General features: G+C 41.8%; 7 protein-coding genes across 8 annotated transcripts; 5 read left to right on the top strand and 2 right to left on the bottom strand.

Moving 5' to 3' along the window:
• Positions 1-31,643: 31,643 nt before the first annotated feature.
• LOC306979716 (sorting nexin-6) lies at positions 31,644-40,113 on the bottom strand. Its single transcript, XM_079578811.1, has 14 exons — positions 39,869-40,113; positions 39,005-39,112; positions 37,795-37,902; positions 37,599-37,659; positions 37,401-37,525; positions 35,795-35,878; positions 35,646-35,720; positions 34,215-34,245; positions 34,048-34,135; positions 33,913-33,952; positions 32,913-32,999; positions 32,658-32,747; positions 32,251-32,316; positions 31,644-32,156 (listed from the first exon to the last, which is right to left on the bottom strand). Exons 1-14 carry the CDS (start codon positions 39,872-39,874, stop codon positions 32,019-32,021), a joined length of 1,107 nt encoding a protein of 368 aa, XP_079434937.1. The 5' UTR covers positions 39,875-40,113; the 3' UTR covers positions 31,644-32,018.
• Positions 40,114-44,067: 3,954 nt separating this feature from the next.
• Positions 44,068-47,026, top strand: zc3h10 (zinc finger CCCH-type containing 10). The gene is made up of 2 exons (XM_079578774.1): positions 44,068-45,231; positions 46,491-47,026. The coding sequence occupies exons 1-2, from the start codon at positions 44,137-44,139 to the stop codon at positions 46,995-46,997; spliced, it is 1,602 nt and encodes a 533-aa protein (XP_079434900.1). The 5' UTR covers positions 44,068-44,136; the 3' UTR covers positions 46,998-47,026.
• A 2,535-nt stretch (positions 47,027-49,561) lies between these two features.
• Positions 49,562-77,674, top strand: LOC306979643 (uncharacterized protein). Its single transcript, XM_079578676.1, has 52 exons — positions 49,562-50,223; positions 52,736-52,777; positions 56,481-56,615; positions 57,460-57,533; positions 57,619-57,691; positions 58,049-58,138; positions 58,310-58,365; positions 58,733-58,853; positions 59,088-59,264; positions 60,056-60,138; positions 60,268-60,316; positions 60,549-60,638; positions 60,973-61,071; positions 62,024-62,095; positions 62,171-62,257; positions 62,372-62,521; positions 62,967-63,077; positions 63,267-63,443; positions 63,526-63,611; positions 64,912-64,960; positions 65,046-65,135; positions 65,248-65,343; positions 65,414-65,485; positions 65,562-65,648; positions 65,720-65,866; positions 65,968-66,071; positions 66,143-66,320; positions 66,428-66,601; positions 68,069-68,151; positions 68,803-68,851; positions 68,933-69,022; positions 69,100-69,195; positions 69,484-69,555; positions 70,305-70,391; positions 70,491-70,637; positions 70,839-70,975; positions 71,071-71,176; positions 71,250-71,323; positions 73,135-73,252; positions 73,411-73,581; positions 73,665-73,747; positions 74,955-75,003; positions 75,090-75,179; positions 75,526-75,621; positions 75,704-75,775; positions 75,864-75,950; positions 75,998-76,171; positions 76,370-76,503; positions 76,729-76,860; positions 76,927-77,026; positions 77,104-77,153; positions 77,441-77,674. The coding sequence occupies exons 1-52, from the start codon at positions 49,858-49,860 to the stop codon at positions 77,466-77,468; spliced, it is 5,460 nt and encodes a 1,819-aa protein (XP_079434802.1). The 5' UTR covers positions 49,562-49,857; the 3' UTR covers positions 77,469-77,674.
• A 2,618-nt stretch (positions 77,675-80,292) lies between these two features.
• On the top strand, positions 80,293-85,780 carry LOC306979642 (uncharacterized protein; the record flags this gene model as incomplete). Its single annotated transcript, XM_079578675.1, has 7 exons — positions 80,293-80,325; positions 80,441-80,485; positions 82,746-82,932; positions 83,205-83,359; positions 83,451-84,749; positions 85,104-85,321; positions 85,396-85,780. 7 exons carry the CDS (start codon positions 80,293-80,295, stop codon positions 85,463-85,465), a joined length of 2,007 nt encoding a protein of 668 aa, XP_079434801.1. The 3' UTR covers positions 85,466-85,780.
• A 3,815-nt stretch (positions 85,781-89,595) lies between these two features.
• On the top strand, positions 89,596-91,519 carry LOC306979735 (E3 ubiquitin-protein ligase DTX3L-like). Its single transcript, XM_079578831.1, has 4 exons — positions 89,596-89,774; positions 90,055-90,788; positions 91,053-91,270; positions 91,345-91,519. The coding sequence occupies exons 1-4, from the start codon at positions 89,711-89,713 to the stop codon at positions 91,412-91,414; spliced, it is 1,086 nt and encodes a 361-aa protein (XP_079434957.1). The 5' UTR covers positions 89,596-89,710; the 3' UTR covers positions 91,415-91,519.
• Positions 91,520-94,694: 3,175 nt separating this feature from the next.
• Positions 94,695-261,609, bottom strand: LOC306979667 (low-density lipoprotein receptor-related protein 1-like). 2 transcript variants are annotated; one of them, XM_079578739.1, is made up of 90 exons: positions 261,485-261,609; positions 237,934-238,056; positions 213,609-213,746; positions 205,032-205,151; positions 203,826-203,954; positions 202,431-202,694; positions 188,297-188,459; positions 186,888-187,110; positions 183,934-184,123; positions 182,293-182,436; positions 180,518-180,754; positions 179,437-179,617; positions 177,961-178,183; positions 175,687-175,876; positions 175,223-175,348; positions 173,157-173,297; positions 171,824-171,949; positions 171,013-171,129; positions 170,835-170,915; positions 167,120-167,287; positions 165,711-165,890; positions 165,412-165,609; positions 164,923-165,168; positions 160,585-160,782; positions 158,256-158,460; positions 157,488-157,652; positions 156,937-157,181; positions 156,592-156,723; positions 152,895-153,122; positions 152,543-152,717; positions 151,243-151,337; positions 151,010-151,156; positions 149,597-149,737; positions 149,357-149,482; positions 147,671-147,802; positions 147,450-147,584; positions 147,147-147,276; positions 146,870-146,996; positions 144,793-144,944; positions 144,587-144,711; positions 143,415-143,789; positions 134,320-134,509; positions 133,952-134,156; positions 133,575-133,767; positions 132,058-132,183; positions 131,670-131,798; positions 131,475-131,594; positions 131,278-131,391; positions 128,893-129,042; positions 128,358-128,480; positions 126,524-126,640; positions 126,268-126,396; positions 125,997-126,119; positions 125,770-125,910; positions 124,972-125,159; positions 124,708-124,891; positions 123,090-123,175; positions 122,888-123,007; positions 121,942-122,129; positions 121,389-121,594; positions 120,916-121,104; positions 119,366-119,514; positions 119,084-119,177; positions 118,888-119,004; positions 118,561-118,680; positions 117,601-117,723; positions 117,383-117,508; positions 117,123-117,239; positions 113,859-113,965; positions 113,325-113,457; positions 111,962-112,084; positions 111,758-111,880; positions 110,216-110,353; positions 109,886-110,023; positions 108,338-108,457; positions 107,979-108,244; positions 107,719-107,900; positions 107,368-107,474; positions 106,691-106,810; positions 106,431-106,607; positions 106,216-106,356; positions 102,118-102,291; positions 101,215-101,376; positions 100,948-101,131; positions 100,728-100,835; positions 100,583-100,653; positions 100,420-100,513; positions 99,362-99,400; positions 97,289-97,433; positions 94,695-95,513 (listed from the first exon to the last, which is right to left on the bottom strand). In XM_079578739.1, exons 1-90 carry the CDS (start codon positions 261,567-261,569, stop codon positions 95,373-95,375), a joined length of 13,686 nt encoding a protein of 4,561 aa, XP_079434865.1. In that variant the 5' UTR covers positions 261,570-261,609; the 3' UTR covers positions 94,695-95,372. The 2 variants fall into 2 exon arrangements, with proteins under 2 accessions (XP_079434865.1, XP_079434866.1); XM_079578740.1 differs by lacking the exon at positions 99,362-99,400.
• LOC306979678 (QRFP-like peptide receptor) lies at positions 135,963-139,026 on the top strand. Its single transcript, XM_079578758.1, has 2 exons — positions 135,963-136,157; positions 137,941-139,026. Exon 2 carries the CDS (start codon positions 137,976-137,978, stop codon positions 138,987-138,989), a length of 1,014 nt encoding a protein of 337 aa, XP_079434884.1. The 5' UTR covers positions 135,963-136,157; positions 137,941-137,975; the 3' UTR covers positions 138,990-139,026.
• Positions 261,610-281,611: the final 20,002 nt, after the last annotated feature.

The following is a 281,611-nucleotide window of genomic DNA, read 5'->3' as shown; positions in this document are numbered from 1 at the left end:
CCATCCATCCATCCATCCATCCATCCATTTTCTTCCACTTGTCCGTTGCCGGGTCATGGGGGCAGCTGTTGGAGCTGCCCAAATCACATTGCACATTGGAAGGACGGCCTCACGATTCCCCCGGGCCTGTTGGTCTCTCATAAGGGGCTTCTGAACCGCTCTTTGTCTGACCCGTCACCTAGGACCTGTTTGCCATGGGAGACCCAACCAGGGGCACGACGTCCCCGACAACAAAGCCCCCAGGATCACTCGGGTGCTCAAACCCCTCCACCATGTTAAGGTGGCGGTTCCAGGAGGGGCAAATTGTTTATCGTTCAAACAAACGCATGCAACAGGGCTTCTTGGATATTCTGGTTCTTTCAAAAGTTTCCTCTGTTGGTGCTCCCCAGTGCAGGGATCCGTATAAAAGATACAAAACTGTGGCACTCAAAGTAAATGGCCATTGCATTTCGGCACTTGTCAGGGCAAGGATGCATCATCATTATGATTATTATTTTCGGGTCCTGTGAATAAGGAAGAGCAACAATAGTCCGAGCTGTAGTATAACCTTCACTTCCAAACATATGATCAAAAGTTGTCCGCGACGAAGTCATAATAGATCAGCGAAGGTTTGTTCCAAAGCTTGAAATCTCTACAGTTTCCAAAACAAAGAATGGTAAGTCTCCATCTCTTTTGGTTCACAGATTTGGACAACCACACTGCCTATATATTCTTCAATAGCGTTTCGTTCTCACATTTTCCGGCCAACAAAAAAAAAAAAAAAAAAAGTCAAAAACATCTCTAATCTAAGAAAATGTGTCTTTGCAACATTGTCAGTACAATAGTGATATCTCTGACCCTTCATTGTGCACATATGAGAAATAACGATGATGAGTGTAACATATACGGGCTAACATTGGACGTTCAACCACTAAGTATCATTTTGACAGAGGTGCATGAGTATCAGGTAGGTGAGTAAAACCCATCATAGCAACTGTATAAGGAGCTCAGGGGATTTACATGAAGTCAGAAGAGAGAGTGTGTAAGTGTGTGTGTGTGTGTGTGTGTGTGTGTGTGTGCGCGTACATGCATGTGTGGTGTGTGTGATGGAATGCCCCCCCCTCTTATCCCTCGCTCTCTTTCACACAAATGCCCCATCCGTCCATTGGTTCTCCCACCGCCTGTCTGCCTTATGCCCCCACAGCCTCACCTCAGCTCTGATATATGTGCATGTACCAGTCTGCAGCAGCGCCGCTCTCCTGGGGGCAGTGCAGACGGGAGGGGGTAGGGTAAAGTCTTCTGGCTGCCATCCAACTATTCTTTGTCTGCGTCTTTGTATCCCGCACCTCATAGTAAAATGCTTTTTTTTTTTTTTAGAGTTGAATGGGGGATGATATTGTAGGCATTGTCTGAAAATTACAGCTCAATATGATTAACTTCTTTTTTTTTTAAACGATGCAGTGTTGTCGTTGTTTTGCTGTGTGAGCAGGTGGAGCCTCGGAAAAGACATTTGCTTTCTACAGTTCTACAAATGTTCATCGGATTGAAGTTCCGTAATATGCTTTTAAACATCAGTTTTCACAATGACATTGATTTGTCAACATGCTGATTAAATATGGTGGCTTGTGTTTTCTCTTTTTTTTTTATCATTTTTTTATCATGCAATTCCCCCTGCTGCCAGCTGAGGGCTATCCAAGCAGAATTCATCCATGTTCAATCGCCCAATGTCACCGCAAAGGACTTTCACTTTCAACAATTTTTAATTTTTGAATTACGGATGTATTTTTCTGCCAAATAAAGGTACAGAGACACGGAGAAGGAGAAGTAGTCCCACGGTCCACATTGATAGATATGACGGGGAAAACTGATCTGATATGTGATCTGTATGAACTGTATATGTGGACGAGGGACACTGTAGCCCAAGACACATTCCTCTTTTGGGTTTCTAAAGTTGATCATATCTCCATCCATCCAGTCCCATGACCAGACTTTCCTAAACGCACACACCTCATCTGTTCTGAGGAGATCCCGAGGCGGCACCAGGACAGCTCAAAGACATGGTCCCTCCAGCGTGTCCTGAGTCTTCCTCACATTAGGACATGCTTGGAACACCTCCCAAGGGAAGCGACCAGGAGGTAGCTGAAACAGACGTTTGAGCTCCTATCGACGTGAAGGAGCAGTGACTCTACTCCGAGCTCCTCCCGGGTGGCTGAGCTCCTCACCCTGTCTCTGTGGGTGCGCCCATCTACCCTGCGAAGGAAACTAACGTTAGCTTCATGCTTCATTCAAGTGCCGTTCTTTTTTAACTTCTAATGCTGTGTCAGAACATTCATCAGGACCCAGTTTTGGCTTGACTTTATTTGTGAGCGCTAAATAGACATAGTCTGCCAGAAAACGTGTAAAAAGGGTGAACATAATTATTTCCATAACAGACTTTCTTACCCCTTGCTAGACACGCCCCCTATAGGCTATAACACGTTGGTTTGCATTCTATACAAATAGACACTAGTGCCCTCTACTGGCAATTTCAACAAGTACATTTTAAAACAAATTGATGCCTTTTTAGAAGACATAGGCTAAAAGTGATTTTATACAAGAAGCATCAAAGTTTAGCCTGATAAAAGCCTGATAGGACCTTCAATTTGCTTCAGTTTGCTGTAATGTGTCTTGTTAGCTTATTTATGCAGGTTTTGGCCCTGCAGCGCCACCTGCAGTCTGGCGTCTTCAATACAGCATCCCAGGCGTGCGAAAGCAAAAAGGCCCCCACATCCCGGTTTAAGGTCCCGAAGGCACGTATCCAAACTGTTCAAAAAATACAGAAATATATCCACTGACACGTCTACAACCAGATGCTGACAAATCTACTGACGAGTTAAACGCAGAATTAGCCTGAGATAAGGGACAGTTTCATGACTGTTTCACGCGTCCACAAACCAACACCCATTTGAAATGTTACTGTCATTCCTCACACGCGCCATTACACGCACGTGCGCCGCCTGTAGCAGATAAACCATAAATCGCCCCCCTGTTAATGTCTGACCGTGAATGGGATATTTAGAGCTATTTCCTGCCTGACTGCGACCACTGATAGAGAAGTAAAGAGCGTGAAGGCGGAGGGCGGGCGCACACATCTTATAAATCAGAGCATGAGAGGAGGTTCCGAGGACTCTGACTGAACCTGGAAGCCACAGAGGAGTGAAACATGACAGACGTCACTTTTTTACTTGGATTCTAAGCGTCCCAAAGTTATTCCAAACTATTCATATTTTTCTAAAGAATCATATTTTTGGCCGGTCCCAGGTTCGATGTGAACAAGTTGCTCTAAAGTCCTCCCTTCGTTTTGTCACCTTAAAGACATTAGTAAGTTTTTTTTTTACAGAGCCCATTAAAATGTAATGTAAAATGAACAGATGCCCAATATTCAACTCCAAAGCAGAAATCCCTTCATCCAGAAACCCGCTGAGCACAGATCGAGTAAATAGAGACAGAGCGGGACAGTGAATAAGCTTCATTAAATTATATAACTTCATGCAATGTACATTGGAATAAAAAATACTATCTATTCAGCACACAAAGGAAGTATTCCTTAGTTCGTGGATGCAAAGAAGCCGACAGATTGACAGTAATTGTTTCTGAGTGCAGTCTGTACTGTGGGGCATTCAACTGATGTATCTTTTTATGCAGTTTATGGCAGCAGAAGAAAGATGAGTTTAAGCTTCATTAACCATTCAATATGTGTCTTCAATTCTGTCTGTTCAGCAATAAATGGATTTTCAGGATTATGAATGTTAGAAGTTAAAAGGTCTGCCTCATATCATGATTTACGGACAGTGTGTTCAGGACTAATTGTAGCAGCGGTGATTCAAATTCCCTGAGGATTTGATTTTTAAAAAGAGCATCGTTAAATCAGCGCAGACAGTGCTTCAAAGAGACGAGAGAGAGAGAGAGGGTCTTTTAATGTGACGCACATCATTAGTGAGAAACATTTCTGATAAACAAACCCTTTGACTCCCGGACAGTTTCCGTGACCTCTCGCTCTTATATCCTCGTTTATCAGCTTGTCACAGTAATGGCAGCGACGTGAGGGCGGTGAGTGTCATGTAAGTGGATGGATGGATGTTGCAGGTGTGTCGTCTCCATGGAAACAGTGCGACCTTGTTTGTTCTTGCAAACAAACTCGGATCAATGGGTCACACTGGGTTTATCGGCTCACATCCTGTCAACAAAACGTCTTCACACGGAGACATTGCGCTTTCCCGTTCCCGTCCATTCTGCAGTGAAATCAATCGCGAACACAATTTCAATAAGGTCTTTTACGGCACATTTCCTCAAAGTTCTCTTTTAGTTCAGCTCAGTTCAGTTTATTTCTCCGCATTTTATTTTCCTCTCACATCACTTAGTAGATGCAAAACGTCCTCATCTCAATTCAACCTGGATAGACTCAAACAGACAAAAGCAGCGATTAGAAAGATTTATTGACAGATATATTTTTGGCGATCAGACCCCGGCAGTACACACTGATATGGATTAAAGTTAATATGGATGAGTAAGTTAGCGCTAGGGATGTCTTCCCCCAGAGCCTGGATACTGGTGGTGGTATGGGAGGCCGGTGGAGGATGTAGCAGTGTGAAGCCGTGGATAGAAGAGGTGCTGAAGAGGTGGAGGCAGGGGTGGACTGGGACTGAAAAATGGCCCTGGACTCTGACCAGCCTGGCCCAAACTAAAAGTAAATGCGACACTTCCACAAAGACGTTTTTTAACCTCTTCCCTGTCACTGTCGCTGCGTTTTCGTCACATTTTTGTTGTTTTTTCATTACTTTTTTGTGGGGTTTTTGCTGTGTTTTTGTCACTTTTTTCATTTTTTTTCCATTTTTTTCATTGCTTTTTTCTTTGCTTTTTGTCTTGTTTTCGCCACATTTTTTGTCACTTTTTAGTTGCTTTTCCAGCACATTTTTGTTCTGTTTTCATCCTCGTTTTCGTCACTATATTGATGCTTGTCTTCTAAGCTTTTAGATGTGGGTAAAGTTGGTTAAGGCGGGGGGTAAGAGGTTAAGGATAAAATTGAGAGGACCGGTGGCCCTAGAGCCAGTGGCCCTTCTGTGCTCTTCCAGAATGGACATATGGCCAGTCCGCCCCTGGGTGGAGGTGGGTCGCAGCACAGCTGGGAAGCAGACGAGCCATGAACGCTGAGGCTTGAACGTGGGACCGAGGGCGAGAGGCTGATTTACTGATAGGTGTGACCCACGCATACCTCATTGGCTGGAGATAGGAGACGCCGATATTTGTCTTCAAGGTTGAATTTACAACCCAGTCAGCATCTTTTATTTATTTTTTGAAAAATGAGCACACTTCGGCATTAAATCTCCAATTCATGTCAAGTGCACATTAGCATACAAAACCTATGAAATATTAAGGAGGCTCTCAGACAAGGATCTACACGCGCTGCGGGATGATCATGCAGATGGCAAAGCTGTCTTACAGTACATTGTAATTCAGGGTTGATTCATTATGCATACGCTCTGATACAATACGTCATTTTTAAACAAGATCTAACACAACTATAGTTCTACATGGTGACAGTAATTTAAGCCTTAGAGTTAATTCAATATTTTTTGCAAAAGTTCATGAAAAATAGATGGGTTTAATATTGCAGCATCATTACCGATTATTTTCGGCAATCTGGGGAAGAAAAGAACTGGAGGTTAATGCCAGGGCTACAATAACCCCGCACCAAGTAAACATGAACATGCATTCACCAAAACAATCTCCCTGGTTCCTCTATCTGCTGCGTCCTACACCTCCATGTTAGAGCCTGTGATGTTGTTGGAGCATGACCGAGTGGAGAGGGACTTTCCATTTGGTTTTTAAATGGGTCAAACTGCGCTGATTTATTCATGTGTGTGTGTGTGTGTGTGTGTGTGTGTGTGTGTGTGTGTGTGTCTGTGTGTGTGTTTGAGTGCCACTCCGCCTGACAGCCACGCTCCAGGCGCTGCCTCGTGTACAGTGTGCGGCTTTCAGCTTTGTAAAGGAAACCGCGATAACTGAATTGAATTGTTGTTTTGCATGCCGTATTGTAAGAATGGGATGATTTTTTAGATTAGGTTGGACCGCCTTAAGCTTTGATAACAGCGCACATTCACAAGGGCATTGTTTCAGGAATCATCTACAGTGCCCCAAGATCCAGTGTTGCATTCACTTTTCACGAAGATCTTGTATTGATGACGGGAGAGTGTGACCAAAGCAAAGCCTTGCACATCCCAAAGACTGTCCGTGGGGTTCAGCTCTGGACTCTGTGGTGGCCAATGGTGTCTCATGCTCCCTGAATGACTTTCACTATGTGAGCCTGATGAATCCTGGCATTGTCATCCGAAATGAAGCAATAATCTGGTCACTCAGGATATTCTGACGTGTTGCTGAACCTAGACCTGACCAACTGCAGCAACCCTACATCATAGCAGTTAGTTCATCCCGGTGTTGGTGACTCTTTTTTGTTTTGGGTCAAGTCGCTGATTGAAAAAAGAGGGGTATTACTGTAAAGAAGAAGAAGAAGAAGAAGAAGATCTTTATTTATATAGCGCCTTTCACAGACATGGTCACAAAGCGCTTATGAAATGTGATGGTGCCTGAAGATGGTTGAATGGTCACATTAATTTCCCTATAGAATTACAAAAACATAGCGTCACCTTGCACACGTGCACATTTTACAGCATATGGTTGACTTGCTCGAGCTGAAAATGAAAAGACGCAATCAGCTACTTTTCAATCTTCCTTTGAAATCTGCAGCCAACAGCACTAATGTTGCCACACAAAGGGCGCCGATGGATCACTGGCTACTGCTGAGAGGAGAGGTATTGTCCGCATCAGTGAAACACGAGGCAGCCGTGGACCGTCCCATCTCTTTAAAATGAATCCTATCACTCTCCATTGTCCCCGGCCGACGAGCTGCAGGTGTAAAAGATCATATTGAGGACATGAAAACCCGGCCCATTGTAATGCTCTGATGAGATTCTCATTGCGGCACAAATCAGTTGCATTTTACAATACATTTATTCATCCAATCACATGCGATTATACGCGGCTCACTGGTGCTGAACAGGACTGGACAGGAAGTAGAAAGATTCAATATCAAAACAACTGGTAATGTCCAAAAATGAACGGTGACTGTGACGTATGAACTCAATACAACATGGATCATAGTGACATGTTTTGACCTTGGACAAGAGGCAAAGACGATTTGCTGAATGTCTCTCCCCCACTCTTCACCCCTTTTCACCCTGTGTCCAATAGCTCCATCTCCGGCAGGTGGACATGGCTGTTGTGTCCTTGAGCAAAACACTTCACCCACTGTGCCTTAAGCACTGGGGTACAATTGAAAGTGTGAATAGAGTTTCTCTGATTGAAAAGTGCTGAACACTTAACATTTAATAGGAGAAGCTGAAAAGGAAGAAGAAGTAGAGGAAGAAGAAGCAGGAGAGGTAGAAGAAGAAGAAACAGAGGAAGACGAAGTAGAGGAAGAAGCAGAGGAAGAGGAAGATGAAGAAGAAGAGGAAGAGGAGGAGGAAGACGAGGTAGAGGAAGAAGATGAAGAGGAAGAAAAAGAGGAAGAAGAGGAGAAAGAAGATGAAGAAGAGGAAGAGGAAAAAGAAGAGGAGGAAGAAGAAGAAGAGGTAGAGGAAGATGAAGAGGAAGAAGAAGAGGAAGAAGCAGAGGAGGAGGAAGAAGATGAAGAAGAAGAGGAAGATGAAGAAGAAGAGGAGGAAGAGGAAGAAGAAGGAGTGGAAGAAGAGGTAGAGGAAGAAAAAGAGGAAGAAGAGGAAGCAGAAGAGGAGAAAGAAGATGAAGAAGATGAAGAAGAGGAGGAGGAGGAAGAAGAAGAGGTAGTTAGTGAATTCCAGCTGGTGACTTTTTTTTGTTAGGCAGCGTGTGACGTAACATGAGTGAGTTTGTTTGAAACTGCCTTTTTAACACGACTTGTTCCCTCATAATAAAACATGAGGAAGGGCATCAGCATCATGGGAGACACATTGTTTTCAATAATACGGTTTAACTATGTAACATTTATGCTATACATTTCTGTCTATAATGTATTATCTCAATCATCAAAATCATGACCTTATACTGTAGATATGAAGTGAAAATGTGTTTTTATGCGTTTGAAATAAAGTGCACAGCATAACCTGCCTATCCATTTGGAGCTTGTGTTCAGATCAGGCTGATTTAGGCCGCTCCACCTGCAGACACAGCGGGACGCGCCAAAGGGACCAGACTGTGGCTAAACTGGGACTTTTGGACCCGTTCCAGCTCTGAGCGTGTCAATCCTGGGAACCTTTATCTCTCATGGCATCACTTCCCTCAGCCTCGCAGCAGCAGGCCTGTTTGTTCACATTCCCATAGACCGCGGCAGATGGTCCCCCCCCCCCCCGAGCCTACATATTCATGAGCTGAGTTTTGACCTTACGAACTCCTAGGCTCTGAACTTTCACCTTTCCTCTTCAGCGCGTCAATAGGGCGGAGAGGCGGGCACCAGCGGCCCCCGCCCTCCTCCCGCCGCACCCCCGCGGTGAGGAGATCCAACATGGAGGATGTGTGAGAACTCAGGAGACGGGTCTGAGTGGGCAGGGCTCCTCTCGCGTTCCCATGCTCAGTCGGGACGTCCTGGAAGTGAACATCTGCCCCGCCTGTCCGCGGAGCGCAGCTGAGGGTTTAAAGGGACAAAAACATGTGCTGAGCGGTGGGCGGGTCCAGAGGCTTGTTTTGGTGAGAACAAGTGCAATCTGATGAGTTCGCGAAGTCAGCCAACTGTGTACGCCCCATTGGGTCTGAAAACAGCAATTACTGATACATTTCCTATTAATTAATGTTACTATATAAAGATATATATATACTTCACACTTTTACTTTTTTAGTTCAACTTGAAATGTTTGGAAGCGCCTACAGCCCAGTGGAGGCACCTGTCTAATAATATGATCATCTACGGCAAATACTTTGAAACATACCTCATTTATTTGTATTATTTTCAAACATAACCAAAAGCAGTGGGTTATCCTACCCTAACCCAGAGGAGAAATACCAAGTGAATAATATTTTCTTTGTACTATACAAACAGAGCTGGAAGATGCATTATTCCTTGTTATCTCTTTGCCTTACTATTTCCAGCTCATTACCATGCTAGTGGCGTGTTTTTGGGGAACAACACCCTTTGCACAAAGCTTATAAACCTAAGAAACTTTTTTTTTGTTAATAAGACTTTAATTGGCTTTTTTTTTTTTTTTTTTAATAACAAAACACACACACACATAGACAAATAACACTGAGCAGACTATATAAAACAAATTAAACATGAAATAAATAGAAGATGGGCACACCATGAAAAAACAAAACAAAATAAAATGATTCTTCCAACACGGGCAACAACATCAAAGTTAAACACGGTATTATTCATCTAAAATATTAGGTTACTGTAGCTGATCCTTTAATAATAACATCTCTAAGATTTCCTGGTAGGTGATCTATAAGAGGCTGCCAAATATCTAAAAACAAATCATCATTTCCTCTCAATTTAGCACTTATCCTTTCCATTGGCAACACTAAAAATCTCATTGTACCACTCTGTGACTGTAGGTGGTTTGTCCATAATCCACTTGTTCAATATACTTTTCCTAGCCAAGGAAAGGATTTTTTTCAATAATTTAGAATTAGAATATGTTGTTTTAGTAGGCAGTCCCAATAAAAACTGACCTGGATCTAAGATAATTTGGCATTTTAAAATTGCACCTATCTCTTTGGTAAACCTAAGAAACGTATGTATGATCTTGATTTCCATCAGTAAACTCTGCTGTCTCTAAGTGACAGGAGAACAGAGCATGTTGCATGTTCACTTTTGGCTCTGGTGATGAAGAGGTGACGCATGATTTGCACGTTCACTGTTGTGTCATTGTATTTCCGTGTGTGAGGAAACAACACCAATAAAATACTGAATCTTCCTGGCTGTGTGGCATCTGTTTATCATCTTGAGAGCTCAGTGTGAGGCCGTTTTAATGATGTCTTAGAGGAAAACATTTATTTGTTTTCTCTGGCATTTTCAGGACACGAGCTCCGGAGACGGCACTCACCTTTAACCATACCAGTAAAACAATAACAAATAGGTTTGTTTACAGGAGGTATATTAACATAAATATTTGAAATAGCTTTTTTATGAAGCACTTTTTTAGGCTGTACTTTTGGACGCAGTAGCCTGTAGGTGTTTTTATGATGTTTAACTTAAAGGAGCAATATATAATAGTGGTCATACCGCCTTTGCGTTGCCCAATCCCGTCAGAGCTTGGAAGCTAAGCAGGGAAGGGCCTGGTCGGTACTTGGATGGGAGACCGTTTGGGAACACCAGGAAGCCTAGCGAATGTAGTGAGTGAGTGAGTGAGTGGTGGTGGTCGGAGGGGCCGATGGCGCAGACTGGTTGCCTCGCTTCTGTCAGTCTACCCCAGGGCAGCTGTGGCTATAATACTAGCTTACCACCACCAAGTATGGAATGAATGAATAATGCAATGTAAAGCGTCTTTGAGTGTCCAGAAAAGCGCTATATAAAACCGATGCATTATTATTTATTATTAATATCATTCAAATCGACTTTTTGGAGTTTTTAACCATGTTGTAGTGTTATTTCATTATCAAAAACACCCCCCAGTGTTTTTTTTTAACTGTAATAGCCTATAAGGTCTTTTTATATGCTTATGGCCTGATTTTAATTTGTAAAACAGCTTTTTCATTATTTCTATCGTAAGAAAGAAATAATGTTTTTTCTTACCAAATGATATTGTCACGGTGAAAAACGTGTTTGGCTACGAGAAGTACAGGACTTTTATTCAACCTTCCTAAAGAAGAGGCCACTTGCCAGAAGTTAGAATTTCTCTTCGGGATTCAGTGACTATCATGACTGTCACTGATGCTTGGTGAACCTTGGCCTGAACCAAAGTGGATTAACTTTTAGAACACAATGTAAACACCTGATCAATCAATCAATCAATCAATCAATCAATCAAACTTTATTTATAAAGCGCTTTTCATATCGAAAGGTATCACAAAGTGCTTTACAGATTACAACATTTAAAACAATGCGCCTGGGACAACCTCCCATATATATATATTATATATTAGGATTAAATAAATAGATTAGTCAGTTAAAGGCTAAAAAGGTGGGTCTTGAGCTGCTCTTAAAACATGTTCGTTCTCCTCAGGTCTGAGCTCCTCCTCAGGTCTGAGCTCCTCCTCAGGTCTGAGCTCCTCCTCAGGTCTGAGCTCCTCCTCAGGCCTGAGCTCCTCCTCAGGTCTGAGCTCCTCCTCAGCCCTGAGCTCCTCCTCAGGTCTGAGCTCCTCCTCAGGTCTGAGCTCCTCCTCAGCCCTGAGCTCCTCCTCAGCCCTGAGCTCCTCCTCAGGCCTGAGCTCCTCCTCAGGTCTGAGCTCCTCCTCAGGTCTGAGCTCCTCCTCAGGTCTGAGCTCCTCCTCAGGTCTGAGCTCCTCCTCAGGTCTGAGCTCCTCCTCAGGTCTGAGCTCCTCCTCAGCCCTGAGCTCCTCCTCAGGTCTGAGCTCCTCCTCAGGTCTGAGCTCCTCCTCAGGTCTGAGCTCCTCCTCAGGTGGTTCCAGAGGCGAGGGCCGTAATATTGGAAAGATGCCTCACCATCAGTCTTTTTGTTGACTTTAGGAATAACTAGGAGACGCCTGCCGGAGGAGCGAAGGGGGCCGATAAGAAGGACCAAGACCATTAAGACATTAAAAACCATTAAAAGAACTTTAAAATCGATCCTGAAACACACGGGAGCCAATGCAGCGATTCTAAAACCGGTGTAATGTGGTCCCGCCACCTGGTCTTCGTCAGGACACGAGCTGCCGAATTTTGTAAAAGTTGTAAACCTGAGATCCTCTTTTTGGGAAGACCAGAAAGCAGGGCATTACAGTAGTCGATACGACTGGTGATAAAAATGCATGAGCATTGCCGTGTTGGCCCGAGAGAGAATGGGGCGACTCTGGCTATGTTCTTTAGATGGTAAAAACCTCTCTTTGTGATATTCTTAATGTGTGGAATAAACGCCAGCTCAGAGTCAAAGATCACGCCCAGGTTCTTCACCTGTGAGGAAGGATTCATAGAGAGTGACTGTACCACATGTAATTCCATGCACCTTAGAGGAGCAAGTATCCACAGTACACTCACCATGAACGTCCTGTCCGATGGACCAGAGCGGTGTGTAAATCAAAACGCCTGTTAGCATGTGTGTTAGCCATGTATGAAGCTGCACATGTCAACTCCTTATAACTGCATCAAGAAGTAACTTCACTTTTTGCTGTGGTATTTATATTTCTACTATGGTAAAGTTGTATGAGCGAAGTTAACTAAGTGTTTTGTCTTCCAGGTTGGAAAAATACCTCCAGAAAATACTTATATTTATTGCAAAAATTAGTGCGAATGATGTAAATCAAATGATGTGTACCTATAGAGTCTCATTAGGTCTTGTGTAAATTTATGGTTATTTTACCAATGAAGTCCCGCAAGGCTCAGTATTGGGGCCCATTGACTACTGTACATGTTGCACTTTAAGGATATCCTTGACATAATCATTTTTTTGTTATTTTGTTCTGTTTGGTATATGCCATGGTGAGCACATACTCGATTAAATCAAATAATACATAGTGCTAAGGCAAATTTTATGAAAAAGAAATGTCAGCTTTCCATTTTTGGAATTTCCTTCAAGAGCCACACTCCATCTGTGCACATGATAAAACCTTCTTTATAAGGCTTCAATAGTTCCAATATGCTTCCAGGAAAAGCCGCTGCAAAGTGTTGACTAGTTTTTTTTATGATTTGAGATAAACAAAGAGGCAAAATATCCCCGCAATAAAGATGAAAGGCGAAATGTAATGTAATTGGACTCCTATTCAGCTGTGAATCAAACCTGCTCACGCACTTTGAATGCCACTGAACAATATCATTTGATTAGCCACACAGAGCACAGGAAGTCACCTCCGCGGTCTCTTCCTCTTTTTCATCTGCGGGGGGCGCCACCCTCTCCATGGAGTCTTTATTACTGATGTTATCTCAACCTTATAGACTGCACCGAAACTCAAAACTGGAGACGCGCCAGACGCAGGGTAATGCAGCTCATCCATCTGACTAATTGGACGAACACAGAGGAGGGCGAGAGAAGAAGGTGAAAACGGCTGCAAACGATACATCTCTTTTGCCAGCTGGAAATGTGTTCATCTTGAGGATGTTGCAATCCGTAGTAATGTGTCCAAATGTTGCCTTTACAGCAAGTAACGTCAACATTTTACACAGCAATGTGACAAGGATGACTAGGGTTAGGTACAAAGTTAAGCCTGTTGGGTCCAGGGACAGCAGAAAAGGAAGTTACTTGGGACTTATGGGTGAAAATCAAAATGAACATTATTGTTATGTTTTATGATTCTAGATGAGTAATATTTTGGGATAGTTATTGAAAAAAGGTATTTAACGGTTTTAACGGGAATAAGCCAAGTATAGTTAGAGTACTGGTACAGAAACAAAAAACCTTAAAGGAACAGGCCACTGTTTTTCCATACTGAGGTATGTTCTTGCCGTAGCTTTTTCCAGATGCCCCTTTTAAGTAAAGTAAAATCCTACATTCCTCCAAACGAACTTGAAAAAGCAGCACATGCACTCATTACCACTCGTCTAGACTACTGTAATGCTTTGTACTGTGGTTTGGACAAAGCATCCATTAAGAGGCTACAAATGGTCCAAAACGCAGCGGCCCGCTTGCTGACCGGCACCAGGCGACGTGAGCACATCACACCTGTGCTCGCCCGTCTGCACTGGCTTCCTGTCTGTCACAGAATCAATTTTAAGATTCTTTTAATTGTTTTTAAATGTTTAAATGGCTTGGCACCTCTGTATCTGTCTGAGCTACTCTCTGTCCACGCCCCGTCCAGAGCACTTCGCTCAGCTGACCTGCTCCTTCTGGATGTGCCCAAAACGCACATGAAAACCAGAGGAGACAGAGCTTTTTCCGCTGCTGCCCCCCGACTGTGGAACGGTCGGCCCCTCAGCATCCGTTTGGCCCCGACTCTAAGCAGTTTTAAGTCCTCCCTTAAAACTCACCTCTTTACACAGGCCTTTTAATATGTTCCACTGTTTCTCCATTGTATTTTTTGTTTAATTGATGCAATGTTCACCATGCCTTGTTTGTATTTGTATTCCTAGTTTTTATCATCTGTTTGTGTCGTGAAGCACTTTGGGCAGCCGTGGTTGTTGTAAATGTGCTATAGAAATAAACTTGACCTTGACCTTGACCTAGACGAGTTGATGCGTACCTGTCTGGTCTTTGTGGGTGCCCGTGGAAGAGCTTGGGAGCTTCCAACTTCACCCCCGTTTGGAGCTATAGGAACACACTGGGAGAGGCCAAATGCTAACAATATCTTTGGTCATTTTGCGTGACTGAGGGCACCCACAAAGGCCCAACAGGTACATATCAACTCATCTAAGCTCAGGTAAGAACATAGCTCAGTTTGTAAAAACAGTGGCCAGTTCCTTTAATGGTACCCACTGATGACTTAAAAAATGTGCCTTCACTATACAGTCAGTCCAAACCGCCCACTGACTCATACTACTGTGCATACGACATAATCATGTAAATTCTTCCATCCTTGAAAGAACTAGCACTTACATGCCGAACATCACACAAAAGAAAGCCTGTCTCCGATCCTCACCCCAGAGACGAACCACTTTATTTTGGGTGTCCATGAATCTCCGGCTAATTACCCACACAATAGCACCTTATTAAGCATTCATTTCTAATTTACTGCCTCCGCTCTCCCGTCCTCTCCTTCTCAATGGGATTTAACGACTCGGACACAGATGTTAAAGTGTCCTCTTGTACTAAAGGGCTCAGGGGACATGTCGGACACAGGCCGGGCCCAGAGAATGGACACAGTGGGGGATTTACATGTCAGCGCAAAGAGGCTGCGGCCCACGCTTTCGGCAGAACAGAGAGAGCTGGGTAAGAACAAACAAAGGAAATCTGAAGAAAATGGTTTTATGGAGTTGTTGAAACATAGTGACATTGAGGCATGACCTATCATATATAATTGTGCATTGATATGTCACATTTGATCACTCATAAATCTGGCATACATATAGAAGAGACTTTATGAGCAAAATCGTTTTTTTAGCATCTTGTTTATTGCGTTGAGCGCCTTTTCGCTGGCTGCACAGGGAATGAACCATGGAATTGACAAAATACAAGCAGCTATTATAAGCTAATGGCATTCAAACAGATCAAATTGAATTGTGGCACACAATTTACTCAGAACGGGTCCAATTTCACATACATATATCTCATATAATACATTTATTGCCCCCAATAATAAGAAATATGTACATTCAGTTTGTCTCCTTCTCACACTGATGTCATGCGGTGGAACTGTCTTTATTGTACTTTGTGTTTAAAGTCCATACACATTCATTGGACCCACTGATTGTTTCAGGGCTCAAAGAGCTGACGTTTTGTTCCTTTAAGATTCAACTTTCTTCATTTCAGTTTGTGTGCCCTCTGCTGGCAACAATGGCGTTTTCTGTTTTGCATGCACTGAAAGACAAGGCAGAAATGCTCTTGCCCGTTTTCCATATTTCATTCATTATTTTATGTTAATATATAAACTAATGCTGTCAATCGATTCAAATATTTAATCCCAGTTGATCACATGAATGTCAGGTAACTCTCGATTAATCGCAAATCAAGTAAATGTCCTTGAATTATCATTTTAATACTCTTATCGGGTACCTCAAATATACGGCAAACCTGGAGTGCAGGTGGGTCGCTTTAGAAAGTGCATGTTATTTTTCCCTTGCATCGTTGGTTTACAACATAAAGTGCACTCTTATCCGTAAATGCCACTCAAAGCAGGCTATGTTTGTTGAACGTCCAGTTTTGAACGCATCATTAGCATGTTTTCTTTTAACCTCGAGCTCTTCTGCTCCAAATATGTGCACAACAACAGCAGTGCACGACAGACATCACAAGCACGACAGGCACATGTGAAGATAATGCAGCAGTAAGAAGCAAAGCACATTAAATAACAAGACAACAGCTTCTTACTAACCTGAGGAAAGAAGCATCTCGTCGCGTCAGGTCGGAAAGCTGCTCCACTTTAGTTCCTGATGGAGAATTATTATTCACATCTGCCTCACAAATACTGACTGACCTTAATCTACACTGTCAAATTGGAACATTTGGCGCCGACCTCTACAAGTTGGCGCAGGTTGCCTTTGTATAACTGAGGTTATTTAACTCTCCTCATGTGGAAGTATCGCCAGACTCTGAATAATCAATGCCCTGAATACTGCATTGACTGTTCAAATGTCTCCAGGCCAGCATTAACGGTAATGAACTTCCTCCACTTAAGACATCCAGACTGTACCCCGCCTCTTCATTCACCTTTCCCCGACTGCTTTAGTATTTCCCTAACAGTTTGACAAAAAGAGTCAATGACGTGGTAAAAGTAAAGCGTCTGGATGGTTTCTGCTCCTCGTTTCCTGCTCAGTCCGTAAGTAAATTCAAAGATGTTCTCAGCAGCACGATAGGAAAACAAACCAACACATTTCTCCTGTAAACTCATGGTCACGTGACGCGCTCCCAGGCAGCAGCCGAGCGGCTCACGCGGCGTCTTTATGTGTCGGCAAATTGAGATGAATTGACTAAAAAAATGACGCCGTTAAACTTGATTTGCGTTAAAGCGTTAATAACGAGATATTTTGGAGAGCACAAACATAGACTCAATTCTTCCACTTAATAATAGTATGAAAAATGTATGATGTAAGAGCACATAGCCTACATCATCAGGAGAAGGCCATGAACGCACCATGACATCTACATTGTCAATGCGGAGCTCTGATTCACTTTATTTGCCTGAAGCAGTGAAGGCAGCGCAGTCAATATCCCTGGAAGATGTAAGACAGTGACGTTACAGAGAATGAGACAGACCCGGTTCAAAATGAGGAGCAATGCCGTAGACCTGGGGACGCTGCATTAAACTGCAAATGGACCGCTGAATGAAGGGCACGGGAAGGAAAGTTTTAGTCCTGCTTTCGTCCCTTTAAACTTGATATAGTCTTTCTGCAGTGTGAGTTTGGCCAGTTTTAGCCCCTGACCAAAATTTAGTTCTGGTTTAATTATTGAGCCATATGTGAAGGATGCAATATTGGCCTGAGGAAGGACAAAAATCCCATCAATCGTGTTTATTAGGCCAGTTCTGGATTCTGGACTGTTCAGTTGTTTTACCAATGAACGACTGGAATATTTTGTCTGTCAAGTAAAATCAATGCTGGTTATGTTTATTTCAGGTCTAAATACTGTTCTGGTTAAAGGCACACTGCGTAACATTTTGGACTCTACTGTCCAGAAAATGCTGTTAACTGCAGTGTGTAATAAAAGAAAAGATTATGGATGAGAAACTAACCTGTTTAAATCTCATATTCTACTGCCTTTTGTCACATCTCCATGGAGACGAGCTGGAGACGCACCCACTCCCAGTAAAGTTTGCAGTCATATCTTAGGAGGGGTGAGCCTCATAAATGTGTGTTTGTACATTTATGAGGTATTTTTCAATGATGAAAATATCTGTCATAAAATAAATGCTTGTATTTAAATTTTATTTATTGGGTAAAATTCTACGTGGTGTGGCTTTAAATAATTGTCTACACAGAAAAATAAGCAGACTCTTACTGAAGATGATTGACACAAAATCAATGTGAATTTCTGCCCTTTGCCCTCTTATTGTTGTTCTTGCAGCGGATTGGTTCCCTCACTTAATCAGTGAATGGCACTTAATAGAAATAAGTGGCCCGGCCTGATGATTTATTGTTCATGTTGTCGTTCTAGTCGTGAAATGTCATAGTGACCTGTTCTGCTTTGCCGCAGCATGTTTTCACGGATGTAGCAGTTTTGCGCTCCAAGTGTTTTCATCGTACTTCCATTGATTCGATGTTCACATTCTCTGTTCTACCTCGAGTCTTTCCCACGGCTGCCTGAGCGTTCCCAATATCAAATTTGGACCATCCTTGTTACAATCTTTCATTTACCAAAACACAGACTGCATTTCCCTCTTCTCCTTACATGCTCAAAAATGAAAGGCAGAAATATGAACCACTCTGCCGCCTGTAATTAATTTTGTACATGCTCAAAGACGACGCACTAATTACTGTACCTAATGACTAATGGACTGTGTAAACCTGCCCTCAATGCCGCTGCAGAGGTCAAATATAACCATCTCATCAGTCAGTCATCATGTGCACTATCCCGACTGGGCTGGAGCCGCGGGGCCTGTCCCTGGTGATAGATCGGTTCCACTCGAAGGGCCTCACAACATCAGAGCCTGCAGCTTTATCAATATTCATTTGCGCCATCCCATAATATTCATCTCCTCATCCATATTAATCGGGGCCAATTAGGAGCCGTGTGCTACAGAGGAGATGGGCTCTCTCAAGTGACTCTGAAAGGCTTTAAGAAGGATGTAGGTCTGAGGATCCTGAGAGAGAGTTTATGTTACAGAGAAGTTGTGAACCTCAGAACGCTTTGAAGGCCCTCCCTCATTTTTCTCTTGTAACGCATGGAAGAACAAATATTTTGTCCTTCAGAATACTGTAAACTTGTATTTAAAGCAGTACTAAGTAACTTGTTTACTTTAATAAATCCTTTCCGTATCCAATACAAGTGTTACTGGGATGATTGGGGGTCTTTCATCTCCCCCTGGTGTCTCTGGCCAGAAAACCACAATTGCAACTTTGTTGCCTATGGGTCGGAGGCCCCAATACACACTAATGGAATCACGAAAAAGAAGGTAACAGGCTAACGGGCAAAGCAAGCTGCGGGCTAGCGCCACTTAAACAGTATTTACAGCCAAGTTTGAGTGAAAATAATGATCTCCATTGTGTAATTGGATGTACAATATCCCTCTCTCCCTTTGTCTTTTCTGTCAGCGTAGTATTTACTCTCACGGACAATTAATGAGAAAAAAAAGCAATATCTATCTAAAACAAACAAACAAACAAACAAACAAACAGCACGTCTGTTATGGTTAAACCAAATGATTAGGCATAGTAAATGTTTTAAAAATGATGGATTACGTATTCAATTACTAATGCTTTACAAAAAATCTCAATGGTGAAGAAAAAAGAATCTACTTAACAAAATAACCTGTCCAGTTTACATTGTCTATTGTCTTTAACTTTGATGGTGTAAATTAATTTAAAGACCTTTTGGGATTACCTGAGATTATGGTTGGATTGAAAGTGGTTTCTATTTTCCCACTTGTACAAAGTCAAATTTACGCCTTGGCCCAACTGGACCCCGCTTTTCTTCAATGCCTTTCACCATCTTGTCTTTCAATTGTTTTTATACGTATTTTAAACTATGATTGCTTATACTTCCGAATGACAAAGACAAAGCACTCCAATTCTCTCTAGACGGTTAATGCTTTTATAATTGCTGTTTCACAATTTGAGCTTCTGCTCAAATTGCTTCTTTCCTGTCCACATAGTCTTTATATGTAATTACTTGTAATATGAAAATTTTAAATGAGAAGCAGCAGCAGCATTCCCCAGACATCTGCCCTGTGCATGTTAGATATGAGCAATATGCTCCTCAGAGGCCGACGCGTCTTTAACTCTGTCTCTGTCTGTTCTAATGCTCGTAACCTTTATGAATAAATGAAACCTACAGGGAAATGCTCCACATAGACTCATACAACAATGCATCATTGTTATAGTGTCTGCATGTCTGTAGGTTTAGCATTTTGCAGTTTCAAATACTATAGACAAAAACATTTTTTTTAGCATAATAATTTAGTATAATAGATTAGTACGTATACAAACTACAACTAAAATAATGCATCTGTGTTTGTACGCTCTACATTGAAAGACACTTTACATATTCATTCACAGTGTCCTGGGATAGACTGATGGAATTGAAGTTGTCCTATTGCACCATCAAACCACCACCAACCTCTCACACTTTCTACCTGAGACACTGTCGTCCCAAGTGCCTATATGAAAAGCTAGTATTTTTGTCATAAAAGGAATTCTTTCATTTCAATTCAAACTAAAACTCTACCACGTGTAAATCACATGCAAAGAAACAGAACTGTATTACTGTCAAACCCTTGGTGCAAAAGGACAATAGTTAATATAAACAGAGCAGTAATAAATACATATGTGCACAAGAGGGGGCAGCAAACAGAGGGAAGGGGAGAGTTCAGCCTCCGGACAGGCTGGTGGATGAAGCTGTCCTTCAGTCAGTTGGACTGTCACTGATTGAGACTCCGCAGTCTTGTCCCAGAGGCAGGACTGAAGAGGCTGTGAGATGGGTCTGATATCTCTATCAGAGGTAACCCTGTCCGTTTTGCCACAGGGAAGCTGCTCGAAAGGGCCCTGCCCAGAACATTGTTAAGCCAAAAACACAACTGTCTACACAGTCCACAGAGAGGATTTTGTACCGGTGTTTGGGCACATAGTTGGGCATCACTGCTATAAAGAATAAAATAGAATGTGTTATACAATTCAATATGTCAAATCACTTAAAAAACTCATTATGTAGTAATGCTCTTATCTTTAAATGAATAACATTAAAACATCTTCTATGGTAAGCTCCTTTCTAAACACACTTTCTTGCATTAATAAGGCCTCTTCATCTTCCTCCATCGCTGTTAAAAACACACCGCATCTTTTCAGACAGTCCCTGGAGAATCTCAAATCCTGACTTGAAGCACATTATTCCACCACCCTGCGCTGGAGCCGACATTTTATCATCAGACAGTTTAGTCGGAGCGTACCATCTCTCTTCATTAGTTCAGATGGTACGGCCTATTCCCATGTCTGCTGCTGCGGATAAGGCCTGATCTCCTCCACGTCCACCGCCCACCAACTTAATCCACAAAATGGCTCCTGTGGGCTAGTCTTATTCATATTGCCTTCAGCGCTACAGTTTCAATGGAGAAAATGAATGATGTCTGGCTATCCCGCAGCCACTAGTGTATTTTGCATACACAGATTAGTGTTCTGTCAGCTTACAAAAACAATGCCCTTGCTATTCACAAGAAAATGATGACACAAACACAGTCTCGGGAGTTTGTTTCCTTTGTTATTTAATCTCAATCAAATTTCTCAATCAAAATGTTTATTATGAATTGCTTGAATCATTGAATGGAATCGTCATGGCCTATAATTTTGTCCTTGGGAATATATGAATGCAAAACTATTTTGTTTTGTTAGGTTTTTGTAAATCCTTGCACTATTTTACATTTTATACATTTGCTAATGCTAATTGAAGATCCAGACAAACAGGCATTCTAATCTTCTGCCAAAGGTTAAATGAATGATTACAATAGCAGCTAATGCCCCTCTAAAAGCTCATTGTTGTGGATCTTGGAGTTAGTATAAATAAAGCACGCTGAGTGGGATGTCCTCCAATAAAACCCAGCACAATAAAGATCATAAATCACGTCTGAACCAGGAAGTGCAGGGGCCTTTGGGAAAGACTGCTGACTCTGCTCTCGAGGTGCTACGGTGCTAAACAAAGCTGTGACTGTGTCTTAGTTGTTGGAAACATTAAGTTTAAATCTGCATGTGTGGGATAGTTGGGGGGGAGGGTTCTTCTGTCCTATATGCGGCTTTAAACCATGTTACGCTTGTACACAAAGAGGAAGAAATGAGATGGAAAAAACAGTAAGAGACAGAGCAGGAAAGGGTATAGGAAAGAGATTTTTGTTCGCCATTAAGTTTTGGTTAGTTTAGTCTTCAATGTCATGTCTCAGTCTTAGGTGATGGAAGTAGGCCATCATCAGATAAGGCTCTTAATTCAGGAAGTGCTATGGTTAAGGAAGTGCCTATAGGGATAGAGAAGTCAAGGGATGTTCGCTTGGATTGCTTCGCCTCAAAATCCTCTTATGTGGAAGAAGAATGAAGCACGGTGGTTAAGGCGCAATCATTTCCATGTTTTGCACACATTTGTCATATAACAAACAAATTCACGCAAATGCTGAAAATCATTCTCAGCATTATCACCATAAAACATCCATCAACTGTTTTCTGATCAAATTGTTAGAAGAAACATGCCCTTAAAATAGACAATGGCAAACAAATACATCCTAGTGCAATCTATCTTTTCTACATAAATGCAGCACAAATCAGTTTACCCTGGACTCTCATATTCTCCCATTAAACCCAGCACAAACAATATCATATATTTTTTAATTTCTTTTTGTTTTCTAGGCAAGAATAGTTGTATCAAACATCCTAAATAATCATTTGTCAAACCAGACTTTTGTCAGCAAACTTTAATGGACTGACTGTATGCATTCTTGCATGTAAAATGTAAGTAAGTAAAGTAAAGTAAGTGCTTTATTTGTCATTGTCAATCGTACAACCAAATAGTGTTCATGTGTTAGTCCTGAGCTGCTGCGACTGAGCCGCGCCACCACTGTGGGTCAACCTGACCAGAATATTTTTGGAGGTAAAGGAAACCCGGAGGAAACCTGGCTGCCTTCAGTCTCCCCCGGTCCTCTTAAACGGTGTACCGCCTCGTGAGTTTGTCCCTGTTTCAGAGCGTGGTGCCCTGCACTGGTCAGCTCCTCCACCTCCTCCTCCCTCTTGCGCAGCTCCACAACAGTCTTTCACCATCTTCTGGGAAGTAGTTCATCTGTTTTATTCTCCAGTTAACGTCCATTAGCCAGAACAATAGAAGGCATGTGTGGCTTAGCTCTGAGTCTTGACCGGATACCTCCTTGTTTATCCCTTTTTTGTTTCCTGTAGGTCCTCTTGTGACGCCTCCACTTTGGTGAAGAAATGTGTAGGTCTCAAATGGGTTTAGCTTATAAACTAGCTTTTTGCTTACTTTTAAATATCCACCTAATCTCACAGAAGGCTACCTTTCACATCGTTTATAGGCTATTCTTGCATCACTAGTTACTCTAGAGAAAATTGAGCTTAGGACATTCAGCATCTCTATAGCTTACTGTCAGACTTTTAGTCAAATGTTAATTGGTTAAACACATGAGCCGGAGACCTGTTTAAATATTTGAAACAATATAAAATGCCAGCACGAATGAGTATGGTCCACCAAAAAAAAACATGCGCTAACATTTTAATCTTGACCAAAATCATGGCTCAAAGTTGACTAGTTGTATTGAAAAAACAGTTAAAGTTGTCTAGCTACAATGAATAAAGTGTCAAAGTTAGCTAGCTACAATGAATAAAGTGTTAAAGTTAGCTAGCTACAATGAATAAAGTGTCAAAGTTAGCTAGCTACAATGAATAAAGTGTTAAAGTTAGCTAGCTACAATGAATAAAGTGTCAAAGTTAGCTAGCTACAATGAATAAAGTGTCAAAGTTATCTAGCTACAATGAATAAAGTGTCAAAGTTAGCTAGCTACAATGAATAAAGTGTCAAAGTTAGCTAGCTACAATGAATAAAGTGTCAAAGTTAGCCAGCTACAATGAATAAAGTGTCAAAGTTAGCTAGCTACAATGAATAAAGTGTCAAAGTTAGCTAGCTACAATGAATAAAGTGTCAAAGTTAGCTAGCTACAATTAATAAAGTGTCAAAGTTAGCTAGCTACAATGAATAAAGTGTCAAAGTTAGCTCTCTACAATGAATAAAGTGTCAAAGTTAGCTAGCAACAATGAATAATGTGTCAAAGTTAGCTAGCAACAATGAATAAAGTGTCAAAGTTAGCTAGCAACAATTAATAAAGTGTCAAAGTTAGCTAGCAACAATGAATAAAGTGTCAAAGTTAGCTAGCAACAATGAATAAAGTGTCAAAGTTAGCTAGCTACAATGAATAAAGTGTCAAAGTTAGCTAGCTACAATGAATGAAGTGTCAAAGTTAGCTAGCTGCAATGGCTAGGTGCATTAAAAGAAGAGTCAAAGTTAGGTAGCTGCAATGACTGAAGTGTCAGAGTTAGCCAGCTGTATTAAAAGAAAGGTGAAAGCTATAGCTGCATTGAAGGAAGGATCAAATACAGAGCACACGTTTCCTGCTTGATAACCTCAACACTATCATACTTGCTGTGTACACACTTTTTTACTGTACTTTACTTTTATTGAGAAATATTATAATTATTATCGTTTCGTTTGGTAAATTATCACCAATCTTCATCCAAGACTCCACAGTGTATTCGCCCTATTCCAGATGCTGCACCTCTGTTTGCTCGCTGCCCTGCTCTGGGACATTTTCCATTTGATTTTGATGTCCTTGAATGTGTTTGTATTGAGACGATGAGAGAACAGAGGGAGCGCAAAGTTTGCCCTTCAAAATAAAAGCCCTAATTGGGACCCTGGGGCGGACAGCGTTGCACTGCAGAGGCTGTCCTTGAACATCACTGTGGACTGTGTTAAGTGTGCGGGACAACGGAAGCTTTTGTTGTTGCGGTTTAGACTTTCTTTGTACAAATAAGGCATTAGTAGTCTGGACACTGACTGGCAACAATATTTGGAATACCAAGTCGAAAAGCCCACTCTACTCTCGTCTGACCATTAAACCCATAAAGGTGACGGTTGACATACACTATATTTGACCCTGTGTTTGATAACCCAGTGTAAACAAACAAAAAGAAAAGGAAAAATATAAGCATTGTAGCATTGGGAGTAGGTTATGCTCTGGTGAGGTAGCAACACAAGCTCAAATATTCCACAGTGTTACTTTAAGGTTTAATATCTAACACATCGGCATATACAGTAGCTTCATGTTCTGCTTTTCCATTAGAGCTCTGAACCTGCCTGTGTTGTACATCAAACCAGTTATGTACAGGTGCGGACTGGGACTGAAAAACAGCTATATTTGAACCTCTTACCACCCGCCTTAACATTAACGAGTGCATTTTCCCCAGTTCGGCTTTTTATTATTATTTTTTTGACTGGTATCATCAGCAAAAAGAACAGGAAAGGTGGTCGTAGAAACAGAAGCAAAATCATTCATATAAATAATAATGGTCCCAAAATTGAACCTTGTGGCACACCATACTCCACGGAATTCCTTTTAGATTCATGTTTTTTTATACTGGGCTTTCCCCAAATCTAAAGCCTCTCGACTGGAGATCAACAATGTAACGCCTCATTTGAAAGCTAAGACCTACAAAAGTGATGGAAACTTTTCGTCACGTCGCCTTATTTTTGTTGTTTTTTAAATTAATTTTTCTATCATTTTTTGTTGTGTTTTTTTGTCCGTGTTTTTGTCATGTTTTCATCCTCTTTTTCGCGCTATTTTGATGCTTTTCTTTTTAGCTTTTAGATTTGGGTAAAGCTCGGTTGAGGCGGGACTGGTGGCCCTAGAGCCAGTGGCCCTTCTGTGCTCTTCCAGAATGGACATATGGCCAGTCCGCCCCTGGTTATGTAATGTTATTGCTTTATTTTTGCAGCACATGCCAGTCCTCTAGCGGGGGGGCACGTTTTCAGCCATGACACCGGTGTAGTGTAAAAATAAAATAAACGAGGACACACGCTGCCTCCATGTGACTGGGTGACCTCCACACTCCAGTCGTACACAGATGGAGAGTGCAGAAGCTCGGCTCTGGTCAAAAGCAGCTGGAAAAACTAATACATTATTGATTGGGCTCTAATGGCTGCAGTTACAGTATGGAAATGTGAAGGCTCTCTGTTTGTTACGGCTAATATGCATCGTGTTTATATTGCATTGATTCTTGACCTTAGGGTCACAAAGCTACACAGTGCACGGGTCACCAGGGACCTCTGTGGTGGTCCAATAGCTGCTTGAACAATAACGAAGGAACTGGCTTATAGTTCTTGTAGAGCACAATTTGTAAGCAATTCAAAGTGCTTTATAGAACAGGGTGTATTAGACTATACATACAAAAAAAAAAGATCTCCATTGTGTAATTGAATGTACAATATCCCTCTCTCCCTTTGTCTTTTCTGTCAGTGTAGTATTTACTCTCACGGACAATTAATGAGTAAAAAAGCGTAACATGCTACGACACCTGCAGTGGCGCTTATGGCCTCTAGGGGCATGAGTTACTTAGTACTGCTTTGAATCAAATCAAAAGTAGTTCATCTTCAAGAAGACAGATTTTAGTTACATATAAATGGATGCATAATGTATTTCATGGCAATTGTTGTTCTATAATATCCATTTCTCTTTTCAGTGGGTTATATGTATACAATGTTTACAATTCCAGATAAGTGTAAAAATAAATCCTCTCAAACTTACTGGCATTAACATTAAAGTATAACAATACATGAGCAGTTGAAATATGTATCTAAAAACAAACAAATAGAGACTGGAAGCCACTTTTCGACTTAAAATGATAATGACATCAAACCTTTTAGGCAAACTCAAAAACAAACTTTCTTTTCCCTCAAGCATCCAAAACAAAGTAAATTGAAGAATCACAGGAGCCCACAAGTGCATACAATTGTCCTTTATTATAAAGCTAAAGAGTTATAACAATAATAAGATACAATAACAAGCTAAAGCACAAGGCAAGTGCAGGGGTCCACTTAGACTCTGCATCTGTTGTCTTCTACGATAACACCAGAGACATGCCTTAAACCTTTCAATTCCCACTACAAGCACAAATCAAGGCAGCAACACTTTTGCGCTGTATTACCCATCAACTTGCAGTATGTGGAGTGGTGACAACTGGAGGTGAGGAGTTTTGAACCGCAGATGGTGTCACAGCATGGACATGAAGGTGAGTCAGATCCAGCCACTAAGTTCATGACAAGATCAAATATTTGACCTTCCAAATCCCTCCAGGCCTTGATCAAGATTAAATCAGGATTTAACTCGGACTCTAAAAAAGACTTGCATTTGACTAAACTGTGCGTAAACTGAGAGTGAACTAAATCTAAAGAAAAAAAAACCTGACTTAAAGGCACACAGTATAACATTTTGGGTGTTTCTGCTGCTATACAAAACATGCTCCTATTGATCCGCTAGGCACAGAAAAGGCCCTTGTTTGTTCATTTTTTAGGTATTTTTCAACAATAAAAAACATCTGTAATAAAATAAATACTTGTGATTCTATTTATTGGGTAAAACTTTACACGATGCAGCTTTAATGCATTATGAAAGCACAACTGAAATGATCTCAAAATCAGAATGAACAAAGTCATAAATGCACATGACCCAGAACGTGTAGAAAGTAATTTAGATGTTGGAGGTAATGTTTAGTTTTAAACAGCAATGCAACTAATGCCATTCCTCATTTGAAAGCTAAGAACATCCATAATTTGCCTACATTAGCACTAATTAAGACTTGCGTGGGGACGGGTGCTGGGATTATGGAACTAGGAGAGAGTCCCTTTGTGTGTCATGTTTCCTTTTCACTTTCATCAGAAAGATTTCAGATTCTTCCTTTTCTTTCCAAAGCAAAAAGAGATTCGCGTCCCTCCACATCAGATAAGACTAGACAGTGACAGCTATTGAATAGATTCAATATTCGACCTGCTCGTTCGCCCTAGTACCGACCATTAAACGTTACAGCGGAGTCGCCACCTCTGCCTGTCTCCTGTCTGTTTATCTGCACAAACCTCATTAAACATGTTGAGTGGTCTGATGCTGAGGCGCCTGACAGCAGCTGCAGGAGGGGCGGGCAGAGGAGTGTGTGATGGGGGAGCGCATTAATATTTATAACTCCTTTAGAGGGACACAGAGAAATGGGCAGTATTAGCAAGTCTAATCCCTCAGCGCAGTGATCTGAAGAGAGAGACGGGCAGGATACGGCGTGCAAACCAGTCCAGGGGTTCTCGAACTTCGCTGCGGAAAAAGATGGAACCCGGAAGTGTGTCCTCCGCATTTTTGAAAGCCCACACGCCGTCACTGGAGTAGCTCTGCACTCAAACCACATTTGTCAGGACGCCATTGATTTGTAAGCATGCTGTTACCAGGATGACAAACATGCAAATATGGTGTTAAACATGGATCATTCCCACTCCTGCCTCCAACCCTTTAACCAACACAGTCGTTGCTGTTTAGGTGTCTGTATGAGGTCATAAAACATAGAGGTGCCCGAAATCAGGTTGTCAGGTTTGGTTTTCGTTTTGCCATATTTTGTACTTTTTTGGTTTGCCTTGTTTAAAGGCACACTGCGTAACATTTTGGACTATACTGCACCATCAACACAAAAAATGCTCTCAAGGACCAGCTCAACACAGAAAATGCTATTTTTGAGGTGGATAATGAAGGAATGGATCTGGATGATGGCCTAACCTGTTTAACTCTCAATTCTGCTGACTTTAGTCGACGTCTCCATGGAAACGAGCTGGAGACGTACCCACTCCCGGTAAAGTTATAGTCATGTTTTAGCAGGGGTGAGCTGCTCAGAGCATAAGCACATGTTTGTTTGAGGTATTTTTCAATGGTGAAAATATATATCGTAATATATGTCGTATATATATATCGTATATATATCGTATCCTGAAAAACAGCCCTGGACTCTGGTCAGCCTGGCCCAAATTAGCGTAAATGTGACACTTCCACAAATACATATGTTAACCTCTTACCCCCCGCCTTAACCGAGAGCATTTTCTCCAGTTCGGCTTTACCCAAATCTAAAAGCTTCTTGACTGGAGAGCAACACTGCAATGCCTCATTCGAAAGCTCAAATCTAGAAAAGTGATGGTAACTTTTTTGTCACGTTGTCGCTGCATTTTTGTCATGTTTTTGTTGCTTTTTCATCACTTTTTGGCCTGTTTTTGTCACTTTTTTGTCGTGTTTTCGTCTCTTGTTTTTCGGGGTTTTTTTTCATGTTATTGTTGTTTTTTCATCGCTTTTTTCATTGCTTTGTCGTCACGTTTTCGTCACATTTTGTTGTGTTTTTTTGTCACCTTTTTGTCGCTTTTTTGTTGCACGTTTTTTGTTTTTGGATGCTTTTCTTTTAACCCCTTAACTCCCACCTGAACCGAGCACATTTTCTCCAGTTTGGCTTTACCCCAATCCAAAAGCTTCTGGGAAAAAAGGTGTGAAAATAGCAACAAAACTGAGACAAAAACAATGATGGAAATGTGACAAAAAAGTGACGAAAAATTTATGAAAAAGTGGCCAAAAAAGGACCAAAATTAGACGAAAAAATGACGGAAACAAAAAAGTTCCACTCCACTGTTAATCATTCATATGTACACAGAGTAATGAGATTTAAAGATCAGGCAGGCTCTGATGCTCAACTGCGGGAGCGAGAGAGAGAATTGAGGCAGTCCTATAATTGGCAGCCGAGTCAAAGTCCTCACAGGGAAACTCAATACAGCGGAAGGTTACAAATTGCAAAGTCAAATTTTGTTCAACCAGAATCAGAGATCGGTGACAGGATGGAATGGAGGAGCAGGGGGGGAAGTTTAATGAGTCAGGCTAGAGATGCAAAAGGCAGATCTCAGCTTTTGAGAGCCCAGTGCTGTGGGGAAGGTGGAGGGGAATTACGCACTTTTCACACTTTTGAGGAAACAGAAAGAACTGACGATGGATCTGACGTGGGGTGAGGCGCACAGCACACGCCCCAAGACAAAGGATAAAACGGAGGCAACTTTGTGTCACTTCATTTCCCAAAGCTTGTGAAGAGGATCAAGCAGAAACTTTCATTTTCTATTCAATTCATCAGTGCATTTTCTTTCCATACTTGGCGAAGGCAAGGCATGTATTAGGGCTGGGATGATAGTATATTGCCAATTTGCCATACAATAAGTCAACTATTTTAATAAGGAATTTCAATGCTTCTACCTGAATGAAATGAAAATGAAAGGACACATCAGGTTTTCAAGAGTAAAAAGATCTGAGTAAAAGCGTGGTTGTAATAGAAGTGGTCTCCCAAACTGATACTACCATTATTGATCCTAAAGCCCCAGTCCTTATTAAAGTCTGATTACAGATTACAATAAGTGGATGAGAGAAGATTTTCGGAAGCAAATGATAAGCTCTTTCCGTTTTCCCACCTGATCGGACCTGATAGGCCGGTTCACTAGGAAGCTCGTCTCATTGGTCAAAGTTTTGGCACCGGGGATTATTATTAGTTGCTGAGATGAGCAAAGGGAGGGACTTTAGAAAGAATATATTGATTTAATATTACTTATGTTACATCAAATTGCAGGCCCAGGATGATAGTTTTACGCAACCTGTTAAATTTGTAAAACATTTAAAGTTTAAAGTCGTAAACATTTGATTAGTTTGGTCTCCAAGTGACTTTGGGCCAGTCACCAAACACAATGTCAGTCTGCGCTTTCGACACCGCAGATTACCAATAACCACTCACAGACAAGGGCAAAGTCATGGATACAGGCAGCTGCAATGAGTTTCCTTTGCAGGGTGGCTGGGCGCACAGAGAGGAGGAGGAGGAGCTTGGAGTAGAGTCGCTGCTCCTTCATGTCGCACAGGTTTTCACATGTTTTTATGGCTTTAAGAATACGGATCATGGACGTACAAAGTCATCTTTTCAAAACGCGGCTTCCCTATAGCTGCTGTTGTGTGTGATGCGGGTGAACAGCTCTTTGTTCAGACGGAGCTGAGTGCTTCCTCTACAACTTTAATAAGCCTCTTGTCAGACCTCTCCAAGTGCACCATGTTTTCAATGGGAACCAACCAACACCCTCACACTCGTTTGGTTCATGTGTTTTATGGGGACCTTGCATTGCAATTTATATTTTCTGATATCTCGACACCAGAGTTTCCCCTGACTGAACCGTTATTATTGTACCAAAGCCAGCTCAGGACCCTCAGGACCCTCAGGCCTCCTCCAGCACGACAACACGCAGTCACAGGTTTGAGTCCCCACTTGGTAAACATGTACACACACACATGCTTATATATTTGATACAAGCTTGATCTGTCCTCCATCTGGGTCATACTCATTATGTTGGGCTGTACTCTGTATGTGCGTCAATGTTATGGATTGGTTGATGCTGTAGTGGCCTGAGAGTGAAAGGCTCCTTATTGAAATAATATGTTATGGGCGAGTCCAAATGTTATTAACCCATAAAATTACAAAATCACAATCAGAGAATGTGTAATATTGTGTATGTTTAATTCCATAAAGAGAATCTTGGAGAAATCCTAGTCATTTGCCTTGAATTTGCTCTCGACAGTATACCTTCCTCTCTAGATAAAAAAATACATAAACCAATATAAAATGGGCTGCGTTCACATGACATAATAGTGCTAATGGAGAAATAATGATTAGTGTCTCAGGGCTGTAATAAAAACAACAAAATAGCAAATGATTGAACATGAACGCAACCTGTTTGAGGCAGAGATGACTACGAACAACAAAACGCACAGAAAAATGGTAATGCTAAATCTAATATGCGCGTTGTACATTACCCTCGCAGAAGGTAAACCCCTCCACCCTCTGATCGATGATTTGGTCGTGGTGGTGGGGGCTCACTGTTAGCAGTGCACTCGGGATTCATTCATCACAGTTTACTTAATGTGACCCCAAAACAGGACTCAGGGCAATTTCATCTCAGCTCAAGTGAAGACTGAGCACCACCACCTTCATTAGGCCTAACTGGCAGCTTCATAAAATGTGGGGGTTTTACGGATGCATTTTTACAGGTTAAGTTCACGAGACATTATGACATACATAATGGCAGAAAATTGAGGCAGAATTTCTTTTTTATTGTAGTCTTTTGCCTTTTCCAACGTGGATAGGGTTGTTTCGAGTAGTCAACAAAACCAGAGCGCAAACAGAGTGATGGATTTACCCCATTTGTTGCAAGGAAGAGGCTCGAATTGAAGATTATATTGGCCAAACTAAACAGCAATTACACAAGAGAATGTACCAACACCACAGAAAAAACAAGAATGTCTCAGTACATCTGTCTTAAAGCCACTGACCCCTCCTTTGATGATGGTGAGGTCAGGAGACAAAAGATGCATTTTTTGTAAAAAGGGAAATCCTATAACAATCAGTAAGGATGACAATTGAAACAACCCTACTCCACAAAAGTTCATAGTTGTTTTTCTTTATTTGAATGACAAAAATTGTTTGATAAAAGTGCATCAGAGACAGAATGGCCGCGTTAAGCCACCCCTCTGAAGGTCTCCAAGTGCAGGTTGAACTGGTCGGCCGTTTTCTTGGCTGTGATCAGCTGTTTCTCGCACCACAGCACTAGAGCCTGCTGCAGCAGCTGCACCCGGGCCTCCTTCAAGTGTTTGATCTGCAGAGAAATGTTGCATATTCATGTTACTGGAAGTTCGTGTCTTTCGGAGATGTGAGCAGATATGATGAGAGAGAGCCTAAGTGCACTTCACCTCCTGCTTGGCCACTGCAGTGATCTGACTGAACTCTGTCTCTGTGGCTTTCTTCACCTCCTCCATCTGGTGAAGAGAGAGAGATGTTTTCTATGTATGATGTGGTGCGAGCGATGCAACTGCTTTCCCATTTTGTGTTCCTTTGAGTACACCATCCACTTGGCCAAAATGTATGAACAAAATGCATTCACCTTGACAAATACACTTTATACTTGTACTGGACTGCTTTACCTCTGCTAAACACAAAATCAGACAGACATGGATTCAATGTTGCTTACTTGCCAATAACTACCGTTTTTTTTTTCCTTTTGTGCTTATGGTCCCATAGCTTTATTCTAAATTGTGAAAGACTGCCCTCTGCTGGATGAACAAAACTGTCCACTGATTTTGTATTTTGAAAATATTACCACTGGTTTCTTCACAGGTTTGGCCCTCTCTGCGTTCCTCTTGGCCGTCTCCAACTCCACCAGTTTACAAGTTCTTCTGAAGAGCATTTCCTGCAAGTGAGCAAGTGTGACTCGCAGCAGCAGCAGCAGCAGAGAACTGCCAATGATTTGTCACTTTCAATAACATGCACTGCGCACTCAAAAAGGTCCCAATTCTTTGGTGGATAGTTGAAAGTGTTTTGATTTTTTTTAGGATATTTATTTATATTCCCCTACCTTCTCTGCCTCTTGGTATCGTGACTCCAGATCCAGCCCCAGGCCTAAAGTCTCCATGTTGTTCTCGGCCACACTGGACATGTGTTTCTGAAACAAGCAAATCTTTTACATAAACTAATCTGAACACAGGAAAGGGAAGTGTATTGTCCAAAGAGAAATGATCTTAAGAAGGCCACAAAGCAGCTAATTTTCCCGGAACACTCTCATTAAACACCATAATATCAGACCAAATCTTTGCCGGATCCTCCTAGATATTTCCTGGATCCTTTTCCCTGAAAACTGAAAGGTGGGGGAATGTGTTCCCCCACCAAAATTTTATCTTCCACCTTAAAGTAGTACTAAGTTACTCTTGCCCATAGAGGCCATAAGCGCCACTGCAGGTGTCATAGCATGTTGCGATTGTTTGTCCGTGAGAGTAAATACTACACTGACAGAAAAGACAAAGGGAGGAGGGATCTTGTTCATCCAATTACACAATGGAGATCATTTTTTCACTCAAACTTGGCTGTAAATACTATTTAAGTGGCGCTAGCCTGCAGATAGCTTTGCCCGTTAGCTTCTTATTTAAGATTCCATTAGTGTGTATTGGGGCCCGGAGACAACAAAGTTGCAATTGTGGTTTTCTGGCCAGAGACCCCAGAGGGAGATGAAAGACCCTCCAGTCATCCCATTAACACTTGTATCACCCCCAGAGGGACTACGGAAAGGATTTATTAAGGTAATCAAAGTTACTTAGTACAGCTTTAATACTATTGGACCCCGTCATAGATTAAGTAGTAGTTATACTAATATTCTCTCTATGTACAGTATCTATGGGAGGGTAAATGCCCAAAAATATTCACACAGGCCTACATCCTTTAAGTTTATTTTTAGATGTGTTAAGTGGTATGCTGTACTTAGTACAACCAACATAAAATGTTAATCTGGTTAATAACCCTTGGGACTTGGATGTATATGATATCAATAAAACTTTGTACACTTGTGTTTTGTGGTTACTTACCCTCATTGAGTCAAACACTTCAGAGAGATTTTTACAAACTCTGTTAAACACAAAGTCCAAAGTGTCACATGTTACTTTTATAGCCTGGTTTAGATGCAATAATAAACTCCAGTCATGTGTTGTGGTGCTGCTGACCTGGAGAACGCTTGTTTGTCCGGGTCGTCTCCTGACTCCACACACAACTGCAGGGATGAAGAGAAGTGCCCCAGAGCCACCGCGATTTCTACCAAACAGACACGTGACTGGTACATTTACAAGAAAACGACTGCAAAACTGATAAGACCACAGAGAACTTCACCTACTTTGTTCTGTTTGCACCACATCGAGGAATTTCTGCAACAGAAATTGATTGTAGGATATTTTCAAGACATTATGAGAGAAAGCCCAAATGATCGTTTTTCCATTTTGCCGTCTAATATTCACTTCCATTACGTTAGCTTCAAAGTAACACTGCATTTACCTAATAAACAGAATCAATTACAAGCACTTTTTTACGGCTGTTTTTGTTTTGTTTTTAAGGTTTCTGACAGGTAAACGTGAGGTTTAAATGCACACGGTTCTCTTCCAAATGCTATATTCAACACATAGCAAAAATAGCTTTTTGTTTGTTGGTCGTGGCAACATATATTCTGTAATGTTGCACAGCGTTACACAACTTAAAGTGGACATATAATCGACTTTTTGCGCTTTAAACCATGTTATAACGTTTGCTTGTCAAAGTTATACCTGGAGTAGTATTTCACTATGTTCACTTTGTTTTGAATAATCCTTGGACAAAGCTGTTACATTTAGCTGAGTCAGCTAAATTGAGCCTGTACTTCCTCGATACAGGAAGTACAGAGCAGAGTTGAGAACAGTTTGGGTTGTAACAAAACTGTCCTCCACTTTGTTCTGTACTTCCTATACATTTTTAAAGCCCACAAAGTGTGCAGTGCGGAAGCTGTAAACCGCGCCGTAAACCAAAACTGGAAGTTTGTTTTTTACTTATTGATACAGCTGCCAGCAGAGGGAGCTCCAGTCAAAATCTTTCCCAGCTCAAGCTCCTGTATTTCATTGTTACCACCATGTTTCTTACAAAGACATAATTCCAAATTATAAAATGTGTATATAATAGTTCCTGGACACTGCCAACCTTGCAAAACCCGGAAGGTCCTGAGATCTGTTATTGGCACAATGAAGTGAAAAACTTAGATCTGCTTCTATCTTCCATCGCTCACAAACATTTAGATAAAGACGATGTAAAAAGATCTGTTTTTTTTTGCTGTGTTTACAACATACTCTGTGGTGGCAAAAAAATACCAAAGTACCCAAGCTTTAAGTCTATTTATTTAGCCCCATATGCAGGACTATGTTTTTTAAATTCATAAAAATGAATTTGATGTGTTTTTGATTGAAAGCAGTATATTTTACTTAAGTCGAATATCAAACATACAATAGTAAACCAGTTTTTAAATGTTGTGCACCTGAATGTATTATAAATACTAATTATTGGTCTGTTGATTTTGGGGGTTGCTTCCCGAACTGTTTGGGAACCCCTGCTGTAGACTAGATTGGACATTACAGAGTTGTGAAAAAGGTTGTGAACAGTGGGGAGAGATGCTCAGCAAACTGTGGGAACCAGGACTTGAAGTCACAGCACTGAGGTTGGCAAATGTGCAGAGGCCAAAAACCTTGTGTTATCTTACGTAACTTTCTAAACCATTACAGTATTCCCCCTCTCGTTTCAAACTCACCTCTGCTACAACTTTGGTGCAGGTGGTCAAATTGTGATTCAAATCTCGTTCGGTTTGAAAGAAGTCATCCACGTCCTGTTGATTACAGAGTGATGAAATGATGTCAGCCCCTAACGGGACTAAAATGACGGCTTGTGTTTGGTGCTCACTTTGTGACCTTCCTTCCTCATCTCATCCATGGCCTGACTCAGACGGTTGAAAATGTTCTTCTTGGTTCTCTGTCGGCCTGGAGGCTGCAAACATCAAAGACACAAAGATGGCTTCGCTTGTACACACAATGCAGTTACATCACAGTTTGACAGAAAGGAAGCACTGAGTCACGATCAAGAGAGCAGCCGTTGTTCCTTTGTGGTTTCCAGCGTGCGGTCAGCGGCGGAGAGAGCTACAGGCGCTAAGCCGCGGGTTTGTTGTGTACAATGGTCAATAAAAAAACAAACGATTTTAAGATGTGTTTAACTGGCAATAAATCGATATTACAATGACTGTTTATGTATACTTGTTAAACGCTCTTTTAGAGAAAGTATGGGTGACATGCCAGGGGGCGCGGCCTGTCGCTTTTAAAACTGCTACAAATCTCAAATAGACTGTCATTGCATACATACATACAAAAAGCGTTTTCTTTCTGTGTCGATGAAAATATAGGCGTTGTTCACCATTGTAAGCCAATGCGTTTGAGGCCATGTTTGCATGTCAGAAGAAAGAGCATCTCGGGTGACCTCCTGCCCCTCGTTTGGTTGCCCTGCACAGCCATTTAGACCTTTGTCCTCTGTCCCACATATTTAAAAAACGTCCCACTTTTACAATAAAGTTAGATTCAAGAATTATCCACTGGTGTTTCCCAGTTATTTCAGTCATTAAAAGGAACTGCACCAAAATGAAGGCCTTAAATGTCACTGAAAGGCATTAAGTTAAATGTTATCTCATAAATTCATAAAAAATATAAAAAAGCATAATCCAAAGCACTTTCAACAGCACGTTTTGGTGAAATATTCGGTAGTTTTTTGTCAAACATTAAAGGACCTAGTTGCAAGTTGGCCATTTATGCTCACTACTGCCACCTCAGGTCATACGTGTAACTGCAGCTTCTACATTAAGCCCCTGAATTAACACCTTTTTGAGTGACAGTGCAGGATTTTAGAGGCAGTCGTGGTGAACAGGTCTGAGCTCATTCTACACACTAGGACATGGCTGGAACATGTAGGGGGAGGAAAATACATCATTTGAAAATTTTTAAACTCTGTATAGTCCCTTTAACAGGTGACTCCAGTCCTCTATTTAATGCAATGATTCAAATTTTTTAGAGACGATAAATGATGCATAGATCTGTACATACACACTACACTTCAATGCTGATCTTTATGTAATAAGTTTTCATTTCTCTTGTCTGTCCCACCACATCACTTGTCCCTCTATCACTATTTGAGGTGGTCACCCTCACCTTAGTTTCCCCACCTTTTCTTTAGGGGAAGGTGTCCTCTACAATTGCCATATTCTTGTGGCTCGTGGTTCTCAAACTAAGTTCTCAGGGTCATCTTCAAAGCATTTATTTCATGCTTCAGTAATGCATTTGGGTAACGTATGTGTTGTTGTTTGTTCTGGTTTCTGGTTCCAGTTTAGGCATAATCCAGCACAATTACAGGGAAGAACATGGAAATGTCACGCGGAAAAGCACCGCCCAGACTTGGAATTGAACCAGGGACTTTTTGGGCGAGACTAGCCAATGAGCCGACAAGCTAACCCCCCCCCCCCCCTCACCTCTGTGCTGGTGAGGAAGTCTTCCACTGCCTTGTTCTTGCAGAGGACGCTGTGAGACGCCACCTGCAGGAGGAACTTCTCCAAAGCAGCGCTGTAGGGTTTCCATTCTCCCAAAGCGAGAATTCCTGCACATCGTCACAACCTGATCACAAGTCGCAGTATTTACATTGTGCGTATATGTACATAAGATCATCTTACCGAGTTGTTTTATGACTTTGGCTGAAGCGTTTATCTGAGCTTTGGCTGGCAGTGGAGGAAACTTGAAGACAAAAAATATCTTAACTGCAGCATAAAAATAGTACTCATTATGATGCCATGTAGAAAATAGACTGCTCCTTCTCACACTCTGCTGCTATGGCCAAACTATGTCTGCTAACTAGCTCTATAGACTCACTATGACTCCCTGTATTCCCGGCACGTCCTCCTGAGAGAACAGATGCTGCTGGAGCCACTCGAAGTCCTCGTAGGTGCGAGCCACGTGGTATTCCCCTGTTCCAGAGAGCTGGGGGGCACAGAAACGTTCTTGTTATGTCACTACTTTACTATATATACTGCAAAGTATTTTGCCTTATGTTGGTCTACTTTGAGTTATTTCTGTTTATGTAAGCATTCCCAACATTTTTGTCTCATAGTTTTGTTGCACTCCTTTTTAGTGTTTATCGTCCCTGACCAGTGACCATAGACTCGCCCCGTTGCCCATTCGCCTCGATAAGTAGGTTTGGTAACACTTGTGAGTAATCTGCTTTGTGACAATCTGTAATAACTTGTATCTATGTTGTACATACACAATGGAATAATGTGTATTTGTACTTTGCATGACGCTTGACCTTCAGGGTCAGGACTTAAAGGAACAGTCCTCCGTTTTTCCATACTGTGATATTTTCGTACCTGAGCTTAGACGAGTTGATATATACCTGTCTGGTCTTTGTGCCCGTGGAAGAGCTTGGTCGCTTCTAACTTCACCCCGATTGGAGCCATAGGGATATGCTGGGAGAGGCCAGATGCTAACAACATCTTTGGTCATTGTGCGTGACTGAGCGCACACACAAAGACCAGACAGGTACGCATCAACTCGTCTAAGCTCAGGTAAGAACATATCTCAGTATGGAAAAGTGGTGGCCTGTTCCTTTAAGGTTAGGTTTAGAGGGTTTGGGTCTTATGTCATATTACATTATTATTACCACCAAACTACAAATACATAATATTCCATTGTGTATCTAACCCATAGGTACAAGTTATTACACATTACATTGTACTAAATCTGGCAGGTACAATGTATCAAGGGTACTGTAAAATAAAGTGCTACCATAGGTTTTAACCCTGAATGCTCAGTCTAGTTATACATTTCCCGTAAACATGGTAATAAAATGCTGAATTATTTTCTCCAAACTAATCATATGCCTCAAAATATTGTCCCCTGCTTCAAAATGTTCAAAATTATCTCAAATCAAATATCGTTTTCATTTAGTAAATTAGATTTAGTTCCTCTTACCCAATTGTATGCCTCTCTCTGAAGTTGTGTCAAGTAATTTTTGCTTGTCCAAAGTCATTCATTTGCTTTTTGTTTTTTTCAAACTCAAGACAAGAAGAATCCTTGTTCTGACCTTCTGCGATATGATGATGAACGTGAGGTTGTCTCCTTCTTTGACCACCTCGGTCACTTTGATGCTATTGCCGTGGAAACTCAGGACAGAGCCTTCTTTCACCTCTTCCTGGGGAAATAAAAAGTTGTATTCGAGCACAATTAATCAGACAATGACGTAATATGAACATACTAATCTATGTACAGCGCTGACTCTATAGTTCATGATTAAAAACCATTCCCATTGACACACAACCCTTGTCCGTTGCTTCTCTACTGCCGCCTTGTGTTTAATCCTATCTTGCAATGGACACACTGAGACATTTGATTCAAACTAGTTCACTTCCCAAAGCCATGAAACCTGTCAATTTGACCCTACACTCATGAACAACAATATGAAGTCCCACCATTCCTTCTGCGAGTGGCTACAATAACCACACCAAAGCAAAACTCACAGTCCAGATTATGCGACATATTTGAATGATGCTGTGTAGTTCTATGTTCCCTTTGAGGATCCATGCAACAATGCAAATCACTCTAATGTGCCCATGACAGGTTTTCACGCACACAAAGGAGTAGCTATAAGAACAGGTTGTAAAAAGTTGTAATTTTATATTCTAAAACCCATATTCCATAGATAGAACTGGGACTTGCCCTTATGTAGTGTATGTATATCTGTTTGTAATGCCACATCCTAGGTCCAATAAGAAAGTGAAAAAAACAAGGACAACTTTTTGCAAAATCTATGCTGTCTATGTTTAACCGGTCAGATGCACTTTAAATAAATAAGCTTATCATTACAGTCCATTCTCCATAATCCAGATGTGTCACATGACTCTCAGCACAGCACCACAGCACGCTCAAAACTGTGTCAAGATTCACTCACCATCATCTTTGAATCTTCAGAGTTGAGACCCTTTAACGGTGGGTTGTTCTCCCCCACAATGAAACCCCAATCTTGTTCCTTAAAGTGACTCCTGCTGTGTGTTTTTCTTTCCGGGTCTACCGCAGTTGGCCGTTTGCTGAAGTGGCACAGGACTTCCTCTGGGCTAAAGAGCGCACAGATGAGCTGAGGGGGAAAAGTAGTAAAAGTTTGACGGAGCCGCTGAAAAACGCTGGCGCAGGGAAAACGGGAGGAGGACTGTGTTTAGTCAGTAACTCGCAGGGGACACGCCCACGAGAGGAAACGGCAATAACGGACCAATCGGCACAAAGCCAGAGAAAAACTGTTCACGAGAAGTTCACCCACTAGTGCTGGAGAGTGAGTGAAGTCATGAAAAGGGAGTACAAGTAGGTCTGCACTAAAAGGTCCATAAACAGTAATGGGAGAAGAAAAGGAGAAGTATCTGAGTAACAAATGTGCTTTTAAACATCATACTTTAAAGGCACATTACTGCAAACTCAGCCTAAAAGATTAATGTGCAGAAGTTCAGTGTTTAGGAGAACGATTAGTGAATGAATTGAATGGAACGTACCGAATTACAATGATTTGAGAAAATATCGGATAAACCTCTTAATCCCAACCTAGACCTAACACTTTTCTCCAGTTTGGCTTTACCCAAATCTAAAAAGCTTCTTGAAAAAAGCGTCAAAACAGTGACGAAAACGAGGATGAAAATACAACAATGAAAAAGAAACACACGAGCGGCAAAAACATGACTAAAAAGTGAAAAAAAAGAAGGGAAAAAAGGTAAGAGGTTAATATTGCGCAGGTTTTTTCAATGTTGTGCAGTCCTGCTTCAGGTATTAGATATTGACCAGTCATACGGGCAAATCCCATCGAAAAAAAAGGTTTAAGAAAGTAGTCATTTAGTTGCAGTTCGAGTTCAAACAGCTCATTTTTTCAAATGGTAAAAGTGCTTCTGTTTTAAAGGAACAGGCCACCATTCTTCCATACTGAGATATGTTCTTACCTGAGCTTAGATGAGTTTATATACAGGTACGTACCTGTCTGGTCTTTGTGCGTGCCCGTGGAAGAGCATGCTACCTTCTAACTTCACCCCCGTTTGGAGCCATAGGAATTTACTGGGAGAGGCCAAATGCTAGCAACATCTTTGGTCGTTTGCGTGACTGAGGGCACGTACAAAGACCAGACAGGTACGCATCAACTCGTCTAAGCTCAGGTAAGAACATATCTCATTATGGAAAAACGGTGGCCTGTTCCTTTATCATCAGAAAAAGTTTCTTTTATGGATTAAAATGCAGCACTATACTGTATACAAAATGACTACTTTCAGAATATCTCCTTCTGCTCTCCTCCTTTTAGATTAGGAAAGCTTACTGACTTAGGAACAGGTTATTTTACTTTTCAACACTGACAAAGATGACAGGGATTTTTAAGGGGTAAAAGTAAAGTAGACTTTATTATAAATTACAGATAAAATCCATCCCCTCATGACTATCTATTTATCTCATTCAAAAGAATAGTCTTCATCAAACTCGTCCTCGTGACTGTCTGAAAACACGTAAGTGAACTCGGGGCTCTGAAATGTGTCATCTGGAAAAGTCCACATGAAATCTGTGTCCATCCCAAACAGATCTTCTTCAAAAAAGTGAAAAATATCATCAAAGTTAGGCCACTGTTCCTCCTGAGAGACTCCGGACTTGTTCTTCACAAAAGCCTCGTGTCCCAGACGGTCATACAGCTTCCTGTTCTCAGAGCTGGACAGCACTTTGTAGGCTGACAGGGAGGGAAGACAAGGAGGGACACACACTTACTAAATACTGATGACAAATTCTATATCCTGTACAGTCTGTGTAAGCTCATTTTATATCCTGTATAATTTAGGATTGTTTTTATGCTGTTGTGACATGGAGATACTGTATGTCTTCACTCTATTTTATGACAATTTGAAAAAAAGACAAAAAATACATCTATGTCTAACTGATAGGCTACTTGGGTTTATCTATGATTGTAAATCCTGCTATGACTTTATATTTAGTCCTCCTAATTATATAGGCCTACAGAGAAATGCTAAATATGTATATTCTATGTCAAATTCTCTAAAGTTTGTTTTGTACTAAGGCTGTTGGAACTGACCTTCAGCTATCTCCCTGAAGCTCTCCTCCGCCTCTGCGCTCTTGTTCTTATCAGGGTGGTACTTCAGTGCCAGGGACCGAAAAGCCTTCTTTATCTGGGTCGGTGTTGCTGTGGGCTCCACGCTCAGAGCATCGTAATAGTTTCTTGCTTTTGCTTCTTGTAATCCAGTTGCAGCCATTGGGCAAATCAGGCACAGTCGCAGTACCGTGCACATCCCCATCTTCCTCTAAACAGCGGCAACTCGCCTCAAATTAAAACCCCAACAGGTGTAGTCCACGTTATCTAATTTCAAGTCCAACAACTTCATCTGCTCGTTTGTTTAGGAAATTTGCCAAGGTGGGCGTGGCCAACAGGTAACCACACCCGGAAGCTTCCAGGAAGTTTTTTTTTTTTTTTAGGCCTACATATTAAATTGTTGTAAATCATATTAGCCTTTCAGGGTCTTAGTGGTAAGTTTAAATGTGTGTGTTTTTAAATGTATTTTTTATTTTGCACCGTAGAACCATATTTTTTATTTTATTTTCAAAAAATTAAATACAAATATTTTATTTTTTATTCTAACTAGATGGCAGCACAGGCAAGCCCGTGGGGCTGGAGTCTACAAGGTATAATCGTGGGTAGAGGTGATAGCAAAAGTAGGCTATGCAGTCGGTTTCTTTAAAGGGACAGCGCTTTTTCACAAAATGTAGTTTTTTTCTTTCTCCTAAACTGTAAACTACAGTTCGTAAAACTAGAATGTACCAACCTGAAGTCACGAGCATCCCGGGACACACACGGTACAGTAGGTGGCGCTATGCGCCTACACTGTTGATGCCGCCCGCCAGTAAACGAAAGAAGAAGAAACTCTCAAAGGAAAATGTGAAAACAACAAACGGCTCGGGGAGCCTTGAAGAAAGATCCTAATAGCACATGATGCTGTGCTATTAAGGGGATTATAACTATAGTGCCACGCAGCAGACATTTAGGGTTTTTGTTCTTCGGATTTTGCTGTTTTTCTATTTCTTTGATTGTGTTTGGTAAGTCAACGTTAGCATTTAGCATAGCATGTAGTGTTGGCTTGCTATCATCACACTGTGTTTCAGAAGACGTTTGTAGAATAATAAGAGGCATTAACCTTACGTTATATATTGATCTGGTTTCATTTTGATGTCTACTAAGCTGACATTTGTGTCCTCTGTGATTGTACACGACCTGAGGCTATACGATCACGTGCTAGTGTTTATATCTGCCGATTTGTCCAGTGTTTTACATTTAGATGCTTAGATTAGATACCATAGCAAAAGCATTTTATTGGGAACAGACACAACGTTCATTTCCTTGTCAGAAACACAACTCATATATAATCAATATAAAAACACCCTTCATTTATGTTACTGTTCCTTTTGTTTGTTTCCTGTGCAGCTGTGGTTGCTTATTAGCGCTTTCTAAATAAATGTTGTTTGGTTGGTTTAGTAGTGCATCGGTTATAACAAGCAAATTATTATTTTAGGATTAATCATTGTGTGACTGTAAACAGAGCTCGGGATGGTGTCTACCATCTGGGGAAATATCTGTTTTCTATTGTTTTTACTCCATGTCAGTTTTGGACATTGGTTAATGTTTGCTAATCCCACCTAAAATGCTGTTTTTCTTTGGTAAAGTTTTGTTTTTTTAACCCCCAAATTATATCAATGAATGAATGAATCAATCAATTTGTATAGCCTAATATCACAACAGGAGTTGCCTCACAGGGCTGCACCAAACATTAAAGCAATGGATTAAAACAGTAAACAACATAATGTAAAGTTCAGGCAAATGAAGTATCCAGGCAAACATAAGGTCCAAAGTGTCCAAAATTGTATTGTTTCCACTTCAGTCGGTGATTGGGACAGGTGGAATTGTACCAAATCGTTTGTCTCGTGTATAAAAAGGCCTAAGCTGAATGTTTTAAGTAAAGCATAATGATAGAGTGTAATTGCATGCTTTTGTGAATTTCTTTTATTTGTTATGTTCTCTCTCAAAAGATTTCATTTCCCCGGAACATTGAGTACTAATTATTAATGTCTTTTTTTCCCTTAGGTGCTGCCCACTCATCCTCATGAGTGCAGTTTCCGCCCTGTCCTGGGCAGAGCGTCATGCCTGACCGGGACAGCTCTTACCTGTCAGGCGGCAGCAGCGGCAGTGGCTCTACTTTGAGTGAGGAGAGTGGTCCGGGAGCAGGAGCCTCAGGGTCTGGAGTGGGGACTGGCTCTGGGGGAATGGGGGGTGGAGGGGCGCTAGGCAACGGGACCAGCTGCGGCAATGGGGAGAGCAGGGGCCAAGGCAATGGGCAAGGACTGGATGGTGTATGTAGAGACTTTTTAAGAAACGTCTGCAAGAGGGGTAAGCGCTGTCGATTCAGGCACCCCGAAATCAATAATGTCCCAGATTTGGGCGTGCAGAAAAACGAATTCATCTTCTGCCACGATCATCAGAATAAAGAGTGTCTACGCTCAAACTGCCGCTTCGTCCACGGCTCCAAAGATGACGAAGATTACTACAAGAAAACAGGGGAACTGCCCCCGAGAATGAGGGGTAAAGTGGCAGCGAGACTCGGCCTGTCTCCTATGGACCTCCCCCATAGCCGTGCCGAAGTCCCAATCTGCAGAGACTTCCTGAAAGGAGAGTGCCAAAGGGGCAACAAGTGTAAATTTCGCCACGTCAAAAAAGACTATGAATACGACACCAACCGAGTTGGGGGAACGATCGGGTCCACTGCTAATATAATGGTGAATGGCGTCGGGGGGATGGGAGGCGTTGGGAGCGGGACTTATGGAGCTTTGCAAGGATATGTAGGAGGAAATGGCAACAACATAATAGGAATGGGGTGTGCTAGCATGGGTGGCTGTAGGGACCCGGGCATGTCCGGGGTAGGTGTAAGTGGCGGAGGCATGAGCGGGTGCCTGTCATTGGGCTCGTCTGGGCAGCGGCGATACGACAGGACTTCCGTATATGACCCTCTTTTGGAAAGCAGCCTGTTCGACGCTGGTTCATTGGAGGCTTCGATGGACCACTCAACTCTTCAGATAAAGCGGAGGAGGCTGGATGGACTGAGGTTGGCGGACGGGAGTGGCGTTGGGCACTACGATCTGGGGGTGCAGGCAGCGCTACCCCCACGACCGCTCGAGTACAGGTTTCTGGAGGAGGAGAACGCTCTGCTACGTAAAAGAGTGGAGGAGCTAAAGAAGCAGGTGTGTATATAGGCCCATGTAATACAAATGTTTTGTTTATTGTATTGTATAATTTTTCATTACATGCATTAAGGCATCTTTATTAAATACGTTCATCGTATTTGATAATACGTTGAAACATATGATCAAAATGTCAACAAATCTACAGTGCCGGATCAAAAAGAACAAAGTCACACCCTCTAATACTATGTGTATTTGGTTGGACCGCCTTTAGCTTTGATTACAGCCCTCAATCGCTGTGGCATTTTTTCATTAAGCTTCTGCAATGTCAAAAAGTCAAGTGCTGCATTCAGTTTAAACCAAGATCTTGTATTGATGATGGGAAAGTGACCTGTGCAAAGATTCTCAATGGGGTTAAGATCAGGACACTGGCGGCCAATCCATGTGTCAAAATAATGTCTCTTGTTTGCTGAACCACTCTTGCACAATGTGAGCCCAATGAATCCTGGCATTGTCATCTTGGAATAAGCCTGTACCATCAGGGAAGAAGAAATCTATAGATGGAATAACCTGGTCATTCATGTTCAGGCCGTCGGCTGATTTCATTCTTTGTGTTGCTGAACTTAGAGCTGAGCAAATGCAGGTCAGAACGTTTAGTTAAATCCAGGTGGGCGCTTTTTTTGGTCGGGCAGTGGAGCATTCCCATATCACAGATTTATATTGTGTATGATTACATTTTTGACAGTGAATATTTATTAAAATGTTCCAGATCGTCCTCGAAGCAAAATTACACGCAGACACTGTATTTTTTCACATTTTAAATGGTGTGAATGTTGTAAATCAATAAGTAATTTTCAAACTCGGTGTGGATTTCTCCTGCAGGGTGGTTTCTTTGGACACTATATCTGACACTATCACACTATCACTGTTATCTGTGTCATTTTTGATTTACAAACTTTTTTTTAAAGAAATTTCACTTCGATTAAATCAGCCAAGTTTGGGAAACCTTGAAACTGCTGTTGTGAAATTGGGCTATACACAACGATTTGATTTGGATTCGAAACTGAAGATTGAATCAGATTAGGAGCCACTTAGAACTGTTATTTTTTTGCATCTAGAAAGTAAATGGAAAAGGTCTGTACCATCAAACAACCCACCCACAAGGAATTGATGCCTTAAAACTGGCTTATCTAGGCCGTTGCATTCACAGAGGTTTCTTGGTTTATCTTTTTTGTGTTAAAGATAAACCTTTCAAATAGAATTTATGAAGTTAATGTTTCCTTTGCTCTCTTTAACTCCCTGCCTTTTCTTCTTGTCAGGTGTCAAACCTCATCGCTACAAACGAAGTCCTCCTGGACCAGAACGCCCAGTTTCGCAACCAGGCCAAAGTCATGACCCTCTCGTCCACCCCTGCCCCGTCAGAGCAGACAATGGCGCCCCCCGTTGGCGCAGTGAGTTCCTACAATCACAACATCGCTCAGACTCACACCACTCTGAGCAGCGCTGGACTCCAGCCCCGCTCGGTCATCCAGCAGGACCTAGTGGCCTCCTCGGGCGCTCCTTCCGCCCCACCCAACAGCGCTGCTCCGCCCACAGCTCCTCACCTCAACCCCGAGATCACCCCCCTCTCCGCGGCCCTGGCCCAGACGATCGCTCAGGGCTTGGCTCCTCCGGTCTCGATGGCCCCAGTGACTGTGTCAGTAGCACCTGTAGCAGTGTCCATGACACAACCTATTCCCGGGATAACGATGAGCCACGCTACCACGCCGATGGTGTCCTACCCCATCGTCAGCCAGAGCATGAGGATAAACACTCTGCAGCACTGAGTAACCCATTGGTAAAGTAGGGCTGCAACGATTCAATGTGTCTAGTCGACTAATAATAAGCTGACCTAGGTTTTTATCACAAACACAGGGCTGCAATTAAAACGGCATTATACTTTATATATTGGGATTCTTATGATAGTTACTTGGTATTTAGGAACGCAATTTATCAAGGCGTCTTCAGTTGTGTTATCTTTCACTTAAATCAGGTGTAGAGCTGATAAAGAACCTTGAAAGTGCTGTAAAAATAATAGTTTGACAAGTCGACTAATCAAAAATAATGATCACAAACTAGTCAACCACTAAAATAAGATTGTTGTAGCCCTACAGTGAAGGCACAGCTCAAAGTGGATTTTATTATGAATATTGACTTTGTGTTTATGAAAGCTTTTTTTCTCAATGGCTTGACTCAGTTTTTGAACCTACAGTTAGAAGTTTGAGCAGTTTGCTGTTCATAGTTAGTTTATATTTATGAAGAAGACATGTTTATGTAAAAGGTTCAAAGGGCTGTATTACCTTTCCCGCCCTCTAGGGGGCACTCTGTGTTTGAACAGCAGAAAAGATGACTTATTGGATCATGATACTTCATACTGTTTAATTGTTATATGTCGAACACACTAAATGCTGTTCTGGAGCAGTGGTTCTCAACCTCTTGGCGGGGAATGGACATTGGTGCAATACCACCCCCTGGTGGCCATGGGCAACGCCAAAAGACACTTTTTAAAACTGATTCCAATGGGGACTTTACACTTCCCAAAAACAGCTTAAAGACCTGGCTTCAAACCGTTTTCTTTTTTCTAAAGATAACTCGTACTTCTAAAGTAACTCGTGTGACAACGCTGGGCAGGGTATCGTATTTTTAACCATTCTGGTGAAGTGGAATGAAAAAGTTTAAGCCTGAGGCCTTGATAGGATCTGGACCACGATGGAGGCTTGACCTTCCTGCCTTTTAAGGAACATGCTCAGCAGGAGGAGCAAGGTGTGCCATCTTATGATCACAACTTTTATTTTCAGAGAATCGCTGGACCGTTAACATGAATTGGGCACAATGGCAATAATGCATCTCTTGATGCAGTGGTTCTCAACCTGGGGGGCGCAGGGGTCCCAGAGCTTTGCCTGGTCAGACGGTCAGGTCATAAATTATATTATTTGAGCAAAATAAATGGACAAAAAAAATCATCAAATATGACTGAGTAAGGACTACAGTTTCAGTGTATTTGTTTGAAATAAGTACTTACTAGCAATTATTTTACTGTTTGGTGGGGCCACAGTTTTGGACTGGCACAGCACGTGCAGGGGGGGCTTCAAGGAAAAAAGGTTGGGAACCACTGTCTTAATGTACAGTCGAGACCTAAGATTGTTTTGATAAGTTAAGTAAAATAGCCTTTTAAAGCTAAAAACATGAACAAACAACTCTTGGGTCGTGACCAAAGACTTGAGTTGTGTTTTTTTTATTTTTCACATAAGTTTTGAAAGAAATGTTCCCTGGGAAAGTCACAATTCTAGAGATGACCATAATGGGTTTAAAAATGTAAATATAAGAGCATAGGCTGTAATATAGCCTCTTTGAACTGTTTTCTATGTTGATGCATTTGTTTGTTTCTTTGAGTATGTGTTGACTGAACAAAATATGAGCCGGAGTCATTGAGAAAACTGTAACTGCACATCTGTGAACTAATGTGCCAAAACTGAAATCCACGTCCTCCGTTTCGCCTCCAGAGGGCAGCAGAAGAACTCGTTTGACATGTTGGTTAATGGATTTGACGCAGCAAGCAGACCTTTTCTATGCCATGGACTCTTGTTAGCTTTGGCCAGTGCACCAAAGGAGGCACAAAGGCAACACGCACGAACTTAGGACTGAGAATCACCCACTTTTCAATAGCAGCAAAGACTGAAGCAGATTGTTTAAATTATTTTGTGATTATCTGTTGATCTTTGGGGCTTTGTACATTAAAAGGAAGAGTATTGAACAACGACGTTTCGTGTCATGTTCTTACAATCTACTGCACTTAATGTAAAAATACTATGAGTAGTAAAATGTTCATTTTTAATAAGCTTCTCCTGCACTTTGTGTAACACCTTGTATTATTCAGCTTAAGACCAGGTTTGGAGACTTTTATCAAAGGTTTTTGTGAACTTTTACTACACCATTATACACGTCTTTGTTGCCTTTATTAATATGATCAGACACGCTACAGCAGTTTGCTTGGATTGCTTGGGTGGAGCAACATTGTGTAAACTTGTATTTAAGTCCCTCTGCATCTTCATAGCCGCAATATCCGGGTTAGAGAGAGAGAAAAAGTCACGTGCTTTCAGCTGGAAGATAATATTGTATCACCAGACTATTGTGGGCTGTCTGGTATTTGTTTGGCAAAGTGCGTAATTTGCGTATTCAATCTCACACTGGTGTTCCCTCCACGCGCCCCCAACAGCAGCAGTCAGGCTTGTGTTTTATTCATCTGTGAGCGCAGTGATGAACATACTGCATTGTCATAGCACCTCCTGAAGCGTGACTGCAGCGTGGAAAGAGTCAAGGATGCACGTTTCTGTTCTGAGGGGGCGTGTTTTCATGCACATAACGGGACTGGCTCTGGAGCACTCTGCTGGTGGGTGCGTCTTCCTCTCCGACCCGCGCTGCTGTGCCCATCACCGTGACACTCTGATCAAACTAAAGGAACATTTCCGCGCAGCAAAGACGATGCTTTCTGGAGAAGACGAGCGCAGCGCAGCGGTTACGCACTGAGCACTTGGCCGGTTCAGGGGGGGGGGGCGGCTCGGGGATGAAAACAAGTTCAGCCACATTTTCGTGGTCGTAAAATCGAGGTAATTACTGAGGTTTTAGTCGTTTTTGATCGGATTTGAGATGGAGAAAGGCGACCACCCCGAGCAGGGCGAGGGCGAGGGCGTCCAGGAGTGTCCGAGCGCGGGTGACGCGGCAAAGAAAGAAGCGCTAAGTATGGAAGGATCTCCCAGACCGAAGGGGATCAGCGCAGTGGCGGTGCTGTGGACGTTCGGGAAGTGCCTGGGCGCCCTCTTGCCCGTGTACCTGGCCGGGTACTACAGGGTGAGCACGAGCTTGCTGGTGTGCGGGATGATGGTGTACACGGGCTGGAAACACGCGAGGGAGGCGAAGGAGGCACGGCTCAAGTCGGCCATCCAGCTGCTGGACGACGAGGACGAGCTGACGTCCACCAAAGTGTCCCGGATAAAGAGGGAGCTGCCGGCCTGGGTAAGATGCCATGAGTGTCACCAAGTCAAAACACAAAGCACTTAGAGGTGAAGAATGGGAATCATATGTAGCCCTGATTCAGTGCTGTCTACAGAGAGGCACTGTATTACAATCTTCACAATCATTGTTTCCCCCAGCCTAAATGATGAACAAAATAATAATAATAATGGTGTGTGTGTAATGGCAAAACTAGTAACTTGAACTTTAAAAGATGTATTCAACTAAAACAGAACGAAAGGAAAAGATATCCATGAACTTATTTTGCACGGGCCATTCAATAGCATTCTGTCCCCCCTCATTGAACTTTGCTAAATAGATTTCAGCCAGAGCCTGCATGCACTGATGTGTTTTATAGTAATTACAATGTTGTACCATGTGGCTGATTTCATTTAAAGTGCACATGTTTAATGCTTTTGAAAATATGACTTATTTAGATAAGTAATAATTATCATTTTATTTCAGTGAGGCAGCAATTTTAATGTAGAACTGTTGTGAAGAAAAGTTATTTTTATTTGGCTTTTTAAGCTACTGACAGGAAGTGTCATAGATAGAGGTAAAGTTCCATAGCAGTCTGACTCACTCATTTCCCATTGATACAAATGGCATCAAATTGAATCGCCCATATATGGTCATGGTTGAAGTAGTTGAGGGGGGAAACAAAGAGTAAAATCTAAACTTCCAAAACACTTTAACAAACGCTGCATTATGAGTATAGTTTTCTGCTAAAGAAAGATATGGACATGGAGAGGAACAAAGTAGTTCAACAGCCCATAATTACATATATAACGGGGAGTGCTAACATGACGCTTCATTTTAGCATCATGCTACATGCTAGCCCTAGCTATGACCGTTTTTTCCCTTCTACTGAACAATCTGTTGTGAAAAATATGTGCCCGAAAAAAAGGGTTAAAGGGGTGTTTCCCCCTTGACGAGGCCACGCCCCATTGTATGACGCAATGTCGACTGTATCTATAACATGGTTGGCACGGCAACAGTTAAAAATGTTGTCACTTCCTGTCAGTGTCCAATTCACCTTATTCCGGAGGTTCACGTGGGCGCCGCCATGAATTGTGCCCGCCCCTTTTCTCCTATGTGTTAACATGGGGCTGGAGAAGTCCACATAAAATCAGTCACTACAAGAAAACAAAGCCGTTTTTCGGCCGAGCAGAGAAACGCTGCAGTGTCGACATGTCGGTGCAAATGAACATTGGACATTTTACACAAATCAATCGACTAAACATCAGATTTGAGCGGAGAATATTTCCCCTCGTTCTCCGTTTAAATGTACGGGCTTCGCGCTCGACCGGAATTGTCTGGACAACGAGGTGCCGAGACAACGCAAAAAGTGGCAAAAGTGGGCGGGGCGGAATAAGGTGAATAAGGAAGTGAAACTCTAAACGTCACAAAAATGGTCAAACTAAAGAATGCTGGGTACAAGCTTCAGCAAAATCTTAAATATAATTGTGTTAGCTATGATTTGCACAAAATGTGTCATATGTGTCATATGCACTTGAAGTCACTCCTGTTTTCCAAAACTCCTTTGATTTAGACCAAATGTGTGCGCTTTTCGAATATCCAGCTGCCCTTTAATATTGCATTAAAACCTCTTATAGCAATTTGATCACGATGCTGTTGCTGCTTGTAAGGCATCAGAGCATTTCTTTCCATTTTAAGCTTCTTCACAATCCCATTCAAAACTCTAAGGTCAAGTTGAAACACGCACATTTTTTACAGGACGAGCCAAACTGCTGATAGTCTTAACATTCTTTCATAATCGGAATTACAAACCATATTGGAGTGTCATGACCAGGCATTTCTAAGACAGCAGCGCCTCCACTAAACCCCTGAGGTTTACAGTCACTCGACCCGTGCTCCCGAAATGGATAAATCAATGTTAAGGCACACCCGAACCAGGCCTCACTCATCTTTTAACCAGGGATTGCAATAACGTCAGGGAAACGGCATTGAAGCATTGAAGACACAATTTATAGATAACAAAAAAAGAAGAAAACAACAAACAAACACGAGAATAAGCCTGGACTATGTTTTTCATATGGTTTTACTTGAATGGACATTTTCTTTTACAAGCAAAATGAATCTTCATCAAACAACGTGTGATGCAAAAAGTCTGTGTAACCTAATAGTTGTGGATTAATGCAATGGTTTTCAGCTTGTCTGGCTTCTCGCAGAGTATTAAATGTACAACCCAAAACAGAAGGCTGTGTCCTCATAATAAGCATATATAATAAAGCAGAAGGAATACAAGTGCACAACAGGTAAAGATTTAAATAGACTCGAGGCAGTAACTTAAATAAATGGATTGTGAAGATAGCGTGCTAAAGAAACAATGTGCACTCATTGTTAATTCCTTTGCAGTTTTTTATTATCTTCACAATGCGTGTTCTTGTCCTTGAATCTACAAAGTAACAGCCTTCAGTCCCTGCTGTGTTCCCACACTTCCCTATCCTGGCATTCACTTTAATTAAGCTTTTTTTTTCTCCCCTTTTTATAGGTGAACTTTCCGGACGTGGAGAAGGTCGAATGGCTCAACAAGGTACAGATGATGCACGTCTATGTTTTTCCGCAACATCACTCCTCGTTCAACACTCGGCCATCTGTGGATTTGCTCAGCTGCTGCGCTGACTGACACCTCGGTGCTAGCTGTTTGCCGTTAATGCAGGGTCGCCATATTTTAGAAAGAGAAACAAGCATCTAGAAAGAAGCCTAAACCAGGAAACCTTCATGAATAAACCATACTTAAACATACAGAGCAGGACCTCACTGTCCTACAGGTAGAATCCAGCATGTCTGTTTGTGTGTAGGAGGTATTGTTTTTTATTTGTTGCAAAGTTGTTCTTTCTTCAAAAACATACCTGGAGTTGTGTTTTGACCAACCCACGCATATTCAAGTAAACTTCCCCAGAGGCTATTCTCATCCCCCAAAAAATCTGCTCCTTATAGGTCCTACATATCCAGGAAATGCTCACCTCCCCATCTCGTATTACGCTGAAAATCATTTCATCACAAAGTAAAAACGCTCACCAGAGCTTTTACTACAGCCACACGAGCCACGCGGTCGATTTTTTCCCCTTCTCTCTTTATTGACACAGCTGCACAGCAAAAGGGGAGTAAGTGGAGGGGTCGGGGTGGGAGGGGCTTATGGTGCTTGCTTGAGAATCAGGAAGTGGAACTACTGGATTGTTTTTTTTAGCTGTTTTTCGATCAATATTGCATTTTCTAACCAACAAAGTGTAATATCGTGATGTGTTGAACAGGACAGCACATGTTGAAAGGGGGTAAAAGAGCAGAGAGAGAGACATTCAGCAATATGTCAGAGCTGGAATCTGAACCCACAATGCAGGGGCTGGAACAGTTGCACCATATTTGTAGAAGTCTTACCCCCCAGACCAGTGATTCCAAACATGTCTGAAATTACTAGACTTTCGCCTGCAGGCCAGTACAGTGGCTGTGTATAGTGCTCTCTGTTCCTCTAGTCCTAGCTTCTGTGTTATCACCATCAAAACAATGGGACAATGGAAAGTATAATGCTGTTATGACAAGCAACCAGCTCTCAGAAGCAAGGCCTCAGGAAAAAAACAAAAAAATGCAAGCCACAACTTCCAAAACCTGCAAGCGACTTTCCACAACGAAGCCTAAAGTCACCAAGTGGACTTGCCAACTATGCTCTCGCAACTGCTGTCTTTTTCCCCCAATAAACCACTCCCCCTTTTGGAACTATAGCTACAGCCGCTGTGTCTGGTCTCTGTGCTGCAGGGAATCACAGACAACCCACTCAACATTTCCAGTTCATTGCGGGCCTGCACACAGGAAGGAGGCGGTGCTTGGTGTTCGCCCCTCAAACTAAATAAAACTGCAGCCATTGTCGACGCACCTCCCCCCCTGTGCCATCTGAGCCCACAGGGAGACAAATGTTTTCATGCAAAAGTATCCAGGCGATTAGATGATCATGAGATTCGCTAAGCTTTAAACAAAGACTTGATAGAAGGAACTACTGGGGAGATCAGCCGTTTATTTATTTCCTTTTTAATACTTGAAGCTTGGTTGTTCACAGTAGCGCGCAGCCTGTGACTCACGCCACAGCTATGCCAAAGTAAAACCACTAAACACAATTTGCCTTGTCCCTAGTGAGCCAAGCATGTGCCATGCCAGCCCTTATACAGGCAACAGAGAGCACTTTGTAACATGGGAAGAAAAGGTCATTTTTACACGTGTGTGTTATGTAAATATGAGTCAGAAGCACATGAAAGGTGGTGGTTCCTCTGCTGATCAGAGGAGCATGGTTTGTCACTAACTCAGAGCTTTGTTTTGTCAAAAGTCAGCGATAAAAATGAGTTTTCACAGTAGAGATTTTCATGTATTGTTACCTGGGCTGGGTTGATGGAGTAGTGGACGTTTTGCTTCTGTCTGCAGAAGCTTCTTCTCACTCTTGTAGCCTTATGATACATCTGTGTCCACAAGAGCAAGAAAAGAAGAAACCTCTGAAGATATAGATGAAAAGATCAAAAGAAAGAGTTTCCTAAACCCTAAGTATTTTGTTTATCTTAATAAATCCTTTTCGTAGTCCCTCTGGGGGTAATACAAGTGTTAATGGGATGATGGGGGGTCTTCATCATCTCAAGAGGTTATCCTCTCAAATGAAATGAATAAACTTTATTTGTCATCTCCCCCTGGTGTCTCTGGCCAGAAAACCACACTTGCAACTTCCCTGCCACCGGACCGGAGCAACCAATACACACTAATAGAATCACAAAGAAGAAGCTAACATGCTAACGGGCAAAGCTAACTCTGGGCTAGCGCCACTTTAAACAGTATTTACAGCCAAGTTTGAGTGAGAACAAATATTTCCATTGTGTAATTGGATGAACAATATCCCTCTCTCCCTTCGCCTTTTCTTTCAGCGCAGTATTTACTCTCACGGACAATTAATAAGTAAAAAAATTGCAACTTGCTACGACACCTGCAGTGACACTTATGGCCTCTAGGGGCAAGACTTACTCAATAGTGCTTTAACTTACTCAATTATATTTAAACATTTCTACTATAATGGAAAATTCCTGGACAACTGAGAACCTAAACAAACAAAGTGCAAGATCGATTCACAGAACAGAATTAGCTGCATGTCTTTCCTTGCTCTGTACTCCATTTACTTATTGTGTATGTTTGATCAAACAATGGGCCTTAAAGGAATAGGCCACCGTTTTTACATACTGAGATATGTTCTTACCTCACTTTAGACGTGTTAATATATCCCCGTCTGGTCTTTGTCCGTGCGCTCTGTCACGCAAACGGAGCACATACACAGCCTCTCCCACATGTCACATAGCTCCGAAAAAGCTCACGATAGAAGCTACCAAGCTCTATATTGTGAGGCGTAATGATACGAGGAGCACAGTGTCCGCGCAGTAACTCCTAAAGGTTATTGACGGAAGTGAGCGGGGGAAGTCTTTAGGAGTTACTACGCGGACACTGTGCTCCTCGTATCATTACGCCTCACAATATAGTCCCCCTTTTTATTTGCTTATAAAATCGACATGTTACATTTCTGTGTAAATATACTTCGCATGAAAACACTTCACGTAACTTTATTTAAATAGGGAACACGTGGAAGAGCTTGGTAGCTTCTATCGTGAGCTTTTTTGGAGCTATATGACATGTGGGAGAGGCTGCGTATGTGCTCCGTTTGCCTGGCAGAGCGCACGGACAAAGACCAGACGGGGATATATTAACACGTCTAAAGTGAGGTAAGAACATATCTTAGTATGTAAAAACGGTGGCCTATTCCTTTAAGTCTTAATAAAAAGAGTTGCGATGAACTGCAGTGTTTTTTTTCCACCCCGCATTTAGCTATTCTTGTCTTTCCTGAGAAATACACCCAATTGCCTCTAATTACACAATCATGCTTCCACTATTAAACGACACCAAACACACAGGCAGTAAAGTCGGCAAATACAACATCAACATGAAGGAGAGACTTGAGGTTAATTCTGTTCTTCTATATGTGCTTTACTTGGAGGTAGAACCTACAGATGGACTTCTAGAACAGGGCTTCGAAAAAAATAAATAAATTATGTCATATGGTTAAAAAGGAAGGCATCCATTTTATTGCACGCATGAACTTGCTAATTCATACAATACACTCAGAGCACTTGGCTACAATTGCTTTTAGTGTCTCATGCATTTTACAGTATATAATGGCTCTTCCCACTCATAGTTGTTGTTGTTGTTTTTATGCCCAGGTGTTGCAGCAGGTGTGGCCCTTCGTTGGACAATATCTGGAGAAGCTTTTGGTGGAAACTATCGCTCCCTCGATCCGAGCATCGAGCAGCCACCTCCAAACTCTCAGCTTCACCAAAGTCGACATGGGAGACAAGGTAAAGCATGCAGGAAATTCTTGGTTATTATAGTTATATTAAAGCTAGGGTACCTGATTTATTAAACTATATTCTTGCCTTAGCTTAGACGGGTGTGCTCATTCACGCAAACAGAGCACAGGCGGCGTTAGCATTTAGCCTCTCCTCCTGTCCTCTATGGCCCCAAATGGGAGTGAAAATAGAAGCAACCAAGCTCTTCCATGTTTAATAAACATGTCGATTTTCTAAGCAGATAAAAAGGGGAACTATATTGCTAGGCGTAGTAATATTACTACACCTTGCAATATAGTAGTATAGGCGTAGTAGTATTTTATTATATAATTCTATACTGGATTGTGTAAAGGCTCATGTAACCATATTTAAATAGGGAAAAAATGGAAGAGCTTGGTTGCTTCTAACTTTATTCCCGTTTGGGGCCATAGAGGAGAGGAGGAGAGGCTAAATGCTAACGGCGTCTGTGCTCTGGTTACGTGACTTAGGGCATACGTAAAGATCAGACAGCTACGCATCAACCCGACTAAGCTAAGGTAAGAACATATCTCAGTATTTAAAAAACAGAGGCCTATTCCTTTAACATTGTAGTTATATCGCGCTGATACCAATTAAATGTAATTGAATCAAATCGGGCCCTTGTAAAGTGATCGATTTGGGAAATCCGAATCGATGCCCAGCCGTGCTTACAAGCGACCACTACGCCCCGCGGACACTATAAGTTATTTGGTCGTTGCCATTCACAAAACTATCGTATTAAATCTTGCCACTTTGCGGTCAGCTTGACCTCGTTCATCTTGTCATGGATGTTGATTACAAACGCTAAAAGCCTCCTCCCTGTTATTGATTTCAGGCCATGAAGGTGGTGGGCATCAAGGCTCACACGGAGAACGACAAGGGCCAAGTCCTGCTCGATCTGTACATCAGGTAAAGGCTTTTTCAAGCTCAATGGGGAAAGTGGAAATAATGATAGTAAAGCGTTTGTAAATGAATATTTGTTTTTCAACTGCAGCTATGTTGGAAATGTTGAGATCAACGTGGAGGTGAAGAGGTATTTTTGCAAAGCTGGAGTCAAGGGAATTCAGGTAAAAAGATTTGCCACTGTTGTCGTAAGGAAATTGCATATTCTTTGTATATTCTATAACAATCAAATTGCAGGTAAAGTTTAATAAGTGATAATCTATACCACAGAATTTGTTTATTTTTTGTTGAATTGACCTAAATCTGGATATTATTATTTTTTATTACAAAATCTTCCTAAGGAGCTAGAAGTACTTTCCCAGAAAAGTTGCACATTTGTTTACTTTCAATTCTCTCCACATTTAAAATACAATATTCATCCACCCTTTTTTGTGGTCTCTTATAGTAGATAATCCCAATTAAAAGTGCAGAATCTATACGACCTATTGATGTCAATGCTGTCAATGTTTATCCTTCATTAGCTTCATGGGATGATGAGGGTGATCTTGGAGCCTCTGATCGGCGACGTGCCCATTGTTGGAGCCGTCACCATGTTTTTCATCCAGAGACCGGTAAGTCATTTCACGTTCACCTCCATTTTCTGTTTAGCACTCTACCCCCACTGCCTAACAAGCAACTTGATAGTCCCGGTTTCTCTGTCCGAAGCCTTTGAATGGATTTTCCGTCAGCCCTGATTGATTTGCTGAGGACGAAAGCTTTTTTTGTTTTTTATATCTTCACAGAAACTGGACATCAACTGGACCGGATTGACAAATTTGTTGGATGTTCCTGGACTAAAGTGAGTCATAGACAAAGCGCTTTGATTAGAGCTGCTATTTTAAACCGATACTGTGACTGCATGGCGTCATGTTGCATACCACATACCATGGTTTTTCCCCTTGTATGGTATGAATTTTCCTCGGTAGTTTCAGAAAAACGTTTTTTTCCATTTTGCTTTGTCATTGGCCGCATTCATTTACATTTTTGACAGGTCATTTTACAGGCTGGAGCATCACAATGACCTCTTTCTAGAAAGGGTTTCCAATTGACCAAAATGTACTACTTTTAATACGCTATAATATCCCATCTTTATTCCCACTGAATTAATAAAAAAAAAATGGATATGTGATTCTAATTCCCTGCCTCTGTGTTCTTCCTGTCCGCAGTGTAATGTCGGACAGTATGATCATGGACGCCATCGCCTCCTTCCTGGTTCTGCCCAATCGTTTGGTGGTGCCTCTGATCCCCGGTCTCCACTTGGCCCAGCTTAGGTCTCCTCTGCCCAGGGTAAAAACTAGAGATCAGATTAATACCACTACCCCAATGATCTTACAACATGAGGCCGCTGGTTTTATGGTTTAGCTTTCAAAATGTTGAGGAAATAAAAAGTCTGTCTTGTGCTTAAATAAATGACCTATTCTGTGTACTATTTTCCCTTTGGACGAACTGTTTGTAAAGCTTACCTCCAGTATTAGGATTAATGGCCAGACTAACTCAATCGCCCTCTCTTTTCTTTATCAGGGAGTGGTTCGCATCCATCTCATTGAGGCGCAGAATCTGGCTGCCAAAGATAATTACGTTAAGGGCGTCATGGCCGGACTGTCCGATCCGTACGTCATACTGAGAGTGGGCCCGCAGACTTTCACCTCCAAACACGTCGACAACACGGACTCGCCAAAATGGGGAGAGATCTACGAGGTAAGGTCATGTTACAAGCCTATGCTGACTAAGGCCGCGCAATAAATCACAGTATTTGTATCAAAATAACAGCAAATACTTGGTCCATAAGGATTTTTCCACAATGGACAAACAGCTAGCCAGTCATTTCCATTTAATGCCACTGCGCCCCTTCAATGACTTTGACCCTCATTCTGGAATACTGCAGACATTAGGCATAAGGCAATATTCGAACGCTATGACACTCACACGCCAGTCTCAAAACGTGATACAAAAACAATAAAACATACAATCAAAAATTGTCCACTGAAATAAGTATCACCCAGAAGTGTTTTATTACTTTGAATAACAATTAATAAGTCTTAATTTAAATGTGCTGCTATGTTAAATGTGTTAAGAAAGAATAACTTGACTTAATGAGTTTCAAATAATAAAATCAGACATTAAGAGAAACATATTAAAACGTTATTTTAGTCCTTGTTTGATTTTTTATTTTGACACCATTTTTATTAGTAAAAACAAGAACTAGTACTGTCTATATGAATTCACTTTATAATGTAATTTATTTCACAATTAGCAAAACAAAACATTATTATTGGAGTGTTCAACAAGGTTGTCCAATATCGCCTTGTATGTTCTCTTAAAGTGCCGCCTTAGCGCCTACATTTCTGTATCATTTTCCACATTGCACATATTTCTAAAGCCTGATTTTTCTTGCATTGCCAAGTGCGTACAATTTTCAATCAGGCTTTACAGAGCATCCATGCCGTTTGTTTGTGTGTGTAATGTGCACATCATGTACTGTACGTCAGGTCATTGTTCATGAAGTGCCTGGTCAGGAGCTGGAGGTGGAGGTCTATGACAAAGACCCAGATCAGGACGACTTCTTGGGAAGGTATTTTGTTTCAGCCATTTTTGTGTTTGTCTGTACATTGACACGGAGCTCATTTCCATACTGCAGTTCAGTTTAGTGTCATTTGACGTTGCGTAATCTTGCCATAACACGGATTGTATCACTTTCCAGGACCAAGCTGGATCTGGGCATTGTGAAGAAATCCATCGCTGTAGATGATGTAAGGAAAATTATTTGTGTTATACTTTATCCTACATAAACTGCTGGACTTGTCATGATGTGCATTTTTCAAAAATCAAAGGTTCAGGAGGAGTAGAGTAAACTGATATCTCCCTTTAAATTCTGGTCGCTTTTTATGTTTATGTACCGGTACTATGTGACTATTTTTTGTAACTCATCTCTACTTTATACTAGAGATTTAAGAATATAACTTTTTATTATTCCCTCTGTAGTGGTTCACTCTTAAAGACACCCCATCAGGAAAGGTCCACTTCCGGCTGGAGTGGCTGAAGCTGCTGCCCAACACCGACCGACTCGAGCAGGTGTGACATTTTTGACTTGCTCCCCTTCTAAGCCCCACAGAAAGATTAAGACAGAGGTCACTATTTCAACAATGTTATAAATCATTGATACGATTTGAATTAAACAATATTTAGTCTTTACAGGGGATCCAGTTTTATCTGACCCCGATCATATTGTTGTGACTTACAGAAAATTAACCCATGCTTGTATATTTCATAGATTTAGTGATGGTTTAGTTTTGGCTTTTTTCTACCGTTAAAAAAATGAATAAATGGTGATCAACTTTATAATCCGTAATCTGAATATATAAGATTTGAGATCACTCGAAGTAGTACAATCAAATCTGTGTTGCAGGTTTTAAGCAGGAACAGCAGCGTGACCAGCAGCAAGACCACAGACCAGCCCTCGTCAGCCATCTTGGTGGTTTATCTGGATAAGGCTGAAGCTCTTCCTGTGAGTCACACTCTCTCTCTCTCTCTCTCTCTCTCTCTTTCCCTAGCTCTCTCCTTCCTCCTCTCTCTCCTAATTTAATCAATTACACTGTGTTTATAGCCCAGTATCACAGCAACATACCTTCCTGGCACAGATCAAACAGATGAACCAAATTTCTTTGTTTACTAAGTGAACCTGCTGTTGATGTTGTTAACCTCATGTGATCTGCAAAGTTGCTGTCAAATCTCCAAAGAAAATAGTTAACATATAATGACTTGATCAACTGATTACCTGATACTATTATCCACCGAGAACTTATAGAACATGCCAGCAGGAGGAGATTTAACACTTCCCGTTCAAAAGCCAAAAAGACAACATTTTAATACACATTCAGAGACAAGGTAAACAAACACACACACACACACACACACACACACACACACACACACACATTCCTGTTTGTGGTCGCGCTGGGACTGTATTGGGCAGCTGTTGAACATACCAGATCCATGTGCTGCTGCTGCTAACTTTAGCTTCGCTCTCCAACATAGAAAGATTTGGGGTGTTTGTCACCAGTAACCAATTCTGGATTAGAAATATGGTAGCCTAAGGATAAAAACAAATAATAGGCAAGAGATTAACATCAGAGACTTGTTATTTGTCTGGAACCAGAAGTAGTGATTAACATTGGAGTGAAAAGCAAGCAAACATTATGAATTGTCAACAGATATATTATGTTGATTCTATAATTCATTCATTGACCTTTTTCTGTCTGGTAAAGTTTCATTCAAAAAGTGAGAAGCACATGAAACTCTGTTGAAAACCGTTGGCATTGTGGTTTGGCGTGTGCTCCTTTCGACTTCCTGTTTATGCCAGTATAGACTCGGCTGATATGACAATGCTTAGTAACCGCGTGGCACAAGCTCAGAAAATGACTGTTTCCTTCATTTAAACTGCAGTATGTCATTTTTAGATGAAAAAGGGGAACAAAGATCCCAATCCCATGGTGCAGCTGTCAGTCCAAGATGTTACTAGAGAGAGCAAGGTATGCACACAAATCAGATTATACATTGCAGACATTAGGGAATATGTTCATAGTTTTCATTTTTTTTCTTTGCAGACGTGTTACACCACTGTCGACCCAGAGTGGGAGGAAGCTTTTACTTTTTTCATCCAGGATCCGCGCAATCAGGACATAGACATTCAGGTAATCATTCACATATTTCGATTTGGAAGAAAAAATTGAAGCTCTTGGTCCTATTGGGATGTCTTTTTTATTGATGTGATCTGACCGGTCTTGAATGTGTGGATCGTGTCGTAGGTGAAGGATGCCGACCGTGTGCAGACCCTGGGCAGTCTCTCCATCCCTCTGTCTCGGCTCCTCTCAAACTCAAACCTGTGCCTGGACCAGTGGTTCCAGCTGGAGAACTCCGGACCAGCCAGCCGCATCTATATCAACTCTGTGCTCAGGGTGAGAGGGATGTTCACGCCGGCTTTTGGGAGTTTATCATTAAAGCTGCACTACCTGAATCAAATGGTGGAAGTTGTAGGTAGCGGAGTGAAATCTCTCAGCTGATGCCTCAACGTGTTTCTAACTGATACAGATAACACACAGTCTGCCTCTGAGTGTTTCATATTTCCATTCTTGCCATTGCTCCTTCTTCTTTCAGCCGTGAGCTCAAAACCCCGCCTTTGAATACAGCTCACCACACCACTTCCACCTCACTCCTGATGCAAATGGTTATGCCAATTACTCCTGACAGGCCCATAAAGAGAGCAATATTGTTAAACAGCATGTCATATTTAGTGTTTGTGACTCTTATAAATCTACCATTTAAAGTATATAGTCTAGTTGTGCAGTTCCTATAGTATTATTATATAGTAGTGATGTGTGCCTATGTGTTTGCATGTATCAGGTGCTGTGGTTGGATGAAGAGCGCATCGCTGCAGAGGCCTCGTCCAAACTGGAGGCGTCTTCCAAACTGCTTGCTAAACAGACCGCTCCTCACTCCAGCTTCGCCACTGAGGTAAAATTACAAAAATGCAAAGTGTAGTTGAAGCGTAATCTACTCAATTGTATCTTTTTTAAAGAGTTCCGTCAAATATGTATAAATTATCATTCATATTTCACTATATTTTGTCAATTTTTGGGTGTTTTATTTTCTGTCTATTTCTCTCCACACTTTGGTACATTGTGTTCCTTTTATTGTATTCAGGGCCTGCTCAGAGTCCACCTGTTGGCGGGTCAGAACCTGGTGCCCAAAGACAACCTGATGGGAGGCATGGTCAAAGGCAAGAGCGATCCTTACGCCAAAATCAACATTGGAGGAGAAACATTCACCAGCCATGTCATCAGTGCCAACCTCAACCCCACGTGGAACGAGATGTATGAGGTAAATGTTACTTTGCAGCTATTGTCTTTCTTAACCCGGACAACCTGCACGTTTATTTGTTTACACATTGACTTTTTTTTAGGTGATTTTGACTAAACTTCCTGGTCAAGAACTGCAGCTGGAGGTGTTTGATAAAGACATGGACATGAAGGATGATTTCATGGGAAGGTAGGATAGGACTAGAATTACTTTTTGTATGTGTTTTTTTGGGCCTTTGCTACACTTATTCTGATTCTACTTAATTGAGCAGACTCTGCATAAAATTTGTCCCCAGTTAATTCATTCATTCTAGCTTCAATACATTTTCTTGAACAACTTTTGAATAATTTTACTTGTGTAATTTGTAATAATATACTACGTTATTTTGTGTTTTTGCCAGTTAAAGCAGTACTAAGTAACTCATGCCCCTAGAGGCCATAAGCGCCACTGCAGGTGTCGCAGCATGTTGCGGGTTTTTACCCATTAATTGTCTGTGAGAGTAAATACTACCCTGACAGAAAAGACAAAGGAAGAGAGGGATATTGTGCATCCAATTACACAATGGAGATCATTTTTTTCACTCAAACTTGGCTGTAAATACTGTTTAAGTGGCGCTAGCCCGCAGTTAGCTTTGCCCGTTAGCCTGTTAGATTCTTTTTTGTGATTCCATTAGTGTGTATTGGTGACTCCGACCCGGAGGCAGCAAAGTTGCAATTGTGGTTTTCTGGTCGGAGACACCAGGGGGAGATGAAAGACCCCTCTAATCATCCCATTAACACTTGTATTTCCCCCAGAGGGATTACGGAAAGGATATATTAAGGTAAACAAGTTACTTAGTACTGTTTTAAACGTCATCATCGCTAACACTTTACTTTACTTCTACTTGAGTAAAATCATTTTTCAGTTACTTAATTCTCGGCTTCTCTACGCACTTATAATTACTTATAATGCTTTGCTCATACAGCATCTTTTTGTTCTTATTAAACTGAAATGTCTTATTGCATTTCTATTCTTGTTGCCGGTGTTTAATCCGCATCTATGTCGCTAATTTACACTCTGTTGGTTACAAAATACAATATTGAAAAACATTGAGTTGTCAGGGAATCCCCATAAGTCCCTCACACGACCGTCCTTTGGCTCCCCTTCGCTGTGCAGCTGTTTCAATAAAAAGGAGAAGAAGAAGAAAAAAACGAGCCTGTGTGGCTGTAGTATTTTCACTTTGCAATGAGAAGCTTAGTAAGAGATCGAGAGGTGAGAAAAGTACTTCGATACGTAGGTTTTTTCGTGCTGCTAACAATAGCCACCGGGGAAGATTCAAAGATTAGTCAAAGATGTGCTAGCGACTGGAAACACAGCTCCAGGCCTGTTTTTGGTAAGAGAACAACTTTGGAACATGGTAAAATGCTCATAAAAGTTGATGTTGATGATTCATTCGGTCATTCCAGGATATTCTATATAACACCTATGGCCTTGTTTCCTTTTCATACAGGTTGAAAATTAATCTGCTGGACATTATTAACGCTCAGTACACTGATCAGGTGAGCAGAAGTGGGATTTTAGTCGATTATTCAACTTACAGCTAATGTTAAATCCACACACTTTTCTTATTTGGTTCTTGTTTAGTGGTACACTCTCAGTGATGTCAAGTCGGGTCGGGTCCACCTGGTGCTGGAGTGGGTTCCAATGTCCTCCGAGTCAAACAACGTGGACCAGGTAAAAACATCCAGATTTGAGTAAGTTCAGAATAGGGCACTGCTGAAATAAGGCAGAAGCAGAGTTATGAAGTTAAATACATGTTGAACTAATGATTTCAATGTATCACTAGGTTCTTCAGTTCCTCTCGCGAAAGTCTTACCAAAACAAGACCGTCCCCTCTGCTGGTCTGCTGTTTGTCTTTATCGAACAGGCGGATAGTTTACCAGTGAGTTTTAAAGCAAGAGGATTTTACTTTCTATATTTGTACTAGATAAATGACATTGTTATGTTTTTAGATAAAGAAGAGCGGCAAAGAGCCAAAAGTTGGAGCAGAAATTAGACTTGATAAGCAGTCGCGGAAAACAACAGTAAGGAAATAAAACACTTTCACCAAATAAGATAAATTAAGTTTTTTTTTTTATTCTTATTGTGCTGTTTGTTAAGGTGTGTGATCGAACTACATCTCCCAAATGGCACGAGGCTTTCTGCTTTACAGTTCGTGACCCCAGAGAGGAGATTCTCGTGGTGAAGGTGAGTTCATCCACACTTCTTTAACACTTTAGCAAGAGGAATTTATGTCTGTTGTCATTTTTCTGTCGTAGCTGTCCCACACTTGGACCCTCCCGATGGGGTCTCTGGTGATCCCCCTCAGGGAGCTGCTGTCTGAGCCGGAGCTGGTCCTGGATCAGTGGTTCCAGCTGGACGGAGGGTTACCAGACAGCAGGGTGCTGCTCAGAGCTGAACTCAAGGTGGGGCAGGACTATTACCTCACTGCATTCAGGATTTGCTTGCCTTTTTTTTTTTTGGTAAACATAGTCAACACTAAATCAATGTCTGCTTTTGTGTTTAGATGTTGATTCCCACCAAGTGCCCAGTCCCCAAAGAGACTATAAAGGTCACACCTGCGGTTCCCCCGGCTTTACCCAAAAAGCAAGACGCCGATCCCGCTCTAAAGTAAGATCTAGCCATCACTACACATCATTTTGCTTCATATGATGTGTGATTTTTGACGATTTTGTCCACAGCAGGTCCAGTTCAGTCGACCCTCTCCCTGTAGAGACTCTTGTTTCTGCAGCAGCAGTGAGTGAGGAGGAGGTTAAAGCTGCAGACGTCTTAGCTGAGGAGGAGAAAGAGGAGGAGGCTCCGGTTCCTGTGGTCACTCTCCCGCCGCATTCTACTCCGGATATCAGCTTCGCCAAAGAGGTCTGTATCAAAAAAATTAAGTACAGCAAAACATGTTTACACGTTTTGCACATTATGGATGTTTCCAATAGTGTTCAGAGCTGTGTTTCTGTCTTCCTCTCCTGCAGGGGATGCTGAGGGTCATCTTGCTGCAGGCTCAGAGTCTCGTGGCCAAAGACAAACTGATGGGAATGATGAAGGGGAAGAGCGACCCTTACGCTAAAGTCACTGTGGGGCCAACTGTGTTCAGGAGCAACGTCATCAAGGAAAACCTCAACCCTGTGTGGAATGAGATGTATGAGGTGAGCAGCAGGGAGGGGAGGAGTTTCAGCTGCAGTAACAGTATTAGTAGTAGTAGTAGGATGAGGAAAAGGTATAATTCAGGCAGGTGAAAACATTGATTTTTACTCCAGTGGTCAGCTAACAGTTTTCTTCCTTAACACTTGCCCTTTACATTATTTGATATGACCTTATGTCAAATCATCGGACTTTGGCAGGAAATCATTCCAATACCTGCCTTGTGTTCCTCGTGCATCTATTCACAAATAGTGACGTGTTTGTTGATGTCCTCATGATCCATCGCTAAAGTGGACTTTGGGTAGAACTCTAATCTAGTCTAGTCTAGTCTAATCACTACATACGACATATGAAAGGCTGTGTGTAGACTGCATGTAACAGAAGGTGTTTTCTATTACTTTTACTGACTTTATTTTTAAAATAAGTTTGAAATCATTTTACAGAATAACAGGTCTTCATGTCTTCTCTTGTTTGAGATCCTCTCATAAAGTTAGAGCAACAGTTCGTTCTCTCCAGGTACAATTTTGTGCAATCTGGTGTATTTTAGGCAAAAATAAGCTATTCCTTTAAAAAAAAATGTAGTTTAGCTACAAACTAGAAAAAATAAATCTAAAATAAATGTGAAATAATTAAATAATTAAATAATTAAATAATTAAATAATTAAAAAAGAAAATCTGAATTTTTACAGATTTTTCCACTTTTGAATAGTTTATTAAAAAATTAAATAAGATCCAAAATCCCCTCTGAGCTTATCAACAAAATAAAACCATACATATAAACCTGTCTATATCGTATTGAGTTGCCTTGTGTACGAAACGTGCGGTATAAATAAAGTTGCCTTGCCTTGCCTTACATTTTGTAGATTTTGTTGTCAGAAATAAAGACATCTTTTCCAATTGTTAAGCGAGCAAGAGAATGAAAGAATGAAAGACATTGTAATACATTTTTATCTCTTTTTCCTATAGTGGTTTTCCATCCCTGTACCAATCAGGCTATTTGACTATTACACTAACAAAGTAGTAATATTGTATCAAGTGTGGAAATGACTGCAGTGGTAACATTGAGTGGTAGTAGCAGTAGCTCTAATAAAGGTACCAGGAGTTAAATTGTTGAAAACATTTCTTCACCAACAAAAAAAGGAGGTTTAGTTGCTGCCAAAGCCTGTTGAAGTGCGAGAAACATTCTTTTTTTTAAATCTTATTTGAATTTAAGCCAGTACAGAAGACGATGAGAAACTCCTCTATGAATGAGAGCTCACATGAACAACTTGGATACTTGTAGCTGTAGTTTTTTGGAGCAGTACAGAAGAAGTGCATAGTAATATGAGTTGTGAGGCTGAAATGTGCTTGCAGTAGACAGAAATATAGCAGGAGATGGATAAAGTAGCACTAGTATTTGCAGTATTTATGTAGTTAGTAGTTTATTGTATATCTGCACTTCTAAACACTGTGATTATACCGTTACGTGTCAGGTGGTGCTGAGGGCCCAGTCGGGACAGGAGGTGCAGGTGGAGCTGTTCGACAAAGACATGGATAAAGACGACTTCTTGGGCAGGTGAGGATTTAAGTTAATCTCACTCTGCTTCCAAAACACGGAGGCTATATTTAAGAGCTCCGAAATGTCCTTTGACTGAAACCTGTGTGCCCTTGGTCCACAAAGTCACAGAAACTCCAAAACATACCACTGCATTTGATTATTGTGCTGGCTTAGAAACGTAGCATTAACATTAGCAATCAGGAACAATTGCTGTATAACAATTTTAAAACAAAGTTAAAGTGCATATGAGACGTTTTTTTTCACTTACTGTCATTTTACAATGGTAGGCCTGAGTATTAATCATAGTTTACACCAGTGAAGTGATATTGTGAAAAAGTTGTATTTTTCCTTCCTCTTCCTGTGTCTTATCCTCTGCCCATGTCTAATAATACATGACAAAAACATGTTCCTCTATATGTATTGGTTTTACTGTATTTTTTTTTTTTTTTAATCTATCCTGTATGCACTTTATTATTACAATACAAGTTCAAACATTTATAAATATCTCAATTAAATTTGCTTCATATTTGCTACTGCTGCAAATGTGTTGAGTAACTTCTTTTTCCTCCCTTGACATACAAACGCTCTTTTTTTGACAGAGCAAATCTTTTGTAAAATCTTTTGTGAAATCATCTTTAGCGTAAACACTGTTGTCTTTGCCGTGAACAGGTTCAAAGTCAGCATCGCCGACATCATCAGCTCACAGTTTTTGGACCAGGTAAGGGCTTATTTTGCCTTTTTTAATTCATATTTTTGTCTCATTTTAAATCCTCTGCGTGTTCCTATCATTCTATTACAGTGGTTCCCCTTGAGTGACGTGAAATCCGGTCGAGTCCGTCTGATTTTGGAGTGGATCCCAACCGTCTCCCATCATGCGCCACTGGAGCGAGTTAGTTCAGCTCATCTCCTTCTTCTGTTCATTATATCCTTCATGCTAATGTGTTTTTCTTTCATCCTGTGTCTCAGGTGATGCAGCTGCAGTCTCTCCAGTCGTACGATAACAAGGCTGTTCCCACGCCTGCTCTCCTGTTTGTTTATGTGGACCAAGCTCATTCGCTGCCAGTGAGTGACTTCTAAACCTGCTTTCTTTTATGCTTGGTTTATTATGCTGTATAAACATGTTATACAAATATATGGTACGTTTTAATTGTTTTGGGATCTGTTTTCTTGTTTTTGATGATTGATAAGATTTCTTTATGTACAGAAAACATAAATAGGCCACTTAATGGACGCACTACTTGTCAAGTAATGAACAAAAGTTGAAGACGAACCAGCACTGATCATCCGTGTGGGTTTTCTAATGTAAATGGCGTTTGATTTGACTAATGTTTTGTGGACGTCTCTCTCTAGTTCAAGAAAAGTGGGAAGGAGCCCAAGCCCGCAGTGGAGCTGGCGCTTGGAGACACAAGCCACAAAACCAAGGTATGTAATTACAACAGGCTAATGCTGCGTCACTCTCATGCCCCCTACTGGCTCACTTTGTAACAATCTTGTCATTTTTGTATATAACGGACATATGAACTGAATATGACAATTTATGTATGTGTTTATAGTATTTATGTATGATGGCACGGTAGTGCAGCGGTTAGCGCTCTCGCTTCACAGCTAGAAGGTCTGGGTTCGATTCCCACCAGGGACGGGGCCTTTCTGTGTGGAGTTTGCATGTTCTCCCCGTGTCTGCGTAGGTTTCCTCCGGGTACTCCGGTTTCCCCTACCACTAAAAACATGCACAATAGGCCAGGATGAATGATGTGTGTGAGTGAATGTGTGGTGGTGTCAGAGGGTCCGTTGGCGCAGACGTGTGAAGTCGCGAAAGCGCTTCTGACAGTCTCCCCCAGGGGAAACTGAAGCTACACAACATAGCTTTCCACCACCGAGTATGGAGTGAATGCTCAATTGTCTCATGTAAAGCGCTTTGTGTCCATGTCTGTGAAAGGCTCTTCTTCTTCTTCTTCTTCTTCTTCTTCTTCTTCTTCTTCTTCTTCTTCTTCTTCTTCTTCTTCTTCTTCTTCTTATTATTATTATTATTATTATTATTATTATTATTATTATTATTATTATTATTATTTATTTGCCAGCAACACTACTTCAAGCAGTTCTGTCTTTTACAATAGATACAGGCCCAGACACACAGTACAATAACTGATGAAGTCCCGTCTTTGCTTTTATAGGTGTGCGACCGCTCCAGAGCCCCAGAGTGGAACGAGTCCTTCTACTTCCTGGTTCAAAATCCAACTGAAGACATGCTTATTTTAAAGGTTAGTCAATTCACCTCCATCCATCCACCCACCCACCCATCATGCCCTCTTTCACTACATCCATAAATCTCTTGTTTCTGTTTGTTTTTGCCTCTGTAGCTGTCCAGCGCCTTTGACCAGCCCATTGGCTCTCTCGTCGTCCCGGTGAGAGACCTGCTTTCAGAACCAGAGCTAGTTTTGGACAAATGGATGACCTTGGATGGAGCCTTGCCAGAAAGTCAGATCCTGTTACGCGCCGAGCTTAAGGTTGGTGTTTTATAAAGATATTTGTTTTCATGACAGTATCATTATGTAAAGAATAACTGCTCCACCCGAAAGTTTAGACCTCGACTAAAAATGTCCTGAAAAGCTGCGATTCTTGCATCAGTGCATTTTCCTGTCTCAAGTGCTTTCAAGCCTAATGCTTTACTGTCTCTCATTGTGCGTCACTAATTCAATATTTGGCAGATCCTGGATTCAAAGCTGACTGAGATGCCGCAGCCGTCTGTGTCTGAGATAAGAGCCGAGGAGCCCGCACTTCCCACTGAACCGACTTTTAAAGCAGTGATTGAAGATGAGAAGCCTCCGGAGCTGCCGCAATCCGAGTGAGTGTGTTGACTTACACTGGTGTGCAACTACCACTTACATTCATCCCCAAATACACACAGTTTATGTTTGCAAATCATCCCTGTTTCGCCAGGCCTGTTGCAGAGTGGGCCCAGCCTCAGGTCCCAAAGGCAGACGTTGAACCGGAGGAGATCTACAGAGCTCCTGATGTTTATCCTTCTGCCCCTCCTGCTGCTCAAGTCAGTCAAAAACATTCATCAAAATGGACTCTGTAGTTTGGATTTTATAGTAACTGTGAGGTTTACGTTACAGGTTATGGAGGAGCATAGACATTTAGAGCAGCTCATTGACTCCGAGAACTTTAAACCTTCAGGAGATACAGAAAGGTGGGTATCCTGATTTGATCTACTCGGCAGCTTTTCAAAGGAAGTTACAGTCTCTCTTAACAACACACACGTCACATACCTTATCAATCAATTGTGATGGACAAACAAAGTGTATATTTACAGTAGTGACACACAAGGACAACACACAAGGAAATAGGACAAGAATATTGCATTAATATCTATTATAGTGTATCTAGTATTGACAGAGGATTCACTTAAAGGAATAGGCCACCGTTTTACATACTGAGATATGTTCTTACCTTAGCTTTGACGAGTTCTTTAGGACCTGTCTGATCTTCACCCGTACCTTCAGTCACATAAACACAGCGCAGACGGCGTTAGCATTTAGCCTCTCCCTCTCTCCACTATAGCTCCAAAACAGGTCAAGATAGAAGCTACCAAGCTCTTCCACGTTTTCCCTATTTAAATATGGTTACGTGAAGTGTTCCACTACAAAGTATAATTACACAAAATTAAACAATGTGGATTTTCTAAGCAGATAAAAGGGGGGACTATATTGTAAGGCGTAATAATACCAGGAGTAGTTTGGCATCCGCACAGTAAAGTGAAGATTACTGCTCGTATTTCGAACTACTCCTGGTATTATTACGCCTTACAATATAGTTCCCCCTTTTATCCGCTTAGAAAATCCACATTGTTTAATTTTGTGTAATTATACTTTGTAGTGGAACACTTCACGTAACCATATTTAAATAGGGAAAACGTGGAAGAGCTTGGTAGCTTCTATCTTGACCTGTTTTGGAGCTATAGAGGAGAGAGGGAGAGGCTAAATGCTAACGCCGTCTGCGCTGTGTTTACGTGACTGAAGGCACGGGTGAAGATCAGACAGGTCCTAAAGAACTCGTCAAAGCTCAGGTAAGAACATATCTCAGTATGGAAAACGGTGGCCTATTCCTTTAACAGTTGGCTGTAAACTGGCTAAAACAAACAAAAACAAAAATACACACTCAAAAAACAAGATAGTGGTAACCCCGCCTCCTGAATATGCACACTGTTGTTGTGCCTCCAGTGTCTGCGTACACTGGTGTATGAATGAGAGCGTGAATGGGCGAGTGGTTCCTCGCTGTAAAGCACTTTGAGTGGCTAATGTAGGTGGAAAAGCGCTATATAAATTGAGACCATTTACTATTTACCATAATAAACAATAAACATGATGAAAGTTCTGTTCAGAGGTGGTCAGTGACAAAGTAATTTCACTTAAGTATTGTATTTTAGAGTTTTTAGGATCTGTTCTTTAGCTCAAAACACACTACTTTTAATCCACTACATTTGGCTCCAAAGTGAAAAGTACATTTGTTTGTGTGTTTTAAAAGTCTAAGAAAGCACACTCTATAAACAGTAGGTGGTGCTGTACCAAGGTAGAAGGTTTGTCCCTGTCCTGTTGCCATACAAGATGATGAATTGAAGTTGCAACGTTATTAAAAACACTAAACAGATTTACTTTCTACTTTGAATACTAGTATTTTCTACAGCAAATACGTCAGTACTTTTCCTGAAGTAAACATTTGACAGAGCAACTTTTATTGGAGTCATAAAATAGTTGTACCAGTAGTATCTGTACCTTTACCAAGTAATGAAATCAAGTACCATGGCCTCTAGGGGATATGCTTAATAATAGTCAACTGTGTTAAAGACAAGGAAAGACGCTAAATACGAGATATAGAAGAAAATTGCAAGAAAAATGTAGCTCAACAAAAGGAGACATTCATAAATGAATAAGCAAAATGATTTGTTAGTGCATTGTTTGTGCATGTGTGTAGACTCAGTCATTTTCCTCTTTGTGGTTGTAGCAGTGGTCTGGGGGACCTCGCTCAGGCCACGGTCACCAGTTTCCCCAATGAGCCTGAACAACCTGCTGCTGAAGTTCTGCCTCCAAACTCCACTCCCAGCCACCACTTTGCTTCCGAGGTCGGTATAGGGCTCTATGCTAACTATAGTCATTTTGGTGAATGCGTCTCAGGGACATTCTTTAAAGTAGCCATGCAGTTTATGTTTTATTATCTTATACTGATGCGATGTTTATTGCCGCTTGTGTAAATGTTACTAGTGATTTGTACATTGGTTAGGGCTTGCTGAGGATCCACCTGCTGGAAGCCCGTAGCCTTGTGGCCAAAGACAACATGATGATGGTCAAAGGCAAGAGCGACCCCTACGTGAACATCACTGTAGGCCGTGCTGCATTCAAGAGCCACGTGATCAAAGAAAACCTCAACCCCACCTGGAACGAAATGTATGAGGTATGAACCTGCTACATTACTGCCTTTTATTTACTGCACTGCATTATTTATATGTTATAGTGATGTTTTGCTGTTTTGAGCAGGTGGTGTTAAAAGCTGAGAGCGCACGGGAGATCAACGTGGAAGCATTTGATAAGGACTTGGACTCTGATGATTTCCTCGGCAGGTGAGTGTTACACAGTCCAGTTGTGTTGTTAAATCAGTAACTCGTGTAAAGATAAGAGCGGCAGAAGCAGATGCAGGGCAGGTTTAAAGTGGCAAAACCACTGCTGGGACCATTTTCAGGTTACATTTATGTGCTGAATATGCAGGAAGTGAATGTTCTTCTTCTTTTCCTATCCCATGTTTTTTACTGTAGAAATTTACATCCAGACTTGAAAGCTTGTTTTAAAGGGATATTTCAGGATTTTTGACATAGGGCCTCATTTCCTAGTTATCCAGAGTTATGTTGATTTCTGGAGATATTTCTATTTCTAAATGCATGCAGTCGATTCAAGAGTTTAGTGGCGCTAGGCTAGAGCATGTCTATGGTAACTAGTAGCCTGCATTAAAAACAGTCTGACCCGAGCACAGTGCACCTGAGGCAAATCACTTATAACACCAGACTACCCATATAAATGTCTGTGTTGACTGAATCATTTTTTAAATCTAACTATTTTGCATTTAAAATAACTTATATTTGAGCGGCATCAGCTTCCTGGTTGTAGCTACGCAGCGGCGGAGTGATCTGCTAGGTTACCGGATCTACAGTAGTTTGTTTACCTGCGGCCGACATTACTACACAAGGAATTCACCAAGGAGCTTTCTACAAATCAACGTTTGGGGGACGACCCCATGATTTTGAAGAGGTTTTTAATGCAGGCTACTAGTTACCATAGACATGCGCTAGCCTAGCACCACTAAACTCTTCAAATATAAGGACTGCATGAATTAAAAAATATGTATATCTCCAGAAATCAACAACACTCTGGATAACTATGAAATGAGGCCCTATGTCAAAAATCCTGAAATATCCCTTTAATGTCTTTTAGGAAATAGCAAAAAGAGAAGTTGTCTTAAAGTTATGAGTCCGCTTTGCTAGAGTGGAGGGAAGTAGCAAACATATAAAATGGTTCAGTATAAGACTGAGACAAAGAAGCTCTTTACAGAATGAAACACAGAACCAAACTAAAATATGAAAAGCAAGAACAGTCAGGAATACATATGTTTCATTTACAAAATCCAAGTCACAAATAGACAAAGTGAAAAGACACAAAGAGACACAGAGCAAAGCAAAGATGTTCTTTAACTTGTACTTTCCCTGTGATTTGTTGGTGTGATACACTCTCAGTATCTTACATCTAGAACCGTTAACTTATGTTTTTCTTTTACAGGTTCAGTGTTAGCTTGAGGGATGTGATCAGGTCTCAATACACCGACCAGGTTTGTAAATCTTTTGCTGACATGATGTGATATCTCTACATATACAAGTGCTTTTGCTTACATGATGCATTAACCGTCCTTCCCAGTGGTTCACTCTGAATGATGTCAAGTCCGGGCGCATTCACCTCGTTTTAGAGTGGGTCCCGACTGTCACCGACCCAACTCGACTGGACCAGGTTAGACCTTTGCCACTGAAGAGAGCTAATCTAAACAAGTCAGAAATCGGTTTGGACTAGTTAAAAGTACTTGTGAATATTCTGTCCATTATTGACTCATGTATTTCTCCGTAACTCTGCCTTCCCGGTGTCACCAAGGCCTTGTTTAAGCACTGTTGATAAAATGCAGTCTGGTCACATTCCTGCACGCCACGCTAATAACGAAACTATTTTGGAAAGGTGTACTGGTCTGTCGGCTTTATCTATTATTGAAGGGTGAAAGGGGGTGAAGAGCGGGAAGAGTAAAAAATTCAGCAATAATAATAAGAAATAACATTTTATTGATGGAAACTATTGTGTTGTCCAGATTCTGCAGCTCCAGTCTGTGCAAACGTACCAAAACAAGACGGTACTCTCGGCCGCTCTGCTGTTTGTCCATTTGGAGAGAGCTCATTCACTGCCCGTAAGTCACATGGTATTTGTTTGCATACACATATACTTTACAACAAATACAAAAAAAAATAGTATTACTCTATTGTGTCCAGCTGAAGAAAAGTGGAAAGGAACCCAAAGCCGGAGCAGAGCTTGCTGTTGGGCAAACTTCATTCAAATCCAAGGTAAAGCGCGATGCAAAAACAGATCTGTTACAATGGGGATGCAATATTGGATTACAGGGAACGTTTATATAATATTATTTCTCTTTAGTTGTGTGAGCGCACATCCAACCCTGAGTGGAATGACTCTTTCTACTTCAGTATCAAGGATCCCAAAAGTGACATGCTGATAGTGAAGGCAAGTCTTTATCTAGCTCAGTCCATTAACTTGCTCAGGGTTAATTAACACATACCTTTTTCCTCCTCCTGCAGTTGTCGAGTGGTTGGGAGCAGCCCATGGGCTCTCTGGTGATCCCGGTCCGGTCTCTGCTCTCTGAACCCGAGCTGGTCCTGGATCAGTGGTTTCCTCTGGACGGAGCCTTGGCTCAGAGTCAGCTCCTGCTCAGGGCTCAACTCAAGGTACACAGCCGTGGATATGCAAAGTTGTAGATGTTGCTGACTGACTAACCATCTGACTAAACTGTTAATTGTACTTAAGTATGATGTGATAAAACTATGTTAGTGCAATTTATGGAAAATGTTGCTCAAGAAAAGTCATTGTTACCCACCTGAATGAATCATCCTTCTATGCCATTAAAAAGTCAAATGTTGTGCTAGATCCTGGACTCCAGTCTGGTGGACCTGATGTTGTCTGGGACTCTGCCTTCTGCCTCTGGAAACGGTCAGGTGAAGATATCTCTGTCGTACGCTGCTCCGGAGAGGAAGCTCGTCGTCACGGTGCATGAATGCAGGTTAGACTCAAATAAACTGGACTTCAAATATCTTGTAGAAGCCAAAAAAGTAACACACATGGGTATTTTATTACATGTTATCAATACTCAAGAAAAATGTGTTGAAAAATATTGACAGTTTCCAAGCAAGTGTCATTGGCATTATCTTAAATACTTTTATTGTCTATGCTTACTTCAGAAACTTCCCAGTGCGGTTTAAGGTAGTGTCAAGTCATGTTTTCGCAGGGACTTGCTGTCTCAGAGTAAGGACGGAGTGGACAGCTACGTCTCTCTCATGCTGCTCCCGGACAAAAGCAAATCCGCGAAAAGAAAAACAGCAGTGAAGAAGAAAGTCCTGGACCCGGAGTTCAATGAGAGGTAAATGAAACGACTTCCTGCATTTCATTTCTTGACATGTAGTCTCATCTTGTCACGATAACACAGCTTCGAGTATGACGTTTCGTTGGAAGAGGCCAGGCAGCGGCGCCTCGGTGTTTCCGTGAAGAACAGCGGCTCCTTCAGAGGGCCTGATGTGATCGGACAGGTACAAGTGCTCTGCAAATGGACGCTGATGCGAGTGGGACGTGCACAGTTATTAACATGACGCCTATGTTCACGCAGGTTCAGATTGAGTTAGCTGAAGTGAACCTGACGCCTGGAGTTACTCAGTGGTGAGAGCAAACTTTCCTGCAACAACACTGATCACAAACTCTTGTTGTGGGGCTGTCCATTTTGTGACTTGTGAATTTTGACACAATCTCAAGTTATGCAGCAACTTTTTCTTCATAAAATTGCCACTTAACTTGTGTAAAACTACAATAAATACCCACAGGCCTACATTTCCCCATCATACTAAGTAATACTTTGGAATAAATATATAAACATGTCATAAAAATGCTCATTAGCCCCAACACAAATTGCATTTCTGTGCCTCATTTCTCTCCTCTCTGTCTTCCAGGTTCACTTTGAAGGATGAAGCTGAATAATCTGTCTGACTTTGCTGTTTGTTGATTCCCTATTGCAACATTGCACTGTGCCACGCCTACAGCAACTCACCCCGATGCCTTTCTCCCCCGGCCTCTGTATCTGCACCTTTACCCAGCAGCTCTGTGTCATGGCCCAGCCACATTTTAAAGTGCACCTGTTCATTGAGTAACGTAGACGTCCCGTAGGGTCTATTAGACGGACCGAGACGAAGGTGTGTTTAGTTTGAACCTAATCTACAACTATAACACAAATCCATTCAGTGCAAGTGGCTTTATTTTGTGGTGATTTGCCGATGGCCAGGTGTACCTAATGATGTGGCCAGCCAATATATCCACCAAAGAAAACCACGCTATCCAAGCTGTACAATGGTCAAACTGCTCTTGAAGACAGCGACTGAAGTTTTACCGTGAAGAAGTAATGATTAAAAGTATTTAATTTGCTGCAAAAAGCATAAAAATGACATATTGTTGCCATTTCAGTATTTGAAGAATAAAGCAGTAGATGAAGGATTTTTTTTTTTATATATACAGTATATATTTTATTTGGAACTGTTTCCCATGTTTTGAGACTGTTACTACATGAGTTTTGTGTATATTGGTCATAAAGAGATTGAGCTATTATTTGGAAAGATCAGATTGTGAATGTATTGTTCGAAGGGATGTACCAAAAAAAATAAAAGTACATTTGCACACTCACTGGAGTAAGTAAGTTTATAGTAATGTAAGTTACTAGTATGTAGTAAGGCAAGTACAAGGAAGTAGAGGCAATGTGAGTACTGAAGTAATCTGATCTGGGCAGGGCGACACCACCTCATGACATCAGCAGGTGTAACGGAATGTTTTGGGCTCCTGAGAATTAGACTGAAGCCTGAGCAAAACTTTACTACTAACTTACTACTTTAACTCCAGGTATGTCTCTGATGAAGGAACATGAATCAGCTGCTGTCTGTGGTTTAACTAAGACACTCGGGCGACTACTGAATGGGTTGCCTTAACCTCTTCACCGAGAGCATTTTCTCCATTTCAGCTTTACCCAAATCCATAAGGTCCCTAAGCCTATAGGCCAGCGTAATGCCTCATTTGAAAGCTAAGACCTACAAAGCTCATCTAAATGGATCTTTTTCTTCATTTTTTTTTTTTTGCTGGGTTTTCATAAGATTCTTGCCACACTTTCATCCATCCATCCATTTTCTTCCACAACAGTTTTGTCACTTTTCGGTCACTCTTGTTGCATTTTCGTCACATATTTTGGTCACTTTTACATCGCTTTTTTTGTCACGTTTTTATTGCTCTTTTGTTGTTATGACACTTTGTTCAAGGAGCTTTTAGATTTGGGTAAAGTGGAGAAAATGTGCTCGGTTCAGGTGGGGGTTAAGCCGCAACCACAAGAACAAGAGTAGGCTGTGTGAACGTGCCATTTGAAAGATAAGAACTTCACGTACTCAGTGAGCTTTACTGGCTAGTCCTAAGTACTAAGGACTTAATTGGGGACAGGTGCGGGTTTCATTCTGCTTTCTGGTCCGATAATATTATTAGAGAACCATAAATACAAGTAAACATAGACACTTCAACCTATATGAAAAGCATTTTTGTTTCACGAATAAATAAACACGCCGATAATCAGTAAAATAAATGCTTATTAAGTCATGGGCCTAATGATGGCTTCAAAAAAAAAAAAACTGGTTGAAACCTATTTTTAATTATGGGTTATCTTAGACAAGTCAGAAATAAACCTATGCTAAGATACTTCAATTTGATAAAGGTTAGTGCTAGATCGTCTGCTCCGGAGGGACGGTCTGCTGTGACTTTGTATAGATCTATGAGTTAGTTTGTCTAAAAATACAAATAATCCTAATCCTAACCCTAATCCTTAACCCCTTAACTCCCGCCTGAACCGAGCACATTTTCTCCAGTTTGGCTTTACCCCAGTCCAAAAGCTTCTGGGGAAAAAGCTGTGAAAATAGCAACAAAACAATGATGGAAATGTGACAAAAAAGTGAGAAAACATTGACAAAAAAGTGACAAAAAATGTATGAAAAAGTGGCAAAAATGTCACAAAATGTCACAAGAAATTGACAAAAAAATGACGAAAAAATAACAAAAATGTGACAAAATATGACAAAAAAATTACCAAAAATTGATTAAAAATTTGACAAAAATTTGACAAAAATGTGATTAAAAATTGACGAAAAAATTGACGAAAAATTGACGAAAAATTGACGAAAAATTGACGAAAATGTGATAAAAAATGAAAAAAACAAAAACAAAAATGTGACAAAAAAGTGACAAAAATTGATTAGAAATTGACGAAAAAATTGACGAAAAAATTACAAAAATATGATAAAAAAAATTACAAAAAAGTTACAAAAATGAGTTGAACACCCATCAAAAAAATGTTGGAAAAAAAATCTTATGACGTGAGGAAAAAGATCCTCTCGGTAAAAACGTCAAATCTACATATTTATTGCGTACTCAAGTGGGCGTGGCCTCGAGGGTGACGTCAGCTCTGTGCACAGTTTCACTTTCGTTGATGCGGAAGAACTGCGTGACTCCTGAGTCCTGCGCACGGTGAGAACATTTCTTTGTTTTTAACGCTTTGCCAGTTCTTTTTTAGCCTTAAAACCCCTACGTAAGTTTCGTAAAGACTCATTTCAATATAAAAGTGAGCTCAAGTAGCTGTTTTGGCAACGCTTTCTGTCGATGTCCGTAAACGAAAGCACAGTCCGTGGTCGAGATACGTCGAGTTAAAAGCATAAAAGCTGCGTCTTAAGTTAATGACGTTTCAAAAATAACGAATGTGCGTTTTTATTTAAGGTTGGACACAATGGCAAGCAACGATGAAGAACCTATGGATGTCGTGAGTATATTTAATGACACATAATCTATAAACTAAAGTGAAAGTATAAAGTGAAAGAAATATTGAAGAACGTAAGATTTCCATTTTTTTTATTGTTCATTTCTGCTTCCCTTAGGATCACACTAAAATACCTCTGCCAAAACAATCTGACGATGCAGCTGTAAGTATGAAAAGAAGTGTGTCATACTTCTACAATAGCCTACTTGGTGTTTTGCAGGTTTGGCAAGTGTGACAAGCTGCCGTGGAAACTTGTACCAAATACTTAATGTGAAAGTCGTCCCAAATGCCTTCAAACGAGTAAAGCAAACTCTAGACAGGGGGTTAGTTATGGTTTCTAGGTTTCAAACTAATGCCAGACAGGGGCGGACTGGCCATATGTCCATTCTGGAGGAGCACAGAAGGGCCACTGGCTCTAGGGCGGCCGGTCCCGCCTCAACCGAGCTTTACCCAAATCTGAAAGCTAAAAAGAAAAGCATCAAAATAGCGAGAAAAAGAGGATGAAAACAAAGCAAAAATGTGCCGGAAAAAGCATTAGAAAATGTGATGAAAAATGTGATGAAAAGTCAACAAAAACATGACAACGAAGCAACGGAAAAAGGAACGGAAACGTGACAGAACCATAACAAAAAAATGAGAAAAAATGTGACAAAAATTCAAGACAAAATGACTAAAATTCAACAAAAATGTGACAAAAATTCAACAAAAAGTGACAAAAATTCAACAAAAAGTGACAAAAATTCAACAAAAAGTGACAAAAAATCAACAAAAATTCAACAAAAATGGACAAAAATTCAACAAAAAGTGACAAAAAATCAACAAAATGTGACAAAAATTCAACAAAATGTGACAAAAATTCAACAAAAATGGACAAAAAGTGACAAAAATTCAACAAAAATTCAACAAAAATTCAACAAAAATTCAACAAAAATGGACAAAAATTCAACAAAAAGTGACAAAAATTCAACAAAAATGGACAAAAATTCAACAAAAAGTGACAAAAAATCAACAAAAAGTGACAAAAATTCAACAAAAAGTGACAAAAATTCAACAAAATGTGACAAAAATTCAACAAAATGTGACAAAAATTCAACAAAAAGTGACAAAAATTCAACAAAATGTGACAAAAATTCAACAAAATGTGACAAAAATTCAACAAAAAGTGACAAAAATTTAACAAAAAGTGACAAAAATTCAACAAAATGTGACAAAAATTCAACAAAATGGACAAAAATTCAACAAAAGTGACAAAAATTTAACAAAAAGCCACAAAAAGTAATGAAGAAACAACAAAACTATGACAAAAAATGCGGTGACTTGACAAAAAGTTGCAATCACTTTGTAGGTCTCCGCTTTCAAATGAGGCGTTACACTGTTGCTCTCCAGCCGAGAAGCTTTTAGATTTGGGTAAAGCCGAACTGGAGAAAATGCGCTCCGTTAAAGGAATAGGCCACCGTTTTTATATACTAAGATATGTTCTTACCTCACTTTAGTCGAGTTAATATATCCCCGTCTGGTCTTTGTCCGTGCGCTCTGTCAGGCAAACGGAGCACATACGCAGCCTCTCCCATATGTGACATAGCTCCGAAAAAGCTCACGATAGAAGCTACCAAGCTCTTCCACGTGTTCCCTATTTAAATAAAGTTACGTGAAGTGTTTTCATGCGAAGTATATTTACACAGAAATGTAACGTGTCGATTTTATAAGCAAATAAAAAGGGGGACTATATTGTGAGGCGTAATGATACGAGGAGCACAGCGTCCGCGTAGTAACTCCTAAAGACTTCCCCCGCTCACTTCCGTCAATAACCTTTAGGAGTTACTGCGCGGACGTTTTACTCCTCGTATCATTACGCCTCACAATATAGTCTCCCTTTTTATTTGCTTATAAAATCGACACGTTACATTTCTGTGTAAATATACTTCGCATGAAAACACTTCACGTAACTTTATTTAAATAGGGAACACGTGGAAGAGCTTGGTAGCTTCTATCGTGAGCTTTTTCGGAGCTATGTCACATATGGGAGAGGCTGCGTATGTGCTCCGTTTGCGTGACAGAGCGCACGGACAAAGACCAGACGGGGATATATTAACTCGACTAAAGTGAGCTAAGAACATATCTTAGTATATAAAAACGGTGGCCTATTCCTTTAAGGCGGGTGGTAAGTGCACATTTACGCTAATTTGGGCCAGGCTGGTCAGAGTCCAGGGCTGTTTTTCAGTCCCAGTCCGCTCCTGATTCCAGATCATCCTCCAAGCGGACAGAGCTGAAGTTCACCAGCCAAGCCCACCACAGTAGATTTGATGAACGTGATTGTCACATAAAAGTGTCCTGACTGTCCAGTTGCATTGTTTTTATAGCTAGAATAAAACAGCACTATAACTAATGATTTTGAGTAAACATGCTTGCACATTTTCTTTTAGAATGATTATGCTGAACTCAAAGTGAGGCTGTGGTCGCCCGAAGAGATTGAGCCAAAGAAATTCAAATTTGTCATAACCAGGACTCTGCAGAGCTTGGCCAACAACAATGAAATCAAAGGAGAGTTTACAGCCACTGAGATCTCAGACGATGGGAAGACGGCGGTCATACAAGTAAAACCTGCTGCTGGTAAAGTGTACAGTATTTGATCTAATATAAAAATAATGTTTGACAGTTTTTAGCTAATTAAATTAATCAGATGTGGCTATTTTAAAGATAATTATTCAATGTTTTAATTGATTTAGGTGCTTTATATATTTATTGTCCATTGTAAAAATAAAGTTTTTTTCCCTTTTTTTTCAATGTTTGAAATGATAATTTAAAAGTGTATTTCTAATGTACTTTCCAGCCGATATTTGTAGCTTTGAATTGTAATTTGTATTACTTTTCTCTTCTGAAAGCTCTCCAAGAGCTGCTGAGCCTGAGTGGTAAAGTATTGGACTCCAAAGAAAAAAAGAAATTTTCAATAACAGCAATTAAGCAGGAGGAGCAAACTCAAGAGCACAAGAAACCGTCTGGGGATCGTTCCTTTCCCACACCGCGAAAGGCACACAATGTGAGCCCCAGATTTGTTTCACGTGTACATAAAATGCACTTGGGTTGTAAAACTCTTGTAATTGACAGTTTTTTTAATTCCCTTCGTCAAGGGTTCAGAGGAATCGAGCGATAAGAGTTCTCCCACAGATGATGCCAGCCAATATCCTTTTCTCGTTGCTTTGGGTCCTTATTGGTACATGAAGAACATCTACCCAGACAAGATACGAGACATAGAGAAAAAAAATGGCGTCAAAATCACTGAAGTTGTGACTGTGACAATCAGTGCAGACAAGAAAAACGCAAACTCAAAAAGGGCCTCAGAGGAGTTCACAGAGCTTGTCCAAAACTGCTGTAAAGAATCTGGTAGCCTCTCTATTCCTCTCAAGAAAGTAGGTCTTGATGAGCTGAAAGAAACGCTGAAATACCTCAAAACGACAGACGGCAAATGCCAAATTACAATCTCTTCCGAGGAAATCACTATCTTTGGGCCACCACAGTATAAAGTCGCAATTGGCAAGTCGCTCCAAAAAAGCACTAAGATTAGCACAAGTTTGACCGACTATGAAAACTATGACTCAAAGATCAACACAAATGTCACTGATGTGGAGCGAATGGAGCTTGGCAGAAGTAGCATCATGAGACAAGAAAATGCTTCTGACAAATATCGCAAATCTCCTGATCGAATTAAAATTACTTCAAGCTTTAAAGACCTGTTTGTCAGTGATGGGTTGCCAATTGAAGATCACTACTGGGAAGTCATTACAAATCTACACATGACGGAATTTGACAATATCCAGAAGAAGTTCAACGTGAGCTTCCGAGATTCAGACACCACTCGCGGCAAAAAAATGATCAAAGTCCGTTACAATAAACAAGAAAAGAACATGTCGATGGAGAGCCACGCCATCAGAGCGCTGCTTCGACTCTACCAGAAGGTGACGCGGTCCAAATTGATGCAAACCAATGGGTCTTTCGATGATGACGATAAAGAGGAGGATTTGTACACGGCACATGGAGATATAAATGGAGCCACTGGAAAAACATCCAAAGATGGAGGAAGAGACAAGAATAGCAAAGGGCTGACAGAAGAGGGCGCTAAGAAAAAGTCAAGAGAGGCGGAAGCTAAGAGGGATGAGAAGGAAGAAGAAACTTGTCCAGTGTGCATGGATGTGTTCACCAATAAGACCAAGTTAGAGAAATGCAAACATGAATTTTGTAAGGATTGCTTGGAGCGTTCGGTTAAAAGTATGGGCCCCACGTGTCCAGTCTGCAAAGATGTGTTCGGTTTAGTGGAAGGAGACCAGCCTGACGGAAAAATGATATGGCATAAGAATCGTTTTAACCTCCCGGGGTTTGGTTCCTGCGGCACCATAGAAATCCAGTATAACATTCCACCTGGAACTCAGACGGTAATTTACTATTTAACCATGTTCATGTTGGCAAAGCTTTTATTTTTAACATATTTGTTTAAAACAAACAAATTCTCCCTGTACATTGTGCCACTGTATTTAAATACTTACATTGATGTTAGAAAGTATAGTATATCTTTGTACTTTTATTGGTCTACAAAAAAATCTTTCATCCTAAGCTGAGTGTCTAATAATCCATATGAGCCCTTAATGAGACTTAGTGGTCTTTACAACAATAATTAGACCTGTCTTAGGGTATTAAAATCCATGAATACCAAGTTACAGGAGCAAAGATAACAAAGTATTTAGATTTGTTGATCACATTTAACTTTTGAACAAATCGTTGTTTTGCAGGCTAAACACCCCAATCCTGGGAAGTGGCATCATGGAGCACAAAGAACAGCGTATCTACCAGACAACAGAGAGGGCAATGAGGTGTTGATGCTGTTGAAGAAAGCCTTTGACCAAAAGCTGATCTTCACTGTCGGGACGTCCAGAACGTCTGGAGCAGAGAATATGGTCACATGGAATGACATTCACCACAAGACAAACACACAGGGCGGACCAGAGGGGTATGTGTTGAATGTTTTCACAGATAGAAATTGTCCACTGAATAAAAATGTACACACCTTTCTCCTTATTCCAGATATGGTTATCCTGATCCTGATTATCTGAGCAGAGTCAAGGATGAGCTGAAGGCCAAAGGCATCAAGTGATCAACCCATCTTCTGCTTCAATACAAATAACTGCATAATATTTGAGACGTTATTCTTGAATTTACCACGTACTTTGGAATCAAGTTTTTTCCTACACTGTCAAAAAGAGCTTTGTCCTTTTAGGTGAAAACGGCTATTGCTGTTATGTGCCTTCTGTACCTTTAAATAATCTTAATAATTGTTAGGTTCTGATAGTTTAGTGAAGTGATTCTTCCCAGAGCTGTTGTGCAGGGCACAGGTGAATCTCCACACACCAAACTCCAGCCATGATCACTTGGACTGATCCCAGCCTGGATAAATGAAGAAGGTTGCTTGGGAAAGCACATCGGCAATGTAATGTTAAGCCATGATGCTACAAGAGACAGAAATTGAAACGGCATGATAACTCTTCACGATTCATTGCTTTAATTGTATTTGGCTCAGAAGTGACTTTGATTTATGTTGAAACCGATTTGTAGCTATTTATGTGCTTTGATCTATTATTGTTGTAATGTCAGGATAAAGTACACACTAACGGCACCTTAACTTCTGTACTATTTGTGAAGGACTGTTCTCCAAATGATGACGCACATACTGCAGTTGCTGTTATAGCTTTAGATTATGGTTTGAGTTGTGAATAGTGTAGCTATTGTGCACAGGTCTGTGAATCTCCACATACTGAACTCCAGCCATGATCGCCTTGATTTGCTCCCCAGACTAAATAAATACAGAAGGTTGTGTTACAAAGCACATTGTGTTATTAAATGTGTTCAACTATCCACTAGGCCTGTTTGCAATGAAACAAACACACACACACCACTGCAACTTGATTTCTGTACAATTTTTAAATTTTATTTATAACAATATCTGTTTTAGTTTGTAAAGTACTCCAGCGAAAATGAAAGAATACTCTGTTTCCAGGAGAAAGTCTGAGCCTCCATGCATCGTGTACTATAAAAGCTATGTGTCAACTTTCATTAAAAAACACAGCGAGGATCGATCAAAAACAAGTCTGAAAATGCACGACTCACTTTAGGTCAAATGATTGTACTCCTTGTTCGACTAAAAGACATTAAAAACAGGACTTGCGGACAATCAAATTAAAAAACGAAGGTACATTACGGGGTGACGTCACTTCGCACATGCGCTAAAACATGGTGGATGGTTTCATTCTGGACAATAAGCAGCATTTTGGGACAAAGAGGCTAAAAGGACATAGGAGCGACCACAATGGCAGCAGTTTTAGCAGCAACAGGCCACACAGAAAGAAAATAATAGGGAGATCAACCCACAGAGAAAAACCTTGAGGGCTGGACAATAAAGCTATTTTATTTCCAATTTTGTCCATGGTAGTATTGATTAACACAAGTTTGTCACATAAATACATGACTGGATTTCTGCTCAAATACAATTTATATTCTGTCAAAACAGCGTATATGGCGACGTGAAAACAGGAAGTGACCTCCCTCTCTCCTGGTGCAGCTGAATTGTTTGCCTTTTCCAGTGAATTGTTTGCCTTTTTCAGCAAACCACGTTGTTTTTCTGGATACTTTTGAACGTCTTTACCGTGTTTTTGTGGAGGTTTGGTGGATTTGTTTACTTTGAGAGACCAAAATGGTCCTGAAGAAAGCAGCTTTTTGAAGGTAAACAAACTGCTGGCTTATCAGCTAAACCCATTTGAGATCTACAAACATCTTCTTCTGGGACACTGAACAGTGAAGAGGCACCAAGAGCCCCCACACCTGCAGCACGGAGGAGGCGTCACAAGAGGAGCTACAGGAAACAACAAAAGGGACCAACGAGGAGATGGTGATAGACTGTGGAGGGAGCTGTGCAGGAGGAAGAGGAAGGACGAGGTGGAGCTGACCAGTGCAGGACACCACGCTCTGAGACAGGGACAAGCCCAGGAGGCGGTGCACCGTTTCAGATGATCAGAGGAGACAGAGGGCAGCTACAGTTTCTCCATCCTCCAAGGTCATGCGGGTGGAGTGGCTGAAGGACAACGAGATCATCGACCCGGCCGAGGACAGGAACTTCTACATCACCGTGGACCATCCTGATCATCAAGCAGGCGCGTCTGTCCCACACGGCCAACTACACCTGTGTGGCCAAGAACATCGTGGCCAAGCGCAAGAGCTCCACCGCCGTGGTCATCATCTACGGATTTCCCATCAACCAGTGCTCCTCCTGTGACCAAAACAGTGAAGATGGCGGCCGCGACACAACCATCTTTCACCAAAGAAAAAAAAAAGAGTGGTGCGCACTGAATGGGTGCTGCAGCCGGATGCTCTCTCATCGAATGCAATTTCTCCATCTGTGAGATCAATAAAGTACCATCTTATCTTATCTTATATTGCTAATATTACTGCTATATTAAACAAAGTTATAGCCTATTTTTTCCTCATACTGTGCAGCCCGAAAACACACAAGACGCAGTAATGCACTTAACACTGAACTGTGGACGAAATTACAAAGTCGCACCACAAAATTTGGCAGAAAATAAAAAAAGTAATAGCGCAGTGACCTCTTCCTCCCTTTCGATACAACAGTGTCCATTAACAACGCCCCATCTACTGAACCTTCAAACCGCCCCCACACACGGAACAAATATATCAAATAATAGGAGCTGAAATTACTTGAATGCAGTTTTGAAATTTGAAAGAAAATGGATCCATTTCTTTATCTGGTCGCACGCGCACAGTTCCAGCTCGCGCACTTGCTTAATCCTCCCTCCCTCCCACTTACAGCGTGCGCACCCTATAGATAAAACTGCGCGTGACACCAGCGCACGGGGAGCTATTGCCCGCACTCGTCCCCCTCTTTATTATTACATGTCTGTTTGATTTATTTTTATTATTCTTTTTTTATGCTCCTGAACTCAAGACATTTTGTTTTGTCGAAAGTGCTGGAACGACGCCTTCGGGAAAAGCCGTAGGTGTTAATAAGAAAGTAGACATCGAGTTTAGGTAATTACTTTCAGACATCAAAGTTAACATGCTGTTGTTTGATCGGTTTTAAAGGTGAACAAAATGGCCTGTAACGTAGAGTCCGCGCATGTAAGTATTTTTTCGATCTATTTGTTCCTATTCTGTCAACATCATGCAAGTAAAAGTGAAAGTAAAAGAACCACTAAAATATGCAAATGTTCCAGGACCATTTTACGATCATGGTTCACTGTGTTTTGAGAGTCCATTTGTGCAGTATGTCTAATTATTCTGAAGATCACAACTCAAAAGTGTCAACACCAAAACAATCTTGCAGTTTAGCCTAGCCTAGCCTGAGGTGCTATGGCTACAAAAAGAGGCTTCATAGTCTTGATTTACAGTCTATGGCAGGGGTGTCCAAAGTGCGGCCCGCGGGCCAAATGTGGCCCTCAGACCAATTTTTGGTGGCCCTCGGGCTGCTTGCTGAATCGGTTCACATCATCAGAGATGGTCCTTTTTATTTAATATGTAATAATTCTACACAATTCTAACCTAACAACTAGCATTTTATTGTGAGACAGAGCTGGCATGAAGGTTTTAAGCTTAAATAAAGGCATGAGGCACAATTTAAACCTCTGCTACTCAAAGGTTTCGTGGAACTAACCACCGACCCATGGCCCTTTACCCCGTGTACGCTCCAATATGTGGCCCCCCCATGAAAAAAGTTTGGACACCCCTGGTTTATGGTCAGACCGGAACTTGTGCAGCATGTCAAGAAAAACGCATGATTCCCTTAAACCAGGGGTGTCCAAACTTTTTTCATGGGGGGCCACCTATTGGAGCATACACGGGGTAAAGGGCCATGGGTCGGTGGTTAGTTCTGCAAAACCTTCGAGTAGCAGAGGTTTAAATTGTGCCTCATGCCTTTATTTATGCTTAAAACCTTCATGCCAGCTCTGTCTCACAATAAAATGCTATTTGTTAGGTTAGAATTGTGTAGAATTATTACATATTAAATAAAAAGGACCATCTCTGATGATGTGAACCGATTCAGCAAGCAGCCCGAGGGCCACCAAAAATTGGTCTGAGGGCCGCATTTGGCCCGCGGGCCACACTTTGGACACCCCTGTCTTAAACAGACTATAAACGAAGACGCTGAACTGAAAACTCATAACTTTGCCCTTTTACATGCTCTTTTATATATATTTTCAAGACTTGTGGAGACACAGCTGAGCTCAAAGTGTCACTGTGGTCACCTGAGGAGATTGAACCAAAGAAATTTAAACATCTCATAACCAGGACCCTGCTGTCCTGGGCCAACAAAAACGGTGTCCCAGTAGACATGATGGACACTGAAATCTCTGAGGACGGGAGAACTGCAGTCATAAGAGTTACACCTCCTGAAGGTAAAGTTGACTGTGTACTTGGTTTAATGTGATAGTTATTAATATCTTTCCTTGTGAAGGGTGAGGATTTAGAATAAGCTTTTGTATATACCACCACCAAATTACAAAATATATCATAACTAGTTTGAAATGCACATGTTAAATGATTTCACTGTCGAACATTATGTAGAGACTGTTCTTATGAAAATGTCAGTCTTCCACATTGTAAACAAAACACATGAATGGTTGTTCACATTCAGTATTTTAATTTTTGTATTATTTTTTTTTCCTTTTTTGAAAGCCGTCCAAGAGCTGCTGTACCTGAGCGGCAAAGAACTGACCACTAAAGAAAGAAAGAAATTTTCAATAACACCATTTACACAAGCAGAATACAAAGCAAATCCAAACAAGGCTTCAGAAGAAGTTACTAAACTAACAAAGTCATGCTCCTGTGAATCTGGTGGCGTCTCTATTCCTCTCGAAAAAGTAGGTCTTGAAGAGCTGACAGAAACGGTGAAATTCCTCAAAACCACCGACCGCAAATGTCATATTACAATTACGTCAGACGAAATCACAGTATTTGGGCCTCGGCAGTATCAAGTCGCAATCAGTAAGTTGCTCCGGTGCACCAAGATCAACACAAATTTCACAGATAAAGAGCGAGAGGAGAGGCCTGGAAAAGATTGCACCAGGATTCACACCAGAAGGTTGACTGAAGAGGTTGTCACAAAGCCAAGAGGTGCTGAAGCTAAGAGGGATGAGAAGGAAGAAGAAACTTGTCCAGTGTGCATGGATGTGTTCACCAATAAGACCACGTTAAAAAAATGCAAACATGAATTTTGTAAGGATTGCTTGGAGCGTTCGGTTAAAAGTATGGGCCCCACGTGTCCAGTCTGCCAAGATGTGTTTGGTTTAGTGGAAGGAAACCAGCCTGATGGAAAAATGATATGGCATAAGAATCGTTCTAACCTCCCGGGGTTTGGTTCCTGCGGCACCATAGAAATCCAGTATAACATTCCACCTGGAACTCAGACGGTAATTTACTTAACTATTTAACCATGGTCATGTTGGCAAAGCTTTTATTTTTATTTAGTAAAAACAAACAAATTCTCCTTGTACGTGGTGCTGTTTAAAATACTTGCATTGATTTACATAAGCTATAGTATAGTATATCTTTGTTTAATGCATTTATGCATTAATTTCACTTGGCTCAGTATAAACCTACAGTATAAGTGGTCTTTACAACAATGATTAGACCTGTCAAAAGGTATTAACCTTGAACAAATCATTGTTTTGCAGGCTAAACATCCCAATCCTGGGAAGTGGCATCATGGAGCACAAAGAACAGCGTATCTACCAGACAACAGAGAGGGCAATGAGGTGTTGTTGTTGTTGAAGAAAGCCTTTGACCAAAAGCTGATCTTCACTGTCGGGACGTCCAGAACGTATGGAGCAGAGAATATGGTCACATGGAATGACATTTCCCATAAGACAAACATCTACGGCGGACCAGAGGGGTATGTGTTGAATGTTTTCACAGATAGAAATTGTCAACTGAATATAAATTGACACACTTTTCTCCTTATTCCAGATATGGTTATCCTGATCCTCATTATCTGAGCAGAGTCAAGGATGAGCTGAAGGCTAAAGGCATCAAGTGATCGACCCATCTTCTGCTTCAATACAAAGAACTGCATAATATTTGTCTCTTAAAGAGAGACGTTATTCTTGAATTTACCACATACTTTGGAATCAGGTTTTTACCTAAACTCAGGCGCAGGTGAATCTCCACACACCAAACTCCAGCCATGATCACTTGGACTGATCCCAGCCTGGATAAATGAAGAAGGTTGCTTGGGAAAGCACATTAGCATTGTAATGTTAAGCCATGATGCTACAAGAGACAGAAATTGGAACAGCATGATTACTCTTCACGATTATTTGCTTTAATTGTATTTGGCTCAGAAGTGACATTGATTTACATTGAAACCGACATGTAGCTATTTATGTACTTTGATCTAGTATTGTTGTAATGTCAGGATAAAGTACACACTAACGGCACCTTAACTTCTGTACTATTTGTGAAGGACTGTTCTCCAAATGATGATGCACATACTGCAGTTGCTGTTATAGCTTTAGATTATGGTTGGAGTTGTGAATAGTGTAGCTTTTGTGCACGGGTCTGTGAATCTCCACATACTGAACTCCAGCCATGATCGCCTTGATTTGCTCCCCGGCCTAAATAAATAGAGAAGGTTGTGTGACAAAGCACATTGTGTTATTAAATGTGTTCAACTATCCACTAGGCCTGTTTGCAATGAAACAAACACACACACACACCACTGCAACTTGATTTCTGTACAATTTTTCAATTTTATTTATAACAATATCTGTTTTAGTTTGTAAAGTACTCCAGCGAAAATGAAAGAATACTCTGTTTCCAGGAGAAAGTCTGAGCCTCCATGCATCGTGTACTATAAAAGCTATGTGTCAACTTTCATTAAAAAACACAGCGAGGATCGATCAAAAACAAGTCTGAAAATGCACGACTCACTTTAGGTCAAATGATTGTACTCCTTGTTCGACTAAAAGACATTAAAAACAGGACTTGCGGACAATCAAATTAAAAAACGAAGGTACATTACGGGGTGACGTCACTTCGCACATGCGCTAAAACATGGTGGATGGTTTCATTATGGACAATAAGCAGCATTTTGGGACAAAGAGGCTAAAAGGACATAGGAGCGACCACAATGGCAGCAGTTTTAGCAGCAACAGGCCACACAGAAAGAAAATAATAGGGAGATCAACCCACAGAGAAAAACCTTGAGGGCTGGACAATAAAGCTATTTTATTTCCAATTTTGTCCTTTATTGATTAAGTTCTGCAATCTTAATGTTTTGACACAAATTTGTCACATAAATACATGACTGGATTTCTGCTCAAATACAATATATATATTCTGTCAAAACTGCTTATATTGCTAATATTACTGCTATATTCAACAAAGTTATAGCCTATTTTTTTCTCATACTGTGCAGCCCGAAAACACACAAGACGCAGTAATGCACTTAACACTGAACTGTGGACGAAATTACAAAGTCGCACCACAAAATTTGGCAAAAAAAAAAAAAAAAAGCAATAGCGTAGTGACCTCTTCCTCCCTTTTCTAAACAATTGCAGCTCGCCTTGGAGGAAGACACTTGTAATAGGCAACTAAACGGTGCAACATTGTCCACTGACAACGCTCCATCTACTGTACCTTCAATTGGCCCACACACATGGCAAAAATAGATCAAATAAGAGGAGTTAAAATGACTTGAATGCGTTTTTTTCTTGTTTAATTTGAAGGAAAATTGATCCATTTCTTTATTTGGTCGCATTAACTCGCACATAGCTCCAGCACTAGCTTATACATTTGGATTGGTCATTCACAAAGACTGTAAAGTAAGACTGGACTAACTAGAGCATCTCTCCTGAAGCCATAAGGAAATGGGAACAGGCTCCGAAGGTTGTAAGGTCTGTAAGTCACTATCACAGGTTTGTCATTCTGAGCGTCACATGTTTGTTCGCAACATTGTCCTATTTTTTTTCCTTTTGCTATTTTCGTTTTCATATGTGACCCATCACGAGAATGCGGACACAAGTCACCAGCAAAACTTCCGCGAAAAATGGCAAAGAAGTGCTTTTTTGCAGAATCTGTTAGTTGAGATGACGCAGAAGCCTCTCCAAGTTTAAGGTAGCAGTATTGGCATATTTAAAAGTGTAAATTTATTCTAAATAATATAGGTGGCTCCAAAAGCCCAACCAAATAGCTAGCATGAACGAGCTTCAGTTAGCCCACGCTGAATGCTAGGAGGAAGCCATCTTCCTTTAGTCCTTCCTTAAAGGGGCTGAAAGCAAGTTCGCCATTTTATACTCACTACTGCCACCTCAGGCCACATGTGTAACAGCACCTTCTATATTAAGCTCGTGCATGACGGCAATTCGGGCCGAAGTGACACATTTTTGAGTGACCGTACAGGATTTTAGAGGCAGTTGTGGTGAATGGGTCTGGGCTCATTCTACACATTAGGACATGGCTGGAACATGTAGGGGGAAGAAAATACTTAATTTTAACATTTTTAAACTCCTTATAGTCCCTTTAATTTACAGTCTATGGTCAGTCCAGACAATTTGGAGCGTGTGCGCACTCTGGACTTTATGGAAGCTGTCATACTTGTGCGCAAGTGATACAAGAGGGATTATGGTCTGGAACAGCTGCCGTTTCTAACTGTACTGCCACTTGTTTCAAACCTGTGTAGGGAGACGTGAGTCTAGACTCTCTGCCATCCACACGAATCTCCCAAATTATTTTTGTATTTGGAAGTATAAAGAAATATCGTGATCCAAGGACACACTTGAATTTTCACTTAACTCCATTTTAAGGAGTAAAAAAATAAATGATTGTTCAGAAACAAGCAAACAAATCAATGTCAAATTTCTAAACTAATCCAAACAAGTCAAAACTATACTGAGAAAAAGCCATTTTCTCTCATTTAAATATTATTTTGTGCAGCGTGCGTCTTTAAGTTAGGCCCGAAACATTAACACACCTCCTTGTGGAATGCTTAATCCAACTTTTCTTCCATAAAAAAAAAAAAAAAAATCAAAGTGCCTCATGTCATTTAACAACACGTACTAACACTGCCGTACAAAGTGATACACAAACAAATACCTGCTTTACATTTCACAGTATAGAGCCCAGAGCACTATAAACTGTGGCGATTCTGTGCAAGGAAGACACAACACAATCATTTATGGATTTTCATGGTCTCTGAAGAAAAACGCATACATGGGAAAGTAATACTGTCGTGTAGTTAGGGCTGGGCGATGCACCGCAAATTTAGTTGTGGCGACTCGGCTCCTTTTTCCGTCATCGATTTGATCTCATTGATCTCAAAAAGAAAACCGACTTTGTTTTGTTTCAGCTTTGAGCGTAAAATTGTTCACCTTGTGCCGCAGACTAGATTGTCGCAAGGTTTTGTACATTGTGCATTTTGGAGCATTTGATGTTACAAAATAACTCACATTGCCCAGCCCTAACTGTGCTTCTTGTGTTGACATTGACAATTTACACTTGCTGTACACAACTCAGTCTCACAACAAACTTACCGAGAACCGACTCCTTTCAGTTTGGCTTTCGGGCGCTCAGAATTCAACGAACGACATACACGACTTGGCACTGGTGAAATGTCTCTCTGCTTTTTTTTGTTCCTTCTACACAATTGATACAAAAAAAAAAAAAAAAAATGGAACTTCACTCCGGTGATCGCACATCCTTTCTGGTTTCTCTTCTCGTTGTGTGCACAGAGGTAGTGGCTTTTTTAGGTAAAGGGTAAAAGGGACAAGTGAAAATTCAAAATCTCTCTCATAGAAAATGTTATTTGTTTTTCTCTCTTTTTTTTTTTTTTTTGACCGAAAGGAAAATCTCAAAAGAACAAAATATAATACTGCAATCACATACAAAAGTAGTCCTTCATTTTGTACATTACTTTACAGTGTTCACACTCGATTTGATCATTGTATTGGTCTAAAAGGCATTGGAAAAGGGTTGAGTTTGGGGTTGTTGTTTTTTTTTTAGGACAGGGGGTCCACCAGGGGCTCCTCGTCTCCGCGGGACAAAAGCTCTTTCTTCTCGTCGGTGCTGGCCAGCGAGTTCCGGCTGTTGTGGGCGCCCATGTACAAGGTGGCGTAGACTGGGTTGGTGAAGTTTGTGGGCTGCAACAGACAGAAAGTGAGTATGAAAGTGTGAGATCAGTTATTTGGAATAGTAGCAAAGATTTCGTAGTTTCAATCTCGAAGATCAAACTGCAAGTCATCATCCAATCCTCTCATCATCCAATACTCACACCAACCTCCATGAAGCCTTGTCCACGTCAAAACATTGAAATGGAGGCATTATGGATGGGACTTATTAGAGCTCTTTAAAGCATATGGCCTCATATCCTAGTTATCCAGAGTCTTGCTGATTTCTGGAGATATTTTTTTTGTAATTCATGCAGTTCTTATGTTTGAAGAGTTTCGTGGTGCTAGGCTAATGCAAGGCTAGCGCATTTCTACGATATCAGCTAGCCTGCTTTAAAAACAGTCTGACCCGCTCCACAGAGCACCTGAGGCAAATCAGTTATAACGCCAGACTAACCCTATAAATGTCTGTGTCGATAGAATAATTTTAACCATTTTGCATTTAAAATTCCTTATATTTGAGCAGCATTTGCTTCGTGTTTGTATAAGCTACGCAGCGGCGGAGTGATCTGCTAGAAAATAGTCCCTCAAAATGCGATCATTCATGTGATACAGTTATACAGTTATATTCTAAACATTATTCTATGGACACAGACATTTATATGGTTAGTCTGGCGTTATAAGTGCTAGCCTTGCATTAGCCTAGCGCCACGAAACTCTTCAAACATAAGAACTGCATGAATTACAAAAAAAATATCTCCAGGTATCAGCAACACTCTGGATAACTAGGAAATAAGGCCCTATGTGAAAAATCCTGGAATATTCTATGACTTTAACATGACGCAATGTTGTTCTCTCATCAAAAACATACTTGGAGCTATGTTTTGTGCCGCTAGCACATCTTTGAATCTTCACCAGTGACTTTAGTTAGGCCGGCCATTTTGTTTCTTAAATTCAAATCTGATATGCCCACGATTTTCTGTGTGGGGATATAATGTTGAACAGGGCAAATTAGAAAGAATAAAAGAATCTTGCTTAATATTGAAGATGTTTAATTTTCTATGTCAGACAGTGCGTATTTGAAAAATTGTCCATTTTAGCTAAACATTCTCTTTTTTTTTCATTTCTTACCTTAAAAGAACGGCCATCGTTTTTCCATACTGAGATATGTTCTTAACGTAGCTTAGATGAGAAGATGCGTACCTGTCTGGTCTTTACGCGTGCGCTCAGTCACGCAAAAACACCAAAGATGTTGTTAGCATTAGCCTCTCCTCCTCTCCTCTATGAGGCAAAACGGGCAAGCTCTTCCCTGTTGTACCATGTTTTATCTTACATGGGTAGTTACACGATCACACACATAATTAAACATGTCGATTTTCTAAGCGGATTAAAAGGGTACTATAAGGCGTAATAACACAATAGGAGCACTTCGACGTCCTTTTTATCCGCTAAGAAAATCGACATGTTTCATTTTGTGTAACTATACTTGGATTGTGTAACTACTCACGTTACCGTATATATATATATAGGGGAAACGTGGAAGAGCTTGGTCGCTTCTAACTTCACCCGAGTTTGACCCCATAGAGGAGAGGAGGAGAGGCTAAATGCTAACAACATCTTTGGTCTTTTTGTGTGACTGAGAGCACCCATAAAGACCAGACAGGTACACATCAACTCTTCTAAGCTCAGGTAAGAACATAACTCAGTATGGACAAGCCTGTTCCTCCTTTAAAGTACTGTATGTATAGATATTACACATAATTATGATCTCCTTTCTGCAGGACTTGTAAGTGAAATCCTGCCGTTACCTTGTCTGGGTCTAGCGTAAAGTCCGCATCCAACAGCTCTCCCGCGTCGTCGTCCGGCTCGCCCTCGTAGATCTTGTAGGCGGGGTTTCCGATCTCCACGTTCATGGCTCCGTTGGTCATCCTCTGGTGCTGGAAGCCTTTCGCTCTGGAGGGACATGGGAGCACGGGTTAGCATGAATCCCACAACACGAGTAGCCTTATCACAGTGAAGCGCTACATGACTCTGACGACCACGGCAGCTGAAGGGACAAGAGCACGCAGCACTATAGACAAACAAACCCAGCATTTATCAAGCGGCTCCATCGGGAAGGCATTCAAAGTTAAGGCTCCCATTTCACGCTTCATTTGGATTTTAAAAAGCAGGTTTGGGAGCAGAGGTCATTCACTTTCTATCTTAGAATAATGTGTATTTAAACCAAATTTCGCCTCAATAAATCAGGCAAGAATTATATAGATCCACTAAGTTCGGTTAAGTCCAATCCGTTTGGAGTCTGTAAGTGCCACTAAAGTGGAGATGTTGTTCTTCTGCTGTCTCCATCCAAGGAAATGACCATATTTGGATTACAGTGTAATCTTGGTCACCTTTTGTGCTACATGTGCCAAACAAGTCAATATTTGTGAACGTGTATTCGTGGGAAAGACAACCCGAGTGTCTGCAGTTGTAGTAGGTCGACAAAACTATATATATCAAATAAGCAACACAAAAAGTGAAAACTAAGATGCTATGGGAGAAAACTATCTCAAAATCTCATATCTTGCCTTAACACAATATTTTTGAAGGCCCTGATTCTTTGAAAACAAACAATAAAAGAGGAAGTCACTAAATTAAAATGTTAGTTGTTGTCCAAACTCGGTCCTAACTTTCCAAAACATATATATACACATACAATATTTGTAGCATCCCATTTCAACAAGGCAAGTTTGAAGGTACATTTTACAACTTGCAGTGTCACTTTCACAGAAATATTAGAAAACAAGCCTGCAAGGTCATGAAATTGATCAAATTAAAATTAGATGCAAAGTGTTTTGTCCACAAATGTCAGAGTTTACAAAGCAACTTTTTTATCACGTATAGAGCCTTTAATGCAGGGATGTCCAAACTTTTTTTCATGGGGGGCCGCATACTGAAGCAAACTCGGGGTGAAGGGCCATAGTTCGGTGGTTAGTGCCACGAAATCTTGGACTAGCGGAGGTTTAAATTGTACCCCGCACCTTTATTTATGCTTAAAACCTTCATGCCAGCTCTGTCTCACAATAAAATATTAGTTGTTAGGTTAGAATTGTGTAGAATTATAACTTTTCAAATAAAAAGGACAATCTCTGAAGATATGTACCGATTCAGTGACAAGGCTGAGGGCCACTTAATATTGGTCTGAGGGCCGCATTTGGCTCCTGGGCCGCACTTTGGACACCCCTGCTTTAATGCCACAATTTGCAAAACAAAAAAGATGCATGTAGAATTTCTACAGATTTGTTTCAGCTCCAGTAAACAGGGGAATGATTGAAAATGTGGATTTTGGAAATTGGATGCTATGTGAAACTTTCAGCACATTTTAAGCAATTTTCAATGTGTTTTTGGATGATATTTTTAGTATTTTTAACAAACTGCTGATTTTTGCCTCTGAAATGATCCTAATCTTTCACCGCCAAGTATTTGCTCACAATATATACACAACCTTTTAACATATTCTATCTAATCAAAAGACACAAGTGTATATACTGTATCAGCTAATAAATGCTGGGTTTGAAAAAGCATTCTTAAACGAGGAGAATGCCCACTCTTATCAATCAAAACCTTTACCACAAGACAAATCACAGCACAGTACATCACAATAATGGCACGATACAGAAATAAATATCAAGTTCACAGCAGCTCTGGCTTCTAAAACACCCACAGATCTATTTAACACTGATTTGAATAGATCTGAGCACAGCCACGATCTCGGGACATGAGCTGAAGTTCACCACACTGACACTGCACAGCGAACACCACTGATGGGAAAGAGCAACAGTTTATGCATATCTATGTTTAATGACAGGATGGAGAGACTGTTTGACTCTGGCGGGAGTTACCCCGAGCGCTTTGAGCCGGTTTTCCCGAGCCGGCTAGACCTGAGGAGCAGAGGATATGACGTTACAGAGAGAGAAGAAGAGAGGCGGAGGCTCTGGAACCAGGGACATTTATTTAGAAATTTAAATAGGAGTCTGTGTTTTGATTTCACAAGGGCAACAACAACAAAAATATAATTACTAACCTGACCTTTGACCTGGGCAGCCAATTTATAATTATCAATATCTTTTGTCATTGCAGGCTTATATTGTTAACAGCACACACGCTTTTTGCACATTTTTATCGAGAAACTGGTTGTTGCAGGCAGCCCCTAACAGTTCACATACAGCTAGCTAGACTTTCACAGCTTAAGGCAAGACACTGCAGGGGAATAAGGGGGAGAAATAAAAATACTTTTAGTGACACTTTTGCTGTAGATTACATTAATTAAAAAAGTGTCATATAAAAATACAAGGCATTCTGAGAATTGTTTTTTTCTCAGCGACAAAATCTAAATAATAGATAGTTATGAGGAGAAATTCAAATTTCTGCTTGTTTTTTGTGGTACAAAGCTCAATAAAGCGGCCTAAAGACTAGATATTTAAAAATGCCTCCAAATGAACTGTAAAAATATTGTTGAGGACAAGACTGGAAAGTTTGAAGTCTGTGGGAGCGACTTAAGTGGAGTGAAAAGTGTAACTAATTTTGAGAAACAGGCGCTAGCTAACATTTTGTAATGCCTGCGTACGCACATTGCACATGTATATTACTCTTGTCTCCTCGATGATAAATGACCATATTTGGATTAAAGCCTTTTGTGCTACACTTGGATACCAAACTTGTCTATATTTGTGGTCAGTGTGCCGCAATGCTGTAGCATTTTCCTGGAAATCTCAGGTTTGCTAGAGGATATGGAAATTGTGAGTTTTGTCTCAAACTTATGTTTTCACCTGCCGTGTTTCAAAAATGCCGCTTTAAAACCCTTTTGCTTGTCAAGAACCTTGTGTAGGAGGCAGTTCGTTCAATGTGGGGATCCAAATTGAAAACTATAAAAACCATTGTAGCTGCTGAGTGTTCTTACCCTCTCATTCTCTTGCGATACCAGAGCAGCGCCCCCACAGCCAACAGGATGAGCAGCAGCAGCAACAGCACAGGAATCACGATGGAGGCTGTCCCTAAAACAAATCAGTTCATTAAAACATGAAAAAGCAAAATCATATCCAATATTTAGGGCTCACACTTACTTCCTCCAGTTCCTGGTTCACCGCTCGGCGCCAAGACTGCACATCTGTGACCTGTCCAGCCCGACGAGCATCTGGGAACAGAAGGGGAAAATGACGTTGAAAGCGCTCAAACGAGATTCTATCACGAGCTTCTGGGTCGTCTCACCTGCACTCCGGGAGGTGTGTGAGTGAGTTTATGGAACACTGTCCGTTAGCGCAGTACTCGTTGGTGTCACATGTGTAACAACTGGGCTGAACTCTGCCATTTGAGCAACTGCAAAGGAGTTAAGAGATGATATGCATTTATACGGTAGGGTGGTGAAGGACTTGCTCATTTGAATCCAGGTTTCTTTGGGCTGTTAGGTTAAAAATCTGATTAGACTTACATGCAGGTGAACTCGGGGACAGATCCAAAGCTGTTGTTGGGGATACAGTGGCCGTCTCTGCAGTAGTGGCACTTGTCGACCTCGCACTGGCCGCCGGTGAACTGTGGCAGACAGCGGCACTGCTTGGAGCCATCTGCGCTCTGCAGACAGGTGCCTCTGTTCTCACAGTGGCCCTCACAACTGCCTGTGACGCCAAGACAAACAAACAGAATGGGCTGTTGTTCATGACATTATTTTGGACGTGGGTGTGTGAGCGCACAGACTTACTGTACTGGCACTGGTCTCCGAGGTAGTCCGGCGGGCAGTGGCAGCTCGGCTGGTTGCCCGCACTCACCGAACACGTGCCGCCGTTCTTACAGTAACTGCTGCAGGTCCTGAGGTTACAGTTGGGGCCCGTGAAGCCTGTAAGGCAGCGGCAGGTGGGGGAGCCTGGAGCGGGATAGACAAATACACATGTGAACATTGATCGAGTTATGGTCATGATATCAGCTTAGCCTTCACTCCAAACAAAGCTTTACGATGCACTTTCAAAGTGGACATGAGCTGGTAAACATAGATACTTTACATTCAAATTTGAAATAATGTAAATGTAAGGAAAACACATTAAAGAGTGAGAGAGTCAGGATTTGTCCTTTTGGGGAAATGACACAAAGAATACAAGCTTTCTCTTCTGTCCAACGGCATGCTAGCATATCAATGGCAGCGTGATGAACACACTTTAAGCTCACAATGGCTGCAGAGATGGATTACTATGTTTAACCATGTGCAGGAAGGTTCATCTTCATCTATTGATACAGATGGCATCTTAGGGAATGCCCACAAATGGCTTCATCGAGGGGGAAAAACAAAGAGGGAAAATAACAACTCTTTCACCTCTTACTCCACCACTACTTTAGCAAATACTGAATTACGATTGTATTTTAGACCAAATAAAGATGCAGAGACATGTAGCAAAGTGGTTCAGCAGCCCATAAACACATGAATAACGGAGAATGCTGACCATAATTCTAATGTTAGCGTCATGCGACAAGCTAACAGCTAACTGTGAGTGTTGTTTTTTCATCTGTTCTGTAAAAACATTCATAATGACCCTTAATTTAGACTCTTGTATAGCGCTTTTCACTTATGATATAGAACCATGTGAGCATTAGTGTAGTTCTCGTGTCTGACCTTTAGGGGACGGTGTGCAGGTGCCTCCGTTCCTACAGTAGTCCCGGCACTGGTCGACCTCGCAGCGCTCGCCTCCGTAGTTCGGCTGGCAGCGACACTTGGGCTGTTTGTGAGCGTTCAGGAAGCAGCTGCCTCCGTTCAAACACTGCACCAGGCACGGGCCACTGGGGGGCGCTACAGGAGACAGAAGAGTAAGAAAATCCCAAACATGCATATACCATAGTTCTATAGATGTCTAAATGGAGGTCTGATTTATGTTTGAGGTGTTTTTATATGAGCATCAGCACAGAATAATGCAGCTAAATCATATGGAATAGTCATGGCAAAGACTTGCATTCATGTAGCACCTACACTGGGCACAGACAGCGTTTTACATCAAGGAACCACTCCCAGTGTGCACGTAATGAAGCGGACTTGTGCATGTGTGATTTCTCTGTTGATGTTTTGCTCTTGGCCACTTATTCTGTCGTAAGAAGTTAGCCATTTTGGCAATCTAGGTGTAAAAACTGAGCAGAAGCAGCTTGCACCTCCTACTCTGAAGTCTTACAGCACATTGAACTTTAATAATTATCCCAGAGTGAGTTTTCTAATGACGATAAGACATTGGGACGGGCGATTTTATTTTTTGGCATACTTGGTCCTGCACATCTGGGAAAATGTTCTACAAGAAAAGTCCTCTGACTATGGGACCATCACTTGTGTTCATTCCGATGTATGGGCTGGCTCCACCAACATCACCTGTTTTTTTTAAATGTTTTTTTCAATTAAATATACGAATCAAAAAATGTGCCAAGTGTCCAAAATGCACATTATTCACAAAAATCAGGCATTATGCTTTTAGCATGTACTTGGTAACACGGCGGCGCAGTGATTAGCGCTCGTGCTTCACAGCAAGAAGGTCCCGGGTTCGATTCCCACCTGAACAGGACTTTTTTGAGAGGAGTTTGTATGTTCTCTGTGTGTCTGCCTCTGTTTACTCAGGTTACTCCCGTTTCCCCTACCACAGGGTCATACTCACAGATGGGGGGAGGGTGGGTCATACTCAGATGGGGGAGAGGGTGGGTCATACTCACAGATGGGGGAGAGAGTGGGTCATACTCAGATGGGGGAGAGGGTGGGTCATACTCAGATGGGGGAGAGGGTGGGTCATACTCACAGATGGGGGAGAGGGTGGGTCATACTCAGATGGGGAGAGAGTGGGTCATACTCACAGATGGGGGGAGGGTGGGTCATACTCAGATGGGGGAGAGGGTGGGTCATACTCACAGATGGGGGAGAGGGTGGGTCATACTCAGATGGGGAGAGAGTGGGTCATACTCACAGATGGGGAAGAGAGTGGGTCATACTCACAGATGGGGGAGAGGGTGGGTCATACTCACAGATGGGGGAGAGGGTGGGTCATACTCAGAGATGGGGGATAGAGTGGGTCACACTCAGATGGGGGAGAGGGTGGGTCATACTCACAGATGGGGGGAGGGAGGGTCATACTCACAGATGGGGGAGAGAGTGGGTCATACTCACAGATGGGGGAGAGAGTGGGTCACACTCAGATGGGGGAGAGGGTGGGTCATACTCACAGATGGGGGAGAGGGTGGGTCATACTCACAGATGGGGGAGGGTGGGCCATACTCAGATGGGGGAGAGAGTGGGTCATACTCAGATGGGGGAGAGGGTGGGTCACACTCAGATGGGGGAGAGAGTGGGTCATACTCACAGATGGGGGAGAGAGTGGGTCATACTCACAGATGGGGGAGAGGGTGGGTCATACTCAGATGGGGGAGAGGGTGGGTCATACTCACAGATGGGGGAGAGAGTGGGTCATACTCAGATGGGGGAGAGAGTGGGTCATACTCACAGATGGGGGAGAGAGTGGGTCATACTCACAGATGGGGGAGAGAGTGGGTCATACTCACAGATGGGGGAGAGGGTGGGTCATACTCACAGATGGGGGAGAGCGTGGGTCATACTCACAGATGGGGGAGAGGGTGGGTCATACTCACAGATGGGGGAGAGGGTGGGTCATACTCACAGATGGGGGAGAGAGTGGGTCATACTCAGATGGGGGAGAGAGTGGGTCATACTCACAGATGGGGGAGAGAGTGGGTCATACTCAGATGGGTGAAAGAGTGGGTCATACTCAGATGGGTGAAAGAGTGGGTCATACTCACAGGTGGGGGAGAGAGTGGGTCATACTCACAGATGGGGGAGAGAGTGGGTCATACTCAGATGGGGGAGAGAGTGGGTCATACTCACAGGTGGGGGAGAGAGTGGGTCATACTCACAGATGGGGGAGAGGGTGGGTCATACTCAGATGGGGGAGAGAGTGGGTCATACTCAGATGGGGGAGAGGGTGGGTCATACTCACAGATGGGGAGAGGGTGGGTCATACTCAGATGGGGGAGAGAGTGGGTCATACTCACAGATGGGGGAGAGCGTGGGTCATACTCACAGATGGGGGAGAGAGTGGGTCATACTCAGATGGGGGAGAGGGTGGGTCATACTCAGATGGGGGAGAGGGTGGGTCATACTCACAGATGGGGGAGAGGGTGGGTCATACTCACAGATGGGGGAGAGGGTGGGTCATACTCACAGATGGGGGAGAGAGTGGGTCATACTCACAGATGGGGGAGAGGGTGGGTCATACTCACAGATGGGGGAAAGAGTGGGTCATACTCACAGATGGGGGAGAGAGTGGGTCATACTCACAGATGGGTGAAAGAGTGGGTCATACTCAGATGGGGGGAGGGTGGGTCATACTCAGATGGGGGAGAGAGTGGGTCATACTCACAGATGGGGGAGAGGGTGGGTCATACTCACAGATGGGGGAGAGGGTGGGTCATACTCAGATGGGGGAGAGAGTGGGTCATACTCACAGATGGGTGAAAGAGTGGGTCATACTCAGATGGGGGGAGGGTGGGTCATACTCAGATGGGGGAGAGAGTGGGTCATACTCACAGATGGGGGAGAGAGTGGGTCATACTCACAGATGGGGGAGAGGGTGGGTCATACTCAGATGGGGGAGAGGGTGGGTCATACTCAGATGGGGGAGAGGGTGGGTCATACTCACAGATGGGGGAGAGGGTGGGTCATACTCACAGATGGGGGAGAGAGTGGGTCATACTCACAGATGGGTGAAAGAGTGGGTCATACTCAGATGGGGGGAGGGTGGGTCATACTCAGATGGGGGAGAGAGTGGGTCATACTCACAGATGGGGGAGAGAGTGGGTCATACTCAGATGGGGGAGAGGGTGGGTCATACTCACAGATGGGGGAGAGGGTGGGTCATACTCACAGATGGGGGAGAGGGTGGGTCATACTCACAGATGGGGGAGAGAGTGGGTCATACTCACAGATGGGGGAGAGAGTGGGTCATACTCACAGATGGGGGAGAGAGTGGGTCATACTCACAGATGGGGGAGAGAGTGGGTCATACTCACAGATGGGGGAGAGGGTGGGTCATACTCACAGATGGGGGAGAGGGTGGGTCATACTCACAGATGGGGGAGAGGGTGGGTCATACTCACAGATGGGGGAGAGGGTGGGTCATACTCACAGATGGGGGAGAGAGTGGGTCATACTCACAGATGGGGGAGAGGGTGGGTCATACTCACAGATGGGGGAGAGAGTGGGTCATACTCACAGATGGGGGAGAGGGTGGGTCATACTCACAGATGGGGGAGGGTGGGTCATACTCACAGATGGGGGAGAGAGTGGGTCATACTCACAGATGGGGGAGAGAGTGGGTCATACTCACAGATGGGGGAGAGGGTGGGTCATACTCACAGATGGGGGAGAGAGTGGGTCATACTCAGATGGGGGAGAGGGTGGGTCATACTCACAGATGGGGGAGAGGGTGGGTCATACTCAGATGGGGGAGAGAGTGGGTCATACTCACAGATGGGGGAGAGCGTGGGTCATACTCACAGATGGGGGATAGAGTGGGTCATACTCACAGATGGGGGAGAGAGTGGGTCATACTCACAGATGGGGGATAGAGTGGGTCATACTCACAGATGGGGGAGAGAGTGGGTCATACTCACAGATGGGGGAGAGCGTGGGTCATACTCACAGATGGGGGAGAGAGTGGGTCATACTCACAGATGGGGGAGAGAGTGGGTGCAGGCAGCTCCACACACGTGCCGTTGTCCAGAGTTCGGCCGTTGGGACATGTGCACACGGGGCCGCTGGGGCTCAGCAGACACAGCCACTCGCACTTCTTCCTGTCGCACGGATTGGTCACTGAAATCAAAAACAAAAGGTCAAATGTGTCCCATCGTAAAATAACCAAGTATCATACCAATATTTCCACTTACTCTCTGGCTGTTTGTAGCGATGATACAAGACCAAATCCGAGGCGTGGTTCATCCCGGTGGTCAAATTCTCTACGGGACCTTTGCCAAACTTATTGACCCTGAACACGTAGTTGTTGATGTAGGTGACGCCATAGATGTAGTCCTCAAACACGTCTATGCTGAAAGGCTGGTGGATTTCTGAGGCACAGAGAGGGAGATTCATATTTGTGTGCCTTTGTAGATTATTTAAAGATATAGAATGAATTATGTTCAAACTAAACTGTTCTTGATGCTGCTGACGGCCACCACCGCGTCGCTGCCGTTGAGCCGGATGCTGCCGATCTGAGACAGTTTGGCGTCTGCCCAGTACAGGCGCTGGTTAAAGTAATCCACAGCCAGACCTGGGAACACATGGGAAACAAATTAGCCAGAAATCAGAAACAGCAATGTGTTTTTTTTTTTTGTGTTTGACTCAGCTCAGTTTGAAATATCATGGCAGGAAAAAAAGAGCAAGTGGTCTGTGACTAACTGTATTACTCAGTCCATTAATCCAAGTCCCTTCATTAGCTCCCTGTCGCTTTCAGAGTAAAATCTGGTCCTGACTTTCCCAGACCTTCACGGACAGGCTCCTGAGTTAATGCTGGCCTGATCCAGCTCTGTACTTTTTTTTCCTATAGTCAGATAAGGTCAGAACCTTTCTCTCTGGAGTGATCTCTCTATCCTCACGTACCCTGGAGACTTTTAGAAAGCACCTACAGTAGCGCAGCACGATTTTGTTTTTCGGACAAATGTTGAGATTTTTATATTTCGATCTGTAAAATGATGAGTGAAGGAAGTCATGTTACTTTTAGTCTGTCAAACAACATATTCTTGTTCAAATTTCCCCTCCTTTGAACAATACACAACAATCGACTTTCAAAAGAGAAACAAAACAAAGGCATCATTTCATACAACTTACCTGTTGGCCACTGGATATTTTTCTCCACCAGAGTCTCTCTCATGGTGCCGTCCATTGCAGCTGTTTCAATCTTAGGATGGTTTCCCCAGTCGGCCCAATACATTTTCCTGTTCATCAAAATGCATCAACATTGTATTAAGTCGTTTTAGTCTGAGTTGCTTTACAGTTTGCATTAAGCTATTTTTTTTTTAAATAATTCATTCAGTGCCCCCAACTAATGCAAACAAAAAAAATAATATTCTGTGAACTTCCTGTCACCTACTGTACTTGGCGCACACTGAGTTACTGTCTTTCCCTTTTCCAATATAGATATTTTCTTAAGATACGCTCCAGCCCGTCCTCTCGCCGTACCCTCTTTGTGGATCGACCACGATGGCGTAGGGCTCGTCGATCATGCCGGAGATGAGCGTCTTCCGGTGCCTGCCTCCAGTCAGCTGGGCCACTTCTATCACATCCCGCCCTGAATCCGTCCAGTACAGGTTACTCGCCACCCAGTCCACGGCGATACCACGGGGCATCTTCAGGTCAGGAATCTAAGACAACAACAAAAAATGACCCTAATAAAAATGTACCCAAAAACTAAAGTTCAACAGCAATCAAAAGCAGCGTACCTCCAGGTGTTGGACCCTGGGCTCGGCTTGGCGCCTGTTGCGGTTGCTGTTCGGCGACGAGGGGTTGGCGGGCAGGTCGTAGGAGGAGATGCGCCCCGTGTGCCAGTTGGTCCAGTAGACTTTGTTGGTTTTGATGTGGACGTCCATGGCGTCGATGCGAACGTTGGCGTCTCCCTGGAAGATCTGCTCGTACCTCCAGCTCGGCATCCCCGGGTCCAGGCTGCGGATCTCGTTATCGTCAGCGATGTACAGGACCTGCCGCTGAGCTGAGAGAACGCAACGCACCATACCTATGCTTCAAACTTTCCGTACATTTGTTTTGTATCTGTAGGAGAAGAATAGCCTGTGTTTGCACTCACAGTCGGCCTTGCACGTGTCGTTGATGCGGCTGAAGTATTTGTGGCAGCTGCACTTGTGCGAGCCCTTGGTGTTGTTACAGATGTGGGAGCAGGCTCCGAACTCGCTGCACTCGTTCTTATCTGTCATGAAAAAGATGCACTTATCAACTGTGCCTTTGTAGACATGGCATGACTTCCTTGTAAACACTGCTGTGACGTTAGACTGGGGCTACTTGTCACATGGGGTTGAATATCAAATAGCTTTTATAGCAGCCACACTAGAGGGCGCTGTAGGCTAGCACTGGTAAGTATGTGTATTGGTGTTCTTCTTCTCTTCCGATAATCATTTTCTCATTTTGACTGAAGGCATGAGGAGATTGTTTTTATGCCTTTTCTCAAACTTTAATGTGTGGATTACTTTTGTAGTGAGAGCCTTTGTTGTGCCATAAACAAAACACACCAAGATGCTAGCTTTCGTTTGAGTCGTTTTAGAGCTAACAAGCTAGAGCCGTTTGTTAGCTAGCTTACATTGTTGGTAAAGTGGACACTTGGGGTTAGTTGTCACACGAACTGAGAGATTGGTTGTCACAAGGGGTATAAATGGTGGAAAATGTTTTCTTTTGTGTCTAATATGTGTTTATGATCATTTTAGTCTAACATTAGCTTTTATAGAGGCTGTATGTTTGGGTAATTTGGTGAATTTGTACATTTTACACCTCATAGAGCATTTAGTAAAAAATCAACAATTAGTGCTATGAACACATCTGGCATTGTGACTATTTTAAAACTTATTTTCTCCTTTTATCTCAAAAAGTTTCAAAAGGTTTATCAAATTCATGTTAACATCAAAAATTCCATTAACAACAATAGTTGAAAACAACCCCCAAGCATAGTGCCAACCTGCCATCCATGGGGCACATTGTCACAGTCGATTCTCTTGTGTTTGACGGTTAATAACTATTTATCACAATATGACAGAATAAAGGAAACCAGGTCTCTTTCAAGTCAAGGGTTCAAGCTTTCATTTAATGCTGCACTGACTCTTTTGATGAGCAGTGAACTCAGTTAAAAAAAGTATGACAAATAGCCCTGGTTGTCATAATTAACAAGAATGTACAACCTGGACGTGTTCAGGTTGTTCTTGTATTGTATTATGAAGTTTAATAAAATCGAAGTGACAAATAAAGAATGATGATGATTGAATAAAATTGCCAATGATTTCTGTTGTCAAATTGTAAAAACTGCATATTTAGGCCAGTTGTTTCCAAACGTTTTTTTTTTTGTCTCTTTTTTGTTCTTTTTAAACCAAACAAACTCAGAAATTCCTATTTCTTTCTCTTTCAATACTCTCAAAATCAAAAGTAGATACCCCTTTGTGTCCACAGGGACTTAATTATGTGCCAGTCTTGTAGAGTAGACCTCTTAAAAATTGTATTGTTCGAGGGTTATTACATTTTGACAGAATGGAAAGAACAGCACCTGTGTCTACTACAAAGTGACTTGTGATTTACAGCATAAGTCTCTAATCGATTTTTTCACAAACTTTAAAATGTCTCACGCGTCCTGTACCTTGGCATCTGTTCTGGCCTCTGGAGAAGAATCCCTGTTTACAGGAGCAGAAGGAGTCAGTGCCGTTGACCACACAGTGAGCCTCGTCTCCATCTCCGCACACGGAGCTGTTACTGCGGCAGTCGTTCAGCGCGCCGTCTGAGGAGAACGTATATTCAAATGCAAATATTCAACTTTATATGCACTGAAACTACATCTTTAAAAAGTAGAATTAGGCGCTCTTCCTGACCAGCATGAACAGGCTTAGGAGCTCCTGACTATGAGTCTATAGCTAAAGTTCAGTTCAGTTGCTACGACATCTAGCTACGGCCCCAGTGACCCACAATGCACCTTTCTTGTGGCAGTCGATCTCGTCGGAGCCGTAGTCCTCGCAGTCGTTGAAGTAGTTGCAGTGCAGGTTCACACTGATGCAGCGGCCGCTCGCGCACTGGAACTCGTCCTTGTGACAGACGGGAGGAGAGGGAGGCACTGCAGGAACAAAAAAAGTAACAAGAAGATACGTTTTAGGAATATATTTTACACCCTTAGGTTCCATAAGACAGGGGGAGGTAACATCTTTTTTTTTTTTTTTTTTTTTTATGTCTTGAGCTAATAACGTAATTAACAGGCCAATGATAATACTTATTTCCAAGAATGAAATTGTTTATATCAGAATGGAAGTGAGATGTTACAAGACTATTGTTATAGCACTTGAAATGTTGATAGTGATGCATGTCTGTACATGTGCTTTTATTTATTGGGTCCATACTGGTGCTTCCTCTGCTAATGAAGTTCCTAACGGGTGAATAGAGTTTTTCTGAATAGGAGAATTATTGCACCAAATTCAAATGTCATCGTCTTTATCACACGTCAATGTCATGGCGGCCCTTACAGATTGAAAAAGTAATGCTACTGTGATATTAACCAAAGGGCATTAAAGGCCCTATACCTGATTTTTTCATTTCAAACAATGAAAGAGGAAATGACTAAAACTACTAAATTAAAATGTCAGCTGAGGTCCAAACTCGTCCCTAATTTGTCGAACATGTTTGTCGCATCCCAATTTGTTTCAAAACTTACAGCATCATTTTTCAGGGTGACTTTCACAAAACTGCCAGAAAACTCGCCTGGAAATTCATGAAATTGATACAAATACTTCGTAATTAGAAGCACAGTGTTTTCCACACAAATGTCTGAGTTTACAAGAAACTAAAGGAGGACTACACAATTTTCAGTAAAAAAAAGAAAGAAAAGAAAAGAAAATCAGATATAGTTCCTTGAATGTTGTGCATTGGACCACTCTTAAGTCGACTGGGCCAGTTTTCTATCTCATTCTTTGTTAACATGGTGCTGAAACCACTCTTTAGTTACATCAACAACATTTTTAATTGCCGTTTTAATCAATAATGAACTCTATGTTGCCACATTTTTGTCTAATTACATTTACGCACACTGCCAACCTTGCAAAAATAGTTTATTTGGATAAGGTCAACGTTTCGGTCCTGAGACCTTCATCAGGCAAATTGCAAATTCCCTCATCTCCATTGACCTGCCTCAAGTAATTGATGTGCAAATTTTTACTTCTATTTTGTCTTATTACATTTAAAATCAGCAAACACTGCATTATTGGATCCTACAGACAGGAAGGAAGCCGCGTCAAAACAGTTTAGAGAGTGGGGGAAAGGCCTTTGGCAACTGGTCGGAGCCAAGAATCGATCTTACAACACTGAAGACGGCATTTTGAACGTATGCACATTTAAGAGTTTTCAACATGGATGTGACCAAGTTATGACTGGCTTTAACGCAGTGTCAATCAAATGAGATTCCCCTGCCAGCACAGACATAGAGATGATGATGTCTGATCAGTGTGTCCATAGATCGAAAGTCTCTTACAGCAGTTGAGCTCGTCGCTGTTGTCTCCGCAGTTGTTGACCCCATCACAGCGCTTGGACACCGGCAGGCACACGCGGTCATTGTGACAGCGGAACTGACGAGTGGGTGGGCACTGGAACCGCACTGAGGAGACAAGCGTACATGTAAGTAACATGTAAGACACCTGAACTTAGGGCGATCACGTGACGTCACAGCTCCTCGTACCACACTCCTCTGGGTTCTCGTCGGAGTTGTCCCCACAGTCGTCCTCTCCGTCGCACTTCCAGCCCAGAGGTTTGCACAGGGTGTTGTTGCACTGGATCTCATCCAGGGGGCAGTGTCGATCCACTATCAAGGGAATAAAGATAATGTTTTGAACTGATCAACGTTTAGCTCTGATTTCTCAGTGTGGCCTTCACAGCAGCAGTACTTTTCACTGTTCAGTCACAGCGCTTTGTTTTGACACAAGTGCAACAACGTGTGGAACAAAAAAACATTTTGAACAGAGTGGAGTAAATTACACCATTTGTAGAAATTAGGGATGCACCGATACCACTTTTTCTAAAACCAATACGAGTACTTTGATTTAAGTACTTGCCGATACCGAATACCGATACGAGTACAAGGCATTTTCTTCAACATTCTTACTTTTTTCAACATTCTTAATTTTTGGTAATAAGTTAATTTGCTTAAGTACATTTCCTTAAGTAAAGTAGGCGACACATTTAAGAGCAGTTATATTAGAATTGTGCTGATGCCATTTATTTATTTATTTTATGTTCATTCGATATAATTTTTAATTTTTATTGCACTGTCCATCATAGACAGAAAAGCCCATGTCCTAAAGTTCCCAATGCCTGTGCTTTATTCATATATGTGTTTTTATTTAATAATAGTTTTGAGATGTTACTTAAATGGTCTCTATCCGTCTTTTCTTCAGCTGCATCCAGCACAGTAAAGTGAAGATTACTGCGCAGTAAAGTGAAGATTACTGCGCAGTAAAGTGAAGATTACTGCGTGGATTTCGAACTACTCCTGGTATTACTACGCCTTACAATATAGTCCCCCCTTTTATCCGCTTAGAAAATCCACATTGTTTAATTGTGTGTAATTATACTTTGTAGTGGAACACTTCACGTAACCATATTTAAATAGGGAAACGTGGAAGAGCTTGGTAGCTTCTATCTTGACCTGTTTTGGAGCTATAGAGGAGAGAGGGAGAGGCTAAATGCTAACGCCGTCTGCGCTGTGTTTACGTGACTGAAGGCACGGGTGAAGATCAGACAGGTCCTAAAGAACTCGTCAAAGCTAAGGTAAGAACATATCTCAGTGTGTAAAAACGGTGGCCTATTCCTTTAAGCTTTTAGATATTATAAAGAAACAAAACTCCATAACACTTTTCATAACTTCAATCTAGATAAAATGTATTGGAGAAGGAAGCACATGTTCCAGCTCTGTAATGCAGTGAAGTAAGTTCCACCCCTGATAAAACATCTTATACTTTTGCTTTGTGACTTTCTACCACTTGGCAAAAAACAACAAAAACAATCAAGTAAAGCGTAAATGCTCTCCTCAGATCCTTTCTCACCTCCGCCGTCGCAGCGCTCCTCGTCACTGCCGTCCATGCAGTCCGTATCCGCGTCGCATCTCCAGCGAATGGGGATGCAGTGTCCGCTCTTACACTGAAACTGGTCACTGTCACACTTCAGATCACAGCCGTTCTGTGGGAAAATAATTCAATAAAACTCGACTCGCTCAGAACTCGTCGGCCCCGGAGCGCCAAAGCCAGTCGGGCGGGAAATAGGAAAGAGATACAGCACCTGTTGTAGTAGAGAGGCTCTCTGAGCTCACACACAAAAAGTCTCAAAGGGACATCTCACATTACGTGGATCTGGACTAAAACTGGGCTAAAATTTGGGTAAACTTGATCTAAATCAATATAAATGAAGAAAATACATGACAAATTAAACTGAAAGGAGGGGAATTCCAGTATTTAACTCATTAATCCAAAATTTGCAGTTGATTTTGTCATATTTCTTCTATTTTTGACTAACCTAAACTCAATATGTGCACAATTCTTTCACTAACCCTGATAAAGTCATATAAAAAAGAGCTCCCGCACCTCGTCTGATCCGTCTGAACAGTCGTGGTCTCCGTCACACTTCCAGCGGCCGGCGATACAGCGGCCGTTGGTGCAGGCGAACTCGCTCTCCGAACACTGACGCGGCACTGAGTGGTAAACAGGGGACATTTTAGAACAAATAAGGAAGACGATGAAGGGCAAAGGATGGAGGAGAGTAGAGAGGAAAGGGCAAGAGAGGAGAAAATATAGGAATAAACTGCAACCAAAGGGCATCATAGAACGGTACGAGTCACAAGATGGAAGTATAGGCCACAGAAGCACAGGTAAAGGACTGGAAGAGCTACAAACTAAAGTAGCCTGGCCAACCAGACCAATACACTAGGATAGAGAGATATCAACTGAAGCCAGATTGATGCTACGGTGTTTATAAGGAGTACAGGCTTTCCATGGAGTGTTTGCTGCTGATTGGTTCAAGTGCTCATTTTAGCCAATCACAAACAAGGGCCAAAACGTAGCTAAACAGCAAAGTGCTACGCTAGTAAGACAATTCAATATTTTTTTGGTAAATGTATCTGTATTTTTTTGTAGTTGCATCGTTGACCAGCGTAGGATCTATGCACACGACGGGACACGTGATTTCCAAGTGATTTCCTGGGAGGACACTCTCTTCCTGTTCTTTTCCAATTCCTCACTTCCAAAATACAACTAGGTCAACGTCAAGTGGAGATGAGTGAGAAGATGCTGTATTATAACTCTCACTGTGACAGGCACATGCTATTTTAGTCCTATTGTCGTTTAAAGGTCTTCCCAGTTCTATTGTATTACTTTGGAGGTATGACTCACACCCGGAGCACATGGCTACTTAATATACGTGAACAAAAAGGAGTTTTAATCTCAGAGCTAATGGCTGGCATTGAAAACACAAACACAACAACTAAAAATATTTACACTAACGACAGGCTGATCTGTTTCCATGCAGGCTCGTTCAAATGCTGGTGCTATTTTAATTCTTATTTAGTGTGTTAATGAAGGAGACATGCAGTTCCTGATGGCTTGCTCAAGTTGAACATCCCTATTAGCCATTAGCTTCAAGAAAAGAAAAAACACCTATCGTAAGAAACATGGAAATATCCTCCAGTAAGGACAGCTCGACAGCAGAAATAACAGGAGAGGAAGAGCAGCGGAAAGTTCACTTGGAAGTCACGCCTCCATAAAGCTGAGACAAAGTGCTCGTTGCTGCTGGCAAATGTAAAACCCACCCACGATTGGTCCGATATACCAGTGGATTCCAGACTAGGAGCTAATTTAGCAACATGCCAAACCAAATGATTTGTCAGTCCCATTGATTAATTGAAAATGAGCTTTGTTGACTCTTTTGTGACGTTAACATGTTTTCCAAAGTAATGTTAAAGGAAGACGGGCCAGGCTACAGAACAGGAGCAACTGGGGCCAACAAGGCGAGAAAGAAAGGGCACAGAGAGAGAGAGAGAGTCAGGTTTAGACTGGGGGACAGGCTGAGGAGGAGCTGAGGATGGAGCTGAAGAGACCTACCTCTGCTCAGAGACCCAGAGTGATGCAAAACAGACACGAGATGACACACATGAAGTGAGGTGAGCACATGACCTCTCAATGACACAAGTGTTTAACGCCCACATGGACACAAGTAGGGCCAGACCGATATGATTTCATAGATTTTTTACTTGTCACTTAGGGAAGATCATTTTGGAACTGATGTTTTTAAACATTGCTGGCCCTCTTCTCTGAGCCGCAGAATTTAAAAAAGGGCCAAGGTATTATTGGCAAAGAAATTGCAAAGAAATTGTTTGCTTGTTTTGCTGTATTCATATGCATAACGTGTGGCCATTCACGCCTTGTTTCCACACCTCTTTTACATAACAGAGTGTGGCCATTAAACATGAATACTGTCAGTGGAGAGAATAGACAGGTTGCTAATATAATCAATTATAACCACTGCTTCCATAAACATAAACAGTTATATACAGTACCTGACCTGCTTCTGTGTGCCACCTACATTTATTCTCTCTATTATGGCACTACTTTTGCTCCACACTGTTGCTAAACTTTTGACACTAATGACTGGGGATGCACCGATCCGATAATGGTATCGCATATCAGAGCCGATACTTGAAAAAATACAAAATCGGGCATCGGCGACAAATATCCAATACTGAACCAATACCAGTTCAGAAACTATGATAGAAATACCCAAAGTAGCCTAATAAAATAAAATAACCACTGCTGAAGCCAAGTGTTTGTATTTTAGGTTAAGAAATATGATCTAACATATTTATAATGATTGAATTACTTCATGTGAGTTGTTTATATTAAAGCAGTACTAAGTAAATGCTTTTCGTAGTCCCTGTGGGGGTAATACAAGTGTTTATGGGATGATTGGAGGGTCTTTCATCCCTCCCGGTGTCTCTGGCCAGAAAACCATATTTGCAAGCAATACACACTAATGGAATCCCGAAGAAGAAGCTAACATGCTAAAGGGCAAAGCTAACTGCGGGCTAACGTCACTTTAAACAGTATTTACAGCCAAGTTTGAGTGAAAACAAATATTTCCATTGTGTAATTGGATGAACAATATCCCTCTCTCCCTTCGCCTTTCCTGTCAGCGTAGTGTTTACTCTCCAAGACAATGAATAAGTTAAAAAATCGTAACTTGCTACGACACCTGCAGTTGCGCTCATGGCCTCTAGGGGCAAGAGTTGCTTAGTACTGCTTTAATGTAACCTAAAGCCTGTCATATACCCAAGGATATTTAGTATAGAAAAGTCATCCTTGTAAAATATTTATCCAAGATTTTATCAATAGATATAATTGATCCGTAATATCATGACAATAAAATATGACTTTATTGATCTTAAAATGCAGAAAAGGTATCGGTATCGGAAGCAAAAAAGCTGGATTGGTGCATCTCTACTAATGACACTCCATACATTATTTGCCCACCGTGCTCTATGTAAACAAGATGGCAGCTGACCAGTGGGCACATTTTGAAGATGAAAAAGTCTAGTTTTATGCATGTGCAGAGCCGTTCTGTAAGAGGGAGCACTTTTGAACACAAAACAGCTTCCCGGAGACCCATAGGAGGCTAATTTTAAACCTCTGATCCAAAACAGCACGTTTCTGTTACTTATTGTTTCAGAGACATTCACAAAAGCCAATATTGATAGCCAAGATTCTCTGAGTGCTTGTATATCAGTCGGGCCCGACTCAGACAGCACCTCTACCCCTCGACAGTAAAGTAAATCATGGTTAAAACAAAGCGCTACACACCGCACTTGTCCTCGTCTGAGTTGTCTCCGCAGTCGTTGTCGTAGTCGCACTGCCAGCGCCCGGGGACACAGCGGTTGTTCTTACACCGGAACTGGTACGGCTCACAGGTTCGCTCATCTAAACGACAGTGAGGAGAAAACAACAAACACGTAACAACAATCAGCCCAGCTCTGATATCGACCGTCTTGGTAAAAAGGTCTCAGATTTATATTGCATTCTCATCCAACAGCGTCATATTATTTCTGCTCTGCGTTTATTACCACACTCCTCTTTGGGTTCGTCGGAGGCGTCCCCGCAGTCGTCCTCTCCGTCGCACTTCCACCGAGCCGGGATGCAGCGGCCCGAGTCCTTGCAGCGGAACTCGTCCACGCCGCACGTCATCTGGGCTGAAAGCACATTAAATACATGGGATGACATGAGATGACTACGCTAAGTCACAGCGAGCATTGAATGGTTTAGATTCCAGTGTCCCTCTTACTGCAGTTGGCGGGCTCGTCCGACCCGTCCACGCAGTCGTTATCTCGATCGCAGACCCACACTCTGGGGATGCAGCGTTTGGTGATGGCGCACTGGAACTGGTTTGGAGCGCAGGTCACCTCAGCTGCAAAACATTAGATTTCCAAACTGTGAATACCATAAGTGATTTTTAATTGAATATCTTCCAACTCCGTGAGCTTTCTCTCTTTGCTTTAAATCTTTGTATAGCTGAGGGATTTCAATTTTGACCCCACTCAGGCGTGGCAGTGCGGCGCGCGGGATGTCCCCGTATGGAAGATAAATGGCTTTGGAAAATGCCACGGTAATAATTTCCCCGCCGATTTTGTGATTTTTGGCCGGAGGGAAAGGTCAGGAGACTTTTGAAAGGCAGAGAAATCATTCCAATAATGGGCCCATTTAACACGCCATTAGAATACATGTCATTGAGTTTGGACAAAGGCCACCAGTGGAAAGCTTTCACTGCGCAGCGAACGTAACGGGGGCTTGATTGTGCGGCTGTCATGCATTCAGTGTTTCTTTCACATCTGTCATATTGCATCACAGCAGGGTCACAGACCTCAGCTTCCACTCTAAAGCCAGTAGCCTCGCCGTATAAACAGGCAATTAAGACATTGGGTAAGAAACCTATGAGATGGCATCATTGTGAGAACAACTTTGAAAACCATAGCTTTAGATAAAGGACAACAACACTGTGACAAGGTAAACACTATAGCCTTTTAAAGCAACATCTGGGTTTGTGTTTTAAAGCTCCAAGTAACTGGAGAGAGAGAGTCCAGTGCTCTTTTCATACTAAAACTATACGTATGTAGAACGGTACCAATGATTTCTTCAAAATAAAACAAAACAACAAACAAAAAATACTACTGAAATAAAAAAAAGAAGATATAGTTTTCATTTAGCAAATTGGACGGATTGCAGAAATACAAAAAACTCGACTCACGGCAGTCCTTCTCGTCCTCTCCGTCCCCACAGTTGTCCTGACCATTGCAGCGGAAAATCCCAGGGATACAGCGACTCGGGTGGCTGCATTTGAACTGACTGGGCAGGCACACATGGATGTCTACAAAATGAACAAGGATACTTAGCCATTCCCAAAGACAGTGTGGGAACCTCACTGCTTTCTCCTCACATTCAACCAAAAGAAGACAATAAATGTGGGCTAATAACTGCTGTGAACACAGCTATTACAGGCACCTATGCAGCCCTGGATCTGACTCTGAAAAGCCCTGTCCCAGTAGAAATGCAGTAATAGTAAAGGTGAATCTACCACAGTTGGCCTCGTCAGAGTTGTCCTGGCAGTCATTGTCCCCATCGCAGATATAGGCGGGGTTTGTGCATATGCCTGTCCCGCACTGGAACTGCCCCGGGCGGCACTTAAACTCAGCTAAAGTCACAAACAAAATGGAGCTTCGGTAAAAATGTTCCCCATGAAGGTATTTAGTTAAGTTTAGTCATTGACTCACGGCAGTCTGCAGGTTCGTCTGATCGGTCTCCACAGTCGTCTTCCGTGTCGCATTTCCACCAGAATGGGATGCACTTGTCATTTTTGCAAACAAACTGCGGAAAATAACAAGGATATATTGAATGAAAAGAAAAAAACACAGACTTTTGTCAGGGTAATGTTCTGTATAATCTATAACAAAATAAAAATAAAATATGACATGATTTTCTTGTACATCCTTGTGGGAGTTTGAAGCACGAGGCAGCATTTATTTTTCACTTATTTAAGCACTTTGCTCGCTCACCTGGCTGGCTGTGCAGTTGGACAGGCACTGTCTGTTATCGGCAGCCAGGTAGAAGTTGGTGGGACAGGCGCATTTGTAGCCCCCTCCAGGAGACAGCAGGCACAGGTTACTGCAGCCGCCATTGTTGATCTGACATGGGTGCCCCTCCACTGTAAAAACAGGAAAATAAGGCAAGAAATATCACTGCACTTTCAGCAGGGGATGAGGCTTTGAGGATTTAGCGCAAATGTGAGAGATTAAGGTGTTTCACAATGTAGACAACTTTGAGGATAGATGGGCGTTGGAACTATTTGCAATTGTCGCATCTCTCCCTGATTTGGTTCTTGACACGTCAAAGCTTAGATCTGCTATATTTAGTCCAGGTTGGGTTTGTATCTGATTAAGTCATGCCGAGGCGTAAATACAACCTGGAAGACTCATTTCGGCACCTTCGCCTCAGCCAATTACCACCCAATAGTCCACATTTAACCCTTCTTCTTTACGGCCTCGTCCTCTTGCCTGCTGTGCTGCAACCCACCTCCACCCCTTCACCGCCTCTGCCCATCTTGGTTTCTTCCAGTGCACATTCATCGTTCTCCACTGTTCCATTCCAACACCAGTGTCCAGGCCCCAGGGGAAGACATCCCTAACGCTCATCTAACCTGCTCATGCAACATCAATTCATATTATATTCATGGATGCAAACAAAGCGTTCTAATTTCTGCTTTTGTTTCTGTCTGAGTAGCTCCAGGTTGAAAGTTAGTATGTCTTTAGCTTCATACCAAAGACCTTCAAAAGGATGTAAATTTCTATTGGGTTGTTTCGGGTTGTAATTAAGTAGTTTTATGTGTCATCCAGAAGGCTTCCTCAGTTCTGTTTGTTCTGAGGGGTTTCAAGCCCTCCTGTCGGGATGGAAGAGTTATTTCCTCCAGCATCCACATTGTCAAAACCTATCCTATGGTTCTGCCTCTTCTCTAACTTCCTGTTATGTATCTGTTGTGTGTCCACTACAAATTAGCTGTGCTATTGTGAAGCAGTTTGTGACAATTATCTGCGAAAAGCACTATATAAACTTTTCCTGTTGTTTTCCACAAGGCTGGGATCGGCTCATGCTTGATTTTAGCGAACGCTCCCCAACGTTTCTCCCCCTGTGAGCTACTTTAACCAAAATAACATGGGAAAGACCTGCTTATGTACTTATTAGTCACAAAGACAGATGATTTTAGCTTTTGGTTTCACGTCATTCACCAATATTTACACAGACTGTGCTCAGTTTGTTGTGCAATGAGAAAATCTATAAATGTGACTTGATGCATAAAAGTTCTCGCCCATATGTCAAAACGTAAACAGTCTTTGTGGAGCCATTTGGAAAAGGTTTTTATTCATGGATTCGTTTTTTCATTGTTCCTTTTTTTTCCCCTTGATTGAGCAAATCATTTAGTCTTGTCTTCATGTCAAGTTTTCAAACATTACTAAGCCCAGATTTGCTGAGTTTGCCATCTGAAACTGGCAGTGGAGAAACCAAACATGTACTTAGCTGCTGAAAGTTTGCAACAATAGATTTCACGAACCTTCCGGCTGCCGCGTGGAGTGGTAGATGTGGATGTCCATGGGCCTGTGTAAGGTGCTGATCAGCATGGTTTTGTTGGTGCCCTGGGTTTTGTGACATCTGGTGATGGACTTGGTCTCCCAGTCCGTCCAGTAGATGTACTCCTCGAACAGAGACATGGCGAATATGTGGGGGATGTCCTGGGTCAGAACTAGAAATGACAAAAGCATTAAAGCCTTGGTATTATCTTATTATTGCTTAAAATAATTTATGTGTCTAGAAATTACCCCTCGGACCTAAGTCCTTTTTCAATTTACTTATTCAAAATGTCAGTAGGGGAGATAATCCTTCCCCCGAGGCTGCGCTAAAATGAAACGGTGATATTCCAGATGCTAATCAGTAAGGGCAAGAGAGTTTGGTCCTCGTACAAGGTCCAAAAAGTATGGTGAAACTGACTTTGAAACACAGAGGACTATTTTGCCACTGCCTGTTTACCCGTGTGTCTGCTGGTCCCGTCCAGGCTGGCGAAGGCGATGTAATCCTCCCTGGCGTCGGCCCAGTAGATGCGGTCGTTGATGAAGTCCAGGGTCAGGCCGTTGGGCCACGTGATTTTATCTTCAATAATCACGCTGCGGTTTGAGCCGTCCATCCCGATCCGCCCGATATGAGGGCTGTCCCCCCAGTCCGACCAGTACAAGTATCTGACAGGACGAAAAGGACACAAGTGGGAGATATTTTCATGTTATATGATTTTCAAGGCAGGAACAATAACAATGAAGATGAGCAAAAATGCGGTCTGATCTTTATTAAAATCTCAAGAATGAGTGAACAGTGTCTGCTTCAACTAATACCACCCAAATATTAACATTTTATCATATTTTTTTTATTGGCCATAACCACAGGACAGGGAGGAATAAGTGAGTACACCCTTAGATTCAATAGCTGGCTGCGATCCCACTGTAAGTATGGCCTTGACCGTTGGTATATTACACAGAATTGTATACTTTATGCAAGTATGGAGACAATATGCTTTCTTTCTCCTCCTCACCCGTAGCGTACGTCCACAGCGATGGCCCGCGGCTCTCTCAGCCCAGAGTTGACCAGGACAGTCCTGTAGGCTCCATTCAGTTTGGACACTTCGATGGTGTCGCGACCTTTGTCGCACCAGTACAGGTTTCCCCCCACCCAGTCCACGGCCAGACCGTCCGGGTTACTCAGGGACGTCCGGTGCAACACCTGACACAATCGGGGGAGATTACTATGGAAGCAGTGATGTTTAGACAAATTGTGCTGGTGTTTCAATTCAAAATGTTCAAAGTGAGACACGGCAGGTGAAGCCAAACACTTTTCACACAGAGGTCAGTGTCGAGATTTTTGTCTAATTTTCTACCATTACATCTTAGTTTAAATGACAGGCTAAGAATAGACCAAACTGAGCTAAGAAAAGACAAACATAAAGTGGCGCATCAGCCGGTTTCCTGCACTCACTCGTTTGGTATCTACATGTAGCATGAAAGGTGACTAAGATAACACTTTTTTTGCATTTTTACTGAATTTTTCCACTTAAAAAACTACTGATACAAAAAATTAAGAAGATATCCAAAATCCCTTTGAAAAATATGAAATCAAGGGAATTTTGGCCACTTGTCATTCATACAATGCCTTACTTTCATTAGAAAACATAAATGGACAGAAAACTTGCAATACATTTTTTTTTCCTATTAAAGTTTCTAAATGATATACCTACATATATGTTTTTTCACTGTTCACCTGCCGTGTCTTGCCTTAAATATATACATTTAAGAAATAGCAGTCAATACTAAGTTTAATTTCTGTACAAAGGTAAAAATCAAGGAAAAATCTGTCACCAACGAAACCATCTGTAGATTTTGTTTTTAATGAGCAGATGGTTTATTTCTTCAAACAGATGTGAAGCTGCCAAACCAACCACCAGCAGCTCCGTTTACCCATCACAGACAGAGGAAGGAAGGCACCTGCACGTCGCTGCCGTTCATGTGCATGCGCCGGATCATGCTGCCCTGAGTGGTCACGTCCGTCCAGTAAACCCTCTGCTCCCTGTAGTCGAAGTCCAGGGCCACAGCGTTGTTCAGTCCCTGCGCAAACACCAGCGGAGTCGTGTTGACAAACGGAGAAGCCTTCGGGGAGGATTGGAAGGATTTCAGACGGAGCGCTCACCTGTTTGAGGAGCGTGTAGTTGGAGCCGTCCAAGTTAAGCTTCCTTAAGTAGTAGCGGTTGGCGAAGATTAGGTAAGCCTCTTCGTCTGAGGAAAGAGGAATCATCACTTTGAAAATGGGTCTGCAATTTAGGCGATATGCATTTGCGACGTGTTTTATCAATGCCACAAACACACACACAGAATTGGTGTATATTTCATTTCTTAAGATTTGCAAACATTCCATGAAACAGAGAAATGAGGGAGTGGGCAACTTGTGTGTACGACCTTAGCCAAAACAGCAAATCAAATAAAACCAAAAAGGATTCAACACACACGTCACGTTGTGAAAGAAGAAGAAACATTTTCACACATGGATTGGCCACCACAGAGCCCAGGTCTTAACCCCATTGACAGTCTTTGAGATGTGCTGGAGAAGGCTTTGCGCAGTGGCCACACTCTCCCATCACCAATACAAGATCTTGGTGAATAATCAAATAATCAAAGCAACTCTGGATCTTTTGACATTGCAGAAGCTTATTGAAACAATGTTATAACAAATGTGTGCTGTAATCAAAGCTAAAGGTGGTCCAACCAAATATTTGAGGCGACTTTTTTTGTTGGTCAAACAGTGTAGCATAGTTTTATCTGGAATGAGCTGAGGATAATTATCGCAGGTTTAAAGGTGCATTATGGAACTAAAAAAAAAAAAAAAAAAGTTGATATTTATGTGTATTTGACCTTGCAGTGACCCTGTAGCTGTATGATTGGTCAGCATGGCGCCTTTACTTTCTCCAGGTCTCCAGGACACTCCAGGATAAATTCTTTTGTAGGTTTTCTGGTGACAGGGTCCGTCAGCTGTGAAAACCTTCCTCCATCCTGGAGCGCCTTAGAGACCACTGTGATGGAAAGCGAAGGCGCCATGCTGACCAATCATACAGCCGCTGGGTCACTACAAGGTCAAACATGCACAAAAATCAACCTTTAAATGCAAAACTAGTGTGGTGTTAACAATAGTTTAAGGATGGCTGTTCAGAGGGAGCATGAAAAATGAATCCATTGCTAAACAACTTTCTGCATGATAGACAGTTAGAGAGGACGGCACGAAGCATCGCAAAAGACTCAGAGCATCCTTTGCACTCAGAGTTTCGATTGCTTCCGTCTGGGCGTCGGTTTTTGATGCCATGATTTATTCTATTTTGATTAATGAGCCACACAAACCGTTTTAAGAAAAGCTTTGTTCCCGCTGCCCTTTCCTTTATGAACAAGTCGGGATCAAATTGCCCCTGACACGGGTTTTTTATCTTTGTTACTGTCAAGTGGCTTAAATTTCAGTTGTTTTTGTACCAAAGGCACTTCCTGTTAGTATGTGGAGCACTTACAAGTTTTGTATTTTATATGTGTGATGTTTTATCTTTGTAAAATGTGTTTTAATGTGTCGACTAGTTCTCAGAATTGCAAAACGAATTTACCCACGGGTACAAATAAATTAACCTAACCTGACCTAACCTAACCTAAGCCCAGACTACGTTTTTAATACCTTTGCTACATTACAATCGAGATGTATTTTACACCAGAAGCTAATCAACATGATAATAATCTACAAAATCAAAAAAATCTCCACTGTCTAAGGCCAGTACCTGAAGTGGACTTGCAGATGGTGGGATTGTTGGGGCTGAGCTCAAAGCCGTCCACACACAGACAGTGGAAGCTGCCGTGTGTGTTGATGCAGCGCTGAGTGCAGGGGTACGAGGTGCTGCACTCGTCGATGTCAACGCACGTCTTCCCATCGTCCTTCAGCCTGAACCCGGGGTGGCACCGGCACTGTGGGTCGCGAGCACAACACAGATGAGATTTCACATCCTGAACCTGGAGAATGAAGGGAGTGTTTCCAGAGTGTTTACTTTGAAGCCGATGCGGAGGTCCTGGCAGAGCTGGGAGCAGCCGCTCAGTTTGCTGTTCAGACACTCGTTGATGAAACAGTTGAGCTCGTCCGACCCGTCCCCGCAGTCGTCTTTATGGTCACACAGAAGGGTCTCGTTCAGGCAGTTCCCGTTGCCGCAGGTGAAGGCTGAGTCGTTGCATTTCTTCTCTGTGGAATGAAACCAATAAACAATTTGAAACCTTACTTACTATTCTATATCTAAAACATAAGTGACAAGGGAAAAGGAGAGTTCCATATTCCAGCAATAGAGCTGAGATTCGCTTATGACCCTCATGTACAGTCCTCTACCCGTCTTGGGTTCATTTCAGAAATACAATTTAAAAAAAAAAGTCAACCCAAAAAAAATTCTGGCAAAATATTCAACAAAAATGGAGGAATAAACTATTAGGACTAAACGTAAAATAAGATTAAAAAAAGAAGAAGAAGACTTTAAAAAGAGAAGTATTTACATTCTGAGTAAAGATTATAAATTAATTCATTATCCAACAGCTGGATGCTTTATTTCAACAAGACAAGGCTAACTCTCCATAGGAATAAACAAAGACAGGAAACAGTAGCATCAGGTTGCTCTGAAACATTCAGTGCAGAGAGCCCAAGTCATTTGATCCAAAGGATTTTGTACAATTTAAGGGTTTAGTTTAAACTTTACATACAAAGTAGATACTAATATGATAATAAATCAGGGTTTACTTCATATGCTGCTTTCTGCAAATCCTTTGAATGCATCAGTGATTGATTATCGGTGGTATTCCTGTACCTGGCCCAGTGCAGCGCGGGTTCTTGGGTGCCTCGTCCGAGTGGTCGTGGCAGTCGAAGTCTCCGTCGCACTCCCACGAGCTCTGGATCAGGCAGCGGCCGTTCGCACACTGGAACTCACTGGGCCTGCATGTCGGGTACTCTGCAGCAAAAACGTTAATCCGTTTAAAGTGAGGGTTCAAGTTTGAATGAAATGTGAGTAGAAAAATGTGTAAAAAGGCCATGTACCACACTCCGGGGACTCGTCAGAGCCGTCGCCGCAGTCTCGGTCGTGGTCACAGACGAAGTGTTTGGGGATGCACTGACGATTCTGACACATGAACTCATTACTGTCACACGTGTTGTTGAAAACTGTAAAAACAGCACAGGTATTAAGAAAACAAACCTCTCATAAACAAACCATAAGCTGTAGAGGTTAATATGTGTTAAAACCGACAAATAATGCAAGGAGGACAAAAGAAAACAAGGAGGAGCCGCCTAATTGTAAACGTGCACTCACCACAGCCGGCCTGGACGCTCTCGTCAGCCCCGTCCGGACAGTCTTTGTCCCCGTCACACTTCCACTTCTGAAGGATGCACACGTGAGAGGAGGGGCAGTGGAACATGTCCGGACCACAAGTCTTCGATGCTGCAAATATAATAGAGTTGCTGACACTTGCCATCTACACAAGGAGCTTCCTAAAGTTTTCAGGATAACACCATAAAAACTTGAATGCAAACAAAGAAACTAAAGCGTTTAACACGAAGGCACTCACTGCACTGGCCGCCCTCGTCACTGGCGTCTCCACAGTCGTCTGCTCCGTCACAGACCCAGCGGTTCGGGATGCAGCGGTGGTTCGCACACTCGAACTGAGAGCCCGAGCAAAACTTATCTGCAAGATCGGAATATTATAGGGATTTTAGCAGTCGAAGAGAAAAGTAAGACTTGACAGAGAAAGAACTGGAAAGCAGAGCAGAATGTTGTGTAAAAAATAGTATTCATTGAAAACATCCTTGATTAACTTTTATAACAACTAACACTCAAAGTCCAATGACAAACACTCCTTACAGTGCAGTAATTCCGCTTTTTTGCTCATTGTTTTACTCCAGTGAAGTGGCAATTGTTTTCAAGTATTTAAGTTCCATATTTAATGCTGCTGGGACCTGATCCTTACGTGCAGCATGATTGCATGGCGAGAGTTTGTTTCCCTCGTGGAGATTTGCTGACATAATTGATTTTAGGTGCAAGAAGTTGGTGATTTCAAAATGATGGACTGAACTGCCCTTGCATCTTAGGCGGGTCGGCTTATTGCTCATCCTTAAAGGAATAGGCCACCGTTTTTACATCCTGAGATATGTTCTTACCTGAGCTTTGACGAGTTCTTTAGGACCTGTCTGATCTTCACCCGTGCCTTCAGTCACGTAATCACAGCGCAGACGGCGTTAGCATTTAGCCTCTCCCTCTCTCCACTATAGCTCCTAAACAGGTCAAGATAGAAGCTACCAAGCTCTTCCACGTTTTCCCTATTTAAATATGGTTACGTTAAGTGTTCCACTACAAAGTATAATTACACAAAATTAAACAATGTGGATTTTCTAAGCGGATAAAAGGGGGAACTATATTGTAAGGCGTAATAATACCAGGAGTAATTTGGCATCCGCACAGTAATCTTCACTTTACTGTGCGGATGCCAATTACTTCTGGTATCATTATACAGTATTATACAGTTATTATACTGTTTTGGAGCTATAGAGGAGAGAGGGAGAGGCTAAATGCTAACGCCGTCTGCGCTGTGTTTACGTGACTGAAGGCACGGGGGAAGATCAGACAGGTCCTAAAGAACTCGTCAAAGCTAAGGTAAGAACATATCTCAGTATGTTAAAACGGTGGCCTATTCCTTCAAGTCGGCTCTTCAGACACACCTTTTTTCCAGGGCTGTTGATAGTGACGGACATTTGTTTTTGTATTGTTTTTCTCAATGTCTTGGTATTTGTTTTTGTGTATTGTGAGTTTTTATTTTTTACCTTTTAACTGTTTTCCCTGTTCTGTGTGTACTGCACTTTGGTCAACAGTGTTGTTTTTAAAGTGCAATATAAATAAAGTTGAATTGGATTAAGGGTTAATATTGCCTAAAAAACTGTATAAAAACTAAAAAATATCACAGTGGTGAAATCATATTCAATTTGCTAAATGCTGCTGGTATAAGTCAGTGATAACTAATTTACAAAGTGTCATCTATTTGGGAGGACCTTTGCAATCTCAGGGTTTATACAGGCCAAATTTAGTGAACAAACACAAAAATCTCTATATTCTAATAAACAGAGGAATAATGCAAAAATATATAATTAAGATTCAAAAAATGTGTGTAAACTTGCCACTGAAGAAATGTAGATTTAAAGTGTGTTGGAATCCAAATTTTATAAGATAAGATAAGATAAGATGGTACTTTATTGATCTCACATTATACGTTTTATATGAAAATGAGGGACTTAATTTTAGCACAGTTCATTCAGTGACTTGTAATGTCAGAACATAGACACTAAATGCTCTTTAAAACTGCTCTCTGATACTCAAGTAGAAGTATCTAAGCCGTGTTGAGTGGAACTGACCGCAGTGCGCCTCGTCCGCCCCGTCCTCACAGTCGCGCTCCTTATCGCAGGTCCAGCTCATGGGGATGCATCGGCCGCTGGGGCACGCGAAGAACGGAGCCTGGCATTTTATCTTGCCGCTCCCTGGAGGTTCACGAGACGGAGGAAATTAAAAATTAAGCAAGCAGAAAGGCACCCAAAGAGAAATTAAATCTTCTGCCGGACGGTCACGAAACACAATTTAATGGATGGATATGCGAAATGGCTTTGTCTCTCGTCCATAAGAATTAATTGGGATTTTCGTGGTCCATAGGATTCACTTTGTGCATTTGTCACAGTTTGAGAAAAGACTTAATGATGACTTTGCTGCTGTTTCTATTGCTAAATCTACACTACTGCAGTTTCACAAATAAAACTACAACTTCTACATCAAACTGCATCTGTTGTTGATAGTTTTGTTTCTCATCCACAGGAATTAATCCCGTTTTCGTCTCTAAACGCTGTCCGGAGTAGCATTTCCTTTACATTGAGCTGTTAACAGGAGTTCCTGAGATACCTGGACAGTTGCGTTCGTCAGAAAAGTCTCCGCAGTCGTTGGCTCCGTCGCACTGCCAGGACGGAGCGAAGCAAAGCGTGGTGAACTCGCACTTCTGAAACGTCACCCCCTTCACGCCCAGGTGGAAGTAACTGGAGCAGTCTGTGGCGGCTGAAACAAGGGCAAGGGGGAATTTACCACGAGCACAGTCTTTTGCTTTACACTGCAGGCTATATTTAGAGATGCTATATGGTAAAAGGGCAAAGAGCTGTAACTAGCAGGTTTGTTTATTTTGCTCGCTGTATTGTTCATTTTCTTCACATTTTCAAACTGTGTAAAACCAAAGTGTCTCAGGTGTAATGAGAGGAAGTGTGGCCAAAGCAGGTCCAAGCTCTGAATCAGGTGCAGAAACACTTTGCGGTTTCTTTCTCTCGCACAAAATGGTAAAGAAAAGTCATCGGCGAGACATAGAAAAGTCAAAGACTGTTGGAAAGCTTGTCAGAGGGATGCAGCCCGATTGAAATGTCAAAAATATTGGGATAGGACCACGGAGCCATCAAACGTTTTGGTCGCAAGAAGCAATTTACAGGGAAAAACACTGAGGAACTGTCAAAGACTGAAGAAAAATGAAGAGTGGAGCCGCCAGGAATCCATTATCTACCAGTGCGGTCATTTTCAGCAGCAGTGACTGAACTGAAGTGTCCAGAAGTACAAGGTGCTCAGTGCTGAGAGACGTCACCGATGTGAGAAAAGCGGGAAACACGAGCACTGCACACATAAGCTGACACATGTATCCATCATCACCTGGGACGCTTCAAACCAACAGCTGTTCAGTTTTACGCAATTCAGAGTTTGAAAAGGAGGATAAAAATATGGAAAAAAAAAACTCTCAGCTTTTAGCATAAACTATCTACAGTTAACTTGCTACCTTTAACTTCTTAAAGGAACAGGCCACTGAGATATGTTCTTACCTGAGCTTAGACGAGTTGATGAGTACCTGTCTGGTCTTTGTGTGTGCCCTCAGTCACGCAAAAAGACCAAAGATGTTGTTAGCATTTGGCCTCTCCCAGCATATTCCTATAGCTCCAAACGGGGTGAAGTTAGAAGCTACCACGCTCTTCCACGGGCACGCACAAAGAGCAGACAGGTACGCATCAACTCGTCTAAGCTCAGGCAAGAACACATCTCAGTATCAACAAACCATGGCCTGTTCCTTTAACCCCCACCTGGACCGAGCACATTTTCTCCAGGTTGGCTTTACCCGAATTTAAAAGCGTTTGGAAAAAAGGATGAAAACGCAACAAAAAAAACCGATGAATCGAAAAAGCAACAATAGCAAAATAAAAAAGCAACAAAAAAAGCCTAAAAAAATAGACAAAAACACAACAAAAAAGTGACAAAAGAAGCAACAAAAGAGTAAGAAAAGAGTAACAAGAGCAACGACGATGAAAACACATTAAAAAAAAAATCTGAAAAAACAACTAAACGCTTAGCTTTCAAATGAGGCATGACTCTGGCCTATAGTCTGTAAGCTCCAGTCAAGAAGCTTTTCGATTTGACACCGTTGAAAGATAGAGGATTTTAAATGGTAGGTATGTTGTACATTCATAGTCTAGAGCAGTGGTTCCCAAAATGAGGTCTGGGGCCCCCTGGGGGGCCTCAGAGCCACTGCAGGGGGCCCCCCAAAGTTTGTTTACAAAACAAGTGAAAGAGAAAATATACATTTATTTGCTCAAATGTTCCTCATTAAATCAGTATTTAGCTATTGTAGATGATTTTCCTGTAATTTGTAATCTGTAAAATAATAACTAATTCTTTCGAAGAGAGTAACTTCTTATTTTTGGGGGGCCCTGGGAGATTTTTGGAACAATAAGGGGGCCTCGATGTCCCGGACTTTGGGAATGACTGGTCTAGAGCATAAGGCTGTCAAAAACGATACGGGTAAAACCTCAATATGGGCTTTCTACATTTTCATTTGTGTAGAAAACTAGTCAAATTGATGCACAAACAGAAGAGCGCCTCATGACATCAGCAGGTTATATTCAACCATGCACGAATTAAAGCTACATTATGCAACTTTTTATGCGAAGAAAAGGACACTCCATGATCAATTGTTTGCAAGGTTTTCTCTGCTGAAGGACCCTCTCACCAGAAAACCTACAAAACAATTGATCCTGGAGCGCTGTAGAGACCACCATGATCAAAAGCAAAGGCGCCATGCTGACCACTCATACGGCCGCTTAGTCACTACAAGGTCAAATATGCACAAATATTAACTTTTATTCCCGCATAAAAAGTTGCATAATGCAGCTTTAAACACAATTCAGCTCTGAGTGTGGTTTTCATAAAGAAACACCAAAAAACCCTTTTTCTTAAGCTCAGAAAAGTCTGTGTAGACGAACTTACTGCAGTTCATCTCGTCGCTGGCGTCGTCACAGTCCACTTTCTGGTTGCATTTGCTGGAGTTGGAGATGCAGCCGCCGTCCCTGCACTGGAACTGATCGACCGTGCACAGAGTGGCTGAAACAAGAGTCGTGAAATGAAATGAAAGCAGACAGAAAGGGAGGGGGAGCAAAGAGATCGAATGTAAACGCCGCACGCACTGTTGCAGAAAAGCTCGTCCGAACTGTCTCCGCAGTCGTCCTGACCATTGCACCAGGAGCCGTGGCCCACGCAGCGGCCGTTCACGCAGCGCCGGTAGCCCTTCTTACACACCCGGTTACCTGGAGATGACAAATAGATACGATTACAACATGTCAAACTGCGAAACGGGAAGGTGGGGTTTGAGTGGCGCTCACCACAGTAGGACTGCTTCTCGTCAGACTTGTCTTTGCAGTGGGGAGTGCCGTCACATGTCCGGATGTACTCGATGCAGTCGCCGTTTCCGCACTCAAACTCGTCCAGGCTGTTGCAGGTGGTGTTCAGAGCTAAAGGGCACAGACACAACCAGGCAAATGATTAAAGTGGTGACAAATGTATGAAAACACAAGGCGCTGAGACAAAAAGCGGAAGTTGTATAAGAGCGGGATTCAGGAGAAATGTCCTAATAAACTTCTGAATTGTAGATTTGGGGTAACTTATGCATATACATCAACAAGAAAGTAGTACATCTTGGCATCTGTCTGCTAACGAAATACAGTTTTCTCCATTTGGCGCACATTTGAACTGAATTGTCCCGTAAATTACCAATGCAGGTGTTGTCCTCCAGGAGCTTCCTGTCTCCGCGGCAGCTGCAGTTGACCCTTCCATCAGAGTTCAACAGACACAGGTCCTGACAGCCGCCATTGTTCACCCGACACTGGGAAAACTCACCTGAGCAGAGAGAGGTAAGACAACATAGATAAGGTCCATACTGAAACAGTAAAACAATGTTTGGAATTTCTAGCTTTAAACCATTTGCTGTTTGAATTTCTAAATAAATTCCCTAAACAATTTGTTCATCTGTGAGATTATCAAAGCAGCTAGTGTAAAAATGTCCAGATGTGGCTTCATTAGCTGCTCTGCTAGGCCTGAACACCAACAGTTCTCTAGCAATTAGGGAGGCATAGAAATAAAATCCAAATTGTAGTTACACATTTTAGACAATTCACTTTCTTCCCCCCTCGCTTAAGCGTTTAAAAGAACCCTTTGGAGGCGGAAAAGCAAAAAACTATATCAACTATTTCGACTGATTCAAACACTTTTTTGTGCTCTCGTCTGCTCAAAACAACAAGAGTTGAGCAACAGCAGGAAATCTTCTTATCCTCTCATTAAAATACAAAGCAGTTAAATCATTTCAGTTTTACTTTGTGGACAAAATTTCTTTAATTAAATCTAATCAAACACATTTTTAAAAATGTGTTTGAATGAAAAGGGAACAGGACGTGCTCAAGCCGCTCTTGGGTTTCTGTGTTCTTGCTAATTCAAAAAATTAGATTTTAATTTAATTTAAAAAAAAATTTTTTTTTCCTCTTCCCATAGAGGCTGTAAAAATACAATTGCCAAGACGGAAATCGAGCACATAATGTTCGAATCATGAACTACAAAATGAGTGATTGCCCTAACAAACATCTTGATTATTTTGAACTTTATATTCTCTGAATGATTTCGGGAACAGGCAAATATCAAAGCTGCCGTTTCATTTATCACCCAGAACTTTCTCTCAACTAAACAGCACAGCCCAATTTCTTTCATTTTTGCAGCAGGACCCAGAGTATTGTATCCATTCAAAGTACTATTTTCATGAGAAATAATCAAAAGTTAAGTCCCGCAGGTTATTTACGGTATATTTGTGATTCTCTATGCCTCTGGTTCAGGGGTCGGCAAACCATATTGCATAGAGTGTCACTTAGGAAAGACAACTCCCAGTGTGCCACGGCTGAACACCACAACAGACATTAAGTTCCTTTTTATTTAATTGCAGCACACTGCAGTTTCTGTAATGTACTTTACTGTAGCATAAGCTGTGTGTCACTCAGTAAATGTTTCATATTTTTGTCACTGGAAGGGGGTCTGGGAGTCCTTCTCTGGTGCTTTTCAAGGCATCATGCTTTCTGCAGGCTTATGAGACCACAATTTGCCAAGTAGTTTCTGTTTCTTGAAACATACATGAAATTACTAATATATCATGTTTCCGTCTCTTTATTTTGTCACATTCCAAGTGAGGAGAGGAGCTTGTTGCCGTGCCATGTGAACACCAGTGACCTGGTTAAGGGTAGACTCACAGCTGTTAGTGTCATTGGCGACAGCGATGATCCCCATTGGCTGCTGTGGGATGTCTGCTCTCAGGACCTTCATCTCTCCTCCTGTGTATTTATCTGCCCTCAGCACGGCCCTGCGAACCCAGTCGGTCCAGAAGATGTAGTCCCCGTACACCGCCAGGCCAAATGGGTGCACCGGCTCATTCTTTAACACCACCTGCGGGGGGCGCCACAGGGTTACAGTATTGTACAAGTAGCATTTATTGGTGAAATAATATAAAGATGCGCAACAGTCTTCTCAAGTGATTAAACCATTTGAATCACACCCAAAACTGAAGTAAAAACAAGAAGCTCGGACAACACGAGTGCCCTTACAGGTGAAGACAATAAAACAGACTCACATATCGTCGGGTGCCGTCGTACTCGCAGCGTTCGATTTTGTCCAGCGTTGCGTCTGAAAAGTACAGTTTCTCGGCGCGATGGTCGATGGCTAAACCATTGGGAGTTCGGACGTCCGAGCCGATGATGATGATGACATTGGAGCCTGAGAGAGTGGCCCTCATGATACTGGGAGACTGCTCGTTCCAGTTGGTCCAAAACATCAGACTGAAGGGAGAGAGTGGGGAACTTTCAATATCTAGTTCCAACATATTTGTTTCTTTTCTTTCTTAACCATAAACATTTCGGGCACTCACTGCAAAAGGCGTCTGCCACAACAAACAGGCATATAAAATACAGTCCAATGTATTTACCCAAGGATTTCTCTCACCTCTGACACTCATCCAAGACGAAGGCCCTAGGGTGGTCGTCTCCGGACATGGTGACCACAGTGTGCCTGTCCACTGCCCCCCAGCGGCTCTGGTCCACCGTGTGCCGGCTGATGGTGGAGGTGGTGTAGCTGGTCCAGTAAAGCATGTCCCAGCCGCGGTGGTATGCCAGACCCTCCACTGAGCCCACATCTGGAGAGAAATAAAATAGAAATAGGAAGGATCTTCAAAATAGCCAAAGCAGTTGATCCCTGGGACATAATTTGAAGGCTGGATAGCATATATATTTACAGTTGTAATATTGCACAACAAAACGAAAGGGAAGTTGACATAACCTCATTATTTAGGTTTAGGTTGATTGAGGCCTACACTACAAGGTTAGCCATAGTTTCTGCGATGGGGCATGTGGGCTTTCTGAATTGACAGTTGGCAGGGGTGGGGCTATGATGAATCAAACAATAAAAGCAAACTTAAAAGTTTTAGGTAATGTTAAAAGTGCTTATAATGCATAATCTGCATCACAATTTTTAGCAACTAAATCAACATTTCATTTGAGCAAGTTTACTCCATATCGTCGATGTGACATATGATATTTATAGGTGTAAGAATGTCATTGATACACTGTATTTGATGCTGCTCCATGACTAACACTTAAGATCATTATTGTTGCAAATTATCAAGGGCTAAACAAAAAGATAAGGAAGATGAAGGGGCCTAAAATGGACCCCTGTGGAACTCCAAAGTTCTATCTTTAATAAGCCTTCATAGTCAAATTAAATGATACACACAGTCCACGGTTGATTGGCTTGAACAATTTATCTAGTCAAGTACATGTACAAGCTCACAACGTAATGGTCAGCTTTTATTCAACACTAGAACCAACAAAGGAAGAAATAATTGAAATAATTTATATCAATTATTCCATTCCAATGAGCCAGTTTAATGACAAATAACCCCTAAAAACAAGAAAATACTGTCTGTATTGTGAACCATTATCTTTACATGTTATTGCCACTAGGACGACACACATAAGGTGAATATTGCAATACATAGGTCGTAAAACCTATACTGGTAAACACCGAGGTTTTGGACCTGTACTGGTTATGCCATCAAAGCTACTTAATGATCTGCCTGCATCTTTCCTCAAGTAAGTTATTGTTACTGGCCTAATATTTATTGTTTTCATTGTTGACCCATTCCTAAGTGGGGTCTTCAACATCCTCTTCTGTTTACATTATCAGTGATGAAGGGAGTTTATGGCCATTGAACCCAGCTAGTTATACACAGGCCCTGATAGATTTTTATTACATTTATCTCAAGTATGTGACAACAGCGTGTGATCCCAGCGTGTCCTATCTATACTCTGCTTGAAGCTGTATTTGTCTATACACTTCATATCTTGTGATAGAATGCAGAAGTACTCATCTTTAAAGACATGGGTGAACTCAATGAGCAAAACTATGGACATATTAATTACAGCAAGGATTAACTACTACCACCACATTAATTTTAACAGATTTATAAGGCCATTACAAATGATAACACTACAACTGCAGTAGTTACTTCTGACTCCTTTAGAGACCAAGCGACACATGGGAAAAAGTCTTGGCCTCTTTTAGCTCCACCCTCTGCGTATAGGTCAGCCAATCCCTAAGCAGCTTCAGCCATCAGTCCAGAGTTCACTGCTGTGCCTCATTCCGCCTATATCTTCAAAGCTCTTTCTACACACTATCATCGCTGCATTTTCTCTGGAGATTTCTCTTGTTTGAAGGAAAGCCCGGTGCGGCAGCCTGAATGGACTTGATTGGGGGAACAGCGCGGAGTCGCCGGCTGCTTTGAGGTGACTGGAAAAACCCACCATTCTTTCTGCTTAGCTGTAGTCCTAATGTGGAGAACAATTTATTGATGAGAGAAACCTTGAGTGAAGTAGGTCTGATTGTGCTCAGTGGAATGGTTGCAGAATGTGTTATGGGTTTATGTAGCCTTCTGTTGATTTCTAAAACAGCATGGTCCGAGTTTAAAACAAGGTATTGAGTTTTATATAAATTGAAAAATAATCTGTCTGTCAGATTGCTTCTATTATACACCTAAACTGACATATTATCCCCAACAAATACAGTTTTAAAGCCTTTCAATTTCTACACAATGCTCTTGGGGACATTTTAGCTTCACTACTAACCTGTAATATAGCGTTGGTGACAGGTATGTAGCTGCAGGTGGCTCTTGGGCTCTCTTACATGAAGTGTTTGTACAATTTAGAGATAACAATACATGGTTTTGTTCTCTTTTGGGTGAACAACTACTTAAGGCATGGGTTAGACCTGGTTTAGCTCTAGTTTGGACCTGTTTCAGCCCTTGACCCGGTGCAGTGCAGTCATGTAGTCACTATTGTTACATGTCCTCGGAATCAGTGCAGGTATTTCCTTGTTCAGACTGATTAACCTTTGATTCAGCACTGCATTATCTGCATTTTTACAACAGTGAGCACACTGAAGTGACAAAACACCATTGTTTAATGGGTGTTTAATGTGTACAGTAGCAATAGCAGCCGAATGACTGTAGTTTATACAGTGTTCAAATTATATAATGTACATCTAAAATAGAATAGAGCAGTATTTAAAGGTCACATCATAATTCTTGTAATGTCATTAGATAAGTGGAAAAGAGTGTGTGCAGCTGTGGACGGGGATTGGCAAAAATGAAACAAATTCTCTAATTGAGAACTTGTGGTGGGAAATATGCAACTATGATGGAAAAACAGAGACAGGGGTCAAACAGATAAGATTATATTATGGGAGTAAGGCTTAAAAATGCAAAATTGTGGTGTGCTGTGCTCAAAATGAAGCTACAATATTCTCAAGATCAAACCTTTAACTGAAAAACATAATTAAAACTAACTTTTAATTATGTATTGGTTTATTTGATTGGAACAGCGCATGATAATGAACATACATGGGTCTCATGCATGTAAACACGCCACACCGGATTGTAGCCGTGGGCTAATTTCCATCCGTCGTTCCCCATGCGTACTCTCAAACACACTTAAACACTGTTGTAGACTACTGAAAGGATTGGTATGATTATAATGGTAAAAGTACTTTTTAAGCATAAAGTTTAAAGTCGAGTGTTTTATGAATGACTCCTGTTTAAGTTTAAGTTTAAGGTTAAATGGTAAATGGTCTCAACTTATACAGCACCTTTCTTACCGTCTTTAGGTATACTTTGTTGCTTAAAATTGATTCATAGTAATTCAATTCTAAAAAAAAAATATATACAAAAAAAATATCACACCATATTGTGACATCAGTCAGTATTTTGGCTGCAGAATTATGGAGGGGTGGGGTGTTGCAATTGCTCTGTAATTTCTGTTTTGTCAGTATTTCTCTGCAGTCTTAAATAAATAAATGGTGAAAAGGTTTTGCACTTTGTTCTGCCAAGTGTAGTTGTAAAGTGCTATAGAAATAAACTTTGATTGATTGAAGTTGCTACAAGAAAGTAAAGTGTTGCTGACCAGGAGCAAAGGCCCCTCCAGACGTTTTAGGATATGGGTCTTATCTCCTTTATCGCCCACCACACACTGACCCTAACCAACAAACTTTTTTCTTTATCAACTCTATCCACAGCAGCAGCATGGGCTCCCCTCTTATCTGTGAGTAAAATGCACCAGTGGAACTCCACGTCTCCGGATGGGAACGCCACTGATTCCGGACTGGGGGACATAGAGCGAGTTTTGGTCCCCATCCTGGACGTCCTGATACTGGTTTTGGGGGTGAGCGGCCACAGCATGGTGGTGGTGATCCTGTGCAAGAGACGAAGGGGCACTCCGGGCTCCTCCCCCCAGAGTTCGGTCACCGGAACCGGGACGGACATCTTGCTCCTGGCCCTTAGCGCCGCGGATCTCCTGCTTCTGTCCATGCTGCCTTTTCATACGTCGGCCATAGCTCTTCAGGGCTGGCCTTTCGGAGACGTCATGTGCCGCTTGGTGGGATTCCTGGGATCGGCTTGCTCCTCCGCCTCGGTCTTCACGTTAGCCGCGTTAGCCGTTTCTCGTTATCTAACTGTCGTCAAGCCTGCAAAAGCGTACTTCCTACTATCACCAAAGCGAGTTTCTTTAATCGCATGTCTACTTTGGATTCCTGCTTGTGGACTAGCCTCCCCTCAGCTTGTTTTCCGATCGGTGGGCACACCCAAAAGCACTCCGGATGCGCTAATTTGCTTCTCATTCCTATCCCATAGAGGACAAATGATCTACGGACTGGTTCACTTTCTCGTAGCGTTTTTACTCCCTTTATTTACAATCGCAGTGGCGTATGTCGGTATCTACATATTCCTCTGGGTGAGCAGGCATCAAGCGAGGGCGCCCCAAGTCGAACGCTACCAAAGCCGAGTCACCCAGACGTCGGCCATGTTGGTTTTGGCGTTCACCGTTTGCTGGTTGCCTTCGTATGGGCTGACCTTGGCCCTGGTCGCAGATGAGACGTCAGGCGCGACCGGGTCATCGCCGCGATATGGGCCGTTCAGTGTTTTCGCGAGACTCATGGCTACGTCCTCGACGGTGGTCAATCCTATTTTGTATGTGCTCATGTCGCAAAAGTTCAGAGAGGACCTTGTCAAACTGTTCAAGAAGAGAAGGAGTGAGGATAATGGAGTGGTGGCGATGGCGGCAGCGTGACTGCGTTTGTGCTACCGTTAGCATGTCCATGTGTGAATAAAAGCTGTTCTTTTACAGTGCTATGTGTGTGTTCAGTTGTCTAGGAAATTTTTCGTGAAAGGCTTTCAACAAGTACTTGTGTGGACTGTGTTATGTGGAAATTAGGGCGATTAAAACTAATTGGCAATGAAAAATATTCTATTTTATATTACAAAGGCAAATAAATAATACTGACGGAAATTCTCTATCCTCACTCAGCGTATCTCACATCTAATCTGACCGAAACTTTATTTAAAAATTAAAAAACACTGACTTACTGACTTAAAGGAATAGGCCACCGTTTTTACATACTGAGATATGTTCTTACCTTAGCTTAGACGAGTTCTTTAGGACCTGTCTGGTCTTCACCCGTGCCTTCAGTCACGTAAACACAGCGCAGACGGCGTTAGCATTTAGCCTCTCCTGCTCTCCACTATAGCTCCAAAACAAGTCAAGATAGAAGCTACCAAGCTCTTCCACGTTTGCTGTTAAAGTATAATTACACAAAATTAAACAATGTGGATTTTCTAAGCGGATAAAAGGGGGAACTATATTGTAAGGCGTAATAATACCAGGAGTAGTTCGAAATCCGCGCAGTAATCTTCACTTTACTGCGCAGTAATCTTCACTTTACTGTGCGGATGCCAAACTACTCCTGGTATTATTACGCCTTACATTATAGTTCCCCTTTTATCCGCTTAGAAAATCCACATTGTTTAATTTTGTGTAATTATACTTTGTAGTGGAACACTTCACGTAACCATATTTAAACAGGGAAAACGCGGAAGAGCTTGGTAGCTTCTATCTTGACCTGTTTTGGAGCTATAGAGGAGAGAGGGAGAGGCTAAATGCTAACGCCGTCTGTGCTGTGTTTACGTGACTGAAGGCACGGGTGAAGACCAGACAGGTCCTAAAGAACTCGTCAAAGCTAAGGTAAGAACATATCTCAGTATGTAAAAATGGTGGCCTATTCCTTTAAAGTAATGGTTAATTTTTGGATTTGAAAATACGGGACATTTTCTTGCACCCGTTGTGAGCCATCCCACCAGCCCAACCAAGTTCCAAGACGGGTCAAAATACGGGACACTTGACAGCCATGCAACCTCGTGACAACTGCCACTCAGGCTTCTGCAGGTGGCAGTTCGAGAGTTCTGTTTGGAGGGGCAGAGGAGTGTTTCTTTAATATGAAGCCTAGGGAGTTAATTCAACCTGGGAGACGATTTTCAGCATCACATACCTCCAGCCAATGATCGCTCCCTAGAGGCCACACCTCCACCTCAGCCATCAGCATAAGAGCCGCACCTCCATAGCAGCCAATCATCGCCCTCGGTCCCGCTTTTAAGCCCCAGCAATCATGGTTCGTTCGCTTCCCAGCTGCGCTGCGACCCGCCTCCACCCCATCTTTTCCATCCACGGCTTCTACCTGCTGCAGCTTCACGGGTCTCCCATACCACCACCAGTGTCCAGGCTCCGGGGGAGACATCCCTAACTACAAGCTGTTCATCCATACTGACTTTCATACATCGATGTTACCGCCGGGGTCTGATCGCCAAAACTAATATACATGTCAATAAATCTTCCTAATCGCTGCTTTTGTCTGTTTGAGTCTATCCAGGTTGAAATTTTGTTATGATATGGGAAATTTACAGGATAAAAGTAATAGGGGAGGACGGCGGGAAAGAGGGGCAAAACAGGGCCAAAACGGGACACTTGACAGCTATGCGTTAGTCGCAGCCCGATTGGGAATCCATCCAAGTGGCTTCTTCAGGACTGGCGTTCCACTGTTCTGAAACTTGGGGTCATTGGATCCCTTGGTTTCATTAGCATGACAACTTAGCCATCGTTGTGCCAATGAGTTAACGACCCTGAGTTTTATCCAAGTTCAGGACAGTAGCAAGATAACAAGTCAATGGTTGAAGGAGAGGAGAAACATATTCAGTTCAAAGCAACCCAGTTCAAATGACACATTTTTATGTTTACAATGTGTGTCAGATTGAGTATTGTATTTGAATGGGAAAGCAGATGTACTGTATTCACTTTCAGATCTCGATAAATTGTGAAAGTCGCTTATTTCCAAACCGGCAACAAGATGGAAAACCATTTCGGCACAGTAGATTTACAAAACATCATTTGACATCATATAAAGTTGATGATGTGATTATGAGGTACCGTATTAGTCACTGGTATTGCAACAAAATTCTGGGAAAAGATTTCTAAGAGCGTAAGTGGTTTGGTTAAGTGTCTTATTGGAGACACTGCTCATGTCTCTTTAAAACAGTAGGGGAAAAAAATTGGTTCAAAGTAAAGAGACGCGGTGAACATTAACAGAGCACCTGCGTTTTGTTATGTGGAGATAAGGAGAATGCTTGTCTCATTCCTGCCCTCTTCATGTTGGAAAGATTATACAGCACTTCAGTGTTAATAAACCCAAGACATTTACATGAAAAATGACCTTACGCCTTAAAAACGTGTAGTCGTGTTCAAACCAATAAAACAAATGCTGACTTAGTTCTGATTAACATTTAAATATATGTTTTTATATGTTTTTTAAAAGGTACTGCCATCACAACTTAACGTTTGTGGATGGACTTATTCTGAGGATCAGCCCTCGACCAAATTTTGACCTAACTGGAAAATAATGAGCATGGAGTTTGGTCGTGAGAGGGAGTGCTTTTATGTTTAAAGAACTAAAACAAAAAAAAAGCAAACAATTTCAACTTTTATATCATGACAGCATCTTCTTGAATTTTGTATGGACTTCTTCTGTATTGGTTGAGATTAAGTACACAGGTAGTGGACATCCAGTCTTCTTTAAAGGGATTATTAGGTGTAGGTAACTGAATGTTTACCTTTGTAATAGTGTCTGTGTACGGAGCATCACTTCTTGTTGAAATAAATCAATATTTTAAAAGTACGTGGCAGAAAACAAGCCGCTGTTGTATGATCCCTTACGAAATGACTCAGGATGTAAACACTTCACTGGAGGAGACTTCTGTGTTTATCACGATAAGTGTTTTAGCCATGAAGCTAAAGGTTCAACAAACTAACAAATGGTAAAATAGCATAATGTCGACAGGAAGTATAGTCTATAGCTCTACACTGGCTATAAACAAAGAAACATTAGAATTGTTATTAGTTATCTGTTTACCTCATATCTGGAGACACGGAGAGGTCAGGTTTATGAAATAAAAACAAATCCGTCATACCCCACCGTTAACTAAACTAGAGAAACAGTTGGCCTTAAGTGTTCACTCCACAACTGCAGCGTTTCAGACTGAACCCACTCAGCACAGCAACATTCGGGTTTGCTTTTTCAAATCAAGGTTATTTCATGTTTACAAAGAACCAGACAATCCGAGGATGGCATTGAGCAAACACAAACAGAATAGGTAATCATAGGACTGGAGTCTGCGGGCTGGGTTTTTATAGGGCTGTGGATTGCAATTTTATAGGTGCTGCAGTATCAGCAAACACAAAATCAGTAAAACAAAAGACTGAATGCACTGCAATAACATTATGGTATACCGTATGACAACTATTAAAACTGTATAAAAGACGGCTCGAATAAAATATGCAAAATCAAGTGATGTTATAGCGTGTGTTTTTGTGAATGGTGAAGTTGTTTAGGTATTAATAAACAGAAGAAACCACACTACGGTTTAATTTTGCCATCGTATGTCAACAGAGTTCCACTGATTTAAGGAATGATCATGACAAACTTTCTTTCAGTGGGTTTAGCAAAGGCCCACCACACATGAAAATGAGGGAAAACAAAACAATAAAAAGAACTACTCTTTCACCAGTCACTCCACCGGGACTTTAAAACATGCTGAATCATGAATATATTACTTACTAAATAAAGATACCGAGATATGGAGAGGAGCAAATTAGTTCAACAGCCCATAAATATATAAAGAACAGAGAATTCTAACGCTAGCTTCATGCTACATGCTAACACTAGCTTTGAGTGCCTGTTTTTCACTTCTACTGTGCAATTTGCCCGGTCAAAACATCCTAATGGACTCAATTTTGACTTTATTTGTATGCGATTATGTTGATAGTCCACGAGAAAATGTAAAAATTAAGAGTGAACATTTGTGACTCCCGTTACAAGCTTCCTCCCCCTTGTGTTGTTCTGTGGTATTGCCTTTTTGCAAAGTACTTTGTAATGATGATCAAGGAGATCAAGAGATAAGGATGTATAAATGCATTGTGGAGTCCTGTTTCAATATAAAGGCCAATACATTAGTAACCACGTTTTCGGGTATTTTCCACTGGATTTTGATCAATCGTATTTCCTTACAATAAAGTCAAGTGACAGATGTGCCCATTTATCTTGTATGATGCTATTGCTATGCTATTTCAATCCTCTCTAAACAAATGTTGTTTATAAAAATAAATACTCACTCTCCACCACTGTCTTCCGGTCAGAGCCGTCGTCACTGATTTGCTGTATGTTCCCAAAGTGGATGTCGCTGAAGAAGATGCGATTGGCGCCTTTCCCTCCCCCTCCCCTGTAGTCGAAAGTCATCGCTATGACGTTTTTCATGTGGTCCGGGTCTTCGAAGGGCTTTATGGGTGCGTTGAGGTTGTTTTCGTCGGACAGGTGCACGCTCTTGAGTATGGTGCGCTCTGAGTACAGCAGGTATCCCTCGTAGTCGCTGCAGCTCTGGCCGTCCTCCGCCAGCATGCCATGAGCGCAGGCGCAGGTCCGGGCTGCGTTACCCCGGAACAGGCACAGCTGGTGACAGCCGCCGTTGTTCTTCTTGCACACATTGGTTCCTGTGGCAGAAATAGAGGAATTGTAGAAGCTAGCAGGCGTCAGAAATGTTACACTGTGTCATGAGCATAGTAATTAGCCTATACACTGTGAAGACGTTTTATTGTTTGTAATATGTCAGCTCAGGATTTTGTCATCAAAACCGTTCAGCGGTTGTCTTTAGTATAAGTATTTGGACGACAGTTAGATGTATTCGTCAGCAGTGAAAAGACAGTTGAGCTTGTTTTGACTAATATGATGAAAACAAGGTTGATAAAAAAGGTGTTCCACATTACGCTCAATGTCAGTATGTTCTTAATGCCTACCAACTACGAGGTATTATGCCTTTTGTAGGTATTTGGTCATAATCTCAAATACATCTTTATTACTATCTTACACTTTGTTGGTTTGAAAATGCAATACTGCTCTAAAACAGCTGAAACAAAATATTTATAGTTTCACGTCCTGATTTTCACAGGATGTCACCGTAGGCCCCAGGTATGATTTGATGAGAGAACAACATTGTAACATGATAAAAAGCTCTACAAAGTAGATTTTCCGCAATAATCCTCCGTTAACATTCTTGTAAAGGCCCTTTCCTTCATATCTCCCTCCTCCTTCCTGTCATTTCAGCTACATGCTGCATGCTCCTCTCCCTCATCTTCACTGCAGCAGCAGAGTCATAACCTGCCTCAGCTTCACCATGTCCTTTTCTTGTCCAGGCTCCGTAGGGCAGATATTTCCTTCCTTCATTACTTCATTGACGCCGCTACCAGCAAGACCCTTAGAACCATACCCTACTTTGGGCCCTACTCTTTACCTTGCTGCCGGGCCTTGTTGAAGACCTTGATGTCTTTGAGCTGGACTCCGATGCCAGTTCTCAGGGACACAGACTCCGTGGCGTTGTCTTTGTTTCCACGTTTGATGGAGCCGTTTGCATGAGTCCTGAGTCACAGCACATTATGAGACCGTACAATGCAAACGTACACTTTTTATTATCGGGTCATTTAAGGTTTATAGTCTGACCTGTCGCTCCAGTAGATGTATTCTTCAAACACAGACACTGAGAACATGTCCATGTTGTTGTTGCCCAGAACCACCTCTCTGTTCTCTCCGGTCTCCAGGTTAATGCGCTCGATCTTATCTGTCCGAGCATCGCACCAATACAAGAAGCCACCCTGCACAGACAGAGACAAACAGGGGAAAACCACCAAAATGTTAGATGCTCATGAATAACTACATACCGTAAATGCTCTAATATAGGCCCGGGCCTTTATTTACTCAAGGGCATCTAGGACCAGGCCTTTATTGGAACCAGGCCACAATTAGAGACAGGCCTTTATTTCTATTTGAGCAAAACGGACGACCAGGAAAATGAAGAAAAACGAGATTTGTGTCCATTTGCACCTAAAATATTAGGTTCATTTATTAACATTTCAAACCATCTCCCAGCGGCTGGAACATTGACGCCTTTTATTTTGTCGGGACAACAGGAAGTGTTTCGTTGCTATTAGCGGAGCATTGACATCAATGTCACGGCAGGTTTCTGTTTCGTTATTACCGCGGACCGGATTATTTGTTGTTATCTTGCGTAAAAGGCGAGTTTAGACGGAGCGTTTGTGTTTGTGATCGATCATGAGACTGACTCGAGAGAAGACGAGACGCTCACGCTGATCGGAGGAGTTATTTTGAGGCGTGGGACTGACCTGCACACGGAGCAGCTGGACGTGCTTTGAGGACGCGATGGAGACTTTATCAAAACCCTGGAGGGTCACACAACATTTGCTTTTTGCCCTGTTTCCAAATATCGTCACAGGGGGTTTGAAAAGTGGCTAAATCTGTGTCAGAGTTTCGCTCGGATCAGCTCCTCCGCAGCGTTCCCCATCGGCCCGGGTTCACGTTTGTTTACTTCCTGCACGTGAGTTATCATTTACACCAGTATGAGACAAATTCCTAACATGGGAAATATTTCTACCGCTATAGTTTCTAATAATAGCCCCGGCCTGTTTTAGAGACCGGCTTTAATTTGCCTTCGCCAGCCGCGAACCCGGCCACTGTTAGAGACCGGCCTCTGTTAGAGACCCGGCCGCTAATGGAATACAGGCCAGTACTAGAGAATTTACGGTAAGTGGGATGAAGCCTTGCACTTGGAGCCTCGCAAAAGAAAGAATTGAATCAAATGGGAAGAAACACCCACAGCTCTAAATGAAACCAGTGTATTGGATCAAAAAAACGATGCAAAGAAAAAAATAAAATAACATAAAAAAAGACTAGAAAGACTGAAACCAGTTCTGGTCCCGGAAATCCCATAAAAATCCCATTCCATTGTCTAAGACCTTTGAAAAAGTTTAGGCCGCGATGAAGGTTAATCAGATACATGGAAAGTGCACGTTATGTTTTTAGGTCACTTTTTGTTGGCCAGTTTAGGGTAAAGACAACTTCCTGTCCACATTTTAACATAAATTAAAAATTAAAACAGAATGGAATTAGTAGAATTAGTTCAGATGGTGGCGTTTTTTTTTTTACCATTTGTTAAATTGCGTTAAATGAATGTTAGTCTATAGCTTCAAGGCTAAAACACTTAAACACAGAAGTCTCCACTGAAGTATTTACATCCTGTGCAAAGTTTTTAACATGTTGTAAGTAATCATTGAACGGCTGTTTGCTTTCTGCTATTTCAGCAAGACATGGCTAACTCAGGAACAGGACAGGAAGTTTGCACCACCACCTTCCTAGGCAACGTTCTGTTCGTTGAATTTTTTGTTTTGTTTCAGTTAAATATGAAAATGAAAACATTTGTCATTGTTTTAAGCTCATTCAATTTCTCATCCCACAAAAAAATCTACAGTGAAAACTACCAGAGTGTGTTTTGAGGAAGCCAGTCTGTCTACAAGGACTGCTTTATGTAACTTTCATGATCAAATCAGAAAATTCATACACACAGTCAACGATGCAATAACGTGAGTCTGAATGAGAAAAATATTCAATGAAAAACCAAACAACTCAGGGCTACATCCACACATAAAGGGGCAAATAAACCGTGATTGAGTCCAGACTGGTGATGTAAAACTGTCTGAGGTTCTGCAGAAAGTAAACACATTACCTCATAGTCGATGGAGATGCCGTTGGGCCAGCTGATGCTGACATTAACCAGGACAGCCCTCTGGGAACCGTCCAACCGAGAGCGCTCGATACGCGGGTACTGCCCCCACTCCGTCCAGAACAGATACCTGCCCGGGACACAGGCGCACAGGGAGGTAATCAATGAGGGTTGAGGGAGTTCATGTTTAGAAGGAGGATTGTGAACTGAATTAACTAAATACAGATTCCGTTTACGGTACAGCATACAGTACAATCCAAAATGTCGACCAAAGCCCTACCCTTTCGCCGGGTGCACAGTGATGGCCCGCGGTTTGTCCAGCCCCTGTGAGATCACCACGTATCTGAAAGAGCCGTTCAGTCGTGCCACTTCGATCACGTCGAAGCCCTGGTCCGTCCAGTAGATATTTCCTGAAAGAGAAATCATGGGTAATGTAGGTCAATCCCGCCTCCTGCAACATTAGTTTGTGTGTAAACAGCCTTATTAAAAACACACACTCACTGCAGTTTCATGAACGAAAGTTGAATCTCCACCATCAACCCCCTGCAGTCCTTATAGACATGTAAATGCTACGCCCCCTTACCTGCGATCCAGTCCACAGCGATGCCCTCCACTCGCCCGATGCCGTTGGTCACCACATCCTCTCTCCAGGTCTGGTCCCTCTTGGCTCGGCTGATGGTGCTCAGGCCCATGTCCACCCAGTAAATTGTGTCGTTGTCTGGATGCAAAAACAATGCAATCAAGCTCCAGCCGAGGTGACCGGGAGGAGAGTGACCCTACGGCGGCAATGCTAATGCTTGTAACCTGCGTGGAAGTCGATGCCCACAGCCAGAGAGGTGCCCGACACCGGCACAAGGGCGTCTGATTTATCGGCAGGGTCCAGAGGGATGCCGCGGATCCCCTCGTGAACAGAGTACAGCAGGAACGAGCCCACACCTGCAAGGGAAGGAAGAGAACTTTACATCTTCACCATGAACACACCGTGACACGTCGAATATTCTATACCATTTTAAAACACTATGTTCCATTTAATTGAAAATGTATTTGGAAGTCAATTGTTTTTTCCTTCAAACAGGGCTCATATGTAAAACTAAAACTAAGCTTAAGACTAAAACTGAGCTTATGCACATTATTATGTTAGCATGTGTTTCTGTTTTCTGTTTTGTGCTACATTGTGGCTTCTTAATAGCCTGGCTGGACAAAATATCACAAGTTATATTTAGTCTGGGGACCACCAATTCATTTTCTCGTAGGAGAGGTGTGGTTTACGATTTCCCATAGCCGTTTATTGGTTTATTGGCCACTACGAATGTCTATCATATGTCTGCATGTAGCCGTAGCCAATTGTATCAGATGACGTCTCTCCTCATTCTGTGATTGGTGCCCAAATCCATGCGAACATTTCGGCCATGGTCCCCAGGCTGTTGTGCAGTTCGAAATGATTCTAGCGCACACAGCAGCATGGGTATTCCCAGACTAGCTTCTTAAAGGGGCTAGATGCAAGTTGGCCATTTTATACTCACTACTGCCACCTCAGGTCATATGTGTAACTGCACCTTCTACATGAAGCTCGTGCATGACGGCACTTCGGACCCAAAGTAACAACGTTTTGAGTGACACTGCAGGATTTTAGAGGCAGTTGTGGTGAATAAATCTGGGCTCATTCTACACCTTAGGACATTGCTGGAACATGTAGGAAAATACTTAATTTTAACATTTTTAAACTCTGTATTGTCCCTTTATAAAGAAATTACAACTAATACAAAATATTGTGCAGCCTTAATGAGAAGGGCATTTCAACAAATTAGTAATGAACCAGTAGGTCTGTCTGTATTTTTATATATCGTATCAGTAACATATTATTTTGGAATATTGTATTGAGGCACCTGTACCGTGATACGCAAATCAAAAAGATGATCAATTTAATGTGGTTGTTATTTGAGCACATGTCATAAAACACGCAGAAGTTGGTAAACATGTTAAACATTTTACTCTGGATGTAAAATTTAGCATTGAAGCTAAATGCTAACATTAACAACAGCACCACCATCTGAAACTGTTTTTATGATGTTTGTCTATGTTCTCCTCTGTTTTGAAAATGTACGTGGACAGGAAGTACACTTTTCCCTACACTGGCCAACAGGAAGCTAGCCAAAAACATTCTGTGCACAGAGCTCGTCAGCATAATTAACCAGCATACATGATGAATGAAGGCTAAATAATGCTTACATTATGGATGGCATTACTTTGTCATTAGTGGCATTAGTGTTTCCTTCAAAAATGAATTAATGAGGGACGATTGAAGGACAGCTTTATCTTCCCTCCCTCTCAAATTGGATGTATCGTTTTAGATATTGGGCGTATGTATAAAATACCAAATATTTCCCTTTCATAAAATCACTTAAGATAATAAAAAATGACCTGGAACCAAGAACTATACATTTTTGAATTGCTCTCCGCATTATTCTAGGATAAATGAGAGGCACACACCCTCGCAGGACTGCTGGCCCAGGCGCAGGCTGTATCCGGCCGTGCACATACAGGCTCTGGATGAGGGTGACGTGGGGAGACACAGCTGGGAGCAGTCTCCATTGTTATTGCTGCACAGATTACGGCCTGGAAACGCCGCAAAATAAAACACATGGCATGTTATACAAACGTGTCCGGGCTCAGATAAACATGCTCAAACAACACTGAAATGGAAAGAAGTTGTAAAAAAAAAAAAGCTACCTTTCTGAACGGTCTCGTTGTAGATTTTCATGTGCATCATCGGGGAAGTGCTGTTCCTGAGGATTGTCCAGTTTCCCCCGTCTTTTTTGTCACACGTCCCGATCTGGTCCGTCCCCTGGTCGGCCCACCACAGCTTTTCTCCTACAAAGCATCAAGAATTTTGTAATGCTATGTGATACGGCAAAGGAGTATATAACAATATGTCAGAAAACGATACATTGTGCCGAGTGTGCAACATTAGCCAACCCATTGAATGACTACATCTACTATAAGTTCGGACAAAATTCAAGTGAGTTTAATATTTATGGAGTCAGATCAGTTTTATATAACATGGATTTGACATAAATGATTAAAACAGCTTGGATTAGTTATTGATACCTGAGAGGGAAAGCTAAAGCTAACGTTAGCGACTTTTCATTGTAACAGGTTATATTTAAGTCATTTATTTATGAAAAATAAGAAATTTTGTGTGCACTTCTTTTTTTCTCTCTGGACATTTGGACAGCAACCGCCCTCTTCTCGGTACGGCGGCGGTTTTTGCCTTTTGCTGTGTTTTTGTGGAGGTTCAATGGATTTTTTTTACTGCAGAGAGTCCGTGCTAGCCATGAAGGACACAGGTTTTTATAAGAGTTGGAGAGGCACATACTTCTCTCTCCACCTCACACACTTCCCCCAGCTCTACCAGGGGTATACCGAACATTCCCAGGCCAGTCGAGAATCATTGTCCCTCCAGTGTGTCCTATGTCTTCCCTGGGGTCTTCTTCCGGTGGGACACCTCCTTTAAGCTTTTATGTCGTTCACTAACTTGGAGTGTGGAGCGTTACCGAAGAGGAACCGCTTACACAATCGCACAATCGGTGATGCATAGAAACCAAGACTTGTCTCACACTTAAGCTATGGCAACGATCAGGGAAACATTACATGATAATGTAAACACAAACCCACTGTTTTTCCCAGTTATGTCTGATTTGAGTCCATCTGTGTCTGCGCTGTTGTATCAGTCTGAGTCATCAAACCAACACTTAAGGTTCAGATCTTTGAGTTTGTTTTCGCTCCGACAAATCCACTCCTTCACAATCTGCACAAGGACAGATGAACTGGCATGACTCACCACTTACGGACATGATTTTTATTTATTTGTGCGCTGGGGAAAGTGAAAAGGGAGTTTGCCTAGTTTTAGTTTCCAGTCTTGGTTTGTGATATTATCATTTGAGCGACCATGAAATATATTCCTGTGTCGCTGGGGTAATACAGCTTAGTAGCTTCTGAACTGCAGGATGTCAGAAGTGGGTGTTTATATATTTAAGACGCGACACTGCAGATGAATAGGGGAAAAAATGTTGTATTTGTGAATGAAAACGTGTGGGGGAAAGATGAAGGAGCGCCACGATGTTGAACTGAGGCTCATCTTACCCATAATGGCCAGAGCAGTGGCTTTGACCAGTTTCCCCTTCACTTCGATGACTTCCAGCCCAGAGCCGTCCAGGTTGCAGCGGTTGATGGTGCTATTCCCTGAGCTGATCCAGTACAGCTGCTCTGTGTCGAAGTCGATGGACAGGCCTGGGGCAAAAACACATGAACACAGGGGTAACAAGGTGTTTGGTCAGCAGGGGGCGCCATTAGACACAGCCCGGAGTGTCACGCACCCACTGGTCCTTTCTGGTTGGTGAAGAGGATGCTCTGGTTGCTGCCGTCCGTGTTGGCCATGCTGATGTTGTCTCCGTCTGTCCAATAGAGTTTACTGAATGAAAAGAGGAAGCAAAATACATTAGTTGGGATGTCTCAATTCTATTTTACAGTATATTTGGTTGTGAGTCAGTGGCATTGACCAACAGTGTGTTATTATTAAGCTTTAAAAACCACATGACCAGATTTACTTTTGACTTTATAACCGTCATAAAAATGTACAGGAGTAGAAAGTATTATATTTCTCACTCAAATGTCGTGGAGTAAAAGTTCTAAGGTAAGTTCAGTCCTTAAAGGTGCATTAGGTAACTTTTTATGTAGGGAAAAGTTCACGTTAATGCGTGATCCAGCGGCTGTATGGGTGGTTAACATAGCGCCTTTATTTTCCATCCCGGAGGGCTCTAAGAACGTCCAGGACCAATTGTTTTCTTGGGTTTCTGGTAGTTTTTCACTACTGATGGAACCGTCTCCATGGTTATGAATACAACCCATACAGCCAGTGGGCATTTTTTTCCTTCTTTTTTTGCATTAAAAAGTACCTGATGCACCTTTAAGTAAATTTACTTTGTTCACTAACCACCTTTGCTCACGCCAAGGTCTGGTGGGGTTGATCTCACTTGTATTTGTGCAGCCTTTCCTCTTAAGACGGCAATCAGTCCCTCTGACACCCAGTCACCTGGATCACACCCTCAGTGTGTTTGAAACATGTCTTTAAAAATGTCTGCGATCCAACACTTTAATGCTGGAGTCAAAACAAAACACAGCCCCTTCCTCACTGTTTGCCCCAATGCATTCTGGGAAAGGAGCCAGTGTTTGGTTTGAACATCTGTTTCTTATTCAAGCACAGGTTGACAATGAGCAGATCAGACTTTTATCGCTTAAGGTTTGAACGTCTTTGAAAAGTAAGTAATACAATCTTTATAAGATTAGTTGAACCTGAAAGACTATGGCCTTATTTTCTCAGGAAAAACAAACAAACAAAAAAACAGTTTGGTGGTTTGGTTTGAAAAACTCTTTCAAGGTAAATGCTTTATTCATGAATTTAAAACCTTGAGGCAATCCATGCTGCTGGATAAAAGTGAAAGAAAGAGAGGCCAGCGAGAAATAATTTCAGTGATATTTGTTGACAAAGGAGACAAGCATTTAGAGAGTTGAGGCCGTCACACACTGGAAAAGGATTGGAGAGTTTTGGCAAGAACAAAGATCTGTGATAGAGGTTCAAATGAGAGGTTTGGTTGCGAGGGAATGGGTGACACGTACCCCAGTATTGGGTGCAGCACCAGGCAGTGGGGTTTGTCCAGCCCCTGGATCACCGCGTTCTTGAAAGATCCGTCCAGTCGAGCCACGTTGATCTGTTTCTTGTTTGCGTCGTAGCTTGTCCAGAACAGGTTTCTCGAGACCCAGTCCACAGCCAGGCCGTGAGCGTTCGGCAAGTCTGCGAGAAACACAAAGTACTGACAAGGTAGCTGAGACAATAAACCGCTTTTCATCTTATACAGCAAGAGATCTTCAACCCTGACAGGAAGTGATTGGCACTTTAGGACCTTAGCTGCCTGTGGTCCGTCTGTTTAAGGCTTTATTTGTTTCGATGACTGAGTGATCCTGTACGTACCGGCAGACACGACGATCTCCACCCCCGTCCCGTTGATGAAGGCTCTCTTGATGGTTTGGGTGCGTACGTCAGACCAGTAGATCCTGTGCTCCATGGCGTCGTAGTCCAGCACGGTCACGTTGTCGATGTCCGGGACGGTGAAGGAGATTATGTAGTTGTAATACGGATTATCGATGTCCACTCCGCGGATCTCGATCTGACGAGCGTACAGCAGGAACTGACGCGACTCTGAGGAAAGAACAAAATGTTAAAATTCGAAAATATTATTACAGAATGATATTGAAGCCAGGATAAAAAATAAATAAATCAGCCCACTGGCTTTAATCAAGAGGGCAGTTCAGGGTTAAAGAACAGGGAGAGACATTAAGCAAATTGTTGGATTGGGGCCATATGTGAAGCAGCCCTAACCACTAGACTTTTGGCAGCACAATCTTAGATGGAATTAATAATTTTGGAAAACATCTGATGGATGCAGACTCTGGCAACAACCACAAATGGTCACATTTGAATCTGCTAGAGAAGGGAGAGAACTACTCTTTCTACCCACTACCTACTACTCCAATACTATTACTACTACTACTACTAATGGCTTACACTTGTACACTTGTATTCCACAACTACTTTAACAAATGCTGAATTATGGATGGATTTACCATAGTATAAATGTGTATCACACTATCTGAGTAAATATATAGAGACATGTGGCTGAACAGCATGAAAGGAGGAATAAGAGATTAATAAAGTATAACTTAACTTATAACTTAACATAACTTAAAAGCCATCAACACAAAACATGATCCCAATGACCAGCTCGAAACAGAAAATGCTATTTTTGCAGTGGATAATCAAAGAATGGATCTGGATGAGGACATAACCCGTTTAAATATCTAATTCTGCTGCCTTTAGTCACATCTCCATGGAGAGGACCTGGAGACGTCCCCACTCCTGTTACAGTCATGTTTTAGGGGAGCTGAGTAAAGTCAAGTAAAGTCAAGTAAATGTTAGTTTGTACATGTCTGAGGAATTGTTCAATGATGAAAATATCTGACATAAAATCAATGCTTGTATTTCAATATTATTTATTGGGTAAAATTGTACGCGGTGTGGCTTTAAAGTGGCTCAACAGCAAAAAAATGAACTACAGAGAATTCTAGGCATTATCACTTCCATTGGAAAATCTACTTAATTTTCAAATGCAAGCATAAGACAAAATATTAATATGAAGCCGATTTGAACTGAACTTTCTTTGTGTGTGCTAAAATTATGCCATATTCGCCATAAAACATCCAGTTGAAAAAGTGACTCCCATAATGAGTCTCTCTCTTTTAAACTGAAAAATAAGGTTATAAATCTAGGAGTGATCATGGACTCAGACCTGAACACGGCCACATCAAATATATCAGTAGCTTTTCACCAACATTACCAAGACTGCAGTACATCGTGAACACTGCTGCTTCTAAAGTCCTGAACCAGGAAATACGACCATATTAGACCAGGGCTCCGGTCTCTGCACGGGCTTTCTGTCTCTCAGAGAATAGGCTTAAAAACAGCTCTGCTTGTTACAAGTCTTTTCACGGTCTAGCACCAAAGCACTTTTCTGACATGTTAGAGCCACATGAACCATCTCGGGCCCTGAGAAGTTCAGGGAATGGTCTCCTGCTGGGTCCCAGAGTCAGGACTAAACAAGGTGAAGCTGCATTTCAGTTTTACACAGCTAAAATCTGGAACAGTCTTCATAAGGATGTGAGACTGGCCTCAACTCTGACAATGTTCAAATCCAATTCTTTTAAGCTGTGCAAATGACAATTGAAAGTATTTAATCTGCACTATTGCCACTAATGTAATTAATACCTGTTTATATTGATGTTTTATGAATTGATTTTATCTGCCTTCTTGCAATTTTATGTAACCGTGAAGCCGTTTGAATCGTCATGTGTATAATTTGTGCTCTATAAATAAACTTGCCTTGCCAAGGAAGTCTTTATTTCGTGTTTGTAGAAAAATAACCCGCTCTGACACCCCATCATCTAACACTCTCCAGTAATTCAGTAAAACACTGGCATTACATTGTCAAAAATCAGCGGGGTAATCACAGGATTGACACGACTCCAAACCCGGGTGCACACGCCTGAATGCGCCTGACTGACTGCAGCCAACGGGGGAAGGAGTTTCGGATCCCAGTGTTTTATTTCTGCTCCGAAAGCAAACATTAAAACAATCCACTGCTCCGCCGTGATCCCGGTGTCCATAGGCGACTGACTCAACAGAGCAAAGTCAAGTTCATTCAGATGAGAAGATACATTACAAATGCATGGAACCACGCACTATCATTGACTGTGAAGAGGGTCTGAGTGACAGAGAGAGGACAAAAAACGACTCAACTAATGACAGTGTGGCTTGGTCCGGTTGGTGAGATAACTTGGAGGCTCGCAGACAGAATGGGGCTCTCCATCCCATTACGCCGAAGATAATAGAGCGCTCTGGCCTGAATACTAAACCCACAAAGTGAATAAACACAGTTGAACGGAGGTTTCACGCTGCAACACTTCAGTGCCTGCTCAAGCTGTCAGGGCGGCGGACCGGCAGGAAGAGAAAGATACCCTCGAAAAACGTCTAATCCTCTCGTTTGGGGCGCCTTCATGACCAAACAAAGTGAAAAAGGCTTTTCTGTTTCCACCAGTTTGGGCAGGAAGTATCTTGGCACAGTGAAATGCTATTTGCTATTATATCAAAGTAAACTGGACACAACCGGGAACTTTTCAGCAATAACTGGTAGTTATACCAGCAGATAAAGTAATAAAAAGAAGAAGAAAAAACATGCAACGTAATGCACTTTAGACCATATTATTTGAAAAAAAAGATTTAGTAATGGCCATACCGCCTTTGCTCTGCCCAATCCCGTCAGACCTTGGAAGCTAAGCTGGGAATGGCCTGGCAGGACTTGGATGGGAGACCGTTTGGGAACACCAGGAAGCCTAGCCAATGTAGTGCGTGAGTGAGTGAGTGTGGTGGTCGGAGAGGCCGACTGGCTGCCTCGCTTCCGTCAGCGTACCCCAAGGCAGCTGCGGCTACAATAGTAGCTTACCACCACCGACCATGGAGTGAACGAATAGTGTAAAGCGTCTTTGAGTGTCCAGAAAAGCACTATATAAAATTTATTATTTAATATTATAATATTATTATTATTATTATTATTATTATTATTATTATTATTATTATTATTATTATTATTATTAATGTCATTATTTACAATGAAAAGTAGATTTTTTGCTTGTTGGAATCATATTGACTGCCTTAGCATTAAAGCTCATTCATTAAATGAGCTTTAACGATTTTTGAGGTAACATTTTGGTAACTCAAGTATAATTTTGAATATCCTGAAGTCCTTTCAAATAGTAAATCTCTGACTTTACCTTTAGAAACGGCAAAGTCTTAGAAAGCTACTTTTTCGTGTCTTTTGCAAACACGAAAATAGCCTTTACAGGGTCCTATGCATAAAACCTGCAAACGGCAAAACTAATCATGATATTCATCCAAAATATCTCAAACAAACAAAATTTCCAAAATCGTGCAGCCCTTGTGTCTGCAGTAGTTTTCCACTCACAAACACAAACATATGAGCATTTCTGTGGATCCAGGAGAGACACATATTGTGTGTTCATCCATAGGGTACGTTAGCGTGTGTTTTGTTGCGTACCATAGCAGGTCCGTCTGTCCGGGCCCAGCTTCATGAGGTGTGGGCAGGAGCAGGAGAAGGTCTGGTTGTAGTTGATGAGGCACAGATGGGAACATGGGTCCTTCCCGTCTTTGGCTGCGCACGGGTTTGGAGCTGAGGGGGAAAAGCGACAGTAAAGGTGAATGAGATGATTTTGTGTTTTGGAAGTTCATTCTAAAATGTGTGTTGTTGCTGGGTTCACAGTGTTCACAGCGCCACTAGCTGAACGTTTTATAACATGCCAATTAGTCCAAATTTTTAAACATACAATATCAATGCAGAGAATGTTTTAACGCCTGACACATCTACTGTTGTAATTTCCTTTACCCTGTGGCTGCCTGGAGGGGTGGTAGACCTGCAGATCGAAGGGCTGCGTGTTGGTTCTCTGCACCACCGTCACGTTGCTGCCCGTCCACTTGTTGGCTTTGGCCAGAGTGTTCGTCCTCCAGTCGGTCCAGTACACCTCTCCCCCGTACATAGTGACCGCAAACGGGTGGGACAGGTACTCGTGGCCCCTCAGCACCTCGATGAGGCCAGAGCCGTCGTACTTCGCCGAGTAAATTGCGTCGGATCTGCGTTAAAGATATGAGTTAAACGTCATATCTAAAATCAAACAATACAACCCCAACAGATTTATATGTCCAACATTATTATTCCTTTCTTCCTTACTTTGGATCTAACCTTCATGTTTTTAATGTATGCGGCTAAAAAGGAACCCATAAGTACTGCTGTTGTTAAATGTACAAAATTGTAGGAGAGAGCATCAATCTCTTACTGTGCAGTTCACATTGAAACTATCTGGCGTATAAAAAAACAGCTTAAAATGGGGTAAATGGGAAAACGAATCTAAACTGGAGCCGGCGCTGCGTCTGACTGACCTGGCGTCGATCCAGAGTATGCGTCTCTCCAGGTAGTCCACAGTCAGTCCGTTGGGCCAGCCTCCGTTGCCGGTTTCCTTGTGAATGGTCTTCCTTCCCTGCCCGCTCATGGACGCAGCCTCGATCCTGGGCATGCTCGCGTCCCAGTCCGTCCAGAACAGGATTCTGCACAAAGCGAGTGTTCAGCCGTCGTACCGTCATCAAAAACGTCAGGCAAATCTCCAGCCTTTATGACCAGAGCAATTCAAAGCCGAACTTGAATTAAACATCACAATTGATAATCCAAATCTAATTGTAGGTAAACTTTAATTTCATTTCACTTCATTTCATTTTGTCGACTCAGGACAGTACCTCGGGGTGTGCACACACAGCAAAATCTTGGAATGGTCTAATTTGCAGCACAGCAAATATTCACTTTAGATCCACAGCCAATTGATCTTCTGTATACATGAGGCATCCTTGTAAATGAGCTTGTGCCCGGCCATAGATTTCTATATGGAGTCCTCATGCAATAACACAATAATAATATAGAGAATAAAGTTAAGTAAAGTAAAGTAAAGTAAAGTAAAGTAATGAATAGAGTAAACCTGCCTCAAATAAAATGCTGGAGCACCCCCTGCAGGCTGCAATGGAAACTGTTTTATGAATAAAATGTAAGCCTTCATTATTAGCTAACGGTTGACGGTTTATGTGTCCATTTGATATGTCCACTGAACGCCAATTTTAAGTACTGAGTATACAGTAAATCTAAACCTCTGCCCTCCTCACCCGTCTCTGGGGTCGAGGGCGATGGCTCGGGGATGCTCCACCTCCCCAGCCAGCAGGGTGGTCCTCATGGTGCCGTCCAGTTTGGCCACTTCTATCTGGTCCAGGTTACTCTCCACCCAGTAAATGTTCCCCGCGATCCAGTCCACGGCCAGGCCCTCGGGGGTGGCCAAACCGTACTGGATCACCACGTCGAAACTGGTCAGAGCTGCGGCGAGGAAGGAGGAGAGAATTCAGTCAATAATGCACTGTGGGAGCAAGTTTGATTTAAAAGAATGATGTAAAAAAAAATGTGAGCGTAAGTACATGTGAAAAAGCCATTGCAGCGGCCTCTAACTGCAGCTACGGCAAAGCTCACCAGACACATTAACTTACTAAAAGGCTTGATGTCTCATATTTTTGTGACAGCACTATCAATCCCAGAACATTTTTCTTCAGCTGAAAGTTCATTCGGTGTAATATGGAAATGGAAATATCGTCTGTCTCCCCCTGTCTTTGTTTAAATCTGCTTGGGAAACTTGCGCTAATAATGTTTCAACTTTCTGCTTCATAAAATAAACATTCCTCGCGGTGCTTCCTGATTAATTCAAACGTTCTAATGAAATGTGAGAACAAACGCTGTGAGCGGCTGAGGCAGAGCCAGCGGCACAATTCAAACTCACTGTATTGGATTTCTGCTTGGGTTCACTCTTTAACACTTGTTTAAATACAATAAGATAATTTGAATTCAAAGTCTTCGAGAAATGTGATTGCCTCAAACACACAAATTATTTTTGCAAGGAATGAAATGTCAACAGTGAAGGAAAAGCAGCGCAGAAGCTTGACACACGTCACACTGTTCAATCGCTTCAAACATAATAACATCATTTTAGACCTTTTTAGTCAAAATGTGATAAAATGGGTATTTTGCCCATTTTATCACATCTTGACTATTTGTGTTGACCGTACACAACATCAACAAATCATAACACAATGCAAACTTCACGCATAAGGTCTATTATTTTTAACAAATCACTACTTTTGCAACATACTTTCATGGGGCAAATAGAATGTTTCCCTACAAAAAGAATAAATGGTCAGGTATAGCATAGTATATACTTTAACCGTCACCGTTTTTGCATACTGAGATATGTTCTTACCTTAGCTTAGACGAGTTGATGTGTACCTGTCTGATCATTTTCTGTAACTGTACTTGGATCGTGTAACTACTCACGTAACCGTATTTAAATAGAGGAAACGTGGAAGAGCTTGGTCGCTTCTAACTTCACCCCCGTTTGGCTCCATAGAGGAGAGGAGGAGAGGCTAAATGCTAACAACATCTCTGGTCTTTTTGCGTGACTGAACTCACGCGTAAAGACCAGACAGGTACGCATCATCTCATCTAAACTCAGATAAGAACATATCTCTGTGTGGAAAAATGGTGGCCAATTCCTTTAAAGGCAGTTCCAGGAAAATCAAAAAAACACAGCTGTACCAAGAGAGAGGGAGGTTGTTGCTTGTTTACACGTTTCCATGGCTTGCTGAATATCCAAAATATTAAATTAATTTCGCAGTTAGAACCTACAGAACCTAACCTAAAGACTGTGATATAACAAACTCACGTAAGGGTAGCCTACTTCATTACTGATTAGGCCTTGCATTTATATCATTAATATTTCATTAATACTTTCGGAGAAAACTAAATTGCCAAGGTATGACAATTGATACCACGAAAATCATCGTTACCGCCAGAAAGGTTTGTGGTTCCTTCTCTAAGCACCGATACATGTTAGGTATTATTGTCTACATGTCCTGAACCATTTGAAATTTTTTGTCAGGGCTCAAGAGTGCGACCAATTTGGTAGCACAGACTGATGCGACTAAATATTTTCCTGTGGTCACACCGGTATGACTCTGCGACACTCCCTTCACTCCCCAAGCCTTGGCTAACTCTTCTCACTCTAAACACTTGTTACAACCAAAGAAACGACCCGCAACCTCACACAAAAAGGCATCGGAGGGAAGGAGGCAGAAGTGCTAGCCACTGAACCACAGTTGTTGTTTTCTATGTCTTAGAATAGGTCAACTTAACTTATTTAATCTTACCGGCAAGCCAGACGATGTTGTTTACGCACGCTAAACGGGTCTATAGGAGGTATCCGGATAAACAGTGCTTTAATTCACAGACGCTCTAATCACACGGACAGAGCTGATTATCAGGATGACTCATTACTGCCGGCTCCCTCCAAAACACACACGAGCTGCAGAAAAGGCCTACCGCGAGCGCCGCCAAAGTGCCAAAGATGCAACTAATCCCGAGCGCCTGCAATGTCAGAACAAAGTCATTCATCACCTCCGTTCTCCGAGAGCTTGCCGCGGTAGATCTTGTCCTCCACCACGTCGGTCCAGTAGAGGGCGCTCTGGCTGAGGTGGAAGTCCAGGGCGATGGTGTTCCTCAGGCCGGGCACCAGGACGCTGAACTCGCCTTTGTTCAGGTCGATTCTGCGGATCTCGTGGCGGTTTGAGAAGATGATGAACGGCTTGAAGGGGTCTGGAGGGAAAAGTTACAAACACATCATCAATAACCAAAGCAAATAACTGTTTCAAGCTTCAAGCAGCCAAAATAGGAAGTTAATACTACATTGGTATTTCCTGAAAACAAATCATGGATGTTTCACAAATATGGGCTACATGTTTGACCTGTTTTTTTATTTTTCAGAATAAAGATCTGAGAAGTATACCAAACATAAAGGCAGGAAACAGTTAACCCTGACGCTGTAATATAGCGGGTGCAGTTATCACGTTTGGTTTAGAAATATAAATGAGAGCCTATAATGGATGAATAATTCAATACAGAGCCCATATTTAATTGAATAATGTTTTTAATCAAGTCTCAACAGCAATTGTTTAAATTTTTTACTCAATTAATTTTCTTTAATGAGGTAAGTTTGTACTTTTATTTAAAGGCACACTGCATAGCATTTTGGATTATAATTTACTGTGGCCACTGGGAATACAAGATCTGCTCCTAATGACCAGCTCAAAAATTATTCTCTTTTAAGGCGAGACACTGCAGGTGAATAGGGAAAAAAAAATATTTTTACAGATATCAATTTCAAGATCACTGGCATAAATGTGAGAAAAAAATACATTGCAAGATTTCTGTCATTTTATCTTTTCATATAAGAACAAGGTGTTTTATGCCTAAAAATGCCCCAAATTTCCCATTTTTTCGGCGACAAAATCTGAATAATGGATAGAGCTACATTCGAATGTATGGTTTCATTTTATTGATGAATGAGTTGCCAAGACTTTTTCAGAGCGGATTTTGGATTTCTTGTTTAGCTTTAAAATAAAGCTATTTTTTGACATTCAAAACTCAATAAATGGGGCTAGGGATTAGATTATAAAAAATCCCTCTGAAAAAATCTTCCAAATATTGTTCAGTCCAAGGCTGTAAAATGTGAAGTCTTTAGGTCCGACTGACGTGGACATAGTGTCGCCACAATGACAGAAATGTGTGTTTTGAGAAAAAGGCCCTTGAAATTGCATTCTCCCATATAAGTCTATGGGGGAACACTGAATCAGCGCAATATTTACACATGTTTTTGTGAAGATTAGGCATATTTTTGGTTTCCGGGTGAAAGCTTATATGTTCAGAGACCAATTTGGCCCAAAACCTGAAAACTGAAAAGATTTAGTTTTGCCTGTAGTGTCTCCCCTTAATGCAGATCATCAAAGAATGGGTTTGGATGAGGACCTATTTAAATCTCACATCTCCATGGAGACGAGCTGGAGACGTCCGCGCTCCCACTAAAGTCACAGTTAAGTCAAAGAAACACGCCCGTTAGCTCATTTGTTCTGGGTATTTTCCATTATTTTATGAAAATATCTGTCACAATAAAAGCTTTTTTGTTTTATTCATTGGGTGAAATGTTACAAAGTGTGGCTTTAAGTAAATGATCTCTGCTTTTTATCTTGTTATTCGTTAATGCAATTTGAGAAATTACAATTATGAAAAAGTTTCTCACTGATTAGGAACACTTTGCATACTTTTTATAGACTTTATTTGACAGAGAACCAAGTGACATAAATGCACACAGTAAACATACATTTATGATTAAAGGCATGTCAGTGGTTTTGCTTGGTCTTTTTGTGCCTGTTGTGTGGCTGGCGCTCTCTCTCTCTCTCTCTCTCTCTCTCTCTCTCTCTCTCTCTCTCTCTCTCTCTCTCTCTCTCTCTCTCTCTCTCTCTCTCTCTCTCTCTCTCTCTCTCTCTCTCTCTCTCTCTCTCTCTCTCTCTCTCTCTCTCTCTCTCTCTCTCTCTCTCTCTCTCTCTCTGTCTCTAAACGTGACGTCCATGTTTCATCGCGACACGTGAGGCTTAATTGGAAGCCCCGTTAAAAGTCTGTAATCCTGGTTAATTAAAGGCAGGGTAAATAAGACGGAGTTATCTGCAGCTCACAGGCAGCAACATCAGTAATCAGCTCTTTTTAATACTTATTGAGCTATGTTGAGAGAGAGAGAGAGACATCAGTAATACTGTGATGCAGTGGTTCTCAATTATCGAGTTTGAGCCGGAGGCCTCTTAAAAAAAACGCTGTGGAACTAATCTTGAAATACATGTGTCCTGGAGGAAGTTAGTGCAAATGGCGAATAATAAAAAAGAAGTTAGAAGAGAACAAGTGGATGTTTGCATAGAAATTGAAATTTTGATTCAAAAACATTTCCTCCTTGTGTGGCTTGAACAAAAGCTAGCTAAATGGGTGCTTCCTTTTGTATGAATAATTCAGAGACACTTCTGCCTATCTGCACTGATGAAAGAACGGCGGCGGAGAGAAACCTATTCTCTGATCCGGGTTTGTTTTTGTGTTGTCTTATTGTCCTCAAGTCAAGGCCTAATGGAAACACACCACTCCTCTCTTGGTAGATATTGTATGGTTTCAAATAGCTGTTGCACTGACACATTTCATTACAGTGAGTAACAATATCGGCTGTATCTTAATCACACTGTTATTTCAGTTGTTTAATCCTCTAAGAAGTGAATAGGGCCTTTCTTCAAACAAAAAACAGAAAGTAAAATGCAAAGTAAAAAGAGAGTAAAAAGAGAAAAAGAAAGTAAAACTACATAACATTATTCTATATCATGATATAACTCTGAGCTAATGCCATGGACTACAACCATTGTCCCAATAATATATTTTGTTCTTTTTCATAGACATGATGACACAAGTGTTCAAAAATGTTCAAGCTGCCAAATTCAAAGACATAAAACATCCAGGTTTAAAAAAAAAAGAAAAAGAAAAAAAAAGTCCAATCAATGAAACAAGCTGGATTTTCAATTTTCATTGAACACTTGTGCAAAGTCATGTGTACCCACCCACGATGCCAGCCTTTGAAGAAGCGTTGCTTTTTGACTTAATTTGTAAAATTTCTGCCTGACGAAGCCCACTGGCCGAAACGTAGCATTAATAAAGGAACACTGGTGTTGCAAGTATACAGTGTGCGAGAGATTTTTCCTGTTCTACGTCTGGCCTCTATGCCTTCTCTTACGCACCTGTTTTAAACAAAGAGATGTGCAAAGTAAACCTTCTTTAAAGCAGTACTAAGTAACTTATTTACCTTAATAAATCCTTTCCGTAGTCCCTGTGGGGGTAATACAAGTGTTTATGGGATGATTGGAGGGTCTTTCATCTCCCCCTGGTGTCTCTGGCCAGAAAACCATGTTTGCAACTTGACTGCCCCCGGTGCGGAGAAAGCAATACACACTAATGTAATCACGAAGAAGAAGCTAACATGCTAACGGGCAAAGCTAACTGCGGGCTAACGTCACTTTAAACAGTATTTACAGCCAAGTTTGAGTGAAAAAAAATATTTCTATTGTGTAATTGGATGTACAGTAACCCTCTCTCCCTTCGCCTTTCCTGTCAGCGTAGTATTTACTCTCCAAGACAATTAATAAATTAAAAAATCGTAACTTGCCACTACACCTGCAGTTGCGCTTATGGCCTCTAGGGGGAAGAGTTACTTAGTACTGCTTTAACTTAATTTGTCAAAATCGACTTATTAGAGCTTTTTATTAAATTTATTACATTTTTATTACATTACAATTCTCATCAGAAACATAGCATAGCGTATTGAAAGTTGTGTTTCAATACGCGAGCACACCTTTGAGTAATTTCAGCGGCAACTCAGGGAAAGCTCCTCGTGAGGTCCTACGTTTCCAGAAATGACTTTCCTCACCTCGTGATCTCTTACCAAGCTCAGGCCTTTCATTGCAATATCGCCCCGTTTTGCATATTCATTAGGCCCCATGCGCAGCGGCTTTTTAAGCGTTTATTAGACACGCACATCTCTACTGCATTTGCTGTTTGTTCCATTTTAGTACGCACATGCAAACGCTAGTAAATCAGGCCCAGAGTGTGAGATAGAGATAAAGATGTGTTTGACATTATTACCTACTACCTGCAAAATGCATAATACCTCCTCTTTTAAGTTGTTACGACCCAGATATTCATTGCAGCTGCTGTTTAGCACATGCATATTTTTTTATTTACTGTATACTTTGGACGGATTTTTATCCTCTCTATCTTATTATCTTTTATTATCTTCTTTGTTTTTTCTCTATTAACATGGCTTTATCATTTTCCCTGCGTGAACAACTTCCATTGACAGTATCTCCCCTCTCCCACCTGTGCTCTTGCAGTTCTCCTTGTCGGCCTCCAGCTCCCAGCCCTCGTAGCACGAGCACTTGACCGTGAGCTTGTCCTGCTCACAGCGCTGGCTGCACTTCAGGTGTTTAGCGCAGAAGCTCTGGATCTGGCAGGTCTTGTTATCGGCTCCCAGCTCCATCCCCAGAGGACAGGAGCAGATCACTCCCTCGCCCGGGGCAATCGTGCAGTTGTTACTGCAGCCGCCGTTGTCCAAGGAGCACAGGTCTGAAAACACCAACGTGATTAGAGCTTCATGATGTGCACAGCTGTCGAACAACAAAGGAAAACAACAACAAAAAAATCATCAACACTATAACACAACATCGCAATTATTTCCCACTTTGTGAAGTATTAGTAGTCATCGAGTCACATGCTTTGTCGACCTATCCACCCTTCCTCAATGTGCCATGAAAAAAGTATCTGTTGCTGACTTCGCCTCTTTAACATTGAGGCTGATTTCTCATTTACCGCAGAGCTTCTCGTCAGATCCGTCGGGGCAGTCGTCTTTGCCGTCGCACAGCTTGTCCTGGGGCAGGCAGATGGTGGAGTCGTTGGCGCAGACGTGGTGGGACAGTTTACACACCAGCGCCTCGCAGTCCTCCTCGTCTGAGTTATCCTCGCAGTCGCTGTCCCCGTCGCACACCCACGCCTTGCTGATGCAACGGGCTGCGGGGAGATGAGAAAAGTTCACTTACAAGCACACGACGCACTACTTTACAAGGGAGCGTTTGCTGCAGTTTAGGGGACAAAAAAAGACTGCCCCTCACCGGAGTCCTTGCAGCCGAACTTCACCGCCGGGTCGCACATGTGAGTCACTCCCTCGCAGTTTTTCTCATCGCTCAGGTCCATGCAGTCGGTGTCTCCGTCACAGCGCCACCTGGAGGGGATACACAGCCCGTCCATCCGGCACTGGAACTCATCAGTGTGGCAGCCCCCGGGAGGACGAGCTGCATTTGGGAAAATAACAGCACATGACAAAGACTTCGCCTAAATGTCCTACAAAATAAAGTAAAGCAGAAGTCAACTAACATCAAACTAACTACTGAATACGCAGAGTACCATATGCTCATTACTGATGTGTCTATGGGATTGTTCACAGCACCTTATTTTGCATTTCTCGCTTGTGTTCACACTTAAAAAAAACACACCATAATGTGGTTCTCTTATCAAAAACAAACACTACAATTCCAAAAGCATAGTGTCCGAGGTCATCAACTTATTGCAGTCAGCCGCTACAGACCTCCTAAATTCATCTGGACCTCAGATTAGCTCAAGAACAGTGTGCAGCTACAGTTTTCATGGAATTGATTGTCCATGGCCGAGCAGCTGCATCCAAGCACAGTGCACAGTGTTAGGTACTGATGGTGCAGAAACACCACGCCACGGGACTCTAGGTGTAAAGTTTGGTGGCGGAGTGACGATGATGTCAGGTTGTTTTTCAGGGGCTGGACTCGATCCTTTAGTTCCGGTGAAAGGAAATCTGGATGCTTCAGCAGACAGAGATGTTGCACAATTCTATACACCCAACTTTGTGGAAACCGTCTAGCCCCTTTATATCAAACATGACATGAAGCAAAGTCCGTGCAGACAGCTTGGAGTCCTGCCCTCACACCCATCAGTCCTACTTGTCTGTAAAAAATCCAGTTTATTTTGTGGCTCAAAGTTTAATAAATCAGGCTAGGAATTAGATGTTAAAACATCTCTCAGAAAACAACAACTTTGAAATATCAAGTACACGTCTGGAATGTTTGGAGTCTGTAGGTGCTACTAAAGTGGAGATGTTGTTGCAAGAGTGTAAAGAAAACCTCAGTTTGATAATATTGTAACGTCTGCACATGCACCTGTATATTCCTCCCGTCTTTAGTGTGAATGAGTGTATTCAACAAAATGTCATAAAATAGGCATCTTAAAGGGTGTTTTAGTCTATGTTTTACTCTGACATTAAAACTAGGAAGTCAAGTCAGAAAACTAACTCAACTTGACCACTGATTTTACCTGCTGTGTCTGGCCTTAAGTTCATATGTGTCACATGTGTCAAGGGAGGGGAGCGAATACTTTTGTATAGTGTATGCTCTAAATGAACATCCAAAAGGTGATTAGTAGGTGGTTAAACACACAGTCTTGTGACCAGTTTTTTTTCAAAGTAAACATATAAAGTTGACAGCGAAGTACTGACTCTGGTTGGTGCAGTTGGCGTGCGTCTCGTCGCTGTAGTCCCCGCAGTCGTTGTCCCCGTCGCAGGTCCAGTAGTCCGGGATACAACGGCCACTGTTGCACTTGAACTGCGCGCTGGAGCAGGAGTGACTGCAGCCCGCCTCGTCGCTGTTGTCGCCACAGTCATTATCTGCCAGAGAGAGACGGTCAAACCTGCACCACTCAGCGGGAGGGTTTACATGCACCTGAGAATCCCGGGTGGATTTCTTTATAAATATGTTCTCTCTATTTGGGGGGGTAATTGGCCGAAGGCAAATCTTAGTTTACAGTAATATAGATTTTAGATGATGTTTAAGGGATACTTGAATCAAAAAATCTATAATTTAGCATTCAAATACAATAGATGTAATTTAGAGACAATTTTACTTATGTTTCTTCTCACTTATGTCATGTATCTTTTTGTGGTTAATCATGGTCTACTGGTTTGGTCAACAAAAAATTAAATACATAGAAAGACTTTCCGTGGTAGGCTCTGTACACAGAATGTTTTTTGCTAACTTGTTAGCCAGTTTAGGCTCGCCAACTTCCTGTCCACAATACAGTATAATGTAAAAAAATTGAATAAAATGACACTAAAACAATAGAAGAAAACTTTAATAAATGCCAAGCCAAGTGTTATTTCATAAAACAATTTCATTTGTTCAGATGATGACGCTACTTTACCATTTGTTAGCACCAACGTTAACGCTAATGCTAGCTTTTAGCTTCAGGGCTCAAACATCTACATCCTGTGTCTACATGTTGTCAGTGATTTTTTTCAAAGATGCTGCTGTTAAAGTATTTATTCCATTCATTTCAACAAGACAAGGCTAACTCCCTAGAGGTGTAAATAATAACAGGACACAGTCTTGGCCCTAGGAAGTTAGCATTATGTTGCTACTCCATGCTTCATTCATTCAATCGGAACCCTCCACATTCCTGACTGTTCCAAAACATTGAGAAATTATGTAGACAGTTATTTTACTTCTGTTTCCATGGCGTTGCCCATCTGTGATTTAATATTTTAATCCAAATTCTTACATGTGTTTTCTTTAGAGCGACGTCTGAAAGTCTGAAGCTCAAATGCTTGGTATTGACTTTTGCATTGTACATAATGATGTCATGTCAAACGTCCAGAACTATCAAAACTAACAAAACATATTTTTAAGAGAGCTGTTCTAGCAAGTCCAGGATAATCAAGTGCAAGTAAATGTCTTCCCTGATGGCAGAAAAAACACACACTAATAAAACATTGGGAAAAAAACAACAACAGTAAAACATGAGTAAAAAAAAATGCAGGAGTAGAGAGAAGAGGTTTGAAAAATGACAGAAACTGCATAGATCCTCCATGCACCGCGAGTATGTACCGCCCAGCGCTGATACATGGAGCTGTTTGGCAGCAGCCTCAGAAGCACTTCGCACTTACGACTAATGAAAAGTAATGCCCACTTTACAGCTACAACTATTAACCTCAACATTATTAGGCCGATCTACACTGTCTGCATAGCCGGCAGCCGCAATATCTCCAGCAATTAATCCCTTTATGTTCTCATTTATATGGACATTCATCAGCAGCAGGCCTGTATAATGCATCTCTCTGGCTGCACTGAGCCGGGGCTAAAGCTCGGGGCTATCTGCAAGGACAGACAAGCAAAGAGCCACTTGGTTTATATAGATCTATAGAATAAGAAAGAAGACATCATCAACTGCTGTGGGTGGTTTTGTCTACTTGCTCCTTATTTAATTTGAATTGGAATAACCAGGAGCCTCAAGAGCAAGGCTAACGATAAGGGCTTGCATTAGTAAAAGCCAGCATGGCGGCTGCAGTGGTGCATGTGGATCTATGCACTAACCGGGTGTAACGTTTGGACAATGCAACTCATCAGAGCCATCAGCACAATCCTTTTCTGAAAAACACCAATGGACACAACAGGACAAGAGTGGGACAGAGGTATGACACGGGACACACAAATGTACGACAAGGAAGACATGAACAACAAACAAACACAGAAAACTGATGAATGTGAAGCAAAGAGTGCCAACTGTCAAGGCTTGGAAAGTATAAAGCGGAGTTTACTTTGTGTCTTCTAGTGAAACTTGTTGCTGCAGACGTGATGTAACGCTTAGTTTGAAGGGCGCTTTGCTATTCTACTTCTCATAATGAATAAGCTTTAAAGATGGAATATATTAGATTTGTTTTTCTACCAACTTGTGTCCCCAGATATGAGATACATTATTGAACTATTCATTTTGATTCATTCACAATTACAAAATATTTCACATAATTTAAAACTTCAATGCAATTATCCAAGAAGAACCTGTTCAGATTACATTGTATATTGACTTAATATTCCCTAACCTGGATGAAGAATTTACTTACTAGTATTGCTGATTAACTTGAAACTGGATATAACATGCACCGAGCAGGATACCAGTCTGAGTTTTCCAACTGATGATCACCAAATCACCAAATCACCAAAACGTAAAAACCTGTCCAGTTGACATTTTATATATTGTCTGTTAACTTAATCAATAATTACTTGGGCTGAAGCTAAACTCATGGTAACACTTTATTTTACACTACCCCTGATACATTGTACCTACCAAATCTAGAACAATGTAATGTGCTATGTAACAATGTGTTGTAACTTGTACCTATGAGTTACTTACACTATGAAATAATGTGTATTTATAGTTTGGAGGTACATAATGTAAAAAGACCCAAACTCTAACCCCAACATAAGGGTCTTAATAAATGATGTGCCTCCAAAGTACAAACGTTATTGCATTGTGTATAAACTACACAGGAACAACTTCCATTGGGTTTTGAACAGGCTGAAGAGGCTCTTCTGATGTTGAAGGCAGACCCCTGGCCTCACCTTTTAACTTTGACACTGGCATTGAGAAAAGAGAGCTGTTTGCATAATGTAAATACTCACCTTGGCAACTAAACAACATCCTTGTCACACACTGTGTACCAAGGCTGAGGACACATCTGCTACAGGCCTGTGACTCCATATTTGTAGGACTGTTGCAGAAGGACAATCTGTATTGCAGGGTTCGAGTGCCTCAGAGCCAGTGCTTAATATATTTGCTTATGAGGATTTATTTTTGCATTCGTTGACAGTGTTGTGTTGTCTAAAATTATCCAGTAGAGCCAAAACAAAGCGAAGGCAAGGCCAGTGGTTTTATTATGGGACTGACAGAGTCAAAAAAATCCATCGTGAGCTATTGTAATGTAATTTCTGAATGGAATCAATGAACATGAATATTCCAGAAATGTGTCAAAAGTTATGCGTGAAAGTGTAAAAGGATGACGACGGAGCCGATGTGGAAAATTCAAATAGGAGCTTATTAGCATACTATTTATATTTCTCAGTTATAACTTTGCGCTCTTCGCCTCGTACGTTTATACTTGATTACAGCTTCACTTTCAATCTGTCAAAATGACGGACGGCCTTCAAAATTTTCCATCAAACATTCCCCGTCTTCCTACGTCTGCAAAAGCCGCTGTTCAAAGTCTTTGCCCAGCGCCCTCCGTCTGAGTGCTTTGCGTCATCACAATCATCTGGCCTAGAGCCTTTTCACAGATGGCAACCTTCGCGGCGTGACGGAGGAGAAAGGAGGGGACGGGGCTTAGACCAGAGTTCTCAGGCACACAGAAGAAGGAAAACAAAGAAAACACACTCCGAACTCACCATTATCACACCTCCAGTTGATGTTGATGCAGCGGCCGTTGTTACACGTGAACTGGGTCAGGGGGAAGCACGTGGGGTACGCTGAAAGTGACAAGGATTAGCAAAAGAATAAAAGGCTTTCCTATGCATATGCCCTTGTGGATTCTGGATCAAATCTCAAACCAAACAAAAGACCAACCACATGACGCGGGTTCATCAGAGCGGTCTCCGCAGTCGTCGTCCAGGTCACAGGTCCAGGAGATGGGGATACAGCGGCCGCTGGCGCATGAATACTGGTTTGGAGGACAGGTACGAGCTGGAAATAAAAGATCATGTTAGGCCAATTCACAGAGAGATTAGAATTGTATTTATCTCAAGGGCTGGGGTGGACCACAGTGTTGTGACTGTACAAACAGAGATAGGGCGGGAAGGGAGAGAGTTCAGTTTAACTTAATGGATTGTCGTGAGGTGACTGTGCTAACCACATAAGCATCGTGCCGCTACATTTAGGGCTTATGCTGGAAATAAGTCACATTTTCTTTAAAATAAGTATGTATATTTTCTCTTGACTGGAGTCGGTAAGTAAAAAAACACACACTGTGTAACATTTCGGATTATACGGTTGCCAGGATAGGGACCTGACCTATTTAAATATATTGGCTGCAGTTAGGCAACATCTCCATGGAGACGAGCTGGAGACGTCCCGGCTACAGTCAGAGGGGAGGTTGCTTATTTGTTCATTTTTTAGGGATTTTTCAACAATAAAAATATCTGTAGTAAAATAAATACTTGTGTTGTATTTTATTCTATTCATTGGGTGAAATGTTACACATTGTGGCTCTAAATTAAGAAAAAACACACAAACACACAAAAGAAAATGGACTAATACATCTCTGCTTACCAGTGCTGGAATAAGGATGTTTTTTTTTTCCATTAGCAGATTTTTTTTAATATGACCAGACTATCTCGATGAAAGTGTGTCATAATGTATGTCCCAAACAGTGCTGTACCTGAGCAGGTGGTGTTGGACTCGTCCTCGTCGTTGCCACAGTCATTGTCTCCGTCGCAGAGCCAGCGCAGAGGGATGCAGCGGTTGTTCTGACACTTGAACCTGTCCGTGGGGCAGGTGTGCTGGTCTGCGGAGAGCCGAGGGGGGGACAGAGAGAGACGGGGGACGTTCAGTCAAGGACAAAAAGGTAATCATTACCAAAGAGTAGTTTCTAAATTAGTGCCTTTGTAACATTACCCCACACGGCAGCTAGCAACACTTGTACTCTAACTTTGTCCAGTTGACTTTAATAATGCAGATATGAATTTGGATACAATAAGAAAAGTATCGCACATCTTTTCTGCGCAAGACACACAGACTGTAATGTATTAAAAATGTATTTACTCAAGAAGATGCTAAGGGTAGTGACCCCAATAGTTGCTGAAATAAAACACTCTGAAATGCTACAATGGAGTAACTTTTAAGTGTCTTTTGAGTCTAATTTATGCTTTAATGCTGATTCAATGAGGTAGAGAAACATAACATAACATAACACAAAAATCCAGTTACTGTCATGAAACACTGTAAAAATGATAAACGTTGAGAATTTAGGGTTACAGATTTACTCACAGGAGACAGAGTAAACAAATACTCAAGAAAAAATACTGTTACTTTAAACAACGTCCAACAAAGATTGAGATAAAATTACACCAAGAATAAACTTAAATAGCTAACAAACTACTCTAGTATATGTACAGTACGCACACAACACACAAATCTCATGACAATCCAGCTTGCAATGTTAACAGCAATAATCCACAGAACTTTGCTGTGGTCGGACTTAAATGATTTCTGTGATGACTGAATGAACTTTAAAGAAGAACTTGTTTACCTAATAAATCCTTTTCGTAGTCCTTATGAGGGTAATACAAGTGTTAATGGGGTAATTGGGGGGTCTTTCATCTCCCCCTGGTGTCTCTGGCCAGAAAACCACACTTGCTTTCCCTGATCCGACCCGGAGGCGCAATATACACTAATGGAATCACGAAGAAAAAGCTAACAGGCTAACGGGCAACGCTAACTGCGGGCTAGCACCACTTAAACAGCATTTACAGCCAAGTTTGAGTGAAAAAAAAAATATCTCCATTGTGTAATTGGATGTACAATATCCCTCTCTCCCTTTGTCTTTTCTGTCAGCGTAGTATTTACTCTCACGGACACTTAATGAGTAAAAAACCTCAACATGCTACGACACCTGCAGTGGCACTTATGGCCTCTAGGGGCATGAGTTACGTAGCACTGCTTTAAGTGAATCTTTAAGAAATTGAAGTGTTGTTGCTTGCGATGATACTCACGGCAGAGCTCGGGCGCCTCGTCGCTGTTGTCCAAGCAGTCATTGTCTCCGTCGCACTTCCAGCGCTCCTGGATGCAGCGGTTGTTCTTACAGGCGAACTCCCCGGGCTGACACTGCGGAGGGGGGATGTACGACGGGTTCGCTGTGGGAGACAAAAGCATCCACAAAATATTCATATCAACAATACAGTATTTCAATCCAGAACATGGGAAAGATAGAGAATCTATACAAAAATACGAAAAGGCAGTGGAATGGTGGAGACTAAGGTATTGCCTTTGTCTTTAACATAAAATACCATCTTATTTATATGTTCCTATGTATGTTGTTGCTACATATTGCCGACAAATTACTCAAAAAACAAACTTCTCGCTTCTTGCTTGGCCCAAAACGAGGCAGGTCTGGCAGAGAAGACGTGACAGAATGGATTCAAAGCCTGTTCCAAGAAAGTAATAGTCACAGGTCCTGACTCATCTTCGCCGACGGACCGAGAATTAACAACAACAGAGTGTAATGGAGCTCAGAGCGGCCGTAGAAAATAACTGCGGTGTCAGAAACACTTAGTCCTGAGCGAAGAGCCAACAGCGTGGCCCCGAGCAGCAGGGCGCGGGGCTGCCACTCTCTTGCGAGGCGTTGCAGTGGCACGTTCCTGTTGAATTTTGTTTTGTTTTACTGGAGTGGTGCCTGCTGGGAGATCTTTACCGGTGGTCCTTTTGTCTGAGTGTAAACAACAGAGGGCACGGTTGAAGGTCACGGACAGACGTTTACAGTGGATTCTCTCTAAAGGAGGAGCCCGTGAACACATGTCGGCGATGGTAAAACTGAGGCACGTCCTGGGTGTGACATTTACTGCTGCTGCCAATGAGAGAGTGGGCTTACTTTGCTCTACTTCCTCCAGCAGTGGATTGGCAGTGAAGAACTATGTAACAGTATACTATTAGTTTAAACCTGGAGTCATGAGGAGCAGCTTGCCTATTGCCTTATGTCAAACTGACGGCCCGCGGGCCAGAAGCGGCACACATGATAACAGCCCTGCTCCCCAGTTGTTATTTCAAACTTAGCACAGTACTGAAAGCTTAAAAATGTGGATAGGTAATGTGCATTTTATTTAACCTCTTCACCCCCACCTGAAACGACCACATTTTCTCCAGCTTGGCGTTTGGCAAATCTAAAAACTTCTTGAGAAAGTGTCAAAATAGCTGGATAGGATAGGATGACAACGCAACAAAAAAGGGACAAAAACTTATAGAAAAATCATGTCAAAAAAGTGCTATACAAATAAACTTTGATTGATTGATTAATTAAAAAATGCAACAAAAAAATTATTTAAAAGACTCAACAAAAAACGATTTTAAAAAATGACAAAAAAGCAACATAAAAGAGGTGAAAACACTACAAAGATGTGAAAAAAAGCTACAATGATTTTTTTCTAGGTCAAGAAGATGGTAGATTTGTGTAAAACTGAGCTGGAGAAAAAAATATTTGGGGGGTAAGAAGTTAAAAAAGGCATATTATCTCAAGCTATAAAACTCAATCAAAAAAGGGTTAGTCTGTTTTGGCCAACACTAACTACAACACGACCAACATCACTGTTAACAACTTTGGCCCCCGCTTCAAATGAGCTCGACATCCCTGATTTATGGGTTCACAAAATGCTTATACATTGCTAAATATTTCATTGGAATTTAAACAAAAAGTGAAAGTTGTCTATCTGTGTCACATTGTATTAATGGGGAAGTGAAAAGAGAACATGAACTTATGTGTTTTTTCCCTCTGAAATGACAAAAAAATAAAAGATGTATCATAAATATTTGAAATCTGGGAAAAGTTTCAAATACTTATGAGATAAACTACCAATGCAATAAGACAAAACTATTATACTATCATATAGGACTAAATTTATTTTTATTTTGCGACCAGAGGTAATCCACTGCACCCTACACATTTTCTTTTTCCCCCCAATTATACTTGTTTTAAAAAGAAATGTGGGAAAGTTGTGCTATAATCTCTTGTTGGAGACGCACCAAGTCGAAAGTAAAAGACACATATACTCCATTGACAAAGCAGTACCTCTGCAGCTGGTGTTGTCTGTGGGGTCCAGGACCTGGTCCTCAGCGCAGGCACAGCTCCTCCCCTCAGGCGTGACCAGACACAGACTGCTGCAGCCGCCGTTGTTCACCCGACACGCATTCGACCCTATGGACAGATGTACGGCACAGTATGAGTCACATGCAGGTGTGTGGGAAGACATTTAGCAGTAACATAGACGGTCAATGGTCCAGTGCAACTATGTAAAACTACATTGGCCAAAGCTGTATCTTCTCCTTTCTTTTGTTATCTAAGCCTGGTTTTAATCCATTTCAGTCAGATTTACATCAAGCCACGTTGATATTTGTAAATCACTTTTTGTCCCGAAGGAGTTTATTGTGCAAAGAAAACGCCAAACCGTAAACTAGTACAGTATATCCTCACACACTTCAGAAAGACCCATTTGTGTGCGTGCGCTACAGTCGTCTGCAGTAACCGCGGAGTACCTTGCTGTTGCTGGGCGTCGTACATGCGTATCTCAAAGATGGGCGGCCTCTCGTTGCGCAGCAGGGTGGCCATGCCCGTGGTGGTATCCAGTTTGAAGATGCTGCCGCTGCGGTACTCGTTCCAAAACAGGAACTGCTTATAGTGGCACAGGCCAAAGGCGTGGTTCAGCTCCTGTCCCTCATACACCGTCTTCAAGAAGAAAGAGGAAGGTTTGAAATATTTATTAGTTACTATTTAGTGCTTATACAATACCTGAGAGAGGGATACTTCAGTGACTTATGCGGAGAAGACCCTGGCTTTAACAACTCACTGCTATTACAAAATACTAATAACCATGGCCAAAAACAAGTCTTTGGATTGTGCTGCGGAAAAACCACCCAGTGAGATTTCTAATTAGCTGAGCCACTGCTTGTTAAACCCAGTCAAAATAATCCCTGTCATTCCAGTGGCACCTCGTATTTAGAAAACTATTCAACTGTTGACTGCAAAAAAAAAGAGAATTAAACTATTTTGATAGTTTGGACAGAATTACCCTTACTTGTTTTTACGGTGTTTAACAGTGTGGCTTTAAATTAGAGCTCTGAGACATTCCCATAGTGAGTAGATTTGCGGATAAGAGATATTTTGTTGTCTTGCAGCCGCGGGGCGCACTTCAGCTCAGGCGCCTCTTCCCTCTGTGCGCCTCAGACTCATTCCTTTTTCACTTGCCGCTCCGAGCACAGGCACCAGAGAACATTACATGACGCAAAGGTTTTTTCAGGACATCTGAACTTAAGTTTGTGGCGAATTGACTATGTTTGTATGAGCTATTGTATGACGTAGCTCCGAAACAAACATGCCGACGATATCATTATCAACCATGTTTCCAGTGATCAGCTAAACAAAAGTGCTACAGATACAAACGGCCATGCGTCATACGAGGGGACGTGGCCAAGCCGAGGGGGAAAAAAGCTTGTTTTGGGAACCACCATTTTTTGCCCGACAATAAGCAAATTTACACACACAAATAAAGTCAAAATCAGGTCCTTGCGGATGTATTGTGTCTTTCTTGCATTAGAGGAGAAGTGAAAAATCTCGAAGCTAGCAGTTAGTATGTAGCATGAAGCTAACGTTATGGTTAGCATTCTCAATTATTTAAAGGAATAGGCCACCGTTTTTACATACTGAGATATGTTCTTACCTTAGCTTTGACGAGTTCTTTAGGACCTGTCTGATCTTCACCCGTGCCTTCAGTCACGTAAACACAGCGCAGACGGCGTTAGCATTTAGCCTCTCCCTCTCTCCACTATAGCTCCAAAACAGGTCAAGATAGAAGCTACCAAGCTCTTCCACGTTTTCCCTATTTAAATATGGTTACGTGAAGTGTTCCACTACAAAGTATAATTACACAAAATTAAACAATGTGGATTTTCTAAGCGGATAAAAGGGGAACTATATTGTAAGGCGTAATAATACCAGGAGTAGTTTGGCATCCGCACAGTAAAGTGAAGATTACTGCGCAGTAAAGTGAAGATTACTGCGCGGATTTCGAACTTCTCCTGGTATTATTACGCCTTACAATATAGTCCCCCCTTTTATCCGCGTAGAAAATCCACATTGTTTAATTTTGTGTAATTATACTTTGTAGTGGAACACTTCACGTAACCATATTTAAATAGGGAAAACGTGGAAGAGCTTGGTAGCTTCTATCTTGACCTGTTTTGGAGCTATAGAGGAGAGAGGGAGAGGCTAAATGCTAACGCCGTCTGTGCTGTGTTTACGTGACTGAAGGCACGGGTGAAGATCAGACAGGTCCTAAAGAACTCGTCAAAGCTAAGGTAAGAACATATCTCAGTATGTAAAAACGGTGGCCTATTCCTTTAAGTATTTATTAGCTGTTGAACCACTTTGCACCTCTCCATGTCTCTGTATTGTTTATTTGAAAGAGAGGTTCTTTTCCCCCTTTGTTTTCATTCAGGCAGTTTCCAACGTGACCATTTGTGGCTGTACCCAGAGATGGCCTTTGTATGTATTATTGCATATGAAAATCAAAATACTGTAGTTGAAGCAAATCAGCAATATCTTCATGGAGACGAGCTGGTGATGTCCCGCTCCCAGCAAAGGGGGACACCAGCCAGCTCCCAGAAAAAAGTTGTATGCATTTCAGGCATTTCACCCACAATAATACCTGTGAAGAAATTCCAGCGTGCTTTTTGTGTCTTATTATTTGAGTGAGATGTTACGCAGTATTGCTTTAAAACTACAAAAATGCACACAATCTTTCACTAGCTAACCTTTCTCTCTGAAGTGTTGAGGTACACCATCTCGATGCGGTCGTAATAGGCATCCACCCAGTACAGGATTCCTTTGGGGATGTCCAGGCTGAGTCCGTTCGGCCACAGCACGGTTTTACTGGTGAGGAACACGTGCCGATTGGTGCCGTCCATCCAGGCGCGCTCGATTTTACCGCGTTTGCTCGCCTTCGGGTCCTCCTCCCAGTCGGTCCAATACATCCACCTGCAGAAAGAGAGAGGAGGCGGGGTTAGTGCAGCGGTTTTGGCGTTGAAAGTACAACCATAGCATAATGATTTGTCTCTCAAATGTTTTACCATTACAGGCGGTGTTTTATTGACTACACTGGAGAGGTAGTACTTGAATACATTTACTCAAGTATACTACAGCAACTTGTATTACGCCTAGATGAATCAAGTTCTAAGCCATCGGAAAATGTGCGATAAACCCAGAAAAATGCATTACTTAAAAGGAAACTCGACCCAGGACCAGAATCAAGACTTCCCTAGGTGTCAGTCGCGTTGTCATTTCAGTTTCACACACTTCCCGAGTCGAGCCACGCTGCTGAATGTACAGCATTTCACAAAGGAAAGACAAAGCTCCGTCTCTTATGAACTATGGCATTTAGTGTTTCACATCTCCCTGGGTTTGTTTGCCTCTCTGCTGTTGCCTGCTGTTGTCGGAGTGAGGCTGAGTGATTGCAGACATTAGTGAAGCCGAGCGCCTTTCTCTTCAAGTGAAGTGTTTGGACACACATCAAGCTCACACCCCGACTGGCAACAAGCTCGGATGAAAAGCAAGAAAGTAGCCAGGAGGTTACATCAAAAGACATTAAAACGGGCGAAAATGCTTGATGACATATAGGACTCTTTCCTTTAATTCTCGGCACCAGACAAGGTGAAGAATGAGGAGACATTCAGCAAATCTTTAGGTAGCAAAGTGGTTTTGTGTTTCGTGTATTTTATGTTCCATAATTATTTATTTTCATTTTCATTCTGTATATTTTCACAGATGGTCAGTAATAAAGTAAATATGCGTAAGAGTTTTGGAGGATTTGTACTTCACTGTGCCGTGATTTGTTTGAAAATAATTCATTAAGATAAATAAAGTTTTGTTTGTTTGTTAACTTTATTGTCCCCGTAGGGAAATTTGTTCTCTGCATTTAACCCATCCTTCGATGCCGCTGGGGCAACCCGTAAGGAGCAGTGGTCGACGGCAGTGCCGCGCCCGGGGACCCATCTCCATGATGTGGAGCCAGGCTGATGGTCAGAATCACCTGGCTGGTAAGGTAAAGTAACTTAGTTCTGCTTTAAGAAGCTGTATTGAATACAGTAAGAAAATGAATAGGGAATACTGCATTGTATTGTGCATATTTTCTGGTTATGTGTGCTGAATTTGGTCTCTAAAAGTCCAATTATAATGAATTTTCTCTTTCCTCTCTCCCTCCCTCTTTTCTCTTCCCTACATCTGTCTCTCACCCATGCAGCGGGTCCACCACGATGGCTCTGGGGTGAGTCATTTTCCCCTCGATCAGAGTTTTCCTTGTCTGCGAGGCCTTCTCCAGTCTGGCCACGCTGATAGTCTTCTTCGGCCCGTCGTCAGTCCAGTACAAGTTACCGGCCATCCAGTCCACGGCGATGCCCTCCACTGTGTGAATCCCTATGGTACAAACAGGCCGAGTCAGACAGCATTCAGTCAATGTAAAGTATCACTTTAATAAACCGGTGGTGACTTTTGTTTTTTATCGAAAGGGCAAACTGAGGCTAAACCAGAGGGTAAGGCCTGTTTATTTTTGTAAATAAACAAAACAGTACTTTTATGTTTCTTTATTTCTTTGATTCACTTTTTTCTTCTTTAAAAACTCAGACTCAGAACCACTTATTCTTGGCACATACATCCCAAATACTTTTTATATATTTTTTAATATATCATTTTTAACCCTTTTTCAGTCAGTATGCACAAAAGTCCATTGTTATGTGGTTTAAAAAAACAAAAACAATTAAAAAAGCATGTGGAACTTTCCACATACAATTGCAACCTTGTCCATTGAAAACATTTATTTTTTTCTACTTTAAAAACTCACACTAGAACTACTTCTAATCAATAGTATGATTTTTAAAAAAGGGTTAAGGTCCATTCTGTGAGCGACAGGAAGCCAGTGCAGAGACCTGAGCACTGGACTACTATGGTGTGGACTGGAGCAGCAGAGACAAACACATGGATTAGTCTCTGTAAGTCCAGTTTAGCCACTCTTCCTTTGATTTCGGGTATAAAAAGCAGCTGATGTTATTGACTTAGGCTGTTAAAGGTCAGGTCTGAGTCCATTGTTACTCCGGGGGTTTAAGAGAGTCTCAAGATGGCTCATAGCACTTTCTCATTGCTTTTTCATGCATTTCTTTGCCAGGACTATGCCAAAATAGGGCAAATTAAATGATATCAATCAATTAAATCAACAGTCCATAAAAACTAATAATATTAGCAATTCAAACCTGATCACTGCACATTGCCTTGTTATGGCGATTGCAATCATTTCAATAATAGTCGAATTTGTCTGCTGACCTTCCTTCAAGATGGTGTCCCTCTCCGTGCCGTCGATCTTCTGCCGCCCGATGATGTAGCTGGTGGCGTCGGCGAAGTAGATGAACTCGCTCTCGGCGTGAAAGTCCAGCGCGCGCGGGTTCATCAGGTTCTCGATGGGGATCATGTACTCGTCCGGCACTTTGGCGTTCATGTCCATGCCCCTGATGACCCCCGGGCGACCTTTCCCGTACACCAGGAACAACTCGTGCTCTGGTTCTGCAAAAACACGGGGGGAATAGCATATTAACAAGGTTTATTTAGCATGGAATGAGCCTATAGTGTTATACGAAAGGTATTTTAGGCTCACTGAGACAAACATCGAGCAAGAACCAACGGGAAAATGAAGTGATGGATTGATTATGTCATTTCGGTGATGCTGCAGAAAATGATCTTTGACGCCTCAAGTTTATTCAGCCGTGTTATTTTCCAAGAGCGATTTCAGACCGTCAAAACAACTCTGTTATTATCTGACAGAATATTAAAGTCCTTAGGGATAATGCGGCTACTTCAGTTCTGAGCGCCTCAACTCCAACCTTGGCCGTCCTTGTTTCGGGTCGATACAGACGACCGCGCCGACCACTTTTTTTACAAGGAGCTCGGAGAAAACACACACAGCACAATCCAGCTTGTTTTCACTCTCAGACTCTGAATAGAAATCGAGGTCGAAAGTCAGTGATTGAACTTTAAGGACAAGGTTGTTTTTGCCACAGGAATCGATAACATTATTACATTTCCGTCCAAACAACTTCTGTATTTTACATTTTGAAATCTCTATTGGTTTATTATAACGGGATGTATTGTCTCCCTCAAGTAAAAGTATAAAGTTTATTAAAGCCTCTTCTTAATGGAGCGCTTATTCTCCGGTTCGGCATTACCCAAATCTAAAAGCTTCTCGACTGGAGAGCATACACAGTATAGGCCAGTGTAACGCCTCATTTGAAAGGTAAACTGTTTATTTTTGACACATTTTAACGCTTTTCCGTAACGATTTTGTCACTTTCTTGTGGCTTTTTTGTTGCCACTTATTAGTTGTTGTTTTTTTGCTTTTGTATTGTGTTTTTTATTTTGTTTTTGTCCCATTTATGACGCATTTTTGACGTTTTTGCAGCTTTTTTTCCAACGTTCCAACATCTTTCAAGATTATTGAAAGAGTTTAAAGGTGCATTATGCAACTTTTTTTGTTCTTATTTGACCTTGTAGTGACCCAGCGGCTGGTGGATCATGGTTGTCTCTATAATGCTCCAACTACTACTGTATAATGTATGTACAACAATATATGTACAACTACTGTATTACATCAAAACTATTGATCCTGGAGCATCCAAGAGACCACCATGATCGAAAGGAAAGGTGCTGACCACTCATACAGCCGCTGGGTCACCACAAGATCAAATGCGCACAAATATCAACTTTTTTTTCACGTAAAAAGTTGCATAATGCACCTTTAAATGAATGTGCATTATTTTATTTATGTGCTTTTGTTTTCAGAACTGGTCTAAACCAGATCCAAAGCAGAATAAGAGAGAGATTGACACTGCTGGTGTTTTCTAATGAGTGGAAAAAGAGTTTCAACAAAATTTCAAGCATTTATATTCTAGTTCAAATATGTAAAGGAGAAGAAAATATACAAATCTGCACCAAAATGTAGTCTTATTTTAAAATAAAGCATTTGAAAGTACTTTTACCATCTTTACTTCACCACTGTCTACGCATATACGTTATACAACTGTAGCAAAGCACTAGATAACACTCACTTTTGCAGGACTTTCCGTCGCTGCCGAGGCTGAACCCAGATCGACAGCGGCAGGTCCTGGTTTTGTGCCCGTTGCCAAGGAGACAGATGTCAGAGCAGCCTCCAGGTTTGCTGAACTGGTCCAGCTCACAGGCATGGCTGCGCACTGGAGCGAGAAAGAGAGAGAGAGAGACAAAGTTATCTCAAAGTCAGCCTCATCACTTCAGGGACACAACACCGTCTGTTTATGGAGGTGAAGTCACAGGATCAGTTTATCTCAATTATTTTTCCATCTTTGTGGAATGTGGTCGGGATGGAGGAAAAAACCTTTGCAATATAAAATAAGAAAATCTACATATTTTCAGCGACAAAATCAAAATACATTGATTATATTTTCCAGAGGGGATTTTGCACATCAGCTTTTTGTTATAAGCTTGTTATGAGTGAAAAATCTGTAAACTTTTGCCTTGTTTTGGGGTGTTCAAAATTCAACAAATCAGGCAAGGAACTAGACATTAAATCATCATAATCATAATATTCTTAAAGTGATAGATACAAATTGAATAGATGTGTGTACAACTGTGTGCTGAAATTTGACATAAGGTATGTCATATTCAATAATTATAATTTTACAAAGTCCCTCCCTTTGCTGATCTCAGACACTAACCAGAATAGATACAGACGGCATCTCTGGAATTGCACATATATGGTCATGTTTGAAAACAGTTAAAGGGGAAAACAATTTTGAAAAAATGTAAACTTTCTCTAATTACTCAAAAACTACTTTAACAAACACTGAATTATGAATATAGTTTTCTACTAAGTAAAGAAACAAAGACATGGAGAGGAGCAAAGTGGCTCCACAGCCCATAAATACATGAATAACGGAGAATGCTAACATAATGCTACATGTTAGCATCGGGCTAATGCTAACGACTAGCTAGCGCTAGCTAGAACTGCCGTTTTTTCACTTCTACAAAACAATCTGCTGTGAGAAAATATCCATATGGGCCCGATTTACACTTGACTTTATTCATGTGTGATAAATAAGTTCATATTCCTCCAGAAAGTGTCTAAAAAGAGTGACAAATTGTGTTTCCCAGAAGATTCTATTTTCCCCCTCGGCGAGGCCACGCCCCCTTCTATGACGAGATGCCGTCTGTATCTATCCTCAGTGCCATCACTTTGACCAATGAAACGAGCTTTCCTGTGACCCGGTCCAATCAGGAGGAAGGGGAGGAGCTTAATCGTTTCCTTATGTTTGTTCTCACTCTCCTCATTTTGCAAACTAGGGGTGGCTTTCTGGTCCAGTCAGGAGGGGAAGGGGTAGGACTTGATTGTTTACGTTCTAATTTCAATCTCTCCTCACTTTGCAAACTCACAGACTGTCACTTTAAGCACAACACTGGAAAGCTTGGAGTCTGTAGGAGCTGCAAAAGTGGAGACATTGTTGCGAGAGTGAAACGAAAAGCTCAAAGTTTTGTAACATACGTGCATGTATATCACTGCTTTGTCAGTTTGGTTGAAAGTGTCATATAGGCATCGTAAAGGGTGACTTTGGTCTTTTTTTCACTTTAAAGTAAACCGCACCACACCAGTTTACTGTATTTCCCCACGATGGGACCCATGAAGGGATCTCGTGCCGTGTTGGCTTAGCATTTACCCGGGGGCTGCCTTCTCTGGTGGTACACGTGCAGCGCTCCTCCCTTGTCCACTCGGGTCACCATCTGGTAGTCCGTGCTGTTGAAGCGGTTCACGCGGATCACGCTGGTCTTCGGCTGCATGTTGGCGTTGTCCGAGTTGGTGGCGTAGAGGTAGTTCTCGAACACCGTCAGGCCGTACAAGTGCTCGATCTGAGGGAGGGGAGAGTCAAGAGAGAACTGGTCCAATAAAGGCAATAACGAAGCTTTGCTAAACTAAACACACTTTACCTATTTACATCTGATCAACTTTCTTTTTCTAAACCCAAAGTCCATCAATAAAAAAGCCGCTTACACTCGTTCATTCGCTTCTCTGTGTGACCCCCCGGCTACTTCTAAATGAAACCCATTTGTCTTGGGTCTGTGGACGGTGGTGAGTGCCTCTTGGACAGGTTTAAGGGATGGGTCTGCAGCCTCACACCGCGCAGACGGTATTAGATGCTATTAATTAGGTGGTGTAATGAAAAAGGAAAGGTGTTTTCTCTGAGCTCGTAACTCACCGGGAAATAATGCACAATTTCACACGAGAGGAACATAAGAAGATTATACTGGAGACATAAAGGGAGCTATAAACCTAAGCAGCTGTCTTCACTAGAGTCGTATGGCCCTAGATGATTATCATGAGTATCGGACTATTTACGCTCTACAGACCCAAACATTCTTGAGCTACGGTTTATTTAAACAACGATGGAGCAGAAAAATGCTTTTGGTTGTAGGGATGTAACGCAAGAATACTGCGATTTTACAGTTACTCACAGGGATGAATGAAGGGAGAAAATACAAAGAATGTTTTGGTACTGTCTAAATGTTCACAACAAAGAAGCAAGATATTAAATTTACATTTCTATATCTATTCAAAGTTGTTTCATTTGAAAACCTATCAAACATTCAGCCTATGTTATCTTTCATCTTTACCATTTTAAATAATGTATAGGCAATACAGTATTATCATTAGCCATATCTAAAAGAATGTTTTCAACAGATATTCGTTCATAAGATATTCCCTCTCTGTTTCTCATGAATTCACTAAAATTACAAAAGAGAAACAGACAAACCTATCAGCTGATTTCCATGCGCTCGCAGTTTCACTTTTACAGTCCCCCTCACCCATAGAGTCTTTCATTTATATTCCAAATGGCCCCTTCCACGATGGATTCTGATCAACTTTATTAGTAGTAGTAACACTCTCAGTCTCAAAACTTTTCACGCAGCATTATAACAATCAACTTTCCTTTGAAAATAATCTACAAATCAGTTTCACTTTTTTAATATTAAAATTGTTTTCACTATTCTTGGGTACCCCAGGCGTCCTCAAGTTTAGGTCTTGCTCAGTCTTTGCGGACAGAATTTTGAGCAGCAGCCAGGGCTCGGGTTTGGAGGCTAGACGGGTTATCCTCTCCGCTGTGTGAAGAGCACTGTCATGATACTTTCATCGGGCCAGCACCTTCTACCTGTACCGGGGCAGCTCCAAATCCAATTCCATGGTTCTCAACCGGAAAAAAAGGTGGATTGCCCTCTCCAGGTCAGTGGAGAGTCCCAGCCTTTGAGTAGAAGATTTGAGGTATCGCGAGTAAAGGACGGATGGAGTGTGAAGAGCGAAGCTGTCATCAGGCAGCGCTTCCACTCACACCTGGACCACGAGGTCACAACACAGGGGAAGGGGCTCAGTGACTGTAATGTTCAACCTTTACTCCCCACCATCACCTTATCCTTCACACTTATAATTACCACAAAAAGTGAACACAGAAAACCCCAAAGGAAAAGCTTTAATACAAGCTTTTCTGTATCTTACTTAACACAGGCCTGGAAGAAAGAGAAAAAAAAGTCTCAGGAGTGTGTCTAATAGTTTCACCGTTACGCCTGTCCTGATCCGTATGCCTCCCAAGCGCCAACTCTTATCACTGCAAACACTGATCAGGATGCGCACGGCTCAAACACCAGGGAGAATTTATTCAGATGAGCAGTTTGAGAACACGACGGGTATGGAAAAAACTTGCGCTTCTTTCTCCTGCTGCTGCTGCTGTGTTCTGCTCCATCATCAACGCACTCAGAGCGGCCTCCGTCTGGTGCAAAACTGACTTTCCAGACTTTAATTTTGTGACTTATTAACTCAGATAATAGAGTTATCTCTGCACAAGCAAAGCGTCTTTGAAAATGTCAAATTGAAACGATCCCTCTATGACACTACCTTATGAACTAGAAAACATTTCCTGTGACATTCAGCACTCCTTCAGAGCAAAGTAATGCTAAAATAGTGCTCAAGACAGAGCGAAATAGTGCTCAAGACAGAGCGAGTCAAAACAAGACTTAAAAATAGTGCTCAAGACAGAGCGAAATAGTGCTCAAGACAGAGCGAGTCCAAACAAGACTTAAAAATAGAGCTCAAGACAGAGCGAAATAGTGCTCAAGACAGAGCGAGTCCAAACAAGACTTAAAAATAGAGCTCAAGACAGAGCGAAATAGTGCTCAAGACAGAGCAAGTCAAAACAAGACCTAAAAATAGTGTCAATACAGAGCGAAATAGTGCTCAAGACACAGCGAGTCCAAACAAGACTTAAAAATAGTGCTCAAGACAGAGCGAAATAGTGCTCAAGACAGAGCGAGTCCAAACAAGACTTAAAAATAGTTCTCAAGACAGAGCGAATCTAAACAAGACTTAAAAATGCATATAACTGAAAGAATCTTATCTGCACTCTTGCCTCTTACTGTAATTGATTAATTCTATGTTGATGTTTTTATTGATTGTATTTGTTTTCTTATATTTATGCAACTGTGAAGCACTTTGAATTGCCTTGTGTATGAATTGTGCTCTACAAATAAACTTGCCTTGCCTTGCCTTGCCTAAAACATAACATTGATCCTTACATTTCTAGATATCACCCAACCCAAAGTGTTCAGCTGAATGGATCATCCTCACCAGCAGCCCCTGTATGATGGTGTGCCTGTTCTTGCCCTCGTAGTCCACCACCTCGATGTAGTCCAGGTACGCGTCGGCCCAGTACACCAGGCGGCTGACCAGGTCCAGGGTGATGCCGTGGGGAAACACGATCTTACTGTCCACCAGCTTGGTACGATTCTGCCCGTCCATGTCGCAGCGCTCCACCTTTGGGATCTGCCCGTAGTCCGTGAAGAACACCTTCCTGGAGGGAGAACGCAGTGGTTCAAGTCTCCGTTGTATTTGTTTTGTAAAGTTAGACGTAGAACGAGAAGAGAATTCCCAGACTGCCTTCGGCCCAGCTATAAAATCTACCTCATTGCTAAATTATTAAACATTTTTACAACCCTACTGCCGATGCTATTGCAGTAAAATAGCTTCTATAACTTCTGTTGCGATTACTTATTTTGTACCTCTCATGTATGAATACACAAAAATAAAAATAAAACTTGGACTGAAAAATGCATTGAATAAATAAAGCCACACAAATCACCTGAGGCTATTAACCTTGATGTCTGTTTGTCTCACCTTATCAAAATATATTAATAATGAATACCTTCCTCCAGTAAAACAGCACCTGCAGAAACCCTTTATCACAGGGCACAATGATCATTGTTGTTTCCATTTCCTTTGCCCCTGATAAAAAGCACCAAAGAAATTATGCAAAGCAAGGCCAGGGGCACTGTTAGAGGAAGAGCCGATGATAAGAGAGAATGCATTCAGCTAAAGGTAGGTGAGCGCAAATCCATATTAAATGGAGTAACTTCTCTATTGGGCTAAAGTAAACACGATGAAAGAGAAAACTTCCCTAACCTTGAGGTTCAGTGAATCTTATAAAGACAAGTTTTCTTGGTGAATTTCGGTTTGCTGTAGAATATGCTGTTATTAACAAAAAAAACTGCAGATTTGGGGACCTCATCTCAAACAAATCATGATCAGGTGAACCATTGGTAGATTTTCTATTTGGAGATTATTCTTTTAAAAACTAGAACGCGAACACAACCCACTGACAATAAAACTGGTAAATATTTGATAGAGTCTATTTTACTCTGCTTTGACCAGTTAACTTTAATAAAACGGAGGTCTGTTATAAAATAAAATATGGTCACCTTCTGGTGTTTTCCACAGAATAATCTGCATATATCCAACAATAAACTTTTATTATATTAAAAAAAAACTGTTCCTATCAACTCATGTTAGTGAAAACACTATGTGGTGAGTAACAGGAGCTACTGTAGCCAATGAACAAAAAAGTAAATGTCAAGCCCTGGTGACATTGCATTATCAGAATTAACCACTGACAGTTTCTCTCCACCAACATGCAGATAATAAAAAAAAGAACTCCAAACTTGAGTGTACTATGTTCTATAGTTAGTGACTGTTGTACTGACCCCATGGTGGGGTCGAGCGCGATCCCTTTGGGGTTGTACAGCTCCTGGTCCAGCAGTGTCACACATGTCTGGCCGTCTCTGTCACACACGAAGATGCGGTCGTCCACGTCATCCACAAAGTAAAAGTTCCCCGTGAGCCAATCGATCGCCATCTGCTCCACATCTGCGGAAAGACAAGAAAGACAACAGACATTTAGAGCTATCGGGACATTCAGATTGTGAATTAACCATGAGCAAACTTTTAGCACCTTGGCAGCTATTGGTGGAGCAAAATGTGGTGGCTAAATAGCTATGTTTGTATAACATCAATGAACTGAGATTTGGAACAGATTGTAATTTTGCATCCTCTCCGTCTTTTTCTGTTTTCCAAGTTCTCCCCACCAACCAAAAACAGATACTACGGTACATGCTAAAGACACCCTAATGCTCCAGATATGCACCCCCAGTCCAGTTCCAGGCTCATATCTGGAATTACTAACAGTTTAAACGTTTGCCATTCCAGATTCTGGTTACTATGCTAATGTTATTGGCACAGTGATTTTGATCTGGCATTTGCCTGGTTAATGAAACCTTTCAATGCAGTCAAAAACATAAACCAAATGTTCTTACAGGAAACACTATAATACACTCTGCCTGACCATAAAAAAGGTTTCCACAAAAAAAAAGACCCACAAGCGCCAATATTTTGTTGAACTGTCTTCAACTTTGATGACAGCACACATTTTCTGTGGCATAGTTTCAAAGTCTCTGCAATGTCAAAAAGCCTTTTCCGGCACATCCCAAAGAATCACAACGGGGTTAAGATGTGGATCTGGAGCTCACGCTCCCTGAATCACTCTTTCACAATGTGAGCCCAGCAAATCCTTACATAGATACAGACGGCAACACATCATAAAGGAGGTGAAGTATGTTTTGGGAAACACAATTTTTCACTCTTTTTAGCCGTTTTCTGGCAGAATATAAACTTATTTATCACACACAAATAAAGTCAAGTATAAATCGGGTGAATTTTTTCACAGCAGATTGTTCAGTAGAAGTGATAAAACGGCAGTCATAGCTAGCGTTAGCATGTAGCATGATGCTAACATGAAGCATCATGTTAGAATTCTCCATTATTCATGTGATTATGGGCTGTTGAACCGTTTTATACCCTATATAAAACTATATTCATAATTCAGCATTTGCCAACGTTTTACAGAGCAATTATAGAAAGTTTCGATCTTTCTCCTCTTTGTTTCCCCCTCAACTACTTCAAACATGACCATCATGGGCGATTCCAGAGATGGCGTCTGTATGTATTGTCATCTTAGAATATGCCCATGCCATCAGGGAAGAAGAAACCCATTGATGGAATAACCTGGTCATTCAGGATGTTCAGTAGAAAATAGGAGGAGGACACTTTTTTGAGGGTCGGGCAGTGTAAATGAGAGGAGCTACAATGGTTCAACGAGTTCATCATCAAAATGGGTCTCACTTTTTTCTTTGTACTGCACTAATAAAGTCTGATGAGCCAAAACTATCATTGAGAATTTACAAGTCCCTCAAAACCAGTTTATATGCAAGCTCCTGACTCACATGGGGCACTACCAACAGAGTTCAGGTCGCTGCTATTTTCCTTAAGATTATATCGCACCAGTCCCACCCACTGATGGAACTCAAATACCTTTAGGTCTGGGCACATCCCGTCAACCGTATTCTGGAGGCCATGCTGACGACAAGGTAACAAGAGAGAGCGCAAACCCCGCCAAAGAAAAGAAACCGAGGTGGGAATGCCCCCGCCCCCCCCCACAGGAACATTATTTGGACTGCGGGGAAGGCCACGTTCGGGGGGACTAAATGAGGTGGAAAATCAACACGAGACATTAAAGTACTAGTAGCTTTGGGTCGTTGTGCGCAGCCACTTCCTCACTTTGCTCAAGCAACGATCGAAACCACGACCCCTCCCGGAACGCGGAGAGACAGAGGGCTATTGTTGCAAATGAAAGAGACCGAGGTGTTTAATTTTCATGGGCATTTTGCTTGACTTCGCGTTAAGTCAGCATCGGCTATTTCTGAGGCAGCGCTCGGACCCACCACAGTCCAATGAGGAGGTAATAAGAGGCAGTAGCAGCGATCAAAGTGATGACAGTCTGTGTCAAAGTTGCAGGGAACCAGTGTTAATTTCGTCGACTAAAATGTTTAGTCTTAATTTTAGTCAGTGATATTTTTGACGACTAAAATTGGACTAAAACTAAATTAAAAGTTTTTCATGAGACTAAAACTGTGACTAAAATGTCCAGATATTTTAGTCGACTAAAATAAGACTAAATAAGAATGAAAGGGAGAGACTAAAATCATCCAAACTTCTATTGAGCGTCTGAAAGAGCCTCAGATCATGTAAATTCTCTGCCAAAGGATCAGCTCTGAGCTTTGTTCATGTGGAGCAGCTCCATGAAGCAGAGGAACAAGATTAAATATGATTATAATGAATATTATCAATGCAAAGTCGACTAAATTTGTCTTAAATTTAGTCGACTGAATTTACTTGCAATTTTAGTCGACTAAAACTAGACTAAAATTGAAGATATTTTTTTGACTAAAACTAGACTTACATTTTCGTCAAAAGACTAAGACTAAAACTAAACTAAAATATGTTGTCAAAATGAACACTGCAGGGAACATGCAAATACCCAAAATAAGCAAAGTTAACAGCCAATACCACTATCATAACAAGACAGATGGGTCAAATAGAGAAAACATATTTAAAATGTCCCTACAACTCCACCTTAAACCTGGTGTGAACATATTTTTTTCCTCTTGTTGTACTTCTTTTTCAAACCATAGAAAAATGAACCACATGGGCTGTTTATAGCTTGCTTGTGCACGTGAAGAATCTTCGGAAAACATACACTAGCTAAAGATGATCCAAACAAATATTATTTTTATTATTAATATTATTATGTAATCTTTTTTTTTCTGGCGACTTTTTGTCTTGTCAGGCTGTGTATACTTAGCATCCGCATTTTTTGGGGAAATCTGGATTTAACACTGCGTTCATGCGGACGAGTGAGCTCGTTTTCCAAAGATGCGACATCATTTCCCTCAGCTTGTCTGTTTTCATGAGCTTTTTAACGCGGGACAGTTGCGATTTTGATATCATCAAATTAAAACGGCCTTTTATCACTGATTAGCGCTCAGCTAATCATTAGAATGTGTTGTTAGCATCTCAAAAGCTAAACGGTAAATGTAAATTCACTTTTTGCTATCATTTTTTCTTGGGGACCGGAAGGACGACCGGGCACTGACCTGGGGGTGGGGCTGAGGGAATGTGTCGGGGGGGTATGTGTGTGCAGTTGTTGTTTTTTTCATTAGATGATTACGTAACAAATCAGCTTATTTCCACATCCGGTGCGTAAGTTGGGAAGATCACTTTGACCCGAGTTCCCCACTTGTTTGATCCAGTTGAGCGAGCGTTCACGCGCATTTCCCAACCCTTTTCCCCGGTTCCAGAGGACCGCATGAACGCAGCATAAATGAAAGCTACGCGGACTTGACAAACTGGGACACTGATGTGAAAATAGATGTGTCTGTATTATAATGAACTCCTGGCCTGAGAAGAGCGAGAGGGAGATGGGAAAGTAAGTCAGGGGTCTTCACAGCCACAAGACATATTTTTACAGCTGCCAGCGACCTGCTGAGCACAAAACCTCTGCTTCAAAACACTGCAGAAGGCCAAACATTAAGAGTATTTCTCCCATCTCTACTGCCGCTGTGACTTATCGGTCGCTCCGCATAATGAAGTTTGTCTTGCGATGCACAGGCTATGTTATTTTGATGTAGCACCGGATCAATTTCTCAAAAGGGTGACAAGGAACGCTGCAGGAAATGACGAGGCGGATTCCGACTATGCCATAAAAGAAAACGTGTGCGTAGTGAAAGCTCGCGGCTACGGCCCAGTAAACCCGCCCGTAATTCGGTATGTTTAGAGGGAAAGAGAGAGGAGAGGGGAGGAGACCGGATCAAATATTTAGGCTTTACGTAAAAGTGGGAAAACAGACGAGCGAGAGACTTGGAGGAGACAGGGGGGAGAGAGGGAGCGAGAGAGAGAGAGAGAGGGGAGCGAGGTGGAAAGTTGGCCATTGTTACTGAGGCATTTTTGGGAGGTTTGTGCGAATCGAGCCGGAGGGAGCGTTTCCCAAAGGTGCTCGTAATTTTAACACACAGTTCCATTTAAACACTTCCAGCTGCCACACCGCGTTACGACGGTCGGATTAGGAAACGGACAAACAACAAGGAGATTGAGTAATGCCTTCGATACTTAGGCACAAAACGTACTTTCATTTGAGGGAAAAAAAAAAAAAAAAAAAAAAGCTGTTCCAGGTCTCCAGTGCAACCTTAACCCATTCTGGACTTGATACTTTCAAGTCTCACTGCTACAGCTCCAACATTTGTCTGCTACTATACTACTACTGCTACTACTAGTACTACCATTTACCATACACATCAGAGGAAGGCAGAGTGCTTTGTGGGGGCCTATTCCTTTTCTACGTCAAAAGCCAAATGTACCCCAAACCCCAAAGTAAAGCACCACTTTTCTTCAAATCCCAGTAACGCACATTACATAATGATCTCAGTCTAGGTCATTTCAAATGAATTGACAGTATGTTCTTAACATTTCAGATGAGGCGTTTGATCTCTGATAATGTGTAATCTGTAATAATATTTGTCAACACTTCGGAACAAAGGTTCTGTGCTGATGGGCCAGATTTTGCTCGTGGGCCTGGCGTTGCCTCTCCAGTATACATGACTTGCGCTAACTGCTATAAGTAACTAAAGGAATGTCATATGAATCTGTAATATCATGACATAATATAAATAATAATTATGAAATAGATACATTGTTTGGATTAGAAAAAACGTGGCAGTGTAGGTCAACGCAACATTGAATGTTGAGTGTATCAGAGTGTGTGTACTGTACGTAAGTATGTGTACTGACTGTGTCTTTACCCATGTATGTTTGTGCATATGGGTGTGTGTGTACATGTATCTGTCCATATATCCATAAACTGCCTGACCAAAAAAAAGTGTGGATACAACTAACTGTTCTGATCTGGGGGCGCTGCAGTTGGTCAAGTTAAGCTTCAGCAAAACTATGTGGCCAAAGAATGAGATCAGCTGACGACTTGAACATCCTGAATGACCAGGTTATTCAGTCAATGGATTTCTTCTTCCCTGATGGCACAGGCGTATTCCAAGACTGACAATGTCAGGATTCAACAGGCTCACATTGTGAAAGAGTGATTCAGGAGCATGAGACATTATTTCACACATGGATGGCCGCCACAGAGTCCAGATCTAAACCCCATTGAGAATCTTTAGGATGTGCTGGAGAAAGCTTTGCACAGTGGTCACACTCTCCCCTCATCAATACAAGATCTTGGTGAAAAATGAATGCAACACTGGATCTTTTGACATTGCAGAAGTGTATTGAGACAATACCACAGTGAATGTGTGCTGTCATCAAATCTGAAGGCGGTCACAATATTAGACCGTGTGTGTCAGGCAGTGTAGTTAAAATACATATATAATCATAATACATATAGGGTGTAATATTTCTACAATCTACAATGAAGTACTACAAAAACTTTTTCTACAACCACTATTCAGCTGCCACAACAAATAGTACTGCTACTATTACTGTATACGTTATGCTTGTACTTCAACATTTTTAACTGCTATGCTCCATACAGTTTCAATCTACCAGCAAGTACTAATGTGAGTATTACTGCAACAACGATTGCTGCTCCTACGACTGCACCCACATATAGCACTGCTACTACTAAGCTCTCAGTCGCACAGGAGTTGTCCATCGTAGACACATATCATTTATCTGTCATCTGTACTTGGTAGTTATGTAGTTTAAGTGTTGTACGTTTCATCCAAGGAGCTTTTGTTTGTCTACTTTGTCCTGAAACTCAACTACTTTGTGGTACAGCTACAACTAAGTGTGAAGCGTTTCCTGCTCCTAACCCTGACCCGCCAGTTGAGAACCCCTTCTCTCTCTCCACTTTTCTTTTTTTTTGTTTCCCAGAGGTGCTAAAAGACCGTTTCAATCCATTATACCTCCACGTCTGTCTCTCTCAAACTGTGCCACAAAAACATCTCGCAGCGTAACTGAACAAACACATTCTCATTTTCCCCTCCACTTTTACGAACATGTTTTCCTTTTTCTTTTTTTCCCCCACTGTCGACCAAAGAAATACAGCAGCCGCGCGTACGCCTGCTGCCTGGATCATATATATTTAGACTGGATTGCTCAATGGGGCTTTTACTCTGTGCTGTGCAGAGCTACTATATATCTAAAACAGAGAGGTAATATTACGCGTAATATTCGTGTGTATAGTCTTCAGTGGGTAATGGTGTTTTGAGTGAAAATATGAAATGACATTGCTCTAAGCTGAGGGATTCTAGCGAGACAATTCCTCTTCATGTTCCCAGGCGCATTCACGAGGGGTGGCTGAAGTGTCTTGCCCATGGATACATTAGCAGTATGCAAAGAAGCAAAGAAGAAGCTCCCCCACATACAAACCACTGACATATAACTCAGATTTCAGCATTTTCTGAGGCAAAAACGACCCTTCCACATGAACAGGTTACACTTTAGTCCTACAGTGAGACAAGCTGTTCGAGACCTGGACATTTTCATCTGGATTTTTCTACCCAAGGCTTAAAATAGCTGAAAGCTTAGGCCTAAACCCCCCCCTCACACATGTACAGTGTAAGAAAGAGCCTCTGATGTAAGGAAAGGGAGAGTTAAGAATGTGCTGAGTCCTCTGCTCCACATGACCTGGATCAAGAAGCGGGATCAGAATATTCTCAAAGATCGACCAATCACCACCCAGGGTTTTTTTTTTTTTATATATATAAATGCACTCTCCCTCCCCTTCGTCCTCCTGCCGTTTCAGACACTGGCAGGCATTATAAGATCCAGAGCTCACTTATCACTGTATTTGTGGCAAAACTATTCAGTCAAATGATTGTTACATCCTGGTAACAATTTGAACGATTGTAATATTACATTTAAAGCCGCAGAACTGCAGAACTTTCCAGGTTCCTCTTGGTTCGTCACAAGACAAACTAAATCAGAAAAAAATGTACGAAATGTGGGAGAATTAGGGCAATCAGTCATATGTTTGCATGCAGCTTAAGTAGTCAATGGCAAGCATTTACTTTATACTGTATATCTTTGGTACTTGTACATTTTCAGTGTACGTATATGTATCATCTGTCACTTATGTAGTAGATTTACATTTTAAATTGACCTAATCTCCTTACAAGTGAGACTTATCCATCCCTGCCCCTGTAATATAAAGAACATATAAATACTAAAAATATTATTACAAAAACTATCCTATCAATACTTTACAGGGGGGATATTATGCAACTATTTAGAGCTAGGGCAGAGTACCGTTACATTTTGTTCGATACCGGTACTTTAACGATACTTGGTTTTCGATACCAATACTTGAACAATACTTTTTTTGATACATGTACTAAAATATTTGCAGAAAACAGAACATTAATCTGTGGAAGATCTGTCAATTTACAACATCGGTACATTAACCTTTTTTCCAATACCATACTGTTATTGTTTAACGGTACCCAGCCCAAATTAGAGTTTTAGCATACTGCAGTGTACCCGGAGCTGTGTTTGGAGCCACTAGCGCATCTTTGAGTAATCTCCTGTTCTCCTAATGCTCCTCCTGAAGCCCAACATATCCAGGAACTTCATAATTTTAACAGCAAATGTCAATCAAAGTGTTCAGAAGACAATAAAAATGGACTCACAATTGCTCGAAAGTGACAGTGTCCTTCATTTTAATGCACTGGACGCTTATTAGTTCAGTACGATTACAACTACTACTACTTTTAGGACAACTTCAGCTTTAAATATTTGGCAGTGGCAGAACTTTTCTCCTGAACATGTATCAAAAATCAGACTTTTGGCGACAACACTTTCCATAACTCCACTTGGAACTGTAGATCGGCTTCATCTCCGTGACAGTGTTGCCTTTTGGGGGTTATTTAGGGAGAAGTGGGAGTAATATCTTGTTAAACGATGCCTGAATGGTTCTGAACTTCAAAGTTCTATAACTGCTATTACGGAGTATTCAAGGATGAGCGGCAGGGCATCTCTCCGCAGCAAACAACAAAATAAACCCTCGTCTCGTCCACTTCAATCAAAGGAGCCAGTGGGAAGAAAATGAGATGGGTGCGCAGGGGCAGCTCGGGTGAAGACAGCAGCGGGATTTGACAGTAGCTCTATTTGAAGTTTGCGTTTGACTTGAGTTACCTTACATAATGGAGGTAAAAGGGCGAAAAGTGTAGAGTACTGTATCTGCCAGAGCTTGAGAAAGCTAGAATACTTTTCTGTGATGAATAAACCATGTAAGGAGTTTGTAAGCACTAGATACTAGGGCTGGGATGATACACTTTTGTCATGGTCCAATACGTATCATGATACTCAGGGTTTGATCCAATACTGTAAGTAATTATGATAAGTAATAATTTTACCTTAAAATGTGTAAACAACAGTCATATGTCCAAGGTTTATAAACCCAACCATTGAAGTGTTAAGATTGAAAAGTGCATTCACACAAAATATCGGCCCATCCGACCACCACCAACCACTCACTCACTACATTCACTCACACTTCCTGCTTTTCCCAAACGGTCTCCCATCCAAGTCCCGACCAGGCCCTTCCTGCTGAGCTTCTGACAGGATCGGGCAGAGAAAAGGTGGTATGTAACAAAGTGCTGTGTAACTGTTACTGGAAGACAAAGCAATACGTGATAAAAATGCCTCCAGTATTGAAAGTATTGTGATACTCGATAAGGTATTGTATTAGTATGTATTTATTAGTAGGAAAAGCCCCATGAGATGTAGCATCTCGTTTACAAGGGTCCAAACTTGATAAAGTATCGATACTTGCTATTGTACCAAAAAGTCTTGACACAATATTTTGTCCCAGCCCAACTAAATACAGTGTGCTCAGTGTTTGATTGTAGTGCCACTAAAATTGCTGAAAGATTTTATAAACATACTGTGGTCTTTAGTCTACGAAAGTAGCAATATATAAGTTCTTTCACTACTTTTCGAGCCACTTAATGCTTTAAACAGCGGCTGCACAATTCTAATTGCATCAAGTTGAGATATTGAATTTGAAATTGTGATTGAGGATTTGTCATTGAAATAAACAAAATGAAGAAATATTTTGTATTATGTATTATGAACAGCGTTTTTTTCTGTGTAACAATAAAATTCAGGTACTAGAGCTTGAGAAGACCTTGCCTGGGGCTCCTCCTGCTGGCAGCTGTCGGAATAACTGATCAAAGAAAGAACTTTCGGTTCCGATATATGCCATGGTTTACAGCTTCAGGACACAATAGTATCCAGGAAGGATGAAACGCTGACACCATAGAAGAAGAAACAGTTAAACCAAATGTAGTGAAATACTAATCCAGGTCTGTCTGAGGGAACAACTTTATATCAAGGTTTAGAGCTCAAGAAAGTCCATTTTGCATGACGTGTCTCCTTTAGGAATTGGAAGGCCCCAGTCAGAACCCGTCAGAGGAAAACTTTGAACGTCTGGACATGCACTCCCTTTATGAACAATTTGAATCGAATGGACTTGAGCACAAACAAAAAAATATAGATTTTAACGTTGCTTTTTGTTCCCCACTCCAGTAGACATAGGGGGCGGGTTATGGGTGGGCTTTACCGCAATCTAGATTTGCAGTATTGAACTACAATCAAAATTCCGTTCCCTGTTCCCATTTTTAGCACATTTAGGAGCATCAACACTGAGGAAAACTGCTAAACAAGTATGTGAGAAAAGTAAGCATTTCAGAACATGTTTGAAAAAGTCAAAACTACTGGCTTAGCAAGTTTTAAACAAGACATTTTGTTGTTTACACTACAAACTTGCACTTAAATAACAGAAGTCTTTGATTTAATAGTGATTAATTAATTGTGCAGCCGGCTAGAAATTAAACCTTATCCAATGTCTTATCTGTTTCCAACTCTTTGCTTTAGCATGCTGCGAGCAGTGCTCTGCTGCTGAAAGGCTTTCTCTTTCATCTTTTCAGAACTTGACAAATAGTTAATTGTGTGTGTAATGAGCAGTGACACAGAAGCTATATCACTGTAGCAATTTACAGCTTACACAGAGGCTGCTGCGTTTCTCTTGTTTACAGTCTGGCTCTGTCATAGTGTAAGAAGAGACTCTGGCTTTAACAAATCCTGTTTAAAGCATGCTCAATATTACATAAATACATGGAGACGTGCTAACTTTTGTCAAATTTTGCCAGATCACTTTTTGCCTTGTTCCAATTTGTGTTGTAAGCGTCTGTGCTAAAGATTGAGTAAACTGCTGCACATGAAGAGGTTTTGACGTTGCTATATCAACTTAGCGCTCGATAAGTAAAATGAAGGACAATAACATTTTTAGACTTGATAAATGCACATTAAATGCACAACACACAGTGTGTGCTTAAATACAGAAGAATGAGCGCATTCACAGCACTAAGCAGCACTAAGCGTAGAACCCGACACAAAAAGAAGCTCAGAAGTCTTTCGTCCACCAGAGCAGCACAACTACCATCTCTAGCCTCGTCACTTGCCTCTCAATCCACTTCTTTGACGGTTTTACTGAAGGCCAAGTTAATGGCAGAAGCGACAGGCGACATTCGTGCATACGACATCGCGCTCGTCCACATAGACGTGAACACGATACAAGAAAGTTGAGAAATGTTCAACTTCGGTCTCTGTCGCCTGGCACTACAACCATTCAGCGGGGGTTTAATGGACTAAACAACATTCTAAGAGGGTAAGACGTTTATAAATTCTCCTACATTAGTCAGTCTGTTAAAAACAAAACGTATTATTCAGCCCTATCATATTCAATGTTTTCCCCGTTTAAAACACCATGTAGCTAAAATACCGTAAACTTTCAACAAATCTGCATAAACATGTGATCTGTGCTGGACAACAGCGGGATGTGGGTCGCTCCCATTAGCTGCTGCAGTTTTGTCACGTCCCGTGTGTCGAGCCCCTAACCCTGATGGTGTGAGGTCCACTCTCATACATGAGAATCTGCGACAAAAGGTTCATTCCTTGAAGGTCATCGACGACAAGAAGAGAGAGGCGTTGCTGTTATTAGATGCTCTCAACAATCTGTGCCAAATGAAGACCAAAAGTAGTTTTTGCTCCATGTCGTGCAAGGACACAGAGATAAAGTATCAAATAGAACAACAACAACATCAAATATACTGTAGTGTTCTGATACATGTACTGTAGTATAAGTACAGATACAGTAGACTGGGAGAGATTATTAATGAATCTTATCTTTGTATCATTCAATTTCAGTTTCAGGGGCGGAAGTAATGTCGCGGCAGGCGTGTCCCTGGGGTCAGAAGAGGAAGTGATGTCGCTGTGGTGCGGCGACTCATGTGACCTCCAGATGTGCTGTCCAGATGTGGCCCGCCCCTCTTTTCTCCCTGACCACCGCAGGTTTCATCACGCTCCTCTCTCTGCTTTTGACTCTCTCTCATTTCGGGGAATAAAATGGCCTTTATGCACTTGAGGCTGGTATGTTGTATGGCTTTGGAGGTTGCACTTAGCATTCCAGCGCTCCAGAGTGAGTCTGTGAGGCATATTTCAATTGGAAAGGCAAATGTTGCATGATTTTAGCTCGCAAAAGAAACAAAAAGGAAACAAAAAGAGTGCAAGATGACAAGCTTGAGCTACGGTCAACCTATCCAAGTCTGTATGAACTATGTTTGTCAATGCCTCTATACAGGGAGGAAATGCACAAATATTCTCTTTCTTACAAAACCCTTACAGTTTTTTGGCTATGAAATGGCTATGCTGAGACCAGAGCTGGTCAGTAACATGCCAATTTACTTAATTACTGTATGAGAGATATGTACTTTATTTGAACAATATTGTTGTTGAAAACATATCACTTTTACTAGACTACATCAAAATATTAAATATAATTTAGAAATACTACATTTCTAAATTATAAAGGCTCCAAAGTGAAAAGTAAATTTGTCCATGTGTTGTTTTGTGTGTGTGTTTTTCATTTCAAAAACCTAATAATGCACACTCCAGAACAGTAAGTGGCACTGTCAGAGCCGGTGCTGGCCCTTCTGGGGCCCTAAGCAAAAATCTAGATGGGGGCCCTACTATTTACGCCACTGTGCAGTAGTGCAGGGCAGAAGTGGGACATAATGACCTCAATTCAGGCTCTGCCCCCTGTGTGAGAACCACTAACCACTAAGCCACTGTCAGACTGGGATTTAGAACTACCATAGTCTATTTCCCCCACTTTTTAAAATGGTAAATGGTCCCATTCTCTCACTTGTGGTCCCTGACCCACAGTTTGGGAACCGCTGATTGAAAACTAACTGAAACCTGCACCTGACGGTTATTCCTGTCTTACCACTGAGAATTAGCCTGTGAGTAACCCAATTCAGAGAACCAGAGTTACTGTAAGTTACTGTGCTCATGAGAACCGTGTGGTTTGAGACGAGAAGGCCACAGAGAACGGCTTTACTCTCATCTATTTGCAAAGCTACTGTCCTGATTCCCTGCTTGAGACAATAAGAAGAGAGTTTAAATGAGAGTGTGGCTGTTGCAGCACCGAGTCCGCGCAGAGAAAACATGAGAGCAGCGCCCGGGACACAGGACACATGCAGGCACACATGCAGGCACACATGCAGGCACACATGAGCCCCGGGAGACAGACGGCCGAGCGAGGACACGAGTGAGAAGCACTCGCACTTTGGAAGTGACCGGGGGAAGGCGGTCTCTCCTGCTCATTCACTTCAGCAGACTGCTCCGTTTTGGTGTTATAGCTTATGTGGCAAAGTAGGCGGAGAGAGAGTGAGCGCTGTCATAGAGTCTGCCCCTGTAACAACGCGTTGATGAATCAGTGAAACAACATCATAGTTTGACTGAGATGCGGGGCCCGTACGGCTGAGGGGGCCCTACGCACCTTGCGTAGTTTGCGTATAGGAAAAACCGGCTCAATGGTAGTGACACCAAACAATAAAGAAGGTTTGTCCCTGACAGTTGAGTTGCCGTACAGGCCTGATTTTTGTGTTTCATTAAGCCACATAATTGTTTTAACGGATTTTACTTTGAATACTTAAAGGGGCTGGAAGCACGTTCGCCATTTTATACTCACTACTGCCACCTCAGGTCATACGTGTAACTGCACCTTCTATATTAAGCTCGTGCATGACGGCAATTCGGGCCGAAGTGACACATTTTTGAGTGACCGTACAGGATTTTAGAGGCAGTTGTGGTGAACAGGTCTGAGCTCATTCTACACATTAGGACATGGCTGGAACATGTAGGGGGAGGAAAATACTTAATTTTAACATTTTTAAACTCCTTATAGTCCCTTTAAGTATTTTCTACAGCAAATACTTTCACTTCGGTAAAAATGTGACTGAGCGAGTTTTACTTATATTGGAGCAATATTTGACTAGTTGTATCGAGCAAACATCGAGCAAAACATATTTTTCAATATAATGATAATGATAACATTACTCATCAGATGGTAACATCATCACATTTGAAAAAACTAAAAAAAAACTAAAGTTTTAAAATGGCAATAGCAAATGCCAACTGTTTTTAGACGACCCGAAGGCTCTACGGGATTTGTGACTGGACAATTGGTAAAGTAATAAAGTCAACCAACACATAAAGTTAGGGTCAACATGGGGAAAATCAGCCTCTTGTGACTAGAACATCAAAATATCAACACAATGAACTTGCCAACCATTTTTGTACTCACTACTTATGAAATAATCAAACACAATTACTCAAACTGACAGGAGTTTGTAAAGCCTTCAGCCAGATAAAGAAGCTGGAGAATTAGCTTACCCCCTCCCTCTCCTACACACATGGGGAGAACAGGCAAACTCCACAAAGAAAAGTCCAACACTCTCCTGAAATCGGACAAAAACCTGCCACTATAAGCCGTTCTTAATATGAAAAATGACTCAAACTTTATCTCCAAAACATTTACAAGTGTGGTCCTTCTGTCCATGACGAAAGAGACCAAAAAAGTGTAGTACTCACGGTGCAGACTGAGGGAGATGTTGATGACCTTCTCGTCAATAAAGCTCTTCAAGTTGGGGATCTTGGCACATTTCAGGTGTGTGGAGGCGGGCGAGTCCCCCACGTGGATCCAGCAGACCTTTTCCTGTGCATACAGGAAGTCCATGGCGGTGGTCTGCTTGGTGCTGGTGGACAGGAGGCTGTGCACTGTGGTCCCACTGAGAGACGTGGCCTGGATGTTCTGGGAGTTGGCGATCAGCAGGACGGGCAGGCGGTCCACGGGCACTGGGGGAGACAAGAAAGAGTGTCCTATTAGACTTCACATTGGCGACACAAACCTATAGGGGTGCGTTGGAAATACATTTGCAAGGTTACATGGGAATTGGAATTAGCCCTTTACTTTTACAAGGACAAATCGCGTTTTATTCAACAATAAAGCGCGATTCAGCGGCCCCTCCAGAGTGCTCCCTAGGCGGCCGCCTGGGTCGCTTATGCCGGTATAAAGATTGTAAAGCTCATTTGTTGGTGATCAATGCTATATGTATCTTTTCTCGGCACAAAATCTAATTTATGTCCAGAAAAACCTACTCCATTTTAAGCTCTCACAGGACAAACTACAAACTTGAAGTATCCCATTGGGAGTTAAACACTGTTCATGTCCCGAGAGACAGAGAATATACCGCTAGATCTGTCACAATAATTAGTACATCAAATATCGTTCAATCAGAAATAAGCAAACAATATATTCTGAGGCTCAATATTTATCAAAAGTACTTTATGCTATTGTGTGTTAATTTTGGTGTCAAACGGTCTTCAATATTGTTGAGCGTGATATATGTGTGCCTCAAAATTCACCTTATTCAGCACCGCAAGCACATATCAGCTCAGACTAAGAACCTCCTGTGAGCGAGGATTTCAATTGTTGCCAATTCTGAGAGTGATAAAAATAAGTGAAATTTAAACGGAAAATTAGCGAATGCAAAATAAGTTTGCGTGGCCTCAGGCTGATCACAGAGTGGAAGACAGCAGATTATTTTCAGTGATATTTTTGCGTGCTTTCTAGGACTCTGCATCGTTGATTTGGCTGTGAGGATCTGCGATGCCGAACAATACGCCCCAAGTTCACAGAAAAATGAAAGTCTGGTAGATTGGGGCCTAAACGCGGTACCATATTTCAAAAGCACATTTGAGATGAAGCCCTAAAGACCTGGCCAAAGCGACATTGATGTTATAGTGACAACAACATTAGCACAGTATTATTAACTTGAAAAGGCTTGCGTTTAAATCGTTACACTGTGAAGAGGATAGCTGCAGCTGATCAGCCAATATGCCTTGAGCTCAATCCAGCAAAAGCGCCTCCTAAATGTGGAGCAAAAGATCCAAGTAGAAGAGCGTGTGTGTAATTTACTGGCGTACCGTTCTTGGCCTTGCAGGACCTGTTGTCTGGCTGGGACAGGTACCCCTCCACACAGGAGCAGCTGAATCCCCCGTCTGTGTTGGTACAGGTCTGACTGCACGTACCGTACACTGTGCACTCATCAAAATCTGAAAAAACAAACAAAAACAAAACACATACGCATTGGTCCCCGCTCAATGCTGTTTAGGATGAGCCAGGACAAACAGAGCTGCAGATGGAGAGACGTGTTGATCAGGGGAATCTGCTTTACAAGCTGTGGGGGTGCGCTCAAGGCAAAAAACATTTCATTAATATGGCGTTTCACACATCAAAATGAAAATCAAACGGGCCATATGTTGATCGTCTTCTGGTCTTCAAATATGATTCATGTGCATATCATGGCACACATAACACAGACACATTCCCTTTTTCTCCTTATGTCAAAGAGGATTTCATGTCGACCCAATTTGTGAAGTAATCTATAAGCATACGTAAGTGTATGAATGTGAGAGATTACTCCCAACAGGCCGGATAATATCAGTTCTATTACAGATACTACAACTACTGCAGCTGGAAAGTATCAGTAACTAGTATTTTACCCATGGCTAGGAAATGAATTCCATGCAGGTGTACCTTGCCTCAGGCTCAAAGCATTTGGAATAGTGTGACGAGAAGTAGAATATAAGATGACAATGTAAGACTGTCATTCTCGTTCATAAAACTCATCCAAATGTAGTGAAGTGAAATGTGGGTGTTGGTGCAACAACAAGCACACAGCATTGTCAAGGCCGTTCAAAATGAGCCTATGCCATTTTATTTTTTCACTATGTTACAGATGTGAAGGTGCTTGAATTGAGGAATGTCTGGAATTCTGCACATATGAAATAGTTCTGATTTTAGGATAGATGACAGCCATTTATTTGGAGTGCGTCATTCAAACGAAACTGAATTTCTTCTCAATTGTAACCAACTACAGACAGACAAAGTATTTTTTTTATTGGTTAATCTGCCTGTGAATCATGTTCATCTGAACTTGGGCAGATAGGACGAGATCCCGGAGTGATCTTTCTATGGAATGGGTAAAGACAAATCTGTCTGGACACGCAAGAGACTCAATAGAAACCGTAGGAAAACAATAAAAAGTATTGGTGCCATCACTGAGCCTTGGGGAACTCCTCAAATGTTCTCTCGCCTTAACAGACGTGGAAAGGACTTGAAACACTCACCTTTGCACGTCTTCCCGTCCTGGTTAATCTCATATCCGCCTTTACAGAAACAAGCCGGTCCGTCTGGAGTAACTGCACAGTGCTCCTGACAGCCCCAGATACTGCAGTTTGAGATTAACTCTGCAAAAAAAGCACAATAAAGAACTTTTACTTACAGTAGATTGCATGACTAAAAAGATTGCAGTTTTTTATAATCACCATTCAGCAGACAGTGCATTTTTCAAAAATGCAACCCATTGACCAAAAAGATTCATGTGCACTTTGCAGTTTGCAGAGGTACAAAATATTGAGGGAGTATTTACTTCTCTGTATAAGACATTATGTAAGTGCTTCAGGTGAATTAGAGTGAGAGAGACGTGTCAGTGTGAAGTGCACAGAGGAAAAGTGTGATGGATTTGGTTTAATATTGCTTTGGCTCTGAGCCCCGAGAAGCTCGTGTGAATAAAAGCAGGTGTCTGTGGTGGGAACAGCTCAGCGGGAGGCTCGACACATGGATACTCCAATGTGCTCTGCATTATGGTAAAGACAGAAATGGTGCGTGTACAGTGATTTGGAACATGTAGAATGGCCATGGTGAGCGATACACAACAGACAATTAACATGTTGGTATTCTTTATTTACTCATACTGATACTCATACTCAAACAAGATTGATCTCATCTTAATCAATCAAAAGTTCACATTAAAGCACAGTCAAGTCAAACATGCTCTTCTGAAAATGAAGTGGAAGAAAAATCAATTTTCCACTCAGTCTGCCCCTAAAAAAATAATACATAATTCTGTAGAAATAGTAGACTGTACCCTCAATTTTGTGCAGCTGTTAACTTAGTAATACAGGTTAATGCTACATCAGCCACCTCAGCCTCTCCTTTCTGCTCCTCTAACATATAAAAACACGTTTTATTCACACACTTTCCCCACAAAATTCTGCTATTATAGTATTGTGTTTAGGGCAACCGTTGTTTGGAGCAGTCTGTTGATGTGATGCAATATGTGGGTTTTGAATGCCGTCATTTAGTACAGTGTCTGGGTGTGTCCTTGAAAAACAGTAATTTAGCTGTTACAATGCGAAGAGTGGGTGATCAGAATTGGATTTCTCAGAGATGAATGAGCGCATCAACATCCTTTTCAAATCCAGCCTGGAGAGCGCAATTTTCTCATTCTCACACCAATGGGCTTATGAAATGTATTAGACTATTAATTTCAGTTCAATAACAAGTAAAAAACAAGCTCATGAAAATGCAAAGCCGTTCAATTTTGTTTCTGAAAGACTAATCTGCCAGTTGTGTAAGGGCCCCATAGGTAAGGTCCTGTGGGTGGAGAAATGACTGTTTCCTACATTGAACTCATCCTTCAATGTCCAGATTTAATGCTGGCAACTTTCCCACTTGGAAAGCAAGATCTGACCTCAAAGTGTTGCAGACTTGTAAACAACAAACTCGCATGTAGACAGGCTGTAACAGTTGGGTAGTTATGCGGGCGTTTCTTCATGCCAGGTTTGATTCAAAACATGCTGAAGCCTGTGCACTAAAGCAAAGGTTACCACCACTGATGCAGATGTTTTATCATTCAGATTCAGACACCGATACGACGCCATTGTAGTATTCACCTCGCATCTTCCATAAGAAGAGGGAGCTAAACTCAACTGAGAGTGAACGGGCTGCACATAGGCGCAGTGGTTAGCGCTCGTGCTTCACAGCAAGAAGGTCCCGGGTTCGATCCTTTCTGTGTAGAGTTTGGAAGTTCTCTCTGTGTCGGCGTAGGTTTCCTTCAGGTACTCAGGTATGGTTTCCCCTTCCCCCAAAAACATGTACAATAGGCCAGAGTGAATGAGAGTGTGTGATTTAGTCGTGGTGGTCGAAGGGGCCGATGGCACAGATTAGCAGCTTCGCTTCCGTCACTCTTCCCCAGGGGCGGCTGTGGCTACATCAACGAGTATGAATTCAATGAATAATGACTACAGTGTGGTGCTTTGAGAAACTTGGAAACGCAGGCTTGTAAAGTGCAATACAAGTGTAAGCCATTATTATCGTGGACAACTAAACCATTGCTATGAATCTATTTCAACCACCGAGCCTTGTTGTTTAAACATGTATTTTTCTAAGTACAGCTGTGCCTAAATACTGACTCTGCAGGCTCTGTGGACGCACAACAACTATTGGTGTTAACCCTTTGGTGCTTTCACTTAGTCTAGAGTGGGACAAGAGCTTTGTCAGCGTGGGGAAAAAAGAAGTGCAGGGACTCGTCTTTCTTCCAGTGGATCAGCAAAGAAGTTGGTGTGCTTTCTAATGTATCCGGTAAAGAATCATAGGTTCAAAGGATCCCTGTTAAGACTCCCTTTGAGTCATTTGATTCTTTTGTTGCCATTTCAAGAAGACTCAAAGGAGTTCACAATGCTCTTTCATTTTGGTAGAAAACAACCAACTGAAGTCTCAAAGTGCAAATTTCCAGGTCCTGAGTTCCATAATTGGGAAGCACAGATAGCACATGATATTTAGTCCATACTCTGGGACCTAACAGCAGACCAGAACCAGCTGATCTCCTGGGGCCTACGGGGCTCACATATATACTGTATACTGATATTGTATTTAGGTAATAGTATTTAAACTGTATTTAAACAAATAATGCTATGGGACCTACTCATAGCTTTCATGTTGCTCGACAAAACTGCCCCTCGCAGTTCTTGCTTTTATTAAATGCCACAGGAAACACTGTTTGTCAACGCTAACACAATCTCGCTGCACAAATGTCACCCATGTATTAATAATATCCACAGCGCTTTCATTTCCTTTTCAGCAGGATATTAGTAATAATAATTCTGCTGATCAGAGCAGATAAAATATGAATTGCACTAGTGAAAGGGTCAGACAAGACGGTATTTTGATGATAACCCTGGCCTTGAGTTTTCTTATACTTCCGCGCTGGTTTGGACATGGTTTAGTCCTAATTTAGTTTATTCCTAGACTGGACTTATCCCCAATGGTTTGACATGTGCTCTGCTATACCGGAAACCACGCTTCTCTACAGGGGACTAACAGCACTAATGGCTTCTCTCTGTGCGGAGCCGTGTTTGTGAAGGCAGAAGGACACGGGAGATGGCATCAATCAATCGATATCCATCAGCTTATACTGTGCTCCCTTTTACTATAAATAACCTCCAAGGCATCGCTATTCCAGCCTTTCCCCTGTGTACACACAGTAGCAACAAAGCATGAGTGGACTTTTCAACAAGAAACACTAGAAATAAAGTAATGTCAATTTTGTATATATATGACTTTAAATGAATTTCCCTTTAGACAGTTTTCATCTTGCTTGTGTTTATTATCTTTGTCTTTACTGTACTGTAACTAGTGCTGATGAAACTCACTGTCTCCCTTTCCTTTTATTCACCTGTATTTTCCATATCTCCACGCTTTAAGTAAAAAATGAACTAAATTAAATATTTATTAAAGAACCATGGGTAGAGCCGCGGGGAAGGCCATAAAATTTTGATGTATTTTCAGGCCGACCGCTGGACTTTGAGGGAGATTAGACCAGTGTGTGCAATGGGATGTGAGGGCTTTAGTACATCAATATATTTAGAAAGAGTAATCCTGTAGTGGTATTGGAATGGAAGGAAAGGTGTAAAGTTGTGGTAGTAGTAATGGTAGCAGCTGCAGTAACAGTGGTTGTAGTAGAAGGACTAGCGATTTGTCATTGTAGTCGCTTCAAAGGCAGTGAGCATATGTTCCCTATTCAACTAGTAATGAATTTAACTACTGCTTGTACTTGCCATTCAATACTAGCCTGGCTAACTAAAATCACAAGTGATATTTAGTCTGGGGACCATCAATTCATTTTCTCGTAGGAGAAGTGTGGTTTACGATCGTCTATAGCCGTTTATTGGGCGCTACCATACGTCTGCAGTAGCCACAGCCAATCGTATCATCGTATCAGATGACGTATGACGTACCCGCTGTAAACTTTCGAGCTAAACTATTTAGAACACGGCCTGGATCCGTAAATAAACTTTTTTTTTTAAAAATCCGTAAATAAACTACAAGCTTCCGAATAGCGAATAGCTAGTCATAATCTTGCCGTCCCTCCACGTTCTGAGATTGGTCCCAAATCCATGCGAAAATTTCGACCATGGTCCCCATGCTGATGATTCAAGCGCACACAGCAGCCTGGCGTTAGCCAGGTTAATTCAATATCCTATTGGCCATCGGAAAAAAAGCTTAAAGGAACAGGCCACTGTTTTTGCATACTGAGAGATGTTCTTACCTGAGCATAGACGAGTTGAAGCTACCACACTCTTCCTCAGGCACGCACAAAGACCAGACAGGTACGTATCAACTCGTCTAAGCTCAGGTAAGAACATATCCTAGTATGGAAAAAACAGTGGCCTGTTCCTTTAACTTGTGATAGTGGTATTAGCATTAGGCTCCGTGCACAGAAGGGTTTTGGCTAATTTCCTGTTGGTCAGTGCAGGGTGACAACTACTTTCTGTTCAGATATAAAAATGTTTTATTTTAAATTGTTTTATAAAAATAAAAGATTTTTAAAACCATCATAAATGTAAAAGTGTGTTTCATAAAAAATAGTCCAGACGGTGATTTAACCATTTGTTAGCATTAAATCAACGTTAGCCTTTAGCTTCAGGGCTAAAACATCTACATTTGAAGTATTTACGTCCTGAGTAAAGTTTAACTTTTTTAACCGAAGTAAGTAAGTAGTTATCTGCTATCTACATGTTTTCAGCTATGCACTGTTTGAATATGTATAAATTCAGACAAGATGCAGCTAGTCTTTCATCGGAATAAACAAGGACAGCGTTAGCGTCATGTTGCATTCCAGTGTGTGTGTTAAAACAGAAAAACAAACATGCCAGATTTACCAAACAACCAGTGCTCGCTAGACACCGATATTTCTGCAGTGGGTTATCATATAAAACATTTAGATGTTGGCTACCTGTCGTCAAAGCAACATCTCCAATCTCCATGGAGACGAGCTGGTGATGTCCTGCTCTCAGCAAAGCTACAAGTCTGTTGTGACAAGCCGAGGCCTCTCACACTAAAGCAATACATTTTTAAAAAGTGTTTTTCTCCTAAATAAACACATTACAATACATCAAATAAATGCATAATAAAATATCTGAGGTACATTGTTTTTGAAGAAAGCATACTTTCCATATGTGCGTAGTTCTTCTACCACTGTAAATATTTAGTCTAAGCTTGTATGCCCATATCGTTACCCTACATTTGTCTCATCCAGTCTTCTCTCTCTATCTTCGTGTGGGTTTCAATTCAACATTTACTCCCCAAAACAAATAAACATCTTTCCAAATGTGCCATGAAAATTTGTTTACATTGTTGCCCACATTGGTTTTCCAAACACTGCCTCTCGTTTTGGAAAAATCCCGGTATGCTAGTAATTTGAACTGTGGTTGCCCCGGACCGAGCTATGGTTTGAAGAGCTCACTTCCTGTCTGAGCTATATATATATAAAAGGCTGTGTCTGGTTTGCAGCATGTCTGAATATTGTTGTTGACACTGGCCCTATTTTGAGTATTTTGTTTGTTTGTTTTTCTCTGTGTCGAATGGCGAGGGGAAAACTTGGTCAGCCAGGTTCCTCTTTTTCTCGCTCTAAGCCGTGAACTGTCCAGTGGTATTTCTGGGCAAAATGACTCACTCCTCACTTATCTGTGTGCAACATTTGTCAGATGAATAAGACTTTGCAAAGACAGATGTGGATTCTGAGTTGTGTCCTCTAAAATAGAATGTTTTCCTGACTATTTGCCTGCTGCCAAAATATCTTCTCCGCTGATTTTTCTTTTCTAAAACTGTAGGATAATAGGAACTTTAAACTTTGAATATATTATATACGGCGTCTAAGGGAAGGCCCACAAATGCTCACAGGTGGAAGGTGGAAAACAAAGACTTAAAAGAATAGCTCTTTCACCTATTACTCCACCAATATGTGAACAAATCCAGAGTTATGGATGTAATTCCTACCAAATAAAGAGACATTGAGAGAAGCAAAGTGATTCAACTGCTCATAAATAGGCCTACATTAGGGCAGGGCAATTAATCGAATTTTAATCTAATCGAGATTTTAATAAAGGTCGATCATGATAATCGTGTGGTGCATTTTATTAGAGGAGAATTTGGCCAAAAAAATATGGACGGCGCAATGCTGCAGCACCTGTCAGGTCAATCCCAGGGGAACACTTGGCCCAAACAAACAGGAAGCATGGATGATACATGCGGCAGCACCTGGTGATTTTACGTGGGAGCTGTCAGAGGACCAGGACGCGCACGGGGATGAAGAGTTTACCTTCGAAGAGGAAAACTATCGCTCGCTATTTGGACCATGTGGATTTGTTTTGAGGCTGCAGTGTTGGACTAGCTGGACTTCTAACAGTGAATTGTAAGTTTGATCGTCTTTTTTACTAACATTCTTCAAACATTCACATTTTTTGCAACTCCTTAGCAGATGTTTGTGTGTTGCTTGGCCAGGTGAGGGGGTGACATGGGGATGTTGCACTGCGACACGAGAAGTGTGGAGATGGTTTTTGTGTTTTCAGTTTGGCTGCAGCATCTGTTTACATGCTCATCCAGGAAAGACCACATATGTTTTGTTTTTTTCTTTTAAACAAAAACATTGAATCGAAAATGGAGATCAATCAATATGGGGAAAATAGTTTTTTTTTTTTCCATGATTGCCCAGCCCTATAGCCTACATCAATAATAGAGAAGGCTAACCATAATGCTAATGTTAGCCTTATGTTACAAGCCCTTGGCTAACTTCGAATGCGATTTCATTACTTCTAGGGGACAATCTGCTCTGTAAAAAAAACTATTTTGACTTGATTTTATTTGTGTGTGCTAAATATGCTTAAAGTCCGCCAGAATAATAATAATAATTTCTATAATGGACTTCCTTCCCCCTCACTAGGACACGCCCCCAAGTACAGAGCATACAGCGAAGTTACAACACTTTCGCATTTTTGGTGCAGCAAAATAATGGTTAACATGCAGAGCAGTATCAGAAAATATGTGTACACAATAAAAACGCTGAAAAAACGCCCCAAAGTCACGGACATTCGGCACAGCTGACATTTTATATGTTTTTTGCAAGTTTTCAGAGCCTATGTGCTCCACCGCACCTTTCTCCCTCTCACTGAATAAAGCAGCTCTATGACCATTGGACTTGAGATTTTGTCACTGAAAATGGAAAGGAATTCTTTTGTTAACCTTACGTCAATTGTTTCAAAGTTTACGTGGTGGTTAAATCAGTTGTTTTTGACCGAGGGAAAGTGTCTGCATCTTGTGTCCTTGGGCAAGACTCTTCACCCATCTTGCCTCCAGTGTCTGCACACTTTGGTGAATGAATGAGAGTGAACGGTTGACTGGTTCTTTACTGTAAAGCGCTTTGGGCCTGATGAGTAAGTTGACACCATTTACCATTTTACCATTTCATCCCAATCTGACATTGAGTACTCGGACCTGAACCCCATAATTACAATCCTATACTACTCCGCTGTTTTGTGATAATAGTTTGAGGTTTTTGACGGTGCAGGTCTGTGCATGAGTCCTTTGGCTGTGAGCAGCCTGAGGAGAGCAGGCGTTTGGACAAATGTTCCTGAGGAGATATTGATCGTGAGAACAGGGGGAGGGTGTTGGAGGTTTTGCACTGGTCAATGGGCTGTAAAATAACATTCGATTCTTCATGCATCAGTGGGCAAATGAATCGACAACATTTCAAGGCTTAACATAGCACTTAAGATAAACAAAATCATGTGCAAATTTGTGGGGACAGAACATAATTAAGAAGGGAATTTGTCCTCTACACATCTTAAGCTAAGTTCATAGTCAGGGAACCCACCTGAAGGATTAGCTTAATGGTAGTAGTATGGCATCGACTCAGTAAATTGAGTTCTATACCCATACTGCTAACTGATAAATCAGCAGAATCGACATAAAATGTGATACCAGTATTGGTGTCAGAACAACTCTAATCAGAAGCATGTCTCTGCAGCATCCCCGGCTTATAATGCAGTCCGTTAGTCAAATAAATAGCAGCTCAACGACAACAAAACAAAAAAACAAAACATTATGACATACAGAAAATTGATGCCTGGAGAGCCCTGTAATAGCACTCAAATGTTTATGTTTGTGACATATGCTGGGTTCCAGGAAACTATACATTTCCAACCTCCAATATAACGTTATAACGTTAATATAACGTTATTTAGCACGTTTTGAACTATATCTGGTTTGAAGAACCGTTCTTATGTGAAGAACTTATTAGCTTATTAACTGTTGTAGAATTAGCCATTTTGTTTATATACCAGTTTCTTGAATAGAAAGTTCCAGATTCTCACTAATGTCTCATTGGTATAACATGGTTGGAATGGCCACAGTTACTGTTTACCTCTATATATGTTACTTCCTCCTAGTGACCAATAAGGAAGTGAAACTGTAATAATAATCACAAAACCTTTGTAAAATGTCAAGTGCAATTGCGTCATGCTTACTGTATGTCTAATGTGTCATATCCACAGGATCCAAACTGTAAATAGAAATGTGTTTGTTACCTCTGCAGTGCGGCCCCTCGTCCCATCCGTCTGTACAGTCCGAGGCCCCGTCACACAGTTTGCTCATGTGGATACACAGCTCTGTCCCCCCACACTGGAACTCATTCGGGGGACATCGAGACACTGCCGTGTGGGGACCTAAGCAAAACAAAAAAAAACAGCTTTTAACAACAGTGTCCAAACTGCCAACATTCAGAGAGAGGCTAAAGGTCTCTGCCATTTCTGCTTTGACGATAAACAACAACCAAAACAAATAAATAGGAGCCGGCGTTTGATGGGTGGCCAGGGTGATAGCAGATTGATCCAGAGGAAACACAGACAGAGAGACTCTTGAGTTTCCTGATCCGCTCTGTCTGATTGTGTTTCTGAGTCCTCCTCCTCCTCTGACGCTCCGGTCTTATCGCTGTAATAGAAAAGCTTCTAAATCAAAACCAATTTTTAGAAGAGCAGCATCTGCCACATAGATGTCAATAAACTTTAGATCCCACACACAAAGATGACACAGAGCGCTGTCTGTTTCAGTTCACGAACGCCGAAGTGAAAGAAGCCCTGAAAGTCTGTATTCAGTGTCCAAAGTTTAGCTCCATCATTTAATGTTGATTTTTATTATATTGTATTTCTGGCCATAGGGAGACTTTTAACAGACAGGATAGTTTTGTTCCGTTTCCCAGATCTCACCCTCACATCCATCACTTACATATCCTCAGGCCAACATTAGGCAGTAAGATTTATCTACCAAAGAAATCTAACAGCACTACAAACACAGCATTACCCGGCGCACACAGTCCAAATCACTGCCTTCTGCGGTCAGGGCAAACTCATCCGCACCAACAGTAGCCCCACGGTAACCCGCAGCAGCCCGCCGTCTGCTGTCTGAGCCACAGAATGTGCCGCGAAAAGATTTTCTAGAAAGTCCAGCTGTTGGAGGAGTTTTATGGCAACAATAAATACGTACGAGACTGGTTCTGTGCTGCCAAAAAACATCTTGACTCAGCTCATTCTCGTTTACAATAGTGGCTGTGTGATTTTATTTGAACAGACGGTTGTTTTAGGTGATGCTTCTGATGATCATTTGTATTACAGTTAAGCTAATTTATCTAACCATCCCATTATATTTGCAAATTAAAAATGGACACCCCCTTCGCTACATACAAACAGGGCTCTATAAAGTACTGCTATTGTTTGCAACCAGTGCTTAAAGGGATATTTCAGTATTTTTGACATAGGGCCTCATTTTCTAGTTATCCAGAGCGTTGCTGATTTATGGAGATATTTTCTTTTGTAATTCATGCAGTTCTCATATTTGATGAGTTACATGGCACTAGGCTAGTGCATTTCTAAACACAGTCTGACCCGCTCCACACCTGAGGCAAAACACTTAAAACGCCAGGCTAATGATATAAATGTCTGTGTCGATCATCAGCTTCGTGGTTGTATAAGCTACGCAGCGGCGGAGTGATCTGCTAGAAAATAGTCAAAATTATAAGTGATTTGCCTCAGGTGCACTATGGAGTGAGTCAGACTGTTTTTAAAGCAGGCTAGCTGATACCATAGACATGCGCTAGCCTTGCACTAGCCTAGCGCCACTAAACTCTTCAAATATAAGAACTGCATGAATTGCAAAAAAAACATATCTCCAGAAATCAACAACACACATCTGGATAACTAGGAAATGAGGCCCTATGTCAAAAAATCCTGAAATATCCCTTTAAACAAAATGGCTAATGCTACAACAGTAAGCTAATAAGATGCTCCTGCAGGTGGTGGGTCCACAGAAGGACGGCCCCACGACTCAAACCGGGCCTGTTGGTCTCTCATCAGGGGCTTCAGAACCGCTCTGTGTCTGACCCGTCACCGAGGACCTGTTTGCCATGGGAGACCCAAAGCCCCCAACAACAGAGCCCCCAGGGTCATTCGGGCGATCAAACCCCTCCACCACATTAAGGTGGCGGCTCCAGGAGGGGTCATTTTTGTAGTTAAATGGCATATTTATACAATACAATATAATGACAACCAATGTGAAAGTACTCAAAGTATTCAGAATACAACACTCTTATTAGACAAAGTAAAGGAATACGTTACAAAATGCATTTTAAGGCAAGTATTCAGTATTCAGTAACTAAATACAATTTCAAAGTATTCTCCCCAACACTGGTTGTGACCGAAAGTAGTTTTGTGAAAGTTTATCATCATTAGCTGCGCTCCACCACTGGGGGCCGCTATTGCTGTCTTCATCTCTTATCTGAACTCAGAGCACCCTGGTCGTCTATGAGTCTACAAGTTGTAATTACCAGTTCGAGCCGGGCTCCAAGGCACTTTTTCCTAGACAAAAATTGACCAGTTGCTTGGAACACAGCTTTAGTCTAGTCCTCTCAACGCGAAACATAGGGGCGTCAACGTTTTTCAAGGCAAGGTCCCCATATTGTTTGTATGACAGTCTGGGGACCCCATTTTTCATTCAGTGTCAAATTATGATTTCATCTTCAGCAGGGTATTGCACTTCATTACTATTTTTTACCAAGAAATGCATGAATTTGTAGTTATAACCCATGGAAATTCAGACCACTGACCTTCCAATATCTAAAAACCTAGAAACGATGCGCGGGCGTCCGTGTTGTTGACCAAAAGTGAACAGAGTTTGAACGTTTCTTTTGTACTGCCCTGTATTTTCCGCTCAGTCGATTGAATCCTGGGCTCTGTCTCAGCGGTATGTGCAGCAGATGTCTGTTTAAATGAGAGTGAGTCATCGCAGTAACTCTAGGTCAGACCACAACAGTCCACAGCATAAATCACCCAGTCTTATATAATACAGGTTCAGTATAATCCATCTACAGAATATAGGCGAAAATGTGGATAAAACTACTGAATATGAAGCTTCGTTACAACTACTGGACGAGGCGAGTTTATTTGTGGAGCACATTTCACACACTGCAGCTTTTCAACTTAATTAAAAGGAAGTTACATTCGGTAGAAAGTGGAACAGAAACGGAAAAAAGTCCGGTCACGTACAGTAGGAGACTTAAAGCGATGTTACAATTTAACAAAAGCAGCTTGAACAAAATGAGGTGCCAGAAAATGCGCAGAAAGCTTGGGCTGTTTCAAAATCTAAAATGGTGCATATGTCAATCTTTGGTTTTTGAAATGAAACTTCTATATCCAGAAAGTGTGTCAGGCTTTTCCATGGTCAGAGTGAGTCAATAATCTGTGTAAAATTCACTCGACCAACTAATCTGCTCTGACAACTCCTCATTGCACTCTCTGAGACGCACACGCTCATGCACACACATCTTTTTGGAAATATTTCCCCCTGAATGCATATATAGATATAGAATTGGTTAGCAGTGCTTTGTGGACGTAGTAAAGGGCATCATCATCGCGGATTCCAAGTCACGACCTGAAACAGAGGGACAGCGCTTCTTGGAAAGCAGCTGTTTTTACTTTTGAGTGTCTTCAAAAACAGGATTATTTTTGGCCCGTTGTACATTCTTTGTATCAAAGAAACACGCAACAGGGATTAGGAAACATATGCAAACCAACCTCCATTGATCATCCAACTGTGCGTAATGAAATAAAGAACGGAAAGGGCAAAAACACGCACTTCTTACTTGAGCAAACCCAGTGGATGAAAAAATCAACACATGAGGAAAAGGCTATCAATTCTGTTGTTATTTGAAATAAATCCTAATTGGACATTATTTTTTATGTTTTATATTTTCCAGCCGGAGCAAGGGGTGGCTTCTGGGGAAAAAAAATTGGGAACCAGTGCTATTGGAGTCTGCTTTGTGTATGAGTATTAGGAAATAAGACAGGAATAATGTGCGTTCGACCCTGTGTCATTTTCCGATCTGCATTTCACTATTTTATTCTTTTCTGGGAGAACAACTACGTCACCGTGCCACAAGAGCTGGGATGATGTGTTATTTTCCTATTATTATGCTCATTTAAATCAGACAGGAGAACACAGCAAATTTAGCCAGTCAAACGTTATGACCCAATAAAAACATTTGTTAAAAGTTCTCCATTCTAGACTAAATAATACAAGTGCTTATAATGAACCTTTGCACTTTTCAAAATGAATCTTATGAGCAAATTCTACCTAGAAGATATACCAACTGCATGTCTTCAATCGTCCAATCACAGACCCAGCCCAAGCCACACCTTCCCGTCAGCCAATCACCGCGGCGCTCAACCCTGCTCCAGCCATTCTTCGCATAGGTTCCCCTTCTTAAAGGAATAGGCCACCGTTTTTACATTTTAAAGGTTATTGACGGAAGTGAGCGGGGGGAAGTCTTTAGGAGTTACTGCGCGGACGTCCTCGTATCATTACGCCTCACAATATAGTTTCCCTTTTTATTTGCTTATAAAATCGACATGCTACATTTCTGTGTAAATATACTTCGCATGAAAACACTTCACGTAACTTTATTTAAATAGGGAACACGTGGAAGAGCTTGGTAGCTTCTATCGTGAGCTTTTTTGGAGCTATATGACATGTGGGAGAGGCTGCGTATGTGCTCCGTTTGCCTGGCAGAGCGCACGGACAAAGACCAGACGGGGATATATTAACTCGGCTAAAGTGAGGTAAGAGCATATCTCAGTATGTAAAAACGGTGGCCTATTCCTTTAAGCCCCCCTGGTTAATCACTCAGTTTCCCAGCCGTGCTACGACCCTCCTCCACCCCTTTCTCCGCCTGACCTCTCCTCAGCTCTGCTCGTCGTCAGCTGGTCACCCCTGGTCTCCTTCTACTACCACCAGTGTCCAGGCTCCGGGGAAGAGTCTGGCTTATCTTATCATAAATTCCACAAAACTATACAGCACAAAGAAGCATGGTGCCTGAAGAGTAAAAACATAGTGATTAGTAGTTACCTATAAGTCCACAGCCAATGTAAAGAAATGATCAGTGTTCAATTCATGCAACAGAACAAGCATTTTTACCACAGTGCAGTCAATATTACTGCAGCTCTGACAAACTTTCCATATCCTGCTCAGCCGGCATCCATTTTTCAAAACACTGTCTTTCTTCAAAAAGCTGTTCCATCTATTTCCAGCTTAAACTGGCAACACCAGAAAAAAAAACACACGCGGCGACAAGCTTATCTTTTCCATTGTCCGGTGGAGCTAAAAGCTAAAAGCCGCCTTTCTTCTCGTGGCCCGGTGGAACAAGCCTGGATTTAGCTCGACACCTTGCGCCACCGGACCCGGTTTAAGCCCCCGGGCGCACAGGGCAGTGATCACATGGGACGTACGAGTGGAGCACGTGGCCAGTGAAGTAAAGTCTATTGTTTTGGATCACACAAATCGGCTGGAGTTTGGAGCGCGGTGTGGTAAGATCGTCACGTGTGGAAACTCTGAGCCCGGACGCTTATAGACTAAATAGGAGGTTTATGTTTTCTCTAAGGGACTTTAGTTTCTCTGAGATTCACACCGGCAGAAAGTGTAGAGTTCATCTGGGTGTTTTGGTTGTGATTTTATTTACCTTTTTTGAACCTTTATGAAACAGCATTGCACAACTGACCACATCTAAAACATTCACCAGCGCTGAATATGATGAAATTGTTTTGTTTTTTTACTTCATTGGGGCTTTTACAACTACAGTAGACAATTTAGCCTTGGTATTTTTGGGTAGAATAATTCAAAACAACACTATATGTCAAGAAAAAACCCATAGTTTAATGATATATTGTATTAATTATAAAATGTAGCTTATACTTAGGACCAGCAGAGGGCACATTTCCACCTTATATACAGGTGCCCATGGCAGTCGTGCGAAAAAATTACTTTTTTATCCATTAGCAATGCTAATCAGCACAAGGAATAGTTTGACCGTGTATGGACAGGATCGGGATGTTTTGATGAAGGCGTTTACTCCAAACCAGTGGCTCTCAAACTTTTCACCCCAAGTAGCATCTACTAAAGTACTTGACCTTTAAAGTACCACCAGGCTGAGATCAAGATCAAATCAGGGCAAGACTCGGTTAAAAACATTGCTAAAAATAGACAATTGGACTTGTGTCCAAACCAGAAATGGGCTAACTTAAAAGCATTGCTAAGGCATAAACCAAATAATCTGTAACTAAAATAAAGTAACACCTGGAGAACCAGTGATCTACACTATAAAGCAAGAGGGGAACCTCGGTGTGAGACACGCCAGAACATGGGCCAGCGCTTTGAAAGCAGGAGACGAGACGGACTAAAAATGCATTATTTTAGAAACAATGAAATATCACATATATAAATATATATATAAAGCAGTGGTTCCTGTGTCGGGACATCACCATAGCATGGCAAGCCACGACCTGAAACAGAATAGAATTTGTTGTACCTAATGTAAAACGAAAGAAAAAGAAAGAAAGAAAGAAAGAAAGAAAGAAAGAAAGAAAGAAAGAAAGAAAGAAAGAAAGAAAGAAAGAAAGAAAGAAAGAAAGAAAGAACAGACAGCAGCATTAGTTTCTATTATAGCGCCAATTTGTTGTGGAATTGTTTCAGTGAGCTTCTGCAATGTCAAAAGTGTTGCATTCATTGTTCACTAAGATCTTGCATTGATGATGGGAGAGTGGGACCACAGTGCAAAGCCCTCTCCAGCACATCCCGAAGGATCTCAACGGGGTTAAGATTTGGACTCTGTAGTGGCCAGTCCACGTGTGAAAACAACATCTCATGCTCCCTGAACCGCTCTTTCACAACATGAGCCCGATGAATCCTGGCATTGTCATCTTGCATTATGCCTGTGCCGTCAGAGAAGAAGAAGAAGTCCATTGATGAAATAACTTGGTCATTCAGGATGTTCAGCTGATCTCATTCTTTGGGCACATAGTTGAACCTAGACCTGACCGACTGCAGCACCCCCCCAGATCAGAACAGTTAGTTAAATCCAGGTCAGGCCGTGTATTTATAATGTCTCATGTACAAATCCTGCAAAACTCTTCTAGGACTTCTAAAAGTGAACCTCAGTGGGGCCTTCCTTCCTTGTTCAATAAATAAAGATCAAAAATACAACCGAATGTAATAGTGAGTCTGTATAGTCTCGGCTTGAGTCTGAGCAACATGCACACACATGCTCCTTTCTTCTAGGCACACTCGGGAACTCCAAGAAACTGTCCATATAGGGCGATAGCAGAATAAACACGAAAAGTACAAGAAAATATCAGCGTAGAGCGTCAAATGCGTGCGGAGATATTTATACCCCACAGTCCAGGCCCCGGTGAAGGAGACAGTAATCATAAATATGCATGACTGAAAAGCATTCAACCCAAACAAACACCAAAAGCATGAACACAAACACGAGCTTTTCTAAGTCCCGGCCTCTTGGTTGAATTGTAAAGTCCAAAATCAAACATCGCTTTTTCTCTCGTGACACGGATCTCCACTGTCCATTTCGGCGGTTAAAAGTAACACGTCCGATCTAAATAATTCACACGTCGATCCGCGAATAAAGCAGCTCATGAATAAACCAGGGCTGCGCCGTTTCGCGGACGCTCTAATGACGGGGCTAATGCCGGTAACCACAGATGAACTCACTGAAAAGCCCCCAGACCTGCGGGACGCTTGCACTCGGACCCAGAATCCCAGTCCTGGGGCCCGCTGTTTCCATGACGACGACCTCTCTGTCCCCGGCCCGGTTTGACCTGCCAAAGATACGAACCCGCGCGAGCTGACGACAAAGAGAGTTTTTTTTTTTAGCGGCAAAATAAACGATGCTTTGAAATTTTGAAATCAGCGGGAGGTTTTTGAGACAAGAGTTGTACAATTATTGGCGATGACATATTGTTTTGAAATTTTGAAAAGGTTTGGATTCTTGTGTTGTGCCTCTGAAAACTGACTTTTGGTTTTGAGGCGAGACACTGCGGGTTAATAGTGGAACAAACAAATTTAGAAATATCAGTTTGAACCTTTTGCTGTAGATGACTGTGGATTGCAAGTTTTCTCTCATTTATGTTATAAGATCCTAAGTGTAAAAATGCCCCAAAATGTCCATATTTTCAGCGACAATCCATCTAAATTATGGATAGAGCCAGGTTTAAATGTATTTTTTAATTTAAAATATTCAACACATAAACATTAGTTACAAAGATCTGCTCAGAAGGGATTTTGGATATCTTCCAAATACGGATCTGAAATCAGAAACATTCTCATTTCGCCTTGTTTGTTTGGGGTTCAAAACCAAATCAGGCTATGGTATTAAAAAAATCCTCCAAGACTGGAAAGTTTGGAGTCTGCAGGAGTTACCAAACTAGAGATTTGAAAGGAAAGCTCATATTAAAGGGACTAGACGGAGTTTAGAAATGTTAAAATTATGCATTTTCTACCCCTGCTTACTCCAGTAGAATTAGCCCAGACCTATTCACCATAACTGCTGCTAAAATTCTGCACTGTCACAAAAAATTGTTACTTCGGCATGAAGTACCGTCCTGCACAAGCTTAATAGAGAAACTGCAGTTACGCGCAAGACCTGAGGTGGCAGCAGCGAGTATAAAAACGACAACTTCCATCTACGCCTTCTAAAGGTGCATTATGTTACTTTGTTGGCAAAAAAAAGTGGATATTTGTGTGTATTTGACCTTCAGTGACCCATCGGTGATGAATGGTTAGCAGCGAGGCGTATTGACTTTTGATCACGGTGGTCAGTCATTGGTCATTGGATCATCGGATTTCTGGTGGGAGTGTCCTTCAGCAGCGACAATCGTCTAAATTGATCCTGGAGCGTCAGATCACTGTGATGGACGAAGGCTATGACCATATTTGGATTACAGAGTCTTGTTAGGGACATCCTGAGCATTAGCGATGCACAGGTCAGCTTTTTTCCTAACCCACCCCCATGTAAATCAAACCCGACCCAAAAAAATGTGTCTCAATTTGCCGACCCGACCCCGCTCTCATTGAAAAGCTGCCACATGATCCGCTCTACAGCTGCTGTCACTCAAGCGCGTCACATGACCGTGAGTTTATTGTGGAGAAATGGTCCTGGTCACTGCACCGGACCTGAGGACACCTTTTGAAATCGCTCATGGACTTACTGTATCAGGAAACCAGGAGCAGAAACTTTCCAGAGGCTTTACTTTTACCACGTGATGGGCAACTCTCAGCCTTTACCAGACGCTACAATGAGCTGTTTTTCTCACCTTAGTTAGTTAAGCTGTGGCCTTGTTATTTAGCTTCTTGCTGCTGCATTATTTTCATCACATGCCTGTCACACATGTGCTTGGGCGCTGCTGTTGTGCTGCATTTGGAGCGGAGATCAAAGTCATACAAGAGCTATAGGCGACATACACAGCACAACCAGAAAACAAAACATGCTAATGATACGTTTACCCTATAAAGCTGGACATTCAACGTGACATACTTTGTGTGGCAGTTACAAGAATGCACTGTATGCTGTGAGGCAACAATGTAAGGAAAAAAGTATTTATTTATTAACACTCGCCCAAAATCTCACCAGGCGATCGAGAAACTTCAGAAAACTTCCAAAGAACTTGTCACCATAGATACGAATAGACGAAGTGGGTCGTTTTGGACTCTGGTTCCACATTTTTACATTTTAACTTCTTCTTTTCATGTCTCACCATAATCCATTTCCACATTCGAAAAAGTTTTCAATGGCAAAACACTTCAGCCACGGCCATCCAGTCCTCAGGCAAGACACCACCCCCACCTTGCCAACGTGAATGCGGCGTGTGAGTGACAGAGTGTTGGTTGGTAGTCGGAGAGGCACCTGGCACTGACTGGCAGCCCTGACAACAGAGATGGGGACTGGGGACTCGGAGTGAATGAACAATGGCCACTTTAACAAGAGAAGCTTGTAAAGTTACCAACCTCAAGGAAAAGGACCTGGTTTTGAAAAAGTCAGTTGCCGTCACACCGTCGTGAACCATGTGTTCAGGAGAGTCATGGCTAGGTTCAATTTATTTTTTGTCACAATCCCACAGTCCCCCCTTCAGTGACTTTCCCTCTATTCAGTCGCCTTTTATCACCTTCAAATTCATCTTTCATGCACTTAATAGACTGTCAAGTTGCTTTTCCTCTTTTCTTTGGCCCTTGGAAGAAGAGGAATGGACGATTCTCCAAGTTGTCCAGTTATAACAAGACTTGCTGGGTTCTGCAAAAGAGTATTTTGCTTTTATGTGCGCACAAAGATGACAAAACATTGAATCTGAATCTTTTCTTTTTCAGTCTCAACATTTTTGTTCGACTTTAGTTCTGGCAGAGAAATAAGGTTAAGAACACTGAAACACAACAATGAGAAACCATCAGCTGGACTTGGAATCGGAATTGTACTTAACAGAGGGGGTGCTCTCGGGAAACATTTGGTATTGCGGTGGTATTGACTCTTTGCAGGTCTTGAGAAGTAGTTCATTTGTAATAAATAATACAACTTGATCGCTACCTTTCACTTTGTTGATTAGAAAATGCTATATTGATCTGAAGCGGCTTGTTCATAGCTTGCCTGTCTTCTGGGTACAACATGCACACTGTCAATAAGCCCCTCCTTCCCCCGTGCTCCAACAGTGAAGCTTTGCCTGTCGCTGCTCTGCGAAAAAAGGGATAAGCTGTGCAGATCAAGATCAAGGTAAGGAGAGCGCGTCCTGGTTTTATGTTGGACAGTGGGAGGAGCTTTGGGGGGACTTGAAAAACACAAACAAACACGAACATGTGACAAATTCATATTCAGATTGTAAAGACTCTTTTAAGGCGAGACACTGCACTTGACAAGGGGAAAAAAATAAATGTAGAGATATCCATTTGAAACTTTTGCTGAACATTACAGATATAAATATGAGAAAAAAATGTCATTATATTTTTTCACATAAAAATAAGGCATTTTGAGCATTAAAATTGCCAAAATTGCCTATATTTTGGGCAACGAAATCAAAATAATGAATTGAGCCAGATTAAATGTATGGTTTTATTTTATTGACATATTAGTAACTAAGATTGGGGGGGATTTTGGATATTTTGTTTAGTTTTTCAATAAACTATCAGTGAAAAAATCTGTAAAAACTCAAATTTCGCCTGTTTTTTTGGTTTCAAAGCTGAATAAATCAAGCTAGGAATTAGATATTAAAAAGTCCCTCTGAAAAAACCTTCAAAATATTGTTAGGTCTCAGACTGTAAAGTTTGGAGTCTGTGGGAGCTTCTATAAGGGCTCAGGCTCTGCCCGAGTGCGGCTTCTCTCATTCAGAGAAAACCAGCCCTGAAGTTTTGTAGCGAGTGCTCATGCTCGGCCCGTTCTTCCACTTTTCCGCTCCAGCGTCTCGTAGGAGGAAAAACACCATATTTGGGTGAAAGCGTCATCACGGGGCCCCTTAGCAGGACACGTGGATGTCAAATCTGTCAATATTTATGAATGAAAACCCGCGGGAAAGACGGCCTTTCTACGCGGCGCAGCAGCTACTTCCGGGTCGCCCCCACCTCGCAGACAAAACATCATAAAATAAACATCATCATTTTTATATCTGACATGAAAACTAAGATGTAAAGGGAGGAAAATAGATACAAATCTCCACTTCCACCACTGCTTGAAAAATCAATACTTTCACCTGCCGTGTCTCGCCTTAAAAGTTTGTTTTGTCAGAATAACTGTGATGATCTCACACATTGTAAACTAGGAGTGCGACGATATATCGAATTTGCAATAAATCGCAATATATTTCTGAACGATACAATACTTTTTTCTTCCGGAATTGATACTTGTGATCACAGAGAGAGGGCAGAGCACGATAATAAATTACTTTTATGACAGTGTTTGTATCTACTGTATATATTTATTGATCTAAGAAATATGGAAGCAAAACACATAAAAACAAATTTAAATCATGTAAGTATATGTAGCTGTTTATGAAGCAATGAAGGTTATAATGTATTAATAATCACAGTATTGGCGCATCGTAGCCGTGAGCCGTGTATCGTGTATCGTCTCCTGAGCTACCCAGAGGCTGCCCGCCGTAGTGTAAACAGTCAGATAAATGAACAGGCTGTCTACTGTGGCATATATTTCTAAAGAAGCACAATAGATGACGCTTGAGTCTGTCTGAGCCACGTGCAAGAAGAGCAGCTGAGCTCTGTCTCCAGTCAAACGGACAGCCCAGAGCCCAGCCCAGTCTGGCTGCTTTAGACGTTAGAAGCTCTTGTCCCTAAGGAAGATACAAGGCGTACAAAAAAACATGCATGAATCTGGACTCCAAGTGTGTTTCAGATGAGGGAACAATGTTGTAATATGGTACAAAGCTCTAAATGTTGATTGCGCTTAATCCTTCCCTATTTTAAATGTGTCAATCGTTTTATAACCTGTCAAGTCCAAGTTTTCCCGATTTCCCTCTCTCTTCTCTCTGCCCCTTCATATCCACGCTGCATTTGTGCTTCTTCCCGGGGGTCTACAGGGCTGGCTGGCAGAGGGACAAGCCAAGCAGGAAGCTCTAAATCCAGCTTTCAAATCACAACAAACTTCTCCAAACATGGATCACTGCGGTTTCCCCCGGGGCAAGCGTCCGAGCAAATAACCGTAGGTAACGCCACAATCCTATTAAGACATCAACAAATGATCAATTTAAGGCAGTTTCCAGGCCTTTTTTTTGTATTATCTCATATTGTCCATGGATTCTTTTGTAGCCTCATTCTTTTGAAAGCGTCATTATTTGATTCAGATTTCCTCACACTACAGACAGGGGATTAACTGCTGGAAATGGGGCATTGTTGGAAGTTTTCGGAATCAAATAGGAGCTCGGGCCATTCACAGCCTCACACAATGTACAAGTAGAATGCCCAAATCTTCAAGGAAATGTGGGTAAAAAAGACTGCGTGTGGCGGCTCAAAGAAGGTGAAGGACGATGAGGGAGTTCACGGTGGAAAAAGTTTAATGATATTCATGAGCTGTGACAGAAGAACGCTAAGGCTATTACAGGAAGAAAAAAAAAATGACACAGGCTATGGCATTGTAGTTTGCAATATGGCGGCAGGACATTGAACACTTGCAATATGTATTTGTTTAGATGTTTTATATTGGCAACAGTAGAATCCAAAATGTCATGCAGTGTGTCTTTAAAAGTGCCCAGTCTGAATGTCTAAAATACAAATCGTACAGAGATATACTTTAATGTCAAACTTGTGCAGATGCTTTCGTTTTTTGGAAGAAATCGCTGATAAGGATCAGGAATAGCAAGCCTGACAAAACAAATAGATAAAAAAGAAAATGAAAAAGACATGAAGGGGGCGGGGAGAGGAGACAATAAACGCTAATGGATTCAAAACATGGAAACAATGTGGATGCGTTTGTAATACTTTATCAAAAATAATGACATTGATTTTGTGATTGTGTAAAATCTTGTTTATGGGCAAAATGAAATACAAGAGCGATCAACACTATAAATACTATGTTGCCCATAGTAATGGCTGTTCCCCCCATTCATGAAAGCGCGCACTCCACAGACAGAGAGATTACCACACAATCTAATGTATGCTAATGATCCCGAGGGCCTGAGGGAGGAGAGAGTGAGCGAAAGCCGGCGAGAGAGAGCGAGTGTTCACGGGAGAAACCTGCGGAGACCAGACACTGCTAAACGCTCCAGCTGCGCCTTCAATAATGAATCTATATCACCGCGCGCACGCTAAACGCAGTAGTACAGACAATGCAGACAGGATACTAGCATTTACATCAGCGGCTAATCATGTACAATCTGCTGCAGCACGGAGGAGCCGGAGGGGCTCGGCAGGAGAGCGCCACATGTGATAACAGGCGTCTCCTACAAGCCCCTCTGTAGAGCCTTAACATGGACGATGCATACTCTAGTAAGACACGGCCAAACTACAGCCTTCTTTACCATGAAGAAGTATATATGTAGAGCTTTAACATGGACGATGCATACTCTAGTAAGACACGGCCAAACTACAGCCTTCTTTACCATGAAGAAGTATATATGTAGAGCTTTAACATGGACGATGCATACTCTAGTAAGACACGGCCAAACTACAGCCTTCTTTACCATGAAGAAATATAGCTACGGTGCACTTAAAGGGGCTGTATACACATTTACTCAGGAAAGAGTGCCATCCACTTTGCCCCTTTTATTTTTGTTTATTTGGTAGGGACAGTGCATGAACGTACATGGGATTCATGCATGTAAACACACCATGTTGGATTGTAGACCTGGGCAATGTCGTCCGCCACTCGCACACTCTCAAACACACTCTCAAACACACTCTCAAACACACTCTCAAACACACTCTCAAACACACTCTCAAACACACTCTCAAACACACTCTCAAACACACTCTCAAACACACTCTCAAACACACTCTCAAACACACTCTCAAACACACTCTAATTCATCCTGGCCTATTGTACATGTTAGTGGTAGGGGAAACCTACGCAGACACGGGATCGCACCCAGTGTGTTCCTCAACATTTGTGGGGGAAAAGAGATCACTGTGTGGCATCTGCAGCACATTATGAAGCAAGGGCCAACTGAAGGCAACACGGATGCTAAAAACAAGTGACCAAGTTACATTGTTAGTTTGCATTAGGCTAATAGCCATACAAATGAATGGGGAACCCTCTTCCCAGTAGGACAGACCCGGAACATCTCCCCAGGGAGGTGACCAAGAGGCATCCGAAACAGATGCCAGAGCCACCTCAGCTAGCTCTTCTCGACGTGAAGGAGCAGCGACTCTACTACATGCTCCTCCCGAGTGACAGAGCTCCTCGCCCGATCTCTGAGGGGGCAGCCAGCCACCCTGCTGAGGAAACTCATTTCGACCGCTTGTAACCACGATCTTCGTCTTTAAGTCAATACCCACATCTCATGAACATAGGTGAGGATAGGAACGTAGATCAGCTCCCTCTTTACCACAACAGTCCGATACAGCGACCGCATCACTGCTGAGACTGCACTGATCCGTCTGCTAATCTCACGCTCCATCCGTCCCTCACACGTGAACACGACCCCAAGACACTTGAACACAAGGACCTGGAGGGGACAAGCCACCTTGAGAACCATGTCCTCGGATTTGGAGGTACTAATCCTCATCCCGGCCGATTTCAAACTCGGCTGCAAACCACCCCAGGCACATTGAAGGTCCTGATTTGATGAAGCCAAAAGAACAACATCATCTGCAAACAGCAGAGATACTCAGGCGTCTCCTTTTTGGGCCGCAGCTCTACCTGCAGTCTAAAAACAATGAGACACTTATGTTTACACTTATGAACACACATGTGGTCAATTTGGTCTCCACTCCCATTATCCATATACCTGTGATGTAATTCTGCGTAGAAAATGTGCTCCGCAAAGCCACATCCATTCCCTCCATAGCCTCTCCCCTCAGCGTGTCATATCCCCCGGACTTGATCCAAACTCCCCCTGTCAGCCCCTCTGTCCTGCCCCTCCTCTGGTCCGCGGAGCCTGGTGCGATTACATAATGCCCCTTTTCACATTTAAACCCATGACACGCTCCCGCTGCTCTGACACCGACTGAGCCGATCCTTAGGCCGGCTGTGCTCTCTCTCTCTCCCTGTGGAAGAGAACTGGAGACCAAGGGTGTCCAAACTATGGCCTGGGGAGAGGGGTCAAATATGGTAAATAGAGTAAATATAGTCATCTCAAACACATCTTTTTCATTATCTTACACTGTTGGTTAGAAAATGCTATATTGATATATATAACAGGTAAAACCAAATATCCAGCAGTTTCACTTCCTGATTCTCCAAGGACACTCACCCTAAGCAAAACACAACAGACATGTTTTTGATGAGAGAACAATATTGTAGCCTGTGAGAAAGCTCAAAAAATCCCCAGCCAGCACTGACGTTGTATAAGGATGAGGTGAAAGTGTGGTCAAAACTTCTGCTAAAACTGGTCTTGCTTGTTGCACTTGGTTTCTTAACTTACCCCATGGAGGAAATACAAAAAAAGTTACTATTCAGGATTATTTCTGCTGCAGCTAAAAAAAATAAAAAATAACTAAAAAGTCATCACGCAATGTTGGCTCAAGAGAGATAGTCCCTCAATGGCTCTTTTGGTACAAATTGTTCTAAATGTAAGAACACATGACCTTGAGCCTTTGCCTACAACGGCACAAGGGGGACAAATACTCTGTGGACAGAGGCCAATATGTTAACCAGATGTGAACGTGCAAGTCGCGGACAGAACTGACCACAACACAATAGACATATGCCATATGGTTACTATAAACGACACTGATCATTTCTATCAATTCCACATGTGTACAAGAGAAAACATGTACGTATAAGATGTACTGTTTATTGGCCGGAAGTACGGATATGGAGCATTGTCTCATTTATAGAAACCATCGCACAAAACAAGGCTGATCATTTGCAGTACTGGCCTTAGAATAAACACAACAGGCAAAAAAAGCGTTATTGACCATCACGGTTATCCTGGAGAAACAATGAACATTTAAGAGACTGTGCAGTGAAGCAGGGGTCACAAACTACATGCTACCCCAGTCTGAAGGCATGAAACCTGCAGCTGATCCATACAGAACTCACACTAGGACCAAAAACAATTTACATCGAACACCAAAGAAGACGAGTTGCCGGTCATCACGTTGAACTCTGATGGTCAGGCTTTCGATTGGACATTTTGCGCGTAATGTTGAAGTGCTTGAAGCTGCTGAGCCCGCTGAGCACAGCCAAAAGCAGAGGAAACTGAAGCTCATTGATTACAAGATCCAACCCAAAGCACGTGTGGGAAATGTCGCCCCCCCACACACCTGCAGCCCATTCACGATAGCAGCCCGTTTAGCGCGGCGCCGCTCCGTTTTCCCTGTTGTTTACTTCCCTGTTGACGATGGCTATCTGACCCGAGGGTGGCCGCGTTCGACAGCGCTGTGGAGATAAAAGAGGATCGCTTCCCCCCCTTTAAGTCTGAACTGCTTGACCTTGGACTGAGATCAGGCTGATGTCGGACACACGGCACCACTGATGTCCGCGATAAAATGAAAGACTTCATCGTTATTTATGAGATTTTGCTCTACCTTTAGTTTAGATTCAACGTGGCAGTGATGTGTTTCCGTCAGTAACTTTATTCCATCTGCACGTGGGCTCTGGGGAGTTCAGCCAGGGTCACCGTTGCACTCCTGCTTGGCTCTGTTGGTTTCATTTTGGTCGGTTAATTCCACAGGGAAATGAAAGGCCCTCATGGAGCAATGGAGGACCAGTCAATGTCATTTACCACAAGTAAAGAAGACTCAGAACCATCACAACCACGACTGACTGAGGGATCTACACTCCATAGAAACAGTTATTTCACTGTCATATCATAGGTTTCGCCTTCATATTTTTTCAGCTTTCCATTTTTCATTATGCCGTAATCAGTGTGGAATTTTAGAAAAACATTTAGTAACAAATGTGGGTCTGAAAACTTTCTGAAGCCACCGCTCTGGAATTAAAGTTCATTATATAACCATGAAAGAAATAAAGTGACAGACGTGTTGACAAACTTGGTGGTTTAAGTGTTGCAGATGTTTTGCCTCTTAATTTAGACTTTGATTTAGTCCTGGCCTCTCATCTAAGGAGATCCATCATCGACTAATGAGCTTTGTTTTACAGCGGGCTGCATCTGTATGGATCCAACGCGAGGGGTTTACGTAACTTTTAATGACCGCCATTCTTTGCTCGAAAAAGTCTTAGTTCCTAAACTTGTCTCCTGTTTACTGTAGTCTTCTCCGCCCCGAGTCGAGATCATTTAGTGCTGGCCAAGCTTCATGGTCGAGAGGTGACACATCCGCAACAGTTAAACCACAAAGCACAGATGAAGGCTTGAGAATGTTTGTCGATGACGCCTTAAAACTTGATTTCCAACCAACGCAGGATTATCTAGTTATTGATGGCAGGCAGCGCGGAGCCGTGTTCCAAAACGCACATGTCTGACAAAGTATTTTGTTTTGTTTATTGGCCGTCAGTGTCTCTCCCTGCTCAGCCCCCGCTGCTACAAAGGGGATCATTGATGAGGCTTACAGCTGCAGTGGACAGTGCCGACTTCAGTCCCACAAAGGCCACTGTGAGCCCGTCCACATGAGTGCATAAAACAACCATCTCATGCGTCTTTGAACCAGAAGCATCCGCCAAAACTCTCCCCGACAAAGAGCACATTTAGCCACGACAACAAAGCCACGTATGAGCGAGGAGACGGGACCGGCCGGGGCGTACCACGGCGTTATGTAACACGGGGGTTTCAACTTGTCACAACTTTTCAGGATCAAGTTTGGGATGTGGCCAAGAAGAGAGAGGGATGCGACTCCACATATTCACAAGGAACAGGTCAAAACTCTCCGCTGTAGTGTCTTCTTAAAGCTGCGCTACACATCTTCCCCCATTCTCAAGCTGAGAAAACCCTGTCAGATACTCCCCCAACTCATTTCTAGCCCCCGCAATACCGTACTAAGTAAGGTGTTTACCTTAATAAATCCTTTCCGTAGTCCCTGTGGGGGTAATACAAGTGTTTATGGGATGATTGGAGGGTCTTTCATCTCCCCCTGGTGTCTCTGGCCAGACAACCAACTTGACTGCTACCGGACCGGAGCCACCAATACACACTAATGGAATCACGCAGAAGAAGCTAACATGCTAACGGGCAAAGCTAACTGCGGGCTAACGTCACCTTAAATAGTATTTACAGCCAAGTTTGAATGAAAAAAATGATTTCCATTGTATAATTGGATGCACAATATCCCTCTCTCCCTTCGCCTTTTCCGGCAGCGTAGTATTTACTCTCCAAGTTAAAAAATCGTAACTTGCTACGACACCTGCAGTTGCGCTTATGGCCTCTAGGGGCAAGAGTTACTTAGTACGGCTTTAAATGCACATTTCAAGTGCGTGTACTGCTTTGTCAGATACAAGAAGTGAATCTTGGCAGACAGATTTTGATTCTTACTTCTGCGCTAATACTCAGTAAAGTTCAGTTGAAGTTCATAAAGTTCCGAGTCGACATTTTCAACAAACCCAGGACATTTTACTATCCTCTAGGCAACCAGTCAAATCGTGGCTGTGATTACTTTGCAGCCCTTGTGAAAAGAGTCTGAACTCATGCTCTTTGGAAGCAACTGGAACTGAGGAAAACTGCACATGGACAGAGGGGTCTGTTTGTCCATCTATTTGGTTGCCGATTATAAAATGAGAGGAGAATAAAATGCTTTGGCTCTGGAAAAAAAAGGAGGGTCTCGTTAAAGTTTCGAAGTGTACTTTGTAACTTCTGCGTAGCCTACTTGCGGCTCCTCTGCTGTCAGTTTTGAATGTGACGCAGCAGAAGATTTTCCAGTGCTGCACAATCCAGACTTTGCTCAAGTCGGAAAGTTAGTCTTCTTCCACTCTGCTTTTAGCTGCAATCAGGGGAGATGACGCAGCCAAATGAAGTTCAGGGTAACACTTGGTCAGTAATATTTCTCTAGGAAAAAGAGCGCCACGAGGAACTAAATTGTTGGGGGAAAATAGAAGGTATACATAAAATACATTGTTTCCTCTGTCTTTTTATTATCACAGCAAAGGAGCCGCTCCCTGTGTCTGCCTACAATGTAATTTACTTTTCTTGTTTTTTTCCCTTCTTTTTTTCCCATCTTAAATGTATGAGCACTATGAATAGAAAGTAGCCAATCTCTCTCTGCTCTGAAAGTGGCTATTGAAGCTTGCAAAGTGTTTTCTACAGCCAAGAACCAGCCAGAGTGGGGAAACCTCCCATTGGTTTGGCTAAAGGGCAAAGTGCAGCCCGTGTGACGGATATTCGAAAACACATAGGTGTGATTCATACACTGGGACATGTGCTCGTTTGCAAAACACTGTTCCTATTTTTAAAGTCGCCTAATCACAATGGGATAAGGCTTTTTGGCTGAAAAAAGGGTCTAAATCACTGTTTGGCCCCAGCTCTGAATGCGATTACTCTGATGTCAAGCAGGAAGTGGCATGTTGAGCCTCTAACCCTGACCTTTAACAAAAGCGAAATCTCGGGCTTAAGATAAGATTTCTGCTGTCTGACTCATGCTTCTTGCTCGAACCACATTTGGACATTTAGCATGCTTCTCTCAAAGGTAAAGATATTTTTTTTAGCTTTGAACCAAGTCATAGTTTAGCCCCCACATCAAAAACATACTCACTTTAAAATGTCAGTGAAGTGCACCTCTATGCATTACAGTATCTGGATCGGCATCCCAGACCACGCTCCTGTCCGCTCAGTGGCCGCTCTGTGGTACTGCAGTAGAAAAACCCACTGGGCCCACACAGCTGCAACAGGCTGACAGGACACTTACATCTTTCAGAAAGATAGGATTTTGTAGCGATTATTAACTATTTCATCATTATGAATTCTTTCTTCCTTTGATATTTTTGTATCGCTAAAAGAAATAACTGTTAAGACCTAGCCTAGCCCAATATCCCGGAAAACCAGTGTTGTGTTCGTCAACGAAGACGATAACGATATCTTTTCGTTGACGCCCCTTTTTTTAATGACGATAGCATAACGTTGACGAGCTAAAATTAGCTCTTTGGGGACTAGAACATGACGAGACGTTTACAAGTTTACGTCAATGAGACGAGACAAAAATGGGAGAAGTTTTTTCGTCAGATCGTTCACAAACAGAGTTTGTGCATGGAGTGAGAGAACACACCGGTAAACGTGACCCGGAGCGGCGCCGTGCTGCTCATGATGCGGCGGCGGCGCCTCTTTCTCTCTCTCTCTCTCTCTCTCTCTCCCCGTGGCGTGCGGTCACTGCTCGCGTACATCCTCCTCGGAGCGTCTGACATCCAGGTCACAGGGACTTTGTTGGTTCTCAGGACAGTTTTCAATACCGTGACGTCTGAACGCAGAAAGCACGTTGAGGTCGGCTACGTATGTGCAGACAGCGCTGTTGGTTAAAAAAAAAAATAATAATCTCGAAGCGATCAGAGGACGAGGAGAGCGGGCGCTTTTGGGAAAAGTCCTGTTCACAGTCGGCCGAGCACTTCTGCCAGTGCCTATCGTGGTGTCATCTATCTGTTTGTCTAAAGCCAATAGAAGCTATTATTTATCCCAATTTCCAAGACTTATCGAAATTAATTATCACTTCTTATAATGAAACAGACGAAAACTTGACAAAAACCTTTTTAATTTTCGTCTGACTAAAACGTGACTAAAACGATCACATTTTGAAATGACTAAAATGTGACTAAACCTAATGCATTTTCGTCCAAAGGACTAAGACTAAGACTAAAACTAAAAGGGCTGCCAAAAACAACACTGCGGAAAACCAACGCAAAAGTAATGTGGAAGCCAAGCGGGCCATTAAAATCATTACACCACCATCTTGGAGGTCAGTGACCTACCAGTAACAAGCTGTCCACTCCAGTAATATCTATCCAGAGTCGGAGGAATTCTCCTAAGGATTAAATGAGGATGAGCCTGTGTCCTTAAGTTCAGTATAGCTGAACTAGCACAACCATGCAATAAGTCAACAGCAACTAAATACATTTCGATCAGCTTGCAATTAATCGCACTGCCCTGCAAAAGTAGACAAAACAGAGGTCCAGTCAGACGTCTTACAGCAGAGGCTGGTTTGACCACAAATTATTCCCTGCACGTAAACGGCAGAGCGGACGGAGAGTGGGGAAAGGGGCGGCCGGCGCAGGTTGTGAAAAACAGCAGGTTTCTCCATAGCTCCAGGCGAGACACTAATGACTTCCAGAGCCACTGTGGATCGGCCTGTGGGCCCAGACGATCCACCACATGCAACCCCCTCTCTCTGCCCTACACACACGGCACCGTCCCCCCCCCCCCCCCCCCCAGCTAACCCCACCTTCTGTTTACTCCATCTGAGAGGCTGACCAGAGGAAGACGGCTTTCATGCTCTCCACGGGGAATAGGCCCTTAAGATCTGTTTTAATGAGGACTTTGATTTTTAGGACTATTTCATCTGGGTTCTGTTTAATCTACTAAAGTCAAAGAATAACAAGTGTTAACAGAAAACAAAGTTGATAAATGGGGCGTGATAGTAATGAATTTAAAAGTCTGTCAACAAAAGCGTGAAAAAAAATCATCTCGGTCGGAGGTTATTTGCATTTCACTGATGGTGATTTTAAACTGGAATAGTGAAATGACGTTAATTGAAAAATGCGATTTGCTTACAAAAAGAAGACAGCAGCTATGGTACGTCTAGTCAAACGTGGCTGCCAAATCAAAAGGCGAAACTACGGAACAATTTTAATTAAAGGGGAGAGACGTTATAAAGTTCCTTCTGAATGAGACAACACAATAACAACTCCTGCCTTTGAGCGCCACGTTCCAGACTGTGACCCCATGGAGAAGCTTTGGGATGTGCCGGTGAAGGCTTTGCACAGTGGTCACATTCTTCAGTCATCAACGCGATATCTTGGTGAAAAGTAATGCAACACTGGATCTTTTGGCGTTTCACAAGTTCATTTAAACAGCACCACAGAGTATGTGAAATAATCAAAGCGAAAGGCATTCCAGCAGAATATTAAAGCGTGTGACCTTTTTTTTTAATGTGGTGACTTTTTTCGGCCATGCAGTGAACGACAACTCCACTCTACTGTCTGTCAGCCTTTTAAATTATGAAACAGAATTTACACAGATTCAAGTCAGATTGAATGTGTTTTAATACTTATTTTCAATGCGACAAACGCGTATGAACTTTGAAGCGTTTCTATGATATTTAAGGCCCTAGTTCTCCAGTTCTATTTGTCCAATGCTTTGTAATGCCCTGCAGAAACCTGATTCGTCCAGAGTTCGGTTCTTGGACGAGTCAAATCTACATCATAAAATCTAAAACTGAAATAAACTACATTTGTCCATGAACACATTTTGGGCGCTGTAAAGTGGCTTGACTGACACAAATTACTGTGTGTATTGGCATCGTAAAGCATTTAATTTTCCATTTGTTTTAGATTCAACCATGCAGCTCCATCATTTGAAGTCTCCCAATCTGTCACCTAAACGCCTCATCATCACAAAGCCTCACACATGCCCATAAATATGGCCCTTCTTCTTCTACGTTAGCTTCATACTATACATGCTAAAGTTAGCAACAAGTGCCGTTTGTCGCTTCTACTGAACAATTTGCTGTGGAAAAAACATCCATATGGATCAGATTTTGGATCGACTTTATTAGTGTGTGATAAATATGCTTATAGTCTGCAAGAAAACAGCAAAAAAAGTATCTATAGTGCTGTTACTGTAAGTGTGACATCACACAGAATAACCAGGGTTTCCTCCATGCACTCATAACATCTGCAGGAGACTCTAGGCGCCCCGAGGACGCAAAGAAGAGATCGAAGCTCTCCATGCCCAAAACCACGGTGTACAGGAGGAGAATCAGAGACTTCAAGTCTCCATTTCTGAGCAGGATGCCATAATCCCCCTCCTGCAGCAACAGATGAATGATCAGAAAGAAAGCGCTACGATGGTTATCGAGGCACTGAAGTCCAATTACAGCCAGCTCAAACTAACAAACTCAAATCTTCTTATGAAAATTAAAGGCCTGGCTGGAGCAACAGCGGGTACATGAACAAATGAAGCAGGGACATGAAGAGAAAATGCAATTGCATCAACAACAGCTGGGCGGCAGAAAACAGGAGGTGATGGAGAACTGTCTGTGGTTCAAACAGCTACATTGAAAAAATGGAAATAGTCCAGAACATGTCTCTTCAGAACGAGAAAATAGTTCTGACAGAAGAATTAATGAACTCTAAAGTCGTAGCATCTGAGAATGTCTCACGCCTGGAGAAAGAGGTCATGGAGGCCAAGGAGGATCGTCCTTGTGCAAAAATGTGTCCTCTCATCCCTGAACATCACAAAAAGCTCTTTCAGAAGTACAACGTTTTGAAGTACAATTTCTTACGTAACGTAACGAGTACTACCCAGCCTCTGAACATGACTGTTTATGTGAGTACAAGGGGGGAAAAAGGATCAAATGCAGTGGACAAATGGTCTATGGTTGCACTGCAGGTACCACACCATAAAATATTTGACCTTTGAAGTGCCGTCAGATCTGGATTGAAATCAAACCTGGAAAAAAAACGGATCCAAATTGAATTTCATTTGGACTCAATTTTTACTATACGGGATGGAAACCATGTCGAAAGCAGATAAATACCCAAACTTGCCTGACTTTACCCCCCCACAAATCTGTACAAATTGAGTTCTTTCCGTCATGGCCATAGAAAAAGTCTGCATCTTTGGAGACGTACATATTCTGTCACCTACTGCTCAACACCTGCTAAGGACTTATGTACTACACCAAACAAAGTTGTAGTACTTCTACACCGTCAGAAATGTGCACATAAGTAACAGAGAATGCATCATTTGATTTCGGCGAACAGTTGTTTGGACTTACAGACATCAGGCTCCTCGTCAGACCCATCGGGACAGTCCTTCTCCCGGTCACACCTCCAGCCTTTGGAGATACACGTCACCCCATCCTTACACACAAACTGCTTTGGGCTACACGTCTTTGGACCTGAAACAAGAAGAAACAGCTGTTAAAAGGTTCCATGTATCATGCTTTATTCAGGCTTTGTACTACTTGTGATCACTTAGATATATCTAAAGGCAAGGGGAAAAAAAGGTTATGTGCACACAAAACCCCATTGTTGGATTGGGACAGCTGTGTAATTCGAGATAATGTCTATGTAAAAACAAGACAGTGACACTGGGACACAGGGGCCAGGGCGGGGCCAGGGCGGGGCCAGGGCGGGGCAGGACCTGGACCTCCCTCTGCAAACAGCAGTGGGAATGGCACAGACGTTCAGTTTCTGCTAACGGCGTGGTTATCAACTACATGTCGTCGTGATGAACACACTTTGAGTTCAGAACTGATCTGACGTTGGATCATGGGCTTTAAAAATGTGACAGTTTTTTGTTTCATATATTACGCATTATTATTATAAACCCAGGAAATATAGATGGAAGTGCTTCAGCAGAAGACAACATGGCCAAAGTGAATAGGATTATTCAAAACTGTGTGAACGAAGTGAAATACTTCTCTAGGCATGTTTTTGACAAGAGAACCACATTATGGTCAAAAGCTTTGGTTAAAGGGCAGAGATCCTGGGGAGAGGGAGACAAAGTGATATGCAAGATATGGGCTGTTTGAGCAGCTCGTTCAAAGACAGGAGATCCATTCCTGAGGCCTCATTAGTGAAACAGGCCTGTTGTGTTCGAGTCAATGGGGTCCCGCACTGGCCCCAATTAGGACCGGGGAACTTGTTACTTCATCAATACAAAAGCAAATGACACAAGCAGAAACGCTCGCTGAAATGTTTGGATGCCAAACATTCAAGTGGCAGTGTTACATCACTGTCGCTCTCACAACATCGAAGAACTGAATGTCCAGGAAATGGCGCTCCAAACATCAGGTAGGTCATACATACATAGAGTGATCACTGATCTGGTTATGTTGATTAGAATAAATGTCTTTCTCCTTTGGGATTGTATGGGGAGAAAACCACTGCGAAAACATGATGGAAATTTAGAGATCTTCAAATTGGGGCACAAATACTCCAAGTCTGCACAGCCATAAATAAATCAACAGCCCAAATCCTGGACCCTTCAGGTCAATCGGAGGAGACCATGGAGTGCTCAAACACAAGCTCCTTTGTTGGAATAAAATGCAGTCATTTTTATTCAAGCTGCAAATAAAAGTTAATAGGCCTACCTGAAAATCTAGGAAGGATTTAGGAAGTCATGTGGAGCTAAGCCAGTGTTTTCCTGGTCAGATTGTGCAAAATCTCTAACTAATGCACTATTGTAGAGAATAGTTTCAGCAAAAACATATTCTTAACACTAGAGGCAGTTGATGATGGAAATAATTCTGTGGCAGCAGCACTTTTAATACAGAACAAATACAGTATTCCAAGTACTTCTGCTAAAAGTCTTGTGATCTTATTTCTTTTCTTTTTGGTTCCATTTCTCTGTACACGTTTAGGCTTGGAGACTGTTTTTACTCTCTGAAACATTTGTCATGACCATAAAACTTTGTATTACAATAAATGGTAACGAGGCCACAACGGCTTTGCCAAGTGTTTTTTTTTGTTTTGTTCAAAAGCCTTTCACTCCAGATTCTTGCTTGCTTCCTTGTGTGCCATTTGTTGCATTTGTTCTTTTACTTGTTTGTGCATTACATTGTAAAATCTCTATTGGTTCACCATTATTGCGATAATTCAGTTGACGCCAGAAATCGCAATCTCTACAACACAAGACCCCAGTTTTATTTGTACACATGATACTGTACTGCCAATATAACAAAGGTCAAAACTCCAAAGCAGAGGTCGACCGATATGGGTTTTTCCGAACTCCGATGCCGGTTTTGGGGTATTTTTATTGGCCAATGCCGATATGCACGGCTGATAACTTTGTTTTTTCTTGTCTATAACACTGTGTATAATGTTTCAGTGTTTTATTGAGGCATAGGGCTGATATATCTATGCTCAGTAGTTTCTGCCCTAAATTAGCCTAAGATCGAATAACTTTATGTAATGGGGGTCCCAAGTTGTTTACGTGTCAGTTTTTGGGGTCCTTGCCCAAAAAGTTTGGGAACCCCGCCTTCGAGGGAGCTCATTTGAAAGACAGATTCCAAAAAAACAAAAAACAAGTCTCTTATAATCCAAAATTATCAGCAAAAGTCTGATCCGAGGTCTACAAACCTGTGACCAATTTTCACCATACTGTTTCTCCCCCTGAGGCCTAAGAAGTTGTGGGTGGGATCATATTAAAGCTCCTGTTGTGCTCTTTCCAATGCAAAAAAAACATCTGTAGCACTTTCGGTTCCGGAGATATTGTAAAATACCCAAATATATACATTAGTCAACCTCAACTCCAAAGGATAAAATTGTCTGCACAACTATCACAACAGCAACATCTTTCAACATAAAACTATGTAATGTGCTGAAAACGGTGCCACATTGTTAGCAGCCGTGCCTAGTTAATGGTCTCGCTAATTTATTTTCTCACGGATGAATAATAGCGTGCAAGTATCTGAACACTTCCGTGTATAAATGCTTGTAGTGTTGACCCAAAGATAATTAGGCTTGTCATATTTTTAGTAGACTATGCTCATGTTAAAGCTGTCAGCACAATGACCATATAGATACAGACGGCATCTCTGGAATCGCCCATATATGGTCATTTTTGAAAACAGTTAAGGGGGAAAACAATTTTGAAAAAGTGTACATTTTCTCTAATTATTCAAAAACTACTGTAACAAACGCTGAATTATGAATATAGTTTCTACTAAATAAAGATACAAAGACATGGGGAGGAGCAAAGTGGTTCAACAGCCCATAAATACATGAATAACGGAGAATGCTAACATGATGCTACATGTTAGCATCGGGCTAATGCTAACGGTTAGCTAGCACAAGCTACAAGTGCCGTTTTTTCACTTCTACTGAACAATCTGTTGCGACAAAATATCCATATGGGCCCGATTTACACTTGACTTAAACTATGTGTGATAAACAAGTTCATATTCCACCAGAAAATGGCACAAAAGAGTGGAAAAATGTGTTTCTCTAAAGCTTCTATTTTCCCCCTCAGTGAAGCCACGCCCCTTCTATGACGAGATGTATCTATAGAAACAAATGTCATACTAGGGGGCGTGGCCTAGCGAGGGGGAAGGAAGTCGGATATGGAAATCCTTATCTATGCACTCTTGAGACCTTTTCTGGCGAACTATAAGCACATTTAGAACACAAATAAAGTCAAAAATGGGCCAATAGGATTAGGATTATGGTTTGCATTCACCATTATTAATGTAGGCTATTTATGGGCTGTTGTACCACTTTGCTCTCCATGTCTCAGTATCTTTATTTGGTAGAAAATGCATCCATAATTCAGTATTTCTTGAAAAAGTAGTGGTGGAGTAAAAGGTCAAAGAGTTTTTCCTTTTTGGTTTTCCCCCTCGACTGTGGCCATCGGTGCCGTTTGTATCTCTGGGTACAAGTCTGGCCCTGCCGATTGCTACCATACCCTCTGTTACCATTGGTTACGCGCAGATATCAGTGTGTGTTGTACTCTGTCATAAGCCTCAACAATTGCAGTCCTTGCAATTTGGTTAATGTAACCAAAAAACCAAGTTGATTTCGAAGGAAACACTGTCAGGAAGCACGGATGTGTAAAAAGGCTGCATCCATATAAACAGGATGTCAGTATTTACATTCGCCGCTGCCTCGGTCTCGTGCCGCGGAGCAAATCTGCCTGTATCGCTCGCCCTGAACACCGTGATACGCCATGACGCTCCGGCACATCTCCACTTATCACCTCTGCGTGAGCTGGCGACACGCTGCCAGGCTCATAGGACAGCGTTCACCCATGAATCATTCATGAAGCCCAAACGACAAAACGCACTGAAACGTCTCATCTTTGCGCCTGACGTGTCTTCTCTTTTGTTTGTTGTTGCAAAAGGACGTCTCGGGCAGGAGGTAGCGGCAGGTCAGTGCAGAGGTTAGGAGTTAGTGGTGCTTGATGCTGACACGTTTTGACTCAAGTGTTGTGTTTAATGGGGAGATGCAGCTGCAGAAAGCACGTCACAGTGGAAGTAGGTCAGGAGGTTACAGAGAGCTGCAGGGCGGCGCAAGGGGAAGACAGGCAAGTGTGGTTCCCGGCAGGTAGATGCAGGGTTTATGGCTTAGAGGGAAAACAACCGGCTACAAGGGGGAAAAAACAATGAATTATAGACAGTAGGTCTGAAAAATATTCTGAATGTAATCACAAGTTTGAGTGGTCGCCATTTCTGCCACGCCTTTCTCATACTACTGATACTATTTGAACTGATCAAACATCCCAATAAAAAGATCACTGTTCAGTTGTGGTAGTGTAATCTACTCTGTATTTGGTGACTTGACTTGACTGCATGGCTTTAAAGTTCGCACAATTCCTGTGGTATTTTTTGCAGGTGTTTGTAATCTTGTTTATTTTGCTTCTTTCTTCTTGTACTGCCGATTTAATTACGTAATTGATAGAACATGGAAGCGTTCTACACACTTTTGAAGTCCATAAACCGCCACTGAACTGAAACCGAAGGGGTTTCACTCCAAACTGTTTGTGTCCTCGAGTCTTTAATTTGTTGCTTCAGTTTTATTTAGCTTCAGGGTTAAATCTACAGCATGTAAAGCGCCTACTAACAATACAGAGGAATTCAAAATACACATACAGTACACTAGGAGGCAACAGGGGGAGGAGGAAAGTTCAGCTTCCTGAGAGCCTCATGGATGAAGCTATCCTTTCACGCAGCTTTAGCATGCCGTTGGGAAAACAATGCTGGCTCGCGGTTCATGGTTTACAGGTAGCAAAAAAATCCAATTTAGCGCTCTTTAATGCCATTTTAAAGTCCACTGCTTGACCAAGAAATGTCACGAACCTGGATTTAACTAACTGATCTGATCTGGTTTCGCTGTAGTTGGTCAGATCTTGGTTCGGCAACAATTTGAAGTTTGATATATTGAGGACGGAAAGTATCGCGATAAACGATACTGTCAAGGCATTAAAATGACAGTAAACTTTTGTTCTAAAAGTCATCCTAAAATACCACACAAACTGCAATAAACATGAAAATAAGTTTTACAAAGATAATGCTAATAAATTTACAGACGACAAATATCGAGCCCAAAAATACATAATTTATCTGTTATTTATTTAACGATTAGTCGATACAGTAATTATCGTGACAGCCCGAGCAACACTATGTGCCCAAAGAATGGCTTTATTTTCTGCAATATTCAATGACTACAGAAACCCTGCTTGTTTTTTTTATTATGGTTAATCCCCCTTGCTGCCAGCGGAGGGCGCTCAAAGCAACATACGACACACTTAAAAGAGCGGTTTTGGACCCGTGGACACATTTATTTAAGCTGCTAAATGTGACGAATCCAAGGTGCCTAAAAGCAAGTTCGAAATACACAATAAGCATGTTTCTACTTTAAATGATAGGATTCAATATAAAAAAACGAACGTTTAGCCCGCTTCATATTAACATGTTGTTGGGGATTAGACCGTGGCTGTGATTAAAGGTATTCCCAGGTAAACCCGCTTCGACGATCTATCAGCCTCTCAGTGCGATGCTAAATATAGGCTGTTCCACGTCAATGCATTCGCCTCATTCAGTTCCACTTGAAAATCATACCAACATGATCTTCCTTGACATGAAAATAAACTTCCTCTCGAGGCCATAATCCAACGCAACGTGCCTGTCACATCCAGAGCAGCGGAGGCGAACCTTTCCCCCGACTGCTTCAGACGTCAACCTCCGCACTCGGCAATTTTGTAAACGACTACAAGCGTTTTATCGAGAGTGAAAGCAGAAGCAGAAGATAAACTTAAGTGAAATGATCTGAATGCACAGTTAATGTAACGTTATATTGCACAATAAAGGAAAGAGTCGTTACATTGACACAGTAAAGAATGAACCATATCGTGCCGCACCGCGTTGAGGTCCGGGAGTTGATTTAGCGAGACTGAATTTCCCCCTCCCCGATTGGTGCATTTTTGTTGAAGGGTTTGGACAAAATGGTCAGCTTTGCAGAATCGCACAGAGCGGAGCGGTGAAATTAGAGAGACAATTTCCTGAAATGATCGGGGTTTGTGGTCTGGGCAGTTATGGATTTCACATTTTTTCTCCGCCCAATGTTCAACTCATGCTGCTGCTTCTACTGCTGCTGCTGCCCTCAGTCAGTGGTCAGCAAGACTGGGTTTGAATTCAGAAAGTTGAACGGTTGCGCTCATTTGATGTCCAACACAAATGTTCTCTTTCATAATCTACGCATAATGCTGTACGTTTGACTACATTCTAAAGGGCTTGAGATTCACATAAACAGAATAATATGTTTTGGCCTGCAATAACTGCAATTACAGACACCAGGCCGACTTTCACTTTCACAAAGGAAATAAATATTCATGTTTCCATTATGGTCCGTGAGATGGCTCGCTTCAAAATTGCCCTCAAGCTAAATATCAAATGATTACTTTATTTTTTATTTTTACCATGAAATAGTTTCCATTTGATTCCTCAAAGTTCTAACTCAAAGGAATGCGCTGTTACTGCCACCGGACTGGTTGTAGATCCGCCAATTAAATAGCACAATAATTGGCATTTAATCATTATTCAATTTAAATTGTATTGCAAAGCCCTACTCCATCTCCTTCTATGTGAAACAATACTTTGAAAGCAGCCTTCCATAGTGATGAGCAGTGTTGTCTTAGTCGACGATGATGAAATTATTACACTGACTGCCCTTTTTTCATGACTAAAAAGGGCTCTTTGGTGACTAGAATGGATGAGATGAGATAAAAATGTTAGAACGTTCGCAATCCGGGCTTGAGCGCGGAGCACACACCCACATCACACACACATACTGTAGTATTCAGTGGCCAAAACGACAACGTATTCAAGAAATAGCCAAGAGGTCATATATCAAGACAGGTGCTAAGCGAGTGCAAGCTGGAAAATTGCATATACGTAGCTATTTGTGAGCGTGTTGTACTTCAAGCAGTACTAAGTAACGTGTTTACTTTAATAAATCCTTTCTGTAGTCCCTCTGGGGGTAATACAAGTGTTAATGGGATGAGTGGGGGGTCTTTCATCCTCCCCTGGTGTCTCTGGCCAAAAAAAACACAATTGCAACTTTGCTGCCTCCGGGCCAGAGGCCTCAGTACACACTAATAGAATCACGAAGAAGAAGCAAGCAGGCTAACGGGCAAAGCTAACTGTGGGCTAGCGCCACTTGAACATTATTTACAGCCAAGTTTGATGAAAAAAATAATCTCCATTGTGTAATTGGATGTACAAGATCCCTCTGTCCCTTTGTCTTTTCTGTCAGCGTAGGATTTACGTAACATGCTACGACACCTGCAGTGGCGCTTATGGCCTCTAGGGGCACGAGTTACTTAGTCCTGCTTTTAATGATCATATGAACCTGCATGCGTAACTGTATATTGGAGCCCCATATCTGAGGAAATAATGCACTAATGACTCTGCAGCTGGTTCCCTTTTGCTCTTGGTCAATGACTCCCTAAGATTGGGAAACACTGTCGGAATTCCGATTTCTGTAAACGTTTTTCGTGGCAGGAGATCAATTTCTAGGACATAGATTTCTCAAAATTCCGAAATGAATTTACATAAAGTAACCTGAACCTGGCGCTTGTGGTGCCAGCAGTAACATTTTCAAAAAGAGCTCTGTGTTATTAGACCAGAGGACGTCTTGCTTTCCCTTCGAGAAGCTTTATCAATTCTGTGTCCCGCGAGTTTCATTGATGTTCGAGCCCCCGCTCCTCAGTGAAGGCTGTGTTAAACACTCCCTGACAGAGGTGAGAGAAACACGCAGCAGAGCTTCGTCAATGGGCACGTCTGCAGAAGCCGTGTTCACACTCACCTTTAAATGAGCCTTGTCCTGGTTCTGAGTGAGTGTGAACACCAAGTCATTTTCAAGTATTGGTACATAAGCACGAGAAGAACTAGGGCGAATAAGCAACTATAACCATTGGAAAGAGATATTTTGAAGTGATGACATGGCGGCGCAGGAATGAGGAGCACTCGGAGGAGGAGGAGAAGCACCTTATGACACCAGAAGGATTTGTTCCAAGTATGCAATGTTTACACCTCGGAAATATAGCCAAGCTGCTAATTAGCTTATTTAACATAGTGTTTCTCCAGTGTTGCCAGGAGAGGACGTTAAACATTCTCATCTAAAGTGACAGAGTAAGAACACATGATCTTAAAAGTAGTGCCTAGGACACAAGCACAAGTTTCACGAAACATGACATTCCTCTTTTGAAAGCTAAGAACCCCCAGAGTGCAGCCACTGAGTCTTAACTACGGCTCTAATTAAAGACTTGATTGAGGACACACCTGGAACTACAGATATTAGCCTATTCAAAATAAAAATAAAATAGAAAACCATGAAAACCTGTCACATGGATCTTTAAAGTAGGCTCTGTAAAGTTTATTGTAAATATGGACCTTGGTTGGTTGGAGGTTGACATGCTACAGTACTTCCAAATTCTATAGAAATGGGACACTCATCATGGCCCATGGATACACTGGGGTTTGAACAACACCATGGAAACTCTTAACTTTTCGCATTTGTCACATCCTGCGCCCAAAGATCATCCCAAAAATGATCAAACCAGGGAAAGCTACAATTTTGTTTCCTGCAAATGTCTGTTTGGAAAAGACAGTGGCACAGGGAACATTTCATGGAAAGAACGTGATTAAGTGAATTAAATTCTGACAAGTTCTGGAGGAAAATGTAACAGCGTCTGTGAAAAAGCTGAAGTTAAAAAAGCAAATGGCTGCATGGGTAATGATTACAACACAACCAAAAATCTACGGTTGATTTTTTGTTAGCAAAATGTTACAATATATGTTAACTACAAAGTCTCACGTGCCCTAAAGTAATAAAATATGAAACGCTAAAGCAAAAGTGGCCAAACATTTTGAAATGAAAACGCTGCTTTCCTCCACATATTACCCACAGGTATGCGAGTCCTTTACCTCATAGCATACTTTCTGTCGAGAGCAGGGAACACAGCTGGACAGATAATCTTTGTATCTGTTCGCCGCGTCATTTATTTGTGCATTTGAGCCGGTTGTTGACTCTGGTGCAGCTGCTCACATCTGCTGCTCTGAGTCAACACCCCGCGGCTTCATCCACGCTCTCATATAAACCACTGTGTCTTTGAAGTCTTATACGGACGTAATATCTTCAGCAAATTATCAAAACTTGACCGGAAATACTGCAATTCCAAAATCATGCAGCCCTACAAACTGGCCAATGCTTTACGGATACAAACATGTTTAGTCTGCGTAAGATAGCGTGTACTCGGCAACGAAAACAAAGCAGGAGGTTCTCAAGAGGAAAGAATGCCCCAAATAATAATATTATAATGGATGTAATACGGCTTCATTGCTGCGGTGATGTTTAGAGAAAGATGTTTTATATAAGGTTGGAGGAATAAACATGGATATACAGTGTGTTGAGTAATCACTCCGGCCTTGGCCAAGTTTTGGAGTCGACACAATTAATCTCCTCTGGAACCAAGTGCCTGGAACTGAGCGCAGGGCAGGAGGAAGTCATAAGAAAGATATATGCATTCATGAAAATAGTTAAATGAAGCAAAATATTGTGTGAATTTTCAGTCTCACGATAATCTGTCTCGTAAGGCTCGGGTTGACAGGTTCGGCCTCAAATACACCCACAGAAAAACACGAGGTATGCCGCTACAGAGTTACAAATAACATTCTGAAAAACGAAATACTTAATCGCTCTTGTGCTTTGTTGCTTAGCTACATTATGAGGCTTGAGCTGTGATTGGCTAAAACAAGGCCCGCTTGATCCAATCAGCAACAAATATTTGAATAAAAGCCCGCCCCCTTCCCAAACTATTTAAAGCGGAGCATTTCCAGATCTATGTAATAATGCTAATTGCTAACATTTGCAAATATTCTCGCAAACCTCCTGTTTTAAAAATGAAATTAATTCAATTTGGGATTTCTCTTTTTAAAATAAGGAAGGATCCACCGCTATTTACTGCATTGTGGCTAATGCTGCGCTAGCGGCTAGAGCAGCTTAAATATTGGAGACTCTGTAGATAAAAAATGTAATGATAAAACAAATAATTTTGTCCTTAACATAGAAGAATAATTTGGGCAAAATCACTAATTGTTGAAAACTTTACTTGGGATGTAAATAATCCACGGGAGGAGACTTATTTGTCTGTAACTGTAGCTTTTTAGCGTTGAAGCTAAAGGCTTTGATGCTAGCAAATGTTCAACTAGCCCCACGATCTGAGGCTTGACAATTATTTATTTTTAAAGGAATAGGCCACCGTTTTTACATTTTGAGATATGTTCTTACCTTGGCTTATAGGAGTTGATGTATAACTGTCTGGTCTTGGTGCGTGCGCTCAGTCATGCAAATGTAGTTAGCATTTAGCCGCTCCCAGCAAAGGTATCGCTCCAAACTGGGGTGAGTTAGAAGCTACCAAGCTGTTCAACGTTTTCCCTATTTAAAAACAGTTATGTGAGCCTTTACATGATCCAAGTCTTGTTACACAAATATTAAACATGTCGATTTTCTAAGCGGATAAAAAGGGGCACTATATGGAGTTCGGGAATGTGATGTCATATTGCTAAGCGTTATGGGATTAGCAGCAATTGTAAACTAATGGAGATTTTAAAAGTTAAAATACTGGAGTTATTGTTCACATTAAGGCACTTGGACACCACAGTGTGTTAGATATATTTACCAGCAGTAACTCAGCAGCTAACGGAGCTGTTCCACGGCTATTTTCTCCACTTTTTATACTGTTTTTAGCTAATGTTGCTCAAAGGAAATGTATGCTAACAGCTGCAAAGATGGCGGATCTTTTTATCCGCTTAGAAAATCGACATGTTTCATTTTGTGGAACTAGACTTGGATCATGTAAAGGCTCACGTATCTGTATTTAAATAGGGAAAATGTGGAACAGCTTGGTAGCTTCTAACTCACCCCAGTTTGGAGCTATACCTTAGCTGGGGGCGGCTAAATGCTAACAACATTTGCGTGACTGAGCGTACGCACAAAGACGAGACAGTTATGCATCAACTCGTATAAGCTAAGGTAGAAACATATCTTAGTATGTAAATATGGGGGCCTATTCCTATAATTTGCATTCAAATGTGGACGGGAATGAGTCTTTATCCTGCACTGGCCAACAGAACGTTAGCTAAAAACATTCCGTGCGCAGAAAAATGCTAATCGGAAATATCCTCCAGCCCAGCCCAGTTTTTGGCAATACATGAAAACCTTGTGAATCAACTTCAAAGTGAGCCGGCACAACGTATAAAAAAAAAAACCTGTTAATACATCGCACAGGAACCACCTCCTCACATCTTGTTTAGCACTAATTCCAATGTAGCAGTCGTCAATTGGGTTAACTTGCAGCCCCTCCATCTCCATCTGCATCCAAACAGCAGTCACAGCTGATTACCGCGTGGGTTCAGACAGGGCCAGACTTGCAAATAGCTCCTAATTAAATTCACATCTCGTTACTTTGTCCATTTAAACAAAGATTAGATCGGGGCCAGAGTTCAGGTCACTAGAACAACAAAGTCATTTTACTTCAACGGTTGTACAAAGCTTCTCTTATGCATTTGGCAAACACGAGTATTTTCTTTAAGTAACAAGAGGCTCGTGCAGTTATGGCCGAGTTTGCATGGGAGGTTGTGTTTTACTTTGATTTTGTAGATTGGCTTGTTTTACAAATGCAGAGCCATGGAAGCGATCAAGCGAAAATACCCACATTATGCACCTCGAGCTTTAGCTAAGCAGACAGCGACGGGAAAAGGTGACCTTATACTGTCTACTTCTTTTTCTTAAAAAATATTGGAATAAAGATATTACAAGGTTTTGCAGGTCTATCCACAAGGGCTGGAAAAACTGTGTAGAGGAGCATCCAGCATAAAAATATCGCCAAAGAAAGTTTTCCAGTCTCCACTAAGATAAGCTGCAGAATAAATTGTGGTGTCAAGAACAAGTTAAATATGAAATAGTGGTGATAAGGGGCATTTTCTATTAACATTTTACAAAGAAAAAATACAAAATGCACTGGACACCAAATGGCATGCTGGGAGCTCATTTCGGCTCTGGAGTTTTCGTTTTTTGGACTGGCCCACATTCAGCTCATGGTTCAGCTCACCTGGATCATATGACTTTCCGTTTGCATCCATTGTAATCCAAAAGCAAAATACATTTCTGTAACTTCTTTTTTTTTTAAGGAGTAGGCATCTGTTTTTCCATTCTGAGATATGTAGTTACACAATCCCAAGTATAGTTGCACAAAATTAAACATGTGGATTTTCTAAGTGGATAAAAATGGGGACTATATTGTGAGGCGTAATAATAACACCAAGAGCACTTCGATGTCCGCGCAGTAATATCTTATATCATCAAAGTGCTCCTCTCAGTATAGAAAGACAGTGGCCTATCTCTATAGCCTCAAGTCTGATGGTAGCTTACGCGTCTGTTACCCAGCATGCCACTGGTGAAACCCCACTGAATCGTCCATTTTTCCAACACAACCAAACAACCAATTAACTCCACAAAAGCCACTGAATCAATTTAATTTGTTTTACAGTCACTTTGTTGGCTCTTTGTTTAACGTCACACTGTGGCCCAATAATTTGCCTTTTGTCTTGTGTTTCAATTGTTGAAGACCTTCTGGGCCACCGTAGCTCTTGCCTCAGAGGTGTAATCCTTTATTATAGCAGCAGCAGCAGCACCAGCAGCAGAGGCACAGGCTGTTCAGGCCAAGGAACAAACAGCACAATTAAGCCTGCTTAGCACGCGCCGCGGAGGACATCTTATTACAGAAGATTAGAGGAATTCTTCAGTGCATTTCACGAGGAAAACGAGCGTGACGCAGGAGCTGAGCCTCACTGGAACCTTCGGCAGCGATGGCACGTGAAAGCAGCTATGGGCTGAGAAACGCAGAAGATTATACGGTATACCGTATATGATTTACATAATGAATTGAATTTGTATTGTATGTAATTAGCATGGCCTAAACAAAAGATATAGAACTCAATGCGAGACACTGCAGGTGAATAGGGAGAAAAATACAAAAATAAATGTAGTTATTAATTTAAAACTTTTCCTGTAGATTACAGATATGAATATGAGGGAAAACGTATTATCTGTTTCATGTCATTTTATGTTTTCATTAAAAAAGGAATAAAAGAAAAGGCATTTTCTGTATAAAAATGGACAAAGCCAGGTTTGATTTATGGTTTAATTTTGGTGAAATAGATTTTTCCAAGGGATTTTCGATCTCGACGAACTAGTTTCATATTAATTAAAAAAATCAAATTTTGTCTTGATGTATTTTGTTTCAAAACTAAATAAATCTGACAGATATTAGACATTAACAATATGTTTTAAGCACAAGACCAGAAAGTGGGGAGTCATTAGGAGCTACTTAAGTGGAGCTATTTTTGCGGATTGTTAAGAAAACCTCATTTTGATGTGCTTGTATATTTCTCCCATCTCTAGCTGTGACTGTCTTTCAGAAAGGAAATGACCATATTTGGATTACAGCATCATCTCGGCCACTGTTCTTGCTACACGTAGATACCGAACTTGTCAATATTTGTGAATTAATGCGCTTATGGGAAACAGGGAAATGCACCACGAAACTTTTTTTATTCCCTTATTCAACACACTTATTTAGGCCAAACCTTTGTCCGGGCTAAATATTTAAAATTTGAAACTTTGATTGAATGCCTTTCAGAAAAACCAAGGATATTTAACAATTGAGAATTTCTGAAATAAAATCTCTTCTTGCACTTTTGCAAAATCAGATGACCTGCGGTGAACATCAAAATGTGTGACTAACATGAAAAAAACGTAGAACTTCCAAGGTTCTTCAAAGTAATCACATATCGCTGATTTCAAATAAGGACAGTCTGAAACACACAAGGACTCAATAATCACTTGATCGGGAGCAAATATGGGTAAAAAAAAAGTAGGTCAGGGAAGGATAAGTTCTCTCCTGAACAGGTTTTTCTGTGGCACATGGTTTAGATACTGTTGCATTCAGTGAGAGCTTATCAAACTGCACGCCGCGCTTTATTCTTCAAAAGTACACTTGAGACTTACAATGACTTCAGAACACAGTGCGTCCAGTGCACGAGGCCATGCGACATGAGGACGGCTGCAGTGAGGACAATACAATACAGAGCTCCAGAACTAAACCAGGAACCAAACTGTATTGAAGAAGGGCTAAACTAACTCACAATATAATATTATCTACTTCAACCAAGAGGGGGAAAAAAACATGTTTTAAACACGTTTTTATCATAGGTTTCGTGTGTCTCCGATCATTTGTTTAAACATTTGCTTTAACTTTACATACTTAAAGGAACAGGCCACCGTTTTTACATACTGAGATATGTTCTTACCTGAACTTAGACGAGTTGATGCATAGCTGTCTGGTCATTCCGGGGGCGCTCAGTCACGCACAACGACTAAATAAGTTGTTGGTATTTGGCCTCTCCCAGTATATTCCTATGGCTCCAAACAGGGGTGAAGTTGGAAGCGACCACGCTCTTCCACAACAAAGACCAGACAGGAACGTATCAACTCGTCTAAGCTCAGGTAAGAACATATCACAGTATGGAAAAACGCTGGCCTGTTCCTTTAAGGTAGAGTCAACAAACAAAGGTGAAAGGATTTGTGTTTAGTATTTCATAGAACAGACAATGGAATGACTGTCTGAAACTATCAGGCTATGTCCATGCACAATTCAGGCGGAGGTTTATTACATGTATAATTACATATATGTATATTTACATTAACTTTACTTAAAGAGTGAATGTCACTGTACAACAGGGCACACTGCTGTAGGGCTGAAATCGATCAATTGATAGACAACTAATCGATTATTGAAATAGCTGACAACTATTTTAAAATCGATTAACGTTTTCAAGTTAGGGTCTGTAGTGTTGTGTACATTGAAAATGTCATAAATATCTGTGTGTGTCTCATCGAATCAGAAGCAGAATTGGCACGAAGAGCCTCCAAAAACACTCACTTTAAATTTACTCCATCAACATGTCCTCAAGCGGCATCACTTTCGCTTTATGTGATTAAAAAAAAGAAAAAAATGCAACTTTGATAGACCCTTCATAGCCAAGAGATTCGGCGATTAATCGTGAAAATAATCGGTAGATTAATCAATTACCAAAATAATGGTTAGTTGCAGCCCTACAACTTCACTGCTGTAACTCAGCGTGGGGTTTAATCTTGCTTTAGTAATGCTGTGCCCAGCTTTACTTCCTGAACTGTAGACTAGACTAGTTGTAGTGCAGTTTAGTGTCCCAAAGGTTATGTCTAATAGGCCCATGTCAATTAGTTGGTAAAAAATAGTTATAAGATCCTGAGGTGACAGGGAGTTCCAGAGCCAAGGGTTAGGATTAGTTGTACATGACTTGCTCATGTACTTACCCGGATGGTGCCCAGATCACACAGGACTTAAATGGCACTGGATGAATGACCGGCCGAGGTGGAGGATAACCGAACCTCGTTGTATCCATTGACAGTACATCGATCCCATACATCAATGTGCACATCAGACTTGTTTTTATTATTATTTATGTTGGAACTTTTCGTGGACACCCAGATTTTTGACAGAGACGGTTTTAGTGAGTGCTTGTACCAAGTTTCACAAATGTTTCACAAACTGACATATTTGTGCTCAAATCTTTTGGCAGTTTTTCAGGGATATGAATGATAATGATAACACAAAAGGTCGACATGGCCTTGTGCTTTGGATCATTGTCATGTTGGAACGTCCCTGTGCGTCCCATGCGCAGCTTCCAGGCTGATGAGTGACACTTTTCCTCCAGTATTCTCTAATAACACGCTGCATTCATCTTGAAATCAGTTTCGACCAAGTTCCCTGAAGCCCTGTAGCTCACTCATCCCCACAACATTAGTGATCCAGCTCCATGTTTCACTGGAGGAATGGTGCATCAGAAACATGCTCTGAGCAGCGATTAGTCGACTCAGAGGGGGCGTGGCATGACTCTGACAAAACCACAACTTTTCTGACAACTGTTTCTGCTGCGCTAAACCAAGGGCACGGGGAGCACTTGACTGGGGGTACTTGAAATTGAGCTGTATGCCAACACCGCTTTCACAAAAAGGGACTGTGAATATGTTAGCTTTATTTTGGACACACTCTATTAAATACTGAATAATCTGGGTTTAGACGGATCCTCAAGGTAAGTAGGGTCCCATCAGAGACACACCGCAGTGACAAAAAAAAAGTTTGTACACCTATTTAATTTCGGAACCATGAGAGATAGAGACATTTTTAAAGATTTTGCCAAAAATATCAGCAGTGGCCTTAGAAAAACCCACATCAGGTGACCTCTATTTGATATATCATCGAATGCAATTTCTCCATCTGTGAGATCAATAAAGTATCATCTTATCTTATCTTATCTTATATTTCTATTGAAACCTTTACTATAATACCACATGTCTAACTATCGACTATTTGAGGAAAAGACTATTTAAATTAATTCAAATATTGATCCCCAAAAATCCATATCGGTTGGGCCGAGGCAAAAAACCTTTAGGAACCACTGCTCTAGTGGAAAGGCTGAATTTACGCAGTATCGCATGGAATTGTGATGATGATTGCTTTGTCGTACTGCACTAACTGTACCACACAAATCCCTAATGGCTTGTCATTTGGCAACAAAGTATTGAATTAAAATGTAATTGAAGGCAGTCTCCACAGCTGGCGAGGCTGTCAATCAGACCCATCAGCTCCATCACAAAACAGAAAGTAGAGACAGGTCCTTTGGGTGCCCTCACGTGTCTCTCTGAAGCACATACAATGGTCGTGTGGTGCATTCGGGCTCAGTGGTTTGTGTTAGGGATTCAAAGTTTCACCATAGACCAGCACATGCTCTCTCGCCGCACAAAAACATGCTGGTAACTCATCTTCCGAGTACAGAAGATGACTCAAGAACCTTCACTGAAAATCTTGCCCTTTTGACCTTTTTTCTCTGGGCCCAGGTGACTGAATCCACCGAATTTCACTGCTACCCCGATGTACGTGTGCATTCGAAAACCAAAGGCTTTGTTTTCTGGACAGATAAATAAAGCATATGCAGTGACTAAGCAGGTTATTTCTGGACTCTTATCATAAACGTGTTTGTGGACACAGTGGTTTCCTGGAATATCCCTGTTGCCTGGAGACGGACTCAGGTGCTGCAGGTGGAGCGAATGATGATACACTCTGCAATTTATGTTTTATTCACCTTAACATGTACCATTAGACGCCTGGCTCGTGGTCAGCTCCGTTCAGGCTATAGAGGTTTGTGCTTCATATGTGGTAGAGTTGACAATGAAGCTGGCAGGACTGGACGACATTGAACCAAATATGAATCACAGTGTGAGGCTTTAGTCATGCATATAGTGGAGGCGTGGATGCCAAATACACTGGTTTACAACAAGTTTGGTGTCTGAGATTTTGTGAGCTGATTGATTTTTGATGTTCTAAATCCAAAAAAACACATTGGTTTCGCTCAATCAGGTAATGTTCTATCCCCTTTTCCCAGAGTATTTTTTACCAAAAGAGTAGTAAATGCCCCATACATCATTTAGGAACTCGCCACAGCCACAAAGCAAATGCTGTTGACAGAATCGGCCGTGCGTGCCCGCCAATTTCCACTTCGCAAACGTATCACTGTAAATCTATGCGCAGCAAAGTTCACAAATCCCTATATGTTTAGCTGTGGTCTCCAGAGACTGTGCTATCTCCTGCGCTGGAATAGCTGTGTATCATATCTAATTCCGAGGGTCACTGCTGTAAAGTAGGTCACAGTCAAATGGCAGTCCCTCATACGTTTACAAGATATCACATTAAAGGAGAAATCTCGTGCTGAATCTACTTTTTGCTTTTAACCAAGTCGCAGCGTTCACTCATCAAACAAAAAAACACATGAAGGAGCATTTTGCCTCATTCACCCAGGTACGAGTGATTCCTTTTACCTCATTCTGGCACACCGCAACAATCTACCGCTAACACGCCGAGCAGCAAAAAAAACAGACTGGTGGCATGAAGCAATCTCTACCAGTTACAAGTATGTGTATTACCTCACTGCTGCCTTCATTAAGTCTTTAGAGTGGAAGCAGAACTTTGGCAGAAACATAGCTAGACTAATGGTGCAGCGGGTGTGAGCTGTTTACCATGTGCCATGTGCTCTGGTTAACAAATTTGAAGTTCGATATAGATACAGACGGTATCTCTGGAATCACCCATATATGGTCATTTTTAAAAACAGTTAAGGGGGAAAACAATTTTGAAAAAATGTATATTTTCTGTAATTATTCAAAAACGACTGTAACAAATGCTGAAATATGAACATAGTTTCTACCAAATAATGATACAAAGACATGGGGAGGAGCAAAGTGGTTCAACGGCCCATAAACACATGAATAACGGAGAATGCTAACTTGATGCTACATGTTAGCATCGGGCTAATGCTAACGGTTAGCTCGCGCTAGCTACAACTGCCGTTTTTTCACTTCTACTGAACAATTTGCTGTGAGAAAATATCCATATGGGCCCGATTTACACTTGACTTTATTTGTATGTGATAAATGAGTTTATATTCCACCAGAACATGGCTAAAAAAAGTGAAAAAGTGTGTTTCTCAAAAGATTCTATTTTCCCCCTTGGCGAGGCCACGCCCCCTTCTATGACGAGATGCCGTCTGTATCTATATTGAGGCGGGTAAATATCGCGATAAACGATATTATTGTATTGACTCCAACGATGCTGGATACTGTCAACTCTCAGGCATAATATGACAGTAAAGCTTTGTTCTAAAAGTGCATAATGATATCCTAAAATACCACACAGGCTGCAATAAACATAGTGCGACTTAATTAGCTTCAGTTAGAAATCAAAGTTCTGTAAAGCAAAAAAATGGGGGAATGCTAATAAATGGTCAGTAGATAAACATCAAGCCCAAAAATGTATCGTTCATCTGTTATTTATAGAACGATAAATCGATATAGTAATTATCGTGACGCACCAAGCTCTGGTGATCATCTTCATAAACAAAGATGCTACAATCAATTAATCTTGCTCTCTCTTTCTTTGCGATTAGCAATAATGTTGTACATCGTCTCTCTCCTGCCCACGCATTGTGTCTTTATTCAACAAGCCAACATAGCAGAGCAGAAACATCAGTCAGTCAAGCAAAGCACCCCTTGCACAAACATATTCTGTCCACCAACACAGCAGCAAAACCAGCAGCCTCTTCAGCCTCTCTGCATCTTCACCACCAGTGCCTGTGAGCAAGAGGTAAATCTTTTCCCCTTCTCCATTCATTACATCTTAGCGCTAAAGTCTATTCATTAAAACAGCGGTTCTCATCTGGCATAGCTAAAGGACATGCCTTCAATGTATTATGAGCCAAATAGTAATTGAAAATGCGGAAAATGCTCCAGAAAAGCACTTCGGGGTCCCGACCCAATAGTTGAGAACCACTACATTAATCTCTTCAATAAACCTCGATCTCTAAACCATTTCTCCTGATTGAAAAATTATACAGGTCAAATTATTTTTCTTCGCACTACATTTTTTGCTACCACGCAGACACATTCAGGAGCCAGGCAGCACTCATCTGTTATCTCCATTATACTGCCCCTGTTTCCAGCGGCCCGGCCCCTGCCAAAGCACTTCCTTTACTGTCTTCAGCCGCCATTAAACACTAAAGAGGAGCCCTTTGGTCCTGCTGTCTGCCGGCGCGATACAGTCTCTCCCCATGCGACAGGACGGAGCAGCTCGGCTGGTATGTGCTGCTCCACAAACGCTGCTATCGGAGGTCCAGAGGGCACGGAGAGAAGAGAGGAAAACCCAAATTAATTAGCAAGAAGCCTATGCAAGCCCAGATGTGCTTTGAATAGGGAAGTTTAGCAGCACATTTGGCACAAAAAAGACCAGAATGATGCCATTTTTTTTTTCAAAACAAAGGGCCTTATTTGTGGTTCAAACTTGCCGGGATGTCTCCAATTTGAATGCAGTGCAGAGATGCGGGTTTGTTCATCAGGAGCTGCTACAGTAGCAAACTCATTTTCATCCTTTTCAAAGCAGTATAGAAACCACGTTCAGTTAAGCCAGAGCTGAGCCACTGGACAATGTGCTGCTGGCTGAAGGGGAAATACCGTATAATTAGTCTGCAGAAGCCACTAACTTTGTCCGAGGCACCTATAGGTCCTCTTCGACACACGGCATTTTATACATTGTATTCACCAACTCGCGACATGAGAAGTTGGCACGACTTTCACTATGAGTATGAATGCTCACCCCATGTCTGCATAGAGTTCCCCTACCACAAAAACATGTATAACAGGGACCATTCTGGGGCCTGGGCTCTGAGTCTCAGTGGAAAATGAATAACAATAATGTTTGCGTTTTGCATCGAGGGTGACCAGATGTCCCAGTTTACCCCGGGGCCGGGACAGTCCCAGGTTTGAGCCCCCTGTCCCATGTCCGAGTGAATTTCTCGAAAACCAGTGATTTAATCCAAGTTTCACACAAGTTTCACACAAGCTTCATCAGTACTATAGCTTTTTTCACTTTTACATGTGTACATCAGACACACAGTTTTCATCGTGACTACACCAATGACATGGCTAAAAGTCTATCACCTCTAAGCTGATTGGTCCAACTGAAATTAGACTTTTATAAACATAAGGTTTGGCCATTCAATGTCAGTGAATAGAATCCCATTTGGGCACCCCCCACACACTCTCATTGTGTCCCAGTTTTTAATGTCGAAACTCTGGTCACCCTAAACAGACCCTTAAAGGGACTATACAGAGTTTACAAATGTTAAAATGATGTATTTTCCTTCCCCTACATGTTTCAGCCATGTCCTAATGTGTAGAATGAGCCCAGACCTGTTCACCACAACTGTCTCTAAAATCCTGCACTGTCACTCAAAAAGGTGTTACTTCGGGTCCGAATTGCCGTCATGCACGAGCTTAATATAGAAGCTGCAGTTACACGTATGACCTGAGGTGGCAGTAGTGAGTATAAAATGGCCAACTTGCATCTAGCCCCTTTAACATGCATTTACAATCTTAAGATTAAAAAAAAAATAGCATTAGCTTTCTATCATCAATATCTGAATTTTGCCAAGTTTCCTTCAAATGCCATCTTGTGTTGTCCCATTGAATTAACTTGAAAAGCTGCTAACCCCACACATGGTACAACTCTCCTCCCCGGCTTCTACACTCCTTCCCCGTGTCTTCTATCGACTAATGCCCATGTAGTCCTCTGTAAACACGCCTCACTCTCCCGGGATCTCCCGTCAAACCCAACCACCTCTGTTAGTTACACATCAGAAGTGATGGCGCACGGTTTTATGTTTACAAGAAGGTGTTTTTTCTCTGAAATCGCAGCACGTCCCTTGGCGAGATTACCGCATTGTTGCGTCTACCGCTTCTTATGTGAATTTAGCACAGCAGAAAACCTCACAAAAGTGCACGACTTGCCAGGAGCTGCGAGCCACAACTTCAAAGGCTGGCGAGAGCCGGGATATGGAGATGCAGTTTTTTCTTACATTCGAGACTTTCTGGACACATTTTGGGACTCGTTTTGAAGCCAAGATGTCTGCGTGTGCCGGTCTGCTGTTTTGCAAAAACAAAACCTAGAGCGGAATTCTTGAGACTGTAAAAAAGTATAATCGTTTCCAGAAGCAGCATGAGTCGTAAGGTGCTAGAACAAGGTCAGAGGAGGGGCCACGCCATCTCAGTATGAACTCACTTCATGTAAACAACAGCACTGAAGCCGCTGTATTTGCCGGAAAAATACTTTATCACACAGTGTTTCTCACATAAGACAGCGCTTAAGAATAATTGGCATATCAAGTAGAGTACAACCAAATATATACTATAACAGGCCTAATCCCGGTCCACAAATCTGACTAAATCTTACATAAAGTAGCCTAGTTCTAAAGAAGGACCAATGCAAAGAAAGACAAAGGCATTCAAAATGAAATTGGAGGTGACACATCATATTAATCCAGTCTTTTTGTTGATAAAGTCTAAAAGAGGCTACAAGAAAACCATAAGTCATAACTTCCTTCATTTAGTTCCATTTTTTAGTTTCGTTTTGAGAAAAGGTGATGGGAAAACATTTGGGTTTCAACTTGATGCTTTGAAACCGTTTAATAAAATATTGAAACACTATCGATGTCACAATATTCAAGACACAGTGGGTCGTGCAGCCATATTTCACATCAGCAACAATCTTTCCAAAACCTTATATCTACAAAGGGCCTTTCTAAATAGACACACAGTTTATTCTCAAACTGGTGACATTGTTGTTTTCAGTTCGCAGCTGAGATTGAGGACTCGACAGGTGTTTATTGTTGTGTCATGAGGAGAGTGAAATGTAAATAGTCAAAGCAACGCCTACAGTTGTTCTCACTTCAGCAGACGGGGACTGCACAGCACAGTCAGCTGCAAAAATCCAAAACGGCCATGTCACAAAATACTCTTCGGCTGTGGGTCTTACGAGCTCTCTCCAAACAGGGGATATACTGTGTGAGTCTGTCAAAATATCCCTCACCCGTCACTCAGCAGATAAGTATAAGCATAACTGTCATGAAAAACAAGGTTCTTCCCTTTTGTCTTTGATAAAAAACTGTTTTTTGACCTTCTGAATTCTGCCGTTTTCACCTCCCATAGGGCATCACCTGCAGGTTATCAGCTGATCTCATTCTTTGGGCGTAATATTGCTGATCCTAGACCTGACTAACTGCAGCAACCCCTGATCCAGGCAGTGTGTCAAGATGATGAACATTTTATGTCTTCAACTAAAGGGGAGCATTTACTTTTATTTCTGCCAGGATACGTCTCACACAGCACACAACAATAATGGCTGCTTTTTGGGGGTTGACTTACTTCACTCTAGTCCTGTTTCAATCCAGTTATAACACCAGAACTGGTAGATTATCCTCTGTAAGAAACCTTTATTGCCGGACACAGATTATGGCATCAGAACAGGCGCGTGACAGGCTGTACACAACACCGTCCACGAGTCTTGTGCTGCAGCAGACGCACTTGGGGCCTATATTGCAATATACGTGCATGTGTGTGAGATCCACAGAGCCCGCGCGGAGGGGGGGTCCACTGCTGTGACATTGCAATATTCACATGTGGCACATTCACACACACGGACAAAAGCGCGCTGATCGCCTCGCTCCCTCGCGCGCTCTTGCGTTGCGCAGCCCGTTATTCCATCCGCGGCTCGTGGACACAGACTTTCACATTGTTGAGAGGGTCTGACATGCATGAACACACTGGCAGGGCTGCGCTTACCGTCAATAGCGGAGGCTGGCGGCGGAGCGACAGTTTCCAAACTGTGCAACCATCCGAGGACGAGCAATCCGGCCAATGCCAGCATGTTGCAGCGCGGTGGGTTACGTGGACGAGGGGGAATCAGGCATTAAACCCCGCGTCTCGGTGTGGTGGGTCACTGTCCGGGGCTTGGAGGGATCTCGTAGACAGTCGACGACGTCTTAGTTCAAAAAAAACAAAAAAAAAAAATGGAAAAAAAAAACAGAAAAGAAGTGGAGATGGTGATGCGCTCCTCTCGCACACACGCGCTGCCCACACGCTCCGCTCCCTCGCGCACAATAGTCCCGCTCCCGAGTGTCAAAGCGGAGGGGGGGAAAGGCGCAGAGGAGTCTCCAGTGAAAGGGGGGGACTCGGATGCTCGCACAGCCCCGCGCCACAAAGGCTAGCAGGCAGGCTGAGCATCAAGCTAGCCCACGGGCTGACTGCGAAGAGCGACGTGACGCTGGTGGTGCCGCGGAGCATGCACTTCTTACGCCGGTGAGCTGGTGGGGTCCTCTTTACGCAGGAGAGAGAGAGGGGAGAGAGAGAGAGAGAGAGAAGGGGGGGGGAGCCGGGGAGGTGCGGTGTGTCCGTGCGTGCGTGCAGGGCGCTGGACACAAGGCGGAGTGAGCGGAGCCCCCGGGGCAAGGCACTCGCGCAGTCCCTACACTTCTCTCCGGGCTGCGTGACGTCGGCGCAGCGGAGCTCAGACTCGCCCCCTTTCACCCTTCTCACCCCCCGCGCGCGAGAGAGCACCCCACATCTGTAACGGCGTTATTAACCCGGCCTGACTCCGCGCTTCGCTCATCCGCTCCGTATTAAGCCCCATACATTTGCATCTCTGCTTTCCATTTTCTAAAAGCCCGAGGCGAGACATCCTTGTGCCCTAAAAATCCCAATTTTCTCCACATTAAGGCACACACAACCCTTCATCCATGACTTCGCTCTGCTTTGTGCGGGCCAGGTCGAGGAGGCAGTCTGAGCCCTCCAGCTCTCTGATCCAGGCCTGTTGGGAAATGTTTCTCCTCAAGCGTGTCCTATGGGTCTTTTCCTCGGGCATCCGTCCAGTGAGACCTGCTCATCACACCTCCCCAGAAGGTAAGTGCCTGGTCCTGAGCTGGCTCCACCCGACATGAAGGAGCAGCACATCTACTCCGAGCTCCTCACCTTGTCTCAATCCAGTCATGGTAAATGGTAAATGGTCTCAATTTATACAGCGCTTTTCCACCTACATTAGGCCCTCAAAGCGCTTTACAGCAAGGATCCACTCACCCGTTCATACTCTCATTCATACACCAATGTACGCAGACACTGGGGGCAATGTGGGTGAAGTGTCTTGAAGTGTCTTGCCCCAATGTGCACTTTCAGGAGGTGGGATTCGAACCCCCGACCTTCCGATCATGAGACGACCCGCTCTACCATCTGTGCCACTGTCGCCCCTTTCATCCAGTCATCTCGATCATGACCCAAATCGCATCACCAGAGGTCTTTTCTGCGTGACTGAGGGCACGCACCAAGACCAGACAGGTACGTATCAACTCGTCTAAGCTCAGGTGAGAACATATCTCAGTGTGGAAAAACGGTGTTCTGTTCCTTTGACTTTTTCTTGAGTAGTTATTTGGGTCACATTATACTTACCTGAGTCAATATTTTGAATACTCTACCACCTCTCCATGGCCTGGAATGATCCGCAGGGGCTTTGTTGGACCATTTGTGGGATCCTACGCATTCTTAAAGCGGCTGTGTCCCATACGATGGTACAATCTGAAGGGCTTTGGTTAGTTCTTGTGACTGATTGAAGTCTCCTTTTTGTGTCGGATCCACTCCCATATCTGTGTAGACATTACTGGGACTTGTGCTCACTGCATCCTTCCTGCAGTAAAAAAAACAATTGCCGTCTGCTGTGGTTTCCATAGTCACAGCCTGGAAAGACTTCTGGAGCCACATATTTCAAAGCACATTATCAGCATTTTGGAAAAGAATTATTCATGTCTCTAAAGAAAGAAAAAAAAAACACGAGAGGGAGCACTTCAGGAACACTCACTTCATTAAAGTTCAATAGAGCTGCCTTTTCACACAAAATACTCCCAACACTCCGAGAAATGGGTCAGACCTGCAGCTATGGTGGCTCCTTCTGCAAATGCTTTACTCCTGGAAATTTTAGGGAAGACGATGCAGGCGAATTGGGAAACATGTAAATTTACAGATATTTACAGATATTTACTGATATTTTCTTTCATTTAATGTTGTTTATGTAAAAAGTAAGGCATTTTCTGCACACAAATAGCCAAAGTTTCTTTCATTTTCTGTGACGAAAGCTGAATAACGGACAGCGTCAGGTTTCAATTCATGTCTTTTTTGTTGTTTTTGACTTATAACATACACATTTTTTGTCTTTTTTTTCAACATCTAGTTTAGTTTTTGAAAAGCTTGATAATATTGAAGAAAAAAAGTCTTTATGTAAGTATGTATTTAGACAGACAAAACAAAAAAACATCAACATTTAAATATTGACAAAGAATACACAAAATATATTCCCCCCTTAACATTTCAAGCAGACAATATTTGACTGGAGGGGTTTTCGCTGTAAAACGCAATACTGCACTGCCCCCTAGTGGGTCTACAACGCCAACGTTAACTTTAAACAATGACCGCTTTGTAGTCGTAATATTTATTTTACGACCTGTAAAGGGAACTGGCAGGTCCTGTGCAATCTCATCTGTCAGCAGCTGTGCAGGAGACATCTAGAGTCGCATTTTTAGTTGGTACAAATTGATTCAACGAATGACCTGAAGTTTAATACTGAGCTGGTCCAAGGAGAAGGGACAGACGACAGGCAAAGCATTACTCTGACCTCAAAGAAGAAGGTTCCATCTTCAGACTCTTTGGTCCAGACTTTCGTTGTTCTGTCTGGGGGAGTTTCCTCTACTTTGGTTTCTCCAAAGCACCTAAATACGGTATACAGACATAATATTATCGGACTCAAAACATCCTCTGTTTAGAGAGTTTGAGCTGCTCCCCTCAGGTCGAAGGTACAGGAGCCCCGCCCTGACTAAAAACAGGACCAGGCAGTCATTTGTGCCACAAGCTATTTTACAATTAAACAAACCAACAATACAAAGTACCCAACAGTGATGTTTCTATTCTGTACAGCTGGTCTGTCAGAGAAGGTTTTTAATGAATGTATGTAATGATTTTAACATAATTTAAACCGAGGTTGACGGGCCGTGGTTTGTTCTTGTATGTTGTCAATGTTTGGATCTGTCTGCTGTGGTCATTGTTGTATTTGTGTACTCACTGCAAATGAATTTCCCCACGGGGACAATACATTTTTTCTACTTCTTTTTTTTTTCTACTTCATTGATGCACATTAGATTCACCCTCCAGCTAATCAAGACCATAATATATCGCCCATATTTAGACTCAGTGTAGCTGTCAACACAGAGAACAGATTTGATAACCAAGAACACATCATGCAAAATAAAATGTCTGTGCAGTGAGTCACTTGGCTGCTTGATTCTCTCAAAGTTCTGCTTTCACTCTAAGAACTAAGTGAAGGCATTGAAAAGATAAAGAGCTTACTTTTATAATACTCATTACAGTTTTAATCCACAGTCAGTAGTGGCTTGCGTTTTGTGTGTACTTTATATGAAATAAAGAACCAAGTAACAACTTCAATAAGCGTAGTTTAGTTCTAGGCTAAATCTTCACCTCATCTCGCACATAAAGCGGCGCGAATGCTGCACGGAAGCAATGCAACAGCGACACGATAAATGCAGAAAGATGCTGGAAGATTTATCGATCTGAATCAAGACAGTTTGGTAAGATTATGGTGTATTATTAAAAAACGAAAAGAGGAAAGACAGAGATCAAGGTAAGCATGGTCAGTGATAGCAGTTGTTATGGGTGTGGTGGCCAGTCTTTGTTCTTTTTTGTAGAGGAGGTTGTAACTCAAAAATTAGCCCACAAAGCACTCGCGGAGATCCAGTATGCAGTTCAAACTATATTTATTCTCCGTGGTTGACCACAAATTGGGTTTTCTTTCATTTAGTTTGGTTAAAAACATTGTCTCCTCCCCAACTACTGACACATACAAACTGCCCACAGGTGAGCTGATAAGGAGCCAGGTGCCTGATTAGGAGGGAGGGTCAGAAGTCACAAAGAAAGAAACAAAACATACTTCATTCCAAAACAAACAAACTGGCCCCAACAATGGGTGTTGCGGATTACTGAGTGATCAGTCGCTGGTCATCGATTTTATTCTCTGTTATGAAAACAGGCGTGTGTAAATGGGTCCGATCGTGAGTTTCTAAACACAGGCTTTAGGACACATGTGTCAAACTCAAGGAGATGATTTAATCCAGCCCTCAACTTGAAGCACAAATTCCTGAGTTTGTCAAACAATAAACAAAAAAAGTAAGCCTCTAGCCCATTCCTGGGTGGGGTTATGAATTGAAGAAGAAAAAAACAATGCTCACTCCAGCCACTAGCCAAAAGTTAAAAAGAAAAGTAATCCACACTTGTCCAGCAGAGGGATATAAACGAGAGATCAGGATATAAACAACACATTACGGCCACGTGGTAAAGTCTACCTGTGGGTACAATAGAAGCTTACCACCACTAAATGTGAAGTGAATGAATATAATGACTATAATGTAGCACTTTGATAAACTTGTGACAACTTGTTTTGACCCAAAATGAGTTCGACACCCCTGCTTTAACCTATAAGGTCCGCACTGAAGGTGCGTATGGAGGACCGTGGCTGCCAAAACTATAAATATATACATTAATAAATGAATAAATACTGAAATAAATGCACTTATTCTCATAATTGCACGCATTTCTTTGCAAATTTTATCTTTTTTAAATTTATTTATTTATGTATATATTTATAGTTTTGGCAGCCACGGTCCTCCATAGGTGCGCTCTGTGTTCAGCTTCATACCTGGCATAGTAAGTGTGTTGAACGGGGGTTAGACATGGGCTGGACTGACAATCATGGCAAATGAGGTCGCCTATGTTCATAAACTTTGTACGTGTGTTTGCACAGCTTATGGCAATTCAAGCTGAGCTGTAGTAGCCTACCTTATGTAAACGGCATAAATTATCTCTAACCCATGCATGAGTCATGTGACTATTATTATGCGGTTGGAGCTATTTTGCAGGTATAGAATGTACGTATGTAGCCAAAATACATAATTAAGAGTAAGGTAACTTTTGCTCCAATACAACAAGATGCCGGAGTGCCACCAAACATTGTTTTGAGGGCTGCATTTGGCTCCTGGGCTGCATTGTGGACATCCTTGTTATAAACCATATGAATAAGATAAAAGTAACATCTTTACGGAAAGGTGCACAAACTGTTTAAAATCCTGATTATGTCGACATGAAGCTTTTGTCACATCATATTTACTCCCAGCGGAAAGACAAATTCACTATCTCATCTATTGAGTACTAGAGCACTAGAGCATTATTGTTGCCAAAGTAAAATCCAGATGTAGTAATTGTCTTCACTTGTGTCCATAGTTGAGTTTTGGCACAAGCCGCGTCCTGATTTACTGCTCTGAGCTCCAGTTTCGTAGCAACAGTCTGCGCTCTCACACTCAGCGGCCAGCGCAGCCCAAAAATGTCTCCAATGTTTCTGCTTTAACTCAAAACAGACACGACCGAGAGAGAGAGTGTAAGAGGGGGGATGAAGAGCGAGGAGGAGACTGAGGAATGGCACAGAGAGGAGGAAACCTTTTCAAAATAAAACAGACTCAAAAGCAGATAAACCACAGGTATGTGAGGTTTACACAAGTCGCATTCAGGTTCTGCCTTAAGGTGGCGCTGTTCCCCTGAGGAAAGTAACCGGCTAACATGGACATGTTCTTGAATATGGCAGCCATATATTGGACACCTTTATCACCATTTTATTGGAGCTTATTTCATGTACTGACAGAGAAGACTTTCAACTTCGTGTCCAGGAATGACAGAGATCATGTGATAATTAATATATTATTAAGTCGAAATGTCAGCGTTTTGATAAGTACTTAGGTCGCCACCATAGAAATCTTCGCGGCCTATCACCTCAATTCTAACCTTTAGGAATGGTGTGACGTCACGTGAACGCTGCAGGCTGTGCTCAATGTTGGTACAAGTCAATGGGTGAGACATCGTTTTGGAAAGAAATGTCCAAATGTTTTTCCTGCTCGTTATTCGGAAGTGACAAAGCTGCCACGTTCATCCAACATCAAACACATTATTTTGAATATTGTCTATAGTTGTGAAAGACAGCCATTTGACCTTTGTTCATATAGGCTATGTGCTGAGAGAGCAGACGTTGATCTTTGTGACATTTTTGTTTCATGTTCTTAAGTCCAGCCATTACAGAGATATTAACCATCAAACTTGATTGATCTGTTTTTATTGTTTTTTTTATTGTGTTTATTGAGTTTATTGTTTTGTACATGAAATGTGCTATGCAAATCAACCTGCCTTGTCTTAAACCAAGTCCAAAATTCAGCACCTTGACGGTTACCACAGTTATCACAATACAATTCGTAGCTGCCCGTGATCAACTCCCTTTTTAATTAAAGTGTGATGTAATGTGAACGCATCCTATTGTACTTGTGAACAACATACTGCAAATGTTTGAGCATTGTTATGTTAATCTATATGTTTCGTTTTACAGAAGTATATATCACAGTCACAACATAGGCCTACTTAAAGCCAGTTTGGCAAGCAGACTACATACCTGTGAGACACTTGGTCTAACACTAGAGGGCAGCGCCACAAAGCAGACTGGCTGGTTGCATATTTCATTCTATGGTTGCATAGTACAACTGTGGATTACTGTTGGTTAGGGACTGGATGAATCTTAAGGTTAAGTGACCTCTACAACACTTCAGGATCAATTGTTTGGAAGGTTTTCACCAGAAAGTGATCCTGGAGCGTTGTAGAGGCCACTGTAAGGAAAAGTAAAGACACCATGCTGACCACTCATGCAGCCACTGGGTCACTACAGGGTCAAGTACGCACAGATATCAACTTGTTTATTCGCACAAAAAGTTGCATAATGCACCTTGCATTGTATGAACTTTATGTTAAAAAAAACACCTCTTGACCAGGTTATTTGAACAGACTGAGGTGTTACCGTCCTATACGCAATCAAATGATAAGTATAAAAGAAGGTTCCCATCCTACTGAAATTAAGGGCCCACTGCTTTAAAACTTTGTAACTCTCTTACTGAAAAATGCTGTGTAAATCAACTTTTAAATAAAAGAATCACTGTCGAATGATGGACTTCCAAATGTCCAAACGTCAATCCTTGGAGATCAGTGAAGTGCGTGACCTGATTTGTCCAAACGTCTTGGGAGATGCCAGCGCCGTGTTGGTAATGGTGCATTTTCTTGTCGGAATAAGTGAAAACATCAGTCATCTGGTTCGTGTCACGGAGTTGAGTTTGCGTCATCCTCTCGCCCACCTCCACCCACCGCACTGTACAAACACATACAAGTACTTCACTTTACTACAGTCCACGAGCCAAGAGTATAAACCTCAGAGTACGGAATCGTAGCACTGGACAATATTAAATGGCTGTAGTTGTAATGTCATTGTAATGTCAAAAGAATAAAATTGTGAACCGTTGCATCACAATGTCTGTACACTTTGTGACTAAAGAGACCATAAAGAGAAATATAAACCACATGTCCAACACCAGGTGGCTGAATACAATAAATATTGTAACATGAAATTTGGAAACAATTAAAAGAAGTAGAAGAAGAAGTACTCTTGCTTTAAATAGACTACGGAGTCTTGATCCTGTCCCAGGTCAAACTGACTGAAGAGCAACTTCAAGCACCGGGCTGTTAGGAAGCTGAACTCTCTCCCTCCCGTCTCCACTGCACTCATTCTATGGACACATTGCTCTGTAAATATTGCAGGAAAGGTTAAAGAGGCACATTTTGGATTGACTGTACGTGCTTTACATGTGGAATAATTCACAACAACTGTATTTAGGTGCCCTTAAGGTGTTATGTTAGTGTAATTAAAGGTTTATCAGGACATTTTAGCAGGAAAAAAAAAGTGAGCCCCCAAAGCATCGCAGCAATTACAGTGAATACCAAGAAATCCCTATTATAACATGTTTAAACAAAGTTGTCGTACTGATTGATTGTGGAACAGCAGCAGTTCCAAACGGAATTACTTACGCCTGTGGGGATTAACTTCAACTACTCATAACCTCTACTTCTGCTTGAAATACCTTCGCAGGAACTGTACCTATATTTGTATTTTGGATTATTACAAGACCTGCGCACACGTATGCAAGTATGCATTTGTACAAGAGGGGCCTGCTCTTCCCTCCCCGAAGCCCCTCGGAGAATGACATCATCAATCAGAGTTCCCAGAATCCATCTGTGTGTCCCACTAACACGGAGCTCCACGGGCCAAACGGGGAAACTAATACTCCCAGATCAGTGCGGAGGGGAGGCTTCCAAACACGGGCTTAGGGGCGCCACATTGCACCGACTCTGGCGTCACTTTTTATGGGCTCCGAAAGAAAGGGGGGAAAATGCCGGGATGAAAAAAACAAAAAAAGTAATGGTCGAATTAAACATAAGTATGCTTCTTTAATGGTTTACCTCTCTCATTAAAGACTTTGGTGTATAAATAAATATAAATTACAAAACAAAAGTTCAATAAATGGTACTTTGTTTTTAATACATTTCCAACACAAATGCCCTTCCTGTTGCAATCAGTCTCACTACTCATTACTCCAATGGAAGATGGGGTTATCCAAGGACACAAAGTCACTATATATATATAAGTCACTACTATACCCATGTTGAGTAAGGACTATACAGAGGCTGCCTTCTGCACGAAAGGCAAACGTAGCAAAGCCGCTCTCAATTAGTCCAATTTTGCTTGTACGTCCTGAATATTAATCCATCCGTTAATTAGATTTCAAACTTAAAAGCAAACTTTTCACAGGTCAAAGTTGTTGTTGTGGTTTTTGAACAAACTGTGGGCCTGATTCACTGAGCCAAATTAAAAAAAATTAAATTAAAAGGAAATTTAAAATAACAGCGCATTTCAACCATATAATTAGAGGCGCAAATCTGGCATGTTTGTCAGTTTGTGCCGTGGCCTTTTAGCGTTTATGAGATACAAAAACAAATTCAGCTGCACCTTCTTTTTGCGCTACTTTACTTTCCTTGTAGAGGAGCTTGTTGTTGTAGCGTGGAGGTTTCTTTGTCTGTGCATCAACGCTAAACTACCGTGTTTTCCATAAGTCACACTCTTTTTCATAGTTTGGCTGGGGGGTGCGACTTATACTCAGGTGCGACTTATATATCAAAATATACAATTTCACGTTTGTTATTTTCCCACTAACAGCCGCTAGAGGGCACTCTAGACTTGTGTACCAGTATCTGCTACTCCTGTACGGGCTGTACGATGACAAATAAAGTACTTACTTACTGCACCAATGAAAATGTAAAAAAAACTGTAAAGTTTGGAGTGAGCGACAAACTTGTGAGGGACTGGCAAAAAGTGAAGGTTACTCTCACTGCAATGAAGAAAACAAAAAAAGCTTATCATGAGCTAAAAGCTAGAGCCACAGCTAGAGGAACAAGTTCGCTCCATGCCCAGGTAGTTGCCAAGGCTGGTGCGACTTATACTCTGGGGTGACTTGTCGTGCGGAAAATATGGTATGCAAAGTGACTATGGTAAAACATGCCTTTAATCGGTTCAAAAGGTTTTCAGACCTCTCCTGTGTCACTTTTTATGAGTGAGAATTTAGTTTCAAACTATGAATATTTGCACAAGTTCTTTCACAAACAATGCAAACTTTCTTCTATCTCTTTTGTCCATCTCTGTCCTGTTAAATAACGCATTGTCACAAACTTGACCAAGTTCAAAGCTGCCCCCCCTCTGCACCTCCTCCTTAACCCCAGCGCCGGGACCTCGTCTCCAAAGGAACAATTCCGTCCGGGGAAACGCTGATAACACTGAAGGAATTCTAGGCATGCACAAACAGCCCTTCCCCCAATCCGCTCGCCCCTGCCCCCTGCCTCCCAACGCCTTCTCTCCTTTCCTACACTCCACTGGCTTCCTCTGGCTCTACAATCACTACCAGCTGCAGAGGGTTAAAGCCCCACTGCGGAGCATCCCAGGTTAAATACTACAAACACTCTCATTGTCTTAAGTGTCTCCAGGTAGAAACAGCTATAGGATCAGGAACATAATGCTAACCTCGTATCTTCATATTATTTCATTTGCTAAACTGTTCTACCAATTTGACAAAGCACTATCTTACATGTTATTTTTCTGCGTTGCAATTAGATTTACTTGACTATAGGGCTGTACAATATATTACCAAATAAATTCAGCAGAGTCATTACAGCGTCACCTGCCATCATCACCTCATCGCGCCGGATTGTGCATTTTAACCCCTTGTCTTTCACGGCCTCGTCCTCTTGCCGGCTGTGCTGACGCCCACCTCCGCCCCTCTCCCGTCACTCATCCTCCTCCAGTCCGCCATTCTCCACCACCAGTGTCCACTGTCCAGGCTCCGGGACAGCCCTATACAGCCTTCGTCTAACCTCTTCATAATACTGTTGTCTTCTGCCGAGGTCTCACTCTCAGTATGACGCAATCTCCATATCACAAAAAGCCACAGTATCGCGAAATCACTGAGGTTTTAAAACTGCAATGAGATGCATGGTCGTTTTAAAAATACACAACGGATAAGTTTTAATCATGATATCCCTCCTTTAGTGCAAATCGCTTCCAAAGTTATTTTTTTGGTGGAATTAATCATGTCATCTTAATGCTACCGCTCTCACAAAGCCGGAGTTTTTGCGTAATGCATCTAATAATGTGGATTTTGAATGTAATTTTTAGAACACATTCACAATTCAGCCGCAAAAGTGAGAAATACTTGAATAAATTGTGTTGAAATAGAAGAAGATGGTTAAATTGACCTCAAATGTCATCTGAACGCTGGAAGGACAAGATCCAAAGGTTAAATATTTGCGAGATCAAGATCAAATGACCTTGCATTAAATGAATGCCTGGCTCTTGTCTGTCGCAGCTGATCCAGCGGCACATTCCTGCTGATCGTCTGCGTGAGCGAGGCGTGTCTGTGTGGTCTGAATACAGCTGTTACACCATGTACTTCAATCAGAGTTGTTATTAGTGTTTATTACGCAGGCGTTGGACTTTACGTAACCCCGGTGTCGCAATCCAAACGGTATCCAAACACAAACTCTTTCAGTTCAGCGTCAGGTGAAATCTCTCCTTTAGACTTTAACTGTGCACAAAATATTGTGCTGTGAAAAGTGGAGATACTGATAGCCAAGGGGTTTAGGCTGGAGCACATTACCAGCTTCAGCGTCATGAGTTTGGCTAGTATCAGAGAACTTTATAGGTCACTGGCCTCTGTGGCAAACCTTTTTCAAATGTTCCAAGCAATTTCTGACCACAATTGAATTAACCTTGAACTGCAGGCTGAATTGTTGCACTCACGCAAGATCTGAACTCTGACAAATACCCATCTTAAAGGCTCAGGCTGATATGTTTGGGCTTAAATGCACTAACCTTACCCAGAGGCTGAATTCTCACAGTATGTGAGTTCACACCCAAACACACGATAATTGTTTGGACTAAATACTAATTAACAACGCGGCGACAACTGAAATGCTACATACTGTACTTTACAAACACACACAGAATTTCAAAAAAATAAATATGTAATATTTTTGCGGTGTCCTTGATTCAATCAGCAGCAAATACCGCAAAAAAATTGCACCCCCTCCCCGAGCGATTTAAATTGCAGTGATGCAAATTTGATATCAGTGCTAATGTTATTGGCACTGTAAAATCAATCTGGCAGGAACCAATCATAGTGACAGACAGGAATTTACCTGCAGGCACTGAAGTGGAAGCTCTGACAATCCTTTTCTACCTCTGCAGCACCTCTCCACAAAGTATACAGCGCCCCCTATCTGTCACAGACCAGAGATCTGTCTGTGTTCACCAATAAAGTGCAAAAACCTTGTGGTTCCTCCGAAGTGCCACATCGGGATTCAGTAGAATCAAATCGTGGTGTCGCTCGTGGAATAAGATGTGTTAGTTTCTCATGAGTATAATGTAAAAGCAGACATTCACTGTGCATCTAAAACTGTTTTATTACTCATGAACTAGACAACAAACAAGGCTTTTAGTCTTTTCATTGTACGCTAGTGTAAATGAATGATGACGATCAATAGTTCCCAGCAGCAGTCTGTGTTTGAAAAGTCCCAGTTTGGTCTGTGTGCACCTATTTTAGAGCATTTGATCCTGAGCAGTTGAGTTTCCCCCACAGCGACCTTGACCCTTAAGGGCACGTAAACCCGATGAACTCTTTCAAACTGCAGCACAGACTCGTCAGTTCCACGGTGGTCCACCTTCCCCCCAACTCTTCCTTCGGCTCCCCCCTTCCCTGCACTCTCTGGGCATTAAACATAGGCCTGGGGGGGGGGGGGGGGTGAACACACTTCCTCCAGGCTATGTGAACTTACGTAGGCAAAGGAAAACCCAAGATGAACTTTGCATGGTGTCTGGAGAGAGTTTTTGACATTTATTATTGACTCTTGCCATTATGGGACCTTTATTGAAACTTGCCAGTGTTTCGGATATTTAATTTCAGGGAGCAATAGTAAGTAAAACAACTGCCTGCTAGTACATGATTGATGAATATGCTTTTTAATTAGATGCACAGTGCACTAAAGTCTGTTGGGACGCCTTAGTACGTCAGATATTTAAATTCATTCATCACATTTAGGATCTGGCACATGGTTTTCTGTGAGCTGTTGATTGGATATTTGGCTGTAGGTGAACTTGTAATTGTGAATAAATCTAATAAATATATTTGATTGGAGTAAATGAAGGAAATAGGCCAGGTTAAGTATTTTTTCATGCTATCCTACCACTAGTCCTTTAGCTATGTACATGTCTACATTAATAAGAAGTTTGTATCTTTTTTTGTCCAAGATGATCCTTTACTACATATTTGGAACATTTCAAAAGTCTAAGCTATAGTTATTGCACAACTTTGGAAATATATTTAGTTTCCTAACAAACAATGCAAGTGTGAATAGACTTAAGTTTGTATATTTAAATTAAAGAGGGAGTATTATGCTTTTTGCAGGTATTGGATAATAATCTCATACACATTTTACACTTTGTTGGTGAGAAAGTACAACGCTAAAACAAAATATCCAGTATTTCCCTTCGGACTCGCCCATTCAAAACGGTGATTTGCAAAGGGGAGGGAGTCGCTTCCTGTTCTGTCCATAATGTACAGGCCCAATCAAGAGGTCTCTGTAGGATCAAAGTGTGTTTATGCTAAAGGGACAGAGATTAATGGGTGAAAGTGGCACAGACTTACTGTTGAAATAATCGGCTCAAAACGTGTTCAAGAGTTTTTGTGCTTCGAGGCAAAGCCCATTTCCCTGATGACGAAACCAATCACACAATATTAAGGTTTAAGCATCAAGTAAAATGCACTTTAAGGGCCTATCTCACCAGCCAGGAGACAAGCTGGAATCTAGCTGGAGACTCTGCTATATTCACTGAGATGTTTGGTGAAAACAAACAGCTTTGATTTCTTGATTCCTGGGTACCGTTCGTCGATACCACTACTTTAACGATACCTGCTTTTCAGTACGGGTGCCTTAAAGGAATAGTTCTCCGTTTTTTCCATACTGTGATATGTTCTTCGAGATGAGTTGATTGACGAGTCTTTGTCCGTTACCTGTGGAAGAGCTCGGTCGCTTCCAACTTCACCACCGTTTGGAGCTATAGGAATACATTGGAAGAGGCCAAATGCTAACAACACCTTTGGTCTTTTTGCATGACTGAGCGCACGCACAAAGACCAGACAGGTACGCATCAACTCGTCTAAGCTCAGGTAAGAACTAATCCTTTAATAGTACTTTTTTCGGTACCTATAGTATTTTAATTGAATTAAAATAACATTCAGGATATGTCCTAAACAGCACAGAAAGCAACACACAGCTACGTCACATGTAACTTCATGTTTTGAGCAGAATTTCCACTAAAGCAGTGATAAAAAGAGAGAAAGGACATTATTAGCTCCTGAGCTGCAGGGACAGACCAGATCCACATCATGACACGGTTTTATTTTAGATCAACTTTTCTAAACACGACAAAAAACAACTTCACACGTCAAAGATCTTTACACTGTAAGAGCGCTCACCCTGTCACTAGTAAACTGTACCAAAGATGTTGAATAGAGAGTGAGCGCTCACTTTGCCACAGTCTTTGCTATAACCCTCGCTGCAGCTGGAGTTTAATAAACAACAGGCACGTTAGTCTCGGTCTGTTGCTAAAGGTACAAAAAATACAATTCTTGTCATCCCTGCTGTGTTATGCTTTTCAATTTGCCCAAGAACTCTAGTTTTGTGGGTTTACAACCGGCTTAGTCCTGGTTTAGACCTGGCTCAGACCTGCCGTAGACCGTGACTCTGCTATCTATAATAATTACAAAAGTTTAGTAAGTTGCAATTAATTATCTGCGCACGCGTTCATGTTGCTTTTTTCAGACTCGCTGCTGGTCATGTATTGACGTCTGGAGAGAAAAAGGACCAAAACTGAACACATTTTTGTTTTTTGATACCGCCCCTTACCGAAAAAACAGACATTTACAACAGCGTGGAATAAGTAAGTGAACCACTGTATTGAATATCTGCTGATCCTTCTTTTGCAGCAATAACTACTTTTCTGTATTTGCAGATCAGACGCTCACAACGATCAGGATGAATCTCGGACCATTCCTCTTTACAAAACTGCTGCAGTTCAGCGAGATTCAGGAGGTGTACTTACTTATTCCACGCTTTCCTGTGAATGTTTACATGTTATAGCCAAAACAAATATGATAAAATGTAAATGTTTGGGTGTTATTGTTTTAAGCAGACACTGTTTACTCATTCTTATGATTTTAATAAAGCTCAGACCACATTTTATAACAAATTTAGGCAGAAATATGAGAAATTCCAAACGCTGTACTCACTTTTTCCTCCCACTGTATGCATTTTTTACTTCTAAACATTTGCGAACATAACATTAAGCAGAGAAATGACATATAATTTGGATGGAGTAATTTCGAAAAAGTGGGCGTAAGCTTTGGCGTAAAAGATCAAGCAATGATTTAATATCTATCTGTCTCACAATATTGGCCTCAAAAACATTTGGGAGCGTTGCAGTTTTGCCCGCACTTGACCTTGCAGCCAAACCATCAGACAACAGCTAAACCTCTTCCCTCACGCGCCTTCAAAAATCTGTCAACCCGAGAACGAATCTGCCAAACAGCCAGACGCAACAATCGGTTATATATACACCGCGACCTCTGACCCCTGTTTGAGTTATCGCTATGCAACCCGCCCCCCAAGGAGGAAGTGCGCTCAAATCCACAGACGGAGCACCAAGGAAAGAGGGGGGGGCACGGTCTCATAGCAACCTGCGCTGTTGTCCACTAAACAAGCGCGTGCTGCAGCTAACAATGTCGCGCAAAGCAAAAGCACACAGAGGGCTGAGAGGGCTCGCAAACCCAGGGCAGAGCTGTAATTTTCATTTCACTTTCTGTCGGGTTAGGTTAGGATCAGTGCAAAGTGAAGTAGGAGGGAGGGGGGGGAACATTTGGCATGTATTAAAGCCGGTGCTGTTTGCTGCTGAAGGTGCATAGCTGCTTTTCCGCAGACATATCTTCAGAGCGTAGCAAGCCGAAAAATTGGAAACCGACCAATAGGCCTTAGCATTCTTTGGACGTTGAATATGGGTTGTAAAGTCAGCTAGTCTGAATGTAGCCATCGGAACGAGAGAGCCAGCGGTTTTGAATCCAGACGTTGTTTAGAAATTGCCTTTGTCATGAATATGTATCACGGTACATAAGAACCGATTTTTCCAAGAATTTCGAACCTTATCAGTCATTGAGTGGAATAAGTTGTGTGCAAAAGCGTGAAAGCTTATCAAAAGTATGACTGTGGTTACAGGGCCTTCCCACTTTGCTTTAACTTGATATGAATCATCAGTCCTTATCCTTAAAATGATAAAGATTTGATTCAATTTGTCTCCTTAATTCAGTCACCAACACAAAACACATTTTGCGATGTAAAAATCTTTGCAATGCAAAAATATAAAACAAAACATTGTCAGTGTTCACAAATCTGTCTAAATCTGTGTTCGTGAGCACTTCTTTTTCAAGAGAATCCCACCTCTCAGCTGTGTCATATCAAGATACTGACTAGAGGGCATACTCAGGTGTGCATTAGGCTGTCTACAATAAAAAGCCACTCTGAATTGTTCAGTTTTACACACAGCACCACGACACAGTTGTTGTAAGTTTAAAGGGAGTGTGCAATTGGCTGAAGGAATGTCCACCAGAGCTGATATAAGTAAAATATTACACGTGTTACTATATGAGGTATTGAAACAATATGGCAAAGGTGTCTCTCAATTTATCACAAAACGTTACATTGTCACAGCAAAGTTCTGTTTTCAGCTTTACTCAAACTGTTTCACTCCCCTCTGTACCAGCCGAGAGAGGCTCGCCGGTATTTGAGCAATCTAGTTTTCTCTACACAGACAATGTTTTTTAAGTTATAAAAGCTGAAATACAGCTGCTCAAGTGCACAAAGGCAGTTTTCTGTGCGCTGGTATGCAAGTCAGCAAACAGATGATTTACCCTTTTGTTACAGCTATTTATTCCAGCGATGACTCTGCAAAAAAAAAAAAAAAAAATCATTCTTTCTCCCCTCCCATTTTATTCCTGGAAAATGTCAAGTGCTATTCATAGTATGGCCTGAACATACCATTGGTCTCTGTGAACGGTAAGTCACATAATTACAGGTCTTTTTTGGAGAGATCTCGAGAGAAGTGCTTTGAAGTGCAGACACTCGAGTCGCTGCTTTCACGCAATGAGTGTCCAATTTTATGAATGAAAAACTCTTGGGACTTTTATAAAAAAATCTCTATATCTTGACAATTCTGTTCTTGGGGACTATAGAAAGAGAGGAACTGCTAGGTCACATCAGTAGAGTGTTCGGTTTCATGGTCAGTGTTTAAGTAATAATCTGTGACGTTGAGCGTGAAGAGGAGAAATCAGTTACAGTATTATGACTAATGTGTGGATGCGTGACTCCAGAGCATTTGTGGTAGAAGTGCGTACAGTTCAGGGTAATGGTTTGAAAGTTTTCATTTTTAGATCTACTCACATTGCTTCTCACCACTGTTCTTCCTGGGTTAGTCAAGCAATAGACGTTTGAGTTTGAGTTTGGTTTTGGCTTTTGTTTTGGTTTTAGTTTTTGGTTTTATCTTTAGTGACTCGGACGTAAAACTTTCCATTCATTTTACTGACCGTTGAAAACGACCGAAACTGGAGCCTGGCGGTCAAGTTTGGCGCTTCATTTTTTGTTTGGCCTGTGAAGGGGTGTTGTGAGGGGCGTTGTTAAGGGGTGTCGAGACAATAGACCAGGGGAGTCCAAACCTTTTTCATCGAGGGACATATATTGTTATAAGTCTTATAAGTATGTCAATGCAGTAACTTTTAAAAAGAGTTTTAAAAAACGCTACCACGCCTTTATTTAGGCTTGGAACCAAAACACCAGCTTTGGCGGACAATGCAATACTTTGTCAGTTAGTTTTTGAGGCTTTAATGGCGTAGAATTATTAAACGTGCACTAAAACTTAATTTCTAGTGATGTGTGCCAGGATACTCAGTATCCTGAGGGCCACATTTGGGCCCCCAGGCTGCATCTTTTTGCAGAATAGCACCAGAGAAAAGTACCTGAAGGGGGCTTCCCCCATAGCATTCAGCAAAGACTAATGGCTCCATTATATAGAATAGGACAAAAGATTATGAGGTCTAACGGGATTGGGCAATTGTGAAAGGATTAATTATTGGTAGAAGACCAGACTAGTTTTTCAAGCAACATTAGGGGATAATTATTCATGAATCAGCGTGAGAACTATTTTAATTTTTCATGCCCTGGGCCCAACAACACTGACCGGTTTTGATACTCTGAGCAAAAAAAGTTGGGTCACATTAAGGATTATATACTATACAGCTATACACCCATGACCATAAAGTAAGCAATTTTTACAAGGATATTTCACCAACCATCTATCCAAACTTTTTTTTTGTCTTTTCATATTTTCAAGTGATTGGAAATGTAACATTAAGCTTCCAATTGTGCTATTACAATCTTATATTAAACGATGCATTATGGAACTTTTTATGCAAAAAAAACAAACTCGGTATTTGTGCGTAATTTACCTTTTTGTGACCGGCTGTGTGGGAGGCACCATCACTTTCAATAACGGTGGCCTCTACAACGCTCCGGGATCAACTGTTTGTGTATTCTGGTGAGAGCGTCGTCAGCAGTGAAAACCTACCAGAAGATCTCAAAACAAATGATCCTGGAGCTTCTCTGATGGAAAATAAAGGCGCCATGCTAACCACTCAGAGCCGCTGAGTCACTAAAAGGTCAAACACACTAATAAAAAGTGAGCGTTTTTTAATATAATAAATTGTTGCACAATGCCCCTTTAAATCTTAAACTTCCAGAACTTGAGCAGGCTAGCTCTAGATTAGACCAGGTCCAGGCACTGTTGAGTACTTGTGAGGTGAATTCATTTCTTATGATGTACATTGAAAGGTTTCAAAACTATATTGGGTAAAACAAATTGAATTATGCATTTAAGTTACTGCTACATAAAAGACAATTATGTGAATGCATTGCTATAATGTATTACTGTGTCTAGATTAAAACCTTTTCAGGGTTTATCCTTTACTTTTTATTGTATTGTTAAAATTTTAAGTAAGCAAGCTTTATTTGTCATTGTACAACCATAAGTGTTAGTGTAAGTCCTTAGTCCTGAGCCGCTGCGACTGAGCCGCACCACCACTGTGGGCCAACCTGACCGGCATGTTTAGGGGAAACTGTAGCAGCTGGAGGCTGCCTTCACTGCTCCTTTGATCCTGTGAAACGGTGCAGCGCCTCCTGGGTTTGTTCCTGTTTCAAAGCGTGGTGTCCTGCACTGGTCAGCTCCACCTCCTCCTTCCTCTTCCTCCACTCCACAACAGTCTTTCACCATCTTCTGGGAAGAGCTTAGAAGTTAATCTATTTAATTCTCCAGTGAACGTCCATTAGACAGAACAATAAAGGGATGGAAGGCATGTGTGGCTTAGCTGCGAATCTTGCCCGGATACCTTCTCTTTTGTCCTTTTTTTGTTTCCTGTAGCTCCTCTTGTGACACCTCCGCTGTACTGCTGGTGTGGAGGGTGCCGTTCAGTGTTTCAGTAGAAGAAATGTGTAGGTCTCAAATCTCTTTAGCTTATAAGCTAGCTGTTTGTTTACTTTTAAAAAGCTGCTTTTTTCAGGACCATTGTGGACACTGTCAAACCCCACAAAAACATTGCAAAGACGTACAAAAGCTCCTTATTTGTGAGCACCAACTGCTGCTGTTTTAATGTTATTGTGATTTGTGTTTATTGTTCTTAAATTTAAAAGCAATAAAAAAGATTTGAATAATAAAGACGTACAAAAGCATCCAGTAAAGTGTATGGACACAGAAACCACAAATGCAGTTCGCAGAAAAAGGCGAAAAACGCAGCTGTACCAAGAGAGAGGGTGCTGCTTGTTTACCTGCCGCCATGATGTCTATGTCATATGTATGTCAGCAGCTTCTCATGTATGAAAAGTCTGCGTTTTAACTAAGTACCTTCAGGTAATCTGTCACAAACCTTTGGCAAATCTCTGTGTAGACTTTGCAAATGTTTGTCAAACAGACCATCTGGGAAGTCTGTTCGAGCGTGCAAGTCAAGTTCAGTTTCCACTGATCAAAACCTTGCAGCACCAAATTCTCAAGACTATCCCATTCATACTCATTGTTCCATAGTTCTTTTGAATGAAAGCAATAAGCAGCTAATCCTCCCTAATATGAGCACCCTGGAGCAGTGTGGAGTCAGGGGCCTCTCCAGTCTCCTCCTCCCACTCTTCTCTTTCTCTCTCCCTCTTGTTTATGCCCTGACAACGTCCTTATCACGCAATGGTCGACAGAGA

The sequence above is a fragment of the Gobius niger genome, assembly GCF_951799975.1.
Source record: "Gobius niger genome assembly, chromosome: 20".
NCBI classification, from domain to species: domain Eukaryota; kingdom Metazoa; phylum Chordata; class Actinopteri; order Gobiiformes; family Gobiidae; genus Gobius; species Gobius niger.
The sequence above is the reverse complement of the archived record's forward strand: the minus strand, read 5'-3'. Positions and strand labels throughout refer to the sequence as shown.

Coding starts and splice junctions, on each gene's coding strand:
- LOC306979716 (XM_079578811.1), bottom strand. Junction 37,526..37,598: donor CAAAGTCATAAAACAACTCG/GTAAGATGATCT, acceptor GACGATGTGCAG/GAATTCTCGCTTTGGGAGAA. Junction 34,136..34,214: donor TGTGGTGCAAACAGAACAAA/GTAGGTGAAGTT, acceptor TCTGTTTGGTAG/AAATCGCGGTGGCTCTGGGG.
- zc3h10 (XM_079578774.1), top strand. CDS start 44,137: ATGCCTGACCGGGACAGCTCTTACCTGTCAGGCGGCAGCAGCGGCAGT. Junction 45,232..46,490: donor TGGAGGAGCTAAAGAAGCAG/GTGTGTATATAG, acceptor TCTTCTTGTCAG/GTGTCAAACCTCATCGCTAC.
- LOC306979643 (XM_079578676.1), top strand. CDS start 49,858: ATGGAGAAAGGCGACCACCCCGAGCAGGGCGAGGGCGAGGGCGTCCAG. Junction 63,444..63,525: donor CGTGGAACGAGATGTATGAG/GTAAATGTTACT, acceptor ACTTTTTTTTAG/GTGATTTTGACTAAACTTCC. Junction 73,253..73,410: donor GCCACCACTTTGCTTCCGAG/GTCGGTATAGGG, acceptor TACATTGGTTAG/GGCTTGCTGAGGATCCACCT.
- LOC306979735 (XM_079578831.1), top strand. CDS start 89,711: ATGATGGACACTGAAATCTCTGAGGACGGGAGAACTGCAGTCATAAGA. Junction 89,775..90,054: donor AAGAGTTACACCTCCTGAAG/GTAAAGTTGACT, acceptor CTTTTTTGAAAG/CCGTCCAAGAGCTGCTGTAC. Junction 91,271..91,344: donor ATCTACGGCGGACCAGAGGG/GTATGTGTTGAA, acceptor TCCTTATTCCAG/ATATGGTTATCCTGATCCTC.
- LOC306979678 (XM_079578758.1), top strand. CDS start 137,976: ATGCACCAGTGGAACTCCACGTCTCCGGATGGGAACGCCACTGATTCC.
- LOC306979667 (XM_079578739.1), bottom strand. CDS start 261,569: ATGCTGGCATTGGCCGGATTGCTCGTCCTCGGATGGTTGCACAGTTTG. Junction 119,515..120,915: donor CTCCACGCGGCAGCCGGAAG/GTTCGTGAAATC, acceptor CTGTTTTTACAG/TGGAGGGGCACCCATGTCAG. Junction 99,401..100,419: donor TATCGCAAGAGAATGAGAGG/GTAAGAACACTC, acceptor TCTGCTCCTCAG/GTCTAGCCGGCTCGGGAAAA.